Genomic DNA, 223,614 nt, shown 5'->3' on the forward strand with positions numbered 1-223,614 from the left:
GTGATCCACCTGCATCCCTGCCTCTTCATCTCAGATGCTGAAGGAGATGTGTTCATTACAGCAGGGTGCTAGTGTACGCATTCATATGCATATAGGTGTATGTGCTTCTGTACTAGACAAGAAGCCAGCATTGAGGCATAGTGAAGCAAACACACAATGTTTGGTTTTTAGGCAGTGCCAAAAGCTCTGTGGTTTCTCTTGGCACCACAGTTGCTCAGAGCTGAGGACTCTTTTGTTGTCATTCTGATAGTCTATACTCTGTGGTGGGGAAAGGACATGGATGCTAAAAGAACATTTGCCAATAATTGTTCTAAACCATAATGGTAATATTGATAGGAAGTGGCTAATAGTTTTGGACTGTAAGCAGCATGTAGATGAGCTGAGCCTTAGGAAATAAATGGGTAATTGTAGTGGTGAATGTTGGGGGAAGAGGACTGTCACCCTTAATTTTGCAGTGAGGAAATGTGAACAATATCATATGTCAAAGAAAGGGAAACATTCAGAAACATTTTCGAAGACCAGATACTGGAAGCACTACACCCATGACAGCTGCATACACAGGCCTCTTTGCAGAATAATACTCCAAGTATGACAGTTTTTCCTCAAGCTTTGCAGTTTACTGTTGCAGGATTTCAGCATACTGTATTAAAGCTCATCCTTTTTCTACTTTCCTGTGAATGCTGGCTCTGTGCTCCTTTGGAGCATTGAGCACAGCTTTGGAGAGACCTACTGGAACCTGAAGCATTTCAAAGGTGAATTCCCCTATTAGATGTGTTCAGAAAAGCCTAAAAAAAGAAGTCCAATCTCCAGTGTTTTGTCTTCAGTCGCTGCCAAATAAAGAATCAATTATGAAGAGCCACTGAAGAGAAAACACACAACATCCATGTTTTGCAGCCTTCAGAATGCCATGGGGACAGCTCTGTAGCTTGCTCTGCACAGCCTCACTGCTCACTGTAGGCAATGCTGACTTCTAAAACACCACCAGCAAACCGCTGGTTGATACTGCTGGGGCCAGGTTTTACCCATTACCTTCAGTCATAGCAAGCTGGTAATGGTAGTGAAACATCAACAGGCAATTTTTCTGCACAATAAAATCATGGCCCTTTCACAGGAGGCCCCAGAAGCCCAGAGAAATTGGTTTCCATGACATTGTATGGGCTTCTACACGATGGAAGCCACACGTGTCTTTTGCTGACTTGTGACCCAAGAGATTATGGTTTGGAATGTAAAATCGTTGACAGTAATATATATTGAACAATCATTTTTTATTAGGAGGTTGAATGGTAACGGTTAGCAAATTAATCAAGGAGCAGAGATACAAACACGTGCCTTTATAGATTACGCCATGGGTAGAACTTTTGTTTTCTCCACTTAGTTGGTCTATGTGTTTTAAAAGGAAAAAGTTATACGCTCATCATTTTTCTTGTTGTCCAAGATCCCAGCAACAGAACAGTAGGGAACTCCCATTACACATTTTGGCTGAAGAAGTATTCTTTTCTGCTCTCTGTAAAATGCACACAGGTCTAGTGATCCAAGTTAAACATTAATGGAATTTCACCATAAGTCAAAAACAATATTAATTTTGAGCCCACATATTTTTTCTTCTAGTAGGGTACAGAAGTTTAAAATAAGTAAATACTGCAGACAATCTGTAAATGGGAGAGAGCAATGGATGAAATGAGGAAAGGAAAACAAAACAACACTCACTTGCATCAACAGAGCAGCAGCAGCTTTGGGTGGTATGAACTTCTTTGGTATGATAGTGGGAATGAGACACTTCCTCACTCTGTAGTCTGGTTCACAGGGAAGCTAAGGTTGGCATGAAGCTGCCAAGCTGTGATGGAAGATTTCTGTGCCGTATAAATCTGTACTCAGGGTTTCTCCTCAGTGGGAAGCAAGGGGACTATTATGGGCTATTGGTGTGGCACTCCAAACTCATGCGTCCCGTCCTTCCTCGCTGCACAGGAGACACTGCAGTGCTGTATATCTGAAGTCTGAAGACTGCTGCAGTCATCTTTTTCAAATTAAAATGGCAGTGCAAAGTTTTGTAAATGTTAGTTCTCCCAGTTGACAGGGGCTTGTATAATTAAAGTAAAATCACTAATATTTTCTCTTGTTTTCTTTTTTATCACTGAAGTTCATTTTTCACTAACTCAGACAAGGTCTTCATTTTTATGAAGACCCATGCTGACCTCTAAATATCTGATTTTTTTCAGTGAGTGTTTATGCCCATCTGGTTTGAATTTAGCATTCTTATGAGTCATTTCACTTTGATAGGAACACTATGATATAGAAAACTTCTTTTAATATTATAACATTTTAAATCAAACACCGCATAGTACATTACCTAAACCCTGCTACAGTTATGGAAATCTGTGGGTTACTTTTCTTTATCGAGCATTGTGTTTGCTCTTTTTGTTGAATAAATGGTGCTCATAGTAGAAAGATCTACAGTGCACATGTGTTCAAGTGTTTTACCATCTTTTGCTGCCACATCCTTTCCCAGACTTAATAACAGCCTTTTTGGAAACAGCCTCAGCAGAGGAAGGATGAGTGATTCTATAGGAAGTAAAGATGCTCAGCACTTCCTTACATCTGACATTTAACCCAGGCAAAAGTGCTATATTTATTTTTCTATCAACACTGATTTTATTACTTTCTATGCTCTTACTACATGCATTTCCTGATGTTAAAGATATAACCAACTCTTCAGGGCTTTTCCTTTTTGTGTGTAGGGGGGACGCTTTTCAATAGATATTTTAAGAAACTCTTAAGTGGTTTGCAAAAGAAAAGGAAGGAAAAAAGTTACAAGAAAGCCATAGAAAGGACCCTATTTTAGAGACCATTCTTACTTCAAAATAATGTCTGAGTTTACTGGTATGTTTTGTGAGTTATAACTGAATCATCCCATAAAACCAAGTGGGTCAGTTCCAAACAGAAAAGAAATTTAATATTTTAAAGTATTATTTGTTTGCATTAAGTGGAAATATGTTCAAACAAGTTCAGACTCTACTTCCTTTTTAGGCTATTTAAACACATTTAAGCTCTTAAGAAAATAGAAAGTACAAAGTAAAAAAAAAAGATTTTTTTTTTTCTGAGACCCCCGGGTAGAAGCACATTGATTTCTGAGGAAGTGTGAGTGAATTGCTTTAAACTAGATGAAAATTATAGTATGTGATACCAGAAAATGTAGGAAGGTTGTTTTTCCATAAACACAACTAGTTTAAGCACTCACTATAAACAAACACTTAACAATTTTAGAACCTATGTGTCTTGCCACATATGTACCAATTAGACTCATACTTAATCCCTTTCCTAGTTTATGGCTCACCAATTTCCTTCTTCCAGAGGTCTGATTTTCCCCTCCCCTCCATCAGGTCAAGTTAGGACTCAAGTGACAAAGGAGGGGAATTAATCTTCAGATGAGTGTTAGCAGAAGACTAATAGCCACAACATGGTGGTGTTTCAAAAGGATTCAAAACATTTGTTTCTTTATATCATATGGTAGGATGTATTTTATGTTGACTGGGCAAGCAGAACTGCTTGCTTCAGAAAAGACCTATTCACTGCAATAAAGCAAATCTTTAAGTGCTATGTGAATCCAAGTCATTATGTATATTTTATTTTGTCTGTTTTAGACAGGATTTATAAAAAGGCAGGTCCATTAACAGAGGCTGAAATACAGTCCCTTCATTTAAGCATTCTTAACCAGACTGGAAGATGAAGAGTACTTTTGTAGTTCACGTTAGCCATGGTATCATGATGGAATAAGGTAGAAAGAAAAGCTTCATTTTTGAGTTCAGCTTAGAGGTGTATCATTGTCTGATTGTCAAGAGATTATACTGTTAAATATCCTTTGTCTTCATTGACCGGGCAAAGAGACTACTAAAAAGTAGTCCTTCAACCCCTTCTTGAAAGACCATTCAACATGTTGCATTTTTCTTACCTTACTTTTTTTTCAAACTAAATAATGAAAAACTTCAGCCTTGTTAAGAAATCTGGATATATTATAACACTGAGTTATGATGCTGACAATTTTCAGTGGTATTCTTTTTTCACAGATTGATGAACTCTCTTCACTTTGTTTGCAAAGACAAAATTCTTTCACTCATTTGCTCAGAGTGTGTATTTTCGGTGACTTCAGTTTCATGAGAAGAGTTCTAGCATTTAACAGGCATAAGTAGCATCCACAGAAGCATATCATAGAATAATAGAATGCCCTGGGTTGAAAAGGACCTTAAAGATCATCTAGTTTCACCCCCCCTGCTGTGGACAGGGTCACCAACCACTAGAGCAGGCTGCCCAGAGCCACATCCAGCCTTGCCTTGGTTGCCTCTGAGGATGGGGCATCTACATCCTCTCTGGGCAACCTGTTCCAGTGCATCCATCACACAGCTGTGAGTGTGTACATTCTCTGCTTTTTAATTGTGAGGAATAGTGAGATCTAGTGGAGATAACACTGCTTCTCAGTGTGGAAATTTTGAGGACTGTTCAGCAATGAACATCTTGAAGGTTGAGTACTTTTTGATGTAATTTTCTAAATAGCTACATGCAGGCAGTCTACTCCTTTTGGATATACCAACTACACGATGATATCTAAACAAATGAAGCACAAAAAGATTTCCCTGCAGAAAATCATTTTATCGTTGACTTTCCAGTGTGTAAAAGTAGAAATAGCCTGAGCTTGCAGTTCAGCCTCTGATCAGAAGTGCTAAAAAGTGGGGTCAGTTCCTGATTCTGCTACATTCTTCCACTCTGTGGCACTCACTGTTTGGGACCTGCACACACCAAACTCGTTTTACACTCTTTTTTATGTGGATGCAAGCCTATGCTTAGCTGCAGGCTTTTGTCAAGCTGTGGAGAAAGATTGTGTTGGTTGTCCACAGCCCTTAGCCTTCTGAGCCTCAGTCACTTCCACAATGCAGCTTGTCCCTGGACATGGTGCCAGTTTACCTACAGGGTACATGGTAAAATTTGGCTGAAATTGGCCGAAAGTTGCTTGTAAGGTTTGACAGGTTGATAGACAGGGTGGATGCATCAAACTAGTTTCCTAAGGAAACTGGGCTAAAAAAGAGGATAATAGAACTTCCTGACCACATGAGGATGCTATGAGAATAAAAAAAGTCAGATTGCAGGGTGCTCAGGTGCTACAGTAATGTAGGCAGTGCAAATTCCAGACAACTGGACTAACTTCAACATCTTTCATTCCTCTTTAAAGTTGTGCATTACAAATGGTTCCTTACAGTCTTACTGTTGGAGCCAGTGGCTCTACTAGTAAAGACTGTGCATTATCAATGAAGTATTAATGAAGTATTAGCAATGAATAAGGTGGTAGTAGATTCAGCTTTTGTCCACTGAACTGCTAAATGTATGTGTGGCAAAGCACAGAAATCCCTATTTATTTTTCCATGAGAAGTGTATGCTTACACCACAGCAGTCATTCCTTTCTCCTGAGAGTGCACCAATTGGAATGAAATGAATATACCTTTTAATTATTAATTGTAATTGTAGTGTATTTGCTTTCCTGGATTTTTTAAAATTGTGTGTGCATAGCAGTGGGATTTGCTTTGCAACCCTGTTTCTTCTCCGTCTTTTGCATCACAAGAGTAGGAATTTGTGTCCAGGAGAAGGAGCTGGTACATCCTGGTGCTCCATGGGACAGAGGGATCCAGGGTCTTGCCCTATCCTGTCTGATTATACAGCCTACCTAATGGCTTCTCCATGTACAGGGTACAGTATAAGCCTGGGAAATCATGTCTCCCATATGCTGCATGAGTGCTTCTGCCACTGCACTGTTTTATGAAGAGGGACATCTGCCCTTGCCAGCTGGCTTTTCAGGGCATAAAAAAGCAGGCTTGCTCTGCCTGGAAGGAGAGGGCCTGTCCTATGAGGTTAAAAGAGAAGGAGCCATGGCACAGACCTCTTAAGCCCTCTCTCTTCTCAAAAAGCAGTTCTGTGTTTCTTTTCTGGAGCACCTCCAAAAGCCTCCAGATCCCCCAGTATGCTGCAGCTCAGCACCCAGGGAAAGGATCTAGACTCCTCTATACACAACAGGCATCTCAAATTAGGTGGTGCGAGCCCTGGCACGCAGTGACTTAGCCCCGAAATGTCTGTGTTTGTTTAAAGAGCTATATACTGAGCCAGGTCAGTGCCTATTGCATTAGTCATAACAAGCTTTCAAGATTATAAATGGGTAAAGTGCTGAGTAACTTGTGATTCAGCCTTATTATGATTTCTAAGTACATATTACTAATACACTGCCGGCTATTACACTACTTCCCTCCGATTCTCCTCCACCTACACCCACTCCCTGCACAAACCCAGAGCTGAGAAAGCTCTGCTTATTTTCAGTAGCTGGTAGGAAATGTGGAGTGTGCTCATCCTCCACTCAGAATTTCTACCACCAGCAAAAACTTTCTTGTGTTGAACTGTTTGCTCTTTGCTGTTTTCCTTAGAAAATAGCAGCAACAGAAAACAGCCAGTTCAAGGCAAAGCTACAGGTTCTGTGTACTCTATATGTACTAGTCAGTATTTTTTGCCTTTGTATTTACTGTGAGTTATCCACTGGATTTTTTAAGGAAGAGTGAAAATTGAGCCATCAGGTGGTTTCTGTGGTAGAAGCTTGAATGTTTTATATATATAAAAAAAGACAACTTTGTTTCTTTTGGCATTATCTTAGATGAAGTTAATGGTGGGTGGAGGCTTCCCAGGAAGGAAATGTGTAGGGGTAAAAAATGAAATTGCGGTGGGCCACCACCCTGTAGGGTCTTGGTGGAAACCCTGAATAATTATCTGAATGTTTTGGGTTGTGGAAGTTTGGGTCCTCTTCAACCAGACTTTTGCAGAGAGGCAGAGTGTTGCAGAAAGCCTGTCTGTGCACCTTTCCTTAGAAGAACAGACTGATTTTCCCCCAAAGAGAGCATACCCTTATGCACTGGAATTGAATTCAACATACTTAACTTACATGGAAACACATGTTATGCAAAGAGAAGTCTCTTCTGAAGAAAGAAATATTATTTGTGGGGTAGGAGTCTTCAGGCCTGAAGGGCTGGGGGAACATGAGAGCAGGGATGCTGGGCTCAGAGGGGTTCCTGGAATCACCTTCATGCTTCATTTTCCTTGAACAGGGTTGTGATAGCTCCCAAATGTTCTCCAGCACCCACTGAACAGAGGAAAAGAACACCTCCAGCACACAGCTTCTCACTTGCTCTCTGGGAGATGTCAAGGGACCCTGAAATGACTGGGCTCATAATTTAGGCACCACTGTTAAGCACTGAAGTTAGAAGCCATGAATCCAGGACCTGACGTGCTGATTACATCCATGTCAACATCCCCCTGCTCCCCAGCTCCAGTGAAGACCCAAGGCCTCTTTTTTTTTTTTTTCTGGCACAGTCCCATTTTGGGAACCCATGCAGGTGCTGTCAGTTTGGCATCATGCTGAAATGTCTATGCAGTAGTGTAGGCGAAGCCATTGGGATGCTGAGGTGGGCATCACAGTAGCTACCCACAAAAGGGAAAAGAAGAAGGCTGTGGTGACCAGACCAGAGCTGTAGCAATGAACTCTCTGACTGAGGATGTGGAAAATGCCAAAAGAGGGAGGAGAGCTTGAAACTTTTTCTCTTGAAAATATACTGGCACCTCTCTTGAGGATGTGCTCACACATGTTTGCAAAAGTGATCGACTTTTAGGCATAAGCCCTGAAATAATTGCAGATTTCTTTGGAAATTCTGGTGCTCTTTGTCCCTCTTGGCAGTGTGGCTCAGAGGCTCTCCCAGGGAGGAGCAAGATTTGTTCTTCAGGTGCTCCTTCATTTGAGGAACTTCAGCTTCTGTAGCCAGGCAAGTGCTTTGGGCATCAGTTTGGGTCTATCTAGAGCAAAGAACCCTTCTAAAGGTGCACAGAGATATACAAAACTCATGGTTATGGAAGATCCCACTGAAGAGAACTTACTTCCTTAATCTTTCTGTTAAGGGTCTGTACTGTGAGTGAGGGTTCCTGCTGGTCTGGTCTCTGCTTCCAGGGATGTTTATAAACTTATTTCTATCTGTGGATAAAGATAAAAACAAAGTGGTGAGCAGGACCAAGGACCTGAACTCCTTTCTTCCACCACTTCCCACCACATCCTCTGAGCTGTGCCAGTACTGGCCTGAGGACACCAGGCAAAAAGGGCTAGTCAGGAAAGGAGACACAAGGAATGTCTCCTCTTAGAGTCCTAACAGCCTTGGTGAGGAGAATTGAGATGTGTGTGCTGTGATCTGTGCCATCCTGGACACCTCAGGAAAACTTCTTGCATTGCCAGACTCTCTGGATTCTGGGAGTAAGTCCTAATCTACACATCAGAGCAATGAAGTGTGCCAAGATGAGTCAGGGATGGACTATGGGCTACCTAGAGAGGTAGGTGTTGGGATGGCACCCTTGTGTAGTGGCCTGGTGGAGCTCCTCCTCTGGAGGAGATCCATGGGATTCTCCAAACAAATAAGAATCTAGCCCAGTTCATTCTCTCCCCCTGTCCTAATCATTGGTGTGTCAGCAAATACATCTTTTAAATGACACCGGTTACTTTTATGATTTCAGTGGAGTGAAATGATTGCTATTTCCTGTGAAGAAAAAGTGACCACAAGAGCTTTCTATTTCATGAGTTTCGTTTCACTTTCTTTAAATATTTGGATATTTTCCAGTTTTTCCTGGTAGCTGCCATTATAATGCTGTTTCAGACAAAGAGATGTGTAAGTAACAGCACTAGAAAATTTAGAGCTCATCCTGGAAGTACCCAAACTCATCTTTTCACCCTCCGTCCCACGAGCACTGCACGATATTCCTTGAGATTTTATCCTGAGGTTCTCACCATACCACCCAACCTCCTCTTTGTGCTGAAATCTGGTTCTTACAAAACATCTTGACCTCTATGAGGTTAAGCAGGCAAGCTTACATTAAATCCAGAGATATTTGGGTAAGCGCTTTCTGACAAAAACCGTTTTATGTGTTTGCAGCTCAAGATCTGGTTCGAAGAGCACTTCATAGAAAACAGAAAGGCAAGAAATTCACATTTAGAAGTGGAAAGTTCACAATCAGGTTAAAGATATGGAAGGGAAAATAATTTTTGCGGTCTTTATTATTACTGTCTGAAGGATGTTCTCTCCCATGATTAGTTGGACATCTGTGTGGTAGAATGCATCCGCTTAGAAATTGTGTACGCAGTCCCAGATGAGGATATTCTGTGTCTATAATTGTAGTTGAGGGTATTTTCTACGTTATGAGTGCGATTGAAAAGCATGTTTGGAACTATCTGTGATAATAAGTAAAGCATTTTTCTGTGTGCTCTTCCTGGAGGGTGGCCAGAGTAATCGCTGGGCACTGCAGGTTTTCAGGAAAGCTGTGTCTGTAGCCTGTTTTCTTCTGTCATTGCTTTTCCGGAGAAGACACCATGAGGCTCATGTTGTAGCCTGTAGCTTCAGCTAGAAGTGTCCTTTCTACAGATGACATTTTTACAAGGTTTTGGCACCCTTGTCTGCAAAGTAATCAAAATTAAAGACTGTTCTCAGCTGGACATCTAGAGCCCATCCTGAAGATAAGCTACATCCATCAGAGGGGATTTGAGGCTCAGCCCTGCTAATTGTCTTTCTCTTTTATCTTGCTACTCTATTTCCTCCAGCTTTCTTTCCCTACCATAAAAATAATTACACTGTTTTTTGGACTGGTGCAGGGGTCACAGATCTATTTTGTTCCCACTCTGGTGTTACACCTATAGCATAAAAGGAAGTGCAGTCTTGTTTGAATTACAATTGTGTTGCATTTGGATGCTGTTGTGTCTGGTGGTCAAAGCAGTGGGAAAAGTAGCTCATAATCTGTGAAACACATGAACTACATTCCTGCGACATTTAAGAATTTGGCAGAGAGAGAGTGTTGACTGAAAGGGAGCAAGGCACTGTTACCTTCCTTTGTAGTTTGTTTCGTGTTATGGTGGCTAAGGATGCTGTTGCATAACAATTTTTAACAGGATTTTATATAGGTTAAGAGGGCAGTTGCTTTATCATAATATTCTTTTTTTTTTTCTGTTTTCTTTTCTTCTCTTTGTGTGTTCAGAAAGGGCATATTTTTCACCACACATGACTGCTACTTTCCCAGTACATAATTGACAACATTTGGAAGGGAACCTCATGAAACTCACTGCAGGTAAAAATGACTGATCCGTTACTAGAAAGACCTTGACTGGGTTCTCAGCTTCTATTACCTGTTATAGTGTTTAACCTTCAGGAGATCAATTGCTTGCACTGAAAAACGTGGCAACATAATAACTAATACTTCAGTTATAAACCTCTCTTTTCTTTGCTGAGGACAGAGAATAAAACAAAGCTTGTACTCTGTACTCAGCCCCACTAAGACACTTTGGAATATAAGAAGGTGTAAGTAGGAAAAATGGCAGAACTTAATACAGAGCTCAGTAGTGAATACTTTGTCACTGTGTCAGACTCTCACCTATGCAAGTCTGGGTGAGTTTATTTAGCCAGAATTGCATTCCTTCACATAGGGGTATCAAAGGAAAGCTTGGACCTTTGAACATCTCCATGCACCCTCCCACGGTGCTATAGGATGTAAGGATGCATCCTTTTTTCTTGCCACAAAAACAAGTCTGGCAGGCTGCCATACAGAATGCTCGTTATTTTGGTCACTTTGATCAGAAAAGCCACCCAAACCACCATCACAGTGTGGTACCAAATACTTCATGCTGTGGCCAGAGCACCTCAGGTGTGAGCTGTCTGCAGCATCTCACCTGGGAACCAGGCCTTCCCTGCTGTGGTACCCAAGGCTTCCATAGCTGTGCATTCCTGATGTTTTCTAAAACAAGATAGTGTTTGTCTTCTGGCTAAGGGAGCACAAACTCATGTTCTACATGGGTCTCAAGGGTGAGGATGGGCTCAGGAAAATGAGCATTCATTCTTCCATCAGAGCTCTGCACTCATTTCTAGCCCTCTACTTATATGTAATACTAAGATGTGTGTGCACAAAGTAATATCTAGAACTTTATATGAATATTAATTTACAATAGGTATACAGTAGGTATAGTACCTACGTCCTTCTGAGAGCCAGAATCAGAAGACCTTAGAACTCTGCTCATTCCCATAGGATTCACTTTCAAAATGTTTTTTCATGTTGCCACTTCCTTTAAAATGGTGAAACTTGCTCTTCAGTCACACCACACTTTGCCCACAGCCCAGCCAAGATGTGGCAACCAGCAGTGTCCAGGGAATCAGCTGGCAGTGCACACCCAATTTAGACAATGATCCCAGTGTCCATGGACGTTATTTTTTCACCCAGGGTGAGACAGAGGCTTGATCTGAGGTGATGTCAATACAGGTGACGAGTTGTCCCTGTGTTGAACAGGTACTGTGAAGGAGAGAGAAGGGAGAGGGCTACAGGCTCCTCACCTTCCTTCTCCCTCTCCTACTTCCTACTAGTACACGTCAACTGCCCATAGTCATTCTGTGTCCTCATAGTCATTCTTACCCTCTTCTTACCATGCCTCACCATTCTTTCAGAGAAGAAATTTTTCCTTACATCCAACCTCACAGTGTTATAAACCCATGGTATATGTTACTGTATGTATGCAATACCACCTAAATTTTGCCAAAGCTCGATACGTTCATGGTCTGCCTTAGGGCTCTGTAAGCCATAGCCTTCAGAGGCCAGGTCTGGAAGCATGAGTGTGTTTAAGAGCATTTGTTCCTGTGGATTCTCAGTTTAGCTGCAGTGCCCAGGAGTCCTGGCTGTGCAGCACAACCTGGTTGTGCTCAGAGCTGCACAAACGTGCTGCAGTGGGATCTTTATAGTGTCTCAGTTTGATAAAAAAAAAAAAAGAAGCCTGTGGGAGGAAGGTTTGTGTTGGCTATAAACCAACACGTGGACATTTTAATAACATACATCTATGTTTAGTGATTTCAGCTCTTATCTTTTAATTAGAAGCTATAGGACCCTAACCCAATTTTAAACAACTTACAAGTGCAGATTTTATAGTCTTACCTTTTATTTTCTTTATACTGAAGTAAAGTAGTGAGAAAGTCACTGTTAAAGAAAACGCTTTCACCATAACTATTATTCCTGAATGGATTTTGAGTTTTTCTACCAGCTTTGAAGTTGCCATTTCCAGGACTCCCTTAATTAATCCTGGTAACAGAACTATTTGGCAAACATGTATTTTGCCAGTTTGGGAAGCCCCATCCTTATGTGGTCTTCAATTACATTAATTAATTAGTCTTATATAACTCAATTCACACAGCTGAATAGACCTAATTAAAAATAAGTACATTTACAAGCTATCTTGTTACAACGGCATTAAGGGTAATGAGTTCATTAAGTCCTGTGTGAAGACATTATCAGGCTGAGCAAACAGGCTGCAACATGTTGGAGACACTCACAACTGGGGAAAGGAGGCTCTGCCAGCAGAGATAGCATATCAGCACCCAAAGCATTTGCTTCAAAGATCACAGATAACACTGGAGGGCTTAACGAGGGTATATTTTTAAGATGTAAGTAGGAGCATGTAGTGGGCACATAAATTGCATAGCACTCATATTATACCCTCTTTACTGGCTTATGGAAGCAAAGAAGAAAAGGCTACAAGGTTACATTGCTCCCTTTATTTTAAAGAAGTTTTCTGCTTGTAGATCAAGCACTGTTACGTAGCATGGGTGTGCCTGATTGTGCTTCCTCACCCCAAGAGTAGCGTGGACTGTCACAGCTACTGCGCACACTTGCAGTTTGAGCCCTCGTATTTGCTGGTAAGCCCCAAAATGCTGGGCAGATAACTTACATAAATAAAACATGTCTCACAACCGTGTTGTGCTGCCCTGCTTTTAAAATTGTGAACTTTCAGAAAACCTCTTTTGGAAGAAAATAACATAAAAAGCTTTACGGTGATACTGAAAACAGAATTTATTTTACGATATGCAGTACCGATAATTGATTCTTTTAAAGTTTGCTGTGTTTTCACATGAAACGTTAAAATGTTATGTGCTGAACTGGCAGACACAGGAAATTTTTAATATGATGAAATAAAATGTGCTTAAATAACCCTCCACGATACTCCCGCATTCTTTGCTTTGCTTATATTGAGAACCAGCCGTCACTTTTATGTTCTAATAAGTTTCATATGTTTTGTAGAGGAACTGTGTTTGGTTAATTCTAACCTTTAATTAGTAGCCTCTGGATTGGTGTATACCCCAGGCACGGGGATGTTATTAGTGTGAACTGAAAGCTATGTGTGTTACTCCATAACAGATCAAAACAAACCTTGTATGCTCTGACAGCATTAAACCCCACTGAGACCTGGTGCAGGATATGGTTTTCCACTTGCAAAAGAAAATTGTAATTCACAAGCCCTTGCCAGATGTTGTTCCCCCAATACCTCAGCTTCATTACATACCTACTGAGTAGGTGGTCACCTAAGGTAAAGCTGAGGGTGTCCTGTTAGAGCATTTGCTAGACTAAATAATTTCTCCAGCATTTTTTTTTCCTTTAAAGAACAATGACAACAACAACACACATAAAAAGGATGTGCTAGTAAATGGCTCTTAAATATGAATAGGATCCTGTTCTTCACTGAGAGGAATGCAGACCCACACTCACGATCTCCTACAGAGAAGTCGTCAAGGATGGAAGGAATCTGCTGAGGACTTTGCTTCTGCTGAACGGTGTCATTATAGACACATTTGTGCAGCAAAAAAACACGATGCAAACAGAACAAAGGGCAGAAGAATATAGAATACCACAGAATACCTTTTAAATGGGCTTAAGAGGATGTTTTTTGTTAAAGATGGAGGTGTCCTAGAAGCAAATAGGTGTCACCTGAACGAGAGACTAAAGCATAGCAGTGTCTGCTCCGTGGCATTTCATTAGCTTGAAGATCGCTTACAGAATCAGGTGCTATGACAGATTGCTATGGTTTTAGCTGGTCTCCAGTTGTAAGGCTCTACTGCTTTTACAGAATGAAGAGTTATTACTGTTATTATTTCAGAGGAAAAAAAAATACAACTTTGAATTACAAGGAGAAAGTTGAACAAAATATTGTGCGCAGTCTTCACCCAAAGTTACTTTGGAAACATCTTTGGTGATGCTGCCATTGTGTATTTGCACACAGCTGTAAAGATAAAGATAACACTTAGCTTTCTTAAATGTTATCGAAACTTTTTTGGTTCAAGAATAGAAGTGATGCAGGATTGTGGACAAAAATTCAAATTAGAACAGTGGTCCTTAATTAGAAAATGTGAAAGAATTTTTAGATATAACCTCATTCAGTAATTTTAAGTAAATTTCAGTAAGTAAAATGGGAGATTTCTATTTTAGAATGTGTGGGTAGCTTTCCTTTGTTCCTCTTGAATTTGTAAGCATGGGGCTTACAAGTGTGGCCAGCAGGCTGAGGGAGGTGATCCTGCTCCTCTACTCTGGGCAGATGGGGCTTCACCTGGAGTACTGTGTCCAGATGTGGAGTCCTCAGTAGAGGAGAGATGAAGACCAGTTGAGAGAGCTGAGTTTGTTCAGCTTGGAGAAGAGAAGGCTCCAGGGAGACCTGAGAGAGGCCTTTCAGTATCCAAAGGGGGGCTATTAGAAGGAAGGGGACAGACTCTTAAGCGGGGTCTGTTGTGATAAGGGGAAATGGTTTCAAACTAAAAGAGGGGAGATTTAGGCTGGATATAAGGAAAAAGTCTTCTATAGTGAGGGTACTGGAACTGGTTACCCAGAGATGTGGTGGATCTTTGAAGACATTCAAGGCCAGGCTGGACCAGGCTCTGAGCAGCTTGATGTAGCTGGGGGTGTCCTGAATCATTACATAGGACTAGGTGACTTTAAGGGTCCCTTCCAACTCAAAAGATTCTATGATTTTATGATTCTATAAGCAACTGCAAGGATATTTTATATGTTATAGTTCTGTTGGCTGTCTCCTCTCTCAAGAAAGTCAATAGGAAGTGATTTAAAACTAGTCACACAGCAAGCCTTAGCTATTCTATTACGGTATACAGACTGCAATGTTATTTCTTTGTCTAGAAATACTGTGCCAGCATCCCAATTTGAGAAATTACACCATATCTGTCCTTTCATGCATCTTGCATTCACTGGAACTATGCCTCCTGTCCATGTAATCTAGGAAAAAATTATTTTCTCTCACCAGCAGCAAAAGCAAATTATTTTTCTGAACTTGGCTTTTAAGGGCTTCCAGAGCTTAATTTTGTGTGTGAACAAAGCAATAAAATTTGCAGGCCAACCTGATCTAAGCTCTGAGGTTTGCAATTAAGCTTGAAAACCCAGGGTCATTTTTCCCCTTGTTCCCCCTTGCTTCCCTTTCTCCTCCTTCTTAATGTACAGACTCAGGAAAATCTACCCACTGCTGTTCTAACAGCCTCTGAAATGATGTCCTTCCATACAGGTTGATTCTTTCATGCACATTATTGTCCTGAGATTAGACCCTTAATCTCTCCTTTAGATGGATGACTTTCATCTCCTTGAGAGAAATTTGAACAGCACAGAAAGGGTTCTGGTCAAAATTGCAGATCAGCTGTAAGCTCACATCCAATTGCACAGGATTTCCTTTGGAGGAATGAATAAATGAGAGCCATTTTATTTGTCAATTACATTGTTTGCCTCCATTGACATTGTTTGTCAAGCAAATTAATTAGTGAAAATAAGCCACAAAACCATCAAAACATTCAGGCAAAGCTTCACTCAAACTAACATGTTCAACAAAACAGAAACTTGGACTGGCAGCTCGGTGTTTTTACAGTATTTGTTGATTCTACTGACAGCTTTAATCATTGCTGAGCTGACACTCCAGTGGAACAAATGAGTAAATAAACTGTCAGTTTTGCTTATGATGACATTGAACATAACTGTTCAACCTTGACAAGTCTGTATTTGTAGACAAGAGGATCACTTCTTTAGGTTTTCCGGCAAGAATAACACAGCTAAAGCCTGCACAGACACCAGCTACCACAACCACGGCCTGGAACCAATGGAAGCCATTATTTTTATTTTCAGTTCTTGGAGAAAAACTAACCGTGTCATTTTTTTCCCTGCTCAGAATGACGGAGCAGCTGCAACATGTGCCCGGTTCCAGGCCTAGGAGAAGCCCGGCCTTGCTGAAATCAATGGGAGGCTTGCTATCAGCTTCTGTGAGCTCAGCATTGGCTCTACCCTCGGTTAGAGGGATTATGTGAAACTTTGTGTTTTTCTTTGAAAATTCTGTGTCAAAGGGGTCCTTTGTTTAAAGCATAACCTGAGTTGTCTGTCAAGTGTGGGCCTCGATCCAGCAAAGCACTTAAGCACATGTGTAGCTTTGTTGAAACCAACGGGACTACCGCTCGTATGCTTAAAGTCACGCGTGTGTTTAAGTGCTTTGCCAGCCTGAAGCCTTTCAGAAGTCCTTTATATCATGTTGATTTCAAAGCACATTTAGTTATGACATCATCGTGCTGTTCTTGGCAGGGAATGAATTAATAAATGAGACAAGGAGAGGTCCGGCAGGAGTTGCCAGGAGTGGGACACTGCATTCCTTTCAAAACAAGGCTGTGGCAGTAAGATTTCAGGAGACATGAATCAGCCATATAGGCAGTTATAAATAATGGGGTGCAGCCAGGCTAGGTGACATACCACTGCACTGCGTATATTGCAAGAACATATCAATAGGGTGCACTTTCTGCATTTAATCTTTCTGCAGACTTGGCATCCACACACCCTCTGAGGATGGTGGGAGTTTGGTCTGTGGGAGAGCTGACTCGTTCTTGCTCTCTGCATGGGATTCTTTCATGAGCTGGGATTGTATGGCTGGAGAGCAGCGCTGTCACTTACGCCAAACTATTGGCAAGCAAGTACTTCACAGATATTAAGGCCAAACTCTCTACATGAGGACACAGAACTAAGCATAGGGATGGCTGGAGAGATGTGTTCACTCCCAGCACATGAGCAGAGCTCTCCAGGGAGATGCTCTCTTGCATCCAGGACTGTGGTTGTACCTGTGTTGCTGTTTGAATGCTGGGCTTAAAGTCAAGCTTCTCTTGTATGCATAGTCCCACTCAGATTTTGGAAAATGCAAGAAAGCAGCACCACAATGTGGCCACACTCCTTGTTATTAGCCAGTCTGGCACCTCACTGCCAGAACCACAGCTGTCCACAATGAATCAAAGATTACAGAGAACTCCATACCAGTGCATCACAGAACTGGCACCTTCAGCTCTGTGAGCAGTGTCTGCTGGGTAGGGTGGTGGCAAACACCACACTGGTTTCTCTCCTTGTCATGGTGGGGGATGCCTACTTGGGAAGGGAATAGCTGAATGGAAATGAAAGAGCACTATGGGGAGCAGGGAAAAAAAAGGCAGGTGTAGTGGGGAAGAGGAAGGGGGAAGAAGAGGAGTAAGAAGGCATCAAACAGTTGCCAGAAGAAGGCAATGTTTCAGGAATAACTGAAACTCTCATTTGGGACCTCTCACTGGGGGAAAATCAAGGTGGTTGTAAGATGCAAGAAAATGGGAGACTCCAGCAGTGCTCAGCTGTGACAGCATGACCACCCTTAGAAAAGTGTGCCAATGGGGGAAGTTTGGGGATGGAAATTTGAGAGAAAGTGACCTGTTGTTATCTGCAAAAGACGTAAGTGCCCCCTCTGCTCTGCTGTACTTAACTAAAATTGGTGTTGACCACATGAATGGGAAAAGCAACAGAAGCTATGGAAGTTTCAAAATTATTTTCACACAATAAAATGTAGACAAATAGTACAAGTGTAGTAATTTTTCCTTTGGAAAATTTCTTCTAAGGAAGCCACTGTGATACAGATACTGACATGCAGCTGGGAGAACAAACTTCCAGCACAGAGGTGGCCGCTGGGAAGAGAGGCCAAACTCTCTGTCAGAGACCCAACTCCATACGCCCTTTCTGTTGAAATCTGTGGAAACTTGGTAAGAATAACAAGGGATTTATTTATCATTTCTAGCAGTTTGGCCTAGTTTCTCATTTTTTTTCTCTCCTTGGGTTTGTTTACTTACTACCGATAGATTATTTTTATGCCATTCATGATTGGAATACAACAAACCATGTGGTTAAACAAAACAAAACAAAAGAAAACCAACTAGCTTTCTAGTCTGAAAGGTGACATGATTTAGATTATTCCCTTGAACTAGGACCCAATGTCTGCTTTGATGAAAGCTACAGGAAAGCTCTCAGCAGCAGCTTAAACACACACTGCCCAGCTCATACCAGAGACGAACCACTTGCACACTTTCCAGAGGATGTTTTGCATCCTGTTATTCCAGCACCATGCGGCATTTCTGCTGTCATGTAGGCAGGAATGCTGTTTTTTATGGAGAAACTTATTTGGTGATGGTTTATAGGCATCCATCTTCCCTTTCTGATGTGTACATTGCACAGGGCTAGAATGTGGTATGCAATAAAAGCCTAATCCAAAGTCCCTCCTAATCAATGATAAACCAGCTGTGATTTCTCAGAGACTTGGACCAATTTCTCTTCCTGCTATTGCTGATATAGGAAGAATGTTATTTTTGCTGTAGTACTTGCATTAAGAATCACAGCTATCATTTGATCAAGTTAGTTGCAATATGTTTGCTAGCAAGAGGCTTAAATTCTTTGAAGGATTTAGATCTACTAAACCATCTGGGAAAGGAAAGATAACGCAAAATGTAATTTTAATGTATGTAAATGTAATGTAAGATGAAATGCAAAATGTAATTTTAATCCATGTCAGAAGTGAACCACTTTTTATGATCAGATTCTTATCTGAAATTCTTATGAATAACGTACTACAGCTTTGACATTTCTTGTTTTAGAGCAGCTACTTCCTAATGATTCTTTCTTTGAAAATACTTCAGGAGCAAGGCAATGAAAAGAAGATCTTGTGATAATGCAGCACAGGGTATACATTAGGTTTCTGACGCCTGTCATATTCAGTCAGCTTGTCTCGGTGAGTGCCTTTCAGAGTGGCTGTATCTGTGCCAGATAAGGGGTAATTCCTCCAGCCTAGCCCCAGCTCTTTGTCACTGCCCTCCTTCAGAGAAGCAGTGAGCTACTTGGTCAGGGGTTGTCAATGAGGAGTGTTCTCAGCCAGAGAGCTTGTCTGCAAGAACGCTTCCAGCCATGATGGCCACAGGCAGGACTACGTCAATGGCCACTGGTCAAGCTGAGCCCATGGTGGTCTCACAACACAGATACACATAAGGTCAAATGTACCTTTTAAAAATCACTAAGCTATCTAAACCATACACCAGAGAAGAGTTAGGTGTGAAAACATTCCTTGAGATCCTCACAGGGATTGAGGTAAATGGCTCTATTAAAGAAAGAGGTCTGGAAGGTTAGAGGAAGGAAGCATTAATTTAGGTAGGGATGCCTGGGCATGGACAGGCTGTGGGTAAAACTGACAGCACCTCCCAGAAAGAAAGGGTTTCTATATAGTGTTAGAAATCGAGGAGGGCAGAGGTCTCCTGCTGGGGCTGGGAAGGAAATTTCTGAACCAGTGCAGGGATCAGGAGAGCACCTGGTCACTATTTGCTGCTTTCCTACACAGTTCTGCCTGCTCAGTTTGGCTGTAAGTGATAATCACTTTTCAGAGACAGCATTTCTTCTCTATGACACTATCTACCCTGGGAGTATGAGGAGGTAACCCACTGATTACCTTAGCGGACAGAAGGAATAGAAAGTCAAGTTTCAAGCTATTGCCATGACTTAAGAAACATGCAAGGCTTTTGCCTCTGGACATAATCAAGTCAACGTGTTCAGTATTGGTTTATGCTTAAAAAGCAAACTAAAAACAGATGAAGTGTATTTATAGGCTCATCAGCCAATGAATGGATGAAAGGGAAGAAGAAATTAATGGGAAAATGTCAGCCAGGATAGAGGAAGGACTCACTGTGAAGTTCATGTCCAGACCAACAATTTGGAGTTAATTCCAACGACTGGAATACACCGATTTACAGTAGAAGAAAAATTGACATTTTATCAGTAAAATTAGCCTAGTGTGAGGGAGATTCTTTTGTCAGACCACCGCAGTCTGGGAAAGGCTAAGGGGCACTTAGATCTGGCTACTTGAAAATGTGTGGTTTTGATTTGAAGCTCAAAATCTTAAATAAAAAGTGAAAACAACAAACAATGTTACAGCAACAAATCCAGGGCTTCTTCACATTCCTCATCCTCAGATAAACCCGGGCATATCACTGAGGGAGATGAAGAGGAAAGGAAAGCGGAGGAGTAAAATACTATTCCTTTCTGTCACTGTGTCTTTCTGCTCTGCTGGAATCTCTGCTTTTTTGAAGGTAAAATCTCATGTTTAAAATCTATTTTTGGCAACATTATATACAAGGACAAGCAGAAAGAAACGGTCTTGTTAATTGAAATGTGAGGGCAGGCTAGTAACACAAGATATGATCGCTGAATCATGCCTCTTTTAAAAATTATTTAGGGAGTTCAGAAGAAGACTTTACATTTCATAAAATCTCACTGTCTGATCTAGTCCTGTATTTAAGAGAAAGGGATATGAGGAAAGCAGCGTAATGAAACCCAGCCCAAGGAGGCCAGACTAGAACAAAGGAGTTGCTGTTGATTTCGTGTCAAGCTTTACCACAGCTTGACTGTGTGATCTGGAGCAAGTCTTTATGTCCATACTACCATCAAAGGTGTGAATGCTGCTCATATAATCATGCCCTCAAGCTTCCTTTGCATCAGTTTAGCCATCTGCACCAAAGCTATCACTCAATTTTACCTCTATTAAGGGTTGTAGCACAACTGACATCATCAGATTTTTGTGAAAGATTTTGTGGTCTTTGGATGAAAAGCGTGCAAGACTTTCTATGTAATATTTCTATTTGTTGAGCCTACTGATCAAGGCATGTGTCTTGCTGCTGGAGGAATCCTCTGAAAAAAAAAAAAATCCAGTGCACATCCATTTTCTTCTGGCTGCAAGATTATTGCTATGAGTTGACGCAGGCTTAAAAATGTAAGCCAGAGCACAGAACTAAGCAATAATACGCATATATACGTTCTTGGCAGTGCCTTGATACAGATCACGACCACGATCTGTTTAACGAATGCATATTATTTAATGGTCTCATCCGGTGTTGATTTAAAAAACAACGAATTGGAATATTTATGCTCAAATGGCAGCTAGGGGAAGATGACTCAAAACCAAACCATTCCCTCAATTCTGATAGAACTCGGGGCTAGAAACAGCCCCTTCAAATGGCTTTAAATGAGTCCAAGTGGAGTTTACACACTGGTGTTCATAATGCAATTCATGTTCCAGAAAAGTAATAACTGAGAACACACGCACAATAGAGGCTCAGTGCACAAAGCTTGTAATGTATTATTTGTGAGGAATATTTCTTTAAAAATGTAGAGCAAGAGTATCACTTATCGTTCCCACATGGAACAAGTGGTGAAAAGGTTGTGGAAATCATTTTTATTGTTATCATATGTTTTCCCTAAATGTTGCTATAGAAGTAAACCTTTTTTGGTATTACTTACAATATGGTATTGTCTGACATCCAACATTACACTGATGTTTGAATAGCTTACCCTTGTAGCATCCTTCTTTTCCTTTGTTGATTAAATCTGAGATAAATATACCATTGTTTTCATGAAGACTTAAAAACTGTTCAGTCTCCTTCTGGGTGACTGAATATTAAAAGAATGGTAAGAGTGATCTTGGTAGAATAAACCACTTAGACAGTTGCTCTTTGGATGGAGGGATCTGAGTTTCAATATCCTAGTCTGATTTCTTGTGATTCCTGTGCCCCAGAATGGTACACACAGCTCCTGCAGACAGTGCCTGACTGTATGACTCTGCTACTCCACTCCATTAAGAACAGGGAATTTACTGTCTAAAGCAGGTCTACAGGATCTGAAGATGAGTAAAACTTCTTGGAGTTGGTTTCATTTGACTTGTGTGGTCAAAATGAAGCATTGCAGGTCTTCTATGAAAGCTGATTAAAACTGTTTCACTGAAAAATATGTGTGTAACTTTCTTGCAGAATGTATTTCCAGATTCGGGGTAATTATATCTTGGAGGTTTATGAGAGAATGTAGATCTCCATGTTTCATTTTTCTGTTTTTCAGGGAAACACCAGAAAGTTTCAGAATAACAAATGCATTTTCTTTTTTCTCTTTTCTTTTCTTTTCTTTTCTTTTCTTTTCTTTTCTTTTCTTTTCTTTTCTTTTCTTTTCTTTTCTTTTCTTTTCTTTTCTTTTCTTTTCTTTTCTTTTCTTTTCTTTTCTTTTCTTTTCTTTTCTTTTCTTTTCTTTTCTTTCCTTTCCTTCCCTTCCCTTCCCTTCCCTTCCCTTCCCTTCCTTCCTTCCCTTCCCTTCCCTTCCCTTCCCTTCCCTTCCCTTCCCTTCCCTTCCCTTCCCTTCCCTTCCCTTCCCTTCCCTTCCCTTCCCTTCCCTTCCCTTCCCTTCCCTTCCCTTCCCTTCCCTTCCCTTCCCTTCCCTTCCTTCCTCCCTTCCCTTCCCTTCCCTTCCCTTCCCTTCCCTTCCCTTCCCTTCCCTTCCCTTCCCTTCCCTTCCCTCCCCTCCCCTCCCCTCCCCTCCCCTCCCCTCCCCTCCCCTCCCCTCCCCTCCCCTCCCTCCCCCTCCCCTCCCCTCCCCTCCCCTCCCCTCCCCTCCCCTCCCCTCCCCTCCCCTCCCCTCCCCTCCCCTCCCCTCTCCTCTCCTCTCCTCTCCTCTCCTCTCCTCTCCTCTCCTCTCCTCTCCTCTCCTCTCCTCTCCTCTCCTCTCCTCTCCTCTCCTCTCCTCTCCTCTCCTCTCCTCTCCTCTCCTCTCCTCTCCTCTCCTCTCCTCTCCTCTCCTTCTTTTTTCTTTTTTTTTTTTTGTCAGAAAGCCTAATTCTCTGATCATATATTGCCATTTCCATGTAAAAGGCATAGCAATTCATTCAGTTTTATTCCATGCAAAATAGCTTCAGAAATTCAGGCAGACATCCTTTACTATGTCTCAGCTGCTGGTAAACAATGGAGTTCTACTGATGTTCACAGACATCATAATGCATTCACCTCTAACAAAATTTAAGAGGTCTGGGACTGCCTGACACAACTCTTCTTAGCTCTTCTCAATTGGAGTGGAAAATGCTTCTTTCAATGCTCACAGAAGTATGATTAATGAATATAAAGATAAATGGTCTCTAAGATAGATGTGAATTTGTGAAAGAATCAGTGTTTTAAAAACACAGTGAGTCTCCAAGCGCTTTATAGACAGCTGTGGCTCTTAAGATGCCAGTGAGATCACTAAATGAAGTGTGGCATCAGAGCTGCCACAGAATGGTTGGGGTTGGAAGGCACATCTGGCAATCATCTTGTCTAATCTCCCTGCTCATGCAGTGCCACATAGATCTTTTGAATGTCTCTAAGGAAGAAGACACTGCAACATCTTTGTATGGCCCATGTCAGCACTTAGTCAACTACACAGTCAAAAAGTACTTCCTGATATTCAGAGGGAACCTCCTGTGTTCCAGTTTGTACCCGTTGCTTCTTGTCCTGGCAGTGGTTAACACTGAAAAAAGCCTAGTTCCATCCTCTTTGTACCCTCCCTTCAGGTTTTTATTGACATTAACAAGATCCTTTCTGAGCCTTTACTTTTTCAGGCTGAACAGTCCATGCCCAAGAGATGTGAGGGATGCTCCAATGCCATTTTCGTCTTCACAGCCTTTTGTTGGACTTTAACCAGTATGTTTAGCTCTCTCTTCTACTGTCCAGAATTGGGCATTGTGTTCCAGGTGCAGCCTCACCTGTGCTGAGTAGAGTGGAAGTGGAAAGATCACCTCCCTTGACCTGCTAGCAGCACAGTCCTTTAGTTCTATTGCCATTTACATTCCTTTTGAGAGCAGCCCATCATATGGCCCTAGGAGGGCCCTTTTATCTTTCTTACCCTTCTTACCCTCTGACACTCATCTCTTGCCATTTGTCTGGATAAAAACTTTGGTGCCTAGTGTGCTGGTGTGACACAAAGGGTTTCATCACATATTGCCAATAGTTATTTATGAGCAGTATTTCACAGACCACGCCTGGTAACATGTAACTTCAAAATAGAAGGAAAAAGCCATGAAAACTGCCCTGAGACTGCTGTTGTCCACTTAGCACTAGCACAGCCTTTCAGGGGCAAGAAGTAGCTTCGTATCACAGCCAGCACTACAGAAATCTGCATTTCTGCAGAAGAGGTTTGCTGATTGCTGTGAGTTACGTGCTGTTCTCTGCTGTATGGGCTGGGATCCACAAAACTGGAACCAAAGCCCTGTCTGAGCCCACAAGTGTTTGTAGGCCTCAGCTGGATGCATATCATGCCTTCAGAGGTGTGCCATGGATATTTTACCCGAAAAGCAGCTCTTTGTGTGTACATGTATTGATTTAATAAACTTAAAATGGTTTTTAAAGGCACTCACTTTCAAATAATAGTGCATAATGTCAAAAATATATGTCGTATAACTTATGTAAAGTTTTCATCCAATTTTCAGTAACCGTTTAAACAAAGATGTTTCATTGTAGGTAGATGTTAACATTATGTTAAGCTGCATTATACTCCTGTGTACTAACAAAGGTCACGTATAGACTAATAAGTGTTTGAGGTTTGCAGGATTGCTTTGAAGTAAATTCTATTTGCCACTGGTATTCTCCATTTACCACACATATCCCTGGAGAACGGCTTGCCTGCATAGCTCATAAATTTGTTATAAATCATAATGCTTCTATTACGTCATTTCCAACCTATCCACACTAAAAGCACAATGTGATTTTTTTTTCCTATGTGAAATTTCCAGTTTGGTGGCATATCTACTGCATAATAAATTCCAGACAGTCATTCTTTCATGGTATATCTAACGTCTGCATTTTGGACCCAATCTAGTTGATTACTGAAAACTGTGGGAGTTTGCCAGCGGTTACAGTGGGACCAGAATTGGGTCCTCTTGGTATCTAACTTTCCCTTGCTGGAGCAGCATGCTGTTTTGGAACTAGTTTCTAATGAGAATGTATCTGGGTCTGCACACATCAGATGTGCTAATTGTCTGCTGAAATGCTGGTTTCAGTGCCGGCAGCAAGCCTCGGGTTTATAATTCAATGCTGTTTGTTTTCCTTTATGATTTAGGGCCACAAAATGCATTTTCGTAACAATGGCAAACGAGGGAAATGCTGGCTTACAATGAACAATTCTGCAATATGGCAAAATAATGACAGTGATGCACTGCATTTCTGTTCTGTTTCTGTTACGTATCCTTTCACCCAAAGTAGGGATGGAAATAAAATTATGCAATTATGTCAGAATATTAGCAACACTAAATATTAAACCTTGTTGAAAGAGGAGTCTGTTAACCAAGTGAACTGTAAAGCATAAACCTCCGTTTGCAAGCATTTGTATACACAAGTTACTTTCCAGACATGCATATTCTATTGAATTCAGTGGTATTATCCATGTGTGTTCTGTTATTCAGTTGTGTGCCTGCAATACTGGGACTTTGTTTGGTATGATGCAGAAAGCTGAGATAAAACTGCTGTTGTACAATATTCAGAATTACTTTGGCCCAAAAATAGCAAAGACATCAAAGTCACTGAAAATCTTGTGCTCTAATTTTGACCAGGGGCAAGCATGCGAGTCTTACATGTGAGTCTACCTGTCTATTTATCTCTGACATTGATACAGGGAAGAGTAAAACTGACTGAAACTGTCTGAATAACAAAACAGTGTTAATGGAACAATCTCTAAAGCTAATTAGATACAACAGGACTTGCGGCTTTCATCAAGATTTTTATACAACTCAGTAAGATGTAAAGTTGGATTTTGAGGCATTAGATGTTTCAGGCACAAAACGATAGAATTATTTTCATGGTAGTTTCTATGAAAATATGTTCCGTTTTCAAGTTTAAAAAGTAGAATTAAGAATTTTTCAAGCAAATCCATCAGTAATCTTCTGTCATGCTTGTTGATTTCTATGTATCTATTTTGGATGTGGAGCCAGGCTCTCTCCCCATTAAGGACTCTGGGGTGACTGGGACCTACAATCCATCCTTTGACATTGGGCAGCACTGGCGGCAGTGCTGGTGGTTAATTACTGGTTAATTACTGCTCTGTCATTCTTTGTCCTCTGCAAAGCAATGCACATCCTGGAACCAGAGCTGTCATCTCTGCTTTCATTCAACCCATTCAGCACATATGCAGCAGTGTTTAAAACAGTATTACAATCAAAAAGTGAAACAAGTTGGCATGGACACTGAAACTAGAAAAAAAACTATGAGCTGCAGAGCTGAAATAGAAGTGAAAAGACATACACAGAAGTGGGTCAGTGAGGTACATTTTTTTGCCAGCAATTTCCCACATATTCCTAAGGTCTATTTAAAACAGAAGTCTTCTATCAAATAATCCTTTGAAATTATTATTTTTTTTTATGGTTGCTAAGTATGGCAACATAATACTTTTAGTAGAAGCCCTAATAAATGGCGTATGCTGCAAAGTGTCTATGAACAAGCTTTATAGGCTGGGATTCTTACGTCACGTGCTGTTTACAATTACGATTCCAGTGAATGCCTTGGGGATATAGAGAGAGATTTAATGAAGGTATAAACTGACAATGTTTAAAGTATATCATCACACTGAGAGAGAAGACGGGGGAAATATCGTAAATAATGAGAACATTTTATTATTGTAAAGTGCTTTGTAAGTGTTACAGTATATAAGGATATTAAAAAATAGTGACCCCCAACAAAGGCATTGGCTGAGCTGGGCAGTTGCACCAGCTCGGCAGCAAGCACTACAGAGACCCAGTGGACTGGGGTGGAGCAGCAATGTGCCAGTCTTCAGGCAATATCTTGTTGCTGTGAGCAGCTGCCCTTGTGCTATCTGCCCCAAAAGGCTGGCACAGCACAGGGGTCTGCATGGGCTAGGACATACGAGGAACGTGTATGATGTATTTTGATGTATGCCTGTGCTTTGTTGGGACAAACTGTTGTGACCCAGACCCTTCAAGCACAGTTGGTGCCAGACTGGGACCAGCCTTTAGGCCTTGTCGCAAGCCATTCTCTGCATATATTGACAACTTAAGGCAACAGTATGGAAATACTTCAGCTGGAATTTTTTTAAAAGCAGGTGTGGCTCAGTATTCTCATTCTCTTCCCATCCCATAGTATGCTGAACTCCTTCTCTGTTTTAAGATCTTTTTTTCGCAGTACAAGAAACATGATTTATTTTCCCTTTTAACAGTTGAAATGAAATTCCTTTACAACCTAATAACCATCCCATGTATAACCTTCCTCTCTCTAAAACTTTAAGATTCCTCACTGTTAAGAGACTATTCCATAAGTTACGTATTTATGGTCAAGTATTTCTTGGCCATATTTGGTCCCTGTTAAGCTGTTTCAGTATGTGTTCAGTCTGGATCTTCTTGGCAATCAAACAGTTGTATGTGAAGGGCAACCACTTCATGAACAGCTTAGGGGAGGCTTTCCAATGCTATGAGAGGTTCAGACCACCACTGCTTCAGTATAGTCTCCTGATCCCATCCAGTAGAAGATGCTGGGAGGTGTGTGAGTGCTCAGGCACAAGGAGATTAGGATTCTCAAAGTGTTCAGAGAAGATGTCAAGAAATAAGCAAGTCACAGGAAGAAAGGCAGAAGTAATCTAAGGACTTGAATCCATAACTACCCAATCCAGCTAAGAGCAGTAATTTTGGTGCCAGAGTCACATATAGATATGTCTCTACCTATCCAGACACAGCCAGCTATTGTTTGATAGGAAACACAGACCAGGAAATGTTGATTCAGCCCTGCTCTGCCCTTCTTCCACCACCTCTGGGGATCATGCTGCTGGCACCAGACCTAGCACTGCCCTCACACTGCGGCCCAGCAACCTCACCTCCCTCTGTGCTCAGGAAGTTTTGAGCAGACCCACTAACAATGCATTTCATCTCCCATCACCCAGCTCTGAAGAACTCACAGGCAAAACTGGGAGGCATTTGCTTTGCTCCAGCAGCATTGAGCAGATGGGTTTTGCAGTTAGTATTGAATCACTGCACCTCCTTTCAAACTGCTCTGTGGTGACACTGCTGAAGTACAACAAAATGCAACATTTATGACAAAGCTGAAACGTTAATGTTTATATGCTGTGTCTATTGGGATGGAGTAATTTTTTGATTAAGAAGGTATTGAACTGTTTTTCTAAATTGCCCCATAATGGTTTTCTACCAAAAACACGCCGTTCAATTATATTTTTTCTAATATTTTCTTTTCTTTCAGTGCATGGCTTTGATCTTTTGTTTGACTTGTGCTTCACAGAAAAATGCTCATATGCCTTCACAGAGAGGTTCTGTTTGCTTATAGCTTTACTCAAGAATTATGATGGTTCTGCAGTAAAACCATTTTAGGAGCACTGAAATTGTAATTTATTCACTCACCATTGGAAAAAGCAGTTCTCTTCCCACCAGTCTATAAGAATGCTTTCAGGTATAGAAGAAGGTGTTCTGATTTTGGATACAGATTGCACTACACTTTACACAGCTTGGCTTTTATGAATGAGATTTCACACACTTCAATTCTTAAACAGTTTTCAAGGATGCAAGTCCTTGCAAGTCTTTCTGAATGCTTTCCTGGTTCAGAAGAGCACGAATCCTTTGGCTTCAAACAGAGCCCTGCCTGCTGTAACTGCAGGGTAGGAACTGAGCATGGAACACGAGGATGAGAGTTTGCAATGTACTCCATCCCAAGATCTCCAGAAATTACTGTTGTATGTGAAACTAACAGTTCTTCAAAGCGCTGATATGTCCTTGCCTCAGAGGAACAGTTGACTGTTTCTCAATAGTTAGCACTTAAGCTGTTTTTACTGTAGTTTACTAATAAAATCTGGGGGAAAAAAAGTTCACTGTATCTATATTACTATGCTTTAATCCTTTTTTTTTTTCCATAACTTCTCTTTCTTCTGCTAGAAGCGAATAGAATGGAAGTAGTAAATGTAAACCTGGCATGTGCACTGCAGATCTGAAGAACTGTCTCAGTCTGCATTGTGATGTTTAAGCTTCACTAGAGATATTGTTTGCAGATGCAGAAGGAGAGCCTGGCCATCCTGCCAGGCCAAAGGAGAACACAGGTGGGGTTTCATTCCCACCTTTATGACCCAAAGCCTCTGGATCAAAATTTGACACAGAACTCTGGGAGCTGAGGCACAGTGTGTCCAGGGGCATCTCACCATGAGCCAGACCCAAATCACAGCGCTGATGGCTCCCATTTGACCAGACAAACTTGATGTGAGAATCTCATTTGGTGGGAATCCCTCGTGGAGGCAGGGGAAGATGGGTCCTGAAAGAGGGATCCCAGCCCAGGGACAACCTCTTGATAAAAGAGGGACTGAAGAAAAGAATGAGACATTTATAATGAAGCTTTGTCTTTCTCATGTAATGTCTCTAAAGGATGACATGGAAAAGAGATGCTTTTTTGTAGGCGTCTGTAGTTAGAAATCTCCTGTGGACGCTGCTAGAGACATTTGTTGCTCCTGCAGCCCACTTCACAGAGATGGAAATGCTGGGGCACGTTCACTCCACATCAGGTCTGGGGCTGTCTGGGGATGCCACTGTGAAGTCTTGCAGGATGTCACAGCTGGTGGTGACACAGCAGGTATGTGCACAGCTCTATGCCCTCCCTGCACTGTCCAGAAGAAGCGTGGTCAGTGTCCAAAGTGGCAGAGAGAGGTTGGAGGGCCTGCAGGCCTTGCTGGGGAAATCCAGCTAAGTGTGGTCATTTAGCAGCACCTGAGCACCAAGGATAAAGCAATTAAAATTCCCCATATATCTCCGATCCTATAAAAAAGAGTTTAGATTTGCCCTGGAGAAGTGTTGTTGCATTATCCTAACATTCAGAAGAGAAGTTGTGTTCATCTTAACACACCAATATTAGTGGCCAGACAGGACGTTATGATCCATGGACATCTGCACTTTTAAACTCAGGAAGCACAAATCAACCAATTTCACATTAATCTTATCTCAAAAATCTAGTCAGTGGGACATACTCTGAAGTTTACTCCATTTCCCTCCTCCAGGACTGGTGGTGCTCACCACTTAGACAAACTGGTCACAAGCTCACTGATTCTTGGACAAAGTCATTCTTCGCCAATTGTTTATGGGCATCTCTCCTCCCTTTCTACTCAAGTCTGATCTCTGATTTTTAAATTTCATACTGTGCTCAGCATCTTCTCCCATCTGTCCATGAGATCTCGTCTCTGGCCTCCTGACTTCCTTTTATTCTCAGATAGATGTGTGCCATATGACTATTTTCCCTATACAATTCATTTTTTTTACAAACTTTGCATCATTTTTAGTGGTTTTCTACTGCATCTTTCTAATCTCAGCTATCCTCTTCCTACAACAATGGAGCAAGTCCCTCTCACAGAGCACTCGGAAAGTGCTCTCATCAGTGTGCTTGACACTGCTGGAATAGCTTCAGTGGATTTAAACATCAGGCCTATATACCCAAAGAGCTTGCTTGGCTTTCTGACAGCTGCCTCGCATGGTGCAGATGGTTTTAGTTTATTCCCCATTTACCACCAAATGATTTCCCCCTTAAAATTAATAGAAGAAAAATATTTGGAAAGTGATAGCTGGTTGTTAGATATTACTTTTAGTGTTCCTGTTCATATTTTTCTTTTCTCTTTTCTCTCCCATATGCGCTTGTTCTTGTGATCTTGTAGGGCTGTGAAGTTATGATTCAGCAAAGTGCTAGAAGTGGAAGTGTGTCCCCATCAGTGCCGTGCAGGCGTGCAGTGCTGGCAGCCTGGGGATTGCTGAAGCCTGGGTTGGACATGGATTTGGGTATGAGGACAAGGGCAGCCTTGAGAAGGTTTAAGGGTCAAAGAAAGAAATCTCCTATTGTCCATGGTTTATTGCTTTTGGGGACATCCATCCTCCCTGTCCAGATCATCCCAAGGTTAAGGAGGACACTTTTGATTCATACAGAATTGATAGCCTCTATTAAACTCAAATCCACATGGAGAAGTAAGCATTGTCTCTGCATTGTAAAACCCAGTGTGGAATATACTGCAGAGTTCAGGCTCTGACTACGAAAATGCTTGAAGGCAGAACATATGTTTCAGGGGTGTTTGAAGATACCACAACCCATGAGATATGTATGGCAGCATGAACGTGTTTTGTATAACCCATGAATACAAAAGAAAAAAACTTCTCAAAAGGCTTGAAACTTTTCTTGTGCATATTGTGCTCAAATGTGTGTTACAGTGGTTTCTGTAGGGTCATTCTAGATTTATCACAGAATTCCTATAGTTGGAAGGGACCTGCAAAGGCCATCTAGTCCAACTCCCCTGCAATGAACTGGGATACCCGCTGCTAGATCAGCATGTTCAGATCCTGATCCAGCCTTGCCTTGACAGTCTCCAAAGGCAGGGCTTCCACCACTTCTCTGGGCAACCTGTTCCAGTGTCTCACCACCATTATTATAAAAAAATTCCTACCTTATATCCAACCTAAGTCTCCCCTCTTTTAGTCTGAAACCATTTCCTCTTGTCCTATCACAATACCCCCTGCTAAAGAATCTGAGCCCTTCCTTCTTATAGCCCCACTTTACATACTGACAGGCTGCCCTCAGATCTCCACAAAGCCTTATCTTCTTCAGGCTGAACAGCCCATCTCCCTCTGCCTGTCCTCATAGAGGAGGTATTCCATCCCTTGAGTCATTTTTATAGCCCTCCTCTGGACATGCTTTAACAAATCTATGTCTCTCCTGTACTGAGGACTCCACATCTGGTCGCAGTACTCCAGGTGAGGTCTCACCAGTGCCGAGCAGAGGGGCAGGATCACTTCCCTTGCCCTGCTGGCCATGATTCTTTTGATGCAGCCCATGATACGTTTGGCATTCTTGGCTGCAAGGGCACATTGCTGACTCATGTCCAGCTTCCCTCCACCAATTCTTCTAAGTCAGCAGGACTGTGCTCCATCCTTACATCCTCCAGCTTGTGCTGATAGTGGAGGTTGCCACGATCCATGTGCAAGACCTTGCCCTTGGACTTGTTGAACTTCACGAGGCTCACCTGGATCCACTGGTTGAGCTCATCTACCTCTCTGAATGGCATCCTGTCCCTCAAGTGTGTCAATTGCAGCACACAGCTTGGTGTCATCCACAAACTTGGTGACATCCACAAACTTGGTGAGGGTGCACTCGATCCCACTGTTGATGTCACCGATGAAGACATTAAAGAGCATCAGACCCAGTACTGACCCCTGAGGAGCACCACTTGTCACTGATCTCCTATCAGACGCTGAGCCATTGCCCACCACACTCTGGGTACAATCTCACAACCAGTGCCTCATCCATCAAACAGTCCACCAACCAAATCCACATCCTTCTAATTTGGAGAGAAGGATGTTATGGGGGGGCTGTGTAAAAGGCCTTACTTAAGTCCAGATAGATGACATTTGTGGCTCTTCCCTTGTCTGCTGACATAGTTATGCCATCATAAAAAAGCAACAAGGTTGGTCAGGCAGGACCTGCCCTTGGTGAAGCCATGCTGATTATCCTGTATCACCTCCCTGTCTTCCATGTGCCTCAGCATAGCTTCCAGAAGGATCTGCTCCATGATGTCCCTGGCACTGAGATGAGGCTGACAGGTCAGTAGTTCCCTGGGTCATCTTTTCTACCCTTCTTAAAATGGGTGCTAAGTTGCCTTTTTTTCCTGTCACTGGGGATTTCATTTGACTACCATGACTTCTCAAATGTCATCAAAATATACTCATTATACTTGCATAATGAGAATACAGCTTTACCTTTGACCTGAATCTCATTGGGATCCAGTTCAGGATGTGAGCACACCCGCTTGCAGCCCCAGGGAGGTGCTGGTGGATTCCACCTCTGCAGCTCCTGCTTACCTCCACTCTCTGTCTTTAGGTCAAGGAGGCTCCAAAAGTGTTTAGGCCTGAGTTTTATGGGACAGCTTCTTTAGTGGCATAAGGCAGAGCACCTTTATTGATTTCCCAGATCTACACAGATTCATACCATCTGGGAATATAACACCAAGGATTTACAGAGAAAAATGCACATTATATTTCTGTTATTTCCTGATGTTGTTTTACTGTTATGACATGTTCTGGACAATGATAATTCAAAACCTTCCTTTCAAAGCCTTTTTGCTGGGCTACCTGTGTGGAGGTTTAGGTTCATACAAAGGCCTGATTCTGTCATCTTAACTAAAACTGTACACAGCATGGGCAGGGCTGGTGCAGCAGGACTCAGCTTGGTGGCAGGGTTTGTAGAAATGAATGCTGGCTTCAACAAAGCAATATGAACTGCAGGAAGTGTCTGGCATGTTTTAATATGTTTAATTGTGATATTATCCATAGCTGAGGGAATCTGATCAGGCATGGGCTTGCCGTCTCCGATGTCCTGATTCCATTATCTGCTCCGAAACAGGAAGAGTGGTGCTGATGTATTTTCAGTCTCAGAGAAACTGCTGGCTCTTGTTTGAAATGTTTGTCCTTGCTATCTCTGATACAAATGCACTGACCAGCCATTAGATCAAACTAACACTTTCTGCTTTAGCAGCAGCTTTCCTTGCAGGTAGGTGACAGTGCTGTACAGCAGGATTTCAAAGCACATTATTTGTGCACCCGATCCAACAAAGGAGACTTTGGACACAGCCCATGCATGCACTGAAAACAGGTTTATCTTTCTTTGAAGACACAGCTGGAAGAGGAGTTGCTGCAATTATTGCAGCAATTGCTTGTGAGTAGGAACTCTCAGCTCAGCAGTGTAATTGGAAACAAGACAAATTTGTGTTGTTTTGAATCTGATTTAAGAACAGTGTCTCAACTTCCTGCACAGTCAGTGGGGAGGGGTTGGTGATTCACCCACAAAGCTCAGGTCCATATTTTAGGAAGGACTGAATGGACTGAATTATCTCCTGGCTGATGAAAACCTAGGATGAGACATCTAATCTTAATGACTAAAGCTTGGTGACACAGATCTTGTTCAAAATGCAGAAAAACAGTTTAATTTGGCTACTCCTTTAACATTTAACTTGTTATCGACACCAAATGCATTTTCATTTACCTCACTGCTTCCTGTACTCAGCCCTCCTTAGCTTGTGCGGGTTTGCAAACACAGTGTGGCTGCTTTAGTACAATCCCCTGCACCTGGATAGAGTGTAAGGGCACCTACTCATTTTACCTGTGCTGCCAAACTGTCTTTAACAGCTCTTGTGCACAGGCTGGGGGAGAAGAGTTTATCCCAAAGGTGCGTCCTGCTGACGTAGCCGGTGCCTGTCACTCAGAGACTCAGTCCCCTCACAGCAGAGAAGCCTTTGGACATCCGCCATTGGGAAACAAAGAGAACTATGTGGCTAAGGTATCTGTAGTACTGCATCCCTGTGCATCACGTTCTTAGCAGAGTAAAATCACATCTGTACAAATCAGCCAAGCCTTGCAAAACTGTGGGCACAGGTGCATAGAGCTTACAGAAATACAAAGTATTTTGGAAGCTTCTCAGAGGAAGGTTTTCCTTTCTATGCTTAGTCACTACTGGATAGTTTTACTGAAAGCCACAACAACGGGTAAGGGGAAACCTCATGTAAACCGATTTAACGCTCTGTACACAGCGTAGCAGCCTTAGTGAGGGAACTAGAAGACAAATTCACAGCCAGCTCCTGCAATATGGCAAGTCCCCTTGGTTCCAGGGTGATCAGCACAACCTAGAAGAAAGCCCTAAGACACTACCATGCCTGGCAAGTTTTCAAATGTTTCTCAGGAGTCCTGAACCTGTCATTAAGTGTATTTTGAAGTGCCTCTCTTCCAGAGCACTGATGGAACTGTGATAAGATGGAATGGGTTAGAAGCGGTTTCCTCTGGATGGTTTCCTTTTAACTTTTCATTTTCTAGAGTAGCTTGCAATCATGCTTAACCAAACAGCAGAACATTTTATTTGGAACTAACTGCATTTCAGCACACTCTTGAGCCAGAGCACTCTTGTTAAACTTTCCTTGGGTCACAGTCCCAGAGCTATTGGTGTCGTTCTGCTGCTCCTTCTTCTATTTCTGTTTTTCCTCTTACTTTTTTTTCCACATAAAAATGACAGAAACAACAACAAAAAGCCTTCCACTAATTTCTGTTCTCTGTGTGGAGGTTGCAACTTTAGTCAACCTTTACTTACATGATAGAGATTAAGAATTGCCAACACTCATGACCATAATTCAGTAAGGGTTAACCCAGCTCCCTAGCACTGTTTTCTTCACTGCTTTTGCATTTGTGTACAACCCCATCTGTGCCTACTTTGCCTCATAATTTTAGGGCTTTTGATGTTACTAGGAAAGCTTTTACATATCCAAAATCATGGGTAAGTCCACATGTCCAAGGAGAGCATTTAAGACTTTGAGGTTCCCCGTGATGTAGGGCTCAGGAAAGTACAAAGGTACATTCTGTGCACTACAAGCTGATATTAAACCAAGAGACTTTCATGAGAAAAAAGCAATAGAAGAGGTCATCTTTTCCAGATCAAGGCTAATTACTGAAGAGAATGGAAACAGCATTGACGTTGTTAGGGGACAGGGGATAAACAGAAGATTATGAATGCTTCCTGTGTTCCATAGGAAATGAAAACTTCCTTTTTTCCTTTCTTGTACCTATTTCCTATTGAAATCAGGGTCTATACCATGTAATTGTATGTACTGGCTAAGAAAGGTGGGGATATTTTTTTAACGTAACACATAACTATAACCAAACTCAGGTGTTTTGTGTCAGGTTCTGGCAGAAGTAAGACAGCTTCTATTTCCAGCATGGGTAATTAAGTGCTCATGAAGCAATTTAATTCTGAAGATTTTAATAATAAACTGTCAGCCTTACCCTCATAATACTGTGAATAAAGATGCCTTAAGATAAGTGCACAAAAGCCCATTGTACTCATTGGGGTGGACAATGCAAGGCTTTTGACATCTGTTATGGTCTCCTTCCCTGTGCTGTGTCAGGGCCATGCTGGTGTTTTATGTACAAAACAACACTTTGCTGAGTGCAAATGAAACCAGGGACAAATGTAGTGGAAACCTTTGAAAAACCTAAAATATATCCAGGTGAAGTTTGGAGGTGTGACAAATCTGACTCCTGTCTTGAGATCAGAGGAACACGTTGTTGCCATTGTGTTGGATTCTGTCTCTAATGACAACGAGAGCAGATGTTTCAGATTAATATAAAGCAAATTGCTGCGCAAGGCACTGGCAGCACCAGCTTTCAGTAATTCCCTGTCTCTCTATGACTGTAATGTGATGGGAGTGGAAAGCTGAAGCAGAAACTTAACATGACCCTTGCCACAGGCATTTTGGATAGAGCAGTCTTGGATGCTGGATGAGCACAGGCCCCGATCCTTCAAAGGCCAACTGGTTTTATACAAATAGTCCCACTGTGGCAAAAAGCGTGCACATGTTTATTGGAAGATGCACACAGAAGGGAAGTGGGTGTGAAGTGAGTTGGAGGAATGACTAATGAGAAGTAGATGGGAGTTCGGCACAGGGCAGCAGAAGTTCAGCCACTTGGCTGATCCACCAGTTGGGTGGCTTACAGCTGGAGCATCACATCACATACAATAACAGGAAGAGCGAAGTGATGGAAAGCACAGGAAGATCACCAGGAAGACTGAGAGACTTTACTACCACCAAGCTGGGTGAGAAAGGAGAGGAGGACACGTAATGCAAGGAATGCCATTACTCACATCTCTGATTCAGATGTGTTGCTACTCAACACACATTTTGTGACTGTATTTTGGTTATTTTACGAGGAATCACGTTCAATGGGAACATGCCATAAAGCCCTTGGGAAATCAGAGGTTATTAGGCTAAAACAGATTAGGTGGATATTTTACAAATGAGTGGATACAAGGAATGTGTAAAACTAAATATTGGAGAAATTACTATCTGAACAATCAGCCCTGGTGAGAAGGGCATGGTTGCAAATATGAATGAGTGGACATGCATCACAATCTAAAAATCTCACTGTAAAAGGCCACAGGACCACATAAGAGCAAATGAAGTGTGGAAGCCAGATGAAACCTGTGTAACCTGCCTGTGATGACTTCATGGTCAAAGTTTTAAGACAGTTTCCTGAGCCCCTCAATTAGTGTTCCAGACATTTCTCAGCCATGTGTCTGTCTCAGCCAATCCAAGTACCCAAACACCTCCTTTCTACCTCAGCTATCCAGGATATGGAAAACAGGCCCCAAAGGCAGATCCAAGGCCAGTTAACAAAACACTCCTTCAGTACCACCCATGCTATGGTGCTTCTGTATGGCCGGTAGCAACTCTGCTTCCCTGGCCCTTGGCTCCGTGCAGCGAGTGCCATGCTGGGAACACGTTCTGCTCCCTGAGGGGACACTCACAACACGTCCTTCAGCTGAGGGCACACCTTGGTGCCCCTCACAGCAAATACACTTCTTCTGAGGTGCACATCTATGGTCCTGGGACAAAAAAGACTACTTGCATGCAAAGCTTTTACAAATTTGGTCTCTGTGACCAAACTTTATTACCCATTTTATGGAACCGTGACAAAAGTCTAGGAATCAAACAACATGGGGATCACAGAGGCTATGATGTTTATTGTGCTGAACAGACTGTGATAATCCATTAAAGGAACACTTTCAACAAGCAAGCGATTCGAAGTACAACCATAGACAGCAGCTCTACATGAAGAACGAAGCAAAAAGTTAGAAGACACTCAAAAGAAAAAGTAAACTGTAGTTAAACATCTTGAAGCGGGTTTTTTTCTTCCTGCAAACACCTCTCTTGCAGAAATGGTAGAAGAGTTAAATGTCCAGTCTTAGTTAGCAGTGACCAATGACAGCAAAGAACAGTCGTATAAAATTTATCTCCCACAAAAATAAACTATATATATAAAAAATTTTATGATGTTCTCACTGGCTCACTGGCCACATGCAATTTTTCAGTCTGAAAAAATTGAGGTATAGTAGGCCCTAAGAGGTAGTAATGTGTTTTGATTGTACTACAATATACAGAAAATACAAGATCCCGTTCATCGGAGTGGTAGGTCTCTCGGAGGTTGAAGTGTGACACACATCCAGCAATTATTTCGGTGTCATCTGCTGAATACTGTGGTTTCAAAAAATGTAAACAAAACCAACCAGAAAGGATTTGCTAAGGCTTGACTCGAGGCCCTTTGAAGTCAACAGAATTCCTTCTATTGACTTCAAGTGACACTGGATTTGGCCTGCTAGAGCTACTGCATAGCTTGGGTTATTCCTTGTTCACTTCCTACTAACGTGCCTAGCTTTAACACTCCGAGCAGCTCTTTTTCAGCAATCTCCGACAATGAACCTTCTGCAGTCTTCTGAGGAGGTATGCAGTTCTTGTCTCTGCCTCTTGGAAGAAGCCAGTAAGTAGTTATCTTTAACTGCACTTGGCTCGCTATGAAAGCTGTGCCAACAGACGCCTTCCTGAGAAACTACCCCTGGCCCAGTTATCTACAAAATGGTACAAAGTAACCTGACTAAGAAAGAGAGGAAGAAAGGAAATTAAACAGAGAGAAAATGAAATGAGAGAGAGAAAAGGGGAAAGACTGAGAGAGAATAAAAAAACTCTACAGAAGAAGCATTTAAAATAAATCTGGCTGAAACATATTACAAAATCACATTTGTGTAAAATACATGAAAATACTTGTCAAGTATTTTCTTACAATCTACTAATTATTTTTTTTAAACACATATTTGTGATTGCATTATGCAAAAGCTGAGCTTGTTGCTTCCCACCTACAAAGCTTCAAGTTTCTTTGAAGGTTTTTTTTTGTTCTTTTTTTTTTTTTAAATACGAAAGTAATTTAAAATGTGTTCACTTTCCACAAGTTATTTTACAAAAATAGTTTTGAATTAGGGATTAGTTGCAGTCCTAACTGTTTCAAACGTCTCAAAACTAATGCTGAAAGTAAGAAGTTCATTCCATTTAAAGTCTGGAGGTAGGTCTTTGTCAATCAATTAGTCCATTTCTTTAAACAATTCATTTGAGGTACAAACTTGGACAGTAATATTTAAACATTACAGCTAAATTTTTTTCTATGTCATGTAGTGTCGTTGAAGAAAATTCTCCTTACAAACCTATCAGCAATTCAGTACAAAAATATATTCAAGTTAACAGTACATTACACAGAAGTTTAGCAGAGAACAGGGTTAAGTACATTAAAAAAAAAGGAGAAAGAAAAATACATAGTCATGCTGAAACACAATAAAGATATTGCTTCCTTAACTGTAATTAAGTGTTGAAGTAGAAATAAGGGGAAAATGCAGATACTCATGATTATCTACCCAGTAAAAATTTCCTGCATTGAACGTGTATAGCAGCATGTATTTATCAGTCTGTTGAGTTAATTTTGTAAAAATCAGAGGTAGCATTGAGTAGTGGGGTAATATTGCATCTGTTGCTAAAAGTGCTGCTTCGAATGAAAAGATGGAGAAACGCAACTGGCACAGAGGTGCTCAGTGGACCATCCTATGTCAAAATACATTGCTTAAAGTATACACAAGCTTAACTGAGGTACATGGTGTTGGTTCTTACATCACGACTGATGAGTAATGAGAAGAGATCTATCCTGTTTGAAATCTAGTACAGGGTGAATGGAATTAGTTGGAAATAACCAAGACATCTGGATTATTTTGTTCAGACAAACTCAGGATTAATTTTGAGGTACCTTTCAATATGATTTAAAACATTTTTCTTGATAAAGACTTAGACATTAATGGCATTAGTGTTTGGTGTTTTCCACAGAAAACACCTGGCTCTACGGAAAGCCAACTCCTTTGGACATTTTACTGTCCAAAAGGTGAGGGCTGCTCATTTTGTTTACTACTACTTCTGCTGATATGTTTGTATGTATAACTATACAACGTATCTTTGTCTTTCTTCCCTTTTGCAAAATGGAAGTACCTTTTCATGTTGCTCTTTCTTCCGATTACCAGCTGAATGAAGTGAGAGTTCAGCTTTCATTTTTTTCCTGAAATATCAGTAAGACTCAAAAAAAAAAAAATCAAGTACAAGTCTACAAGAAGGTTACAAAAAAAAAAAAAAAGTAGTATCTATCCCTTATCTTTGGTGTTCTAAAACAGAAATTTCACTAAGTAGGGAGTGGGTTGGTTGCTGAAGTGTTGCAAGACTGGGTGTCACACACCCAGCCTTTCCTATTTCAATGCCCATTATAATTAATATGTTACAAGTTTTCTTGTTTATATGCAGTGCAGTGAATGACTTAAACCTGATTTGGAGTTCTTCTTGACCCAGTCACCCTTACTTAGCAGCTCAAACAAACTATTAGTAGGTTAAGAAAATTGAAAACAGTAATTTGAAGTTGCATCGTTAATCTGTGCCCCCATTGTGTTACAGCAGTTTTTCACTAAACCTGGGACTGTGAAGGGATTATAAAAAAGTTGATTAGTCAAATCCTTTTTAAGGTTATGCAATTTTTTTTCCCCCCAGGCAAAAGTGGAAAGACCATGGCAATAGAAAATAAGTGGTCAAGGCAGTGTCTTCTCCCTTCAAAAGACCCAACTGCTGATGAGGTAGAAATTGCATGGTGCGGTCTCCTAGTCTTCCTCTGCAGATTCTTGTGAGGATGTTTCTTCAGTCTCTTCCTAAAAAATACAAAAAGAAAAAAAATAAGTACATGGTGACTGTGTGACTAAGGCTGCTTCCTCCCCTCATGCAGCTGACAACTGCATCCCAAGCTAACAAAATGTGCTGTACAGCTGCTGTGACTCCTCAAGAAGCCACCGTGGAGAGCAGGGGAAGGTCTCCTCTCTCAGATCACACCACTTTAGGTTGCTGCTCTTCTCTCCTACCACATGGGGTGCCAAGAAAGAGAAATCCCTGCCGTGCTCTGTCATAGGTCTCCTTTGAAAAACACTGAGCAGATATCGAATGTGAAGGGGGTGCTGTGGGAAGCCTTTGCCTCCTTGCTGGCCATCCTCCTCAGCCCCAAATCCAACTTTGTGCTTGCCTTCAACAAACCCAGCTGAACGCAAGGCTCTTGTGCTGCTTATTTAACCAGTGTGCTGGGCTTTTCAGGACACAGACAGTAAACTCAGGGCAACAAACATTTCTGATAAATGGGTCAGAGAGCGAAAGGCTGTTTTTTTCTGAAATGCTGCACATCATCACCTAAGCCAGCACGTGAAAAACAGGAATTTATCCCCTCAGCCAATGGAGACCTTTTAAGAATGACCAGCTTAGAACAGCTTACAACAGTCTTCATACTTTAATAGATTTGATTTTCCACATGGCTTCATTTTGTCTCGGTGGCTAACTGACACAATTTATAACTCTCTTCCTTTCCCAGGCCACTACAGTACACCATTCAGCAAAGCATGCCTTCGAGCTTGTCTGCATTATATGGCCAAACTTCCATTCATTAGTGTTTGAAACACCTCAGCTGTGAAGGGCTCCTAAATGCTACCATGTGTGACACTGCTGCAGAAGAGCGGCATCAAGGAAAAACACAGCTTTAATCACAGGCCACCACTCACTGCAATCCCCTTTCAAAAGGTTTCAGCCCCTTGAACCCCCTCCCCTAAGAAAAGACTGAAAAAAAAAAAGCTGTAAATCCAAGGAATAAACATAAGTATAAATGAATGGATGACAGCTTAAAAAATACAACCATAGCAGCATCAAGCCATGAGATTTCACACTGGTTTTGTTTAGTCTGCTTTGGGTTATGTGGGAAATGTGAAAAGCATGAAGCAAACGCTCCCCCCTCTGCTGCCAGACCCCTGCCCCCCGCTAAAGCTCAGGCCTCAGCCATTTAAGCCAGCAGGTTTAGACCTCTTGACTAGGAAACAGGCCATGACCCTGGGGTACTCTCTGGAGCACCAGGCACAAAGAAAGATGTAGCGTGATCAAAGCTGTGGACAGAGGAAAGAGAGCAAAGTCAAGTGTCAACCGCCCTCTGACCTTGACTTTTCAATTAATATTTAAATTCCAGAAGATATCAATCTATCACACAGATAAACAATTTCTTCCTCACAACAACCGATTCCCGCACGCAGCACGGTTATATTTAGAGCACTGTGTGAAAACGATCCCTGGCTCACGACGTGATTAAGCGACTTTCACTCCGTCCCCCGCAGCGTTTGGAGACGGGCGCTCGCACTCTATCTAATCCTGTTATCGTGTAATGCATTTTCCCCGCTTATCTTCCTCACAGAATGCGATTGTGACTGCTACAACATCTCAAGCGAGAAGAAAAGTGGTATCTACAGACACCCACTGAAAAGCTAACTTGGGCTGCGTGTTGAGAGACAGCACCGAGTACGCTGGCTTGAATCTTGGTAATTCAGAACTTGTGACGACCATTGAAGACAATGACTGCCTGCAAGCCAAGTATTTCACCTAAAAATTATGACTGTGGCTTCCATGCTCAGAACATTACCTGGTGTAGGGAACCTGCTTTGGCAGGGGGGTTGGACTTGATGACCTCTAGAGGTCCCTTCCAACCTCTATGATTCTGTGATAACACAGGTAGGCATGTTTTGGTTAATGGCTTTTGATGACAATCACGTGCTTTGTTCCTTAGAGCACTGTGGGCAGTCTGAACCTCTCGCCATTGAGTCTCAGAAGCCTGCAGCACACATGTGGGCACTCACTTTGTTTTATCCCTGTCTTGTCACCCAGTTGACCAGTTTTCCATGATGGTGGACTTCTGATTGCAGCACGACATGGATGGCAGATAGGGAAAATAAGCGCCAGGATGTATTTCTATTTCTAAGAGCCATCAAGAGCTATTTTTAGCTAAAGACCTTCCCACTCTCATGATTTATACTGTGAATTTTACAATATTTCTTTCCTTTTGGCCTCTGCCGCTGTGACCAGGAAAATGAATGAGAAGTTCGGTTCGCCTTTCATCTACCTATGGATGTACCAATACTAATTTAATGACAGATTCGTAAATGCAAATGTGCACCTGTAGTACTACAAAGGATGAGAAACCAAAAATCAAGCTAAAAGCAACAATTTAAATAATAAACTAATTATTAAAAATACTTGAGACTCACAGCTCTACTTTTCCAATTCACATCACCGTTTTCATGAACAAAAGATGGCAAAGAGATCAGATCAGATGCAGCAAAAAGAAAACTTCTCTTCTTTAGGTTCTTTCCTTGCAAAAGCCTAAGATAGCTCAGTTGCAGATGGGTGGTTTTAAGCCAACCTATCATGTAAGGCCTTTGTCAAGACACAGATGGAGACGTGATTGCCGCTCTGAAGTGCTTACAATTCAAAGGGATAACACAAATCAGACAGAGATGCATGCAGGGACCCAAAGGAAGAAACGAGCAGAGGTTCTGAAAGAGAAAATGCAGATGTGTGACAGGAACAGAGAGGAATTTTTTGCATTTGTCCCCTTCACGTATAATACATATTTGTAAAAAAATACAGGTTACAGATATCAGAAGATTGTGTAGCTGTGATCCTCAACCAGCCTTTGTTTGCGGCCACATGCAATCTCGCCTCTCCCCAAAAGATGACTGGGGTGAAATCCTTTGTAAGTCCAGGTATGCTTCGAATCAGGTTGAAGACAAGAGCAAAAAAATAAGAAGAAAAATAAGACTGTTTCTCAGTTTTGTAAAAATTTTCATTACGTTCTAATTCCATGGGGCAAAGCCCCTTTATAGTTACTTCAAGGTTAATTGCCTCAAGAAACAGGCAATTCAGTTGGCAACTCATTATTTTTCACCTTCTGCTCATGAATCTGAACTGCAGATTAAAAAAAAAACTAGAACCAATTTTGTAAGATGAACTACAGGATCACCGTAATGGTACATGTAAAGCCTCTGAATTTGTCAGAGCTTTTATTTTACAACAAAGTATTTGCTATTGGCACAGATTTTGCTAGCTGCTTTCTGAGCCCGAAAGGGTATGCTTGAATAGATACGTCAAAAAGAACTGCTGACAAGAGCAACTTGCAGACTGTGGACCATTGTCTGCTAACTTGTCTGAAATCCCCCGGCATGCAAACTAATATTTTCAGGAGTCCCTGAAGCCAGTGGTTCCTATTGCAGTCGCAGATACCCAGGCTATGCCCAGACATGACACAGCCATCCCGACTGCTCCATGGCCAGCACACTAAACTGCTTTAGAAATTCTTACAGCACTAACAGACAATCACCATAGATTTATTTTGCATGAAGCTTTGGGTGGAAACCTTTGCTTCAAGCTGCTCTGCCCTCTTCAAATCATGCTGGCAAGAGCTCCAAGTCCCATTCCAAGGGGATGTCAATCAGCATGCAGCCCCACTGAGTTTGTGACAGCAGTCACTCATCAGTAAGGCAAAGGCAAACTTGAGATTTTGGATTCAAAGCTCAAATTGTTACGGGTATTTAATGCACACATAACAATAAAGGGATTGATTAGGGCAGAAGAGACCACCATGACCACATACAGAAAGTCACACAACTCTAAATGCTGGATTAAAGTACATTTTTTATAGGCATCTAAAGAAATTATTTCAATATTGAAACTCCGTATCTGAATATAGATGAGTCAACCAGCAATTTCCGTGCACCATCACTACCAAAATGCAAGGAGGAGCACGAATTCTGCAGCCTGGTGGTTAAAAATACAGTTGGAAACTCTACCAGCAGAGCAGTTCAGCAACCCACTTCCCTCTCTCTACACTGGTCCTGCATTTGACACCCTACAATCACTGTCTGAGCTATGGGACAGCCCTGATGATAGCAAACAGACAGCTCCCTCCAAGGAAGCAAAACTCTTGGTACGGTAATGACATTAGAGATAAAAGAGGCAAATGGAGAGGTGGCAAATGACGGGACAATTTGGGGGTTGACATTTAAGGGCTGGAAAACAACTTTCTTGCTTTAAATATCTGTGCTCCTATTAACTTTACCTTTAACAGCCCACCTTGCTACCTAGGGATCTTGGTCTTCAAGAGGCTGCAGACTTAACCATAACATGAATCCAATGCCAAAATACCAGTGAGTAGTCTTACTGAGCTGCTGTTTAACCTTCCCAGTGCCTGTGTGCCAGCTGGTGGGCATGTGTACAGCTGCCTAATGCTCTTTGGAGTGAGCAGTTTAAGGCCTGGCAGGCATCCTAAAATTCATTTCAACTTGGAGATGTCCTCAAAGCTTTCACAGTGAGGAAAGCAATGCACAACAGATAGTGAGAATAACACTCCTCTGTGAATGTGCATGTATGCAAAGCACTGTTTTGGAAACTCATATGCAATCTTGTTCTGAAATCCCCATATTCTCTGATTTGAAGCAGACACTTCAAACTGGGTTTTCCACCTCCTATGAACATGCCATCCCCCTCAGAATCTGGATATCGAAGATGCATTTTTTGTTTGTTGAAGTCATTCCTCTTTTATATAAATCATAAAATATCCTCTGAGAGAAAGAAAGTGAGCAGAGATAACAAGGCAAAATACTGATGCTGTTCTGCAGGTGACCAGCCTTCAAAAGCATAAACTTTGTAAGCAAATGAGAGATATCCTCTCCCACCACTGCTGGAACAATCCTTCTTGACTAGCAAAAAGGCTGCTCATGAGGATTATCGGATAATCCACATCTCCAGCTGCTGGAGGAAGTGTAATAGCTGGGACAGCTGGAGTGAAGTTGCTGGGGCTGCCCTGGGACTCAGATGCTAGAGAGCTGAGAACCAGTGCCAACAACGTGGCTGAGGCCAATAACATCAGGAGAGGTCAGAAGGACTTAGCATCCTTGCACACCCAGGAACCACTCCTACAGATCACCTTTCTACAGTGGCAGAAGTGTTTGTCAAGGTTGGGCCACGCTTTGGGTCTTGAGTCACAGGTTCAAGCAAATGAATCACAGAATCACCAAGGTTGAAAAGACCTCCAAGATCATCCAGTCCAACCATCCACCTATCACCAATAGTTCTCACTAAACAATGTTCCTCAACACAGTGTCTAAATGTTCTTTGAAGACCTCTAGGGCTGGTGACACACCTCTCTGGGCAGCCCATTCCAGCACCTCACCTCTCTGTTAGAGAAAAAAGAAGGGGACCAGGACATTGCTCAGGGGCATCCCTTCAGGACAGGGTAGGGCATTCCTCTCTAAATTAGAACATTAGAAGAATAATTAGAAGAATAATTAGAAGAATTATTTCCTTAAATATAGATTTGAGTCCTTTTTCTTGTTAGATTAAGGGGATACAAAAACATTTTTCTATCTCCTACTTAGGAGATCTGCCACTAGGAGATCTGTTAGATATAATGGTTACTTGGAGATAAAAGACTTATCTGACACACTATTTCTAAATACAGCCTCAATGAGAACTTCCAAAGAAATTAGGCTTGTCTATGTATAGACAAGTACCTATCTTAGAATCTGCTTTTCAATGTTTCCTACAAATGGGCTTAAACAAACCTGTTTCAAATGCCCAAGTTTTCCATGGATTTTAGAGCAGCCCTGACATAACTCAGCAGTGAGGTTTCTGACAGGCATGCTGCTGCTCAGTGCTCTGGTGAAGCCTTTTAAAACTGAGACTCGTCTGTCTAAATTACGTCAGGCCAGATTTCTTAAATGCAGTTTGGCATGTGTACAGCAAGTGCCTTTTTGACCTAAGCAGGTCAAAACACTTTGAAAAAATCTGTTCCCCATGTGATTAAAAGGAGAGTGAAAATCTCCAGCGAAATCTCAGTACTAGATAGAAAAATTTTGCAAGGAAGCACCATTTAGAGTCTGCAAAGAACAGATCTAAAGTGAACAATCATGGGTGCTGTACTAACACTGACAGAAACTTATTTTATCTTAGCTTCAATCCCACAAGTTGTAAACAGTTTTGGTGGAAAGGAAATAAAATGTTACAGAAAAGAAGGCAGCAGTGCCATTAGAAACACATACAACTGAGCTGGACCAACCCCAGCTCTGACGAGCTGCTCTTACAAACCTCTTGTGGAGGCTGTAAACTAGAGCAGTGGAAAACTGCTCTGTGCGCACACAGGACACCATACTCCAGAGCCAAAATCCAAACTGGAGCAAAAGGCAAGAAGAGGCTGTAATAACAGTCTCTAATTACTAATGCATGCATGGATGCTAATCTTTAAAAATCTCTAGGCTTATAGAGTCCACTGAAATGTTATGGGCCACTGCATAAGCTCTTGTTTCGTTGTCAGTGGAGACCACGAAGCCCAGAAGGATAATGGTGTCCACGAAGGTAAACCTGAACAGGCCTGCCTTCCTCATGAGCCCTGCAGTGCTGGAAGGAGCATTGATGCCGGTGCACACTTTGTGTTCAGTGGCAGAGGAAGAACTGTGGTGAAGCTCTGACTCTTGACAAGGCAGAGATGAGGGGAGAGGGGCACCACGGCAGGTTTGGAAAGAAAGGTCAAATCTGTTTTGTTTACCCTTTGCTCCTCACTCTTATTTTAAAACATGAGAAGGGGAATAAAGTAAGGCCTGTTAGATTTCTGTTCTACTTCTTTTCTTCCCCAAAAAAACGACTGCTTGTTACAGACAGGAAGCAACTGTCAGAAGTTATTCACCTCCAATCCTTTATCACTTAAAAAAGCAATACGGCTCCATTTACGGAGCCACTGACAACTGCGGTTTGGGACCAGCTATCTATCCATAATGATAAACAATAAAATAAAACATCTTCCTTTTGAGTCCCAGCTGAGAGATTTTGCCAAACGATCAAACTTGTCTGAGCCTTGGAGCAGCAGCTTTGAAGTAATAAGAAAGAGATTGAAAACCTGCAGCCAAGAGCCGCACACACCTCATTAGGGCCCAGCTATGCGGGAAAGCCAGGCGGCAGCTTCCCGGTCAAGCCTGCCTGCCCACCAGAGAGGGGCTGCAGGAGAGTAAGATGAAAGGGCCTTTCAAAGGGGAAGTGCTCCAGTGACATTTTTATGAGCACCGGTCTCCTGAACGAGCAGCTCATGGCCAGGCATGTAACCCACTCAGCCGGGCCTGCAGGGAGCAGGCTGTGGGAAGCAAGGCTGTGGCCACCGCTCTTTCCGAAGCTCCCCTGGTTTTCCCTTTGCTTCTTTTCCACTTGTGAAAGAAAGAGTTCAACACAGGCAGCTCAACCTTCCCCAGGCTGTGCTCCGAAAAGCCCCCACAAATGAGAAACATATTTCAGAAAGATAGTGAGCTGGGCCTGCTTATTTGGTTCAGCAGAGATCATGTGAGACTTTGCGGTACAATTCAGCTAATTTTTTTTTTCTTTTTAAGAAAAAAGAGAAAAAAAAGAAAAAACACTAAAGCTTAACAGACTTGTAAAATGCTTTTAAAAACGTCTGAAGAGTTTAATCATAGATCTCACCGCACAGACACTGGTGAGGCTTTGTGCTGGCAGTAATGCAGAGTATTCAACTGTGAGAGCTGCAGTTCTGGGTCTGATTTTTGGTTTCAGACTAAACAGCGGGTCTGCAATGAAAGGCAGGGCAACGACTCCTGAGCAAAATGGGGTAATGGGAATGCTTTCCTTGCAAATGTTACTGATAGTGTAACTGTGGAGCACCTCTTCGTGCAGGCAAAGAGCCCAAACTCAGAGAACTTTGTGTTGGTTTTAATAAACTCCCCCCGCAAACCCTCCTCTTTTTTACAGCAAAAAATTCTGTTGCTCTTTTATTATGTAATGCTGCAGGCTAAAAATATATCTCTAATTAAAGCCACCTTGCCAATAAATCTACAAATACCAGGTAATCCAAAAAGGGTAGTTATGGTCTAATGACATCTTAACATGTTCAACTCCTAAAGGACTTGGAGCAATGCATTTAAAGATTTTTCAACTTCTTGAATATCTCCGCACCATCTGGTGGGAAGGGCAATAAAGTATGGTCCTCTTCAGCATGGAGCAGGAACCCAACTTTTCGAGTTCCATCTGCACTGCAACCATGGGGAGAAGCTTTTTCTTTTTCTAAACAAGATAGTTTGATTTAAGCAGTGTGGCCCTGTCCAGCTAAATAGATAGTGAAAATTTCCTTTTGATTGTAGAGCCTTTTATGGGAGTTTCTTTTCCAGTTGAGCACATCTATATTCTTTAATCAAATCAGAAAAGGTTTATGGTGGAAATGTGTTCAAAACACATTTTCTTTTAGGAGCAAGACAGATTACTGAAATATATACCTCAATGTTAATCTATTCTCCTATTTGTAAATTTAAAGAAATAACAATATAAATTACAGTCATTGCCCTACCATACAACACAGTTCTCAGGAGACTGTTAAAGTGATGGCCAAGCCATCTAACATACTGTAACTGCCTCTCTTCTGTTCTGATTTCAGTTTCCAGATTTTGACTCAAAACAAGCATGATTATCAGGGAAAGGGTGGGAGGAAGCCATTTGCTGCCCTGAATCAGATATCTCCTGGGTCCTAGAGCTCACGTGTCCCATCTTTCCAGACTCAAGTCTGGTTTCAATGGAGCTCTCATTTTTCTTCCCACTAATCCTGCCTTGAGATCAATCATTGGTAACTCTGTGAGAAATAAAATACCAGGATGTGGGAAATCTGAGATCTGAATTTGGGCAGAATGTGGGTGATTCTCTCTTTTTTTTTTTTTTTCTCTCTCCTTCTCTTTTCCCATGGTTGTTATGTGTAAAATAGCCTTCCAAACCTGAGTTCAGAGACCGGCCCTTAACAATGTGAGTGCATCAACAGATCAGAAGCAACATAAAAAAGTACACTGGCACGATGATATCTCTTTTTAATATAAGAAACAGTCATTCCTAAAGAGAGATTTTGGACAACTTTTCTTTTTTTAAAACATTCTGGCATTTCCAGGAATGCCTTCCAACGGGATCAGCAGCAGAACTTCATCACGGTGATGCTCACCATCTGGAGGAACGGACTTCATCAAGAATTTAACATTTGTGGCACTGGGATCCCAATGAAACAGGATCCATGAGATAGTTTGCTATGGTGATGTGAGTGCTAAAATACCCAAGAGATGGGCAGTCATTTTGAATGGCTTTTTTCCAGTCTCCGTGAGTAAAGCATATTTTTTTTTTTTGGTCCTCTATGCAGGAAATTGAGATGCTTACAGACACTGGACAGCCTGAATACACAGGGTGGGTCCTCTGTGCACCACTCTGCAATTTGTTGGTGACTGAATAATGCCTACAGACTCCTGCATCTTTCACCATGAAGTATTTAGGAGCATGTCTTACTGCATAGCCTACTACGAAGCTTCCTGACTGTTTACTCTGTCCGTAAGTACAGCAGTACCATGCTAACAATATCAGATACACAACCGACAACTGTGAGCTTAGAGCACTTCTCCAGACAGCAGCCTGCCTGTTACAGCCAGCGCTTACTGGCTGGGGTGCACAAAAAGAGCACAAGATGAAAGTTCCACTGTTAGAAGTGGTTTTAGAATGTCCTTTGTGATTTCACTTTGCGCTGACTTTAACAAATCCTTTGCCTGAGTTCTCCTTTGCGAGCCACATGGGAGGAAGCATGCTCCTAAGTCCCACTGCTCCGTCCCAGTCCTAACATTTGCCACAGGTGTCATGTGCTGACAGGCTGCCCAGGGAGGCCGCATCTCTCTTCAGAATAGCATGACAGCACTGATTTCAAGGAACTAAATTCACTGAATTCCACAGATACCCCACAGTGACTGACAGAGTGGCTGTGAAATGCTTCTTACTCTTCCATTCTAAGACTGTTGTTTTAGGCAGTAAGGGGACCTTATAAAATTCCCCCAGTGCCATGGAAACTCTAGAATAAAATAAAATACTGGCTTCTTAATGTTTCTTTCCAGAATGTGTTTAAAGATGTATATCAGTTAATAAGGGCTGAGCATACTGCTGTTTTCCCTAGCCAAATCTTTTTTAATACTGCTGGTATGCACATATCGTAAATGACTATTCTAGCAAATTATTTAACAGATGACAAATGTGTTTTCTTTGGTCTAAACTTCAAATCTCATTGTTTCTTCGATTTTACCTCATTTTCAGCATACCTCACTCATAACATGCAATTTGAAACAAAACTGATATGGTCCTGAACAGGCAGGCAAAGCAAAGATGCATCAATTCCTAAAAGTGGATTGTAGTATTGTTGTTTAAGGTTGTCTCATATAACCCTGAAGCCAACCTTAGTTATGTAAGGCCCATGTCCTGTGTTTTTCAGTGGAGCAAAAGAGCTGGATTATAGCCCTGGGACGCTTAATATTTATGCCAAGAAATAGGGCATCTTTCAGTGACTTCAGCTGGGTGTGGAGGAACAATGATGCTGACTGAGCAGGACGCAGAGCTTTTACAAGAGCCTCAGTAACCAAGCTCTCAGTGAAAACAGTGCTTTCCCTCTGCACAGCCTTCTGACGCACCTCATCTTTGCTAATTAACATTCTGATCACTACATTCTGGAAAGATCCTGAAATAATCCAAGTTTTCATGGGGTGGCCGATACTTCCTAGTATCCTGTACACTCGTGATCTTGGATACCCAAGTATTAGTTGTAAAGGCTCTTGTTACTCTTGGAAACCTTGGCCAAAATGCATAGTATATGTATGTAAAAGTAGCACTGTTTAACTGGCTCTTGACTGCCATTTTGTAAACAGTGCTCCCTGCCCATAAAACCTTCTCAGAGGCGTTTCCCAGCACATCACAGCCCCATCTCTTCTGGCAACTAGTGAGATTTCTGTTGGAGTCAAGTCGGAGTCCGGTTTTGAACTGACTGCGGTGCCTCCCTCAACTTCTGTAGTCACAGCCACAGGGTCAAACACAAGCCCTCCCTGCTCATGGCCATCCTCTACCCACGATGGGCTTCTTCCCCAGGCAGCAACAGGAGAGAAGGAGATGGAGACATCACAACTAGTACTGCTCTCCTATGGGAAAGTTTTAATTTATCCCTCTGGACCCCAAGTACTCAACTGCAACACACGCTCTTAGTGTTGTGTGTGGAGTTTCTGGGTGTTTCTGTGTGCTCAACATGGAGCACTGTAGAAGCAGGCCTTGCCTCATACCTTGGGAAAGAGCAGCAACCTGATAGCATGTCTGTATCGAACTGGCTAATGTGTGACCAGTGCTGCATTCAGATGGCTGCTTCCTGTGCTAGGGCTCGCGTCAAGAAAATTATGTGTTCTGTGTTTAAGCAGTTAACATCATCTTTTTGTGATTGCCCAGACTGGAAGACCCTTCCCAGGCTGGGCAATGCAGTGACACTCCTGCTCTTCAAACGACTCAGAAATGATTGACAAAGCCAGGGCATCTCCAAGCTGCATGTTACAGCACACATGACTCTGAATCCCACAGCTCATTCCCATCGATTCAGGAAGCAAAAATATCTTTCGAGATCTGATTCCTTTTTAGTCACATCAAATCAGGTCTGTCTGGATGCTCATAAGTCCCTTATATAAGATAGGAGCATCAACATCTCAGTTTCAGCAGAAGATGTTCAAGTCACAGTGAGACTTCCCTAAAAAGGGACTTACAAGTGATCAGCACTGACAAGCAGTGGATGTAGGAGGCTCTTCCATCACAGATGATGGGGACACCCCTGTTAGTGTAAGGGGACAAGTGCTATAGCCTGCTTTCAAACCACCAAGGGGATGCAGAACTCAGCACTGAGGCAGGTGCTATGTGAAGCTGGGACATAACCACACCATCTTCCTCCTGTTTGTTCAGAAGCTCTCTGACCTCTGAATCACTGACTGCACCACAGCCCGAAGTTGGACATGAAGCCTCCTCAAGTGAGATGCACTGGGTTGCTCTCCAGGAGACCTACATCCAGGGTGACTTCTGCAGCCACTGCGGTGCTGCAAGAAGCAGACCACTCCTCCTTCCCTGCAAAATTTACAGCAGTGCTCCAGCTGCTGAGCAGGCATAGCTGCTGGATGTCCCTTGACCGGGCAATGAAGCTGTCTACTGGCTCCAAGAGAGAGACTGAGCAAGTAGCAATCTGGGGATTTGGTGCATTTCTCAACCAGATTCCCAAATTCTGCCTGTGGGGGAACAAGGCTGCCTGTGTATCTCTTGGCACATTTGGACCAAAAAGATCAAGGGATGGGTTACAAAGGTTATTTGAGTATCTAAAGATGTGCTGTTAAGTGAAGCAGCAGTTTATATTAACACTTAAACGGTCAATGACTTTGTAAAAAAATCTGTCTGCATTGGAAATGCCAAGTGAGCTCATTTTATATTTTTGTTTCTTGTAGAAGGAGGCTCAACTGAAGAAAATATTGGAATGAGCTGAGAGCAAAATCTATTTCTATAAAAGTGATTTTCATAAAACTGATGTGCAGTGGCTGACCCTATGGCTGCACTACTTAGTGTGTAGAATCGCAACTGCTGGCAGGGCTTGCCATCCTGGCACTGAGAGGCCACCATCAATAAAAGAATGCATTAAATGTAAAAAAAGATCATTTTATAGAGCAGCAACATACACCTTAAGATCACTGTATTATTTTATATTTGAGTCACACCATAAACCAATGGTTTCTTTCTCTGGAAACCACACCATGCAGTTGCCACCATTCTATCCAGGATGGAGGAAGAAAGTTAAGGCCTGGCACCCTCCATGAGACTCCATCTAGTGCAACCATGTGGAAAGTAAGAGACTTTCCTGATTCCCTTAAAAGCAAATTTAAACCACTGCAAGGGGAATTGCAAGCTCCTTCTTACAGTAAGGTGACCTACTTTCTGAGCGATTCTAGCTCTAGTCCACAAATATGATAGCATTTTAATTTATTTCTTCATTTTGCATTTTTCTTTTGCCAGTAATCCTAATGGGCTGCTAGAGAAGGCAGGACGGGTAACAATTTTTCAAACTGGAGCCATTCTTCATTTCTTAACCTCTTCAAATGAGAAAAAAGTGTTTCAAGAACAGTTTGAAGCCAAATCTGGAAGGCTTTTCCAAAGCAAAAACTTAAAAAGTCACAATTAAACCATACAATGATTTAAAAACATTAAGAGATGATAATAATGTGAAGCTCTGGAAAAACGAACCTTCCTGAGACACCTATGGGAACAGGGTCAATACAAGCAAGTCATCTCATCGTGAAGCTATTTATGCAAAAAAACAACAGGCATTGTACCCTGTCTGGTGGTAGGAGGAGAGCACTGATCTGGGGGCCCCAGCGTGGGCCCAGGGCTGGGAAAGCTTTGTGCCCCACTGGGACCATGCCCCACATGGGGAGGTGCAGTGAGTCCAGGCTCACCAAGCTGCAATACCCACATGGTTGGCATGTGCACACATGGTGCCGAGGGCCTCCAGAATGTGGAAGGTGGTTCCTACAGCCGTCTTTGGGAAAACATACAGTGACTGCTTTAAAAATGACAGCAGTAAAAGAAGGGCAACTCAGACATTCAGAGGGCGTTTGGGAGTAGTGTGAAAAACACTCATGAACCCTATGTTGAAGTGTAAAATTCCACATACATACAGAAAATAAAGTTTTCTCCCTCTGGAAACTGACAACTTCCCAATTCCCTGTATCAGTAAACACAGGAAAAGTGTAGCACACAAAGTGCTACTTGGTGGATCAAATGGGAAGAGTGACAAAAACCCAGGGTACCAAGTCATCCTCTAGGACGAAGGTGTTTCTAGAGCCACAGCTACGATAAGCAAAGCAGCACTGCTCCCCAGTGGGCAGGACATAGCCTGGCTTGAGCAGTGCCATATGTTTCCTCAGAGATTTGAGTGCGCCTGCGTGGCAGTGAGTGATTTGCCAGCTTTTTTGTGACACCAGCAGTTTCTTTCAACCCTGAGTCGTTGCTAGATTGGACCTTTCAAGTCCTACCATGTTTCTCTGGGTTTTCCCAAAGGGCAAAAAAAAATCCCATGTGGCATGTAGCAGGTACACAGACTCTTTTGGAAGTGCAGATGCACTGCAGGGCAGAGAAGTGATGCAGCACAAGGGCACAGCAGGCACCAGTCAGGGCACCCCAGCATGTCAGACTGCACCATGAGCACCACATCTTTTCTCAGCTGCACTCTCGAGGTCTGACACTTCTGCGCTGCATATGAATATGTGAATCATCAGTGCAGCTCCTGGGCTGCAGAGCCTGTCTGACACTTGTAGGATTTACTGTTGATCCTACACTGAGTGAATACGTGATGGGTGCAGCTGCAGAATGCATATAACGTGAAGTTTTGTGAGGTGTATATATATTACGGCTAATTAACATGCATAACTTAATTGATACCAAGACTAAGAATTGAGTAAGATGAATAAACACAATGAATGTGCATTTGCTGTCCTACACACAATGCTATGTTTATAGCTCTTACTCTTGTTAGGATTTAATTTTTTGTTTGTTTTGTTTTAAGAGCAGCTAATGCAGTCGGCATAAGATTGAAAAGTACACCTGGGCTTGGAGCAATGTGCTGCCTGACACAACCTTAAGAAACTGCAATGATTTCAGATCTTAACAGACCTCCTGAAGAGATTATAAAAAGATTTTCAAAGGGCTGCTCCACACTCACTGCATTTCTCCTCTCCAGAAACGATAAAATTAAAACATGTCCTGTTTCCAGAAAACTTTGATAGCTTTCATGATATTTTCCTAAAAATATCTATTTCCTTTGTATTACTTAAGAGTGTAACTCTCCCATATGGCAGAGGCTACAGCTGCTACAAATAGCTTAAAAATGAGGAAAGGGAGAAATTCGTGTTTGGACTGTTTCTTTGTATACCTCGGTAATATTACTTCATCATTTGTTCTAGGTTTGGCTGCACGTTCTTCGGAAACAGTGGATTTGAAAGGAGTTCCTTGTTTGTGGGGTTTGGGCACATATTTCTGTGAAGGTGCTAAACTTCCTGACGGCACGCAGTCAGGCTCACTATCTTTTCCTCGTTTCCCCATGGAAGTGTGAGCGTATGTGTCAGCGAACATCACAGAGGTGAGTACAGACTACATTATTTAAAGCTTTCCAGTGGAATTTACAGTTGCATTTGCCGTCTGCATGACTGTCAATCTTCAGAGCTCTGGGGATGTTTGGAGGTACTGCAGAAATGTATAAAGACATGTACACAGCCCTAAGCTAGCAGCAGATACCAATAAAGAAATTCAGAGCACGATGGAGTCCTGGGAATGCTTAAAACCTGGGAAAAAATTGATGGGAAGGAAAACTCTCATCAACAGAAGGAGAACTCAATCTCGTTTTACGACTTCTGTATTTTTAAAAATAACACAAAACCAAGAGGCATATGCGATAGGAGTGGGAACGACAGCAAGAGTGATGTAAACTAGCACTCCTTGTTAGAAAAGGCCAAACATTTGAAGTGCTGTGCTCAGGGATAAAGCTTCTGCTGCCCCTACCACGGCAGACTGGGGTACACGCTCACCATCACACAGCAGTTCCTGACCGCAGCCACTTCAGCCCTCACTGATGAAGAAAGGATACATTTCTAACTTAATCCAGACTGCCACATGGTAAAGCCATCTGGGAGGATATTTTGAAGGAAACAGATGGAAAAGGAAGAGATTCCTCTGTATGTAGAGTAAGATTTACATTATCCTCCATGAACTTCCATGTAGTCCCCATGTTTATATAATTTATCATTATTTCCTTAGACAGCTCAGATTAGGAAGCCTGCATGAGCTCATGTTCGTGTTGTTAATTCTGAGACTGAACTTCCCTCCTTTAAAGGGAAAATCAGTAGTGTAAAAGAGAACGGAGAAAAGCTACAGGACTGCACTGCAGTTCAGCAGCATGAAGTTCCTGGCTGTCCCAGGGATTACACTGCTTTACCTCCTCCTTCTCCCAGCCTCGGGAAGATGCTGCCAGGGGTGCTTGCTCTCAGCGATCAGTTTGTCCCCCATCACGCACCCAAAGCCAGCAAAACCGCAGTGTTATGTCAGTGGGAGTGTGGGAGTAGGGCCTAGCTAGACTTGGAAGGGTTAAAGACAAGTCAGTGATTTCACTGCAAATCCCTCAGGCCAAGGATTAGCAAAAAAAAGAAATGTTCTTTGAGACATGGCACACAAATAATTTAAAGACTGTAATTCCACTAGTCCTGTTGTGATGACTGGGGATTGCTAAAAAGCCCTCTCGCTCCTTTTACACGTTCTTTTGTGCCTCCTAATTTCTATGCAAACGTTTCCGTTACTAATGGGGATGTCAAAGGGCTTCTCTCACTCTCACCCTCTGCCCAGGAAGATGCAGCAGCACCCGCTGGCTGAAACACCCGTGGCGTGACCACCACCGCCACTGCTTTGCAAAAGGACGGATGGGAAGACCCATCCTGGCAATCTCAGCGCCTCAGCTCTGACTCCTACATCACTAAAGATGCCATTGCATTGTTCTGCTACCAGAGTATGGGAGTCCAGGGCCCCGCTTCATCCTCCAGCACCCCAGCTTAGCCTTGGTCCCAGGCTCTCCTCTTTCTGTGCCAGGGCTCGCACTCCATTACCACTCAGACAGCTCCACCTCTGCCTCCCGGATTTGGCCCCCCTTGCACAGCTCGGTCTGAGCCTCCTGCCTTCCCGGTGCCACAGAGGAGAGGCCTGGCTCTGTGCCCGCCAGCAGATTTACTACCAGGCTATACGAGGAACAGCATGACTGCGGCCCTCGCAGTTGAAGGATGTAAGTGAGACCAGGGAGAGGAAATATCTTTTATTAGAACAACTCAGTGTGTTTTGAATTGTGTGTTGTAGTCAGAAGGCTGTAGCTGGTGGGTCCTCAGGGACTGGTGCTGCGTTTCTTCCGTGAGCTGGCCTAATAAAAGACATTACCTCTCCTTGCAAAACTTACCTCACTTGAAGACGCTACAACACTCATCTTGAATGTTATCTCTGCTATTAGGAGGTATTAAAATTGTTGCCAGTGCCATTGATTCACCACTGCTGTAAGTGTACTGATTTTTTCTGTAGAAACTTGATTCCTACACATACTTTCGAGAGTTGCATCATTTCACCCCTTCAACTCACAGCTACGATGTTTTCTGTTTCTTATGTAACAGCTCTTAATTCAGATTGCAGTAGACATCACTATAATGAACACTGTACAACAATGTATTAAAACCATAAGGTGGAAAAATGAAAGTATTATTCCCTCCTGAAGGCAGACCTCTCTGCAGAAAGCAATGGCTCTGACTCAGCAATCATTCACATTCACCAAGAAACAGCACTGCTGCCCCACGGAGCCTTACAAGTAGGGATGGACAGACCTGTCCCCATGCCCACACCTCTTCCCTACTGCAGCACATGTAATGAAGTTACACAAGAGTTAGTGCATTTTTGTTTTGTTTTTTGTTTGTTTGGTTGGTTTTTACATGAGCATCCTGGGGAAATAAAACAGAAGATACCATAAGTGTAGTGTGTTTGACGGGTTTCATTATATCTTAGCTTGCACATTGTCAAAGGTATTATAGAAGGTTACAATCCAATAGAAGATCTTCAAATGTGTTAGCCTTTGAGATGAAGCTAGTTTAATTATCAAGTTCAGTTTATTTTACTCAGAATTTATGAGACTCATTCAGACCAGTGGGGGGAATGATTTCACACCTGTGTCCCTCCTTCCTTGAAGCAAACATCAATCACTCAGGCTCAGGACACACGAAGATATGAGCCAGACTTGCACCAGATGCATGCTGCCACCACCACTTGGCAGCTGCAGGAGGACAAATCTTAGCAAGCATTCTGGCTGTAGCTCCAATGCTGCCTCTCCTCCTTCCTGAGGGCCACCACGTTTATTGCCCAGGTGGTTCTGCCTAAGAAGCCAGCAACTGTTCCCTGCTTCATATTATTGATGCATTTCCCTTCACTCTTAATGGTGAATGAGACCATCCTAAACACCCAGGGAGTATTCAATTTAAGATAGTCCAAAGAATTTAAATCAGCTTTTCTTACCTGAGCAGGCTTCTTTTGAACCACTTGTTGAGGCTGAAAAGTAAAAGAAAGCAAGCATGGTGAGAAGTAAATTCACTGATGTTCACATTCAGCATAGGAAATAAAACACAGGCAAAATCCACATTCAGAAATGGAGTGATGAAAGTACCCAGCTCTCCGACTGAGACTTCTGGCTGCAGAAGAATGCATTAAATTTGTATAAATAAAACCAAGGTGAGGTCTAACTTAGCATGCTATGACTTCCACCTCTTCTATGGCAAGGCTGGATTTATTTGCTGCATTAATTATCAGAGTTCATACAGCCCAGCTGTATAACCAGATTTTGCTGTCTCCATGGGTGCTATGCCGTGCACTCTTTTCCACATTCTTTCAGTCAGGAGCTGCAGGTAAGCCCTCCTTCCTGACCGACCTGGACAGAGGTGAGGCCAAATTCCCAAGGCAGGGTTCTCCACTGGACTAAAGCCAGACCTGCTGCAGCCAGCAGCCAGGGCAGGCAGTGCCTCTGGCCCCAGGAAGCTCTGGTTTGGGAGCTCCACATGAACAGAGGTGATGGTGTGCTGAGCCTCAAGAGCATCTTGGCATGGTTTTGGGATGCCTGTCACTGGGTTGGTTGGGCACATGGACAGCAGATACAGGGGCTATGTCCACCTGCCCATGCAGCAGCTGGTGGTGTAACCAGGGACTCCTCATAGGCTCTCTTCTGGCTGCTCCCACCTGGGAATGGGAAACAAGGTCCCAGGCAAGCTGGGAAAACCACTGAGGGCCCTTCATCCAACCTTGTCCCCTGGATCCACAGGGAGGAGGAGGAGTACCAGCTAGGGAACTGACCTCCACATACTTAAAATACACCACCACTCTGGTGGTGTGACCCCTGTGGGTGCTAGGAGCTGGACAGAACAATACAACCACAGATAAGGGAAGAAATCCTGACACTGTGAGCACAAAAGGGCTTTTCTTATTTCAGTGGGGCAAAGCTGCCTTCCTCCACTCTACCCCCCAGGATCTTCTGTTTTCAAAGTGCATGAATGGCACCCAATGATTTTCTTCCTGCCCTTCCTTCCTGCCTGTTCCTAATTCCAGCCGTGATTTCAGTGCATTGCTTGGGCAGAAGCCAACACAATGTCCCTCCAGATAGCCAAAAACCTAATTTTCATGACAGTGCAGTAGGAAATAACTGGAATATTTCCGAAAAAAAACAGTTTAGTGTAACTGGCCTTTCAGAGCAGGATTTCAGTGGGAAGGATCAATGAAAATGTAAATTAAATGTAACTGATTCAATTCAGACTGCTCACCACCAGCATCCCACTTGAACAAGAGATGCTTTGTTTATTTGCAGTCGTTGTTCTAATTCAGCGGAATCTTGTTGCTGTTTTATTTTTGTCTCTCTGCCTCAGGCACTAAGTTCTGCTCTTACGTAAATAATTGACCAAAAAAGAAAAAAAAAAAAAAAAAAGCAAGTAATGACTGAGTTTGTCTTTAAACGTTGAGGTGGATCTTTTTCTTTTCCATTAAGTTCCCTTGCAGTGGAGAAGTGATTACCAGGGCACACAATTTGCTGACACCTTTTCCAGGTGGGCTGCAAGCCCTGAACTGATTACAGCCATTTGCTGCTCTTGGACAAAGAAATTATTTGTTTCAAAGGAATCCTTCATAATTACAGAATTCATTGAGCTCTTCAGTAATCTGAAAGGTTTTTCCACTTTGTTTTCTTTTCCTTGCCTGCTGATTACACCTGTGTACGTTTACTCCCAAGCCTTATGAAATCTGCAGACATTCTTAGCGGCTGACTGCTTTATCCTGTTCAGAAATCCCCATATATTTTTGGCTGTGTGCACTGCATTCATGTGACTCTCACACACTGTAGCTCAATGAAATCTTCTGAAAGAGCTGCCAACTCACCAAATTTTCCATGAATTAGGTCCTGACACTTCAATGAGAGGAAAGACAATGTCTGAAACAAGGCCAGCCCTGGCTTTCTGCCTAGTATGTGTCACCATAATTCTACCAGCTGCCCTTCCACACAGCACTTCATACTTTTCAGACCACCAGAAAGCCCCTTGAATACTTTCAGTGATAGCTGGGGCTTGAGCTGCCAGTGTGTTTTCCCAGCCTCTGGCACCCAGAGGCTCCAGATTGGACCTAGAAAGTTTTTGTGTGCATTTGTTTTGTTTTGTTTTTATTTTTATGAATGGTTTTCGCGGGGGACTCTGACTCAAGCACAATACTATACAGCCATTCATAAAAAGCAGAGGGAAAATATTGTACTTTGCTCAGTTGGAAACCGTCTGTGATACTGACCAAGGCTTGCAGGAATCCGTCATTCGAGACCTCTGCTATCTCAGTGCTGCTTGTCAGGAGATCCCTGACAGCATTTGCTCACTGCCAGCCAGGCTTCCAGCGGAGCACAGCGCATGTTCTGCTTTCTCCCTTAAATGGAAGAAACACAGCTCTGAAGGATGAGGAGCTGGGCTCAGCCCCTCTCCGGGATTAGCGGCACGCTCCGCAGTGTGTGGGAGCTGTGCCCGCTCCTGCCAATCCCAGGGTGGTGGTGGTGATGGTTGTGTCATGGCACATGGGGCACTTCTTGTCCCCTGGAGCTGAGCAGTGACACCTCCGGACAGAAAGCTACTGGGTATGGCCATTGGGCACCACAAAGATCCTCACTAGGGCCAACCCAAACCAGCAGAACCAGAGTAGACAGGAAGAGGGGAACACTTCCTAAGCAGTCTCTTTGATTTCATTAACTGTCATGGACGTGATGCCTTTGGAACTTTCTTGACACACAACGGATACAAATACCTCTACTTGCTAAGCTTTGTGTTCACTGAGATCTTTTCAGAGCTTCAAAGGAGACACTGCTGATTCAAAAGGCTGTGGCAACTGCATGTTCAGCTAGCTGGGAAGAAAGGGAATCCGTCTTGGTTATGTACGGAAAACACTGGAACTACAAAAAGCCAAGGATGAGAGGCTTTAAAGAGGTGCTTTGGAGCAAAATGAAGTTGTACACAAGACATGAGGGCTCTGAACTATTGTATATCCCTCCAGGATCCCACAGAATATGATGGCAGCTCTCCTGTGCCATCAGGGGCTGCCACACTTATTTCAGTGATGGCATGCACACAGTTTGCAGTAATTTGGAACTTTGTGATAAGATCCTTAACTCTGAAGGGAAAAAATTAACCACCTGAAGAGCAACGTACAAAAGCCTTTTGGGAGTTTTAATGTAGATTGTAAGATTTGAACTTTCAAAGCACAATTGTTCTACAACAGAATTTTTCCAGGCCTTCTCTGTCACCTCACCCCTCATTTCATTTTCAAATTCTGTCACTACACTCTTTATCTGTATCTCAGAAGTATCCTTACAGCCTAAACCTGACTTAGGTGTTCTCTGTCGGACAAGAGCGGTACCATCAGATAACTTCTCTCTGTCAATAAATACAGACACTGGTCACACAGCTTCACTGCCTTCTTTAAGAGAACAAAAGAGCGGCCTCATGTGACAAGTCCATATTCATCTAGTACCAGCAGTCAAAAGTTGTATCGAATTCAATTTGTCACACTTCCCATTCTCTGAAGCGCTTTCCCTTACCCCGTGACTTTTCCTAGAGCTATAACAGGAACAGTTAAGGGTAAGTCTATGTCAGCTAGGATGAGCTACGCTGGAACACGTTTTTAATGATCAGAGATAAAAGCACTAGTCCACATGCAAATCATTCAGCGACCACTGTGCCTGAAGCTCCAAGGGCAAGCTGCAGTCACGGTACCCCTAGATGTTGTGTTGGCATCTCTCTCTTTAAATGGATTGTTATGAAGATGTTTGACTGATGCTTCTTGGCAACTGCAACCATTTCCACAGCTTGACATAGAAAAGACATTCACATGGAGGTAGCTCTGCTGGTGAGGCTAAATGACCGTGATGGAAACTAATATCCAGTTGGGATGACATTTATAGTGCTGACAGCTCAATGTTACACAGAGATCATTAAAATAATTTCATAGGTCACCAGAACACTTGTAGTTCTATATTAAAAGATGAGTAAAACCATATTTAGACTTTTTGTCTACACATCCTAGAAAAAATCAGGAAATTCACATTATACCAGTTGAAACCAATGTAATCCAAAATGTCTTCCAAGCAGTTCCATATGACAGTACCATAACTACTGCTCTGCTCTATGACTTCAATTGTTTCGAGTCCAGCCTTTCCCTCACTCTCTGAGAATGCACGGATACAGTGCTGGGACTGGAGGTCCACAAAGCCCATGAGAGACTCTTCTCCTTTTGATGGCTTCATGGCCATCAGTAGGATAGAGTGAGGCACTGTGCTGTCACTCACTCCTCCAAGCCAGGGACACTCATGTCTTGCTGTAGAAATTATCTTCCCTTGGAGAGGTGAGTAGAAAAGCTTTTTACAGCATCATTAGCAAGGGAAGGCTCCCCCTCTGCCCAAGCAGGAACTGCTTGTGTTTTGGAAGCACAGGTCATGAATTCTCCTGCCTACATCCCATGTTTGCAGCCAACTGGTAAGCAGGGCGTCTGTGTATGCACACTGCTGTGGGTCATTAGGATCTAACAGCAAAACCATCTGGCCCTAAGAGTTCAAAGGAGATTTCACAGTCCTCTGTGCAGTCTCATAAATGAGGCTAATAGTAATCTGTGGAGAATTTTGGCAAAATCTCTGGAACTTTTATTCTTTATTTTCTATCCTACTTGGCACTACTCAGAGTTTTTTATACCAAATACAAAGTCAGGTCATTCAAAAAATATTTATTAGCTTATTAAACTGACCTCCCCTGACTGCTGCTGGAAAACCCTGCAACATCTCAGGAGCTACACCAATAACTTTAGGTGATGACAAAGTAAATAGTGCTTCTATTCCACTCACGGAGGAGAGCAGAAAGCATCACAGTTTTCCAAGTACACAAAGTGACTTTTAATAATTATATGACTGGCACTGAAATTTTATATTTTAATTGGCAAACCCAAAACACACTGTTCCACATTACTCTTTTGGTAGCCTGAAAATTCAGGCACTGGCACATGTATCCAGTCAGGTACATATATATGCAATGGAAGCCAACAGACTGACTTCAGTGCGGATAGGATTTCATTCATTTTGCCTACAAAAGCTACTTTCACTACAAAAAGTTCATGAGTTACTACTTTTGCAATGGTTCTGAGTCCAGGGAGGATAGAAACTGTAAAATAAATGTACTAAAAATCCAATTTTGCCTTATTTTATACTAGCATATTTCATTATTTTTTCAGTTATTTCAACCCAACCTTCCTCAGCGTAGATTTCTCACCACAACTGATTACCTTAGTAGTACAAATCTAATGCTGAGAACAGGAAAGGGAACAGTGTCATTTTTCTTCATCTGCTAGCAGAGCTGATAGTTCAAGCACAACAATACCCCATTGAGTTTATCTAGGATATAATCAAAATTCAAAGCAGAATAGTTGTTAGTTCAGTGCTCTTGATAGATTATACTAATTTTTATGATCTTTCAGTCGATACTGGTTACATTTCCATAAAAAAGGCAAGGCAGCTTACAAAATGCCCATTTAATAGGCCTTGTATCTGTGGTTAAATACTATAAACCAAGTTGATGTTGGTGCACTTAGTTAAATCAATACATACTTATTAAATCAATACATTTGCAGAAGTTCTACATCTCAGATGCAGAAGGATCTGCTGCTGCTGACTGCTCTGCTTTAGAGACACCTCTGTTCTGTTGGGGTCCCACATTACTTTATTATCATTCGTCATGCATTTGATAAGCTTTCCTGATGCATTTATTCAGGTTTCACTGTGCGTTCATCTGCTAAAATAATAAGCAGCAGAATTTCTGCCTTTCAGAATAATTCTAGTACACAATTTAGCATGAATGTCTTGTTGATAAGCACCTATGGCAGATGAACTGGTTAAGCAAATGGACTTAATAGACAATAGCAAATGGACTAGGCATTAATATATATATGCCTATTTATAATCCCCTGCACAAACTCACTATTGAGAAAGGCAAATGGGAGGTTCATTATTCTTACTTACAGTGTAAGAAAAGAGACCACATTTGGGGAGACAGAAATAAATAATAAGTTATTTGCAAAGAAATCTAGCTCTCACGATCCAAGAATACAAGCTGGCCAGAACTACTCAGCTTTATACCTTGCAGACTTCTCCACACAAAGAACTATTGTGCAACTGTTTACCTCCAGGTTATCTTGTCTGTTTTGATAGAGCAATCCTTGTGTTCACATGCATCTCTCTCGACCCATATGAAAATAATTTTTGGCTACTTCTAAACCGGCTAGATTTGAATTGATGACCTAGAGGTCAAAAGCACTATATCACATTACCATCCAGTTCCAGCTTTTGCTATAGTCTTCCCTCTCTTCTCATTCAGGCACCTCTTCGTACCCTTTCTGGTACAGACCAGAAAATCAGAGGCAGCTCCTGTCTCAGAGACCATTCCCAGCAGTACCACCTGCCTGGAGCTCATCAGAGCTGTCATACTCAGCAGTGGCCTCATCCTGAGACCTGACTGCCAGGAGTTCCTCAGTCTCTCTTACTTTTTGCAATGGTCTTTGGTGGGTTAACATGACGAACAGGGCAGTAAAGTCCCAGATCAGACCTTCAGCAAAGTCTGAAACAGTCTGGAAAGTGAATTTTTAACTTCAGTGCTTTAAGTAAAAACGTAACTCTTTCCAGGTAACATTTCTCTTTCTGGCCTTGTACCGTGGTTCTCATCCTCCATTTTAAGATCACAGAGACCTTAATTCACTTGATAACATTATTCTTGTGTCATACACAGACTGGAAAACATGCAGAGCCCATTTTGCACAATGTAGGCTTAGATACAAATAATCACATTCATTTCCAGGTCTCTCAAAGCTTCTGCCAACAACAGGAATAGAAAAAGAACTAGAGTAGCAGTGATGGCAAGCAAGGAGTACACTCTGCTCTGCTTGGCAGCTGAGAGGCTGCAGAAGTGTCCTGGCAGTAAGAGGTGATGATTCTATCCTGTGCCATGTGTCCCTACCAGACTGCTGCTGCAATGGCTATACAACACCCTTAGAGACTGAGAGGAAACTGAATGCTTGATTCTACACATCTTCCTGATGATGGGAAGGGTTGTGCTATTCTTTCTCTTCTCTTGTACTGTCAAGCCACTCTGGATCTAGGAAGCTCTACCTCATGCTCTCCTGAAGGAGCAGCCTCAAGCCCTTGGAAGCCCAAGCTCTTGGCTGCTGTGCGAACCAGACCCAAAGGACCTGGAAAATCTGCAGACTTCATCTACAGGAGAAAACAATCCACTGCAGGCCTGAAACTTGGGCTGCATCCATGCAACTTTTCCTCCTCCCAGACGGAGCCCCACGGCCTATGCCTTTTCATGAGCTGTGCCTGGGCACTGGTAGAGGACAAGGGGAGAGAAGGCCCCTAGCCACCAGCACAGACAACTGCAGGACAGTGCCTGAGCCTGTGACCAGGCATCATACGGACACTTTAGATCTCCTTAGGAAGAGCTATCTGACCCCCATCAGCACAAGCTGATGTAAGGACACAAGGGATCTAGGCAGTCTCTTTTCCACATCCATTTCTGAACCTTTAGAGATGGAAAGCATCTTGTACAGAGCTTATGTGGTCATTGCAGGCCTGGCCCTAAAATCCTGCAAGAGCTTCCCCTTCCCATCCAACCCAATCCTCCTGTGACCTCCCACTGCCCTGTGATGGCTGGGCAGGAGCTTCCTCTGAAGAAGAGGCACACAGCGCAAGGAAGGCTGGTTGCTGATTTTCTGCAGCTGAGGATCTGGCCTGAGGCACTTCTCTTGAAATTTTTTGTCTGAGCACATCCATTGGTAGCCACATGGTTGGCTGGGATATTTCTGTACGTCTGGGATATACAGATGTCTGATGGCTGTCTGTCTATCGAACAGATTTGGTAATTCCTACTGCCTCCAGGAAACTGATGCTGCTGAGAGTGTCTGTCAGAGAGTCCGAACATAGCCTGCTGACGTCCTGGCACAGTTTCATAAAAAAGTCAGTGTCTGAAATAGAAATACGCTTTCCATGTACTTGAAATATACCAGGGGCTTGGTGGCAAGTTTTTGTAATTAATTCACTTCCTGGCTTGACGTATTTTGAGATCATCCTTGTGTATGGCATGTTCAATTCTGAACTCAGTTCATATTGTTAGTTCTAATGGAAATTACATTCATTGTGTCCAAATCTATGGACGCTGGTAGGCACTCCTTGCAAAGCAGAAAGAACCCTTGGTTTGCATTTCTGGTGTGCTTTCACCAGTCGCTCTGTAATGGTAGTTTCACCATATGCATCATTCTGAAATCTGCAGGAAACGGTGATGCATTTTAAAAGGTGGCAGCAAAACTGTTTTCTCTTTTATTCAGCTAGAAGTCATTTGCTAAAATTCTGCAAAGTCAAAGTCAACAATATCGTATCTCTGGCCTCCTGACGGCAGTACAGATATGAACAGAAAGCACACACTGCTCTTGTTCTGAAAGAAAGGAGCACAAGAGGGAGGGAGAAAGAGATGCTGCTATTGATAATCCCAGTGTCATTTTGGAGTTGTGCTATTTATGTCCAGGACAGACTGCATTTAGTCCAGTCTAGGAGAGAAGGACTTGGCCCTAACTTTAAAATGAGAATTACCTGACTGCTGAGCTACAGATACTTAAAAGTCTTTTGTAAGCTACACCTGACCTGAAGATCATCTTTATTGCGTGGACCAACCCATGTGAGGACCAAAGGTATATGTGCTGGTTATGCATGCAAATCCCCTGCAGCTTTCTTCATAATGGTGCTGTAACCCGATGCCACAGGGAGAATGCAGTGCCTGGAGCACCACACAGCCCTGCCACAGCTCACAGCAGTTTCCTCTTCCTTGCTCACTGAGCACCTTACAGGCTTGGAAAGCAGTCTGTTTTTAATGTTACTGTTGCTAGGGAGCTCTTGGGAACATTTTACCAAAGGCAGTTCATTCCAGGGAACCAGACTACTCAATTCCTTGCTCTCAATTCCTGATAACCTTTCCATACTTTGTTGCTGCAGTTGCTGGTTTCTAAGTGACAAAACAAGCAGTCGGTTTATGATGATGATGATGATGATAATGATGATGATGATGATAATGATGATGATGATGATTATTATTATTATATTTTACACTCCAAAAAAAGAGCAAAATCCCATTCTTCGCTAAAATCAGTTGCTGAGTCTACTCAAACAGGTAAATGTTTCCATCTCCTATCAAGTCACAGTTTATTTTCATTGTATCCTGCGTGGTTTGGGAGGTGCCAAACAGGTACAAGATGGTAGCATCTGTGGCTAGGTGGTTCTGGCAGCAGAGGTGAGGGCAGCTTGCTGGATAAGGGAAAAGAAAGAATAGCAGGCTTCCAAATGCTGCTGTGGTAGGCAGGGATACACATGCTTTTGGGGCATTAACATGCCCTAGGTAGACAGAAGCTTGATTTGCAGCATAACATAATCCACCTCCACAAGAGCAGGTGTTATAACAGCACGAGACTGCTGAATGGCAGCTGCAAGATCATTTTAACCATGGCAGCAGTGTGGCCAAGGACATTCTGATGTTCTAGATTTTAACACGTATGGAAGCTGCTGATGGGGAGCAAAGTCTCTGCTAGTGGGCAGCAGGATGCTCCAGGCACCTCACTGTCCCTACGTCCTCTGACAGTGATTCTGCAGCCCAATCTCAAGCAAGGCTTTATCCTAAGAATGAAGCTGGGAAGCCCAGACTGCATCCTGAGGTGAGCTCTGCATCAACCCCATGGGCACCAGAGGTTGCTGTGAACCAACTGCTCTCCCTGGAAAACCTCATGGCCAGCAAGGAGATCACCCGTGAAGGAGAGACAGCATTGAGAGGAGAGGTGAGGAAACCAGAGTACAGCTTAGGACAGGGGTATACACCCAGCAGCTTCTGGAAATCTTTGGCTGATAGGAAACAGTGCTGGGATTTTTTTTTTGTTGTTTGGGTTGCACAGCAGGAAAGGGAAAGATCACAATAAATGGATGGAGAGATGAAAAGGGACAAGGAAAGGAGATCAGAAGGAAGAGGACCAACACACAACACTTTCCCCACTAGCACACAGATGGGAATAAGGTCTCTGTGCTGCCCAGTAAGTGCAAGGCACAGAAAGAAAACATACAGAAATCCTTCATTCGTACTTCTTTTTGGCCACCAGTATGAACTGCACCGTCAAATTTTGGCTTTTCTTATGCTCTTAAAAGTGTATGTATTAGTGACATGTTTGTTGGTGTTTTTTTTTTTTTTCTTTTCTTTTCTTTTTTTTTTCTGAGAGCAATTGGGAAATTTGGTTAGAAGGATTGCTGGGTACCAGTGGGGTTTTCTGGACTTCAAAATCAGATACATTCATAGACTTCATCTTCTCAGATCACAAAAAAGCAGGGAGAAATAGGGAGGCCTATCTGTACAGGCCGTACCTCCAAGCAGTAAAACAACCTGCTGCTCAGGGCTGATGGCAGCAGGATCCACAGGAGCTCGTGCTCTTCCTGAAGAAGAGCTCAAACGATCTCTCAGCACGGCAGTCTGTGTAGAAACAGGTCTGTTTCAGCTTTGTGGTTAGAGTGCGCTGGCAGCTTGACAGCCAGGACATTCACTCTTTGTTATACAAGCACTTCAAAAGGGTGGGGGACAGTGATGGGATAAGGAGTTGCCCATGCCTCTTCGCCTTTCATCACCTCCCAGGAATGTGTGTCTTCAGGGCTAATTTAGATGTATTTACGTTAATAAATGTGTGGCCTTGTCAGCCACTTTTTTTAACTTTAATTCCTGTCTGCCCTTGCTGGCACATGCCCTTGGCAGTGTGTGGCTGTTTTGCTCATTCGACATTGTATAATTGTCCTTTATTACTGAATCAATGTATTTCTTTAATGGTTAAACACAGAGCTCGTGAAAGTGATACAGTCCTAGCAAATATTGTTTTTGGTTTGGTTTTTTTTCTTCTTTTTTGCTTCTTTTTCTCAAAAAGACTGAGTTTTGCTAACTGTAAATTGGTTTGCAAGCCTCAAATGGATGATTTCATGAGTCTTCCAGATGCACCATCACAGTTCCAGAAAGCTTCCTGACTGACGAGGAAGCCAGGAATTCTATGAGATCTCCACATCAGGATACTACTAATAAACTTTCTGTACCTCAGAAGGAACCCCCCAATATCACGCATGCTCCATACGGCGGTGCTCTCCCTCTCCTTATTCCCAAGTGTCCTGGGGCACAATGACACTTCTGGGCTGGGGTTGGTTGAACCATCCCTTGTGGAGGTACTCAAGATCTCAATACTCAGCCCCATCCATGGCTTAATACATGGAGACATTAGCATGTGAAGACATGTCCATGCTCATCCCATGGTAAGATGATGACATCTGTGCTTAGATCAACTGACAAGAGATCAGATGGAAGAACAGGATCCATGTGTCCTTGAAGAGAGTGCAGAGGAAAGAAGGTTGTGGTTCTCTTATAAAACAGGATGCAGGGCAACCTGACACTGTTGATAATTTTATTAGGGAGGACATGGCTCATGAGCTTTATTTTAATGAGTTCTTCCATACGAAATAGTTGGCCCACTTACATTTTTGAACCTTCGTGTATAGCACTGCCCAGTGACACCCAAGAGTGCACTTCACCCTGGCTGTCTCAGCCATGCTACACTCCATTACAGGGGTCTGATCAGCACAGTGTAGTAGACAGAAGATGGTGCATTCAGTTCCTGACTACAGAACTAATTCCAATCTGGACCTATTGGTACCTACAATCAACTCCATACAAAACCATTTGGGAAGTGCCTGGACACCACACTGATAAACACTCGCACCTATCTCCTTGTCAGCGTTATTTGTGGTTTCTTTTTTTTCCAAGTGCATTTTTAAAAATAACCAGTTCTCCTTTAGAAATGGAAATCTAGCACATTACCAGGTGTCCCGTGAGACCTGTGATGCTGTGTAAGGGACCATATAGGTATTACTCCTTGGCTCAACATGGACATTCTTACAAAAAGATTAAGAGGATGTAATAAATGAGATAATCAAAAAAGAACACAACATTGAAATACATAATCTCATCTCTTAATACCCCTTTCTTTACAGATCCCACAGTGATTCGGGAACCTGAAAAAAGGTTCTGTGTCACTTTGCACTGAAATGCAGCCATTTCTGGAATGAAATCTATCTTAACAGCACAAGACAATGTCACATACAGTTAGGACACGAGGTAAAGTACACCATATCCAGTTTAAGCACAGGGAAGGAAGGATGTAATTACAGAATTTGGAATTTAGCCAGGACACTGGGGTCAAAACCTCGACTCTTTTGAAAAGTGCCATGGGAACTCTAATGACCGCAAGTGGTCAGAGCCTTGGTTTTACATCCCTTCTGAAAAACAACACCTCTAACGATGTGATTTTCTTGAGTACCATGTAAAAGCATTCATTCAAAGTGAATCAGAAAGAAAAGTGCATCCTACTGCAGCAGCTAAGTATCCTTGGATGTTTTCAATTTGTTTCCAGTTAGCCCATATAATCTGTTAGCTCATGGGACATATACACACCCCCTTACAACACTGGTGATGTAACAGAACTGGACAGTGTCACAAGACAGAACTCGGTTTGTGTTGGATTTACTTATCACCAACTTGGACCACTTCCCCAGTGTTTTCACAACAGCAGTGCTCATCCCATGACCATCCCATCACATGACTTGTGTTGTCTGCAATGTGGATCACAATTACATTTTAACCTATGAATAGCTACTAACCAAAACCACAACTTGTTACTGTGATGTTGGTGATCTACTGCATTCTTCCTGATATAAGGACACAAAGACATCACTGACTTAGAAAACAAGTTAAAAGTCACCACCAGCTACAGGCTTTTGCCACTGTCATTTCTGAAGATAAACAGCATCACTTCACATCTGTTTTACTGAGAAAAAAAACCAAACAACAAAACAGTACTTTGCAGAGAGGACTGGCAAGCAGGTCATGCATGGGTACACACTAACACTTGGCAAAGCTCAGCCAGGGTACTGTAACTCAGATGTACGTTAAACATCCCAGATTAGAAATTATGCCCATAACTGTTCTTACTGATTTGGAGAAAAGAGCTTATTGTCATTAGCACTGAAGTGGCTCACCAAGTTCATTTCTGAACCATCTTAATCCTTAAACTCAGGTTCCACAACCTATCTTGTACATATTCTATCTGGAACAAAGAACACACAATTTTCAACAAGCCACTGCTGCTTCTAAGGCAATTCTTTGACTGTCAACTCAGAGCAGATTCTAGTGGCACATGTCTCCCTGTACCTCTCCACACCTGCATGTATCTCTCCAGCAGCTCATGAGCTGTCTTGTTGCTGGATTACATACTGCAGACAGCCCTGAGAGCAGGAGGAATTAAATTCTGCTATGCTGTAGACTGAAAAAAAAATACCACAGTTGGCATTTCCAAGTTGACCGGTAAATATTCACCCAGTTTCTCACTCTGTTCCTGTCTTCTGATGGCACTGTATAGCTCTTGAGCAACAAGCAACAAACCCAGCAAGAGAGGTGGAAAGACGCTGGGGCAACAAGGTCTTCCACTAACATTCATAGTATCAGGGAAATTTATTGTTCCTGTACTGGATGCTGCATTGTTGATCCCCCTCCCACAAAGAACACATGCTCCAAGTACTGACAAAAGGTGAGCTGTGAGGAAAAGAGGTTTAAACAAGCGAAACACTTCAGTACAGAATATGTCACTGTTGAAAATACCTGATGGAAGGCTTCTTGGTACTGATCTAGACCTCTACCACAGTCCCCATTTTTTGAATATGACTGAAAAGATCCTAAGAGTTTGTCACCTCCATTCAAATACCCCCTGTAAGAAGGAATGCCCCACCAAGTACACTTCTATGTAATCTGTAGCAGATCTCTGCTTGCAATGGACTTCCAACAGCCTGCTCTGCACAGGAGGTCACATCAGATAACCACAAGATCCCATCTGGCTTAAGTATCTGCGAATCAAGGATCAGATACTTCTGCCACTGATGTAACAAGCAAGAGCTAGTCTGTCTCACAGAATGACTGCCAAGAGGGTTTCTTCTTCATAAGCATTTCCTTACATTACAGGAACATACATGCATATGCTGCAGAGAAATTTAATAATAAATTATCATCAAGGAAAGTTAAGGAGTTGACATAAAAACCACTAAGACCAGCTGCACTTAACTAGAAATCTCAAGTTTGTTTGAACAGCCTCACGGAAACAAACTCAACTGGGTTGATAGCATGAGTAGGAGGAACTGCACGTGGGAGAGCACAGGACAGCTGTACTGGAAGAAAATGGATCTTGGAGATTCCACAGGCATTATATAGACCTTTCAGCCATAATGTTATGTATAATACAGGAACATGCAGCACTGTCTGTTCAAAAGAAATGCAAAACCAGATGTCAGTCCTTCCTTTAGGTAGGTACTGGAGACAACATATGTAACACAGTCCTAGGTGGTTTACACTAATACAAGATATGTGCACTATACGATCTACACGAAGGGAAGATCAAGACAGGAGACAGTTCACATCTTTTTACAAAATCAGGACCAAAATGTTGCAATGTTTGCCTGTCTGTAACCAAGCAAGCACAGACTGCCCTGTTTCCAAAGTAAAAGCTAGTTAACAGAAACACACACATTTGCTCCTGATCTTCCTGTTACAAGTTCAAGTGTATATCTGTCCATTTTTCCAGCCGTATACAAGTATCAGTTACCTTGTTACGTGGGCAGTTTTTACTAATTTCATAACTTAATAGTTATATTATTGCATATTATTTGCTTGTGCCTTTAGAAACAGTTGAACTCAAAGCTGAATGTTTTCCTGTGTTCCCTTTGCAACACTGGAGTTTCTGTAGAAAGTTTCTGTATCTTCTGTAACTACAAGCAGTGCCCACAGCATTATTAAAAAACAGCAGCAAATATACAAAATCCAAACTTTCTCTTACTTGTTTTTCTATTCAGTTTACTCTCTTCTCATTGTTTTACTTCAGTTGCTGGAGCTTGATACCATACTAATTTTCTTCAGTCAGTTCATAATATCAATTTCCCTGAAGGTCAAAAACAATACATCAGGAAATACCACCTGCTATTCAGGGATATCACAGGAAATTTGCATTTCCACTTTGTAAAGTGTTATTATTTTGGACTGACAAGACACATTATTTCATTATCCCAAAGTGTTGGGATCCCTGAAAGCTATAAGGAGAGAGAAAGAAAAGGAATCAGTGTCTTGGCTGGCCTCCCACTAGCATTTCATGGTCATTAACAATCAGAGTGAGAAGTCAAACAACTTGCTGCTGAAAGATAGGCATGCTTTACACACAGCTCTCGCTGTCACTTCAGCACAAGTATGGGAGCAATTAGGCCCCTTCCTGGGCTCCCCAGCCTGGCCAGCCCTTGTTCTGGGCTGGGTTACTGCCCGAGTGCGTTCCTGCATCATCCGCAGACCGCACTAAGGAATGAGGTGCAGATACAGCAGCAGGATTCACTTTCTTGCAAGAGCACAGGAGACTGGAGTGCAGCTTCTGCACGGAGCTGAGCAGCATCTTTGCAGCATTTTATTCACTGGATGTGAAAGCGCAGTGTGTGACCATGGCCAGGGGCATGAAAGCTGCTCTCAGGTGCTCACAGGCCCAGCGACAGCTACAGTGAACATCCCAGAAACAAACCTCAGCCCTGAAGCATTTTTGCCCCTTGGGTTATTTGAGCAGCCATGCACACGAACCCCAGCAACTGCACTACTTCGGCATTTTTCACACAGCCTTGAGGGATCATGCAGGAAGGGAAAGACCCATCAGAGGGAACCTGCAGCCCTGCATTCGCGATGCATTTTCTACACAACAAGGAGGATATTCCAACTCCAGCCACCTTTTTCCCAGCTTTTCCCCATACCCACGCTGTCAGGGAACAGCCTTCCCCAAGGCCATGCGTCACATCCCATTACGCACACCAGAATAAGAAGGCAACCTGAGTGAAGGTAGAAACGTGCCCCGGAACAGCTTCACTGAGCTGTCAGATCCCAGCCCCACAGCTAGAAAGGAAGTGGGAACTGTGGGAACTTTTAGAACTTTTTTGCACAGTTTCTTCTTGGCTGACCAAATGTAGACCAGAGATTTCACCTCTGGAAGGAATGCCTTGAAGTCTTCTTTTTTCTAATGGTGAGAGTGTTTCAAGACATCTCTACTTCAAGCAACCACACTGGAGCTGCTGAGGGAGAGCAGCAAGCCTTCCTGGACAGATTCAAGGAAACTTTCTTTCATACTGGCTGCAAGGAGGGCACGACCACTGCTGAAAGCTGCTGCTCCACCATCAGGTCTGAGCTGCAGAGCTGGTGCTGGCACAAGCAACCCCAAGGGTGCCCCGAGCTCCATGAGATCCACTCGCTCCCATCACCTAAGAGGAAATGCAAAGAGCTGCCTTAACATTACGGAGCTGGACCGTGGGCTCAGCAGCCAGCACAGGTGGCAGCGCTGCGAGCTGGCACTGGCTCAGGGCTGTTTGCAGAAAGGATGTCTTTTAAAACTGCAGACTGATAAAACTAATGACTGTGTTGAGAGATGCTCATAAAACACTGAGTCACCCCTTATTCAATTAAGGAAGCTGTCACTGATCTTTCAAAGCGGCCTGAGTGGGTTATTCCCCTCTACACGGTGCTGAACTCAGAAATTTCTATCAATCCGCATGACACTTTGGACGACCTGGGCTAGCAGTTGGAAAGTTCAAAAGGTGAGGAACACCTCCCGACAGGAATAAATAATGATGAACGTTTGGAAATAACCCTTTCAGCTACTTCCAGCTGCTGAGTACCTTCTGCCAGGAAGCTTTTGTGCTGAAAAGTTACCTTAGAGAGATGGCAAGGAACGACTGAAATAGCCTCAACCACATTCAGAGCTGATTTGAAGATCAGGAGGAGGAGAAATGCCAATATTTAACATTTAAACAAAAAATGTTTTATTTTTAAACATTTATGTTCTTTTATGATTGTTAAATCAATATTAATACAGAACGTAAACCATTTTACGGCCTCCACACAGGACTCCCCTGTGCTCCTCTCCCAAGCTGCCTATTTTTGAGGAAGATAGGCACTACCAGCAGGAGGTTCAGATGATGGTCTCAATAAATAACCCCAGAGTAAGACCTGCAGCCCTGCTACAGACACACTGCTGGACAACTTCAGTGAGAGTTCTGCCTGAGTAAAAACATCAGGTTTTGGTCCATTACCTTCCAATGAACAGAAACTGTTTATTTGTGGTTGGAGGTGCTTCCTCCTGTCTGAGCTTTCAGCTGTCTGGGCTGAGATGAAGAGGTTCAGCTGAAGGAGTTTCCCACCATCCCAGGCTGTGATCTCCGGAGGGCTCCCAAATGATCCTCTTGCATGTGTACAGCCACCCTCACCTTCGCTGTCTAGGAGCATCTGGCACAGACGAAATGCTTTGATGACTGTATTGAAAAATAAGCCAGCAATGGCAGCCTCCACTGCATGCTAACACCTTTTCCAAAAGGCCCTTATAACCTGTAGACAAAAATCGGGACAGTGCAGAAAAACAAGAGTAGAGAGAACAGCCAGCAGTGCCCACTGTTAGTTTACATGAGTTTCTTGCAACAAGGCCTCCCAAAAGCTGCCAGTAAGCATTTGTGAGCAAACCTCCTGCCAGTCTACCATGTTCTGCTCATATCATACAACTGATACAACTGCTGACTCTGTTATTCACCTTCTCTCACATCTGAGCCTCATTCACTCGCCCAGAACAAAGTGCCATGTCCTCTCCCTGTCCCCATGCCCCTCAGCAAGCACCCAGAGGGGGGCTGCAGCTCCTTCCTCACATTGCCCCAGGATCCTTGGAGGGGGTTGCGGGGAGGAAATGGCTCTGACATGTATTTTACTGATGTTTTAAAGCATATGGTCTGAATGCTCTGAATGCCATGGAAGATTACTGTCACATGTCCTAGCCCACTGCCTATCTGTTGACACAGTATCACCTTTCCTAAATTGCTGGATACCATTTTCCCATCAGCATAGCTTCAAACACAAGGATTACAGCCAGGACACAAACTCAAACAACTCTTATATGCTTAATAAAATAAATATCAATCAGCTTTTTATACATTTCTCCTGTAAAGGCATTTTCATTGTTTTAGATCAAACGCTTCCTTGGGATTCATCTGAATTTGTACTTAACAGCTCCATGCATAACTAACACACAGGAAAAAAATATAACACAGCATACAGAAAGTCATACTAATTTGTATTTTAAATTTCAAACTATGTGCTTGTGCCATGCTTTGGGTACAGCACAATTTCTGAATGAATGCAAACGAAGCAAGATCTGCTTGAATGCATCAGCCCCCCTCGTGCATACTTAGCATAGCTGCAGGTCAATGGAGCCAGACCAATTTACAGGGCTCACCAGTTGGCCAGGAGGTTCACAGGAGTGTTGGATCTTCAGGCATCCCCTCCTTCTTCTCAATCTCAAACTTGTGAATGGGTTAATGCTGCAATCTCAGGGTGCTGCTGAATTCTGCCAGCTGTTTGGATTCAGTTCAGGTTAGGTGAGAACAAGCTGGGAAATGCACATGCACCTTAGCCACTTCCCCCCACTTGCACACACTGAAGGAGAGCAAATGCCAGCCTTTACAGGAGAACCAACTGCAGATATGCTAGTTTGGAGTTGGGAGTACATTTTGGCATTTTCCACAAGAACAACATTTTCTGAAGTGAGCAAGTACTTTAAACCTTCAGATTTGTCCGCTCCACCGATACGAGTAAAGAGTGATGTGCTTCAGAGACAAACAGAAGCCATTTGGGGATACGCACACAGGACAAAATCAATGCCTGGCAGCTGGGGATGGGGCAGGTTTCACTCTGGCGGTGCTGGCTTGTGTCACATGAAGGGACACACTTTGCTATGGGGGGTTCCAACAGGAACCCACATGTGGGAGCCAGCCAAGCCCCTCACTGCAGTAAAACACCAGGATCTCTGCTCAGCTATCAATATTATGCCAAGTTCATATGAGATTTCTATTGTTACAATACCAAAAAAATTCCCATACTCTTCAAAATATACATTAATGATGACTCTCTCTTGTAACAGCTTAATTACTGCCTTGGGTTTATCTAAAGTCATCAGATGTCAATGAAAGCTATTCTCATGAATGCACACTCCATTCCAGTGCATTTGAGCAGCCGTGATTATGTACCATAAAACAACCCCTGCCACCTAATCTTCTGAAATCTCCTTTGGTCACTTCATGTTCCTGCAGTTACCAGAGCATGCAGTTACAGCAGCTACACAGTTTCTAACACAGAAGTTTGAAAATCAAATACAGACATAGCATGTGAAAAACAAACTGCACCAAGTTTCTTGGCGCTCAACACAATGATGATGCCCCAGTCCCTCTATGCTGCTTGTCAGAGATATCCTTTAGCAGTCACAGGCCAAGGGCAGACAACCAAGCTTAAAATCCTCCTGTTCCTCCATCAGGAATTCAGCATATGACTTGCTAGAATTAGGGGCTAGTGCCTTTTCCAGGCAGTTACAATAATAATGATAATAGGGCAGTGATACAATCCAGATGAGGGTTTAACAGATGACTGATTTCCAGGACTGCCAGGCACCTTTCACAAGCATCAAATTCACCTGACAAAACAATTTTTAAAAGAAAGACCAGCAGTAGTATCAGCCTCTGCAAAACAGGCTGGGAAACACTAACAGTGGGTCTTAGAGTTCCCAAATGAATCTAGTGGACACCACAGAATAAACACGCCCACTGAAACTGCCAAAAAGTCCTCCTCTCTCCAGACCCCAAAGAAATCATAGTCGTAGAATGGCTTAGGATGAAAGGGACCTTCAAGACCACCCAGTTCCAATCCCCTGCCATTGGCAGGGCTGCGTCTCACTCTACCAGGTTGCCCAAAGCCCTGTCTAACCTGGCCTTGACCTCCTCCAGGGATGGGGCTTCCACAGCTTCACTGGGGCAGTATGTGTCAGTGCCTCACTGCCCTCTGCATAAAGAATTTCTTCCTAACATCTAACCTAAATCACCCCCCTTTCATTTAAAGTAACATTCCTCCTTATTCCATCCACTCAAAGCAGTCAAGACAGCAAGAACAAGCAGGGATCAAAGCGGGTCATGTATCTCAGTGCACCAGGCTGCAGATGCAATGAGTCTCCCTACAGCCCCAAATCACCCAAGGCACAGAGAACCCTGTGGGAGCTGCAAAGATGTAAGTAGGGCCAGGATCTGTACGGGAGTCATTGATTTACATCAATTCATCACAAGCAGCTAGAGGAGCTAAAGGAGAATGGGCAGAAATGAAAACGCGTGTTTGCTCCATTAGACATCTACATCCAAACTCCGGTGTTTGAGAGCATCTGACAACCATTAAAGGCCCACAAGCCAGACAGAACCTTCCCTTGTGGGCTTCCTTTGTTAGCAGCCGTCTATGAGGAGACTGCTTCTATCATTTTCTCAAGCCGGCTACTATATACAAATCATTAGGTTAATAAACCCATGATCTAACCCTGTTCTTTGTACATACATTTTTAAAAGGACATGCCTACATGATACTTTCAGAGTGCTAACAACTGCTTTTCCCTCTTGATCAACCTTAAAATAAAATCCCCTTGCTGACAAGATGGGGAATTAAGATGTAATATATATAATACGTAAGATCCATTTTTACATGTGGACTTCCATGTGTCTTTTTACTGCCCAGCTCCCTAATTCTGTTGTATATAAAAACAGTAAAGAAAATTATTGCGTATAAAATGTTTTTCTGTTTTAGTGAAAGAAATGTAAAATATGTTCAAATGCAGCCAAAATCCTATTTTCGTCTTTTTCTAACGAAACCATAGCCAAGACAATTTCCTTCAAATTTTAAGCATAAATGTTCCTGGATCTCAGCTGGGAACCTGTGCACTACGTTTCAACCTGGAGTGAACTTTTATGGCCATGTTATAATGTTACTCATAAACAAATTTTATAATGGAAGCATTGACAGGACCTGCACTGAAGCGATACCAGCAAGGACCACTGCAACAAAATCGGTGAATATCTCATAGAAAGCGTGATCTCATCACATGCCAGCCAACATTATGCTCGGAAGTAAATCAGGCTAGCACAGACCAGCTTCTGCCCATTCTTGAAGACTGCCATCCTGAAATCCTTCCCACAGAGCAGCAGTTTTTACACACCGATGCACCTTCCTCAAATCAACACCAATCACCAACCCTGGACCAGATTCTGCTTCAGTCACACTCATGTAAATCCAGAATAACTTGCCAGTCCTCAGCCTCTTTTCTGAGGTTACACAGATGTGACCATGGCTGACTTTGGCTCGGTAGCTGTTAAAAAGATTTAAAAAAAATGAGCAGTTCTTGCACAACAAAATACTTGGATATTAACCAGAGTTAAAAATCAAGCCTTAGTTTACTTCCTGCCCATCGGACATGCTACACTGAACATCCTTTTTACATTCCACAGGTAATAAAACTTGCAGTAAATGAGCCTGGTCTCAACACAAGTCTGTACTGATGCCAGGCACGGCAATCTCTTTCATGTGTGTTTCTTTGAAAGCACCGAGGCTGCAAGGCATAGGGGTCCAGGAAAAGACACTGCTTTATAGGCTCACTGATAAGTTGATGGAGCTGATAATGCAATTATTGCTCACCAGGAGCTGACAAGTTGAACAGATTTTCACCGTGGTGGCAGGGAAATGCCAGAAGCGAGCAGGAAAAACAAGGCCAGTACAACTCGCAGGATGTGAACTTCTGTTTCCTAGACAAGCAAATAAAACAAATCCTCCTCCAAAGGATGTGCTGCTAAGCTGGACTTGGTATGGCAGAGGTCCAGTGAAGGTTATTATGGTCAAATTCAACACCCACAAATAGGGCAACAAAGTCTCTCAGACCACAGCACAGTTACCTATTTAATGTATGGGGCCTGATACTCTACTCAGCCTACGACGGGCATCCCCTTCCCATGGGAGGCTGAGCCTGCCCAACTTGGTCCTGTGCTCCCTGTGGCACAGCTTCCCAGCCCCTGTGGACAAAACTGACCAGACTGGCTCTGATCAACCATTGAATCTGGCTGAACTGATCCGGCCAATGTTGCCTGAGGCAGAATAGGCACTTGCAGAGCAGGGCAAGGTTGATAACCTCTGGCCAAAAGCACTGACCTCTTCCACCAGCACAGCTGGACCTTGAAGGGGACAGCTTCCTATAACTTCCCATAGCCAAATATCACGGTAATAGTAATATTATAACATGGCTCCTCCCATGGCAGCAAGCAGCCAGGCTGATTCACCCTCCTTCCCATGTTGACCTCACCCTCTTTGTATTGCTCAGGGGATATCACAGTATACTGCTCTCAAAGGATCGCAGTTCCACATTCAGATCATTTTTCACGCTACAGCAATGTGAACAGTCTCCAAGTAAGTTAAAACTGAGTTAAATACTGGACTGAGGCACAAGGTAGGGTTCACACTAATAACCCCCCAAACACCCCCAGATGACAGCAATCAGACCAGAAAGTGCCAGTGTTGTCACCTAGTCCAACTTGCACAGCGCAAGTCATTTTGCCAAGCAATTCTTGCATCAATATCAAAATTTCAGGTTGAAGTGCTGCGTATCTTTCAGAAAAACATCCATATGTGATTTACAGAAGTCTTGAAGAATTCACCACATCCCCTAAGCAAGCTGTTCCCATGATCAATTTCCTTAGCTCTTCAAAATGTATACCTCATGTGCATGTGGGATCTGAAAATGTAAAGGGCTAGCGAGCCAAGTTCTGCACTTGTGCTTTGGCACCAGTGAATAATCGACCTCATATCAGGTTTACGAGGTTATTATAATTGCATATAAGAGGCTATACTATCTTTCTGAAAGATCTCATAAGGAATTTAACACTGATTAGAAGCATTTTTCCCATTTTGTGTGAACTTTGCACACTGTTTCCATCTAAAGACCAAACCAGACTTGACAAATCTCATAACTGTTGCGCAAGGTGTATGACCATTACAGTGGTGGTGATACCATAGGCTTTGCTGGCCCCCACACCGACTTGCTTGCCAAGCAGCTGGGGCTGAGAAGTTGGCTCCTGAAGCTAGAAGAGAAAATGGTGTTAGCAATCAAAAAGCACATTCTTCTTTCCAGCTACAGCTCTGGTTCCTCCATATGAACCAAGACAGATGATATACTGCTGTCACACAACCCAATGGAAGTGACTGCCTTGTAATCTGACAAATGCTGTGCTAAGGTCAGAGAACTGAAAGCTGCATGACCTAACAGCTGGTATTTCAAGCACTGAAAAGGAAAAACAATTATAAGTCCTTTAAAAATAAAAGTATAACAAAGATTCATGAAACAAGAACACAAAGAATCAACTGAAATTTCTCATTTCAGATATAGGTGCTCCCTTCTGGCCTTTCATGTTTGTCTTAATCGTAGATTGACTCATATCCCAAACAGAAAAACAAATTTCTTCATTTAGAAAATGCTGGAACAGGACATGCAGTCTTTCTTTTCAGTTTTAACTGAAATGGGAAATTAATTGAAATGAACCTTTCTTTTTGGGAACCTTTGATTAAACAACTTAGTGTTTCTGGATGGAAAAGAAAAATCCTCAAAAATTCCAAATCATTACCTGTGCTCAGCCACATACCAGTGCATCTCACATTTTGATGCAGTTGCAATCATAGCCCTGGATATAACAGATGAATCTCCTCACATTCAGTTCATATTGCTCTTACATTCCAGCCTAGCAGTGGATAGGAAATGGGAGCCAGTGCAGTGAACTCAGGGTAGCAGTGGGACACGGCCACTCACAGGCAATTCATACAGCAGCCTTAGGCAAAGGGGAAGCAATGAGCAGCAAGGGACACCTAAGTGCCATATGCCTTTTGTTAGCTTAGATTAAAGGCCAAAATATGCACTTGTGTATGCTGTCGCCCGTATCACATGAAGGAATGATACTAGTCATTTCATCCTGCTAGCATTACCAGGAACTTGGAAGACAATGTGCTCTTTCCATAAGCAAAAACACCAGAAGGTTTTCTCCAACAGCAATCTTATCTCCTGCACACCATTCTACTTAAAGTTTTACTTCAACTAGAAGAATCAGATCAAAGGGTGTGGACAAGACCCTCAGCCGACCCTCATCTGCTAGTTCTCCCTATCCAGCATAGACAGAAGACTCCTTACAGAGAAGTAACTGATGAGCACACTGAGGTACAGTTTTCCACTTGTTCACATCAGTATTTTCCACATTTAATGGGAAGGGCAGCATTTTATTTGGGTAACCACAGTTTTCAAATGGCTATTCGGATGCATTTTCCATTAAATGTGTGGGAAATAGAACTGTACAAAACCTGAGTTTGTTGCTGGAGACTCTGACCTCTGGGGTGACCCCTTTGGGACTCTCCCCTGGTCTCCAAGTGAACACAAGGAGGACTTCACCTTCAATCATTGTTAGATGTGACCTCATGGCTACATTTCCCTCCTTTAGTTTAGCTGCAGGCCTATGTTTTAAATTTCAGCACTATAAAAAAAAAAAACAGATTATTAGACCCAATCAAGAATTCGACTTCAAAGACCTGCAGTCTGTCATCTGTAATTAACATACTCAATCACAATTACACCATGATTGGCATTTTATAGAGCAAGTTCTTTGAGGACAGCAAAGCTCATTTTTACTGATATTCTTTGAGAAAAAGACTTCATTATTTAAATGTACTTCAATTTTCTACACCGTTCAAGATATTCTCAGGAGGTATGAAACATATAATTTCAAACATAAAGCTGCTTTCACATTATTTCATTATCCCTGTGGTATTTTTGGCAGTGAGTATTTTGGAGAATGAATTCAAAAAGAGAACAAATACAAAATAAAGTTGTCAGTACACTGATTGGGATTATGACTACACATCCTTTAATCATGTGTCCCACTCAAACCATGCATCTCTGAGTCCACATGGCCCAGGTCTGTATCTCCCACTGTGGACATTAAACACCGTAATACATTTAATTAACTCACTAAAATGCATGAAGGTCCCTGCATAGCATACTGATGGGTGCCAAGTAAGTGTTTTCAGTTATAGCAACTGCTAATAAAAAATTGTGCACTCCAGGTTTGGAAGTTGATATGGAATAGCCACGGGGCTCTAGGGCCTTGAGGTCATTCATATCTCATATCTCCTTATAGTTAAGGAGACTGGATTGAACTGCAAAGATGCGGAGCAGCCTGTGCCTTGACTTCTCTCCAAACTCTCCCAATCCTCAGCTTCCACAAGAGCTACCAGGTGTAGTTCCTTCATAAGTAAGCACACAACTTTGTAACAAGTGAAATAAGCCCAAAATGTCCTGGCTGTGGCTTGACCAATACAGCTGTCTCAGCAGGGTGTTCGTTATGTTCAGGCCAGCCAGCCTGGTTAACTTAACCTGCACCACAGCCACTTTCACCTCTTGTTTCTCCCTTAATTTATCAGAGATGCAACTTCTTACTGATATGTATACACATTCATTTACCTTTCACATGGATCATCAGGATCCATTTCAGGGTCATAAGGATCCATTTTTGTTCAGGTCAGCTCAGGCAGCCAATTTTCTGTTAACCATGTCAGAAAGGTCCTACGTTCTCTGGTAGCTTTGCATTGAGAACAAGATGGATAGATGGACAAAAGAAGGAGGATTAAACTATATGCTTTTTCAGAAGATTAAAATATATGCTTTTTCAGAAGATTAAAATATATGCTTTCTCAAGCCCTTAAGAGTTTTCGCCTGAAGATCTATGACTGAGACTAGTTATGGTAAATCTCTCATTTTCTCCAAGCTAAACAATCCTAAGGTACCTCAGGTTCTTAAGGTACCTCAGGTTCTTATCTGAAAAAGTCAGAGAGCTGTCCAGTGACCCAAAATAATACGGGTAGTGGACAGTAATGGCTTCATGTGTTGCATCTACTGATGTACTGCTTATGAATCTAAGACCTCTTTAACATACTTGCAGTACATCCAGAAAAACTTTTCTCCTCATGTTGTTCAGCAGTTTGGAAGTGTGAGAAGTTATGTGCAACAGATGGGAGATGACATGCTCATTTCCCTTCTGTGTGTTTCCTCCCTCTTGATTTCGGAGAGGAAAATTCCAGCAAAAAGTCTTCCCACAGAAAAAGACTGGTTGGCCTTAGGGCATTTTGGAACAAAAACGTCTGTTTTTTGTTTACCTAATTGATTCACTATCAGCTTCAAAAATAGCTGAATCAATAGTTTAAGTAGTGAACATGAAAAGGAATTGGTTTGAAACTGCCAGTTGGAAATCTAGAGGTTTGGGAACCTAGAATTTCAAAATGAAAGCTTTTTTTTTACAAAAAAATCTTGCAGGCTTTATTCTCCAGAAGGATGCATTCTGCTCACCCAAGCCATTTCTGTGATGTTTCATCAGAAGAACTGTGAGATGTTAGATGAAAGGAGTGGCAGGTCTCATGGTTGGAGATTTCTGCAGGGAACAGTCTGCTCCCCTGGGATCCTGCTGGATGGCTCCAGCTCCACAGGACATCAGCCAGGAAAGGTGCTCCGGAGCTCAGACATATCCCTACACAGAGTCCCCGACAGCTCATCTGAACCATCCCTCAAGCCAAGAAAGCACTTCTGTATGTTCACCACTTCTGAGCTCAAAACTTGTTAGAGCGTCATGAAGTTTACATTATATTCGGTCCCATCAATGCACAAAGACAAGCAGAAACAACTTCAAAGAAAAGATGCGCTTCTGTCCTATCTTTAGCTGATGAACTTATTTTTTGAAAATGAAACTAAATTTGTGTATTACTTCTGTGAGCTTGCAACACTGCCCTTCACAACATATCCATAGCACTTACAAAGTCACTAGAGAGAAAAAACTATAAATGTGTGGTCTAAAACACTATAAAATCACTATTAACAATGGAGTTTAAAAGCAGGGGTAATTTTGTCTTTTATTTTGATGTCAAGGTGTGTCCCTGCTTAACTTCTTTTCCTTTCCTCCCTTGAACACCAATTACTGATTGATGGGAAGGAATCCCATCCATGTGAGAGGAACACAGGAATGAGGATCCACTGATGTCTCTGTTCTGATGGTGTGCAAGACCTCTTGGAGAAACCACAGAGATGTTAAGGCTCAGCATTTTGTGTGTGTACACGATATGCTGGGGCATGGTAGCAGAGCGCACAAGACTTGTCACTACAAATGGTCACCAAACAAAAAGAGAATGTATGTTCACAAAAATAAGGAAAGCACAATGAATAAACTAAAGGGAAATGGAGAAGGGAGGAAAAGGAGGAGAGAGAAAGAATCACACTGCCCTAGGAGAGCAGCTTTGTGATTCCTCCAGTAACATTGCTCTGTTTTGTTTATCATGAAAAGATCCCATTAATGCTTCAGCCCCATCAAACAGCAGACCAAGTTCATGAATGGCACCTATCAGAGCCCAGGGTAAATCCAATGATTAGAGGGAATTTGCCAAAGGGCCTTTGTAGCTGAGTAAAATGCCTACTCCAGAGAGGAATGCAGAAAATTCCTGGGAGGACAGGCCCTCCTTTGTTGTCAGGCAGCAGTATTCTGGAGCAAATAAAGGCACACAAAAAATGGGATCTCAGATGCAAAGATCATTTGAAGAAAAAAAGACCTCCTTGAAACATTCACACCTCCCCCTTCTCTTAACTGTACTAATTCTGTTTAAGGTGAACGGATGGACTATACCCAAAACACTACTGTTTTAGGATGAAATAATAGAAACGTCTCTCTACAGCAACAGCTTTACTCACTTTGTTTTTCTGTTGTTTTTTTTTTTTTTCCCAATTTAAACTTCTGTTGACATAAGTTAGGGGCCAAATTTCTCAGCCAGTGCAAATTGCAACAGATCCACTGAAATAAAAGGATATCCACTGTCTTACAGCAACATACAGTTTGACCTCATATTTAGAACATAAAATAAAAGAAATACACACAAACAACGGAATGGACCTACAGTTGGTGAAGAATCTAAGTCGATGCCACTACTCTGATTCACCCCAGTTTGTTAATGTATCAGCAAAACGATTATGTATCATCTACAAGCTGTGCAGCAATGAGACTGTACTGCAGAAAGATTTGCCTGGCTACGCTCATGTCCAGAAAATAAACACATCTAGCCAGAAATTCAGTTTAAAGATTGGACAAGACAAGCTGTCGCTTAGCAACTGAAAGAGACATGGCATGTGAGTGTTGACTCATTTCAGACTTGCATGGTTCATGCTCTTTTACTCCTTCTAAGTTAAGAGTTCATTCATAAAAAACGTATTTAAACTATGGAGTCCCAAAGAACTCAGCCAAATAGCAGCAAAATTATTTGAAAGCTGCACATCGTTATGTAATATTTGCCCATATTTCCTTACTGCATCTTTGTCAACTAGATTACAGTAATATCAATGAATTTAGAATAGTTTTTGTTATTAAAATAGCTCCAAATGATACCAAACACAGGGCCAATGTTCTATCTGTCACAAGCAAGGCTCTAATCTCACTTACATCAGTGTAAATCCAGCATATTTCCAACAATTTCACTGAACACCAGCACAAGTGAGATCAGAATTTGGCCCTATGCCTCCTTCACTCTGTTTTCCTCCAGAGAAAACAAAACCTTTTTTTGTTATTTCGTTGGTGTGAAAAATCAGATACAGATTTTATGGCTGATTTAGAAACCCTTATCTGCTTCTGAAATCTTGAATTGCATAAACTGCATGTAATCCTCACATAAACACATTCAGCAAACACTACTTCCTCCTCCTCTCCTCATTTCCTATAGTCTGAACAATCCTAATGCCCTTTTTCTTCACAATGTGCACTTAAACACAATACATTTCCTCATAAACATTGTTACTGACTTTTATTTTATGTTCTGCATTAAAGAATTTGCAGAGATTATAAAGAAGTGAAACAATGTCATGTAGTTCCAGTTAGGCTCTGTGTGTGCCCAGACGTACATACTATGTGTGCATCTGTAAACTAATAAAATACTTATTAGCAAGTCTAGAGACTGATACTTTAGCCTTTTTCAAAACTGCAGTGCATTGTTAGCAAAAATGCAATTCAAAAGCAACTGAAGGCATCTACTAATAGTCAGACTCTGCTTTCTTCTGGATATTCCTTAAGTGGTTTAATGGGGTTTGCTCTAGCTTCCCTTAGTGCCTGTGCAAGCTCTGCCTCTGAGTGTAAGACTTGAGCCATAATCTCCGTCCGCAGCAAAGGCATTGCTGGAATCACTCCATTCATTCATACCAGCTCATTTTCTTCAATGGGATTCCTTCTGGAACAGGATAGCAGGCTGCTCCTGCAGGTGAGAGGCTCTGATAAGGGACCTCCAGGAACGAGAATGGTATTAGGGCAAACAGACTGCAAGGGCCATGCCACTCACACCCCACCTGGATGAGGTCACTAGTGAAGCAGCAGATTTGAAGTTGCATCATTCCTCCAGCAAAGTTATACAGCACCTATTGTTACACTTAAACACAGTGGAAATTGCAGATATCCATCACTTTCCAAGATCAGACAATCAAATACAGTTAGTTATAATAAAAGAAAATAAATATGCTGAGTGATAGTAACTAAATTCCCTCCAAAAGGGGCACGTCTCCTCAGCACCATTCTTTAATTGCCATCAGCTGCATACATCTTAGGAACATCTTCTGCAAAGTATCAAGTTAGAGAAACTGGTCATGGGAGAAATATGCAAAGCCTGCAAAACACACGTGTGAGCATTATCATCTTCGTATAACCTTGATTTATCGAGCCTCTGCTTGGCAGATGGCTGACATCCTAAAACTGTAGATATGTTTGTTTGTTTTTCACCACACAGACCTTAGCTGCTCTAGATGTCATTCCCTGACATGGGACAGCAGGGTCTAAGTGCCTGTCATGGAGCCATATGAAGCCCAGGGCTCTCTCCTCCCAGGCAGAGGTTCTACCATCTCACATGTGCTTCTCTCACTAGCTGTGTTTGAAGCTGCATTCAAAAACATCCGTAAGCTACACGCTGATTTATACACGGCTCTGTGCCGTCACAGCCCTGCCCCAGGCACAAGTTCCTGCTCCACCACAGACTTCCTTTGTGTCTTAGCGAAGACGCACACACCCAGGCATTTAAAGATATTTTAGGAACCTGAATGCACAGACAGCTGTTTGCAATAACGTGTCAGACCCAAAACTGTGCTAATCCTGAAATAGACACCTTGGCCACTCAGACACCCGGCTAGGCCAGCAGCGTGGCCCCCAGCATGACACAGCCACCCAGCGCAGCGGTGACGTGAAACCTCCCTGAGTGAGATGGCAGAGGGTGAATCACTGCCAGCACATACAGCAACGCCCCAGTGATTCCTTCTGTGAGGACAAAATAAAGGCTAGCTGTTTAAAGAGGGGATTCGATTCAGGAGAGCTTTCAATCCAAGGCAGTTATTTACCACTGCAAACAACCACTAAGTCCTGAGCCACAAATCTCGCAGTTAAACAAGAGATAACTGACTGGCCTAGCTGGCACAGATGAAGAGAAGCAGAAAGGCAGCCCTGAGGCATTTCTGCACACCATGATATCTGGATTTGGGTTCTCTGATTTATGCTGGCTGACCACAACTCCATGACAGCCTCAGGCACATAGGAGTCCTGCTTCTGCTCAGTGAGGTGATCAGACCCCACACCATCCACCTAAACGAAAGAGATGCTTGTCCAACAGGTATAGGAAGTAGGAACATTTACAAAGGACAAAGAAAGGGACAATGTACAATTACCTCCTCCTAGTTACCACTTAGTATTGCTGCCTTACGGTTCTCAGTTCAGACTTAAAATTCCCACTGTCTAGTAGTGCCAAACCTATACAAGAGCAGAATGAGAACCTTGGTTTATCAGAGCAGCTTCCTGATGGGACTCTTCAGAGCACCAAAGATGCTGGCACTACCCCCAAAGCTCTCCTGGAACTTCTGAAGCCTTTACTGTAAGAATCAGATTGTTCTTCTTGTTGCCTTCATGAAACAGGAGGAGGTGATGACAGAGCATCTGTTCGCAGGACAGCCTGAACCTCACCTCTGTCCAGCTTTGGCCTGGTTTCTACCCAGGCTTGATGGCCCCGCATTGCCCAGGCGTCAGTGCTGAAGCTGGAGGATGGATACTGGGATAGATGTACAGCTTCAGACCTGTCCCAGGGCTCACAGGGTATGAAAGTGTCCATGCAGGAGTGGGTCCTGCTCCCCAAATGAAATCTGGATAGTGTTAAAATGTATCGTGTCTAAGTTTGAGGCCTAAAATAACTGTCAACAGCATTCATGTTTCTCTATACACTTTGGAAGTTCTGGGTAGCTGAAACTGGCTCTTTTTTTTTTTTTTCCCAAGAATTAAAGCATGAATGAGCTTATTTTCAAATACCCTCTGTAAAAACAATGGGAGATGTAGGCACACATTTGCTGCCTTTTGATAGTAAAACAGAAGTGAATCTAGCATAAAGTGAACTGATGAAGAGAGGGCAGAGGCAGCTCTGAACATAAAAGGACTTGCTATAATTCTTAAAGGTTCTCTTGTGCTAATGGCAATTAGAAAGTCCAGCTGTAATTCCACCCCGCATTCACATAGGACCTTGTCTCACCTTCAACAGGAAATAGGGCTGAACTGGTGGAGCCTGAAAATTACAGGAGTCTGTGGCTGCAGAGCACTGTGGCCATCCATATAAATCTGTAACAAACACACTCAGTGAGGAAGAAGAACTTCCATGTGCCACGGCCTCTGTGTTTTCTGATGCCAACATAGAGTTATGGCACACAGAAATCAACAGGCCTCTGAGCCTGGTGGGTGTCCTGGAACACGTAGGCTCAGCTCTGCGGCCAACCCACATGTCCACTGCTGCCTTCCTGTCCCACAGGAGAGCTGGGTCAAAATGAGGCTGACGGAGTGTATGTGTTACATTGGGTATTCAAGACAAAAGGAGAGGAAGAAATTCCCAGCTGGGCTGGTTACACAGTCTCAAAACTGCCACAAGCACTGTCAATGGCGTATTCTGCTCCATTCATCCATATGTGGTACATGATCAGGAGACGCATGTGACCCAGAGCTAAGGGACAACCTGGTGCCAGGACAGGCAGAAGGAACAGGCCAATTAGGCCACCATGTGTTCAGCATGACTTTCTTCATCTTCCAGCAAGCTTCTGACCTCTGCCTGAACAAAGTGCCCTATCTGGGAGGCAGTTGCATCCAGTAACTGAAATAAGATGATTACTTTTCCAAATTATGGTATCTTGAGAATGTTTTTACATAGAGGGAACTACAAATGAAAGCAATTTTGAACAAATTAAAAAACAGCTCAGTGTCACTACTAATTAATTAAAAACAATTTTCCTAAGTCAGCCTAATAGAAGGCTTCCTACATGCAACCAGTAACAGATTAAGTGAGTGACTCAAGCATTAAAATCAAAGTCAGGCATATTTTCTTCATCCTGGAAGGCCAAGTTCAATATTTTTCCTATGAGGCATGCCTTACTATAAAAAGAATGTGATGCTTGAACGTGAGTGTCTCTGCTCTCGGTGCTGGCACTCGACGCCTTCCCTAGCCCTCCTGCCGCATTGCGAGAATACAGTATGAATCACAACCATGTGGCTCACCTCCCTGCCAAATTCTTCTCTTCTGCTACCACTGCAAGTTCCTCCCAGACCTCTGCCAGCAGCATCTGTCCCCCAGCCAAGGCCGCCAGGGCCAGTGTCAACGGGAAGCAGGGCTGGCTCCCTCCTTGTTCTGTGAGGTGGAGGAGGTTAGGAAGCAGTGACTACAGGGTTAGCTAAGCGGGTGGTGGTGTTGGTGGGGACACAGAAAAGGAGCATGTAGGAGGCTGAAATGGAGACAGAGAGAGGGGAAAGGGCTGGCTGAGCGCTGCAGCCTGCACAGCACTGTGAGGCAGCTGACTGCCCCATCCATCCTCCCTCCCACTCTCCATTCATACAAACATCCCTCATCACTGTTCTATACAGATGGGTCAGGACAATTCTGCTTTCATCCAGACGTATTGCTTCGGTGCCAAAGACCCCTGCACAACAGAGCTGTGTGCTTTCTTCCAAGGCTCAGCATCGGGGTCTCAGTCCGTGGTGGACAAGCTGGCAGCAGCACAAGAGATGCCTGGCCACCAGCCGTGAGCTGGCCCAGCCCATAAATGTGGACCTCCCATAAAGGTTGCTTCTTCAGTAGCGGGGATAAATGAGAAGCTCAGTGCTCTCCTACAGAGTCTGTGCTACTGGCACTGACTTTATGCAGAAGGCACTCAGAGACTGCAGTGATGGATGACAATACAAGATATTGAAATAGGGTTTCAAGTGCAGCACTGCAAGCCATCATCGCCTGAATCCACCAGCTAGCTGCCTACAGCACGAAGAGCACTGTGTGTATCCCACGTCAAAACAAAAACAAAAATCTGTGAGCACCTGAATGCAGCAATGTAATGGCTTCAGAGAAAAGAATCCTGCCTTCCAGATGCTTTTCAAATAATGTGCTGGTGTTATTTACCCATACAAAAATTACCATCCCTCCTAAAGAAAATGCTTTCATCACAAGAAGATGTGACAGCCCAGGACAGCAGACAGATAAGCAAGACTGGAGAGACAGTCCAGAAAATTGTATAAGGGTCATTCTTTAAGGCACAACTACAAGCATTTCTAACTGGCTTTAGATTACTAGACTACTTGAAAAGACTGAAAAAAAGATTAATGTTTGGCCACTGGAAAAACTTTTCTAATCCTGGATGTTTGTTTTTAAGGTAGAAAAAAGGTTACAGTCAGATAATACTGAGCTAGCTTTACCTTTTTTTGTCCAAATTATGCCATGACTCTTGTATGTAAGCACTGTCCCAGATCCTTTGATGGCTCCACACTGATTTACAGAGAGCTGAGACCTTGAACTTTTACAGTTTACCTTGTGCCATAAAGAATACGAGACTTAAAACGTGTACAATAAATCTACACTTACATTATTCTCCCAGGTTTATTCATTGTCCATAAAAGCAAGGAAGGAAAAGCACCCCAAAGGATATTAAACTCTGGAATCTCTGAGCCCTGGTGCTTTGTTCTGTGCATGCAGCATTCCCATGCCAGGAGACCTGGGACTTGTGGACTTCACAGGAGCAAACATTGACCTCGCTGAGACATTACAGCTAAGCTAAAGACCTGGCTAATTCTGAAACAAAAAACTTGAACTGATTTCTCCCAATTTACACTGAATTAATCTAATTCTTACTAGGCCAAGTTCCATATCAGTCACATCTTAAACTTCCTCTGCCAAATATTTCTTAGGTGAATTTTTACTACCAGCCTGCTGTCCCTGGGTCAGTTCAAAACAGGCATTGCAGGCAGAGTCAAGTTGGTGACCGCATGCTGAAGCGATGCCTTTTGCCTTCCATGTGCAGCAGGCTGATGACGCACACATGGCTGGCTGCTGCAGTTCAGCCAACAAGCAACAGTGATCTAGATCCCTCTCTTCTTATGAGCTCTCTACAAAATAGCACGCTACGGCTAACTTGCTTTGCAAGAAAGAGACAATGAGTAAGAACAGATAAAACGTCCAGGGTCAACCCTTGCTCCTCTTTTGGTAACATGAGCAGTTCATTGACTAGATTTTCTATTTTCAAAATATTCCTTAGTATGGAGCAGAGGCGGATGCTGCTGGCAAGTCTCCATTAAGAGAAGGGATAGCCTCTCAGAAAAACTGTCAGTTTCTGAAACACCTTCACAATGCTCTTTTCTCCCAGCTGACAGATAGAACATTTCAAACCACTTTATTTTGATTGTAACTGACAGAAAAATATATTATGTAATTTATAATATAATTTAAACTCCCGGAACGCACTCACAGATAAAAGAGCCACAGTCTAACAGACAGAGAATTAAGAGTTCAAATACACCACTGACTCACTTTCTGCTGCCTCATTTCCTAAATGGGAGAATGGCATCCTCTCTTATACAATTCACAAGAGGTCTACACATTAGAAATGTGAGATACATATAAGACATTCAATTTACAGTGTTTCACTCTTGTAAAAAATACTTCCCCGATCAGAATCAAGAGCTCCGAGTACAAAAATACCAGTTAACTCAGAAGAGAAAGAAGCTATTTAAAACGTGGGCCACTCCATTTTAAATAAACGATTAACTTGCCCTAACTACATTACCGTTTCCTACCTTACAATTTTCAAAAAGCTGAATAAATCATTCTTACCTCAATCTTGATGGGAGAAAATGGTAGTTCTAGGCACACAAAAATTCTGGAAATAGAAGTGTCTGTACAAAAAGACTGTGCTACTCACATTAGAAATATTCCCTTCCATCATTCTTGGTAGCAAGCTGCTTTAGCAAACAGTCTGATCTGAGCCTTTGAACTAAAACTAGTAAGTGGTTCACCAAGGTTGAAACAGGACACAGCACCTTGGGTCTAACTGACTCCAATGGTGACCACCTAAGTAAGCATTTCAGAAGGAGTGTATGGAAGAAAAACTGCAAGATCTCTTTTCAGTGAGACACCAAAGGAGATCCAGCCTCAGCGTCACTAGGTGCTGTTCCCCTGCAGGAAGGCTGTGATAAGCCTGCTTCTATCAGCAAGCTTATCCTTTCAGATTTAGCAGTTCAGAACTGGTAATTATCTTGAAGAACAACTTTTCAGTAAGAACTGTACTTGCATGGCCAGCTCATATTCAGCATCCAAATTGCTATTTGTAGGCTACTTCTCCAGAGGATGTTTTCAATTTCTTGGCATTTTTTTCCTGCTTCCTTACCCTCTCTGTCTCTTCCAACTGTTATTTGGTCCCCATAAAAACATTTCTGTTGTGGTTGTAATTTGTGCATGAGACACGTAAGTGTATACCCAGTCTGCACATATAAATTAATGAATCAGATTCTTTCATTACATGCTGTTTATATGCAGCCTTTACCACTTCCCAGTCGGAAGAGACTTCTACCTTTCTGCTGTCATTCACATCTGTATAGTAAGGGACTCAGGATTTTCCTTCTGAAGTTTTCTGTGTGGCCACATAGCTATTCAACTTTAAAAAAGCATATGCCCACGTCTGACATGACACAGATCTAACACCTTTATTGTGACAGAAGAGGAAGGGGAGCTACGGGACATTGCTCCAGTACCGTGCAGCAGAACTATCAGTTAGAGAGCACAGCTGATTTGATGAGGTTCCTTTGTTTTGTTTTATTTTGTTGCTGGATCCACTACAAATAAAAGGCACTGGCAGCTCAGCCAGCAACAAGTGAGAAGGGGCTTCCTCTCCTGCCGTAGCATTCCTGGCTGCTTGAGCATGAACAGAAAGCGTGGATGGATGCCAACTGGCAGAAATAGTAGAAATAGCAGTGCGTGATTCTAATACAAGCAGCAAAAAGACTAAGCACACAATATCTCTTTCCCTCCCCCCCCCCCCCCCTCCCCCACGTTGACTAAGGTTGCTTTTGGCAAACAGCAGCAAGCTTTTGCATGCTTATTTCCTTCTGATAGCTTTAATTATGTAGCCATGCAAGGTAATACTGTACAGTCTCTGGCAGTGTTGAAGTGTGAGGGTAGTAAATAGAGGGCAAAAGCACTGATCAGCTGTTAAGCAGTCAGGGATACTCTCCTCCTTGGCTTTCTAATGAAATTCTACATAAATGGGCTTAGCTGGAGGACACCTCAGATCAATTCACATACACTGCGGGAACACATGGGAAAGGGTGTGCACCTACAGGGAAGGAAAATGTGTAAACAGCAGTGACTCAGTAATCCCAGCACATTTATGAAAGGCAGGTTCAGTGGGATTAACATGCTTCCTTCATCAACAGATCTTCATTAACAACCTCAGTAAGCATGTGTATGTGTTTCAGCCTGTACAGAGTACAGCAGTGGGCGGACTGAATTCCTTAGCAGTTTTCTTCCTTTCTCTTCAGAACATTGACTGATCTAGAACAAGACTTTTCTCATAAATTACAGTGGTGATGGTTGTCATCATTTTGCTTCTTAACTGAATGATTGTTTCATAATCTGCTAAGGATCCCTCTCCCGTTCAACCAACATACACACTGTGTCCAGCCAAAGCATGACGTTTAATCCAGAGATTCCACAGAGCAAGGGAATAAAAGAACATTCCCTAATCAGAGATGGCTTTTCCACAAGAAATGAACTCACTTGATAAAAATCACAATTGCTATTCCTTTCTAGAAGCACTGGTGTTTCTGGAAGTTGTTTTGCTGCAGAAAGGATTGAATAGAAAGGATGAAGTGAGATGTTCCACACTGGGCAATGACAACAGATACAGATCACTTAGGAAGATGTGCACTTCTGAAGTACCAAATTTACTGTTAGAGTGCTAGGAGCCCATTAAGATACTGGAAGCTACACTAAGGGCTTGATCTAATACTCAGTAAAGTCAGCCTTCCATTGAATTTGGTGGACTCCACATGAGCTTGATAAATGCACTTCTATTCAAGTCAGAAAAAATACGCTCATGATTAGCATGAGCTTGTATGACACCTATTTTGGCAGACAAACACTAGTAGCTTGATGTTTAGTCTGACAGAAGACATATCCTTCATTACTGTATCTCAGAAGTTACTAAAGGATGGCAGCTGTACAGTGTGTCTGAAGTACGAGCACCTGAGTATTCTGGCCGAAAGATTTAAGCTGCTATAGGATTAGTGCCCTGTGCAGGCAGATGTTCAACTAAGTCAACATAAAGCTGAAGACCAAGCTTTTAGTATACTGTTGTTGGAGGCTCATCCTATTTGGTGCTCATTCCTTCATGTAAGAAGGAATTAGTGTATTCCTTCATGGAAAAAGAACATCCATCAAAGTAAAGATGCTCAGCATAAGGTATTCAGAATTTTCAAGAACCAATTCTTGTCTGCATTACGATTGTAAGAGGGAAGGCAGGAGAAACTGAGCACAAGTACATCTCCCTTCACAAACAGACTTACGCTATTATGCAGGAACAGCTCTACTAGGACAAAACAGATATTGATCTATCCCTGCATAGAGAGGGCACACAGAGAAAGGACACAGTGTGTAACCTCCTGGTACTATCCAAGCCTTTAGCTATTCCCCACAAAAAATATTAGCACCTAATGTCCTGTAGCAAGGAGTTCCGCTGACCTACAACCTGAGGACCATCTTTCTTTGTTAGTCTGCTATTGATTTTAGCTCATTCCACTAAGTCTTGACTTTGGAAAATTAGTCAACAGTCAGTTGCACCCCTTCTCCATGTCTCTCATGGTTTTATAAGCTCCTCTACATAACCTCTTTCCCAGGCTAAAGAATCATAGCTTAGTCGTTCTTCAGAGGGTAGACACTCATATGACAGCCTCCATGATCACCCTCTTCACCTTCTTCTGTTCTACTGCCCTCATATTTGGAGGATGAGCAGACCAGAATTGCACACAGCATTCAAGGTATTGACAAACATGTTAGCATATGGGCTTTACCTTACCTTCAGCTTCCATGCAACAACTTTGGTGGGATGCTCAGTATAAAGGAAATCTCATGAAATGAAATGGTCCTCTATAGCACCTAAAATGGTACTATATTAATAAAAATGTTTCTCTGAAATTCAAGTCAAATTTAAATACTCAGTTCTGCAACGTGCCCCTAGTGATAGTGGAAAGCAGTTCAAAGAATCAGGTGGTTGAATAGGTCTCACTCTGTGCTTTTTGTCTTCTTTTGGCTATGTGGGCAGCTGGGGAAGGTTCAGGGTGGACTGAGCGAGAGCGGAATGATGTGTTTTGTTTGTTTGTGACTTGAGTGATTTGGAGTTGAGTGTTTTCCTCTGTGAGTGACTACCTCTATCTCAAGTGATCTAAAATCAGTGTCAAAGGCTTGTGAATGGGTTACAGAATGAGCAATGGCACCTCCCATCGTTAACTGTCTGCATTTATAACCACTTGCATACTTTTGGTCAACCACTGTAAAATAAACAGTCCTTCCCAAATGTTTTTGTTTTCTTTGACAGTGTAGCAATAATTCACTTGGAATGCTGTGGAATATAACAGCACTTTAAAACTGTTGTAAAGCTGCCTTTTTATGATTTATGTTTGAGATGTTTTCAAGCAAAAAGGATGCCAGACCTACAAAAGTATTTAAAATTAGAAGATGTATCATGTGAGCTTGTACATGATATAGAGAGTGAGCCATGCAAAAGAGACTGTTTTATATAATTGTCATTTTGCAGGGGAGATCTGATCATTTGCCTGTTTCTCTGAAAAATGACTCATTGCAACAGATTAACTTCTGTAATTACCAAAATCTAATCTCTTAGGACCTTGTGTTTACTATGCCACCTGTGCAGAAAAGCAATACACTCGTGAAGGGACATTGCATCTGATCAGAAGAAACATTTTGCAGATGGAACATTAGATGGCTGCAAATCCAATCAAAGTTCATTTCAGACTAGTGTAGAAACCTGTGAAAACTATTTTAGTGTCTGTCATCCTGTACTATGAGGGAGTAAATCTATTTGACCGCAGATGTTTGTGCTAAGGCAGCATCACTATGTCGCTCACTCTCATTTTCTTTCTGAAAAAACACACAAAGACCCTAAACTCTGCTGTATGGTGTGGAGGAATAAGCTGTATGTGAAGTCTGCTATTGAAGACTCAGAGGTTATCTGTTTGGCCAACACACCTGCACTCCTGACGAACAGCTGAAGATCCAGAGAGGCCTGGCCCAGCTCAGTGCTTCTCCAGCAGAGAGCAGTGATACACTGTCAGTGAGCTCAGCCCCGGAAAGCAGGGCAGCTTCCAGGCATGAGCAAAGGAGAAGCTCAATGCTGACAAGCTTGTCAGTGTGAATGTCTAGAGCTGGACTTGGAGAAACAGATGATAAGCTAAGGTCACCTGAAAAGAAAGCCATTACAAATTCTGGTAAAAGCAGTGTCTGTGCCAGCAGCCCTCACTTCAGGAGGATTACTCATGTGAGTAAGAGCCCTGATGTCAGACCCTTGCAGCATTTTGCACTTTAAGCCAAGTAGCACAGGGGGGCATTTACACCATGAACTTCACCTGCCTCCAGAATACCTTCTGATACTCTCTAGCAGCTTTTCCTGAAGATCCTTATACTTTTTCAAATGACACATCCCACTGCCAAGAGCACAGTCTACCTTCATAAACTGTACTTGAGGGCCTAGCCACTGCAAATTTGTCTAATCCAAGTTGTGAACAAGGCAAGATTTACAGGCAGAAGGAAACTTTCATAAGACCAACCAATACTGACCGAAGAAAACCTGACAAGCTAGTCTCAAATTTTGCCATGCATCTGATATGCTTCACATAATAAAAAGGCTTACGCATATCCACCCGCACAATCACACACAGCCACCTCAGATTTTTACATCTTGCATGCATTTTATCCTTAGATATAGTCTCAATTGCCACTCCTAGTAGTAAAAAAGCCAAAACAAAAACCCATCTTAAGCAATGAAAGTTACAGGCTGCTAAATCACAGATTGCAAGATTGGGGTGTAAGCAACAGATGGCCAATGGCCTTATCTGTCCCAGCCACTAGGAAATGATGTCGTTCCCTAGAAGAAAGACTTCCCAAGTGGAAGGTTTTTCCATCTGGATGCTTCATTTTCCACCTAAAGATACCAAATACAAAATATTTCACACAGTTGAAGACCAGATTATCATTCCTGTTTTACACATAATTAAAAGTGAAGAACAAAAAGGGAACTGCCTGGATAGAGCCATCTAAGCTGACAGGACCCCAACTGTTCCCCCTTTTGTTGAGGTCTGTCTGCCTACTGGCAGGGCCAAGGAGTTCAGGTAGCTTGTGTTCCCCACTGCAGGGACTCAGACAGGTGCCAGCCACTGGCTGCATAAGACACACATAGAAGGCATAAGACACAAGAAAGAGCTTGTTTTTATTCTTCTTACTCTTCTACTTGGTTGCCCCAAGATATTTGCAGGGCAGCATCTACTGTAAAACTTCTCTGTAAAACTGCTGAAACAACTGAAATGTGTAAGAATTCCACCAAGAAAGAATTTCATAGCGGTAAATATGAGCTTCTGCTCTTTTCCTCCCTCGTTTCACCATATCCTGCCTGACGCGGTCTTATGCCTTTTTGTCTCAAGTATGCATGTGGGTACAATTCCTTTTTTACTCACATAACCACATATTCTTTCTGAATCCTGTGGGTGCATGACCCTGCAGGACAAAGCATGAATGAAAACAGAGAGCCTGATCATATACAGTGGTCTCCAGCCTTTCTCACCACTGGGAAGCAATGCCAAGGAGAAGGAAACCATTGCTTTCTCATCAGCTTAGCTCTGCTACCAGTGGTGCATTGTACCTATGGATCATGATACTAGATAGTCTTGTGGACATCATGTAGCCTGTAGCTAGATCAACGGCCTAAATGGTAAAAAAAATAAAAAATAACTATGAAAACAAAAAATGAGTGGGTTCATAGGTTCATAGGTACATTATGTTGGAAAGGGCCTACAAGATCATCTAGTCCAACCATTTTGGGGTTTCAGATCATACCCTAACCTGATGCCCTAACCTCGCAGCCAGCGTTCCTTGTTTCTGTTTGAATTTAACAAGCCTTCCTATTTGTCATTGTCATCCTAAAATTTAAGTCTGGCACTGCTTAGAAAGGTAAAGACCTACCTATTATTTTGGTTTTTAACTTATAAGAATAAGTTAGATATGATTTTATTTAAAGGACAGTCTCTGTTAATGCTTTCAGATATCCTCTCAACCAGAGAATCTGAGGAGGCCATGATCTCCTTTCCCCAGGTGCCTGGAAGGCATAAAAAGAGCAAGAGGCTGCTCTATGCACAAAGTAAATGCAAAGCCTTGGAGCAGATGGTTGCCTTTCAGAATCTGAGAGCAAAAATTCTGGTATTCTGTGTAGCCCATGGTTCATCAGCACCAGAATGGCTCAAACTCACACATCTTTGTGAGCCTCCAGCACCTGTAGTGTTTTCTTGATTTCAGAAGGAACAGGAAAACACTTTTTATTCATTACATAGATTAAGTATGGGAAAAATAAAAAACAAAAAAAAAAACAACACTGGAGTTTTGATCCCAAGGGTAGCAAAGATACCATGTCTGTAACCATGTTTGCTAGGAAGCAACGCAATGTTCTTGTTATCCATTATCCAAACCATCTTCAAAGTATGGTCCATGCAGCTTTGGGCTGCCTTTCTTCAGCAGTCAAGGACATGGCAGAATAAGAAGAACTGGTGCAACACCTCTCCCAGAAGGCACACATGGAACAAGGTGGCTTTTATGGGACTGGCTCAACCCCAACTACACTCTGTGTCTTCCATCCCTCTGGGTGACTGCCATCTCCCACTTCTACATGAAATTTCCTTCAGAGCAATCCTGTCCTGGTCCCTGGAAGCATCTATCTCTGTTCCCCCTCTTCTCACCACGCCCTTGGGCCTGCCAACGGGCATCAGCAAAGCAAGTGGCAACCAGCACACCTCCAGCCCAGGCTCCCCTGCTATTGAAGAATGTGGTCCGCTGTGCCTGCTGAAAGGCTTGGGAAAGTGCAGCCCTGCTGTTTCATGTCAACATTCCTCCCCCTCTGCCTTTCCCAAGGTCTCAGGCAGAAAATCCCTTTTTGTTCTTATCAGTTCAAACAAGAACAATGAATTCCTCAGGCCCGCAAGAATGTGACAAGGTGCCAACAAAGCCAACCAGGAAGGTGATGTATGGTCTATAGGCTGCAGCTCAAATAAATCACTTCACAAACCAGTGCTGCAAGGGGTGAATTCAAACAGCTTAGAGCCTCCTGTTCTAGCTCTGCCCTTCAGGTTTTCACCTGCCAAGTAACCTGAATAAAAGCACTACGTGTGATGCTAAAACGCTGTATGCCCTTTGCTTTTGTTACCAGGAATAGCTGCAGCGTGTAATTAAATCAATATTACAGAGGTGTGTCTGCACAGCTTTGGTGAAGGCAGTTGGAGTTTAAATCCCTAAATTTGAGAGTTTACAACTGAATGTAAAACTGGCTCACTGAGCAGAACTTGGCGCACACAGCCGTCATCCAGAGAGCAAATGATTTTTACCATATTTCAAAAATAATTGGTTTGGCTCTTTTAAAATCACGCTAATGTTTTTTAAAAATGAGGTAACTATGTCTGGATGCTTTTTAGTATATATCTTCCATTTCTACAGAGAAACGCTGGCAGGCAATTGATCTCCTGCTCAGCTAGTCTGATTAGGAAAATAAAAGGGTAATGACCCACATATTCAGTTGCAAAAAGGCATATGTAAGTATGGCTATAGAAACAAAAGTACACATTCTGCATGTGCAAGGATTCATGTGTCTCACCCTCTGCTTGGACAATATGCCTTCTAGGCAGAATTGACATGATGCTTTATGCTGCAGATATCTGCAGAAGAATAATTGCTTCATGCTAAATTATACCAGTGATTCACCATTCCTGGAGGTGCTTAAGAAATGTGTTGATGTGGCATTAGAGATGTGGTTTAGTGGGCAATATTGGTGGTAGGTGGATGGTTGGACTAGGTAACCTTAGAGGTCTTTTCCAACCTTAATGATTCCTTGACTGCATTCTGATTCTATGTGACAAACATGCAATCCTGGATTTGCCATATTAGCAAGCCAGTGAGTAAGAAATACAGCAAGAAGGAAGAAATAACATACCTGACTATTAAGTTTGGTGTTTTTCTGATCATTTTTTTTGCTGCTTTGTGTTAGCAACCAAAAATGCACCAGCAAGCATGTTGCAGAGTATTGAAAAAAGCAGCAACATCTCTGTAAAGAGAAATGTTACTATGGCTCTCTAGTACTACATTTTTTCTAATAAACGAGAAGAGACAGAGCTGGGTTTGTGTGATGCCTGCAACCGTACTGGCTACCTCTCAGAATGGCTTCAGCTGCAGCAAACCTTGGTGCTCCATCTCTAATGGGTGGACATACACAGCTATGAAGAAGCAGTTTTCTTTGACTATGCATACATTTATATATATATATATATATATATATATATATAAAATAATAATTAAAAAAAACCCTGCTACCCTACATATATATTTTATACAACATACCAAAGCAGTCAGGTAAGTAATTTGTATGTTGGGTTGAAATGGCTTATTTGGAATTGCTGTGGTCTGTTCTGCAGCTTGCTGAGCATGTAGTCACAAAAGCCCTCCTGAAAGATTTCTGTGCAAGGTTACTCCAGCCCAAGAGAAAAGACTCTCTCCTAGTACTCGCAGTGCCACCTGCAACCAACACCTCAAAAGATGCACGCACTAAGCTCCATAACGCGCCTGGTGATGCTTGGTGACTTCCTTTGTATCTCAGACTCTGGAGCCAAATGAAGCCATAATGACATTAAGATATATAACCATTAAACTATGTTTAAAGGAAAAGCTCAAAACCCTGTAAGCAAATGTACAAGCCTTTCAAGTCTTTTTCTCTTTCAAGTCACTCACAATTCTCGACTAATGTCATGAAGCTTGGTGAATACCTTCTCATAGAAAAACTTCCGTGTGACTACAGATTTATATACAGAAGGCACTGAGGCACTTTCAAACTCACATGCAGTTTTTATACGAAAGAGCTTTTGACATTAGAGAAGAAATGATGACTAACCCTAAGGAATAGGAACTATTTTTACATTAGCCTCACACAATTACAACTGAAATTACTAATGAAGTGTTGACTGTCTCTATCTGTTCTACAGTCTGCTGACACAGCTAAATAGAAATTACAGAATTACAAAGCTCTTTCAAGTAAAATACACAATAACTCACTTTTACCTTTTAATTGTGCTATGCTAAATTACAGATTGACACAACATGAAGACAAAAAGGCATAAAAAATTCTGTGTTACCTCCCTTCTTCTCTTTTATCACTTTTTTTATATCAAGCTTGAAGAACACCAAGGGAATTTTTGCTAGCAGAGACAGTATGTTAATTCATTTCACCTTAACAGCACAAGGTCTTAGCACATATTACTAGTAGAAATGATCTTCGGCATCCTCTTATCCTCACTTCATAAAACAAACAAGTGAACACGTAGTTTGGCACAAACCTCTCAGCTCGAGGAAGGCCCCAAATGACATAAGAGCAGATGTCACCAGCTGGGCCTGAGTTATAGCAAACAGCCTCCCACGATGAGCACTCCATCCTGTCCTGTGCCTACCACAGCCACACTGTGTGCAGTAACTTGCTCAAATAAATACAGATTTGCACAAATACAGATTTTTACTACAAACAAATGATGCAGGATGATAAATAACCACTTTCCATTTCTGACGCAGTGACAAAATAAGTCATCTGCCAAACAAAATTACAACTCAGAAGTAACATTTAACAAAATCCTGTATGCAGTTTATCATGTACAAATTTTGTTATGTCTGCAGAAGGAGAAACTCATTATCTATGTGATCTAAATAAGCAGTGTATTTTCTGTTACCTCTTTCCAAAAACATCAGAACAGGCATTCTGGGTGGACCATGAAGCCCAGCAGCCTTTCTGAGGCAGCTGCCAATGAGGAACACTTATGGGAGGGAGTACGAATATGACAAGCACATAATGACACTTCCCATAACACTGCCACAGTGTGCAATGATTTATGGCTCTGAGACATTGTGCACCTAGGAACTGGTACCAAAGTGTCCTAGATAAAACCACTTTCTTTGAATCTGTGCCATCAATCTTTGAATTACTGTAAAAACTTAGAGTTCCTTTAGATCCCTGTAAAAAGGGTTTTCAAAATGTACTGTGTGAAAAAACACCTTTTTCTGTTTCCATCAGACCTGCTTGTCATTAAATGACTCCCAGTTCCACAATCTGAAGTATGACTGAACATTTCTGCACCCTACTGATTTTGAAGACCTTGTAAACACGTCCTACCCAGTCATCTTCCCTCCAGGCTGAACAGCCCTGTTCTTTTTGATTCTTTACCTGAAACTCCTGCAACAGCCTCGATTATCCATTTTACTCTCCTGTGTGTCTTTTTCCAGTTCTACTGTCTTTGTAATTCCCCATACTCTCTGCAATTTTGGCTTGCAGAGGCAAGTCTCTAAGATGGACAAGGAAAGTTCATTGGATTCTGGATGAGAAATTTCCTCTGGCTGTGTTTAGATCGCATTGTGGCTGAGTGCAGTGTGCTGAGTTTTCTGGCCAGATATGTGGCCTGAGCATGCCACAGCTCCCTTCTAGGCTATGCCTTCTGCTTTCCTTTTCATACAGGTGTGTGTGCTTTGGGGAAGGTATGCTCCCGAGTCTTGCTTGGATGTGGATCTGGAGTGTGGATGGCATGCACATATGGAGCAAGGAGCTTGCAAACACTCTCTAGTCTAATAATTCATAAGTAGCCTTCTTATTCCCACAAAGCTGTCTATGACTGGCCTAGCTGCTCGAATAAATAACAAATCCTGTTGCTCTGAGGGTCAAGCAGCACGTGAAGTCATACAATTTTGTCTTTTGCATCCCAGTGCAGAGTGGCCATGCATGCCTGATAACAGCATGAACCCAGGCATCCTAAAAATGCTGAGTGTCCTTCAGCTGACACTTCTAAGAAAAGGATATCTCAGCTTCCCAGCACCACTTTGCCCCAAAGACAGGTGATGAATGAAGAGCCAGTGGCCAAGAATACCACGCTAGCTCATCTCTTTTGTCCCTTTACCCATCTGACCAGCAGACTCTCCTGCAACTGCAAAGCACAGACAGCATATTGGGAATTACCTGCACTGTCACTGCAATGCCTGGATCACTAAAGTGAAGCCTCCATCCTCATGAACTCATCAGCTTGGTCTCTCCTCGGGAGAAAATCTCTTAACAGAAATACAGAGATTAACTAGAAACAAAAATATAGCCCATGGCTGTTTCACCAAGCTACCAGTGCTTCCAAGTCTCATGCTAAGCATGCAAAGTAGGTATTCTTCAGGATTTATTTTTGTTTACAGTTTGTTTGTTTTTTTGAACTAAGCTGCTTAAGTTCCCATTAAGGAATCCTGTGCTGCCTCTGCAGGCACAGCTCCACTGGCTTTGCAGCAACCCGTCTTTGCCCTGAGCAACAACATTCCTGCTGTTTTGGGAAACCCAGGGCCTAACAGATGGCAAACATGGTCTTCCTCCTGCTCAGCTGTCCCCTCCAGCCAGGGAGACAGAGCTCAAAAGAGCTGGTTTCATCTCCTGACAGTGCCTGAAGTGGGAATACAGTTTCCTGACGAAAAGTGAAGCACTGTGGTTGTATAATCGCTCCATAGAGCCCTGGATAGATTTGTACATGCAGTAGATTCTCACAACCACTTCAACATCTCTTTGTTTTCCACATAGTTTAAAAAAATTGGGAAATTATGCCACCACTGACCAACATTAACATGACAGTGTCTGGCATTATTTGCCAGTGGTTTAAGGCTTGAGTTAACCTGACCATAATCAGATTTTTACAAATATGTAACTGGTCATCCACCTTCAGTTAGATGCTCTATAAAATATTAAGTCTGCTGCACTTTAACATGTGCACAACTTTAGCCACTGGTTTATAAAGGCTTTGCGCTTTTGATATCGTATCTAATGTAGGAGGAAGAACAATTCTGTAGGGAATTGGATGGGCAGATCTCAGTGCTGCTCCTGATCATGCCTAAGACCTTTTTCTTTTTAAAAGAAGAGTAGTACAGTGAGCATATTACTTTCTTGCTGTGTTATATTCATTATGTCTCACCTCATGATATCAGGATGGATTTCAGTAAATCCAAACGTAACCTCTGCCACGATTCTACCTGAAACTCGATATGACCACAGTACTTCCCATCTAACAAATGCACTTCATTATCTATCACTAACCCTAAATATTTACAAATGTTTGAGTATTGATATGAAAAGTGTTTTATCCCCAGATCTTATCTGTAACATACTAAGGGCTATTCTCTTTCATAAATAGATAGGATGGGTATATATACATCAAGTAACTGAAGGAGAGATGTGGATATGTTACTATGGATGGTAGGTAGCCAGAATTTGTATATTTCTACTACTGTTGCCTTATCTTATTTGAACTCTGCCACTGCTTGCTCAAGACTCAACACCTCTACAGATTCTCCAATGGCTTAGCAGTTCCAGTATGTTTGAAAGCAAGAGGCTCAGAACCTTTTCAGGCCTACTTCCTCAGTGTTTTACATTCAATATGCTGTGGAATATTTTCCTTCTTCCTTCATTTGGACATGACTTTGACTTTTGGAAGACTATTTAAAATTGCCTCTCCTCTCTTTAATTATGGAAGCCCTTCTGTAACCATTCTGAAGTCTTCTTGGTAACTAGTATATATGTACTATATGTACTTAAGAAAATGTCTGTAGGCAGCCTTTCTCCTGACTAAAAGTCTCCTCACTCTGTTGACTCTTAATTTGTTTTTAACCAATATCTGCAGTGATATACTGTCCCTTGTTATGAACACGGGTACCATTGTGGAGGAATTACGGTGAAGTAGAAATCAGAAGGATGACTCAGAAGGACATCTTTGCACAGTATGATGATTATCATATGGAATTAGTAGGAAAGCACTATGTATTTTTATACAGTGTAATACAAGGTTCTCCAAAGGTCACTAAAGCACTCATGGTTTTGGAATCATGCATTCAATTTGAAATCAATGCATTCAAAATCATTCATACAGACTTGAAGATTAGCAACTGAATATTTGCCACGTTTTAAATGCTGGTTGACTGACTTAAGTCAAACAAGTTTGTGATATCGACTTCAGCTCCTCGTGAATATTATTCCTGAGTTCAGGGTACGTATTCTTAAGGATTTCAGCAGCCTATATTTAAAACTACCCTCTAAGAGCTTTAGGCAAACTGATGGAACAATAGTGCCAACCTGCAATTCTTCTGGCTGTGATGAAATTTTTATTTGCATGTGGGATACTACTTTCAGAAGCCATTTATCCATCACTCTTATTTAAATCCTTTATTTCATCAAGTTATTTATATTTTGCACATGTTGCTTTTGTCAGTACTTATAATCACTGGGTTAGGTCAATGCCTTTCCACATTAATCAAATATTTGTAATATCGTCCACGTAACAGAACAGGTGGCAATAACCATTTTGTACAAAAAATAATTTAGAGGCACTGCGCTTTTTGCTGTTATTGAAAGGGCCTGACCTCATTAATTATTTGGTTGGAATTCTGCTTCTAGAAATACCTGTGAGGATTATTTCATATGTTCATTTTCTTGTTCTTAGATGTCTAATTGCCTAATTTGTAGATGTGATCAGGTAGTTAGTGTTCTAAGTACTGAAAATGGCACACACAATTATTCCCTGCAGGCATAAAAATAAAGGACATTTTTCAAAAAAAACTACCAGAAACATGTTTTTTATTGTAGATAAAAGCATCCCCAGCAGCACTAAAATACAGCTAAAGGTGTCAAGCCCAAAGCAGCATTCATAATTGTTAGATACTGGCTACCTTTAGTGAAGCTGTAAATGTTATGTGGTGACAAATACTACATTATGCCTGGATTTTTCAAACTTTCTCTTATTATGAACTGATTGTCAGACGTTAAAAAAAGTTGGGTAAAGGAAGCTAAGGTCTTTTTGCCTATGTTTACCTTATTGCACAGCATCTCTTAAGTATATACCTGCGTGCATGTACAATAAAAGTAAATGAAGCCTTGTCTTCTTCCTTTCTAACTACATAAGGCATGAAGGCATCCAGTACAGATACTACTCTGAGATACTCTTTCAATTTCTGACAATTCCTATAGAATCACTCTCAAGCTTTTATCTTCCACCTGTTAAAAGAATAAAAGGCAAACAGTGTATAAGATAAGCACTTAAAATTTCAGCCATCTGTCTTAAAAACCTAAGGCACGGTTATGGGAACTAACCAGTGATCCTGTTGGCAGCACCCATGATGACTGTGGTAGTTCTCATTATCACTGCTCTCAGTTTTCTTTTGGTTGAGTCCACTCACTGGTGAGTACAGTGGCATGCTGCAGTCCTCCATTAGCACAGAACATGGTAACTCAATGAAGCTATTGCAGTCTGTAACAGTTAAGAAATCTCATGCAAACCCTTCCTTAACTCCACTCACTTTCAACCTGGCTTCTATCTAGAGATCTCACCCCTCTTGTTTAAGAATGGGTTCCATAACACAGACTCAAAAATTTTTGAAAACTTTGGACTGCATCTGTAAAATCTTTCCATGGGAATAAAAATCCACAACAGACTAGAGGTATTTTGCCTGTTTTTGCCTTGGATAGTAATGAAGGAAAATTACAAAATCAATACTCTTCAGCACAAAGCCTTCTTTAATTCCCATTTCTTTAGCCGAAAGTCTCAGCTATGGAATGCTGGAACTGGGATACTGGAAAACTGACTCAACATAAAGCAGTTAATTGTCATTAGATATAAAAGTGAAAGGTATCTCTACTATACTTCCTGTCCTGGAACTTTAAATGGAACATATGGCACAAGCGGGCAGAGCGCCTGGATGTGAAAATACAGATACAGTTCTCTTTCCAGAAGGACTACAAAGAGTAACTTACTAATCAGATGAAGTCGGAAACTCACAGAACACCAGATATGGTCAAAGAATGTCAGATTTTTAGGAGCTGCTGATTAGTTACAGAGACCTAAGCTTGCTTACAATTGCTGGTTATCTGGTACCCATTAGGGTTAAACGTGTTATAAGGAATCACTCCAGCTCTACCAAAAGGGCAAGGGAACAAAGAGAAACTGGAAAACGGGACTGGGACTCTTGAGTTCATTTAGTTCATTTAGATAGCTGCTGTTCTCATTGGCACTATGAAGGAACACAAGCATGCCAAAGCATTGAGTAGCTAAAACCAGAATGTGATCTAAATCTTCCCTGAGTGATACTGGTGTTCAGAGTTTGCTCAGTGATGATACTGGAACGAGTTCTGTGTTATTTCCTTTTCCCTTTAATGATGAACACTAATAGCAGAAATATTCTGTTTCATTGCTGTTATATAAGAATCCTCCTACACCACTGTTTTAGTCACAGGGCAGGTCAGTGGGCAAAATATGCTCATTACTATTTCCTTTGCTGAAGAAACACTTGCCAAATTGCAGTAGCAAGTTTTCAGCATTTGCCTTTCAGTTGGAGTGGTTTGGAGCCCTTGGCAGCAAGCCATGACCAGCAGAGCAGAGTGGGACACTTGTACTGCCCACACTGAGCTCGTGGTCATACTGCTTTGTGCTCAGCACTGCTCCGTATGGCTTCTCAAATGAACAACATCTTAAACAGCAAAGAGTTCCACTGGCTCTCCATTTAAATATCTAAGTATAAACTCACAGTTTCACATGCTTGTAAGTCCTCCTCTGGAGTACTGTCCTTTTTATTCCATTCATACTCCTCTTCACTCTGTCCCTGCTCCTTTAATGTCACAGAGCCACAAATTCTGAACTAAGAGACCTTTCACAGCATCTAGTTCACTGATGGCAAGAATGCCCACTTATTTTTTAATACGTTTTTTATAATGCAATGCAATCCCTTGCCTTTTCTTGTCCTCTGGCTTTGCTCCACTCTTCCTTCCTTTTATGTTGTACAATAGATTGTGGTTTATCTTTCTTTCCATTTTGCTCTTTGTGTCCGTTTCCTCCTTCCTTTCCTTTTTATCCACCTTGTATTTTCCCTCTTCTTTTTCTGTGATGTCTCCTCTGCACAATCCCTGCATTTTCTCTTTTCCTCTTTCGCACAATACACCTCTGCCACCAAATTCTGTGTTTTCATCCCAGTCTCTCCAGCTCTCCTACCCTGACTCCTCACTACAAGAAAGACATTGTGGCCCTGGAGCATGGCCAAAGAAGGGCAATGGAGCTGGTGGGGACTCTGGTGCACAAGTCATACAAGGAGTGGCTGAGGGAACTGGAATTTAGTCTGGAGAAGAGGAGGCTCACGGGAGATATTACTGCTCTCTACAATGACCTGAAAGGAGGTTCTAATGATGTTGAGGTCAGCCTCTTATCACTGTTAACAGCAGTAGAACAAGAGGGAATGGCCTTAAATTGCACCAGGGAAGCTTCACATTGGATATTAGGAAAACTTTCTTCTGAGAATGAATGGTGAGGTGTTGGAACGTGATGCCCAGGGAGGTGGTGGAGTCACCATCCTTGAAGGTGTTCAAGAAACACAGAGATGTGACATTGCGGGATATGGTTTGGTTGACATTGTAGTGATGGGTCAACTGTTGGAGTAGATGATCTTAGTGCTCTTTTTCAAACATAATGATTCTGTGATTCTCAACCAGACCTTCCCAATCTCTCACAAGAAATCCAGAGTCAAAAGAAGGAGCAGAACAAATAAACTAGGTGCTGGGAAAACCTTTTAAAAATGTGAAGGTAAGGCAGCCAGGAACAGGATGCACATGAAGAGGAGGCTTTAGCAGGGAAGAGAGTGTTCAGTGGAAACTACTGCTGAACTAGCTGAGGAAGGTGGAAGTTCACTGCCAAGAAGAAAGCAAGTCCACGGACTTTAACAGAGCATAAGAAAGGACATCACCAGCTTCTCACATGGATTTCTCTTACCTTGTAAATCTAAGAAGAAACTGAAGCAGGGAAATGTATGTGGGTATTCTTTCTTTTGCCTACACAACTGTAAGCCAAAACATCTTAGGATACCTTGCATTTAGAAGCTCTTAAATGTCTACTTCCCTTCAAAAAACATACGTCTCTGATAGTGAAGCAGCACATAACGCTGCTTTCAGGCCTGGCCTTTGGGATGATGACAGGAACCTGAGAAAAAGTCAGGGGGATCAGTGGCTGAAGATGCCATCTGGTTTCACATCTGTGAAACTAACAGTTATAACAGTGGAACCAGGTGGAATATGGCTGCAGACACCCTTCTAGAAGGTGAAGGTCTGGGAGTGTCCTGGGACATCATCCCAGCAGCCTGGAAAGTTCTGGGTGAGTAAAACCTACCAGAGTAGCAGCAAGCAGTGGGGAAATCAAAGAGAAGAGAGTCCTGGGGGACCACTGCTGACTGTGGCTCAGGAGCAGGTCCCAGCAGATGGAGCAGGGCTGGGCTCCAGCCACAGTGCTCTTTGGTAGCTCTGCTAGTGACTCAGAGTGGTGCAGGTTCCACCAGGACCCTCAGAACTATGTGCCAAGGCATGAGACACAGCACTCATTGGAAATATTCCTGATGCTCAGTTTAAATTTTCCTTTGGTCAGTTTTTATTTTTGTATCCACTCTTATCTTTTAATTTTTGTCGGGTCCTTGTTCATTTTTATACTGAATATGCCAACAGTACTGAACCTCTTCTAAAAATTTACAAAGCTATAAGCATTTCAGATATTAAATGGCACACTGACTCTCACAGCTTCTCACTGAAAACAAATAAAAGGAAGGTAACAAATCAACTTCTACAGGCACATCAGTTTATACTATAGTCTATCAGTAATGACTTTTCTGTGAAACTGAATTTTCAGCCCTCTTCATCTGATGTCAGCAAAATTCCCACATGGGGAAGATAGTGACAAAAATCCCTGCAAAAGCACTGTAGTACAGCTATCTATATATTGTAAGGGTTTTTTAATGCATTTATTTCATTACTTATTCCCACTAGTGCACCTATTACTGTTGCTACACTGATTTTTAATACATAAAAATATTTTTTTAAAGCCGTAAAGTTATGTTATTGCTACATGAAGGAGATGATTTTAATAGCATCAGACTGAGATGAATCAGCAATACATCTGACCTGCAGATGCAACTTATAAATAAATGAAATACTTTAAAGACTGAGTGAAGGAAAATGTTCTCCATGTAAAAGAGCTTGTTAATTTCACTTTAAACGCAAAAGTATTTTGCAGCCCAACCTAAGCAACAAACATATTGAAAGCAAATTTCAGGACATTTTCTGAACAAACAGCTTTTATTGCTTAGCTAGCTGCCTTCCAGTACTAAAGGCCCTTTTTGCATGGGGGCTGCTCCAAAAGTAATGCCTCCTGTTTTATTATGTTGGCCCACACTGTCAGAGGTAGATGCTGGTGGTACAGCAGTAGAGGCTGAACTTTCCTATCAATATCCCATTACATGTTGTTGCTTTGTGAGTGATGGCAACAGAGAAACACTCTGACACACTGGCATATTACGTGGAAGTGCATACAGCACTGAATTCCTCCATGCAGAAAAAATTGTACCCACTGACATTCATCGATGCTTGCTGAACATTACTGGAAACCAAACAGTGGATGTGAGCAGTGGGTGGCACGTTTCAGCAGTGGTGATAATGACCATGAGTCATCTCCTCTGGCGCCAATTTCTGCAAGCACAACATTCAGGCTCTTGTTCATCACTGGTGAAACTGCACAGCTAATAGTGGTGACTATGCTGAAAAATAATGTTTTGTAGCTGAGAATTTGCTCTATCAAGTAGTGTTATTGTGCTCTTTGTGACTGTTGTAGTTTCCATGGAAATAAGTAGGAGGCATTATTTTCAGAGCAACATATGCAGTAATAGCAAATTGAAAATGTTACATCACTTTGTTGCTATTGAGATCTTCACTGACCAGTAATGTTAATAGAAGCCTGTACTAGCAACTATCTGCATAATTTCCTGTAAAAAACATCCTGTAAAGAATCAACCAAACTGTTCAATGCATTTGTAAAAAGTCTGATTAGCCCAGACTGAAGACACAGATCTTCCACGCTTAAAAACATTTGAGTCAAGTCTAGAAGATGAGGTTACAACAGGTTTTTTATTGAATACTTAGGTTTGATATTAAATGATTCCCATTCCTTTAAGGAGTACATTAGCTGACTTATTAAACCCACTGGTTACTCATTTAAAACTGCTTCTTAGGTTTGTGGCACCAGGAAATGACTCTTTAACAAGTAGTCTTGAAAGTGCATCACTGCTCATGTGCTTAGCAAGATAAGTCAATGCCTTTTAAAGCAGCTCATCAATGTTCAATTTTTAAATACAAATTAAACAGCAATTAACATTGCAAGCATGCAAACAGGAAATGGACAGGACTGTTCAGTCGTGGCCATCTAACTAACCTTAACCTAACACCACCAAATATTTTTACCTCTCATATTTATTGCTGCTTTATCATTACTTTCCTAAATTAGATTAATTGCTGCAAAGCTTCCTTTCCCTGAGCACGTCAAGAAAACCAGAGCACATGCTACTGAACTTAGTGGAAGAGTCACAGTGAGCTGAATGCCACATGCAAGACACGACACATTAAATGCAGCCCTAGCTGCCTGCACAGAGAGAGAATGTATGCCAAACCATTAATGCTGCTTTGAGGGTATTCCACACATTTTATATATTCCATATATTGCATTATTTATTCGTCAGAGAAGTAACTTAGTATTTGTATCACAATTTTCTATTTACAGGAACAATATTTTTGTAACTAAGGACATGAAAGGGTTGTGTATGACTTTTGGAACAAGATATACTTTTTTTTTGGCAGAGAAATCAATGTTTGGGAAGCTTTGCTACTATTGGGTACAAACTAGCACAAAACATTGCAGGAAAGAAAACTGAGTGACTTTAAGTATGCATTTACATACTTTTCAAACTTTTTTCCCCCTATTATAGCCTTAATTTTGAGTCTGTCAAGTGTTCAAACATTAGAATTCAAAATTTTGAACTTCAGTAATATTTTATTCTGTAAATTACAATGTGTAATTCTATACATGTGTTTACATATATGGAATAATTGCTCACATTGCACTTCTAAGTGCAGTCACAAACCACATGCTTTTCAATTTATTCTTTCTCAGATGGCATCCAATTTATATACTCCCCCTTGCTCACGTCTACAGAATACACCACTTTGTTGCCATCAAATCAGATCTGATGGATCTCTACATGGCTGCTCACCACGACCACTCACCATCCACCCAACACCACTCATCCCTTTTATTTACACTAAAATGCTTCACATCGTTGTCCACATAATCATTTTAGGTACGGTTACTGTGAAACTGAGGCTAAAATAACCAGTCACACCACAGCTGGAATGTTTGCATGGAGGCATATCTGCAAGTCCCCTCACAAAGCTGAATGCCTTGCTTCTTTATCTACAAGGCCCAGGGAACCATTGCTTGCTTGGGTAGATATTTCTGAGAACACCATTTCCAAAGGTTAGGTTGACTTGGGCAAGAGGTTTAGATGTTGCACTGAGGAACATGGTTTAGTGGGAAATATTGGTATTACGTGGATGGGTGGACTGGATGATCTTGGAAATCTTTTCCAACCTTGGTGATTCTATAATTCTATAATTTTGAGAGGGAACTGGAAAGAGACAGTGCTTACCACACCCCGCTGGAGGCAGGGATTGGGTAGAGAAAGGAGAAACAGGAGAGATGACAGTAGGAAAGGTGACCATACAAGAACCACTCCTTTCTTCATGGACCACACAGGAGATTGATGATCACCACTGACCCTGACACATCTGCCCTTGTGCAACTTTATCTTTCAAGCACCTGAAGAATCTGAACATTAGCCAGAATTGCCAAAAACAGCCAACTTTCAAAAAGGAAATATTTTACCATCTTAACAATTACAAGAGTTGCTCAAGACAGTAGGTCATTACAGTGGCACAAAACGCCACTGTTGGCCAAAAGGACTGCTCTACCTCTTCTCCTCTCAGCTCATAAACGTGAAGAGCACCTCACACACATTTCCTCAGGATGGATAAACAAAGAGTCACCAGCCCCTCCCAGCCAGTCATGCTGCCCAGGAAAAGCCCTCCACATTTGTTGTTGTTCCTCCAACACCATTTGTGAGAATTCTTTCTTCTGCCTCAGAAGCAGCAACAGAAAATTCCTTTATGAAGCCTGGTGTGCATGACTCAATTAACAAGCCATGACTGGGCACAGAGGATGTAATTATTAAAACTTCAGGAAGCAGAGAGTCTCTGTCCAAACTTTGAAAAGTTACAGAAAAATGAGACAAATCCTAGGGGAAATATTTCTGAGAAACTAAGAAATAGTGCCCATGGGAAACTAAAGGGAAAAGGAAATTTAGAAATCGTTTAGGTTTAGAGCTACTGGCCCACACAGAAACCCCTCCTGTTTGTATCAGAAGAGGAAATGAGAGCAAGACAAAGATGTCTGGACAAAACAAATGCAATTAAATAAGGCAATATCTCTTCTAACTCATCAACCTCATTAACAGAAATGTCTGTAACTATGAATACTGTCTGAGGTATCTTATGACAAGAAGCTGAAGAATGAACACAGAAAAATGAAAGCTCCACCAGGAAATATGCTGGTCCTTTAATAAAGTCTCCAAAAACTTGCTACTCCATCTGAGGTACTTTTAGGTAAAGACAACAAGGAGGAGCAGTAGCAAAGACCACTGTCACAGGACAGGAAACTGGCTACAGGGAACCAGGACATGAACTCTGCACAGAGCCTCAAAATTATGCCAAAGAATGGGCAAGGACAGACTCCCATCAATGTGAGCAGCCAGAAAGAAATGGAAGGAACACGATCCCAGAGCTGCTGTGGTTTGTAAGTCCAACCAGCAACGTGTTCTAGGAAGAAGAATGAGGACTAGAAGGATACAGACAGTTGCAGAAACCACTGGATGTTATGGACTTCTGCATCCATTGCCTTGTTCACACTTATGACTGCACTGAATTGGGCAGGAATTAAAAACCTGACTGCCTGGTAAGGACATAAGGCAGACATCCCTTAGCCTTGAGGAGTGTCCTGACTCCTTCAAGTGGGGTTTATGAGCCTGACAACAACTAAGCAGCGGATGTAAAAGAGAAGCCATAAAACCTAAAGGGAAACTGGAAGCAGGAAACATTAACAAAAAGATTTGGGAACTTCTGGCATCAAAGGTAGGATTATTTTTGGCAGAATTCTTTCCCTGGGTCATTCCGACAGTGAATGCAATACCATGATAGTTCATCAGAGCTGCTGACAGTCTGAGGAAGCTTTTGCAAAAGCTCGTCACTGCAGCCAGCCGCATGGGGGTCACACTCGCAGAAAAGCCCTTGAGGAATCAATAATGTCTTCTTCAATAATAGTGATTGCTTGGGGTTTTCTTTTGCTTTGAAGCAACGTATACTTTGTGAAGTGACAGCAACTTTAAATAGCTACTTCAGCATTTCTAGCAGAGGTGGAAAATCCATTTCTGATTTACATGTTATCTCCTTCAAATATAACTCCGTAGGAAATTCTAACAAGTGCTGAGCTTGAATCAGCTCTGTTGCTGCAGCATATCATGTGTTTGGGTATTTTTTCCCCCTCCACTCTCGTTCTTTATTAATAGGGTCATTTAACTGAAAACCTGCTCCTAAATAGTTCATCTGTTCATGTGCACCTGAAGCTCTAATCCTTTGTTTGCAACATCATAACCATTTGCTGTGGAAATGATTAAGGATTAGCAAAACTGTAAGTAAGGAATAAATGGGTTGAGCAGAAGAACTCTATTAAACAGAAAAAGGCTACTCTCCTGCAACTATTCACAAGAAAGAAAAAAAAGAGGAACAAAAACTTCTTCCCAGACCTTATATGTAATGTATGTTAACACATGCTGTCATGGACCACCGACAGAAGAAATTAATTTGCCATTCCTGGCCCTGAAGCATTCAGAAAAGTTTACTGGTCCTGAATATATCTACTGCATTTTGCAAAAATACTTCTAGAACACAAGTCTTTGCCTTAACGCTACTGTTAAGCTTGTGCCCTTTCTTTGCTTCTCACCAAAGCAGAAAAATAATCTGTGGCTGATAGATAAGAGTTTATTCCCTGGAAAATGATATATCTGACACAGTGGTAAAGTTAAAGCTTTTTGATGGACATCATACCAAACCAACCAGAACCAATCAACTGTGGCTCTACACACCCTACAAGGCTTTGTGCGACGTGGCCAGCAGGAATCCCAGGGGCAACTGTGCATCTCAGAGGCTGCTAGATCATCACAGCTTGGTGTTTGGTCATGCCAATTCCCATGCCTTCTGTGCACCAGAAGGACCTAACAGTGACCAAGTCAATTAACTTACATAAACACATAACAGAAGATACTTAAGCTTACAGTATCCCCAGTAGATCAACCAAGAATTTGTGCATAAATTGGACTCATAAAATATGTAAAGTTATAAAATAAACTTAATCACCTCAGTGATATTCTCAGACATTAAAAGATTTAAAATACAGTAAGCTCCTGTATGTTGATGGGTATAGCATAAAGTCTGATTAGAAGGCACCTATCCATTATCTGGTCCAGCCTTCTGCTCGGAGCAGGTCTAACTTCTAAATTCAAAGTTATATCACATTGGCCAGGTCTTCTCTAGTTCACTTTATGAAAATCTTCAAGGAGGGATTCCTCAGAGTTCATCCTATGCTCATCCCCCTCCACTGCGCTCCATGGGAACTTCCCTTGCAATGATCTGTAGTCATTGTTCCCTGTCCCCTTATACCACTCAATAATTGGGGAAATGCCACGGACTCATTAGACCTGTGCAAGTGAGGAGAATGGAGTTCAGTTTATAGTAAGAATTCTGAAGGCCCAGAAATGAAAATCCCCATTACTCACATCCTCAAATGCCTCTGATCCCCTCGGCCTGACTTTGTACGTAGTCTTTACACAGCTTGAACGACCACTGGGATTAGAATGGGAAATTTGGATGCAAAGTAAGGGTGAGCAACTGGCACATCAATTCAGCATGCAACTGATTATTCATCTTTCCATGCATTGAAAAAATAAAAATAAGTCCTTTTCAAGATTTCAACAACCATATTGTACGGTATTCTAGTTATACGGCAGATCACTCATTTTAAGATGTCACAAGAATTCTGCCTGTGAAATTGTAGAGTCAATTCTTTACTGAAGAAATAAAAATGACAATAATCTTTGACTTTGGAAAACAGGTGCTATAATGTTCTTTTGGAGACTTTCACATCTTTCTTCTCATTTAAATGAATGCTTTACCTACTCAGGCAACAGCTACATGTTTTAAATAAGGAGACGCCTCGCACTTGGTAGCTACATAGTGTTCATGAAAGCTTTGTGACCTCCTCAATGGAAGAGTGCTTTTATTTTCATTAAATATATATATATTATATCCCCAATAAAAACAACCCAAAAGACATCAAACACCAGAAAAAATACATTGAAATAACATTAAGGATCTAATATAAATCCACAAAATCCAGGAAATTCAGAGATAAAGGAAGACTTTCAGATGAGGGAAAACTTTCCAATATATTAAACTGGAGCATAAATTTACTTCTCTTCACATGTTTGCCATCAAGTCATTCCAGACACAGGGGGTAAGTTCCTTCCTGGGGTAACTCAAGTGCCTTCAGCAGTGCTGCACCAAGAATCAATTTGGTCCTACAGAGCCATGTCTTAATACTTTCTGATAATTACCAAATATACTTCAGTTTAAACAGCAAATTCCTCTCTTACAGTTTATTTTACCATCATTCAGAGTCTTTGAGGGAGAATTTGGGGGATTCAGAGAATTTGGGGGATCACAATATTTTCCAAGATTATAGAGTATGATGTAAATCATGCGGTTATGAATTCATTAACAGACCAACTAAAAGAAAAATCTGTACGAAGGAGAAAATCCATACTCATATATAAATATATCTGAGATTAGCAAAGGTAACACTGCATCTCACTGGGCACAGACATTCTCAAGTGCATAAATAATATTCTCTACTTTCCACTCCCATCAAGTAAGAAAATACCCCTTAAAACTTTCATTTGTAAGTCATTCACAGCCACCCAAGCTCAGCCTTGATGCTTCCAATGCATGGGCCAAACTTGCTATTGGTAGTAGTCTAAATCATGTGCTATGGGTCCAAGCCTCTGCTGCACTTTCTGGAAGTGCAAAATCAAGCCTACAGCTTCAAACAGGATATGAAGGGAATGAAGAGATTTTTAACTGCCTTCCTATCTCCTGTAATTCTGCCTCTGTCCTCAAGCTGACATAGTTTTGGCTCTGGGGTCAGGCTACTCCTTCCCCGACAGGGTAAGACAACCTTAATAAGCTAGTTATTAGAAGAAGCCCAGGTGTCTGGCTGAGCAATAGGATCCAGAAAAGGAAAGTGACGAGGAAAGCTGGAAAGAGGAAAGACAGGATGCAACCTCCTGAACTGCATCTTTCCACAGCTAACTGGGGTACACAAGCCAACAACCCTGAGCCAAGAGATGAGGAGCAGAATTGCTGTAAACATCAAAGCTTCCAGCATCACTTCTGTATCTAAAAAACAACAACAACAGCAAAAATCATTCTTCCTTTCGGTTTCCTAGACAGAAAGAAGCAGAGGGGCTATGACTTACAGCCGGTGAGATGAGGTTCAACCTAAGAAGCCAGGAGTGACAATACTCCATTCCATGCTCTGATCGCGCTTCTGGTAAGGTCTGAGCACAGACATCACATTCAAAATGCTGCAGGAATAGCTCTGCACTTTTATTTCGGCTCTACATTCATATTCTTTTTCTGCCTGTCTAATGCTCCTTGATGTAAGGCCTCCTTAAAGGTTACCTGAAATATTCTTAGCCAGATGTTTACTTTGGTGAAGAGCTTCCAAATAAATCCAGTCAGACATTTTTTAATTAAATAAATGTCCTTTTCAATTTCTCAGCCATCTTATCGTGCTCAAATTACTCAAAACAAGAACTTTTTCAAAGCTTCTACCCATGACATTTACGTAGCCCTGAATGAGGAGAGTGGGCAAGGTAAGTACTCAAAAGCCAACGTGGAGGAGAAGAGAGTCCCTGGGGAAGGACGCAGCTAAAGTTCCGTTCTGTTTCCGTACTCATTCAAGGTGTCTTGAACGCTCACACTGCAGAAATGTAAAAGAAGGATGAAATTCCTTCCTTGGCTTTTTGTGATATGGCCACCAGAAGCTCTTATGAAAATAAGCAAGTCAACAAAAAGTAAGGAAGCCAAATAAATCAGTAGAGTGCTGCACCCCAGTTATTACACACTCAAGATAATGAGCGTACAGAAAGATACATAGAGTCATGAAGTGTACAAAGCTTGCTCTAGGACATCATTTATTTTAATTATTTGAAATTATAATTACACAAAGCAAACTGGGAAAATTTATAATTATGCAGAAAGATCACAACAGCTCTAACTTTTCCCTTAAAAAGTTTTCTTAGTGTATTGCAAGCACAGGATTAATAATATCTTTCTTGGAAAACAAGGGCATCTGGTTTGCCTGCAGTGGCTGTTGGAGTTCCTGAAATGAGTGATCAAAGAGACAAAGTAGCTTCTGCTGGGAGCAACATTATTATTAAGTATGTAATTTTGAAGAGCTTTTGTGTGCATGTGTGAAAGACATCTACAACACAGTATCTCCTTTTTGTTCTCCTCAGTGAATGTTGGCTTAACTAAAGGAATTTTGATCTAGTTGAAACCAAAAATACGATGCGCAAAACCTTCTCTCTCAAGATATGAAGCAGATTAGGGAGCAAATTCTTACTCAAAACCATAATCAGTAGCTTTCTGTTAGCATAACTTAGAAGTGTTTTCCAATTTATGTATCACTATTTACAAGTATTTGGAGAGAAAATCCTAACTGTAGCAAAGTCGGTAATAGTCTTTCTATAAAATTTTCTTCAAGGGAGCAAATATTTTATGCAGACGTATTCTGTTTGTATGTACTCGCTGAGCACACTCTTAAGGAAGATTATACAAATGGAAGCATCAAGATCACTCAGGCACTCTTTTAAAAAAAAATGTGGAAGGTCAAAGTGCAGAGGTGTCCATATTCCAGCCTTCCAACAGTTCACTGAAGTGACTGCTTCACACCCCCCTGCCTCCTACACACAGTTTGTGAATGTCACTGAACGACAATGAATCCAAGAGTGCATGCCATGGCACAGTTACCTTTGTCTCTTTGCCTTTTTACTGCAGCCATCCAAATACTGTACTTCTTCACTGTGTTGTGTGAATTGTTTAAGACTCAAACAGACAGTTGTCTGTGAAATGAGAGTCCTGGGGCAGATTTCTTGAGGCACGTACCATCATTAACAGGAAACAAGGCAGCATGAGCAGCCAGAGTATGAATGAGCTCAGTGTGAATACTAAGGAAACCTCAAGAACACGTTAACACAGTGCAACTTTGATAAGATCACAACAATGAAGATCACATATGTGCTTGTATTATGTCTCATAAAAGGCTCCAATTGCTGCCTATTAAGATAATTGATATAACAGTCAAAATAGACTTGAGACAGTGTATTGGGTGAAGTCATGATTTTTCTGCACGCAGAACAAGCAGTCTGAATCCTTTTTAAGTTCCCATCAGCTACTCTAAACAGACAGGATGTAAAGTTTCTAAATCTTGCCAATTCACTGACAATAGCTTCAAAATAGACTGCCACTACTGGCAAATCACTGCTAATCAAAGCCAACCAAACTTTGCAGGCCAGACTTTGTTCTCACTGATCCTGATGGAGATACACCAGTAATACTGCTACTTGAAATGTGATTTATCAGCGCTGATATTTAAGTCATCATAAGTAGCACCACAGTCTGACCCTGCAGTTCTGCAGTTGAACAGTTCTCGGGGCTGAGATACTGGAGTAAAATAAACTGAAGATAGCAGGTCTCTTTTAAAAACAAGGGGGGGGGGGGGGGGGCGGGAGAAAAAAAAAAAAAGCCAGAATAAAGATGATGCATTGCTAGCTTCCTAAAACTGATATGCAAATAGCACACACATATACATATAATTGAACCACCAACAACCTGGAATTTTACAGTACAAGCAATAATAGCATGCAATCCTATCTGAATTGGAAAGAAAAAGAATCAAAACCACATGCAAATAGGTCACAGTAAGCCATTGCCTGTGAAATTTTTGCAGCCACACTTCAAAATACACCTATAACTTCTTTTTTATTTGTCAGATGCTCTAGTATGGAATCCAAGACATCTGTTCCTCTCAGCTGCACAACTCTGTAAGATCTCCAGGTCTCCAGTATTTTCCTACATAACCACACTTAGCCCTCTGCACACTGAAATTCATCAGTTGAACATGTTCAGAATTGTTAGTCCCAGGTAGTAAGGCTTACATCCAACAAACACTGTGCTGCACTCCAAGTTTCAGCTGACAGCCACCCACAGTCCTGCTGCACCCTCTGCAGAAATCTTCAGAGCTGCAGGCCAGGCCACAGCTCCATGCAGAAGCCGTCCTGCAGGCCAGGACATGACACAACTCCATTCACGGTGCTCAAACTCAGCTGGTACATTGCTGCCACAAAGGAAGAGCATTCTAAGAGAGCCTGCTCATTAAAGTGAGGAAGACCTAAACACACGTCTCCTGCACAAACGCCTCCTGTACAAATGTCTCCATCCTCAGCCTATGCTTTCCTGTGTGGCAGACATTCTTCAGCTTTTCCCTTGATACTGAAGACCCATGCAGAGATAAGTCCCAAGAAGAAAAACAAGGAAGAAAAAGGTCACTGAGTTATTAGTTACTAGTTAAGGGCCCTAATTTATTATTCAAATTGAGATAGAAGTGATGTTCCAATCCAAAGTGGGCACTTCAAAACAGAGGAAAAGCAGCCCTAGGAATGTCAGCTCAGATCTTCATGTGTGTGCCTAAAACACCAGGCCAGGTTGCTTCTTGTTTTCATCTCTCTTCCTTTGGCCCTGTTACTTTTACATGGCTCCTAAAAACCCAGCAAGGCATTGTGCAGCTTAGGTGGAATGATCTCCCATAAAGACAGGCTACAAAAGGTGAGGAATGCAACCCAGAGATGGCTGCATCCAGAAAACAAAACCACCTCTCTCTCCTGCCTGTCAGCCCAGGTGGCCGGCGGCTCCTTCACACAGCAGAAAAGATTATCTTCCTAGAAAGAAGGCCTCTATATTGCAAACAAGGAAATCATACCCCATCAACAGCTTCCAATAGCTGCAGGGCTGATAAGTGTTTTCTGGGAAATCGGAATAGTTCAGAACAGGCAATAACAGATGACTGCAAAACAAACAGCACATTATGAACATTATCAGCTGCAACACCATAATTACATGTTCCTCCACATTTGGCTCTCATTCAGTCCTACAACTTCCCAGGCCTCGGTGTCCTGGTTTAGGGTTCCCTCTGAAGGCTGGAAAATCTGGGACTTTAAAAGATCTGTCTCCTTCACCTGCAGTTTTGGTTCTGCATCTTTAAATCACTAAACTCCATACTGTAGTCTAACTATTTGCATTGGTCTTTGTGAAACTACAATTTTCAAATTTGACAGGTTCTTGTCCCTCTACCTGTTGGGTTTTTTTTTTGTTTGTTTGTTTGTTTGCTTGTTTGTTTTTGTTTTTGTTTTGTTTTGTTTTTTTCCTTTTAATCTGATGAATATGAGTTAGGTCTTAGGACAGAAAAACAGGTGCACTTGTAAGCCACTGCAAACTATGCTCCCTTTGTATTTTAAATTGGTACCTAGCACAAAATAAAACGAAGAGAGCAGAGTGAGAATGGGTCATGCCAACTAAATCATATATAAAGTACATCACTACTGATGCAAACAATGCTTTTCCTTCCTCTGAGTTGCGTGCAGCAAAATTAGAAGCCACCTCCTGGTGAGGATATTTCACAGCTATTAACTGGGAAAAAAAACCAACACAATTTTCTTGCTGAAAATCTATCCCTGTGCCAAAAATATAATAAAGAATTGCCATTTCAAGTGATACTTCCAGACTTAATGAAGAGAAAATAATAATACTTGCATTTAGAGCGTGTTGTGACTTTCATTCAAGCACCTGAAAGCACTTTCCCCATATTAGCCTGCCCTAGCCCTTCCAGTAAAGGATCAGACCAACATTCCTTTATCATCCACATCTCCTGTTTGAATCTGTAAAGGATACAGAATTAAACCAGAAGTATTATTACCCTGTAATTATTATCAAAGCTCTTAATTGACAGGAGTAAACTCATCCCCACAAGGTTGACTGCCTTTCCTAAAATTGTCAGTTTCTATTAGTGGTAGACAGTAAATGTGCTGTCTTCTTGTAAGGGTACTGTGTTACTGACATATGCAATATGAAACAGAACTTGGGACACATACATTTAATAAGGTGCATAATGAGACAGAAGCTATAAGAAACCAAAAAATCTTTACACTGAGTCTTCTGTCCTGTATCACACTTCATTATGTGTCTTTTCACTGCCTCAGCACCACTCCCTGCAGAAGGACACAGAACAGACACCAACACTGGATGGGGCAGCCTGGCATCACCTTGCCTCATAGGTAGGGCTCAGACTGGCCAGTCCTGAAAAACAGACTGACCTTATCCAAAGCATTCAAGGAATCAGATGCTGCGGTGTCATGACCACACCTGACATTCACTGGATCTGTACTGAATCTACATAATTATCAAGTGGAGAAAATGCTACTGATATGCACACTGTTTTCAAACAGTTTTCAGGCTCATATTCAGTTTTGGATCAGGTACAAAGCCCCCACTGGTCACAGATCTCTCCACTCTATCCTGTACATAAAGAACACGCACACCTCTTCAGTTTCTTACTCCTACACATCACTGCCCACCAATTACATGTATACAAGAGGTACTGTGCATTCTGCAAACTCATGCCAGAGTTCACAGAAACAGGTAAAAAAACACTTGCTGGTTAAAGACACAATGCAAAAGCATGCTTCCCCTCCTCACCCAACCTGCTCACAGCATGCCACACTGAGTAAGGATGGCCTTGAGCTGCAGGCAGAGGCAGCACGCCAGGAAATCTGACTGCTATTCCTGGCGCTTCTACAGATTTCCTTGGGCAACGCAATTAACCTTGTGGAGTACATTTTCAATGGAGGTGGGGCCCAGCTCCTCTTTCTGCATTCAAGTTGTTTTCAACAGTGAAAATGGAACTGCAAGAGCGAGAACTAGCTGATACGCTTTCTCTGTCAGGCAGTTGGATGTTTGATTGTTGACAACCCTGCCAGCAACAAAACTGAGATTTCAGGCACTGCAGGTGCAAAACTGCCTTAGGATGCTGACAGTAACAGCCTCAGTGCTCTGCTTCCTCCTATGTAAAATGGGCAATGAGGTTTATGAAAGTCAAAATACACAGCCAAAAAGAAAACTTAATATTTAAAACTCTTGAGCACCTGTTATCTTGGATTATAAAAAGAAAACCACTCTGAATTTCAGTTTATTGTACTACAGTTGCTGTATTTTTCACTTTCAGCATTTTTATCCATTAAGACTTCCTCTTTAGGTCTCAAGAATAACAAAAGCTTTTCCTTTAATAATTCTGAAGTGATGACTGAAATCAAAGCATATTTTAGCTAAACTGGAGGTGTTGCATTATCTCTTAACAGAAGCAGAAGCAGATTCAAGAATTAGTGAAATGCCCTTTTGAGAAAATAAATGTAGTTTAGAAAAGAAAGAGCGCAGCCAAACTTTCTGATTTGATCTCCAGGATGACCCACACCTGAAACAGATGGCACCACATCTACTTATACCTACAGGGGATATACTTTGAGATCCCAAGGAAGGACAACAGTGGCAACCCATCCTTGCTGACAAGCTCGCAGAGAAATGAAGACACATACCTCTTCAGCACAGATAACACAGAACATATTCTTAGTGTATTTTATGCACTTGCTACAATCGTGGAAGATGTTTTAACCTTCCCCAAAGTGTTAAATAGGGAAATTAAAAAATATATATTAAAAGAAGTAAAAATTGGACCAAAAATAATTTAATATCCTATTATTAATTGTAAGATAAAAGTTTAATAATCCCTAGAGACACTTTTCTCAAGATTTTTACATTTTGAGAGATGATTTCATTTACAGATCATCTGTGCTGGAAAGTAAATACACAAGTATAAAGCTTTTAAGACTTTTAGGTCAATGTTTTTCTCACTCCTTACATTTAGGATATTGGAAGGAAAGGTTAATACTCTGGCTTTTGTAATTAAAAAAGACCCTTCAAGCTCTTTAGACAGCTGAAGTGATGAGCTCTCCCAGGTGATACTGTTATCTGATGTAAAATATGTTCATGGCACAAGATATTTTATTTATTATCATACTTAGATTTTGCCTTAATCATGTTTTACTCCAAAGGGACCATGAAATAACGAACTCAAACAAAAATAGGTTATCATAAAAATGGAAGCTCCGACCTGGCTTAAGCTTGCATTGGTAAGCAGCCTGTTGACAAAGGGTGGGATTTCCTTCACATAGCTTTTGCTGTCTGGAAGTCAGGACTGCACCTTATTTTCTCACCTAGGCTGTCTTTCCCAATGACAAAAGATTGCCATCTCACCAGACCCAGAGGAAAGCCTTCTGACTCCAGGAGCACCGCGATCTCAGAGCAGCTTTCTCTCTCCACTCAGTGAAGAAGCCTGTGTGCCTCTAAGCACCTCCTAGGCTGTGACTTCACCTGAGGTAAAAATTACGGCACTGAGAGAGAAATGAGTAAAATCAGTTAAAAAGCATAACAATTACCGTGGCACAACCAGACAGAAACTTCCAGTGTGCAGAGTCACGACAGGCAAGAAATAGCCTCAAGACTTGGTCTTCCGGTACTCCTGTTAGATTATAAAGGATCTGAGGCAGGGGGATTCACTTGATAAGTATCTTTTTTATTACAACCTCACTTCCCAAAGTGTGCAGGTGTGGGAGGAGCAGAGGTAGGCTCCTGCCCTGACACAGGCCTTCTGAAACCACTGGAACAGAAACACCCCCCACGTTCCGCGCTCACGGCTTGATACGTCAGCCATGTCGAAACGGCAGCGGGAAGTAATCGGAGGAAACACTTCTCAGAAAAAAGAATTCTGTAATGATTTTTTAAACGTGGTTTGGCATCGTTTAAGCAGACTTGCAGGATGGAGTGAAATTCTGCCCTCATTAAAAAGGGGAAAACCTGAGTTTCAAAAATACTCTAACGGCTCACTAATCCTGATTGGATCCTTTGAAATTCCTGCTTAAGGAAATTAAGGTCATTTCTGATTATCTTTTATCTTCTAGCAATCAGAAATGTGCTACCTAGAGCGTCTAGCAGAAAACAAAATTCTTGAAAGACAGAGGGTTTTTTAGAACAAGTCACAATTTCTATTGGGCATCAGTGTCTGAGTGGGCACACAGCTGCTCCACAAACACTCCATCTTCAGAAATCATCTGGTTATGTCCTGCCAGTAAGATCATGCTGCTTCCAGAACCACATCTTCCTATTCTTTAAAACAATTTCATGACATGGTGACGACTGCCTCTTCTTCCCACTAAGTCCCACCAAAAGCTCTGGGTTATTCCTTATTTGTTTGTGCCTTTTTAAGCACTCTGCCATGCCACAGTCAACCTGTGGTCCAGATTAAAAACAGTGGAGGTGAAATCAGACAACACTAAAAATGCATCTAAAGAAAACAAAAACAATGAAAATAAAAATTATACATCCTTTAAAGCTTAGTTCTGAAGCATCAGCTTCAGAAATGGGTTTCAGGTTTCTCCATTAAACCAATACCTGAGAGCACTACAACCATATGAAATTTCCAGGGGTTTCAGAGGAAACAACAGTGTAATTCATCATTCAGTCTACTGCTCTACTCTTACCCCAGTATTTTCAGTCAACTTCTAGACATACCAGAATAAAATGAAATGAAATGAAATGAAATGAAATGAAATAAAATGAAATAAAATAAAATAAAATAAAATAAAATAAAATAAAATAAAATAAAATAAAATAAAATAAAATAAAATAAAATAAAATAATAAAATAAAATAATAAAATAAAATAATAAAATAAAAATAAAATGGCATCTTTGATTGTAAGCTCTTTACGCAGGCAAAACTGTTTGCTGATTCCACATGAAGCAGCACTGATCCCCAGTGGAGAATGCCTGATGAAATCAAGGCAAACATTTTGACGATTTCTAGGCATGTCTATGAATTTGACTTTATAACCATGCCACATAAAATAATTCCACTAATAAAAACTACATTGGCCCACCTGCCTTTTCCATGCAGCACAGACTACATGCCCACTAACAAACAAGCAGAACATAACAGGCTGATGCTGAGGACCAAACTCCACACCGCATACCTTTCAAGAGGATTTTTTCGCTTAGCTCTAGCCTATGAGTTGAATGGCTTCTGGACAGCATTAAATGCACAACTGGAGAATGTCTTCCAATTTTGTTTCATTCAAAATGAATCAATGCAAACAATAACTAGGGACAATCAAGAGGTCCAATTCCAAAGCACACTCCCAATTTGACCTAAGATGCTAATGCAGATGCAGCCAAAGAGCTTAGAATGTGTTCCTGCACTGAAGCTTCTAAAATTGCAAAGTACCAAGGTCATGAAGAGTTTTACCTCCCTCCCAATTAATAGGTCTCACAGCTTTCAATGCATTTCACACATGTGCAGCAACTTACAGCAAAGATGAGTTCTCCAGCAGCAGACATTGTGTTTCTATTCCACATATTTTCATTTCCCATCTGTGTGATCCTTCAATTTTTATTCAATTAGCCTTCCACATTTGGAAAGCTTTTCTGCGTATCTGAGTATTTCATTTTCAGAAGAGTTTGTCACTTTTTACTATCTGTTCTACTTATAAAGGTCCTCTCTCCTTGAGCTTTGCCAAGCCCACATTATTGTTCTGAAAAGATCACTGGATGCATCATATGCTCGCGATAACCTGAGTTCCTTGCCCTCTTCACTAGGATCTTCTCTTCCAAGTTTTTTATTAGACAAGAAGATTTATTTCTTTTACAAAAAATGCTACATAAATAAATAAATACGTTGCGAGTCACAAACATTAAATACTTAATTTGAACCGGCAGAAAGAGCGGCTACCGGAATTCTGCAGCGGTCTGTTAGCTCATATGTCTCTGTGTGTGCATACTGAAGGAAACAGCAGAAATAATACTTTACAGTTTGATGAACAACATATGACACTGAACCTCCAGACTTGCAAAAAAGGGTCACAATCTTAGGAAAATACCTGTAAGGCAGAATTATGTCCTTCACAAGGAAAAGAAAATCTCCAGACTCCTTACTTTATTTGGTACAGAACAGCTATCATCAAGGCTTGGTGTATAAGTAAAATGGGATTAATCAAGAAAATAACCACTTAACTGAAGTTTGGGTGATAATAAGTTGCATTTTCTGAATACATGAAAACACGAGGGATGCTACTGTGCCAGCTGCTTTCAGGCAGACTCCCTCCTTGATTTCACTTACACATTTTACTTCTAGTTGGCACTGCAATGGCTTGTAATAATTTAACTGTATTTATTTCTGGAGCAAAATATAGTTGCACCCTCCATGTCACCATGCACAGAGGAAGAACTCATGAAACAAACTGGAAAGAGAGAAGAAAGAGGAAAAAGGCATGTCTGGTTCTCACAGCCTACAGAATTACCTCAACCCAAGGCAGATAGTGAGCATTATCTCCGAAATTCATCACAAGAAATCACACCATCAGAAGACACAGGTAAACAAAGCATGCTTCCTACAGACATAAGAGGAGAGTAATACTAAGTCTGAAAATATGCCTTACTTTCAAAATTAAAAAAAGTGAAATTGTTGTAAACATGGGTCCCATGTTTAAAGCAATGCATACGCATACTAAATAGCCAACAATTCTCTTTTCTGTAAATCAGGTTCTTCACTCCAGTTCAGCTCATATTGAATCTAATGTTCCACTGATACCACCTATTCTTTCTTCCCCATAAAGATACAAAAGCAAAAGGGAAACATTCTAGCCTCAAAAAGCCACAACTGTTCAGCCCTTTCCACTGAAAACTCACTTCACGAGTGCTTAGGAGAGAAAATCTTTTAACATTTAATACCACAACGTTTTCCCTTTTCATAAAGCTATTCAGCCACCCCTATTCAACCACCACGCATTCCTCAATCAGTGGAGATGGCTTGCCTGTTATAAATTACTCTCATAAAACAGCTATTTCTGCTGCTTCCCCTGGGACTGCACCCAAGGTGAGGATCAAGCCAGCAACACTTAGCATCCACATGTGCGAGCGCAGAATGTAATGGAAGGAAGCAGGCGTTAACTAATCTTTGTTTTACTGCTGCAAGCTGCCTTTGGGAACTTCACCAGCACAGGTAGGTTTGGGAAGGTCGCCTTGTTTCCTAATGCCAAGGAGATGCTTGTACCTGAAATCTGCCTCTTCAAAAAACTCCAGGCATAAGCAACACACCCAATACATGTGAGTGTTTTCTTAGGGTACTTCATCACTGGACAAACCTACAGAACTAGATCTTAATGTGACAGTTAAAGCCCTTTCCTGTGTTTAGCTGCTAATGCTCTGGAGAACATCAGCAGTAGTTTTAAGGACCTTCCGATACTCTCTGAGCCTTCAGAAGCACACATGCTGACAGCAGTGTTAACACCCTCATGAAAGAACAGAACCAAAAGGGAAAAGAGGAAGACAGCAAAACTGAGCTAGGCAGGGATTTGTAAAAGCAGTCCAGAGAAGAAGGTTGACCAGACAAAGAGGAAGACAACTAGAGAAGCAGACAACAGTGAGAAACAGGATTTCAGGTATCTGGAGCTGCGATCTTTCCATGGCTAAAGAATCAAAACACATTTGTCTGATGGCCACAACTAGAAAGTAAATCATCAGGAAAAGAGCAAGTTTCAAACAAAACACACTATCATCAGTACATTTATTTACATGAAGAGCAGAACAACCTAATTCTAAAAGCAAGTATCCTGCTGTTCGTTTATGCTCTTTCTCACTGAATCCAAATTTGTTTGCACATTTCCAGGGAATGTGGCACATTATACGTTGCCTTGTGCAAACTACATCTGAATGTTATTGCCTCTCTCAATCACCTTCGGATGTCTGATAGTGCCCCTTTAACCTTTGTTACTCAATTACTGAGCAAGTTATCTCTTTGCTACTCCTTTTCGAAGGAAGAGTTGTGCCTCTTTCCAAGCTGATAAGAGACATAAATATTCACTCCCAGCAAACATTCAGTAGTAAAGTGTCTTGAGCAAACTACCAGAGTCTAAAGGTAGGAAGCTGTGGTTAACTTTTATGCTCTCTTAACCCTTTAGTCAACCCACCAGAACAAGGCACAGAAGAAAGATGCTCTTTCTCACACATGAAATAATTGTTTCTTTAGAGGAAGGACTTGTAACATGTTTTATAAGACAGAAAATACATCAAATGAAAATAAATCAAATGATTGTAAGTGGAATATCTACCCATTTTCTGGGCCGCCCTCGGGGTCGCTTTTCACCAGTGGCTTCTGCTTTCTGTAATGGAAAAAAGAAACAGCATGTTTTATACTTCAGCATTATTTAACAACTTCGGTAACAAGGAACTCCTTTCCTGCAGCACTACCTTTAAATATTTCTCTTGGGTGGCACCAAGCCTCATCCTCAGCTCACGGGGACAGGATTGTGATGTTTTTTCTGCCACTTCCCAGCCCATGTGGCCTGGGGACACCTTGCTGCAGTGGCATGGGGCATGATTGGGATCTGCTGAACTACAGCACCATCCCATCTAACCTTCCACAGGCTGCAGTCATCAGTCATCACCTGAAGGTACTACATTTGATATGCAGCCTGTTTCAAGCCTGAACAAAGCAATTTATAGCAGCTACAACTCCTCCCTTCAGGCTCCTGATGTTTACGCACTTAATGGATTTGGGCACACAGTCACCACGAATGTGTGTTCATTCACACAGGACATAACTCTTCTACTCCACATGAGCTCTTCCAGGTAGATGCTCTCTACCTCGTGCTCTAAGCAAACCTTTCAGTGCTCCAAAACATGCATCCCCCTTGAAGTTTACGGAAACACTGTGGAAGGTGCCCTACAAGTGACAGTGACATTTACATGAGCCCAGCAGTAGGTCTTGCAGCTCAGCGTAAGGGTAATTTGGGTTCTTCTACAGACTCTTCCATGAGTTTTTCCTAGATAAGCTCTGTCCATCCACACACCTGCAGGTAAATAGCCCTGTCCCATTAAAGGTGAGAGGGAGATCTCACCACTGTGACAGCAGTACTTCTGCTGCCTCAGACATAGCTAAGCACGAACACTTCTAGCATACATTCTACACACGTTCTTCCACATTTCCACAAACTGTTTTGTTTCCAGTTCACTCTAGGTGTATTTGATTTGCCCCTAGAAATCAGATCACTTGCTGGTCAATCTCTGTAATATACACTGTCACCTAACACTGGTCACAGCAGATCCCTCTGCCAGAGAACCTGAGCCAAGGGAGCCGTGGAGGAATCCCTACAAAAACAGATCTACAAGGTAAATGCAATTATTCTAAAAGAAATATCTCACAAAGAAAAAAAAAAAAAAAAAGCTGTGAAAAATTAAATTCACACTCCTAAAGGGCAAAATTATCACTCAGGCTTGTTAAAAGAGTAAACTTGTTCTTTAATCGTTTATACCAGCATTACATGTAAGGTGAAACCCTCCTATGAGAATACTTGTTAAAGTGCATTTGTTACATGCTGTAGCTGTCTATTTCAGAGTTTTGGTTCCTTTTAAAGTGTTGCATGTCCTCATTACCTGAAGGATACAAGAAAGCTTCAAAAAATCTGTGAAAAAAATTCTAACTTTTTGGAAACAAAAACTGCTAATGTTGCTAAAGACATGATAGGAGCTGCAAGCTTCACTGCAGGGCCAGGGGGGGTGAGCCATCTCCCCAGAAAGGCTACAGCTGGGTGCCAGGGGCTCGGGGAACCCTCGCACCGAAAGGAGCGAGGCTCCTGCTGCATGCAAATTCTGTTAGAGGAAAAACATTTCCAGAGCCCTTATCAAAACCAAATCTTTCCCAGAGGTGAGCTGAGCAAACAGCCGGGAATGCCAGTACTATGTTTCGGTACAGACTGACTCTGTAAGTAAATAGGAGGGTTTCCACAGGCTAAACTGCAAAAAGTGAGTGACCAGAACCTGAGGAGAGGATGTGTTTATCTCCATTCTGAGGGTAGAGGAAGACAAAACACTTCTGGAACCACCACGAAGGAGCAGAGGCGGTCCAGTGGTGATCAGAAGGTGTGAAGTTTAGGAAAATACTCCCCTTCTTTCCATCTGGATTTTTTTTAAGGTTGCATTTCACAAACATAGCCCATTTTTTCTCCAGCAGCACAAGACTGCCTTTTAATTTAGGGGCTCGAAGAAAGGTTTTATTGTAGATCAGACAAATAATTCAATGTTTCTCCATATAATTTTCAAGTAATTAATAAGAACAGGAACACGTAAGTGCTAAAACTTTGTTTTTTCTATTCCACAGGTATTTACATAATCTAAACCATGCCGGGCCATCGGCCCTCTGCTTTAATTGAAGTGTTGCCTCTGAAGCTGGGAACAAATCCTGGGAGAGCCCCAAGCCACCCAGAGATCACAGGGGTCTGTATTTGGGCAGCAATGCACAGTGCTCAGCCACCCCACCCACAGCAGCCTGTAATTGCTCACGCAGAAAGGAAGCTGCTGCCCTAATCCTCTATAGCACTCTCTGAAATTGAGATGTGTCTGGTCAGGATTTCCTCAGCACTTGGCGCTATGCTAGGAGGCATCCCCTCGTTCTGTGCAGCTATGCACAGAATCACTGAACCTAAAGGAGGGCTGGGTGTGTAATCAAACCAAGGTTATGATAATTCAGGAAAAATTATGGAATTTCTTATAACCAATCATATTAACAACTCCTTTTCGATGTGTCACATTCTAGAACTAGAACTGGATTTACTTGCTCTTCAGTTCATGATCTATAGGGAAATGCTATTTTTGTCCTGGATGAGAACGACAGCCATGCCAGCCACTGCCATGTCATCAACATGTCTCCAGACAGGTGTGCAACCCAGCCAAGCCCCACACCACCATGCCAGCCCAACTCAAATAGCAGCCACCAGCCCCACAATACCCAGCCACCTCACATCACTGCATCTCCATGCAGTGGCCATGCCCAAAAAGTTGGTGTGGTGCTACTGCAGGCAGTTAACAAGATAAGACAGGTATAAATAACTGAGTGGCTGTAAAATGCTCTTTGGGCATCTATGTGTTGTCGAGGAAGATGGAAAATGTAACAGAATCCAAATTTTGGGAACTCTACCCACTCTGCAAAATGATTTGCTGGAGACCTCAGATGAAATGCGCCAGAGCTGCAAGCAGGTGAACCAATGGTGAGGTCCCAGTGTGAGGACGGCTGCTGTCAAACCATGCCAAAAGAGCTTGCACTGGGAACTTACATCAAAGTTCTTTCTGCTATTTGTTTTTCTTTCTTAGAAGAAATGTAGGCATTGGCTACATACAAAACTACTGCACTTGCTGCGTGTTTTACCTTTTTTAATTTTCAACAGGAGTTGTCTCCTGCTTCACCCACCTTGCTCAGAGTGTTTGCAGTCTGATTTTTTTTAGTTACAATAACTATACTGTGATCCCTTGATAAACCTGAACTTGTTTTTCCTTTCAGCCTGCTAGGATTGGTACCAGTGAGATTCAGTGAAACATGGGAGAAGCCACATAGATTTTCATGAACTAATTTAGGGTAGAGTCTTTGTCACATGCACCAATATTTTTAATGCTTTTTTCTTCCTTTTTTTTTTTTTTTTTTTTACCTTTGGACTGCTTAACTCAGGGACGTGGTTTTCCACATACCAAACTCTGGCTGTGTAATGAGAGACAGTACTAAGTATCATCACACCCAGAACCACAGGTTCTGGTTTTCAGAGAATGACATTTCAAGCCCTGGTATCGTTGGTGAAGTTTACAACAATAACTGCAACATTACTCAAGATGCTTGTACCGAAGACAAATTTTACAAGAGTTTTAATTCATGGATATTCCTGAGATACCTCCCTGACATCTTCTTTTGAGGCAAACACACGGACGTGAGCACTCTTTTTCCTTTTTCTGACCCCATAATTGTTTTTCTTCCTTCCCGACAAGAGAGCATTTATGCCTGTACAGTATTTTTGTGAAGCCTAACCATGGGAGCCGAACAAAGAAAAGGCCCTGAATGCTACAGAGAAATGCGACGGGCTGGGAACACAACCCAGCCTAACAAACAGAACTCAACCACACAGCACCCAGGAACTAAAAAGGAACACCCTTACTACGACCCTTCTGCAAAACCCAAGTTGTTCTTTAGAAAAAAAAAACACACAAAAACCCTCCTTTTTTTTTTTTTGCTAATTTTTGACAAATATTTTAAATGAGTAACTGAATGACATGTTTAAAGATACAGACTTGAGTAACAGCTGGGTTGCAGGGACTCAAGTGCAAGGTGAACAGCGGCTGTTTGCGGCGCACTCCTCCCCTGTCAACATGTTGTGTTTGTTCTCTTCATGAAAATTAAAGTGAGAAACAGTCCTTCTAGAAAATGCAGCTTACCTTTTGTGTCCACTTTATAATAAGTGAAGAATGTGTGATATGCAAAAGTGTTTTTTTTAACCATGTATTGCCTGTAATTAAAGCAATTGCTGTGTTATTAGCTATCCAATTGGTCCTGCAACATTCTGTACGCATTGTCAAGTTTCATGTTGCTAATTTCCTAACAAGCACAGTTTGTTTTCAGATGCCCCAAGGCCAGTTTATTAAGACCGAACACAAGCTCTGAAAACTAAAGGAAAAAAAACATATTTAAAAAATCCTAAGAACCAAGATATTTAAATCCACAACACAATCACAATTCTAGGGCAAACTGTCCACCTCTGTGAAGCATAATAAAACAAAGCCCCAGCACTAGAGTATTTTTAACTGACTGCCGGTTTGTGCAATGTATTTTTAATTGTGATGTGTAATGGTTTGCAAGAGAACACCCCATCAATTAATCATGAGAGCATTCTCACGTCTGCTCAGTGGGTACGTTTATCTCGCATGTCGTGAACACCACAGCACAACGAGCAGCACAGGCCACACATCACTCTTTAGAAACTCCATCAACTTCCAATGGTGCATAGGACCCATGTTCGCATGCACAGGGGCTGGAGCGGCGTGAGCTCACCCTGCGAGCTGAGACAGGGAACAGAAAGCCATAAATACAAGTCTTACGTCTTTGTATGTGTAAATATGTCTGTCACAACACGCAACACACGGCTCTCAGAGGTGACAACCCCACCGCCACACGGGGCTTTCTTACAGTGCCAAAGCCTCTCCATTCATATCACTGGTAGAAAAACTACCGACATGAGTATCAGCTGAAAAGGTCGCCTCAGATGCATGGTGAGAAGCTGAATCGTTTCAGAGAGGGTTAATTATCTATTTGGGAAAAGAGCTACAATATTTGGTGGAAATGTGATCTCAGCAGCTTTTTTCTAAGGAGGCTTTATGAGCCTTTCGTGTTTTAGGAGAGTTATCAAACATTTACATATTTTAATCTATAAACCTGGAAACAAATAAAACCAGCAATTACACATCCCTCGAGGATTTCTTTTTTTTTTTTTTTAATGATAAAAAGACATGTGGACTTGGGTAAATTTTTTATAATATCAAAACCCGAAAAAGGTTTGCTTTAATTAGGGCAGTAACCTGATGTGTTCTGAAAATCAAAATGCTACAGTGAAATTGCTCAGATCATAAATTAGATTAAAAAAAAACAACCGTGTGCACCAGAATCATCTGGAAAGCTCTTGAATTGATGTGCCCACAGATGTAGGAGAGATTTTATGTTGCTTTCCATTAATACAGATTTTCAAATCACTCCTATAAATGAAATAACATTAATAGTTCTCTGAGAAATTTCTATCTTTCGAAAACACATTTCTATGAATTACTTCAGACCTAATCTCATTGCAAATATTTCTCCTAGGAAAGCCAACACTCCGAAGAGCCATATTTAAAATACTAAAGCTCACACTTGGACTTGCTGGGCTAATAAAAAACTGCTCCTTCCCTTTTGAAGAGTGAAATTTTAACTTTTATAAAGTGAATCTGAGGAATATTTTTATAGTACAAAGGAAAAAAAAAATCAACACTCGAAGCACAGTAGGGCGTAGAGTGGCTTGATACATTTTAAATGCTTAACCTGTAAAGTATTTTTACTAATTCATGACCTCCTTGACAGAATACACTGCTCTTTGCACTCAGAAAGTAAAGGAAAAAAATATATATTTTAAATTTAAGGAGGGCTGGAAAACGTCCTTCAAACAAATGTTGAGAACACTTAGAGCAGAACAGACACAAAATCCCCATCACCCCCCAATAACTGAATACTTATCAGCAGTCGCTCTAGGAATTTGTAACACTGAAAGCTTGATCAAACTAAATAAAGTCAGCACCATAGGCACGATGAAAAAATGAACCATAATGAGATGAGGGTACAAATACCTTCCAGACGAATTTTGTCACAGAACTGCTTAAAGACACTGATACCCTCCAGCATCCCAGCTCCCCACCAGATTTTGTAAGCTTTTGTTTCCAGTTTAGTACCTGAGAACTGAATTGGTGCTAACTGCTGTGCGACCATCACCATAAACACAACTCAGTATTTACTTGTGATGGCAGTTTTCTGACACTGTGCTTTCCCAAATTCAGATATAATGAAGGCACGCTGAATTTGCTGTTGAAGTCCATGCAGTAAGTGGGACGAGCCCAGAGGGGCTGTACCAGAGCTGGGTGCAGGCAGAGCCACAGGACCCACGACTGCTCCCATCCCCAGGCACAGGCAGGGGCTCAGAAGACAAACAGCACTTCAAGGGAAAGCCTCTTTGAAGCTGATTACTAACCGAGATACCGAGGGTTTTTACTGTAACTCACAGTTTACTTTACCAGCACATTTTCAAGCTGTAAATTTCAATACATGCCCTTATTTCCATCAACACTTAATTGGATTTTCTTCTAATTAACCAATGTTTGACAAAACACTGAGCTTTAATACACACATTCGATCTGTATAGTAAAGCCTGTAAGTGGGCAAGAAATTTATCTTCTTCTTCCAAAAATCTAAATTGAGATACAGTATCCTTAACTCTGATCTCGCTGCTTGATGCAGGGATCTCAGAAAATGCATCGGATGCATGAGGGTATTTCCTTGATCAAGAAGCAAGCTGTCCCTCTGAGTTCTGTGCCCAGGGTCCTGCAGCCTGCCGTTTCTAAACTTAAAATGCAAACTATACACAGTGCATACACACGCTGTATGGAGCCCTTCTCAGAGGCTCCAGCCCCACTGCTCACAGCCTATATGACCGCGTCATTTGCTACCACTTGATTTAAAAAAAAAAAAAAAAAAAGCATTAGGAATTCTCTCTTTCATGCTCTCACCTTCTGAGCTGCTTTAGAGGGACTCTTGTTTTTGCTTCCCTTGGGTCTTCCTCTTGGTCTTTTAGGAGATGGTTCACCAGTTGGTTCCTAAACACAGGAAAACATGCTATTGTGGCAAGCAACTACAGCACCCGAGATCTGAAGGACAAACTACAACCGAGCAGTTACTGAAAGCACAGGAATGAGCACCCTAAATAAATGCAACATTTCAAGTACGACACGAAAAATTAAAAACTCAAGGTAAAGAGAAAAGTACCATTTGCACACTAAAACTTTCCTTGCAATTGCTCAGAAAGCCCTAAGAAGCTTCAGTGCTCTCTCCAGCACGCTACAGCAGAAAGCAGTTTTTAAAGAGGATGGCTATGGCTTCCCTCGTGCAGGAATGAGTATTCAGAAGTTAATAGAGTTATCCATTTGATTTTAATCGTGTTTCATTATAACCAGATACAATTAGCACATGCACTTACACTCCTGACAAAAATAATAATAATAATAAAACCCAACAAAGCTAACTAGTAGAAAACCAGAAAGGTTTGAGACTAATTTCCCTCCCAAGGGCACAAATACTTCAGGGGGGATTTTTTTGTGCCGTTCTGCTTTATGTTCACACCTATTCCAACCAGAATTGATTCGCAGCAAAATGCAAACGCAAAAGTTCTCTCCAGTGGAGCCTTACAGGAGATAAAGGATCTGAAACAAACAAACAAAAAAATCTAAAACGCAGGACAATGACTGCTTAGGCAGCTCTAGCCAGCTCCTCTGTCTGACAGTGCCCAGCCAGTGCCGGGCAACGGGGGTGAGTTATGCGGCTTCGGGCTCACAAATCCTACCGAACTCTCTCACTTTCCAATACTTCGCGTTTCACTCGGACCGCAGGATGGGGCACAACTAATGAAATGCACTTTGTTAACTTAAAGCAGCCCAAAGCCCGCAGCTCTCCGAGCTCCGGGGGCTCAGGGGGAGCTGCAGATGGGGGTACCCTCCCCGCGAGGCCTCTGCGGGAGCCCCGCGGCACCGCACCGCTGCGAGGGGACGCCGAGAGATTTCCCTCGAGTGCATTTAAATGCCAAAACAAATGAAAGAAAGGAGAAAGAAGAGAAGGGAGAAAGAAAAGAAAGGAGAAAGAAAATAAGAAGGCGAAAAACGAAAGAAAGGGGAAAAAAAAGAGGGGGGGGGGGCTGAAAATAAATAAATAAAGGAAGGCCCAGGACGGCGCTGATGGGGGCAGCGGGCCGAGCCGGGGGCCGGAGCTGCTCAGCGCGGCTCTGGGGCAGAGCGGGAAGCCGAGGGGCTCCGGGGATGCGGCTCCCAGAAAGCGAAGCCCTCAGCCTCGGCAGCGCAGCACCGAGGGGACGGAGGGTTCCCACAGCCCCCGGAGCCGCTGACGCTGAATGAATGGGGCGATCGCGGAGAGCCCTCTCCGCGGGCGGCGGCTCCGTGCTCGCAGCCGCGACCTGCGAGGGTCTTGCGGGCGCGTCGCACCGGGCCGCGGCCACCCCGGAGCTGCGACAATGGCACTCGGGGGAGGCGGGAGGGGACGGGCGGGGGCTGGGGGTGAGGTGAGCAGCGCGCGGCCACCCCGGAGCGGGTCCGGTCCCTGCGGGCCCGGGGCGGGCGAAGGTGCTGCGGTGCGGGGAGGTGCGGTGCGGGGCAGTGCAGCCCCCCCCCCTCTTCCCCCCCCCCTCCTCCTCTCCCCGGCCGCCCCCACCTCCGTGAGCGGAACGGGGGCACCGCTCTACAGGGGGAGGAGGTGTGGAAGCAGGAGGAGGGGGGGGGGGGGGGGAACGCGTTAGAAAAAAAAAAAAAGAAAAAAGAAAAAAAAAAAAAGCCAGCCCTAGGCGACCCTCCAGACCCCCTCCTCTCCCTCAGCGCTGGGCTCCGGGGGCAGGCAGGGGTCGGGCCGCTCGGACTCAGGCTCCGGTGGGACCGCGACGCTCAGGCTCGCAAGAACGGAGACCCCGCCGGGCTCCGAGAGCCCCCGCTCCCCGCTTTCGCAATTTCAAACTGAGCTCCAAGTGCCCCCGCGGGCGCTGGTTGGTCGGGAGCCGCGTTCCCCATTGACACGGCGCGGCCGCGGCTCGCCGCAGCCACAATAGCGGAGCCCCGCGCGCAGCACTCAGCCCCCGTCCGCGGCGCCGCGCGGTACCGACTTGGGGCTGCTTCCTGGGTCTGCCTCGTCCTCGCTTCTGCGGCTCGGCGGCGGCAGGTTGCTCCGGGGCGGCGGTGGAAGGCTGGCCGGGTCCCTCGCCTTGGGCGCTCATGGCGAGCCGAGAGCTCAGCCCTCCGCCCGGCTCTGCGCGGCACCTCGCGACGGGGGGGGAAGCACACGGAGCGCTCGCGCCGCTTTCGCTGCGCGCTGCCACCACCGCACCGGACGTCCTGGTGCTGCCAAAAAGGAGAGGAGAGGGGAGGAGGAGGAGGAGGTGATGGTGGCGGCGGCGGTGGTGGTGCTGGAAGAGGAGGGGAATGGAGCTCTCCGACAATTTAGGAAGGGGTTAGGAACGTGGAGCGGTCCCAGAGCAGGAGTGTTAGAAAAATAATAATAAAATAATAATAATAATAAAAAATAATAAAGCAGAGTGATCGCAGTGCTGCGAGAAGGGAACGCTCCGAGCCGACAGGGGAGAGCCCCGCAGAGGGCAAAGTGGCGGCCGTGCGCTCAGAGCGGCCGCGCCGAGCGGGGGTCGCACAGCGCGGGGCCGGGCCGGGAGCGCGCCCGGGGCGGACGGGGGGTGCGGGAGCAGCGGCGGCAGCGGGCGGAGGGAGCGCTCATTTAAAAATTAATAATAACGCGATTTGGGAGATCGGGGAAGAAAGAAAAAAAAAAAAAGGGGGGGGGTGGTTAGGGGGGAGGGTGGGGAGGCGGTCCTGGGTTCGTGTCTGTGATGTGAGCTGCTGCTGGGACTGGAAATATTATTATGCGAGTCCTGCCCACGGACTGAACGGGGATGAGGGCTTTAAAAAAAAAAAAAAAAAAAGGAAGGAAGGAAAGAAAACCACCTTTACTCGTGGGTGGAAAAAGCGGGAAGGGGCTGCGCAAAAATAAATAAATAAATAAATAAAATAAAAGGGGGGGCGGTGGTGGTTGGGATGGGGGTGGTAGAGGAGGAGGCAGAGAGCAAAGCGAGGAGCACCGCGCGGGGCTGGCGGCGGGCCAGGCACAACATGCGGAGCGCGGCGGCCGCGCCGCCTCACGTGTCCTCCCCGGCCCGGCCCCGCCGGCGCGGCAGGTTTAAAGGGCCAGGCCGGGTCCCGCGCCCGGACCGCTGCACGTGGGCGCGCCGCCGCCGCCGCCGCCGCCGCCGCGCGGAACAAAGGCTGCGGGGCCGGGGCCGCCCCTGGGCCGGGCCCGCCGGGCGCCACCCGCGCCCCGCCCGCGGCCAGCGGGGGGGACCTGCTCGGGCGGCGCCGCGCTCTGTCCCGCGATGCGGTGCGCCTGGGTCAGCGCCGCCGGGCGGTGCTGGCGGGACGGCGGCGGCACCGGGGCTGCCGGCGGGAGGCGTTCCCCGGCCTCCGGCAGTCGGGTTCTGCGGCTGAGCTGTCCCCGGAGCTCCCGCTTCGGGGTGGGCAAACGGAGAGAGAGGCTTCGGGAGGGAGCGGGCAGGGCTTGCGCCCTCCTGAGTGATGCTAATGTGGGCGGAGATGGTGCTGCAGCGCTTCTTGCGATGGCTTCCTAGGTGCACCGAAGTATCTCGGTGCAGTACAAATTCTTTGCTGTCTACAGACGGAACCGAGCAAAAAGTGACTCCAGTCATACGTGCCGTCACCAGAGTGCAGGGCTGTGCTGGGAGACAGCTGAGTTATTTTCTGTGCAATAGAAAAAGTACACTGCAGACAGATGGGCTAAAGAAAGAGTAACCCTAGAACACTTCTTAAGGCCGCAGATATTCCCTAAGTGTGCTTAATCCAATCACGGGCCCTCTGGAGCCGCGCTCCCCCGTCCCCAAACGCAGCCCTTGCCGGGAGATGGACACGCTCCACCTGTTGGGTCTCGCAGCTCTGGGGAAAGCCCTCCTGCTGAACACCAGTTCCCATCACGGGTGAATCTGGAGGGCTGCGGACCCATTCTGTCCATCAGAAGTTTCAGTTGCTGTATTAGACCAAGAATCCAAATGGAGATTGTAAAGTCCATAGTTTAAAGCATAGCAGCACATAATTTTTATAGCACCCATTAATCTCTTTGAAGAGTATTCATGTCTGTGGAAGACAGTGGCATAAGCAATTACCGAAACCTGAAGCTCCGACGCTGCTGTCTGACAGATTAATCCCACATGGGCCATTAGCGGTTCCGTCAGCCTTTCCTTGAGCAGTTCCAGTAACAATGCCACAGCCCAAAGGTTTATACACGCAGCCATAAGCGAACAGCTCCAGGTGAGAGCAGCATTCCTGCACTCACTGTCTGAAAGCTGTTTGGACAAGGGAGCCCTGATCCCGCTGGGTGCTGCCCACAAAATCGTAGCAGGGATTGGCACTGGGATCCGGACGGCTGCAGGTCTGACAGCCACTTGAAGCTGCTATCATTCCATTTCCACCCAGAAGGCCTTATCTCACAAACCAGGTGACATTCCCAAGGGCAGCCCTGGCAGTGCTGACTTGTCTGCAGCCATCCAGCGACATCAGCACCCCAACTGGCTGACACCCCACTGGTGTGTCACTGCTCGATGCGGAGTGAACAGTGGCAAAGAAAGCTGTGTAACCATTGAGAAAGTATGGCAGTCACTGTGGCAGACATGTCTTATTGTCCACACCTTTGAGACTGAGATTTGGGCTTTGGTTTGTCAGCTCGAGTGTTAATTGTCAGTGCTTTGATGATAATGTATCTCTCGAGGCATCCATAGAAGGGTAGGACACATAAAATAAGGCCTGGTTTCCATGAATTAAGGCCTGGATTCCACAAGCCTAAAGTCTCAGATTTCTGGAGAAGCTGAATGAACTCCTGCAAGGGTAAGAAGGAGGGTATGCAAGAGGGAGGTTTGCTGCCTCAGGCACAGCACTTCCCAAGAGGCTGTTTGTTACTCTGTAGTCACCGTGGTGACAGGCGGGTGGCCTGGCCCCCATGGTTCTGCTCCTAGGGCTCTCCTTTAGCCCCACAGCCCCATGGCAGCAGTGGCACTTGGCATCAGAACACAAACTCCAGGTTGCAGCATGACATCCTTCAGCAGTACATCCCTAGTGTGCTGAGGTGATGGGCTAGGCCTGCTTGCCCAAGGGAGGCCTGCCTCCTCTGCCTGGTTCCCCTGGGGCACATAGGCTACTCCAAAGGGACAGGGATGAGGCAAGTGTAAGGCGATCTATTTGGCTTTGGAGGAGTACACTGGGCAGAGATGGGAGAGTAGCCCGTGAGAAGCACTGGTCTTGGTGATACAGGCACAAGAGCCACAGGGCAGCAATCGGACAGGCTGCGCTGCAGGGCTCCCTCTCCCTCCGTCTCACCCAGTGCAGAACAGCGGCTGCTTCAGTCAGCAGATGGCTGGGATAATGCTTTAGGGAAGCATGACTGCGACTGACAACCAAGACCCAGAAAAGAACATTAAGGCTCACTCTCAGGCCTTGTCTGCACAAGGGAATTTTCATCCCTCCTCCAAATTCCCACAATTTCTAATATGAATGCAGCTGCACAATTGTTAGGGATGTTGGGAGCTGTAATATATGAGTTTTCATCCCGTCAGCCATTTGCAGCACTGTGTCAATTAACCCTCCTCAGAACAGGGTTAACTGATCCAGTGCTGCAAGTGGCTGCTGGAGCTGAGAGCTGTCTGTGCTGAGCTCCCATTGCTGTGAGCTCCGGTGCAGCTGCAGGGGAAGGAAACCATGCGGGGTTATTTTGGTAACAATTCCCCAGCCCCAAAACAGCCTAAGAATGCAATATGGCCACGCTGTGTGCCTGGACATGCTGCTGCTGCTGCACTGCAGGAGCTGTGTACCTAGAGTGCTGCCCTCACAAGGACATCTGTCCTACAGTCCAAGAAAGGACACTTTCTGAATTTCTGTATGAAAGCCCCAGTGGATGTCACCCCAGCTGACTGGCAGTGTCTTTTCATTGAGAACTGTGTTGTCAGTCATAGACACTTGGTCATTTTTTTGTTTCTCATTTCTGAGTGCAAATCTTGCTCTTTGCTTGATTGCTCTTCACTGGCAGCTTTGTTTTTAATGCTAACGTGGCTGTACTTAGGCAGCAGCATGCAGACTCAAGCTGTCCTGCGATTAAGTTCTTTCACAGATGAGGAGAGGTGGCAAAATCAGTCCCACTGCTGCACATGCACTTTGCAAAGCAGCACTCTGGTGATACGTGTGTCACCCCATGCCCAGCAAGAGTAACTGCTCTCTGTCCTCCACCACCGGCTGAAACAGGGAAATGCTGCTCTGCATTTGTTAAACTTTGAACAACCATTTATATGACCGATACTGGCACTCTGGGTTTTCCTAAGTGCAGTTTGGACGTGTGAAAGTGTTGAAGCTCTGTCTCAGCAAAAACCTCACTGAAAAGCTCTAGCTCACTACCGCCCTTGATTGATGATAGCCAGGTTTCATTTCGTGCTTGGCATTTTATGCAAATACAGAACATAGCTCCGTGTAGACTGCACATGCCTATAAATATCTGCAGAGGCTGAATGCACCTGCCCAGGAACAGCCCGAGGAGATGCTCAGCCCAGGGTGCTGGGGTGTGGGGCAAACTCTGGTTTGCCAGCAGCCCGGATATAACCAGGAATTTTGAGAATGGGGAAAGGAGCCAACTCATTCTTCCCCATATTTCTACTGGCTGTTTCCTCTGCTGGGGGTCCCTCTGAACAAGGTGAGGAAGCTGCCTGCAAAGCAGGTGCCACAGCAGTCCCTGGGAGGAAGGAGTGACATCCCTGCTATCCTTCAGCTCAGACCGAGCTATGGAGATGTGTGGCAAAGTTCTCAGGTCATAGTTGTCACACAAGGAACCTTCCTCTTGGTGATCATACCTTTGCTTAAATGGTTTGAATTAATCCCTTGAAAGGCTCTTATAAAATAATGGTTAAAAACTAGCATCCTAAATCCCAGTGGAAGTGGATTTCTACTCTCCTTTAGACCTTTTCCCCTTCAATATTAGGCTCAGTGTCTTGAATGTGTTTTTATATGAAACCCTGTGATTAAAAGTACTTAAGACTGGCTCATTTTTCTCTGCAATGAGTTCAGTTATTTCCTTTTTATACCTTCCAGAATTTACTACACCATATCTAAATATTGGCTGCAGTCCACATGTTTTAGATCATGCTCTATAATGGTCCTGTTGTTACAGAATCCTTTGTGTGTGTGTGTGAGAGAGAGAGAGAACATGCATATGTGTTGGAAGGGAGGCAGGGTGCATATAATTGTTTGGAAAGAGAAATCAGGGTATATTAATTCCATAAGTGATTTCTGAACTGATAACATAAAAGTGATAAAAATAGTGAGCAGTGAAATTACAGACCTCCAGTGCCTTACCTAGCACGTGTGCTAAATAATACTTCTGATCCCAATATGTTACTCTACTGTATATATTCTACCAATAAAATGACTCATTCATCTTTCATTGCTATATAATTTTAAAGATCAGATTTACTGCTGTTACATTTCCTCGTTTTTACATAGGTTCTAAATGTAGATCCTTCGATCTGAGCCATACAATGTGTTAGTCAACTGCAAGCTACCCAAGAATGGACCAGGGCAGCAGCTGAAAGTCTTCCTTCATCACACAGAACCTCATTGCCTGCTGAAGGCCACATAGAGAATGGGGATAAGTCCTCAGGCACCCTGAACATATGTGATGCAAAAGCCCCACGCTGACAGTTCCACCCGTCTCCCACCCTGCAGGGCCCTGTGTTGGGGGTCAGGCCATGCAGAAGGCTCAGTGGATACTGCTTTGTTCTGGAATGAGTTTCACCCACAGAAAGTATACTGGCTTTCTATCATTTTTTTTCCCCACAAGCTAAGATAAATTTTTGCTTTGGTCCATTAACAATACTTGTATTTTTAATCAGAATTATTTTGAATGATATTTTCTTTGGAAATAACAGTAATACAGTTTATGTGAAATACAAACAAATGAGGGAACGATTTTTACCTAAATGTATGAATAGCATTTTGCAATTTGTCATTGTGATATATTTATCTTTTGAACTTTAAGTGAGCTCAGCTGAAAAAAATGCTTCTCTTCAGCACATGACTGGAAAATATATTACACCAGAGAAGTATATTGCTGTTTCAGTTCAGAAATTAGTGGCTAAATATAATTTTCCACTATACTTACTTTCACAAAGTATGTAGTAAACTATTTACATTACAGTAAATTCTTAGTTCGTATTCCAAAAGGTGTTAAAATCAGCGTTCTCACCCAAATTAATGGATATTTTGTGAATGCACATTAAAACTAGATCTTTAAGATCTATTAAAAAAGACCCATAAGATGTTATGTTGTCTTCAGAAGCCTTAAAACCACTATAATACAGCTAGAACAAAGATTTGTCAACACAATGAACCTAGGGGAACAGACAAGAAACCAGTGTGGAGCAGAGAGACATGGCTGTCCCATAAAGCAGTGACGAGGCACAGCTAAAGACCGAGGCCCGCTCCCTGCCCGAGAGCCATCTCCTTCCAGCATCATGGCACCTTTGTCTCTCTGTGCAGCCCTTTTCACTAAAGCTTCCCACAGACCAAGAGAAGCTGCCTGGCCACTCCTTACCCCGCTGGCTCAGGAACGGGAGCAGACCTGCCCGCAAGCTGGACGATGGCAGCTGCTCCCATTTTGCCCAGGGGTCATCTGCCTGTCACATTGCAGACATGTAACCACCGTGTGATGGAGAGCAGCCAAGCGGCCATTGAGACAGGCTGGGGCCGGGTGGGAGCTGCTGCTGCTGCCAGAACTGTGCCTCTCAGGCACTCCCTGCTCACTGTGCCTGGGAAGAAGGCTGTTGGGAAAGGGCTGCGAGATGGATGCGTAGTCCCCTCCTCCTGGTGTCCATGGAGCGAGCAGCTGCTTCCTGCAGCGTGCCATCACTGCGTTCCCAAACTATTCAGCTCCTCTGATAACTGGATTGGTTTGTGTCCGTTTCCCTGTTGCACGTATATGGACTGCACAGTGTAGTCTGAGGTTTACAGTGCTGGTATGGAGCTCAGGAGGCAGATTTCCTTCCTTTCCCTTATGAGTGGGCACACCTTGGGCACAGCAGCTACACCCAGAGCCTCGGAGGTTCCTGGGTGCCTACCTCCCACTGAGTTGGGCAGAACAGAAAGCCTGCACCATATCAGGAAAAGGCAGATGTCAGTATTTCTCATCTTCAGGGCCATTTCAGAGGTGAAGACATGTCTGGCCCACAGAGACGAGGAGGATGGCAGCCATTCAAAAATCATGTATGTGAGAGAGAGTAGGGCTGGGGAAAAGCTGTTTGGTTACCTAAGGCAAAGAAACATCTTTGAATGTTTTGGGTTGTGACTCAGAATTAGTAGAAAGAGGTTTAAACAAATCTTCATACTTAAAGTTCTGTCTGAAAATACTTGGAGCCTTATATTTATTTTTTTGAATAATGATATTAGTAAGAGTCCATTATATAATCATAAGAAAATTAAAACTCTCCAGGGCATGATCTTAGCTGTGTAATTAAGTGGGGTGGTTAAAAGTACAAAGTAAACCTGAAGCAAAATTTGTACCAGAACCACACCTCATTATGTTTTGCTGCCCAAGTCTGTCATAAATAGAGATGTTTATTACACATCTGCCATTTAAAGTATGTATTACATGCAAGGTTGTATTTTATTTAGATTTAAAAATTTAAAAACACAAGATGACAAGCTGTGTTACTATTAACACATGCCTCGAGGACCGGGGGCGCACATTCTATTGGTGCCTTAGGTTATGTTACAATACAGCCACTCCAGAGTAAGAAATATAGAAGTACATTGAGCAATTAGTGTGCCTGATTTCAGCCCATGGAGTTTCACTAGTGTGAAAGAACAATCAAGTCCTGTATATCCATTCACATTTATTAGACCAGACTTTGTAGTCTCTCCTTAGAGCACCACTCCCTCCTCTGCTTTCAACAGCAAACGGCACTAAAATCTCCAGAGCTTCCCAAAGGAAAAGCAGTTATTTTCTTTCCTTGTGATTATTTTCTTATTTTTTTTTCTTCACAGCAGAAATGATTCTGTACTGACTGAAATGCAGAGGCAGAAAGGGAAGAGATGGTGAGCCAGTTACATGCTTCATTCTCTCTTTGAGTTCGCTTTCCTGAGCAGACCGCCCTCCTGGACTAGCTCCAGGGCTGGCTTTGAAGAAATCTTCCACAGAAAACTTTTGCGGAAAATCATCTTGTCCAGGATCTGCAGGGAAGGAAGTCCCTCTGCGTGCATTCGGGTTATTACCAGTAGATCCTAAGTAATTCTCCTGGCCAGTGAGGAAAAGAAAGTATAGGTTTTTTGATGCGAGAGCTTTGATGAAGAAAACCACCACCTCCTTGTCAGCTTTTCTTTGTAAGATAATTACCCAAAGTCAGTTTCTATCACTTTTTCCTAGTTTTCGGATCTTCTCAGATGCCTGTTAAGGTAGCATACATTTAGTATGTACTATATATTGGGGTTATATTTCTGCACAACAAATAATGCTGCGATGTTGTGGACGGTGTTACTCGGCTCATTGGCGAAAGGAGTTAGCCTTCCATACAAGGCCTACCAGACCTTCCCGTAGCATGTCGCAGCGTGGATCGCCTGGCAGCCCTGGTTGTTTTCTAAAATGCTAACGTAGCAAATGACTTCCGAATGAGTCAGGCCCACCCCTTCAGACCAAACCCAGGGAACTCTAAAGTCGTTCCCTGAGGAGTCTTTCCAAATGTTGTTGTTGCCTGAACGTTCAGTCTGCAAGACTTAGCACGAGGAAAGAGCTGAAACGTTAGCCATTCACAAGCCAGTTCTTAGCTTCTTCTCATCAAACTTCAGCAACAGAATCTCCCTAGTTCCTCAATACAATACAGTAATTCAGATCTGTATGTAAAGCAACTGGCAAAACCTGAACACAAGACATTCCCATATGGTTCTGCTGGAAGGAGAGATGCACTTTTATTTCCATACCAGCAATATTCTCCAACAAGGAGGCAGCTTTCCTCAGGTTTTCAACTTAATTTAGAATTTTAATTCAGTCTCCAAAATCGCAGAAGAAAAAATTGAAGTGCTATCTGAACTTTACAAAATATCTCAGTCCTTCCTATGAGATTCAGTCCTTGGTTACACATCTACACAAGATTTCCAGGACCAGTTGTTGCTTTCAACTAAATCCCATACACCGAAAAAGCTCCATTTGATTCAAAATTAAGACAGTGCATAGTTGTCTGACAGTCAAACAGAAGCAGTCTATCACTACTTCACAGCATTGATCCTTATTTTGTGACACATTACCTCTTCCGCTCTCTCCCTAAGGGGCTTCTGTGGAGTAAGGGCACATCCTTGGCTTGGGAACACCCTGCTGCAAGTCACTAAAAGCAGAGATATACCACAAAATGTGTACACTGATCTCACGGTCTTCCCCAGACTTTAGCCGGGAGGTTATTGCAGGTAGGTTTATTGCAGGTAGGTTGCTTGGCTGAATGGTCCTTGTTATTTCTGTGTACAATATGCAGCATTAACAAGGTGCTGAACAGATAAAGCTCTTTGTTTCTATTCAGTTTAAATTTTCCATTATATTGGCATGAACATGGGAGGATGAGACCATGCACTAGCAGAAATCTGTGTAATCCCAAACAAGTATTGATAAAATCCTTTGTATCGCATATTGTCGCTTTCAGTTTATCCCCTATCCATTCATTTGTGCAAAATTTTATTGTATTTAAATTGATTTTGTCTTTAAAGATAGCTGAAATGGTCTTCCCACATGATACATTTTATTAGAAAATCTATCTTGGAAATGCTTTACTGATTTTTCTACTATTGTTTTTAATAATAACAACTATGATACCTTCCTAACAAAATAAGGCATGCTGTTTATCTGCCTTTTCATGTCTGTGTCTCCATCACTCCCTTATCCCCAGTGACTTGTGAACAAATTGGCAAGTCAAGTAAAGTTTGGCAGATGCATAGAGATCCCAAAGATAATTAAGTTCCTGCAAGTTTCATGAACGCTCATAGCCAAGTAGAGGAGATAAAGATGCCTCCACCAGCAGAAACTCTGCAGTGGGAGCTCAGCAGTCATCTTCCCTCTATGTGTGCCAGCAGCCCATTGAGTGTTCTCAGGCTGGTCAGACAGTGAGCATACCGACACCTTGGAATCAAACACAGCCCATACTGTATCTTCTCCATTTGCTTGTTGGATTCACAGGGGGAGCTAGGTTAAGCACATCTGAGTGATGGGAAACTGAGGGAGGGGAAAAAGAGCAGGGAACAGAAGAGAGAAGAGACTTCAGTGCTTGAAAAGGCATATCAAACATAACATGCAGAAGTGTTTTTAATGAATTGCACTTATAAATGTACTTGAGATCCGTTGATACTTTTCATGCATCTTTTTTCTTGCATTTATAAGGTCTGGATTTATAAGGTACATGAGTACCAAAGGTGTAACTATTGGGTGTGATGGAAGGAAAAATCACTTCTTAACACATGCGAATCCTTTTAATGTTTTCCAAAATAGCTTGTAGCAGTTTGATACTGCTAGCACTTTAACTGCAGTTCTAGGCTCTATTTCCATGTGATCAAATATGCATAACAGTGAATGCCTTAGAGATTTTCAGCTGTCTTGTGGAATAAAATTCTGCATTAACCAATAACAGTAATGCAGGGTAATGGATACCGGAAATTTAACAGAGATCCAGGCAGAGTACTGTTTATCCTGCCCATTAAAGGATGATATTCCATATTTATGGGAAAATGAGAAATGTTTTATTGTGGATGGGTGGTGTTTACAAGAATTTTCCTTGAGTATATTTCACTGCTTGAATTCGGTTCACTTTCTGTACAGAATAGTCAAAAGCAAGCCAGTCCAAACAAGGACCAGTAAAATATACACAACATACCCCTTGTGTCTCTAATTTCTAAATGTATAGTCTATACAGATATGTCTTTCAATGAAAATTTGAACTCCGAGCTTAAGAAATAGTCACTGTTTTCCTTCTTTGTCCTTAAAGCCAAATGCTTGAAGTTATGTGAGTCCAGTACCAAATGTTGTAAATGCAAATATATAAAATGCAGTTTCACAGAGAAGTATTATTTTATGACAAACTATCTCATATAAATTAAAGATTAAAATAGATGCTGCACACGTTCTAGAACTGAGCAAGTAGCAGCTCTAAGCTGATTTTTGAAAAAGTACAAGGTAACATTTGCCCAGAAACCACAACAGTGCGGATGTTTGCACTGAGTAAGACACACAGAGCATAAATTTTAAGTAAATACCCAATATCTAATTGTCAGACATTTGAACAGCCTTGGAAAAAAGAAGACTCAGAGGGGATCTGATCCATGTCTATAAATATCTAAGGAGTTGTTGGATGCCAAGGGACGAGGCTGGACTCTTCTCAGCAGTGTGTCACCACTGATAGGATGAGGGGAAATGGACACAAACTGAAGCATAGGAAGTTCTGCACAAATGTGTGTGGGATCTTCCCAGCGCAGTGCCGGAGCAGTGGCACAGCTGCACAGAGAGGTGGTGGAGTCTCCTTCTCTGGAGACGTTCCAGACCCGCCTGGACGCCTACCTGTGCAACCTGGGCTAGGGAGCTGCTTTGGCAGGGGGTTGGACTCCGTGATCTCTGGAGGTCTCTTCCAACCCCTACAGTTCTGTGATTCTGTGACACTGTGAATCCTCTGTTTTCCAAAAGTCTATCTCACTTGAACCAAGACAGCATATCTTCACTCAGAATTCAATACTTTGTAGGCTAAGTACTTTAGCCAGGTGTCAGCTGAGTAGGTAATTCAGTTCTCTTCAGTAGTGTTAGTCACATGCCTAAATTAAGCATGAGATGATGTGATTTGCTGGACAGAATGTGGAGTACTCCAGACCTTTCCAGATTCACATCTGCAGGCTGAACATCTTGACACTTTGTATTTTGTTGCATAGAGCTGCATGGATTTGAAGATGTGGCCACAAGAGGGAAACTGATGAAACTAGGGAAAAATATATTTGGCACTGGTCTTGGGTTTGATCTGTGACTATTTTTGCTGATGCTGCTGTCAGCAAAGAAGATCAGCTGAAGCCATCTTAGTTGGAAAGATGTTTCTATTTCATCAGCACTCCAATTATGCTAACCTGTACAGCAAGCTTCAAGGCTCCACTGATTTTGTGGGGATTTATATGTCTCTGTATTGAGACTGTGGGGATGAATGGAGAGCACTGGAATACGTGGGAATATATGGTTTTGATGTAACAACTTGATAGTTTATTTTGCTTTGTGGGGAGGACAAGCTTCTCAGAATTGTATATGTTCAAAAGAAACCCTGAGTAAGTTCTGCAAAATGGATGGCACACCACCAGCAATTATGTTAAGCCTGTTCTAAAGGAACTGTCCATCAATTTCATTCATACTTGAAAGAACATGTGGAGTTCTCCAAAATAATTAAGCGCATACCAGTATGTGAATGGGATGTGAATGGCTGCTCCAACAGAGGAAGGTTGAGCAGAATTTAGTTGTCATAGGTTACATTTGACAGTAGCCCTTCAGCCAGTCAGTACGAATGACCAACTGGCCATTCAGAGCTTGTGCTGTTCCAGGCTTGAAAAAATCCTCAGTTCAGTAGGGAAACTCAAACATAGGATTTTTTACAGCAAGAAGCTACCCACTGAACAAAGCCTATGGTTGCTCCAGATTAAGCTATCATTTCAGACTTCTGACAGCAAATAGATGGAAACTCACTACAGTCACAGCTAGAATAGGGTAGTGTGGAAAACAATTAAGGCAAAATGTGATTCAAGCCATTGATGTTTGTTGACAGGAATTCCAGATGTAGAAAGCAATTTTTTGTTCATAGTGAGAATAGAAAAATACATCCATAAGAGACATTTATGTGATGCAGTAAGTGTGATTTTGAAGAACATAGCAAAAAAAGAAAAAGGAGATACCGAGTGTTTTTTAAACGGAATATTAAAGAAGTCAGACCATATTTACACAAACATTTCCTCTAAAGAAATTTTTTGTTTTTTTGAAATCTAAGATTTGTCTCCCACACAAAGTAATGAGGTGTTCTCATGGATTTCTGCAGAAGAACACGCTGGGACATGGTGGAGCATAGTAAACAAGAAGCCATGTGCAGGTGCAGTTACTGGCAGCTCTGCTCTGAGACTCCAGTAGGTTTACCATGAAAGTTCTCGCTATGGGATTATTACTAACATACATTCCCCCCTTTCCAGTGTTTCTATTTTTTTCCAGAATGCTGTTTGCTTTCCTGAGGTGCTCTTTTGAAAGAAGATGCTTCAAACACAAACAGGGGAATGGTAGCCCAAAGCCATGTTCTTTTGGATGTTTGTTGTCTCTGGGGTCATGCTTTGAAGGTATCTGGAGGAGGAATTTTGTCTCCTTCCTTCACTATGATGCCAAGGATTTCAGTAAACTGGTGAAACAAATCTCTTAGATCAAACAATACTGCAACTCTCCTGACAGTTCAGGGGAAGTGAATATCTTGGGGCCAAAATTTTATGTTTTAACATGGTTCTTACTCATTCGCACCTTGGGCAGAACTCCATTTGTTTCAACAGATTTGCGTGAGGAATAACCTCGGGATTTAGTTCTTAAAAGGTAACCAAGTATCTTAAAGATTAGCCTAAGTGCAACTAAGATCCTTCAGCCTCAAGTGTATCCTGTTGCTTCCCAATTAACCATTCCAGGGTCTAAAGGAGGGATTGTCATAAATCTTGAAGTAAAAAACTGAACCATCATTATTTAAGACTGAGAACACTGTTTAAAGACAACACTCTTCCACTTTGATGTTCTAGAAAAATGTAAACAAAAGCCGTAATTTGTGGGGCTGGGGATTGATCAAGTGTTCAGAGTACAAAATAGCCCTACAGGAATCTGGTGGAAGTATCTGAAATTACTATAGGGAAGAAATTTGATCTTGTTTTAAATGTAATTAAAGCCTTCTGCATCTCCACAAAACCCTCCGAAACCCTGGAGATTTCTGATGGTTTACCCTCTTGGGGAGAACACACAGATATGAATTTTAATAGTGTCTTTTGGTAATGTGGTGGATAAAGACAAATTGATTACAGCAGTCTGGAAAAAAGCAGGTGATGCATTACCAGGGCCACTGGGTTCATGTTTTCCCAGACATGGTGAAGGCCACCCAGATCATGAAAGAAAGTCGATATGTTTAAAAACTTGAGTTCTATGATTTGGGGCTTGATATGGCTTTCTTGTTTCCGGATACACTGGATTATATCAAAAGAAAAATAAGACTCATGGTCCAAATTCTGTTCTCATGTACACAAAACCAAATCTAGATTAAAATCTCTGATGTCAACAGATTTACACTCATACAACAGAAAAGCAGTACAGTCCTTCTGATTACAATGATGCATGTCATCATTTATTATCTGAAGAGTAATGAAAGAGTAATGAAAATCTAAGAAATCTGAACTCTGAGGGAAGTGTTTCTACATGCTACCATGAAACACTGGACAGAATACACTCTACAGAAGTCTGTAATAAAAATAGCTGTGCCTGGTCACAAAGGATGTGGTTTTATGAAATTTGTTTCTTAGACAATGTGAGCCACGCACACTGATGGGATGTAAAGTGAATGTACTGTGATAACTGTAGGCTCCTTATATTCTACTTCTTTCTAGCCCATTTGGAGTTATACTGGGACAATTAGATAAACACATATGATTACAAAAGACATTGATCTGATATTCATGATAACTATAGCGGATGACAAACCAGACAACAATCTTGTTCTTGCTTAACATGCTATCTTTGACCACTGTCTAATTGTGTTGATTAATATTTGGTACATGCGGATATACACACACAAACACAGCCATGCACATATGGATCAGATCAACGTATGATCTGCTTTCAGACCTAGCCATTTTTCAGTGCCAGGGCTATCCTGCAGCCTGCCACAAAGCCATGCACTCAGCGTGGTGGGAGCCTCACGCACTCCGGCGTTACAGATATTAGTGTAGGTGTGAAAAAGAATACAGATCTAATCCAGTGACTAACTCTCAGAGTTGTCGCCTTGGAAGACTGTTCACCAATGAATTTCTGAAAGGAGGGATGCTGAAAATCTCCTTCGAGAAGTGTCAGGCTGTAGATGCAGAGTGAATGGTTACAGTTCCTAAAGTGTTGGGTGAGATGAGGACTGATGAGGACGTTTACGGATTTATCTCCGTTCTTCAGGTTTCTCAGCTGGCCAATTCCAGGAGCTTGCCAGCTGCTTTGCATTGCAGCCCTTCCTCTGCTCCAGAAGGAGCCCAGGCATCTGCCTCGAGGAGCAGCTGTCAGAATTTGAGTGTTGCAGGAATTAAATTTAAGGCACCTAAGTCCTTACTGGATCTTGTTTTCTGCACCTGTGAGCCACTTCAAACATGAAAGCCACAGTCCAAACTCTTCAGGTCTTGTTGGTCAGAACAACGCCTGCATACTCAAAAGAAAGTCTGGGTCGTCTGGTTTGCATTTACAAAGGTGTGCTGGCTTAGCTGCCTTCACCTGCAAGTGGAAGATGGCATGGGAATCCAGTTCCTTTCTGTTATCCATCTGAGGAACTTAGTATCAAAATAGGCAGATATTTAATTTTATTTACTTTGGGTATTTCCACGCGAGATCTGAAATCACACAGGTCAGTAATGGGGATTTTTCTCCTGAGTTACAAATCAATGCCATGTGTTCATATAATTAGTATTCATCTTTTGATCCAAATTTCATACGGCTGTAGGTTGTTTATGGTTTGGTTTTCTTTTTAAATACTTTATTGTGTAATTCTAATTCTGTATCACACTTCTTTACCACAACAAAACCCACCTCTAGAACGGCAGAATGGTAGCATCTTGTAAAAAGCCTTAGTGCACGATAAACAAGGAGATAAAGAGTGTTTTCCACTCCCACAATGGAGTGAGTCTGACTTCAGAAATCAAACTGGGAGAGGAGACTGCTGGGCACACAAAAACTGCACAGTAAGAGAACATTTCTCATGGATTTACAAGACCATATCTTACTGTCTCCGGAGAGTGAAGAAATAACCAAGACCTACTTAAATAATATTGGGTAATATCTGTTTGTTATGTATGGTAAGACTTTACAGCTAATTTTCAGTCCGGCAAAGTTTATACGCAGGGATGCAGTTAAAATATTAATTCTTACTATACAATAGTATAACAGCAAAAAAAAGCACAGTAAAAATGTCTTAAAGGTGTAGTATGCATTGCCACAGAGTTGTGAGAAAGAGCCTGAGAATTCAATTTTTCCCCATTTTTCTTATTTTACTTCTGAGAAGAAACATTGCTGTGTTTCTCCTACACCCCATCCAGCCCTTGATAGCTGAGCTCGTTACAGAGCTAACAGAACACCCTGGCAATTAGACTGCTGTTGTTCATCGATATTGCCAGAAACACTGACAGAAAGTGCCACACCATGGCTTTGAAAAATGCAGGAACTAATTAAGGAGTATTGGTATCAATGTGGAATACAATGATCAGACAAATGCTGTGTTTAGTCTGATATCCTGTCTCGAGGAATGTCTGCAATTGACGAGGAATCATGAAACCAAACAGAAGGAAGCTATAGGTCATTCTACTGGCATATAATGCTGCCTGTGCTCAATTAAGTATTTAGACCGGCCACTAATAACTTCCTTCAGAATGAGTTCAGCCTCTTGAGCCAAGGGTTTTTCTCTCTACAGTTCTCATTCTTTGTTTACTTTTTTAAACTGAATGTAAACGGTTATAACAATCTGCTTTCTTTGTGCTTGCTGAGATCTTTGAGCAATCAGATTCTTAGTTAACTGTTTACTGTGTTAAGTCATATTTTGTTCTCTTTGCAGTTGAGTGAGTGACCTTCAGTTTCTCTGAGAGAGTAAGTAAAACATCCTATTTGCCTTCCCTGCCTTGTGTGTTGCTGTACACAGCCTATAAGAAGACACACTGTATATGGTTCCTATCTTGCCATTCTCCTTTGCTGAATCTCTCATCTGACATATGTTCCAGTGTTCTACCCACCTACGGCCTGCTTGCTTGCTTTTACAGCCCAGGGTTCAGTTTTGATTGACATATCTGTTACTTTGAGTAGCTGTGATAAGCAAAAAAGGCACATAGCTGTAATCACCCATTGCTCTCTTTAAAAATGTGACCAGCCTTCAAAAGCTATCCAACAGTGTGAGAAACTCACTGATGTAATGGTATTGCTGCCAGAAAACTAATGAGCAAAATGAGTCAATTGAGAGCATTCATGAACTACCAGAAAGGGAACCAGAGACCTGTCTTCGAAGACAGCAGCAGAAATAATACAATTCTCGAGCATGTTTTTCCTGTGATGAAGTAGCTGTTCCAAAAGCCAGCATTCTTTCATAGGCTGCCAAAGCTGACGGAAGGAAACATCCAGTCAAAGCCTGTAACTTAGGACCAGTTTTCCAATTGCTTGGGCAGTTTCCGACTTGTACAGGTAGCAGTAAGGAGCGGTGGGTTCATATTTCACAGAGCACAGGTTAAATCCAAGCATTGATGAGGGACTCCTGAGAATTCTCTGTTGGTTTGTGTGTATATATAATATATACTTTTCTTTTTTTCCTTTGACAGTCCTGGTGATAACCTGCAAGGAGTTCTTTATTTGTTCCCCATGGAAATTTTTGACTGGTTTCAGTTTACAAAATGAGAATCCAAATCAGTGAAGAGAGACAGGGAAAGAATGAAAATCAATGTGGAGTGAAGCAGTGAGGTACTAACCTTTGTTGATACCAATAAAACCTTACCCATTGGCCTCTGTTCGCTCTCCCCATGTAGTGTGTGCTCTGTCTTCTCTCATTTTTTACAGTCTAACTGACGAGTTAACTGAGCAGATCTATCTCTATAAAATAGAGAATCCATTTTAGTAGGTTGATGGAGTTAGTTGCCTGGTCCTCCCATTGGAGCAATTTGCTAACAGCAGGAGTGTATCCAGCAAAATATAGTTCTTCACACAGACCTCCCAAGTTGTCCCATCTCTCCATCAGAGAAACTTTTCTGAGGCCTGAGGAAGGGAGAGTCCTTCTGAGAAAATAAAAAATAAAAATGCCATGTCTAGGTGGAACCCTGGAAACATTCCACAGAAGAAAAGCTCATTATGAACCCTTTCCCTTCAGAACTATATGGCTAATCGGAAATACTTAAGAGGAAGACAGAATGCTGGAGGGGAAGGAAGAGCTGCTTGGAGTGACAAAGATCTGGATTCTTTCCCTTTCTCTTGTTTCAGGCATTATAGGAGATCTTGAGCGAGAGGCATAGCTGCTGTGCCTCACTTTCTCCTCAGAAAATAAAAACTGATGCTACTGATGTCTCTCTGGAGAGATTATTTACTAAGGTTTAGAAACATACTCTAAGTAGAAGCCATGTGCTCTTTTTAACGAATAAAGTAAGTGCAGCACACACTTAGCATGTCTAGTGCGATGTACAGAGTGAGGGTTAGCCTACCAGTGCAACCCTGACAGACTAATTCTGCATGATATTCTGGTCCCAGATACTGTCTTGCTGTCTGTATGTTTTCTTCAGCATGCTCACATGATAAAATCTCTCCTGGATCAGCTGACTGAGCTATTCACTGGCCAGAACTGATGTGTTTGGCTGGCAATTTTTCTGAAGGTTTCTAAACCCTGGTATTTCCTCGAAGAATGCAATTTCTTTAGTTAATTGTTAAAGCTAGCAAGAGGAAAAGTATACAAAGGCAGTTTTGATGCTGTTGAAGTGGAATATTGTGTCGTGCATTTGATGTGGCTTTCAGAACAATCAAATGGCTTGTGTAGGGCTATGGGGAAGTATAACGTAAAAGTGCAAGTTGTGCACCTGGACTTCTACGACATTTGTCTCTGTGTTCCTTAATACCTGTTTTCTGTCTTGGAAAATGCACACAGGAGTATTTTCAGACTAAGGATGTGTTACAGACCTTCATCAGTTATATAAGTGGGACTGAAAAATACCAGGTTCTCACTATTTCTTTTCTCTAATGCCTGTTTCAATAGAGATATGAAGTCTGGGAGCACTGCATGACTTCATACATTTTTTTTCCAGAAGTAATGATAAAGAATTTACATGAAAGACCAGCCCAAACCTAATCTTAGAACTGAAAGATGAACCAGATAACTTAGATATATATTTTCCAATTCATTTCTATTTGTGCTTGCAAATTTTTGGCAGTACAAAACTGCTCCCTTCAGTTCCCAAGTGCCCATGCAACTGGAAATCTCGAAGGCACAGCTCAAAGTATGGGTAAGTTTTCAGGAACAAAGGAAATGGGAAAGCAGCAGCCTGTTTGGCTTTGAAGTTGCAGGGCACCAGTGGATCAACATTTCTGTGTGCAAGCAATTTTTTTAAATTCATTTTGCTTTATAGTTAAGAAAAACATTTGCATACAAACTTGCCAGGATGTATGTTAGTCAAAATGTCTTGTGCTTCCTTAGAAAGAGCCAAGGAGGGAGAATATGAACTGCAACATTCCCTGGGCTTCTGCAATATTGCAGCTGCTCTCAATTAAAGTGAGCAGTGGTTTCTAGGGACTGTATCTATGGTATTTATCTTCCAACTATTTTTTATTATTTTGCAATGATTTCATGAATTGCCATTGTAGCTTAATGAAGGAATGTTACAGTAGTAACCATATTGTCTGCTTATTTCTTCCGCTGAGAATCCCAATACACGTTATGCTGCTGTCACAGATTTAAGGTATAGCTGTCTCTACAATACCAGAATACTAACAAAGGTTAAATAGTGAAATCCTCATTAAAAATACATATGCAGTAAGTCCACAGAAAATACCCTCTGTTGAGGAACAAGAGGAGATAAAATGTATGTGCTCTCATGATCGTGGATAAAGGTACTTGGCAAACCACTGTCGCTATGTTAGGCACAGCAAGAAGCACTAGACACAAGCAAAACTTTGTATTCAGAACTCTAAGTAACTGATGGGGTTTCATCCAGCTGTGTTTCTGTACCCAGTTCTTCTGAAGTCAGAAGACAACTTCCATGCTACTTTGGGTGACCAGCTTGGGCATGGCCATGCAAGAGTTAGAAAGGATCCTTCTGTTTGCACAGGGTGAAATACACTGTATTCCAGAAAGTGCATCTTTTCATATTTGTCTGTTTTCTATTTGCCACCTGAAATTATTGATCAAGGACTCTGGTAAGCTGTTGGAAGACCTGTTATTGCATGTCTCTGATTTGCACTTCTTCCCTGACTCTGAATGATGTTTTTGTACATATACCGAGCCTGTTAGCGAAGGACAGTCACAACCAAAATTTGACCAGTTAGAGCTCTGTAAGACAATGTATTGGTTTGTCTTGCATTACTTTAAAGAAAAAAATGTTTGTCTAGAAACAGCAGAAAAAATGGTAGTGACCATGGGGATAAGAGCACTCTTCCTAAACCTAGCAGTCCACAGTGATCATTATTGGCCAACTTAATATAATAATCAAATGGCTTATGTAGGGCTTTTTAAAATTGCATGCTGCATTATTCCATTTTAATATTGATGTAATATCTTCTAATTACAGCACAGAAGTTGCTCTTGTGCTGTAGCTGAAATATTCTAAAAATATTTTCAAGTGAAAACTTTCCATATACCAGGAAAAATGTCTGGAACAGGGAAAGCAGCAGTCTGTGGTTCAGGATGTCCCTATCCGTTGCTTCCTGTAAGTACTTTGCAAGCCTGCAGCCAGCCCCTGTTAACATAAATACCAACCCTGATGGTACAGTAGACAGCTGATATCACATAAGAAAAGTATCAGAATCTCCAGAGCAGCTGAGAAGGAAAAAAAAAGAAGAAAAGGAAAAAAAAAGAAAAAAGAAAACAGAGATAAATTTGTGTCAACAGATGTGTTTACCACTAATGATCATGAAGCCATGATACCGTTTTAATTACCCAGACTTCTCTTTATAATAATGGCCCCATAAAATGCTGACTAAATAAAAACTAACAGCAATATATGTAAGATGGAAAGCAGATGGCTGAGATTTTTTAACTAGAAGCAATTGCTGGAAAAGAATGATTTCTTTTGAATCAGTTGCCTATTTGGCTGGATATGTTCTTTTAAAAAATGTTTTACTACATGATTAGGAGGTTTGAAGGAGTGAAGTGCCTGAGGAGTGTGCTAGCAGATAGAGAAACATGAAAGAGTGACTTCTCTTTAAAAACACTGGCCCAGAAGCTATTCTGTAACAGGAGCAAAGCAGGGCAAAGCAAACTCAAGTAGGGTCTTGCATACTATCTAGTACAACAGCACTAAATTGTGTACCAGTGAGTCCTGATGACCCCTCATGAGTATAATCTTAACAACAGCTACCACCATTATAGATTTTTTTGTTATGTTCATTTTGGTTCCCTCAGACCTTAACACTATCCAGGTCTCCAGTCTGGCTTTCTAAATCCTGTAAGACATCTCCACGATTCCCACCTCCCTTGTTCTACAGTACAGTATCAGAAACACAATAAAATCAATTATTATTGTGAGAAAGGCTAGAAGAGAATTAAAGGCTGACAAGAAATTCAAGTATGGTAAGAAAGAAAACTTAAGTTTTGGTCATCTAGCTGCAGTCAAAAATTGAATCCCGCGGGGTTCTAAGCAAATGACATTCTTCAGCTGCAAGACCATCTGCAGAACACTACGGATGAGATGAATATAGCAGTTGACTTCTCTGAGTGCTGCTATTAGGGGCTACTTGCTGACTCAAGCAAGCACTGCTGCCTGATGGCATGATACATGCAAACATTTTGGCTAGAAATAGCAACTGTAAACAAACAAGAAAATGAAAAACAGGGACAGGGAGATTAAAAAAAAAAAGAATAAAGACGAGCCCCCAATTGTTTGGCACCTCCTTTGAAAGTGAGACTGGAATTCCATAGATGCCAATTTACTGGAACCTTTTTATTAAGAGACCATAAATTCTCCAAGACAGAAGAAAATGAAGTGTGTTGACTCAAACACTCTCCATGAAGTCTTTGCACAGACTATGGAGTTAGAGCACCACTTGCTTTGAAGTAAAGGAAGAAGCCCAGCAGAATAATTACTTTTCATTAGCTCATTAACTCCCTTGGGGATGCCGAAGACAGAAGTATTATTTACACTTCACTATTTCTACATTGCATCTAAGTTGGAAGAGAAATCCATGCAAGTATACATGAAATCTATGGTGTCTAGTGACAAAGGGCTTGACTAAGGTTTGTCTCCTATAGGTCTTGATTTATACATTTTTAACGTGTTTCTGGTGATAGCATGATCCTCTGTGAGTTGGATCTCTCAAGATTCTCCTCACTTGTTTTTCTGAAGAGTGTGGAAGATAGGAACTAACATTCTCCTCCTGATGCTGTAGGTTTTTTCAACAACCACAACAAAATAATTCTTCCTAAACATCGCAACTCACTGCTCTAGTTTTGACTGAAATTATTTTCGTCATAGTGTTTGGTATGATGCTGTGGTTTTTATTTAGGAGAAAAACAGTGTTGATGACACACTGATGTTTTAGTTGTTGCTAAGCAGTTCTGCACAGAGCCAAGGATGTTCCAGCTTTTCATACTGTCCTGCCTGCAGTGGGGAATGGTAGGGGCACAGGAGCTGGGAGGGGACAAAACCAGGACAGCTGACCCAAACTGGCCAAAGGGATGTTCTGTAATATACGGCATCATGCTCAGCAATACAAGCTGATGGGAGCTGGCCAGGGAGGCAGCTGGCACTCAGGAGAATGGCTGGGCATCTGTCAGGGGTTGGTTAACAATTGCATTATGCATCACTCTGTTTTGTATTATTTTATTTCTTTCTTATTAGACTGCTTATTTCTCAATTGGCGAGTTCTTGCACTTTTGCCCTTTTTTATTCTTTCCCCCGTATCACTGGGGAGGAGTGAGCAATCAGCTGCCTTCTTGGCTAAGCTGCAGCAGTCCTTTTGGCAACCAATGTGGGGCTCGAAGGGTTGAGATAATGACTTATCTGACAACAGCGTGCTAGAGAGATCAACATTATTTGTAATTTGTTGTCATTTGTGTATTTGTTTAATAGTTGCTGGTTGGGATGTAGATTCATTTGCTTTTGGTTTTGTCACTGCTGTGTTTTGTTGTTATGACAGAAGCACTGTCCGTGAGCCTAATCTGGTGTTTGTGCTCTGTGTTGCTGTCATCTTTGTACTTCAGGAACCATCTCTTGGAAACTATTAACAATTATAGTTTTTTTTCCTTTTCTTCTCTGAAACCAAATCTGCGGAGGAGACAAGGAGGAGCACCTTCCCTTTCTCTTCAGGCCAGTTACAACTGCTCTTGAGTATTTTGAATATCCTTGGGTAACTGGCATCTTCCTATTGCAATGTCTCCTGAATGTATTTCTGTTTTTGTTAAGGTTAAACAGCTATTTAAGCATACCACCCAGAGACCTGTTTTGAGACAGGATAATTATGAGTGACAGGGAGTGTGGGAGATACAGGCAGGCATACAGTGGGCAGCCCCTCTGAATAAGTGCAGAATCCTGAAAAACTGGCAAAATTTTGCAAAATGGCACGCTGGCACCCTGGCAGTTCCAGAGAGACACGAATAACTGCAACATGCTGGGGCCTGGTCCATACCTACCCTCTTCAACACTAATCATCACCCTCACAGGGAAGAGAGAGCCTCTGGATCCAATGGCAGCATTACAGGCCATCCCACAATAGACACTGCAGTTAGACCTTCCCCCCTTCCCCCCCTCCCCCACACACACTACCTGCACTGCAGCTAACCCAACTTCCACTGCAAACACCATATCTGATCCAGTGTGCCAGCTCTTGATGGAATCTATCCCCACTTAGGTCAGAGAGAAACAGTGGCAGCAACAGTCAACTCATTCAGTAAGAGAAGCAGGTTCTCCTAAGAAGGAGCAAGAGGAATAATCAGAAGAAACAGGCTGCTCTGCAGCCATCACAAGAACAGGAAGATGAAGAGACAGAAATTATAAATGAGTCTGTAACTACCTGACGTCTATCCCTGCATGAACTGTGAGCTATGTAAAAAGATTTCAGGCATTGTCCCAGTGAGCACTTTGTCACCTGGCTGCTCTGACGCTGGGATAATGAGGCTGGTAGCCTGGAATTAGTGGGCAGCGACGTGAGGAAGCTGGAATCTCTCTCTAGGGAAGGGGGAATTGTGAAAGTAATTGGAAAAGTGCATAGGCCTTCACCCTATCGAGGTGGCTCCTGTTAAGCCTGAAAGAAAGTTATCCCCTCCAGGAAGACATTGTAAACTTCTGAGCAAGTGGACCACCATGGAGAGAGGCATCCAGTACTGGAGAGAATTAGCTGTGCTGGCAGCAAGGCACAGCAACCTGAATCACCAGCTATCCAAAGATCCAGAAACTAGTGTACATGGTGCATGTGGTGGACGTTCATACAGAACACACCAGCACCCAGGTCATACTCTAGACACATTGGACACACTGAGAAGAAAACTGTGGCAATATCAAGAGGATCTCTCTCCCTTCCTGGTTGGCGTATTCATTAGTTCATTTTTGTAAATGCAAACCAGAAGTCCTGTCACTAGGATGAGAAGTAAGATCATGCCTTCGGCTCTGCCTGGGGAACTTCCCAATAGAAACTGGAACAGTAATTTTCCTAGAAGAATCACTTTTGGCTGCTGTTTTTCCTTGCAACTCATGTATTCTTGCTTCTAATTTTAAGATAGATTTACAGTCTATAATCTAGCTTCCTCCTGTCCTCCCCACAGCCATGCAGAAAAAAGTACAGGCATGTGGTGTGTACCTGCCGTACCTTCCCTCTTGAGCAGAAGGAAACATAGTGATGTGGAGGAATGGGGAATTCTGATGTACCTTAAGGGGATTTGATGTAGAATGATAATAGGCAAAGATTTAATGTTACATGATGCTGTATGTCATCCCTGTTATGGCTGATATACATCATGTCCATGGTGTTACAGTATGAGTCACCCAAAGTAATGATGAGTGAATCTTGTAAGGGAACCAGGCAAGTGCAATGGTGATGTGACCGGAGCAGGCTTCAGCATGCAACAATCCAACACCATACATCACCTCTCCTGCCTTGAAGGACTATTATGATTGTTATGATGAAGCCCAAAGTAATATGAACTCAATGGACATTTAAAGGAGTGGCTTAAAGACTGAAGGAATTATATCTGTGTGTATATATCAAAGAAAGGAAACAGTGGTGGTGGTTAATGAGGATGGCTTGGAAAGAGTGGGATGTGAGCATGATGCAAATGGTATGGAATAAGGGGCATATACTGTTCTAGTTTTGGCTGTGATAACTTTTGTCATAGTGGCTGGCACTGTGCTTTGTTTTGGATTTAAGACAAAAATAGTGATAACGCAGTGATGTTTTAATATTTACTGAACAGTGCTTACAATGAACCAAGGTATTTTCAGCTTCCCACACAATCCTGTGTGCGAGGAGCCTGTGTGTGGGTGCACAATGAGATAGGAGGGGATAAAACAAGAGCAGCTGACCCAAACTGGCCAAAGGGATGTTCCATCATGATCAGCAATAAAAGCTGGGGGGACTTGGCCACGTCATCTACTATTTACTAAGGACTGGCTGTGCATCAGTTGGCAGATGGTGAGAAATTGCACTGTGCATTGCTTTATTTTTATTTTATTTTATTTTATTTTATTTTATTTTATTTTATTTTATTTTATTTTATTTTATTTTATTTTATTTTATTTTATTTTATTTTATTTTATTTTATTTTATTTTATTTTATTTTATTTTATTTTATTTTATTTTATTTTATTTTATTTTATTTTATTTTATTTTATTTTATTTTATTTTATTTTATTTTATTTTATTTTCTCTGTTATAAGGGCCTTCACAACAAGCCTACCAAAATAGGTGAGATAAATCCCATCTCTGGGTTTAACGCAAGAGCCAAGTGATGATACAGGAAACCAAAGCAGGGAAGGCTCTAAACACCTCTGGTGAGTTTTCCTGTATTAACAGCATCCTTTTAAGTTTGTTGGTTTTGATATAATTACTAAAAATGAGTCTACTGGAATTTTTGACTCTGATATGGAAATTTAAATCCCTTCATCATACTCAAACTTCCAACTCTCATTAGCAGGTATTAAACATATTCCGATGTGGATGAGAAACATGGGGGAACAAGTCATTAAAAGTTCAACAGTTTTCAGGGCATTGTCTGCACCAGGGTGAACAAACAGAAAGAATAAGCAGTGTTGAGCTCTTGGAGCTTCTTGAGCCGAAGTCATCTTCTAGCACTCTCAAAATGGGAACAAGAGAAAACGCTACCTAAGAAAACATGTTTTGGCAAACCCAGCTGAGGACAAATAGAAAGGAAGAGGAACTTCCATGAGAGTGACTAACTGAGGATAACTTTTGGAAGGCAACAACTCACCGTGTTTTAAGAAAACTGTCCTGGGAAAATGTTGGCATGATTGGCTAATGCCTTACGTGTAGGGCAGAGTGAGAAATGATCAGGAGGAAAAAAAAAGTAGTGGGGGGAAGTAGGGAAAATAAGAATAGTCCATTTGTTTAGAGACTGAAACAAAATTCTTCACCTAACTTTGAAGTCAGACTGGGAAAAAAGTATTAATAAACTTTCACTAACAAAAATATTCTATTGCGTATGATAAATTAATAAATAAAAATTAGTAGGGAAAGGAATCTAATGAGGGCTTTTAAATTTAAACACATAAACCCTGACACAGAAAATCTATGAATGGCAAGTTATTGGAGGCCAGGAGACGTATTTTCCCCCTTATATCCTTCCCTATGCAATGGCTGCTGGGGGCAGGATACCAGGCCAGATGGATCCTTGGTCTGAGATGGAATGGCTGTTCCTGTGATTTATTAATGTATTTTTATAGTAATCACTCTATTAGAGTGTGATTCCTGACACTTTTAAAAAGCAGAAACTGTATTTTGTCTTCTTTTTGGCAGTGAATGTCTGAATTCAAAAGCATATTTTGTTTAGTTTATTTAAAGTACCAGGGCATCATTGTTTGGCATACAAGGTAATTCAAAGATTTACATTTTTGAATGACATTCAATGATCTCTTCTGTACTATTGCTACATATTAAATATATATATATATTATTTTTACATGAGCTGTTTAAAAGATAACTGGGTAGTTTTCTGTCTCCTTTAATGGACAAACTCACTGAGATCACCACTGGTGGCTCTGGAAGCAAGGCCAAAGACACAGGCCCAGCAAAGAGTGAACAGTCATGTTCGGTGCAGAGCAAGGTGGAAACATATTGGCAGCTTAGCAGTGAAGTAATCTCCACAGCTGCTGCCTATGTGGTGCATGTTCTAAGGGTAAACAGATTAGTTCAGTTTTGATTATCTGTTAGTGCTGTACCTTTTGTAAGTCTCCATGTGTCAAGGAAAATAATGTATAACTATCAATAACTCCAGAAATTCCCTTTCCAAGCTCTCCTTCTTCCTGGGATAGTAAGGGTTTCAAATATTTGGGAATTACAGTTTATCCAAAGCTCTAAAATGTTATTTAATACAGTTCAACAAAGCCAGACAGATGGTACTAACAGTACAGCAAAGAACAAAGCCAACCAGTGCTCAAAGGTTTAATTCCTTTTTTCATTTTCTCTACATTAAGTTACCAAACTCATTTTTTACATACATAATAGAAAAGCCTGCCTTAAAGTCCACTTGGAATGGAAAGGAGTTAAAGATAAAAACATGAGTGATTATACAAGAAGACACAGATATGGATTGGGCTTTTCTGATGTTCTAAACTACCATGGCACAGCTATCTGGCATAATTACCAGGTAGGTATTTATCATATTACCATACCCTTCTTAGTCTGCAAGCTTACACCGCATCACTGCCATCAATTCCTCACTTAGCATCTCTCTCCCATAACCCAAGCAAAAAACACATGACAAAATACCACCAGCTCCTGCTTCCTTCTCTCTCCTGGGGGATGAAAAATAAATAAATAATCAAGAATTAGATGTACATGACAACCAGATCATTTGTGCCAAGACTCTGAATGTGCTTCTACCAATTTGTAAAGAGTGGCACTATAGAGTAATTCAGCCATCAATAGAAAGCAGAAATGAAAGCTATTCAGTAGCTCCTGTAGTTCCAGGTTGACTAATGGAATGAACTGTTTTACAGGGTCCATCTTGCAAGAACCTAAGTCCTAGTCTCAACAAGATTTGTCCTTAAGATAAAAAATTAGTCAAGAATGAGTCCAAAAAAATTTCATGAAGACCCAAGGAAGTTATAAATATTTAGCAAGATGCGAAGCACTTGGGGAGATTTATAGGAACACTGTAAATACTTCTTCTCACAGCAAAACAGCCACCATCCACATTTACAGTGTTTGCTAATTTTACTGCTTCATTGCTCCATCAACGTTTTAGCAGCCTCAAGTGGATGTCCCAACACACTTCTAAATTTAGTAGATTTCCTAACATTATGGCCTATAATCTTTTCTGTTTCTACTTATTTGCAAAAATGACAGCAACCAGACACTAAAGTATTTATTTCTCTGTGTTGTAGATTTATTGCATTTATATATACTTGTGTGTGTGTATGTGTATTTATATATTATCAACACATGTTGTAGATTTATTGGCATGTAATCTCTTGTCATATTCTTTTCCACACTCTAAGAATATTGGCATAACTGGAAATTCAAAGTATCCCAGTTTGCTGCAGTAACAAGAAGACTGATTACACCAAATAGACAAATTCCTGAAGGCAATAAAAACAAACCATACTCAATTAAGAAGCCCTCTTTCACCTGAGAACTTCATACAATTAGCAAAAAAAAAAAAAAATAGTAATGAGTTTCATTATTCTGAAATCTATGTACTAAGTTTATTCCATAAAAGCCACCAACAATACCTTTCTTCATAAACAACCTAAATTAGTGGCTTCATTTTGACTAGTTAACATCAGTAGTAGGGCAGAACCTCAAACAGCAAGCATGTTTGCAAGATTTTTCTCATGGATTACACCAAAATGCCTAAATATGTACAGATGTGCTGGTGTACACTGGCATGTTCACTGCAGCTAATAGCTAAGGATTAGAAAGAAAAAAGTTACATTGCCTGGTCCTTTCTTCTTAAAGAGTGCATTACATCAGTCATCTCTTTTCGGCTTTCTTTATGTTTATTTTAAAAATGCTATATTTCCATGGATAATGAGTTATTAGCATTACAAATACATTCTATCATTAGGCTTGTGGCTGCCAACTCCCATCTGCATTTTCATATGACTGCTTTCAGAAACTGTTCCATTGGAGAGACCTAACTACTCCTGAAAACCTGGGGGAAATATTCCATTCATCCAAAGAGACACGAGTTACTAAATCCAGCTAGGGAAGAACTTTATTCTGCTTTTTGGGTCTCTGAAGCACAAGGCAGGCCGACAGTTGCACCAAGCAAAAAGTTTGTGAGACCCCTAGTTATTCTACACTCAGCAATAGCTCTTTCAGTTAGTTACCATGTGAAAATCTGGTGTTGATCAATTTGTAAGTTTTGGAAAAAAAGAAATGCCATAAAAGATTGACAAGAATGGCACTCTTTGGAGAATCTACGGGTGTGTTCTGGAAAGAGTTTCCCGTCCACAGTTTTTCCCAATGCCATTCCTTCTTCACCTCTCCTTCCAGCTTCTCATGGCCACCCCCCCCCAAACCCATCAGGGCAACCTGCAGCCACCTGAGTATGCTGAGCACCTCCTGCTCATTTCTTCTGGAAGCATTCATTCAGCAGTAAGCAAGAAGGGGCAACTTTCTAAAAGGACAGTTGCATACAGTGGGGAAAAAAAAGTAAAGCACTGTGAGCATTCAGCTGAACAAAGACTGTGGAGCAGTGTTAAACTGCACCATCTGTGGCTTTCATTTGAGTATGATTTCACGAGGGCCTGAGAAGGGGACTAGAATTTCTAGTGAAAATGCATAGCATGAAAAATGGGACTAACAGGTGCATGTTACAGCAGCTTTACCCAGCAACACCTGCAAGTGATAGACCAGAATATGGGACAAATAGGAGCCTCTGGTATATGGATGTTGTCCTTCTTTACGATTATTTGCTGGGGGATTTATTGCTAAAATCTGTTATAAATGGCAATAGCATGGAACCACACTGACACTTTTCCAGACACAGAGTTCTTCATTTCAGACTTCCCAGAGAGTTTGCTTTAGACAAGCAAAATATTAGGGGGGACAGAATCTGAATACGGATGGAAAGCAGATTGTATGAGTGTGGAGTAATACCGCAATGAGAGGCAGAGTGGGAAGCACAGACTAGCAGAGTATCAAGGCTGAAAGAACTGAGAAATTGGGAGACTAATTGGTGAGGATAAAGTATGGGAGAGCATCTGTGTAATGGAGACAAGCTGAGTGCAGGATTAGAAAGATCAGTGGAAAAGAAGAGAGGTCTGTGAAGCAATCATAACAGCAGTTTCACTTGAGACTAAGAGGATGGATGTGAGGGCAGATGTTGGGAAGCAGTGTCTGCTCTAGGGTTCAGAAGAACCAACAAAGGGGGAAGCAATGCAAGGCTATATTAAAACTGAATAGACCAGCACAGTGGTATAGGATGCTTCTGAGCAATTCCATTAAAATACAGGATTTTCTCTCACCTTACAGAGGTTTAACTAGGTGCCTGTCATACCACAAATGATTATATATCAGGTTTCCAGATAAGTACCAATTAATCCCAGCACTTTTTTGAGAACATGAATTGGTCATTTTAAAAGTTGGAAGCAAGTACTTCAGGAGCAGTTTTGTAGCTGAGAACTATCAGTTTTATGTTTTATAAAACCAGTCCATAATGATTATTAGCCTCTTCTAAAGCATTCTTGTAAGAACAGTTTAGATGTTTAATACTTGCAAATTGGCTAGTAAGCATGTGTGATACTTTCATATGAAAACACATTCTGGGTCCATATAAAAGCAAAGGACAAACTATAGTGGCCTTAGACAGGAGCAACTGCAGGTAGATACTGTTTAAACTTTCACATTTGGCTGTCACTGCATCCAAGCTATTACCTGCAACACTTCAGTGCGAGGTCTTGCAAATGGTAACACCTCCGTGTAGCTCTGATCCTATCTGCCATCTATCAGTCCAGTCACGCTGCTCACAGGCACAGAAGAAGAAAGGTATTCCTTTACAATATTCCCTCCTTCAGAAGAATGAAGATAGTCACAGTCAAGAAATCTCAACTATTAGAGCTGTGAAAAGCATGGTTACTTAGAATTAAGTAATTGCAACATATTTCATTTTAATTGTAATTCCCCAAGGTCTGTGTGTAGCATTCCTTTCCTGAGCTGTTTCAGTCTGTCAGTTCTGCTGAACACCTGCTGGCTTTTCTGGGTGTCTATGCCTTCACCACAACGATGAGGCCATTGGTGGGAGATCACTGAGGTTCTGAACAACATTTAATGCAATCCATACTGATAATTAAGAGGGAAAAATTAGCAATTGTCATTAACTGTTATCGGTGTGTTCTGTCCTTCCTCGTACTTTGCATTATCTTTCTCATATGCCACAATTTGCACTCATCTAGACCATACCAGATATTCCTCTGTGTTGGAATCACACTTTGTGCTGCAAAGATTTGAGTTGTCAGGAGCAGACAGGTATGTTTATTTGGGCTCACCTCCTCTCACATGTAGCTTGCAGCATTCTGACCCCAGACATAAGCTGGTGCAGCCACTAATGGCCACCCAGGCATTCCTGAGGCATGGGAAGATGCTGCTGCAGACAGTTTCATGGCTTCTTTGGGGTTTCTCAGCTCCATAAAGAGAACTCAACTCTTATCAGTTGAGATGCACGGTCTGTTGCACATACCTGGCAGTCAAAATTGTCTTGTTGTCTACATATCCACAGCTGAACTGCTCATCCAAAGAGGCACCCAGCTCAAACAGATATACTATCAGACTGATATTAGTGAACTCTGGTTCAGATCCGTGGATATGTTTCCATCCAGATCTGTCTTTCTCAAGGAAAAAAAAAGTCCAAATTCACTTAGGTTTAATTTTATACAATGTTTCTGAATCTGTAGTTAAAATATATCTAGGCTCTGCTGTCCGCTACAGACAGAACTCCAGACTGAATACAGATCTTATAAACTCAGTTTCCGCTCCCATAAAAATAGAATTATAACTCTTTATCAGATATATTACAGAACTGAATAGCCTGTAGGGATCTCTGATTTCCTTGGGTTCCAATAGGAATATACAAAATCTTACCACTGATGGGACGCACTGTATCCAGATAGCTCAGCACAGATGCAATTCTTACCAACTTTCTTAAGATTTCCACAAAGCACAGCGGAATAATTTCAGTACTTGAAAGTGCCATCATGTGATTATTCGAGCTATTCATGAAAAATAGAAGCTCTGCAAGTCTTTGTTAGTGATTTCACTGGTCATCTGAAGCAGTAAGTTCAGAAAGCCTCTGTTGACACTGTAACATGCCACCTGAGTGCTACCAGTGCTTCACAAATTGCCCTATAAAAGAGGGCAATTTTAGTAGGTGTGATTTTGCTGAACTTTCAGCATGTGTATGTGCTAGGGTAGTTTGTCAGACCAATAAAATCACACTGAATTGAATTAAAACTGAGCACTGACTGACCCGTGAGAAGTCTGCACACCAGCTATCTGGTGCTGCCTGCAGTCTAGCAGCTAGACAAATGATTCATCAAGTCGGTCTCTTACCCTGTGCATCTTCATAATTGGTCATCTTTGGTTTTAGGAGGGGAATTAAAAATTCTCATTTCCACTCTTAAATCATCCCTCTCTCCAAAAGGAACAGTTCCAGGAAAATGAAGAGGGAAATTTCACTAACCTCTCTCCTCTACTCCTCGAGGAAGCTTTATGTGAGGAAGCTGTATGACTCCTTGCTACACCAGGGAGTGAAAGAACCATGATACATACAAGAGCCCCAGGTTTCATACCTAGCAATCCAAATACAGGTAGAAGAAACACACAGCAAGACAACTATCAAGACAGGGATTTAGTGGTTAAAGTTGAAGCAGGTGAGGAAGATGTATTATTCTTCCCAAAGTCAATTAAAACGTGAACTTGTTAACTGAACTGATGTTCTGATTGCTTTGGACAATAGTGCATAACAAAACTTTCTGCCAAAACTGTCAAATTTAGACAAAATCATAATCCTTCTGGGAAATTGCCATCGTGTGAGTGGAAGACATGGATCTGAAGAACAGTGTTTCCAGGAGTAAGGCAAGAAATCACTGGATGGAAACTAAAATCCACAGGTTACTCCAGGCACTCAATTCAAAAACCCAACTCTCCTGCACATTTTGAAGATTATCTGTTAAGCTTTAAAACTTTTTTCTTCTATTATGCCTCAATATTGAATTCTAACTATACATCAAAATTACTGCTATTTATAATCTGGGAGCACCCAGTGGTCTCAAAGAAGGACTTGGATCATGTGAAAATACAATGGCAAGACTCACTCTCCATCTCTCTTTCTATATATATATACATAATGCAAAACTGTACTTGATACTGGCTTAGTCCAGGAATTTGTTTCAACTGGTGGAATCAGACATCTCAGTTAGCTTCTAGACAGCTTTCGTAGTGAATTGCGGAGTAGGCTGTTCACATTAAATTGCATTCTAGCCTCTAAAACATGGTCTTAAACTATAATCCCTAATAAACTATAAAGCACCAGGTTGTATTCCCCATCCGAACTACTCCTCTTTTAAAGCACTATCTATAACACGAGATGTTTTTATTATTGCATTTACTTCACTTTGAATGTTTTGCTATATTCTTCACTGTCAGTTGTTAGTAAAGTCTTCAGTATCACAGTCTTACATAAGGAGGTATTTTCTTGGGCTGTTTTTCACCTTTTACTGGTTTTCCCACTTTTTACTAGAAATACTCCCTGTAAAATAGGGCTTCTTGTCCAATATAAGATTTTCTGTAGTTATTTTTTTCATGATAGTATCTCTTATTGGCCTTCTGAGTGAATCAGTTCTAGTCCTTTTAGTCTCATTTCAGTCTTCCCATGCTCCAGCCCTTCTGTTGCATTTCCATAATGTCCGTTTCCTTTTGGAAACATCTTAACTAGAAACACATGTAATCTTCATCATGGAATATGGAAAAGCAATGAAAAAGGTGACCCAGCAAGACAGTGGAGTCTCACTCCTTGACAACAGTCAAAACTCACCTGGACATCATCCCGGACAACCTGCTGCAGGTGACCCTGCTGTATGACCCCACTGTATGACCCCCAGAGGTCCCTTCCAATCTCAATCATTCTGTGACTCTGTAATTCTGTGACTCTGTAATAAATGTAACCGAAGAAAAAAAGTTGCAAATTCACCAATGGCATGACACATATCATGTATTGTTTTCCAGATCATTCTTTACTAAATTTTAAAAGTTCACACCTTGAAGATTTTACAACCTAATTAAAAGCAAGCTTTTTCACTGTCAAAATGCTAAAACACACGTGGAAGTTAGTGAGGAAAAATATGATGTTCAAGCAAAGTCATTAAGATGATAAAATGCTCATGTTATGTTAGTTTTGCAATTTTCTTTAACAGCATTTCTTTATTTATGCTGGAAATGCTTAGGGAATGATTCTCCATCACCTTTGTACTGTAATAGGGCAGCTGGGCCTTCCCTGATGTAGGAAATCCCTGCACAGAATAAGGCAGTGTAGGAGGCCTTCATAGGTGGCCAAGGCGGAAAGGAGCAAGTGGCATAGGATAGGCCCTTGGGAACTGTTCTAACTAGTGTAATTTAGAGCATTCCTGCTCTCAGTTATGCCAGGGGCCACTTTGGCATCAAGTCAACCTAGAATCCAGGGAGAAGAAAAATGGCTTAGAGCCACCTTCCCCCTCCCTATACCCTGGGCCTGCACCATGTGTGGCTTGGCTGCCTTTGAGGATCTGTCCCCTAGATTTTTAAATACGGCGTTGAAGTTGAAAAGTGAAAGAAAGCGGAATATGAAGAGTAAGAAGTGTAGGCAAGAGCTAAAGGGAGAGATTATAAAAAAAAGAAGGGAAACTGGATGGGTGGTATTGGTAAGTGTGAAGCAGAGCTCATGTTTAGCAAACTGAAGGAGAGCTGAGGAGGTCTGGGTTTGCTTCCCAGAGAGTTTTTTTAGTGCCAAGACTGGTCTGTTAGGGTCACTTTCAAGGTTACCATCAATCTTCTTTGAGTATCTATGCTAAACATGTTTAATCTACTCCCTGAGAAATAACCAATTTTTCCTGTAAGCATTGTCAAGGAGTCTGAGGTCAGAAGTGCCTTTAGCCATAATTACATACACCAGGGACATAGCTGAAAAGAAAAACGCTGCTGTCTTGAGAGGATCCACAAAACACGTGAATGTATCAGCTTTGATGAAAAGCTGTACACATGGTGCTCAGGAAAAGATCTCAGCACTGTAGTTTCTCCTCCATCACATGACATAAGAGGTCATGCTTATCACACTGTAGTCATGGAGGACTCAGGTACCACTCAAGTCTACACTGAATACAGTTCATTGTAGCCAGGAGAGGCAGCAGGGAGTGCTTACGCAACTGGAGGACTCTGATGTTTCACCTCAAAATGTCTATGTTTAACAGGATTTTTCTGGAGTCTCTCTGTGCCTTGGATTCTCATCTGCAAAAGGGGAATACTACCATCTATCTAACAGTAGTGCAACAAGGATGTATTGAGGCAGAAGATGAGGTATGTCCAAACTCAACAGATGGAACCTCAGCCTCAGATTTAAGCAAGATTTGATAAATAGACAAAGGGCAGGTGTCACTAAATCATAATTTAAAATGCACCCAAATATTAAAATATTAGCAAAACTTTTTGTTTGTTTGTTTCTTTGTTTTTTGGCCTGAAAAGTTGTTGATCTTACTGGAACCTTACATGATACTTGACTTGTGCCCCACTATGCACCACCTTATGCCAATCAGCCCTGTTGTGCCTCTGCCTTTCCTTCAGCCAAACTTTCAATATTACTCATGTACCTTATTTCACCTTTGTGATAGGGAAGAGGAAATGCTCTTTCTCTTCACTATTTGTACCAAGGTGGTTCCCCTTACCCTCTGAAAAGAACCAGAGTGAGACTAGACTTTCAGGCATATGGATATAGGTAGGAGGAGTGCAAAGATTAATTCCCAGCATCTTCAACTTATCTTGACCTGAAGCCTCTACCATAGGATGAGGTGTCCCAGAGATAAACTCTACTCTTCCAGTAGGATTAACTGGTAAGGAAGGAGGAAGGGAGGAATGGAAACACTCTTGTTTTTCATTTGTGCCCCCCCTCTCCGCCAAACCTTAAATCTATATCTGGAAGGTTAAATACTTCCACAGGAGTGGTAAGGATTATTTGTGCAGCAGGTATGTAGGAGATCCGTGCAACATGCCTATTGCTACTGCTTGTCCTATTTCATAGCAGGAGATGATAGAGAGTACATTTAGACTAGATATCAGGAAGGAATTCTTTACTGTGAGGGTGGGGAGACACTGGAACAGGTTGCCCAGTGAGGTTGTGGATGCCCCCTTCCTGTAAGCATTCAAGGCCAGGCTGGATGGGGCTTTGAGCAACCTGGTCTAGAGGAAGGTGTCCCTGGTATAGCAGGGAAGCTGTAACTAGGTGATCTTAAAAGTCCCTTCCAACCCAAACCATTCTATGATGTCCAGCAGCCCTGAATGTGTTCCTTACAACAAGCAGAGGTCACTGTTAGAAGTGTACAGGGAGAGTATCCTAAATTCTCCTTACTCAGAGATCATCAAACTCCAAGTTTGAGGGCTTCATCCACACCTGAAGGCCCCTCACAAATTAACACTTATCAACCCATCCTAGAGCCTCTTCTCTCCTAAGTATTGATCTTCAAACTGCAGAAGACAGTTTGGGTCTGCATCAAGCTGCTCCACCAATTGCCTCCATGTTGCTGCCGTTGCTTTGCTTCTTCCTCTGTGCTCTGTTACAATTCTCTCATTAGATACCACACAGGAACAAGACCATCCCTAGCCTAGTTCTCCCTGTAGCGAAACAAAGCAAGTGAGCAAGAGAAGAGTACAAAACAAAAAGCCCCAGTTACCACTTTGGCAGAGATTTTAAAACACAGAGTGTACTTATGAAAAGGTTACCCAGATGGGACCCAGAGGACAACCAAGGGGAAGGAGAGCTGTCGTCAAAGGGGAAAAATATCAGACATATTGTAGCCCTATTGCTATAATACAATTCCTATTCCATGTGCAAATGTACAATGAAACGATAGTTCTCCTAGCCAGCAAGGGTTGCATGTAAGGAATGTATTTCTTTTTTAATAACCCATTCATTTGATAAAAATCCAGCCACAGTGATCACACCAAGTACGTCACTAAAAGTCTTGTTCCTAACTGACAGAGGAACTGCCTACTTTTCAGTCTCTACCCCGACACAGGGGAAGGAAGAAAAGAAATCTTCTGAGAATACAGTTACAATGTAAAACAACAGGAAAAAAATTATTATTTCCATTTTTATTTTGTATTTCGGAGCTGAAAAGGCTCCCAAAAATTGCATTCTGGAAAAGAAAGCAGACAGAACGTTACAATATAAATAGTGAACTGGAAGGCTATGATCAACTGAATGGAAATGAATTTTACAGTGTCCCAACATAACAGTATTGCCCTGAGCTCCATCTGAGTTCTGTGGTCTGTGTCCATTTTAAATAACTGCTTCGCTATGGCAAAGTTGTGAAGCTTATTGTTGCTGACTGTACAAGTGGAAAGCTCTTTGATGGTAAGTTATTATGTACAAGTTGAATTATGTACAAGCTAAAATACTATTAATTATTTTTAACAACAAAGACAAAAAACTTTGGGAATGGCTAAAACTGCCCCTAGCATGACACAGCTGATAATGCACTGGAGATGCCAAACTGACTTGCAGTTATTTTTTCAACTCTCCAATGTCCAAATGCCTGCCCTAAATTAGAGTTGCTGGCATAATGCAGCATTCAAGAAAGCTTGCTCCAGGTACATGCTTGCTCATGTGCTCCAGGTTTTTTTTGTTTGTTTTTTTTTTTCATGGCACAAGAATCCCCAGAAGCTCAGAGATATGTCAGGGCAGTGGCTTGTTTCTGCACTTCCCAAATGCCAGATGGGCACAAACTGGGGTTCAGGGCTACCTCAATTCCGCTAGGCAGTTACTCACTGAACTCAACAATACAATTGCATTCTGCACATTTGGCTAAGAGAGAAAAAAATAATATGATGCAATCGAAGTGTATTGATACGTTCAATCGAGGCATACCAGCATTCATATAACATACAGCGATAACATCATCGATCATGTAACGTCAAATCCAACTTTTTCACAATACTAAAAGGCTGAGGCTACCAGCTGCGGCAGGCAGGTCTGGAGGTGGATCTAGTTCTGAACACATGCAGGGTTTTGTCCTCTTATCCTGAATATCTTACTTAGAAAATGCAACGGACATAAGCAGGCATAGTTAGCCGGTTTTCCTACCCCAGTCTGTCACAATGCAAGCACGAGAGCATGTTTCCACGGCTTCGGGCATCCCCCCCAGCCCTGGATGCCGCTTTCACACGCTGGCAGACAGCACGGCAGCCCCAGCCGCAGCTGGCTCAATGGCAGATGTCCACAGAGGGTTATGTATTGTCTTGGCACAGCTCGTGCTCCCCCTCCCTTCGCTGCTAAAACTGCATGCCGTAGTAGATTGCTTTGTACTACGAGCTACGAAGGACAACATTCGGCTGGTGCCAAGCAGCTTTTTTTATTTTTATTTTTTCCTTCTCTGTAGTAACATACACTGTAAACAGTACGGTCCTAAAACTGATCTAGGGGACGGCCGGGAAAAAAAAAAGGGGAGCGGGGGGGGGAAGAGGTGAGGTGGGGGCAGAGTGTAGCTCTTCAGACAAGGCAGGAGAGACATTAACAGTGCAGTCAGGGGCACTGCGCTTTGACTTCGGCGCGTTGACGCCCCCGACCCTCCTCCTCCCTCCGTCCTTCCATAAAGCCTGCATTTTATTTATCGATTGGGTGCACTTTGGAGATCGGAGGGCTCTTCCCCTCACCCCCACCCTTCCACCCCTGCTTCTGAAGGAGGAGAGGGGGAGGAGGCAGCGCGCTGCATTATGAGCCGACGGCGCTCCTGCCCCGACCTCCAACAGCCCGATCCGCCTTTGAAGTTTTCCACCCCTCGACTTGAAGTGAGATCGATTACAGAAGAACAACAGGGACAAAGAATCCGCTGCTGTACGTGCAGCCACTTTCCCACGATCGGGCAAGCCAGCTCGACAGCAGCGAGCGATCACCGCTTCCCCTACGCCCCTCCTTTGCCACCATTCAGAAAACGCGCAGCCCCCGCCCCGAGCCCTCCGCTCCGCTTCGCCGGGGAGAGCTGGAGGATGAGGGGGAGGGGGGGTGGAGGAAGGAAGGCTGCCAACATGAATCGCGTCGTTTTAGAAGGGACCACGCGCGGGGGGCACGGTGAAAAGGCAGTGCGGAGTGCTGGGGGGACAGACGCATGCCGCTCGCTTCGGCCCGGCCGAGGGCGGCACTTGGCGGCGCTGATGGCGCGGGGAGGCGGCTCTTCCCCTCCTGGCCCGCGCTGAATGGGGAGATTTGTTGTTGGAACTCGGGTTGAACCCATCACATGTCGGCTGGCTTTTCCAAGCAAAAGAAAAAGCGGTTAATTTGTCACCGGGCATCCACTCCATTCATTAAAAAAAAAAAAAAAAAAAAGAAGAAGAAGGAAAAAGGAGGGTCGCTGCCGGGCTGCGGAGACCCCCAAGAAGGCGGCGGGGAGGGGGATCCCTCCTGCCCGCCCCGCGGTGCCGCCGGCCCTGCCCCCTCGCTCGGCGGCGGACTCCTCCCCTCCAGACTGCGCGGCGTCGGGGTGGCGAGCGAGAGGGCTGCGCGCGGGCAATAGCCGCGGTCGCAAATTACTGCAGGAAGTGTTAGCCGCGCACCGGCTCCTAAACAAGATCGATTACTTTCCAGCGCCGCAGCCCCAGGAAGGGCCGCCTCCCCCCGCACCCCCGCGAGGGAGGGCAGGGCGGACGGGGGCGATGCGCCGCAGCCCGGGGGGGGGGGTGGGGGGAAGGCGCGGGGGCCGCGGTCGGAAGCGCCCCGCACCTCGGCTGCGGGCGGCGCAGCGCTGAGTAAGGCGGGCGGCGTTCCGCGGGGGCCGGCGCAGGAAGCACTGAGTCAGCGCCGGGACGGGGGAAGCGGGAGGCGGGGGGCTGGGGGGGGCTCGGCCCCGCGCTGCTGCTGCTCCTGCTCCTGCTCGGGGCGGGGGGGGCAGCGCGGAGAGGGACGGAAGCGGCGTTTCCGTGTTCGCTGTTGGGGTTGGTTGATCTGTGGGCAGGTTGAACGTCTGAAGGGTGGAGGCAGGTTTTTGTCTTCTAATTCAGTGCTCACGTGCTGCTTTTTTTCCTGCTGCGCCTTATTTTGATACGCAGGATATTTTTTGTTAAGCTCTTGAATAGTTACTCTGCCCTTCTTAGGCCTGTGAGCGTGCACCATCCCCAGACTTCTGATACTGAACCATCCGCAAACCAAACACACAGGTCAGTGTTTAAAACCTGACGTCCACCGAGGTTCCTCATTGTCTTCAGTGGAAGATGCAGTTTGACCTCACTGTGCTGCAGGACCAAGCTCAGGGCCTGTGTTGAAGCTAACCAGCACAGGTGCCACTCGTGCTATCGTAGCAGTGCCCTGCTCTGCAGTTTACCACCCAAGGTTAGCCCCTCAATGAGCCTGATGGGAATTTTGCCATGTATGTTGAGCTGCTTGCTGCTGTGTGCCCCTGTACAGGTTGCTCAGATATTATAAGAGCCACACTCATGATCTCAACATGTTTGTCTTCACTTTCCTTTCATACATGATTCCTCTCCTCTGCAGCTAGGGCAGATGTTTCACCTGTCCAACGTTGCTTCCTCTTTTCCAAAGTCACACAGACAGTATATAAAAAAAAGTGTATTTTCTTATGTCAAGAGGTCACTTTAAATCTGCAGAGTAAAACTGGGACTAAATAATGCAAAGACACCTATTAATGTTCCACATTATTAATTGATATCCCTGACCTCTGTCGTTATTTCCCACACAAAGAGATGAATATATACATGGTAATGCATACAGTAACACAGAAAGCCAAAGCTGACAAAGTCTATTAAGAAAACACAGTGGCATTCCATTCAATATACTGAACATTACTACAAGTCTTGAACTTGCTGTCACTGTAGCACCATTACTCTACATCCTTAATGTATGTCCCTTAACATACATCCGTACTCAATGTACCTTGTAATTACCTCATTATGGTTAACTTCTGCTGACCCCTGTGTGGAACATGTTAACGCACAGAGCAACTGTGAAATACCTAGGGAAAAGCAAGGGGAGATTTTTCAGAATTAACTTGTAACTCCATTTATGTGGTTTGTGGCACAGACTTACCACTGTCAGTTTGCTCCCACCTTTAATTCGTTGCCATTCTATAAATACTTCCTTAATCAGCAAAACAAAGAGACAGCAATAAAACAGTGCAGGTGAAGCAAGTCAGAATAAGTCCCCATTGGTACAAGGACAAGGCAGCGATCAGACCTGATGGCTACCTTTCAAAATTAAGTCCCTGAAATAATAGGTCAGAACTGTGTTTATGTGCTTAAATAGAGTTCTTCATAGCACAATTGTAAGAAGTAATTAGCAAAGTGTGCTCTACCACAGAGAAACCATTAATTGGTTTTCTCCCACTCTCGCCCACCTCAAACGCCAGGTCAGTGCTGCTGTGCACAGGCTTTAGGGAGGGGTTATCTGTTTTTGTCACACTCTCTCTGTCCTACAGTCAACTTCAAACCCGTAGCACTGTAAGAGCTAGATACTATGTCCTAAGGAACTCCTCCAGCCCTACACGCAGGCATAATTAAGCACTATAAATATGTATTATTTTTTCACTCATTCCTGGAGCATTGAAAACTGGTTACCCACCTATCCCTCCTCCAAACACACTTTGACGTAGTGGTATTAATTCACTGGACAGCTCACTTAGCTTCTGCTCTCCCTCACATGCCTCCTGTCAGCGCACCTATCTCTCGTGAAGTGCTGAGCAGGGAATTGGACAGGCAGGAAGCAAAGCCCCAGGTTCCCGGTCCTTCAGAGGGATGCAACTGCAGCATCTCTGGGTGAGTTTCCCAGGGGGCATGTGGGAGAGTGGGAGCAGCAAGTCAGGGGAGCTCTTTCTACAGACATAGTTCATCTCTGCAAAGCCTTCAGAACGTCTGCAATCTCACAGCCTGTAAGGAGAACTGTTAGAGCTGGCAACGCCACTAATAGTTCTCAGTTGCTCGACTTTCACTCTCTTGGCTCTTATAATGTCATTGTTTCCCCTTGCTCCCCGGTTGCCACGGAGATTTCTAAGCCAGACAACACCTGAATTTCTCCTACTAAAAGGAAAATATCATTTCAGGATTTCTTTACGCTTCATAAAGAAGCACTGAGGGCCACACGCCACTCAAGCAAGCCACAGTGTTGGGCTCTGGTTCTAATGAGCATCAGACTGCCTACGGGGAGGCTGCCCCAGCTGTGTGCTGTCTCCTGCCCTGCACCACTACCACCTCTGCAAGCTGGGGGCAAGCTGGGCTGCTGCCTTCCTCATGCCATCCAGGGCAAGAGGGCAACCAAGAACAGCCCCCAAACTGCCCAGGAGTGGGAAGGGCTGGGATGGGTTGGGCTGGCATAAATCACCAGGAGTTTCTACATGATAAGCTGAGATCTCAACAGATAGCATACAACTTCTGCCACTTTTTTTCTTTTTTTTTTTTCTTTCTTTTTTTCACAAGAGCTTTTCCAGAGATCACTTTTGCAGGGCTCTAATGGTCATGCATGTGTTCTGCAGAAGGGGAGGAGGTGTTAAAATGGAAATATAGACTTAAAGATGAGGCTTTAAATGACCATATTTCAAAATCTCTTGTCTCACAAGTTTTTTGGAGTCTGACTCCTGACATTTTCATCTGCTGGGGGAAGCTAGTGACTCTGAGCATAGTGTTTGAAATAAACATTCAGATATCTCCAGCAGCAGTTCTCAACCTAAAAGTCATGGCCAGAAGTGGGGTCATGGAAGTTACAAGTGGGGTCACGAGCTTGACAGAAATTAAATTGTTTATAGTAGCATCTGGGGTTGCAAGCCCAACAGAAGTGGAGCTGTAATGTGTAGTATTTGCCCATCTCCTGTACTTGTGTATTTTTTCTGAAGCCCCAGCTCCTGGAGACCAATGATTTTCTATTTATATGCAGAGATCAGGGAGCACGCGATCCCCTTCTAAACTATGGAAAAAAAACAAATACATGATAAAGTGAGATAAATGTGTCCTAAGGACTTAAATCATTTAGGATAGGAAGATTGTGCTGTTTACTTTTTTTTTTTTTAATTCTTTTTATTATTTTCAACGAACTGGTTAAGACGTTCAGTACTTAGGAAACCAATGGTAAGTAGAAAGTGTTTCCAATTACATGAATGTGGGAAATTTCCTCCCAGGACAGACAACACCTTGTAACCTGCACAGCTTTGGTGCCTCTAATACTTTACTCTGTCCTCATTCAAGATTATGGCCCAAATGTTCTAGGGTGATGATATATCCAGTTTTATTTCAGTAAAATCTTTGCAATGGAGACAAAAACCTGGAGTACAGTAGTCTCAGAGGTGATATATTACATATTTATTGAAGTGCATTGCTAAATCACAGTGAAAATCAAATGACCTTGTCTTTGTTTTTTCATGCCAAATGCAAGAAGACACATTTATGCACCTAAAGAAGAGATTGCATCTGTAAGAAGGAAGTTAGATTATCAGTGACACTGGGACTCATTTCACCTTATGCTATGAATGTCTTTATCACGTTGAACCTCCCTGGCCTTTTGTTTCCTTATGTGTCAGGTGGGAACAATTTATGCTCTACATGATGGCAACACTGAAATAATTAATGTTTGCAAACAGTTTCAAAATCCCATGTTGGAGGTGAAATATCAAAAAAGTACAAATATCGGTGATCTCAGAAAGCACAGATGCACAAAACAGTCCTGTTATTCTGCTACCGAGTTTTGGTTAGAAAGTTTTATTAATGAAATATTAAAATATTTCTGGGTTCAGGTATTGCGTTTTTTAAAACTCTCACTCAGAGGATACTGTATAGGTTTGCCCCAGAGTGAATTACAAAATCCCTGGAAACAGAACTTAATGGAAACAATGAGGCAGAATGATCTGTCATAGCATCTGTGACACTCTGTAACACTCTGTGACATGTGGCTCTCTGGGTATTTCCTTAGCGTCCAGAATGACTAGCTATTACACCCAAAATGTCCTTTGTACATCAGTCATTTCTTTCTTGACAGACACAAAGTCTTCCCAGTCAAAGTTTCCTAGGCAGTCATGCAGTCAGGAACAGATCAGCTGTGTTCCCACTGCCAGAGACAGCTTGTACCGGAGTCTCCTCAGCTTAGTTTCTTCTCACCACATCCTAAGAACAGCTTTCTAAAGAAGGCTGTAGTAAATGCTTTGGCCGTGACCAAGCCCACACTTTTCAGTATTGTGACCCACCCTTCCAGGAAACAGGACCAGGGAGGGGTTATCTGATTGCATTTGGGACTGAAGGAGGAGATCTCCAGAAGCTGAGATCCCTTATCACTCATCATTATGTCCCGAGGAGGGCTGCTCAGACCTCCGTTTCCCCAAGACGATCAGCCTACCAAGCAGCGGAGCCGCAACTCCTGCCACTCTGCGGTGCTCTGGACAGAAGTGAGGCTTTTCCCCCCATCTGCAAGGCTGGGGAGGCTTCGGCAGAGACTCAGGGCGTGGCTCCAGCCGCTTGAAAGCTATAGGTTTCCTTCAGAGAGCTGGGGAGGAAACCAGTGTGTGCCCTGAGGGTGCCCTGCCCACCCGCATCGGCGAGGTGCCTCTGGGCAGAGCAAAGAAGAGAACCGGTGCTGCTGACAAAACCAACTTTGTTGCTTTGTGCCTTTCTTCTGGTCGGACTCGATGTGGGGGAATTAATCAGGCGGCCACAGAAAGGCCAGCAAAGCCTGGCTTTACCAAAGGGAGCTCTCGCCCCGATCGATACAGCCCCCTGAGAAGAAAAGAGTGGTTTGCTAATAATTAGACTTTCTACAAACATTATTTGTTTGCCTTGAGACAAAACGCATTCCACTCGAATTCCCAAAGGGGTTAGATTTTATTTTATTTTTTAAGAAAATATAATAATAAATAAAAATAAAAAACCTAAATGGGTATTATTCCTAGCTGGAAGTGATTGGTTCTAGAAGTCACCTTTCAAACAAAGGAAACACTGACTTGTTATACAGAATTAACTGGAAAAAGTTACTGATAGTCCAGGCGGCCATGCAGGGAGGTGGGGTTGTTTAAATATAGCAATAGCCATAGCCATAATGACTTCTAAAATTAAAAAGAAAAATGAGCGCAAGCAAAACTTTACAGTGTCAGTGAAATTAATTCACTGGAAAGTGAGGATAATCCACTCTCATAAAAACCAGAAAATAACTTCACGCAGTTGACAGTTTTATTATAGGAACATAGGAAAATGGTGACAGAAAATGATATTTTGATGCCGATTGTTTTATTTGTGCCTCTTTTGTGTGTTTTCTTTTCGCAGGTCTGAGCTTTTAATACACCCTGACTGTCAAGTAATAAGCAAATGGAATTAATTTTCTCTTTCATTTAAATGTACGTTCTAATTAAGTTTATTGGTGGGAGAATTGACATCTTGAAAAGTTCTGTACATTTAAGAGATGTTAAAATAACAAAATCACTGAAGCTTAAAGAACATCAAGTAGGAATGGCATTTGTTTGCCTTAACTGACTGGGAGATGTAAACGACTTATCCTGCTGACTTTTAAAAGAGCTAAAAATCTAAAGAAATTACAATAATTAGAGAACTTAACTCATTTAAAATATAATTTTGTTTAGCACCGAGTCCATAATTAAAACCAAAATAGAAGTGGTAGCTATAATTAAAAGTGTATTCCCCAGAGGGAATTACCACGTTCCATACCTAAAAAGAAGAAAACCTTTGGAGAATTGTTAGTGGAAGGCATGGTTTATTATTCCTGAGGGTGGAAGGAGACTGATTTTTGTTTTTATTTTTCTTGGTTTTAAATAGAACTCTGTAAATATTTTTCTCACCTATAGCTAAACTAGTAACATGATGGGATTTGCTGGCTTTACGTAGGATCAAAAAGGTTGACTTCTCATCTGGCAAATGGCTTCATCGTTAGTAAAAACAAAACAAAACCAAAAAAGTAAAACAAAACAACAACAAAAAAGAAGCTGTTATTTCACTGTTGTTTCACCAGCTTGAGTTCGGTAAGTGCCTGTTGTGTATCACAGCAGAGAGAGGAAAAAGGTCAGAGTTTAAATTTAGCTCACTGCCTTGCAGGGTCCCAGCTTGAGCCTTGCACACAGGGCTCGATTCTTCCCTCCCTCACGTGCCCCACAACCCTGCCACTGTGCTTCACGCTCACCGCATCCCAGCAAGGGTCCCAGGCCCAGATCAGCAGCGCTCGCTGCCATGGGGGAGGCTTTGCCAAGGGAAGGACGTGGTGCTGGGGGATGGGGTGACTAGACACTGTTTAGAAGAGAAACAAAATTGGAGGGAAATGAGTTCTTTCAAATCAAAAGTTGAGTGTCGTAAGCTACGGTAAATAAAATCCTCTTTCTGTGGTTTTAGAGAGAATAAAACACCAGCACATCAGGTAGCAGAAGAGCTATGGAAATAAGGATTTAAAATAAGAATAAGAGCAACAAAGCCCCTGAGATTCCATCCATTCAAGAGGAGAGCATAAGTCAGTGGCGAACACCAGCATAGCATCTTCTCCATGTGCTCTGCACTTTGCTTCCAGTACTTTGCTTTCTTGAGCTTCTTGTTTGGAGCTACTGGGGGCTGGGGGACGGGCTGGGAGGGGAGATATGGATCTGGGTTGTGGTGGTCACCTCATGCCAATCTCTGTGGAAGTGAGCAGAGTCCCAGATGCACAGGCAAGGTGTAAATCAAAGCAGCTGCTCCTGAGAAGGTCCAGGCCACATAGGCAAAGGGCCATGTGCTGGTCCCCATCTCTAGGAGCATTTATGTGAAAAATGGGCACCAACAGAAGTGGTCCTATTTGACGCTAGGACGCTGCCCACCAGCAGCAAGCAGACCAAAGTCCATCTCTTGTGGCCTAGCTAAGCTGGAGTTTGTTAGCAGGAGGTGGTGTGAGCCCCATGGCTGTAAGGAAAAATTGCACCTCAGCCTGTTGTTTTTTTTAATTATTATTTTTAATTTTTTTTCTGGATCTGGAACTACATATGAAATTTTGAGAAGGCATTTGAAGTGGGCTCACTCCTGTGTTTTAACCAAGATATTTTTAAACAAACCTTTGTACTTTGTACCCATGGTTAAAAAAAAAAAAAATTAAAATTGTGCTAGTTAGTTTTGGTTATGTGTAGGGCTGACCATGATTACCTAAACTGAACTTGACCTAAGGCTGCTAGCCTGTGACTAAAACTTTAGCTTCTCATATAATCACTTGCTGCTTATTTTGCTGATAATGATGTCTTGGTATTGGCTGAAAGAAAACAACTCTTGTTTCTATTTTTGCAAGGCAAATTTCTGCTTTGGTGGAGCCACAGGTCAGCAAGGTGGGTGCGTCTGCAACCCCTGACAGCACAGACAATTTCTCCTGCATCCAGAAGTTTAGGCGCAAAAATTAAATCTGTTGACTTAGAAAACAAGGTGCGTGGGAAGGTTGTAGGCATTTATATTTGTGGTAATGTGCAACAGGAGGACAGGGCCTTGGACATAGGGTAGAATCCAGTAGAGACTGAAGCACAGGCCTGAGCGACCGCAGGCCTACTTCCTCATCCTTGGAATCATTTCTGCCAGGGTAGACATTCTTTATCACTTTCCAGTTGATCTTATTTGTGTTTGCAGATTAATTAATCTTTAATAATAGCTAAATTAATGATTAGTTTTTCATTACGTGTCATTTAGCTGTGGACTTGCACTTGGCTGTGGATAGGCAGAGGACTTGCACTTGGCACCTTTAATGCAGTCACGTTCTCGGGTTCGGATTTGTAATGGCGGAGGTGGCTCCTCTTTTACTAACTGCAAAAGAAGCTCTACTGTTATTTAGCCTAGGGGAAATGCCAAAGAAAGGTTTGTTATGGATGCATTTGTGCATGTGCATGCTGGAATATGAGGCAGTATGCCATGGTCCCCACTCCAGACAGACAAGCAGCTGAAGGGTAGGGAGATGCTTGCTCCTCCTTGACTGAGTCCCCTAAGATCATGGAAGCCCCTGGGAGCAGGATACAGCTGTGCTGGGTGCCAGGCTGGAGCCTCCCCTTTCTCTTTTCCCAGCAGTGCAATTCTAACCCAGGTAGTTTGGACACATTTATTTGCAACCATTGCCTGCACCCCTGGGAGCAGGGGGCTGTTTCCCAGGAGCCCTTGTACTGTGTCAATGCCCCCTTCCTCCAGCACCAAATTGTGCTGGCTTTATTTGAGCTATCTTTTATTTTTAACTGTTCTGCAGTCTTCTGGAGTTACTCGTGGCAAATTCTTTAAACTTTTCCTGCTCCATGTTCCTTATCTTCCAAGTGGGGATAACACTCACCTCAGAGGATTGGAGATGTTTGCAGAGTGCTGTGAGATGAGTGGTGGCAAGTCCTATGCAGGACCAAAGTGTATTTTGATATAGACAATTTAAATCTGAGGCAACGCTTGATTCCATCTCTCCAGCTGTTTGCTGTGGTTTCTTTAACTCATTACAAAACATCGCTGCAGAGGCTTTAAAAGCTGCTGCCTGTGGCCTTGCCTTCTGCGATGCATACCATTTGCTGCACAGCTCACAGTTACACATTCTCCTTAAGCAGCTTTCCTCTGGTAAAACCCATCTTTCTCTTCCACTCCTCTACACATGAAGCCTTTCATTTGCTTGCATAGGAGTTTTCTGCATTTCGCTTTTAGCTCTAGTGTAACAGCTTAAAATCGAATGGATGCCTTTTATTGATATGCTGTTACATTTCCTGTTATTTTCTACAGTTTGTTAAATATATAATTCTCCTTGAAGTCAAAATAAAAAATCACAAAGCTTACAGGGTGTAGGCTTCTCTTATATTTTTGCTAAGGCACATTCCAGCTGAGCTTAATCAATTTGTAATTACTCAACACCACAGAATCTCTCCTTGGGCAGAAGATTAGATAATAAAGTGTCTGCGACAAGCACCTATTTCTAAAATGGCCAGAGCAATAGCACCTAAGATATCTGTAAGAGCAGAAATTGTGCTTGAAAGAATACACTGGTGTTTCTATTTACTAACTTATCAGCTTTGCTTAAATTAACTATGACTGAAGTATGCTCTACCCTTTTCCTCAATTAACTTTTCATTCATTCACAAATTCACTGGGCCTCACCCTGGAATGAGACCCTTCACTCTTCAAAGAGCCTGGGTGACCTGCTACAGTTTTCAACTAATCAGAGAAACAAAAAAAGGCTGAGATTAAACCCCAAGGAAGCCAGACTATCTTGGAATTCACTGCAAGAATAAACATTGTCACTTACAACAAACAGATCTGCAGATATTTAACAAACCCCAGGGCGCTCTATACAGTGAAGATTTCCACATTTGATTGCCATCTTATCCACCAGGGTAGTTTTCCTAGTTCTTTATCTAATCGAGAAGTTAGCTGGTGTGTTTGACAAAAGAAACTTTCAGCACATTTGTAGGGGTTTATACAGCCTTCTGTGTTCCTGTCTATGGCAGATAGTCAGCTTAAGGGATTCACAAAAATCACTATAAAATTGTAACTGAAACAGAGGTACAGAATTGTACATCTTAATCTCTGTGTGTGATGGGTCAACTTACATGTGGCATTTATTTTGGCAAGAAAAAAAAGAAACACATCTAAAATTTATTGTGGTTAGTGCCACCATTCTGAATAGGCTTTGTGATTTTTTCATTTTTTTCATTTTACAGAAAATGTTGTTTCAGATGCCTTTTCACTGGCACACATGAGGTTTTTGTTCATAGGTTCATAGGTACATTAGGTTGGAAAGGACCTACAAGATCATCTAGTCCAACCATAGTCCACCAGTTGTGCTGACTGAATGCTTGGAGCTGAATTGATATAGGTGTCACAGATATTCTTAGAAAATTTTGCAATTAGAAAATTGCTAAGATTTAAGATAAAAGATGACGATCTGTTAGGATGTACCAGTTGATTGTGTTTTTCATTTTACAGATGTCAGTGAACTGCCTGGAAAGTGCCTGCCAAAACCAGTCTTGTCAAAGAGAGATCACGAAAGAGTAAATCATCAGCAAAAAAATATTTATTACAGTAAAATTTCTAACACATTCCATCATACTATGCTGTATGTCCATGAAAGCTGTACTTGATGTGTTCTCATTGGAGGTGCAAGGTATGGATGGTAAATATCTTCTTGTAACTATCGTGCAAGGAAGGAGATAAGGCAAATGAACAGGAAGCTTGAAACAAAATGTGCTAACCATACAGGACATGTGTCATGAAGAATGAAAAGAGGTCAAAAGGAGTGGACAGATCAATGGAGTTTCATGCCAGAACCATCACAGCACACCTAAATTGCATGCATCTTCAGCAATTACTTTGACTCTCTCTTTCATGGGAAGACGTTTCTCTGTTGCATTTATTGTACTTCAGAGAAGCAGTGGAAAATTAGTTCTTCAGTAAATTGAAAGGCAGAGCTGGAGAAAATGGCAAGCTTGTAATGCAGAGAGGTTTATGTGCCCCAACCTTTGTCTGAGGTGTTCAGACATGGTAAAATAAAAAAAATAAAAAAAAAAAGGAGATGACTGGTTATATAGAGAGACTCTCCTTTGTGTCAGATGGCTACTGAGAGTGGATTTAGCCCTTGCCTGCAGTGGGTTACCTAAAGTTTCCCGCAAGCCCTTCTGCTGGCAGAGCCAGGAGTGCGGAGCAGATGGGGAGAAGTGTGAAGCAGCAGAGATGAGGATTCTTTGGTCAGCACAATTGGATCCGAAAGCGGATGTCTGCCTACCACCTTAGCTCTACTGAGAAAATGAAAAATACAGCAACACGCCGACTGAGGCAGATTGCTTGCCTTCCATTTTAGCACAACTCGGGTAGACACAATAAAATTTTACACAGCAGTTTGACAGGAAGCATTGTTCCTTAAAACACAACACAAACAGGCTATGAAAGGAAAGTAAATGAGCTTCTTGTAGCCTCCTGTTCCCCGGTGCACGTAACAGCATAGAGCCTGATCTTGAGTAAGGGTCTCACTCTGCTCCTGTCAATCTAATCACAGGCTGCAGGGGAGGCAATGAAAAGCCCCAGGGGGATAAATAAGGACTACTGTGTTGAGCAAGAGCTTGCACAGGCTGTACTCTTTTTACAATGTATATCTACATTTGAGGTGAAGATTAGCAATCTAGTTGCCCCAGTGCAAGCAGAAAACATGTTTCAGGCAGCACGTTTTCACGGCTGACTTGAGACTGCACTAGCACAGACATATTAGAACTACTATAGTTTGAGCCCTTCTTCCTTTCTTGTTTAGAATTTCATGAAAGATTTAAGATGGCTTTCCTTCAATTTCAGTTAACCTCGCGACTCTAGATTTCTTCGTAAAGGCTGTGGAAAACAGGACTTTATGAGTAATTCAAAGTACGCATGAAGAGTCTGCTAACAAATACGTAGTGCCAAATTCTTAGATACACAGGACCACTGCAGTAAAAACAAAGGGATTGTATGGGTGGGAATAGGAATAGATTTTGCAAGGAATGTGGATTCCCAAAGGAAGTGGTAACATTCATAAACTCTTGAAAACCCATTTTCCATACCCGCCACTCTCAACACCTTCTACTTATAAACTGTGCTGTTCAGTAAAACCTGCACTTTTCTGGCCTGCTGTGCCGTGGCATTATGGCTGAACAAGTGGGGTGAAAAACAGGCATGTGAAATTTTCACAGTGCAGCACACACCAACACAAAACCTTGTCTGGTTTCGAATTTCTTTACCAATCCAAAACCCAGACAAGCTTCATTGAAAGGTTTGTTAAGGTTCATGAACCGCAGGATGAGTTTGGGGGGGTGCCAAAAAAAAGAAAGGTCTGCAAGAGCAAGCAGAAACTGAACAGATCTGCTCCGTGCTCTGCCATGGGCCCACTGCAGGTCTTGGGCAGATCCTGCTCTTCCTCTCCCATCTCTTCAATGGTGTGGCATGAGTAAGGCTGCTGACCTCTGTGCGTCCCAGATGTGTTGGGAGGATGAACAGCCAAGAAGCATTTGTATTTGTGAAGTCCTACCAAGACTGAAGGGGGCTGTGGGAACTGGTCCACAGTATAGATACCTGTGCTGGTTGTGGGAAGCCCTGACAATAAGCTGGGATGCGCTATAGAGACTTTCCCATTAGAACCATACCAGTGCTGAGCTCCAACAGAGAAGTCACTGTAATGACAATATGTGTTGTTTTCCCAAAGAAAATTCCTTTTATTTCTAACATACACATTCTCATGGATTTTGCAAGGATACTCCCACTCTTCTGAAACAAGGGAAATAATTTTAATATGCAGTTTATACAGCAGGGCATCAGAAGGACAGACTTTGGCCTCATGAAGGAGAGGCAGGTCAATGACACAGCTCTGTGGCAGTGTTCATAGGCAGGCTGCTGGCTGTACATGCAGAGGGAGAATCCTAGCAGTGGGCAACAACTCCTTGCAAATTACCACGAAGTCACAGCTATAACTAGTTTGCTATGAATAGTTCTGAACTGAGGTACGGTTGCATTATAGTCATTTAACTTCTTGGAAATTGTTTTACCAAGCATATAGGAAAAGATGTTGAGAAAGAAAGAAAACAACAGGGCAAACATGAAAAACACAGTTAATATTTACATAGTTAAATGGTCCAAATACCGATGTTCTTTTTGAAGGAAAAATCATACCAGTCTCGATCACAGCACAACTATTTCCTTTAAAAAAAAAAAAAAAAAGATTGTATAAAAGGAGTCATCACTCTGTTGGCTTCAGAGAAAGCTTTGCTTTAAAGCTGAGTAAACACACTAATCTGTTGGCTAACTTACATTGTTGTTTGGAGAAATTGCAAATATTAACTATTAAAGTTATGAGATTCTGTGTTAAAAGTACTCAGGTGTGTTACAAATAATTACATATAATAAGATATTCCACCATGTCTCTACATGTAATCATGCACCTTATTTTGCTGTTTAACTTCCATGATTGCCTTTAAGAGGAGCCATGTGGTTTCTGACCATGTTATTAAAAGTACTTAATGTATCTTGTTTTTTTGTCTATAATCTTCATGTAAATATTGCAAGTCTGCAAACCCCTGCCCCGCAAATTCCTCAATACCAGAGGGAAGAAAGCTTTTTCATGTCTTTAAAATAATTTTATTGGGTATTAAGATTACTTGCAGCAACCACATACATTGTGGATTGATGAAATCAGAGACTTCGTGACAATCGTGCAGTGGAGTGTCGAGATATTGATTACAGCAAGCAATTGTGTGAAAATCTGATTTTGCAGCAGCCATACCGAGAAGTACAATACATTCAAAAAGGAATTTTTCTGCTGTGTAAGTCTAGACATAAGGTCTAGTGAGGGTAGAGAAATACTAGATGCAATATTTGCAGCAGGAAAGAAGGAAGTCTCTGCATTTTTACTTCATACATGATTAAGTGAGTCTGTTGTGAGTTCAGATGGTTGAATGATGGTACATATTGTTCTGAAGCATAGCTACCTAACTTAAAAAATATATAGGAAGCATGTATAAATCAAGGATTTCAGCTGCATATTGTTTTGTATGAAGGGTACCCCCAGCTTTCCAATATCTCATATGATTCTCAGCATTTATCTGAGGAAGAACTCATTCCAAAATTTGTGAGTGGAAGTAGGATGGTATGCATAAAGGGATTCATTTTGGGTGAGCTAGACATGGCCTCAGCCAATTAATTAATCCTGCCTAAAAAAGATCAGAGGCCAACCACGGTGACATGTAAAACTTGTCCATTGAACATGTTTATCCCCTCACTACATGCTTCAGACTCTGTGTCTACACTGCTTGCTGATGTACATGGGCACATGTGCACACCTCCACGCATTCCAGTGCACCCTCATTTATCCTACAGACAAAAAGAACAGAAGAGAATGTTACAGCAATTTTCAGATCTAAACACCAGAACAAGAATAATTACTAAGTTAATAACGTAACTTGAAAATAATACACAGATGTAGGATAGCTTCCAAAAAATTAAAAGGGTTGGTATGAACAGATCCATCAGCCACGTTCAAGTTCCACCCTGCAACTTTGTCATTTTGTGTGTTCTGAACACCACTGAACGTACTGTAAAGCCAATGACATCTGCACATATTATAACTCCCAATGTCTGCACAATACCAGTTAGGAGTAAATTAATGTTTATGCCACTTTACATTTCAGAATATTTTATGTACGCTGATTAAATAAGATATTCTATGTAAAACTTGTCAGCTCATATTAGGTGCATCAGGTATACTGTTTTACAGGAGATTTTTAGACTATATTACATCATGCTTGCATATCACTTTCCAAAAAACAAACAAACAAACAAAAAAAACCCACACAAATAAATGCATTTTTCAAATTAATGCACTCTGTTGCACAACAAACACTTGAAAGATGAGCACTGCAGGATTATCTTCTATGTATTGATAAGGAAACTAAGACAGAGGTCTAGCTCTTTGCTGTTGTGATTCTTCTCTTGCAGTCTAACCAAATCCTGTGCACTGTTTTAATGAACATATTTAATGAGTTAGCTGGTTTATTATGATAAACAGTCACTGAATTTTATTGGAAGGATGGGGCATCACGTTCCTCTCTTCTATCAAATATCTGAAGTCTTGCCATCTCCTCTAGAGAGGAATTCAGTGTTTCTGGAGGGTGCTGTCAGCGTTTCATCAGGTTCCACCCCCCCTTCAAAACAAAACAAAACAAAAAACAAAAAAAAAGAAAGACACGTGGAAGAATCTTGTTAATCATTGCCTACTTATAAACTTAATACTTATTGACAGTGTGTAGTTTCTTAAGAGCTGTAGACGTCTTCTTGCACTGTGACCCCTTGAAACCATAAAAACCCATTCTCTGTCTTGTGTCACGGGCTCTCTGGGTGCGATATCACATGTTAAATTCGCACTTAACCTCAGCAGCGCTCGCTGCAAAGCCACCAGGATGTGTGCGTCTCTGTGCGAGTTCCCGACGAACGGGAAGGCACAACGGCAGGATTACAGGACTGCCACCGCTAATGACTGCTCTCCAAACAAATCCCGTGGTCATTGACCGGCCAACGCTGGAAAGCTTCCAGCATCAGCACCGGGCTGGGGGCTGCACGGCAGCTCCCGCCGCAGCCCGAGCTGACGGAGCGGCTGCCGCCACGCTGTGAGGAACAGGCGGGCACGGGCGGCACCCCGCCCCTCAGCACCCCGCTCCGAGCCCGCTCACCCCCTAGCGGCGGCCGCTGTGCCCAGTGGGGCCGCAGCGCGATCCCCTCGGGCCTTCTCCACAGCCCCCACCACGGCACGCCTCCCTGGCCCGCGTGCCAGTCTGTCTCTCCATAGAGGGGAACGGGCGGTGTGGGAATGGCGGGATGTTTTAGCGGGGGCTGCAGAACGCTGTTTCAAGAACCCTGAATTCCCCCTTCACTGCAGGTCTGAACCTGCAGGTCCCACCCACTTGGGTTCAGATTTTGTTTAAGACAGGCTGCCACGAGGCAGAAATGAACTGAGAGAAACCGTCTGTTTCCAAGCGTGGGAGTACATGTGTATCAGGAAAGAAAGATGTTATATTTGATCCTACATATGTTTATATGTGCACAAATAAGGCATGCTGTGACATATGGATTTCCTATATTTTCCCTATATAAACAGACACATAAAATAAATACACACCAATGGACGAAAATAGTGCATGGGGAGAACCTGCTATGCTGAAATTCTCTCCCTGCAACTGTAGCACAAGTATAAAAAAGCAGCCATAACCTCATCTTTGCTTTAGTAAACGCAGCAGATTTAAACAAATAGGGAAACTGGAAAGCCTGTAAAATACAAGATAAAATTTGAAGGAGAAAAAAAGCCAAAATGAAAACATTCATAAAAGTTGTCAGCAGTGTAACACATTCCCTTTGTGTACTGAAAGCTTTGCAAGACCTTGAATGCAATAAAATGTCCCTGGTCCTAACGTGCTTGGCTTTATCTCTGTTGCAAAAATGCTCTCTTAAAGCTGCTTTCCAAAGGCTGTCACAACATGTGACAATATTTTTCTTCTAATTTGCAGACACCAGAAATGATTTATGGAGAAGCCCACAGTGCTTTGCAAGTAAGCAGATACAGTAGAATCATAGAATCATAGTAGCTGCAGAGATATGTGTGCACATCTTCCAGTAGAAAGAATGCTTTCCTCTCCATCAAATCTTCACTGGAGGGGCCGAGTTTTCTGTACTGAGAGATCTGTAGAATTTGTAGAATTCTGGATTAACCTTATCTGGAGACTATACCCGATCTCCCACTTCTTTCTTTGTACTCACAACTGTTCTCTCAACTTCTCTGCCTCACAGCTGCTGCGCTAATAATTTATCTGCCTGGTCACCTCCCTCATATGAGCTGAGCTGAGTTTTCTTCAAAGTCGAAGGAGTGAGCAGAGGGGCTGCATGCAATACAGGCAGCGTTAACAAGGGGGGGGGGGGGGGGGCGAGTGAGCTGCTCCTTCTCTCTGGTCATGAGTTCATGAGCCTTGTAAAGCTGCTGGGCAGGGTAACCAGAGAAAGCAGAGATTAAAGATAAATAACATTTGAAATGAGACCACATCATCTTTGATCTAAGGCAAGTTTGCTGTGCTTTTTCTGCAAGCTTGCACTAAAAGCAGACCTAGCTGGATGCAGGGGAGTCAGTGGAAGAATTGCCTGAGCTGTGCTGGGCGGCAGATGATGCTCTGTGCTGCTCCCATCAGTCATGATTGCAGAGATGATTCTGAAGGCAGTCGAGCACCTCTTTGATCCAGGTGCTAGAGCAGCCCATTGGGAACACCAAGCATTGGCACAAACAACAGCAGCCTCTAAGCTTCTCAGATCTGTACTGGACAGCTGTTCAGCAGCATATGAGTCAGGAACTGGGGCAAAAGAAAGGTGGTGGAGTGTTACTCTGTGCTTGTAAGAGAAACCAAAGATTGGGTCCAAACTATGATATCAGACAAATATATGAGGACTGCTCCAAAAGAAATGCCTCCTATTCTATTACGTTGGCCCACGCTATCAGAGGCAGATGTTGGTGGTATGGCAGTAGAGGCTGAACCTTCCCACCGACATCCCGTTACCTTTTCTTGCTTTGTGACAGATGGGAGCAGAGGGACACTCTGACACAATGGTGTCTGAGATGAAAGTGTGTATGAAGCAAGGATATGGAACTGAATTCCTCCATGCAAAATAAATAAATAAATAAAAATTAAAAAAAACCACCCACTGATGCTTGGTGAATGTGTATGGAGACTAAGCATTGGATGTCAACACAGCGAGGCAGTGGATGGTGCATTTCAGCAGTAGTAACAATGACAGTGGATCACCTCCACTAGTGCAGATTTTTATGAGCACAGCAAGCAGGCTCTTGTTCATCACAGGTGGAGCTGATGGTTGTGACTATGTTGAAAAATAGTGTTTTGTAGGTGAGAATTTGCTCTTATCAAATAGTGCCATTGTGCTCTTTGTTGTAGCTTCCATGGAAATAAAATTTGAGGCATTACTTTTGGAGCAGCCTGTGTAGAAACTGGATTCACCCACATCTGAAAGTAGCAGCCAGGCAAATATATGCAATATCAAGCGGATATTGGAACAGGATAGTTTCCTCTGAGTCTCCATGACCCAGGCTACTACTGATAAAAAGAAATTCATTGTATATGAGCTAAAAGTTATATCAGGGCAACAATTCCCTCCTTTTTTCACCCTCCTTCCTTCCTCTTCTGCACTCCTTTGTTTGAAGAGCGTTCAGTGCTGAGCCAAGCTTCCTCATTTTTGGTTGTTTTGCTGTTCTCCTTAGTGTTTTCTTTTCCTTTACCTTTGCACCTTTCACAAAGGCTGAACAATATGGTACATGCCAACACTGCATTTTCCAGCTGCTGGTGAGCAGACTTTAACATTTATTCCTGTCGATCTATCCAGGAAAGACTTCAAGACAGCAAACTCACCCTAGGTGAGTGAGTGGCTGTGGACATGAATGTGGCTTCCAGTGGCCTCAAACCTACCTAGGTATCCACACTTCTCTATGGGGCTGGAAGCTATAGCAGAGCCCTTCCAGAATCACAGCCGCAAACCAGGGGAGACACTGTAGGTATCTAAAGCATCACCACATGCAATAGATAGACAAGATCCTAGCTTGTCTGTTTAGGCCTGTGCTGGTGTAAACTGGAGTAATTGCACTGCTTCCACAGAAGACTTGGGCCTCTGTTGATTGTATTCATTACTATTATTATTATTAAAAATGAAAAAAAAAGAAAAAAGACTTAAGCACAGTGCAGAACCAGTTGAGTCCATCATAAATTTTCAACCAAAGATGGCCAATTAGGTCAGAGTTTCATCTAAACCACAGCATTTAATTAGAGAGTAGTCATTCTTGCTAACATTTGCACATTTTTCAGTAGAAATTTAGAAATATTAACACTATCAAAAAGTGGCCACCTCAAACCCAGAGCTCTTTTTGAATAAAAATTTTAAAACACGAAGTTTCAATTTGATCTGAAGAGTTACCTTTTCTCCTTTGCTGTCTCCAAGTTGAAACAGCGGTTGGTCCCATATTATGACATTTTGTTTGCTTTTTAAGAGGAAAAAAATCTGTTCTGCAGCAGTGCTATCACTCAGACCCACTGGCTTAGCAGGGATCTCTGCACATCACGGCCCTCTGGTGACGTGCAGGCTGCTTTGAAGCGAGGTTTGCAGACAGCTTCCAGCAGAGTAGGTGGAGATAATTTTGTAAGTTCTGGCACGAATGTATTCACACTCTGGTTGTTGTGCATCTAGCAGAGGATCAGCAATACCTTATTACCTCAGTGGCTGATGTAAAAGTTCTGCCAGGGCCAGCACCTCATGTACTAATAGGACAAAAAAGCAAGACGGAGTGATAGAAGAGGAGGGCAGAGGTGGAAAGGGATAGAAAGGTGCAGACTGAGATGCTTGGGAGAACAGTGAGGGTACAAGGTTGTTGCTTCCTTGAATTGGGAGGAGGAGAGTGGAGGATGCAAGGATCTCATATTTTTTTGGTCGTCTTCTAATGAGGTGAAGAAGAATAATAAGCATATGATCCTAGACAGAACCAAGTAATGAGAGATAGAGAAGAAGCCATGCTCTTCAAATGGCCCACCACAGAATTAAGAAGTGCTGCCACCAGGGATGTCATGTAGCTGGTGGTTTGTAAGCAAACTGCATTTGAAAACATAGGTTTAACAGGAGAATGGACGGCCCCTACATTTTTTTAATTCCTCCTCAAAGAGGAATTAAGATAAACTGACTATACTTATCAAGAGAACTATACTAACTATACTTGCATTTCTCAAGGAGCAAAGAACATTTGTTTGCTTGCTTGTACCTACCAAACTGCGCGTTGGTAAAGACTGCATATTTATGCCATCATTAACATAATTTCCTTAATATTCTGCCTGAGAATCCAGATCCTTTTAGAAACCTTGTCCCTGTACTAACATGGGTACACTGACTTGCAGAATGGATGGGACTGAGACTTTCCAAGAGCTGGAAAGGAGTCAGACACCCAGCTCTGCCTGGCTCTCTGTGGGAGCCACACATCTCAGTCCCTTTGGAAAATCCGGCCTAAGTGATTTGCCCCAAGGTCACGCAGTGAGTCAGTGTGTGAAGTGGGAACAGAGCCAGGCTATCCTGACTCTCTGTTTCCTATCCTAACCACTGGACTACTCACAGGATATTTGGTCATGCAAATCTCATTGCACAATATCTTGTCAGCAATGTTTTGCCATGAAAAAACTGTCATCCTTAACAGCACATGGGATGCCTTGAAGATAGAAATAGTAAAGCTAGGCGGTTGTATATATTCAGTACTACAGATGACACATCCCACAGTCAGATCTCATTACAATCAAGCATTTATGGTGAATGGGCCAGTATGAAATGATGCAGTCCTGATAAAATGGCCATTAAAGACCAGATGTATGCACCTGGAAATTGAGACACACTGCATTAAGAATCAGGCCACAAGTATTCCATTTCCTATTTGAGGTCAGATCTAAAGTCAAATGAGATCACTTCTCATGCTGAGAAGACTCTTTGCAATATTAGAAATTAATGTGAAAATGTGAAATAACGTAAGCCAGGTATTTTCATGGGTTCATCTACCCCACAGAAAAATATGTTGCATTTGTATATGTAAGCTCATTTAGCTGGTGAAATAAATACAAACTTGTTACTACACCCAGAAGGAGAGTTTGGCACTGTAGATCAAACTGACACTAGACTCAACTATCTATTCAACTATATACATATTTTTGAAAGTATTTCTTTTCAGCATTTACTCTCCCAAATATGGCACTGGAATGAAGAATCATTATAGGTACCCTCCAACTGCTCATTCATCTTTATAAATTATTACAAATGTAAAATAAAATATGTAAGTTAAATGTGACAGTTTTATGCCATGGGAAAATAAGAATAGTTAATAATACAACACATTTTTCTTGATCCAGTAACAAATAAATACAACTGGAATTTAGAAATCATTTCCCTTGGTAATCTATACAAAGAATGAACATGCTGGAGGCTTCGCAGTGGGCTGTCTGTTAACTGAGTATATAATCTATCACCTTTCCATTACAGTGTCTTTAGCTGGAACACAAGACCAAGAAAAATACCATTTTGTCTTAAAAATAGCCGCAGTCTCCCTCAGAAGCAGATTACACTGAGCTACAGCAGGCATTCTGAGTGGGGAAAACGTTCCTCATTTCCACGTACCCATAGACTGTTTGTATTATTTACTCTGTGGGACTTCCTAGATACATGGAGGAGCAGAGTTTATCCTCCTAAGCGCTGTGGAAACGTGCAAGGAAAAAATAGAACCTGCCTGTAGATAAAAATTTTACACTTAATCTGTGCTCCTCTGTACTGTTTTGACAGTGCAAATCTGTTCCATCTGCCATTTTCCCATACATTTGCAATGCCATAGTTGGCTCCTGAGTACGTGAAAAACAATAACATCGCTTTTTATCATGATGTACCACCAAAGATGGGGAAGTGAAGCAGTCAGTCAGCCTCGTCTTTGCATCCAAGTGGATAGAGGATACTGCTGGTTCAGACCTTTTCACACAGCTGCGCCTACAGGAGTGCTAAACAGGTCAGGTGACCTGACTTACAAATCCATTCATGATGAAAAGTGAAAAAAAAAAAATAGGCAAAACCTAGTGTAACTGAACCCCTTTGATAGAAAAGGGCTCTCTTGTGGGATGGGAGCCACTGAATGTGCTGGGGACATGAGAAGCCAGCTCTGAGGAAACGTGTCGTGGGCAAGTACTGATATCTTAGTGTTGATTTCTTTGTTACTAAAATTAAAAGACAGGAAATGAGTATATCCAAATGCTCGCATAGCTGAAAAATGCTTCTAAGTGATTCATGATTACTCAGTGATTTTACCTCTTTACCAGGCTGCCAGCACCATTTTAAACGCACTCCTCTTTTTCTTTCCTGCTTTTTACCTACCTGGAAGTAGTGTTCCAGTGAGTGGTGGTATAAACCTCGGTAAATAAAAAAAAGGCTACTGGAAGGAAGCAATCAAACACTCAGGTGCAGATACTCCTGAGAAGTCCCAGCAAAGCATGGCCACGCCAGTTTTGTGTCAGCAGTGACCTTTTCATCCTGCACTCCCTGAGATCTTCCTTCTCATTCCTATTACCTTTGAATCTGAATTGTCAAAGACATTGGAAAACCTCTCCACCAAGAAGATGGCCTAGCTCCTACTGGGGATGTGGGAGTTGTCAGGAAGCTAGGCTGAGAGGACAGTGAGGTCACATTTTCAACACCTGAGATCACTGCTCAGCATAGAGCAGAGTCTGTTGAAGGAGAGCTACACAGTGGCAAAGAATGATCATCAGCCATCCTCAGAGCTGAGGGTGAAGTCTGATGGGGCAGCAAAGAATCATTTCCTCTCTGCTCCCAGAGAGACACTCTGGTTTTACACTGGAAAAGTGAGTTCAGGAAAAAAAAATAGTATATTCTGTATGTTTACTGTTTTCTCCTCAGCTGCAGCTGGCACAAAAAGATAGCAGATTCAGCGTGCAGCCCAAGTGTGTGAGTCCATTTCCTTGTGCCTGGAGAGATTTATGTGCAAAGACGAGGCTAACACTTTCAGTTGGATCCTGGGAGAGGGTGCTTTTAGGTAGGTAGCATTAGACAGCAACATCTGTTTGGCAATGCCCCTGAAGGGAGAAAACTCCACCAAAGGGAAGGATGTAACTGCTTTTCCTCCCACAAGCACCATGAGCAGGAAGATCACAGTGGCCAGCGCTGTGTTTGTACCTCCCTGTCTTCCAGTCTGACAGAAGACCTGAAGGTTGAGATGCTCACAGGATCTGCCAACTGCTATCCAGAGCAGATGCTGGCTACCAAACCTACTGCAGGAGAAGATCGCTTTGGAGACTTCAAATCCTTTTAATTGGAGCTGACAAAAACTCGTGAGCAAGACCAAAACCTTACAGTGAGTAAGGCTGTGGGTACTTTGATGTTTGTGTCCATCCTGTTCAACTGAGTCAGGATCCAGATGCAAAAAATTCTCTGCTCTTCAGAGTAACAGGATAGCACGCACCCTCATTTTTCTTCTCTCTCTCCCTGCATCAGTTTGTTGTACACTTTGTTCTCTGCTTCCAGCTTTCACTTCTTATTTACAAAAGATTCTGAGGTTGACTTAGGACCCACTTGAGTCATATCACCACCATGATATCACCACCCTGATTCACACTGTTCAGCTGTCCTCTGCTAAGAGAACACAGCTTACAAAGCCTCAGATGAATCAAATAAACAGAGAACATTTTTTATGAAGGAGGTTTCAAATGAGATTTGAAAGACAGATTTAATGCTGTGTGACTAGTGCTTGGGCATGTGACAACATCTTCCTCTTAACAAAGCATTTTTTCTCAAAAATAACGTGACAGTGATACAAATGATTAATCTCTATTTCCCCCTGCCTTGACCTTGGAAGTCTTGGTAGTTCCCATGAAATGTACAGATCTAATATACTCCAGTAGCATTTCAGTGTCTTAGGAAAAAAAACCCACAAAACATAACAGCTATAAAACCCCTAAAAAAGTATTTGCCTACAATAAGATGTAGAGCCATTTTGTTATTTCATTTAAACTCAGCCAGTGCTGGCTCTGGATATGCTGAAGGTGTAGGCAAAAATAATACACTGAACTCTCACGATGCACAAGGATAAAACCCTGTTGGAGGAAGGAAGGTCAAAAAAAGTGTTCAAGTCTTCTGATGGGTTAGCTAGGGCAAATCTCACCTATGTGTACACGTTTCATTTGTATTCCAGTCTTTAGTTTGTCTCCTTCATTGAGAATGACCTGTTTTGCCTTAATTTTATCCCTCCCTGAAACAAGGGGTTTGTGTAAGAGCTACACAGTACAGCTGCTTGGACTATGCATAGGCTAGTTTACATTAGGCTGGTTTTTCTTGAGAAAGTCATAGTTTAAACAAATGGTTATGTCTATTTTAATCATTTTTGTCTTCTTTTGAAGTGTTTTTTCAAACATTAGCTTTTTTTCCCTTCAAAATCATGTTTAGCTTTACAAATTGGTCTGCTCTGTCATGTCCCCTTTAAACACAGCTGTTACTACAGTGTAAACATCGGTTTTAAAATGTAGATAAACAGTTACAAGAAAGAGGGCTTCAAGTGTTTTTAACACATGGTCAGTTCTTGCTTACTTGCTTTTCCTTGGTTTAAAATTAGAATTCGTAATACACTCTGTATTTCACAGATGTCAGCCCTTCAATAATAACACATAGTGCTTTACGTTTTCAAAGTGATGAACAGAGAGACACCAAGTCACAATCCTCCAAATGCTCCTGTGAAAGAAGAAAGCATTATTTTATAGGTGGCAAAATGGAGTTACTCTGGTTACAGTAGGAAACATTTGCAACATTTTCCTACCATTGCAAACAGTTACAGTCTTGTCAGCATAAGAGCTGCCCGAGTCCCACAAGTGCTGCAATTACTGTATAGTACTTCTTTATGTAGCAGCAGCCTCTCCGAGCACAAGGCAGAGCCCAGGGCTTGCTCACTGTAACAAAACAGTTGGTCCCTGATCCCAAAAAAAAAAAAAAAGAAAAAAAAAAAAGAAAAAGGAAAATCAAAATCAGTGGTGAAAATTCCAAGTGTCAGTGTATTGGTAGACTCCATACTGCCACAAGAGGCTTGTCAAAAATGGAAATGAAGTAAAATGGCAAATGGCCAAGGCTGTCACAAAGGGACTCAGTCACTGGAGTTCAAGCTAGGACTTAAAAGTTCCTTTGCTGAAACCATAGGCACTAGTCCTCACCAGGCAACACCACCTGTCTGTAACAGAGTTATTCTCTTGCCTTTTCTGAAAACGTCATTATGTTTAGCAGTGAATCTCACTGGGACATTACCACCCTGTTAAAGGAACATCAGTCATACAACAACAGAGTGTGCGTGATTTTAATGTGAATTCTTCTGTGAATGAGACAAAGGTCACGGGGATCATAAATCTGAAGGGAATATTTTCCTTCTAATGAATTAAGAATGACTTCAAACTGAAGCATTAGTTTGAAGCACTAAAATAATGTGGAATTATGAATGAGTTCTCCATTCATAGTTATCTCTAACAATCAAAACTGAAGTGTATGGTATTTGTGCTGCATTGATATCAGACAAGTGGGAATGCATAAAAAGCCATTAGAAGTCTAGCATAAAATATGATGCCATTCATTTTTCTGCATTTTCTACCAGACTGCATACTGGTTTCCCTAGATAAAATTACACAAGTACTTTCATCCCAAAAACTCATTTTCAGAATACTTAGAACTATGTTAAAACATCAGCTTTTTGGAATGTGTGTTTCCAGTGCTGGACTGAGCTGCTTCAATCAAAATTGGATAGGCCTTTTGAGAAAACAGGGAGTGAAATAGTATGTTAGGGGCACTGTAAAAACTACTTGCATTTTTTTAAACAGACCAGTTGCTTCATAGGAAACACTTAGAACTTCTAATTTGCCGTGAATGGTATAACTCAGCATCACATGTCCTTTGTAGTAGTTAGGTACAGATTCCTCCTGGGGCCGTGATCTTTATACTGTAGCTTAGTTCCTTTGAGGAAATCAGTTCTGAACAGAGTTCAGACTGGTATGTTTGCAGGTGCACAGTAGATTTTGTCACACAATGGGCTATTGATGTAGGAAGAAGGTGTAAGGTGGTGAAACTGGAAAAGACACAGAGGACTAAGACTTATTTTACTTCAGTCACAAAACAAACAAACAAACAAACAAACAAATAAATAAATAAAAATGGTCCCTAAATTCAGACTATTTGTGATCACTAGTAAAAAGCAGAACACCACAAAAGGGAATTTTGACTCAATAAAATGGTACCTCTGAGGAAGAGATGAATCACTCTTTAGAAGTGCCCTTGATAAAGAACTACCTTCTAATCAGCTACAACATTTGAGAAAAAAGCCTAATTTAATATCAAACCCACACCAGAAAAAAATAAAACAAATTCAATTTCTTCACATACCCTGTGGTGCTTACAGCTCATCTTTTGTTATGGGTACCTATGATGTGTGATCTGGAAGGAGGAAAAATGGAGATTAACTTTGCATACAAAGTATACATAATTGCAGTTTTCTGATATTCTATGCCAGCATACTAATTGAAGGGAAATTTCAATCCTGTAGCTGCTCTGCTGTTAGTTTATTTACAGTAGGATGCAAGTAGGCAGAAGAAAAGGGACTTTCTTATTTGGTGTTTGCTTTTAAAATAACCGTGTACCTCCCTTTTGTCTGTATGATATGTCAAAGAATATAGCTTCATGAAAGGCTGCATCAAAGGACAGAATCCCCCCAAAGGAGATCTTTTACTCTCTGGTACATAGTTTCCAGTAATATTTTGTGGAAGCCTCACCTTTCTGAGCATGGAAATTGTGCAGACTGTAGGAGCACTGAACTGGGGAGCTATCTGGAAAATGTGGGATTCACTTGCTTTATTTACACTTTTAGATACACCTAAGAACTTCCATACCAAACACTTCCAGAAAAAAAATAAAAATAAATGGTTGAGAAAGGGAAAGAGGAAGGCAAAATGAACAGGAGCAGGAAAGAGAATGAGAGAGAGAAAGAGAGAAAAGAAAAGAAAAAGTAAGGAAGAAAGATAGACGAAGAGAAGAAAGAATGAAAGAAAAGAAAAAAGAAGAAAAGAAGAAGTGAGAAAGAAGGAAGAAAGAAAGAAAGAAAGAAAGAAAGAAGAAAGAAAGAAAGAAAGAAAGAAAGAAAGAAAGAAAGAAAGAAAGAAAGAAGAAGAAGAAGAAAGAAAGAAAGAAAGAAAGAAAGAAAGAAAGAAAGAAAGAAAGAAAGAAAGAAAGAAAGAAAGAAAGAAAGAAAGAAAGAAAGAAAAGAAAGAAAGAAAGAAAGAAGAGGGAGGGAGGGAGGGAGGGAGGGAGGAGGGGAGGGAGGGAGGGAGGGAGGGAGGGAGGGAGGGAGAAGGAAGGAAGGAAGGAAGGAAGGAAGGAAGGAAGGAAGGAAGGAAGGAAGAAGGAAGGAAGGAAGGAAGGAAGGAAGGAAGGAAGGAAGGAGAAGGAAGGAAGGAAGGAAGGAAGGAAGGAAGGAAGGAAGGAAGGAAGGAAGGAAGGAAGGAAGGAAGGAAGGAAGGAAGGAAGGAAGGAAGGAAGGAAGGAAGGAAGGAAGGAAGGAAGGAAGGAAGGAAGGGAAGGGAGGGAGGGAGGGAGGGAGGGAGGGAGGGAGGGAGGAGGGAGGGAGGGAGGGAGGGAGGGGAGGGAGGGAGGGAGGGAGGGAGGGAGGGAGGGAGGGAGGGAGGGGAGGGAGGGAGGGAGGGAGGGAGGAGGAAGGGAAGGGAGGAAGGGAAGGGAGGAAGGGAAGGGAGGAAGGGAAGGGAGGAAGGGAAGGGAGGAAGGAAAAGGTCAAGAGAGAGGTTTTTATGATGTATCTCCCTTTTTTTTTTCCTGGGATGAACAGTGAAAAAAAGTGGTGAGGAAAGAACCAGTCAGCTCCTCAGTGCCCTGTTTTCAAGGCTACAATTTTGTTAACACTTCCAGAAAATGGTCTCCTTTAAAAGAAAGAGGCTAGTGATGCTCAGGACCCTTGTTTGTGGGGCCACAAAGGCAATCCTGAAGTGATTGCTGCCATTTTGGACTAATGGACACACATCATACAAGGAAACACTTGCTGTTTCCCTGATTCCCATCTCCTCCGTGGCCATGATCTAATCGAGGGTCATTTTTTTCAGTTTGTAGTAGAAACACGTGTCACATGCCTTCTTGTACTGTCATAAAAGCAGCTCATCTGTGCAACCAGGTTACACAGACCCTTTGGTAAAGAATAGGCAAGAACTTTCATGTGTTAAGTTATACACCAGAGGGAGTCCCCTTGAATGTAGTACAAACATCCTGATACTACCAAAGAAAAGTTAATTTAAAAATGACAGGACTCAAGAATTCTGGTCCATAGTTCACTCTATGGCTCCTCCTGTCTGCAAAAGTTCATGACCATCCAGTATCATTTACACTGCACATTTTATAGGCAGCCAAGTTCAGCGTCTGTTGAAGTGAAATTGCTCCTTATGTATTTTTTTTTCAGGATGGATCCTTTGCTATTTCTCATTAAGAAAGCCATATGAAACTGATTTGTTGTAGGTGATATTAGATACCAGGTTTCAACTAGCTTGGTATGGAGCAAACACATCTCATGTTTAGAACTGCTTTCTGGCAATAACAAAGATTTCCCAGTGATTCAGCCCTAAATGCTGTGTACGGTGATGGAGAGCTCTAGTCTTCTCCTGATTCACCTCTTACATGAACTTGGCATTTTAACATCAACCTATTTGCTGAAAGGGACCTGTTAAATAACTCATCTTCTGTTTTCATCCATTACAATTCCTTCATCCCTGCCCTTCCAGGAATGTTACAGATTTCATGTCCGAAGACAAGTCATTCTGATTCTTCCTCTCTGTCTTTTCATTTGTATGCTAGTCAGTAATGTTTAGTAATGCCTCTCCTCCAGAAACAATGCTCAGGAACCTGCCATATGCTTAGTGACTTTGGGAATTTACCTCAAATCTAGGCTTTGAATCATCATGGAAAATGAAGCTCCTAATGTTTTGACAGGTAGTCTTTCTCACTTTTTTAAAGCAAGGGAGTGGAAGCAATGGAAGTTTTGTCCTCTTCATTTTGTTGGGCCTTTTATAGAATAGATCACAATATGCAGCTGATTTTTTTTTTCAGTAACATAATGCCAAAAGACAGCATCCTCATTGGAGGCAACTCTGTTAATTAGAGGAAAGGCTCGTATTGTGTGAACATTTGATAACTGTATGTGGGCTGAGCTGCTGCTGCTCTTTGTCTGAGAAATTCTGAGTCCATTAGGCTGATAGCCACTGTTCTTCTGAGGAAACTACAGCCCTTGTGGCCCTTCCTGTTTCCTTTCAACATTCTTAATGTGATAGTGGAAGAGGATATCCTAAGGTCAGACATTAAAATGTAAAGTTGTGAGGTGATGATTAAATGGGAACACAGTGAAAACTTCACTCTTCATTATTTTAATATAGTCCAGCCTGTGCTGATATAATCATTTCCAGCAGATATTTAAGGTAGTTACAGAAATGATGAAAAAAGGGTTTCCATTTATTATCTTAATTATATTATGTGTGTTATTTTAGTGTTGTTGTTGTTTTTCTTCTTTTTCCAGAAACTAACATTAAATGTTAAGGTTTTTGTCCTACAAGCACATTTTAAAAGACAGTAACATATTTTCAGCTCTTTACTGCTCTTTGATCTTTCAAGGTACAATGCCTCCCAAAGTGTTACAGCAGCGACTACTTCAGTGAAGATTCATAAACATTCTCCATCATAACCTTCTTTTGGCCTGAAGCCTTTCTCAGTCACTGCCTGATAGCAACTACTTTTTAAAACTGGAGAGTGTTCACTTTGGCTTTCTTTTTTTGTGGTAACAGTGGAGAAAAAGAAGCAACACTTTTCCTCTGGTAAGTGGTTTTCTGAACACAGCTATAACTAAAACAGCTGAAATACTCGTCTTGAGGCTCAGTGACCATTTGACATCTTTCCATAGACTGACTGTGATTGGTTTCTTCTTCAGATATATCAAGCTGTACAAGCAACAGAAGTTTCAGCCTCCAGGCATGCAGGTAGATGTGTGGGTAGATGTGAGCCACCAGCTTGCAAGAAAGTTATGACTCAGCAATGGGAGAGCCCAGCAGAACTGCTGATGTGCTTGAAAAGAGAGATACATACTGTGGTACCTTCATAAAAATGGGCTGTACTGAGGGGCAAATCCAGCTCCCAAGCAAAGTAAGCAATGCACACTCCCCTTTCAAAAGCATATAGTGAAGTAAAGCACTGTGCCCTACATAGTGATGGAAGACATGAGGACTATGGCAGACTTTGCTTTTCACTTGCAAGGGAAGGGACAGCAGAAAGTGGCATGAAGCAGCACTGTCAAAAGTCACGTGCAACCTGCGTTGACTTTAAAATTTCAAGAAGGATGTTAATTCAGCAACAGAGGAACAGCCTTTTGTTCCCCTTTTCCTTGGGGAACAAAATTGCCAAATATGTAATTATTTTGTCTTCTTTTATTTTTTCTTTTCTTTTATTTTTTAAATAACAGAGATTCCAAAATACAGAGGACAAGCAGCTAAGTTAAGGATTACTGTTGGAAACTCCACTTTTGCATCTCCAGACATTTTGTGATTTTAACCTTTTGTCTGTAGCAAAGCATCAGTCCAAGCCTTTTCCCTCCATTTAATTTTAGACTGCGTACAGGCTGAGTACAATAACTAAATTAAAAAGTCATATGATTTTCTTTCTCCACACTGAATGGAGTGGAAGCAAGCACATCAAAGCCTTTCAGTGCTTGTACAGCTAATGTGCAAAAAAATGCAAACCCATGTGAAATTACAATTTCAAGGATGCGCTTGGATGAGTTGTGTTCCTCTCCTATCTCACATTAGGTCTTCATCTGGAAGGAAAGTAAGATGGAAGGGATGGAAAAGCTTAGACAGTGAAGATGTGCTAATATCAGGCACATCAGTAAAAGCTTTGAGACTGGTCTCTAAGTTGTTACACCTGGCTTTTCCAATTCATGTCCAGCACTTACTTGGAGCATGAGCTCACTGTGGGCTTATGCAAGAGGTCATGAATTTGTTCAGTTTTAACTCTGAGTCTGGAATTTTTTTATTTTCCTTTTTCTCCATCCTTCAGAACTGTTAGGGCTGTCACTACATCACCTCGAGGAAAGGGAGCAGACTCAAGGCATTTTGAAGAGACATAAGGGATAGCCGTTGGACAGTGCTGACCTCTTTCATGTCCCATTACATAGAGTCAAAAGCCTGCAACACTTCCCAGGAAGCATTCAGCAATTTGCAGGAATAGGTTCTCATGATCTAGGTCACCTAATGAATTTTAACAGAGCGGAATCACATTAGGAATGGAAAGCACCAAATAGCAGATACTTTTCTTTATTTAAACTGCCTGCCCATAATTCCTAAAGTACAATTGACTTCTTTCAGCCCTGGTGCTGTTGCAAAATTGTGTGGGGATGACAGAAGGATTTGGATAGTTCAGTGTGCAATTCTACTCCAAAACCTAGCTTCAAAATGGCATTATGTATTAATGATTCCCAGAACAAATTTGCTCGGTTCACAAGTGAAAAGCCGAGGGGTTTTATAACTGCCAGCTCTGCGAATTCCCCCTGGGGTGTGAAGGTCAAGCTTGCGCTATTTCCTTCTCACACATCATCATCACCGTCATCGTCAGCAATAAAGATTATGAAGAACAAACTGTGCCTCAGTTACATCTATGCAGGCTCCAATATGTTTCAGGGGGTTGTATGGACATACAGAATTGTCCTGCATGGCTGCAGAGCTGTGCTGCGTGGATGTATCACACCAAAACCTGGGAGTGGAACAGTCTCCAGCCCCTCTTCTGTGCCCCATGGGACCCTGCCTGCATGTGACCCTGCAAAATCACCTTCCTGTGATGTGAGCTGCCAGCTTAAGTGGGCCCTGCAGGCATCTGTGGGTGGAGTCAGATACCATGCATGCAACCCCACCCGTACAGAAGGTGAAGGTTTCTGAACACTATGACTGGACCCAGCGTGGCAGCCAGGCCTTGGTGTGGATGATCAGGACCCAGACATCAGCTGTGGCTTTAGACCTCATGTTTGCTATCTCATTACCTGGATATGCCTTCCAAATCACAGGGCTCCAAGCACGGACTGTCTGTAAGCCTGGGCACATGTCTGTGTGTGGAGAGCAGCTCTGCTCCTGAGTAGGTAAAGGAGGTAAAAGACTTCTCATAACTTTCTGAAAAGAAAGGCAACTTTTCAATGAGATTCAGTTCACTTCATAAATAGTGCCTAATAAGGAGCACAGTTCCTGGAGAATGAAGTGCTATTTTCACTGAGAAGTGTCATTTTTTTTTACTCCTAAAAACACACTGAACTTCATACCCATCTCATCGTGATGGGAGTGTCTGAAACTACAAGCTAGCATGAGATATTTTATCTCTTTTTCTCTAGAAGAACCAGTGTGTACTCCAGCATTTTGTGAGAGGTTCCCAGACACCTCCCCATGGGGATACCAAACTGGACAGGGATGGGCAGCCAAGATTTCTGTGCAGGAGTTCAAGATCAGGTTCCTTGTGACTTCAGAGTCTTTCCATAAGACAAGCCCAGTGATGCAAGTGAGAAGGCAGGTGGCTTTGTGTGCTTCAAGAGTAAGTTCAGAGGTGTTTTCAGTTATGTAGTGGCTTTGTCTTTTTATTGTCTTGTTACATTTTTCTGTCTACCTGTGTCAAACTGTGCTTGGATACTCCAAAGGCTTCACTACAGCAAACCAGAAAGAGATAAAAGAAAATATGTCGTAAATTTGTGAAACCACAAGCTTTCTGATGTCCAGTTTTCTTAAACTATTTTTTGAGTGAAGGATATTAAGATCCATCTTCCAAGCAGTGCAATGCATGGTATACAAAACTTGCTTAGAAATGTTGCTTTTGCAACCTTTTGCTGCTGCACTGCTCTGAGGAATGCAGAGTTAAGCTTGCATAATTGAATGGCACCATTGGCCCCATGTCCTGCAGAGGATGCATGCAGGGAATTGAGAGATTGCTGAAATCCTCGTAGCTGTGGCCCTTTTCTCTTTTCATTCATCTGGCACCTCTTCTCTCTCTAACATGTCCTTGGCACAGATGCTCCCATTGGGTTGTCCCTGTGTTTCTTGGTCTGGAACTACTCTGTCCCAAGCCACTAAGATCTCCTTTGCTTTTAGTGTATCTCCTTTGTATGGAGAGATTGGAGTGGGTATTTCATTTTCATACCAAAAATACAATCTCATCCCAAGCTTTATTCTCAAACATCAAGCTTCTCTCGATGTGAACTAAACAGGCATTTTTGAACAGATATCTTACTGGGCTACTTGGATCAATCCCTCTGTTTATTTGATGAAACACTAAAACAATTATTGTTGTGGAATCTCCTTCTCAGGATACATTCAAGACCCGCCCTGGACACCTTCCTTGTGTGACCTGGTGTAGGGAACCTGCTTTGGCAGGGGGGTTGGACTCGATGATCTCTAGAGGTCCCTTCCAACCCCTATGATTCTATGATTCTATGATTCTATGATTCTATGATTCTATGATTCTATGATTCTATGTGCCATACAATACAGTGGAAGCACAGAGCCTCTGCTGGGAAAAACTTGGTCTAAACAAACCAGCCAAAGGCTGTAGGCACAGTGAGGTGAAGACACCTACTGTGCACTTTCCCCAAAACTGCACAATAAACTACTGTGAAAGTCAAGCTTTGCTTCTGTACTGGCATCCCTGTTCCCGAAGATAAGAATCAGGCACTTATTTTCATATTACAGCATTTTGTGTATAGATCTCATTTTTGCCATGGTAGGAATAAAAAAATGAAGCATTCTAAAGTTTGAACATGACCATTTCATATATACTCTTAGTTGCAAGGAAGTGCACTAGATTTACATGTACCATTAACATATTATTTTCTTAAATATGTACAGAATATATTTGATCCATAGCTCATGAAAATCCATATATTGCTAATAATTTGTACACGGCAGACAGCAAGCTCATGGAAGGGTAATAAATGCTTCTTGTAGTTGTTGACCCCCCAAAATCACCTTGGGTTCTATAATGCTTGGGACAGAGAGGGTGTTCTCCACCTTCTTCAGGTACGTTTTTGAATGTCATGCTTCCTTGGTGACTCTGAAATAACCAGGCAGGCCTCCCATGAAGCTGATTCAGAAGCAGCATGCATTAGTTACACATGGATGATATGACTTACCTTGCTGGCAGGTGTAAAGTGTACAGGACTGTAAGGTGGTGTGGCTGACATCCCACAAGGACCAAAGAGCAGATTTCAAGAAGGAAAGCTGAGAAGCAAGGTGAAAAATGTAAAGGTACCTGCCATGTACTCCTCACAACCTCTTGTTAATAGTTTTCCCTGCAACAAACTTGACATTTGCTCTCAGCAGATATCTGCTTACAACAGTTTACAGTCACGTAACTTAGAGCACCATATTTCAATCTCATTCTTAATCTTGCACAAGGAAATATGATAAGCAAGCACTCTAAGACATCATAGAAATCCCCTTTGGAGTAAATTAAGTGACCTGCCAGTTGCTTCTAATATGACATTAGCCTTCTATTTAAAAAAGTTAAAAAAAAAGGCAACCCCTCCTCAGTAAGACTCAAACATCTATGGAAACTTCTATTCTCACTTGTAGTCTTTAATGTTATGCCCAGACAAGTTGTCTGTTATCAGTTACTTATATGGTAGGTTTTACTGTTACAGTGGGTAATAAAAACATGTAGTAATTGCTAATACTGAATATCTAATAACTGTTGGAAAACAATTCTGGTTTAAGATTTTGTATTTCTCTAGGAACTGCTCTAACAGGTAAGACTCTGTAATTACTGCCATTAATAAAAGGAAAAATGAAATTGCAGAAGTTCTTGGTTCCCTAGTATGTTTTTGGACCTTTAAATTGTTTCTGAGACACTGGTAGCTGTGATGCAAGCAATGCGCCAAGACAAATATTTTTACTCTCTTTCTGAGTATGAGGAAGCATGTTCCCACTCCTTCTGGTGTATAACTTAGCATTAACAAACTTTTTGTCCTCTTCACACCATTTTGCTTGTCCTCATCAATCTTTCACATAGACATTCTGCTAGATCTACCTTGACTCATGCTGGGGGGTTAACTGAAAATTCAGAGAGCTATAGTGCTTGCATGGACCTCCAAAGGTACTGGGGATACGCAGACTGGATCCATCCCACCAGAACAGCCAAGTCATACCACAGCTCCACCTCATTCATAGTTAATGCACTTTTTGAGGGCTGTGGTCCTGGATGAGCTGTCACAGCAATCTGCACCTACTGCCTCTGGCATGTCTTGCTATGTGACCAGATATACACACTTCAGCTCTTGTTTCTAAGAAAAAGGTCCACATACAAAATAATATTCTTGTATCCTCCTCAGCTTTTCATCTACTCTGACTAATCAAACTTCACCCTGGATGACTGTTTTCTGCTGCTTTTTTTCTGATTCCCTTTCTGGTGAAAAGGAAAGTGAGTTTCTCTGGGTCATCTATCAGTTGTTTCACAGACCATGTACAGCTACTTTCTGCAGCTTTTTTGGTCTATGACCAAGCTGGTCCATAGCAATGCTCAGTCTAGTTAGGGGATGGAGACGACTCTAATCAGTTACTGTATTGATCTAAGACTGTAACTGGAATTCTTTTCAGTTTAGAAGAAGGTCTCTTAATTTAAACAGAGAACTGGACCATCTTTTATTCAAAATATTTTGTGGATTTCATGTTTCTGTACTTAACAGTTCCTAACAAATCAGCACTTAATTCAGCTTTTATTGGTGGTTGATATTGAGAAATTTGGAATTAACCAATGCGTTCATGTGTCTTTATGTACTCATATGTACATATTTATGCTTCCCACCACTTCTCCCAAAAACTGCTGGCCACCTTTTTCACATCCTAGTGGAGGACTCCTCACACTTTCTCTGTGGGTGTGAGTGCAGCTGTGGAGATCTACTCTGGGCTCTGATGGGGAAGGAGGGAGAGCAAGCATGGACAAGAAAAGGATCAACCTGCTCTTGTCTGCTTCCTGGCTGTACCTACATCCCTTCCTTTGTGTGGCTGATGTCAGGCAGACAATAAACTCATGGCTCCTTCGTAGAATGGCTCCAGTATTGCTGGGCAAGGAGATTCCCATTTGGAGGAGCTTGAACTGCTCCACATGTTGTGGACAAGCTTCTGCATGTGACAGAGAAGCAAATTGACCTCACTGGCCACATTGGATGGCCCACATGGGATCCCAGCTGCCCACATGCTGGGATGTCTCTCAGAGCTTCCTCTGTGGTGCTGATCTTCTTCCCTTCCTGTGGGTTTTCTATGAGCTCCTTGCACAAAAGGAGAGAGGCCAGACATCATGAAATCTCTGACCCCAGTGCAATTAGACATGGGGGTCAAGGGGCTGTCAACTGGCATCTTATTTGTCTTGTTTTCCTTGTTAGGATCCCTGGCTGAGGCAGGAAAGGAGGGGTTATATAAGCAAAACATAAAGGCAATTGTTTTCTGGGCAATGAACAGATCAGGTGAAGGCTGTTTCCTTTCTCCCATCTGCTGCATTGTAGACCCTTTTAGGCAGAACAAGTGACTATACAAAAGCCAGGGGCCAGCTACATGGTCCAGTATTGTGTCGATCTAATTCTTTAATCCCATGCCATTCTTACTAAGTGATCAGTGACTGATTGAAATGAAAAATCCCAAAGTATTTATTTTAAAAGTGCAAAATTAGAATAACTTGAACCGTACCTAATTAAAAGGAGGCGGCTCTACCTTCAACAACAAGTGGATCAAATTCAGCTAGCTGTAGGACTGACATGTCTCCACTGTCATCTACAACAAGAACCAAACACTAATTGCCTGACACTGTTGAATACCTCATCAGCCGTGACTTAGAGCTCTCCCTACGCATGACTTCAAAAAAGCAAGCCTTTCTTTATGCTTATCCTGTTTTTTTACTTTTCAGTGGACCTGTTTTTCCAATGCTAATGGAGTTCATGTATTTTGTTGCTACTCTTTTGCAAAATACTTTTAGTGAAATGCACCGAAGAAGTTTTCATACAGTCTGGATTCCCTAATTGGAAAAAGAGACAAATCTGAACGGCACCATGTTTCCCCATGTCATCACGAAGCAGCTGATACTGTTCAAAAGACCACAAGGAATGGTGGTGACATACTTCGTTTTCAGAACTCTCAGAAGAAGGAAGAAAACAGGAAGATTCTAATAAAAATGCTAAGTACAATATATTATCTTGCCAACAAGAACTTGTCCCATACAGCCACTATTAAGAACAAGGTGAAAATATGAAGAATATGACCGCAACTTTTTCAGCTACTTTTTCTGAAGTCAGAATACGATCGTGGATTTTCTCAATTGGTTGAGAAAGAGTCAAATCACGTTCACAGATTCTATTGTGCTGCTGAAGTAGTAAAGTGTATTTCTAGAAATTTTCTAGCAAAGTGACATTCTATCATATATAGAATCCAACTTTTCCAGTGAAGGGCAGTTTTATATATATATATTTAGAGAGAGAGTATATAAGTATATATATATACATATATATATATATATATATATATAGTGTGTAGGTAACAGGAATGCTTGCAAAGAATTTGATGCAAGACAGCCTGTACACTGTCAGATATACTATACCTGCAATTAGAGCAATCTCCAGTTCTGAATACTGACTGCTATGCTGCTTTTGCTCAGCAATCTGAAATCCTAAGATATACTGCAACTCATGAATACCTTTTTTAATAGATTGCCATTTAAGACCTTGTCTACTCTAAAGCATGCTCCATGATGTTATGAAATGAGCTCAGCAACGGTTGATAAAACAACTTATATGGGAAAATGCAAAGGAAATAGTGATGTTGGAATTTAGAAAGTCTTATATATTGAATATAGAATGTATGGGAATAAAAACTACTTACTTCAATCTATACTCCAGGTCAAAGGCACACATCATTCTAGTTGCAAACCCAGGAGAATGTTGAGGGTGAAATGACTGGAGTTTTGAACACGAATAAAAGTTCCAAGAAGGTATCAAGAGCTACAGAGGAATCCAAACACCCAAACTGAGAAAATAAACCTTATGGACTCATCAACTCTGAAATAATAAGTTTTAATAAATATTAATCCATAATGTGGTAACTCCATCTGTAAAGGAAATAAGTATCAAGGAGATTTGATTCCTATTTCAATCAAAATCTGATCTTAAAGCTGAATAGAAACATCCTAAAAGATAACTGAAGATACTGCAGATACATTTCAATGTTTGTGTCCTTTAGAAGTCAGGGAAGCTAAAGCTGAATGGAAGAAAAACAAGGAGTTAAAACTTAAATCATAGATAACATTAGATGTCTGCATCAATATCATTATTTCACAGAGATTCTGACTTCAATTAATGCTGTTGTAATATTTCTTCATACTTAGCAAAACTTTGTTCTGTATAGATAGATTCTACATTTAGGTCTGGACTCAACTACTGTAAGGTTATGTAAACCTTTAAGAAGAAAACTGGTGACCAATAGCTTACAGCTGCTGTAGACAAATTGTTTTCAAGAAAGACATGATCAATCATGTGCCGGAACCTTTTTCATATTTAGAACTCATTTTTAATTAATGCTGAAACAGTTGTTTGTGGGTTGTTTTTTGTTTTGTTTTTTGTTTGTTTTATTTTAACATGACCTAGTGGTCCTTTTTTAACAAAGTGAGATTAGCTAGGTTTTGCTCCCTCCTCTCAGCCTGTTCTATAAAAATGATCCCTAAATTTTGAGGAGGACACTAAATCTGTTATCCCAGGCCTGGTACCATGTTCTACAATCGTGTGTGGAAATGCAGCATGAAACTAAAAAAAAAAAAGAAATAAGATTTCCTTGTCCTTATGGCTTTCATTCAGATATTCTTAGTCAAGATTACTGAGACATACTGTTAAACATATCTTTTGAGACAAATATTGTTTCATACTTTTATTTATACTTTTATACTGTTCCTTTATTTCATGGATGAATTGAAAAAATATTTTGAAACAAATGTATATGGTCTTGTGAGCCCCAAGCACTGAGAACTCTTGCAAAGTTATCTGTAAAAAAAATAAAAAGAGACTGATTTTGATTTTCACTCCCAGGAAAAAATAGGAAATGTGAAAAAGAAAAAGAAAGCCACAATAGTTAATGGCAAGCGCAGTGGATTTGTAAAGTGCTATCTTTTTACCAGAACGCTACCTGTCACATGAATGGAGTTGTGAGTACAAACTTTATGTGCAATAAGTCTATTGATTTGTACCATTTCGTCAGCTTGCACAATTGTTCTGCATCAGAGAAAATACATCCCTTTCCAGTCAGGCAGTAACTGCAGCCAGCACCTCTCTCATTCCAATCACATACCTTTTTTTAGGCAATATATTACATACAAAGAAAGCATTGTACTTTCATTCCTGCCAAATGTGATACAGCTTACATGAGACAAAAGAGCAGAATGGTTCCTTTTAATAGATCTTGAACCTCCAAGTAAATAGAAAGAAGTTGCTCAAGCGCTAACCTCTGAAAACTGAACCCTGCAGCTTTGATTGTAGTAACTCAAACAAACCCAGCTCTTCAGGGTTTGCCCAGTGGTAATTGCAATAAACAACATACAAGAGCTCCCAAATATTGCTCAACCAAGCAGGGTGTTGGCCGCCTGCCAGCTGTCTGATGGCCACTTCTGACCCGCGTGCTGTGGCGCGGTGGGGCAAATGGTGGCAGCCTGAAGGACTGGGGTGGCTCTGCTCTGCTGGGTCTGGGGGTCACCTGAGGAGCAGAGAGGAGCTGCTGGGTTAACCTGTGGACATCTGTGGATCACATTTGGCTTCTGCACCTCCCCTGGTGTTTAGGCATAAAAAGTCAAGGAATTATACGCACACACATGAGTTGTGGAAAGTAATAATACAACAGAGCATGATGGTTTAAGCCAAAATAAACAAAACTAGCAGCACTTCCCATTCATAGTAGTGCTACTAGTAGCGACAGCAAGTTTTTTATTACATATACAGCAAAACAGTGTAGGGAGAACTTGGCATTTGGAGAGGAAAACAGTTCGGGTAGAGAAAGTCTTGCTTCCATTTATGCTGAAATCATTGACAAAGGGATGACTGCCTTCCTGATGAGCTGGTTTGGCCCAACATGAATGGTGATTTTTGCAGGTAGCAAGAATGTGTGTTCACCATGGCAGAACCCAGTGAAACGCCTGATGGTGAAGAGGGCGATTCCCAGCCTCTGTGAACAGTGTGCAATTTCCCAAGTACCTGGGGCAATTCCCATGCATCCTCCACTTCTTATTATCCACAGCCTTCCCCAGAAAATAAAACTGACCTTCTCATGCAAAGAGGTCTTCTGAGGAAAAACAAAACTTGAATTCTCTTTCACTGTTGCCAGTATGAGCAATATTGCTTATTTGTAGCCTCCAGTTGACAGGAGGCTAAGGGAAATAGCATGTGCATAAGAAGGGGATCAAATGAGAGAAGCCCAGCTAGAAGACAGTAATGAAGGGACCAGGCAGTGACAGAATACAAATTAATCAGACAGGATCCTTTGTTCAAAAAAGCAAATTGCTATTTCTGTACACACTCCGAGGGAATCCAAGTAAATCAGTGATATAAAAGCATTCCCCTCTTCACAGCTCAGGACTCAGATGTGAGACCCTGGCTCATGTTGATGAGCACTTAAGTCACACCAGCAGTACTCCCGATTCCAAGAACATAACTCACATAGTCTGATTTGTTCTGGGCCCCTTGGTTCAGAAGAACCCGTGATAAGCCAGGGCAGCCTCAGATCCAGACACACAGTTGATAAAGGGGTCAAGGGCCGCGACCTACAGGGAAAAAGCAGGTAGATATTGCTCAGGCTGGAGAACAGCTGACAATCAGCATATGCCTATAGTCAGGAGATGATGCAGGTGTTAGTGAATGGTCAAAAAAAGCACCCTAGGAAAAAAAATCCATAAAAAGGAGAAAAGAAAATGCAATAACAATGTTGTAATAAAACTCCTGAGTGCAACAATATGAAAAAAAGTCTTTAGAGATGTGTTCAGTCAAGCAAGAATAAGTATATCCTGAGAAATCACAGAGGCATATAGAGCCCCACAGAACAGATGCAAGACAAAGCTAGACTTCATGCTTAGGAATGAACAACAAATGCAATGTTGAAGTGACGTTATTAATAAGTGCTGTAAATTTATCCTTTTCAAAACCAAGGAGGTCTATTAAAGGACACTCAAATCTGAATAAAATAAAATAAATACAGATAAAAACAATTGAAAAAAAAAGGATTAAATACCAACATGGTTCCTAATTCTGTCACTGTAGGGAAATTAACATAAATAAATAACATTTTAAGCCTTTCTTGGTGTGTGGCAAAGACAAAACAAGCTATATTTCAGAAAGAGGAAATCCCATTCTCTTGAGCTTTTGGGAGATTACTGATATGCGAAATGGCTTGTGACTGCTGAAGTGACTTGGTGGTGGACAACTTGGGTCACCAGCCTCAATATAACCAGGATACTTTCAGTCTGGAGATTTGCACAGAATAAAGGCTCACATATGCTTCACTGTGTCTTGAGAGGTACTCAGTCTAAAAAAGGCGTTATTATACTGAATATTGTCACAGGAATTCAAGACCACAGTAAATAACTTATAACCCAGCAAGATTAAGAGGTAAAACATCCAATCTCAGGGTCAGGCTTCTCCAAGCTGTTTTGAGATAAACAGGAAAATTACTTAAGCAAAGCACATAGCTGGAAGTTACATTTCAACTCTATAGCCAACAAGGCTTTCCAAGTCAAGGAGATATTAAAAATGATGCCAGTATTATTAACCTGATTCACAGTCTCCAGTTAAGTCCCTTCCAGCCAAGAAGACGGTATATCTAGCAACAATATTTCTGTCTTTCCAAAGCTGAAGACAAGACACCCCAAATGCAGCCAAAAAGCAATGACATTCAGACATTCCTCCATAACTTAGACTGACCTTATAGAGTCCATGTGAAATACAAGATGAGTATTGTCAATATACTCTATATTTTCTAACTATCTCCCCATCTGGCTATATTTTAAAAAACACAGACAGAAAAGCTGATCCTTATTTCAGTCCTCAGTGATGAGTCCAAGCAGCCATCACTAGGTCTGAATTCCAGCATTCTGAAAGGACAGGAACCACTGGAGAGCAGCTTCAGATAAAACAACAGTATCACTGGCTATTGAAGCAACTGTCCATGAGCAGATATTTCTATCTGCCAAAAGGTCCAGCACAAGCAAAATAGCTGGGAAAGCAGGAAACATGCTAATGCACGATATTGGCTCCCAGGAAAGAGCAAATGATGAAACAACATCAGAGCAACATCATCTAGGTGGAAGAATCATTACCTCTCTCAAAAAGGAGAAGATTTAATATGGGTTGCATCTGGAAAGCACTCCACAAGAGATGATTTCTTGAGGACGGAGTGAAGTGTCTATATGTTTTAAAGCAGCCACTGTTTAATCTTCTACAGATAATGTGTTAATAATGACTGTGCCTTTGCACTTGCCTTAAGTAACTGAGATAGAAAGAATTATGGTTGCTTGTTCTCAGGGTATAAGAAAGCTGGAAGTGCTCCCACCTGAAACTGACCTGAACCCACTCACAGAGCAATGGCTGATGAAAACTCTTAAGTTCTTAGTCTGTAGAAAAGAAAAAGAAAAAAAGTGCTAAAAGCCCATTCACCTTTGTCAAAATAAGAAATTATTCATAGTACTTTATAGAAGGTGGCTACAAAAGGTGACAAGCTGCAGCACATAGTGCTAAGGATGTTTGTATTCCCCATCTTCAGACATGACTTCCCCTCTGTTTGCCTAAAACATCCAATAAATGATCAAATTGCAAGAACTTCTAAGCCATTTCCTCTCCAGGCTGTAATCCAAATGCTTCTGTTCCACATCCTTCTGAAACTCCAGTGGCTTACCTGAAACTGAGTAGCAACAAGATTCGTGTGTCAAAAAAAATTCCCTTAGGATTATTGATGAATTCCTTTTCTAGCTAGATGAGTAAGCTACATCCATTTGTTAGTAGAGTTGAGCACTGGAGGAGGCTGCCTAA

The 223,614-nt window shown here is 42.2% G+C and overlaps 1 protein-coding gene and 2 long non-coding RNA genes across 5 annotated transcripts; 2 read left to right on the forward strand and 1 right to left on the reverse strand.

Moving 5' to 3' along the window:
• Nucleotides 1–40,075: 40,075 nt before the first annotated feature.
• HMGA2 (high mobility group AT-hook 2) lies at nucleotides 40,076–141,275 on the reverse strand. 2 transcript variants are annotated; one of them, XM_065743343.1, is made up of 5 exons: nucleotides 141,124–141,275; nucleotides 138,974–139,060; nucleotides 131,962–132,012; nucleotides 58,759–58,791; nucleotides 40,076–40,616 (listed from the first exon to the last, which is right to left on the reverse strand). In XM_065743343.1, the coding sequence occupies exons 1-5, from the start codon at nucleotides 141,232–141,234 to the stop codon at nucleotides 40,569–40,571; spliced, it is 330 nt and encodes a 109-aa protein (XP_065599415.1). In that variant the 5' UTR covers nucleotides 141,235–141,275; the 3' UTR covers nucleotides 40,076–40,568. The 2 variants fall into 2 exon arrangements, with proteins under 2 accessions (XP_065599415.1, XP_065599416.1); XM_065743344.1 differs by lacking the exon at nucleotides 40,076–40,616 and adding an exon at nucleotides 57,532–57,625.
• A 4,332-nt stretch (nucleotides 141,276–145,607) lies between these two features.
• LOC136052866 (uncharacterized) lies at nucleotides 145,608–160,647 on the forward strand. 2 transcript variants are annotated; one of them, XR_010622572.1, is made up of 4 exons: nucleotides 145,608–145,913; nucleotides 149,111–149,161; nucleotides 157,930–157,961; nucleotides 159,223–160,647. It is a non-coding gene; the product is annotated as an uncharacterized LOC136052866 (long non-coding RNA). The 2 variants fall into 2 exon arrangements; XR_010622573.1 differs by having other exon boundaries at nucleotides 149,114–149,161.
• A 19,835-nt stretch (nucleotides 160,648–180,482) lies between these two features.
• LOC136051820 (uncharacterized) lies at nucleotides 180,483–187,028 on the forward strand. Its single transcript, XR_010622499.1, has 3 exons — nucleotides 180,483–180,534; nucleotides 184,834–184,978; nucleotides 186,708–187,028. It is a non-coding gene; the product is annotated as an uncharacterized LOC136051820 (long non-coding RNA).
• Nucleotides 187,029–223,614: the final 36,586 nt, after the last annotated feature.

The sequence above is a fragment of the Cyrtonyx montezumae genome, unplaced genomic scaffold, assembly GCF_038088225.1.
Source record: "Cyrtonyx montezumae isolate F1298 unplaced genomic scaffold, pur_monq_1.0 scaffold_3, whole genome shotgun sequence".
NCBI lineage: Eukaryota > Metazoa > Chordata > Aves > Galliformes > Odontophoridae > Cyrtonyx > Cyrtonyx montezumae.

Bases quoted from the DNA above. Each gene is read 5' to 3' on its own strand.
- HMGA2 (XM_065743343.1), bottom strand. From the start codon at position 141,234: ATGAGCGCCCAAGGCGAGGGACCCGGCCAGCCTTCCACCGCCGCCCCG. The intron at 139,061-141,123 runs GTCGGTACCGCG...TCCTGTGTTTAG, and splicing joins GACCCAGGAAGCAGCCCCAA to GAACCAACTGGTGAACCATC. The intron at 58,792-131,961 runs GTAGATATTCCA...TTTACTTTTCAG, and splicing joins GAGGGCGGCCCAGAAAATGG to CCTCAACAAGTGGTTCAAAA.